General features: G+C 37.5%; 24 protein-coding genes across 39 annotated transcripts; 9 read left to right on the top strand and 15 right to left on the bottom strand.

The window, feature by feature from the left end:
• The first annotated feature begins 1,357 nt into the window (after window positions 1–1,357).
• Window positions 1,358–2,076, top strand: crygm7 (crystallin, gamma M7). Of its 2 annotated transcripts, none has more exons than XM_065251335.2 (3): window positions 1,358–1,369; window positions 1,468–1,710; window positions 1,804–2,076. In XM_065251335.2, the coding sequence occupies exons 1-3, from the start codon at window positions 1,361–1,363 to the stop codon at window positions 2,074–2,076; spliced, it is 525 nt and encodes a 174-aa protein (XP_065107407.1). In that variant the 5' UTR covers window positions 1,358–1,360. The 2 variants fall into 2 exon arrangements, with proteins under 2 accessions (XP_065107407.1, XP_065107408.1); XM_065251336.1 differs by having other exon boundaries at window positions 1,361–1,369; window positions 1,468–1,707.
• A 2,272-nt stretch (window positions 2,077–4,348) lies between these two features.
• On the top strand, window positions 4,349–5,073 carry LOC135733024 (gamma-crystallin D). The gene is made up of 3 exons (XM_065251337.1): window positions 4,349–4,357; window positions 4,475–4,717; window positions 4,801–5,073. Exons 1-3 carry the CDS (start codon window positions 4,349–4,351, stop codon window positions 5,071–5,073), a joined length of 525 nt encoding a protein of 174 aa, XP_065107409.1.
• Window positions 5,074–5,775: 702 nt separating this feature from the next.
• Window positions 5,776–6,672, top strand: crygm6 (crystallin, gamma M6). The gene is made up of 3 exons (XM_065293298.2): window positions 5,776–5,799; window positions 5,941–6,183; window positions 6,397–6,672. Exons 1-3 carry the CDS (start codon window positions 5,785–5,787, stop codon window positions 6,670–6,672), a joined length of 534 nt encoding a protein of 177 aa, XP_065149370.2. The 5' UTR covers window positions 5,776–5,784.
• A 2,609-nt stretch (window positions 6,673–9,281) lies between these two features.
• Window positions 9,282–10,250, top strand: LOC135733026 (gamma-crystallin M2). Of its 3 annotated transcripts, none has more exons than XM_065251339.1 (3): window positions 9,282–9,302; window positions 9,645–9,892; window positions 9,983–10,250. In XM_065251339.1, exons 1-3 carry the CDS (start codon window positions 9,282–9,284, stop codon window positions 10,248–10,250), a joined length of 537 nt encoding a protein of 178 aa, XP_065107411.1. The 3 variants fall into 3 exon arrangements, with proteins under 3 accessions (XP_065107411.1, XP_065107412.1, XP_065107413.1); XM_065251340.1 differs by lacking the exon at window positions 9,282–9,302 and adding an exon at window positions 9,478–9,495; XM_065251341.1 differs by lacking the exon at window positions 9,282–9,302 and adding an exon at window positions 9,487–9,495 and having other exon boundaries at window positions 9,645–9,887; window positions 9,978–10,250.
• A 2,207-nt stretch (window positions 10,251–12,457) lies between these two features.
• LOC135733138 (gamma-crystallin M1) lies at window positions 12,458–13,304 on the top strand. Its single transcript, XM_065251442.1, has 3 exons — window positions 12,458–12,466; window positions 12,630–12,881; window positions 13,029–13,304. The coding sequence occupies exons 1-3, from the start codon at window positions 12,458–12,460 to the stop codon at window positions 13,302–13,304; spliced, it is 537 nt and encodes a 178-aa protein (XP_065107514.1).
• A 5,872-nt stretch (window positions 13,305–19,176) lies between these two features.
• Window positions 19,177–22,295, bottom strand: crygmxl1 (crystallin, gamma MX, like 1). Its single transcript, XM_065251441.2, has 5 exons — window positions 22,054–22,295; window positions 20,381–20,518; window positions 19,981–20,045; window positions 19,617–19,859; window positions 19,177–19,528 (listed from the first exon to the last, which is right to left on the bottom strand). Exons 3-5 carry the CDS (start codon window positions 19,987–19,989, stop codon window positions 19,259–19,261), a joined length of 522 nt encoding a protein of 173 aa, XP_065107513.1. The 5' UTR covers window positions 19,990–20,045; window positions 20,381–20,518; window positions 22,054–22,295; the 3' UTR covers window positions 19,177–19,258.
• Window positions 22,296–22,932: 637 nt separating this feature from the next.
• On the bottom strand, window positions 22,933–23,730 carry LOC135733139 (gamma-crystallin M2). The gene is made up of 3 exons (XM_065251443.1): window positions 23,719–23,730; window positions 23,371–23,613; window positions 22,933–23,205 (listed from the first exon to the last, which is right to left on the bottom strand). Exons 1-3 carry the CDS (start codon window positions 23,728–23,730, stop codon window positions 22,933–22,935), a joined length of 528 nt encoding a protein of 175 aa, XP_065107515.1.
• A 5,105-nt stretch (window positions 23,731–28,835) lies between these two features.
• LOC135733136 (gamma-crystallin M2-like) lies at window positions 28,836–29,599 on the bottom strand. Of its 2 annotated transcripts, XM_065251440.2 has the most exons (3): window positions 29,520–29,599; window positions 29,197–29,439; window positions 28,836–29,108 (listed from the first exon to the last, which is right to left on the bottom strand). In XM_065251440.2, the coding sequence occupies exons 1-3, from the start codon at window positions 29,547–29,549 to the stop codon at window positions 28,836–28,838; spliced, it is 546 nt and encodes a 181-aa protein (XP_065107512.1). In that variant the 5' UTR covers window positions 29,550–29,599. The 2 variants fall into 2 exon arrangements, with proteins under 2 accessions (XP_065107512.1, XP_065107511.1); XM_065251439.1 differs by lacking the exon at window positions 29,520–29,599 and having other exon boundaries at window positions 29,197–29,472.
• Window positions 29,600–34,740: 5,141 nt separating this feature from the next.
• LOC135782385 (gamma-crystallin M2-like) lies at window positions 34,741–35,723 on the top strand. 2 transcript variants are annotated; one of them, XM_065292674.2, is made up of 3 exons: window positions 34,741–35,020; window positions 35,117–35,359; window positions 35,451–35,723. In XM_065292674.2, exons 1-3 carry the CDS (start codon window positions 34,949–34,951, stop codon window positions 35,721–35,723), a joined length of 588 nt encoding a protein of 195 aa, XP_065148746.2. In that variant the 5' UTR covers window positions 34,741–34,948. The 2 variants fall into 2 exon arrangements, with proteins under 2 accessions (XP_065148746.2, XP_073668143.1); XM_073812042.1 differs by having other exon boundaries at window positions 34,741–35,029.
• Window positions 35,724–38,661: 2,938 nt separating this feature from the next.
• On the bottom strand, window positions 38,662–39,367 carry LOC135733140 (gamma-crystallin M2-like). The gene is made up of 3 exons (XM_065251444.1): window positions 39,359–39,367; window positions 39,032–39,274; window positions 38,662–38,934 (listed from the first exon to the last, which is right to left on the bottom strand). The coding sequence occupies exons 1-3, from the start codon at window positions 39,365–39,367 to the stop codon at window positions 38,662–38,664; spliced, it is 525 nt and encodes a 174-aa protein (XP_065107516.1).
• A 4,245-nt stretch (window positions 39,368–43,612) lies between these two features.
• LOC135733142 (gamma-crystallin M2-like) lies at window positions 43,613–44,365 on the bottom strand. Its single transcript, XM_065251446.1, has 3 exons — window positions 44,357–44,365; window positions 44,026–44,268; window positions 43,613–43,885 (listed from the first exon to the last, which is right to left on the bottom strand). The coding sequence occupies exons 1-3, from the start codon at window positions 44,363–44,365 to the stop codon at window positions 43,613–43,615; spliced, it is 525 nt and encodes a 174-aa protein (XP_065107518.1).
• A 2,668-nt stretch (window positions 44,366–47,033) lies between these two features.
• LOC135733141 (gamma-crystallin M2-like) lies at window positions 47,034–47,775 on the bottom strand. Its single transcript, XM_065251445.1, has 3 exons — window positions 47,767–47,775; window positions 47,434–47,676; window positions 47,034–47,306 (listed from the first exon to the last, which is right to left on the bottom strand). Exons 1-3 carry the CDS (start codon window positions 47,773–47,775, stop codon window positions 47,034–47,036), a joined length of 525 nt encoding a protein of 174 aa, XP_065107517.1.
• A 2,697-nt stretch (window positions 47,776–50,472) lies between these two features.
• Window positions 50,473–53,112, bottom strand: LOC135733143 (gamma-crystallin M2-like). Of its 2 annotated transcripts, none has more exons than XM_065251447.2 (3): window positions 52,820–53,112; window positions 50,914–51,156; window positions 50,473–50,745 (listed from the first exon to the last, which is right to left on the bottom strand). In XM_065251447.2, the coding sequence occupies exons 1-3, from the start codon at window positions 52,862–52,864 to the stop codon at window positions 50,473–50,475; spliced, it is 561 nt and encodes a 186-aa protein (XP_065107519.1). In that variant the 5' UTR covers window positions 52,865–53,112. The 2 variants fall into 2 exon arrangements, with proteins under 2 accessions (XP_065107519.1, XP_065107520.1); XM_065251448.1 differs by lacking the exon at window positions 52,820–53,112 and adding an exon at window positions 51,243–51,364.
• Window positions 53,113–55,195: 2,083 nt separating this feature from the next.
• Window positions 55,196–55,976, bottom strand: LOC135733146 (gamma-crystallin M2-like). The gene is made up of 3 exons (XM_065251451.1): window positions 55,968–55,976; window positions 55,644–55,886; window positions 55,196–55,468 (listed from the first exon to the last, which is right to left on the bottom strand). The coding sequence occupies exons 1-3, from the start codon at window positions 55,974–55,976 to the stop codon at window positions 55,196–55,198; spliced, it is 525 nt and encodes a 174-aa protein (XP_065107523.1).
• A 3,847-nt stretch (window positions 55,977–59,823) lies between these two features.
• Window positions 59,824–63,203, bottom strand: LOC135733145 (gamma-crystallin M2-like). Of its 2 annotated transcripts, none has more exons than XM_065251449.1 (3): window positions 63,186–63,203; window positions 60,261–60,503; window positions 59,824–60,096 (listed from the first exon to the last, which is right to left on the bottom strand). In XM_065251449.1, the coding sequence occupies exons 1-3, from the start codon at window positions 63,201–63,203 to the stop codon at window positions 59,824–59,826; spliced, it is 534 nt and encodes a 177-aa protein (XP_065107521.1). The 2 variants fall into 2 exon arrangements, with proteins under 2 accessions (XP_065107521.1, XP_065107522.1); XM_065251450.1 differs by lacking the exon at window positions 63,186–63,203 and adding an exon at window positions 60,590–60,598.
• Window positions 63,204–67,983: 4,780 nt separating this feature from the next.
• Window positions 67,984–68,759, bottom strand: LOC135733147 (gamma-crystallin M2-like). The gene is made up of 3 exons (XM_065251452.1): window positions 68,751–68,759; window positions 68,405–68,647; window positions 67,984–68,256 (listed from the first exon to the last, which is right to left on the bottom strand). Exons 1-3 carry the CDS (start codon window positions 68,757–68,759, stop codon window positions 67,984–67,986), a joined length of 525 nt encoding a protein of 174 aa, XP_065107524.1.
• Window positions 68,760–72,552: 3,793 nt separating this feature from the next.
• Window positions 72,553–73,312, bottom strand: LOC135782397 (gamma-crystallin M2-like). Its single transcript, XM_065292687.2, has 3 exons — window positions 73,304–73,312; window positions 72,980–73,222; window positions 72,553–72,825 (listed from the first exon to the last, which is right to left on the bottom strand). Exons 1-3 carry the CDS (start codon window positions 73,310–73,312, stop codon window positions 72,553–72,555), a joined length of 525 nt encoding a protein of 174 aa, XP_065148759.2.
• Window positions 73,313–76,623: 3,311 nt separating this feature from the next.
• LOC135782400 (gamma-crystallin M2-like) lies at window positions 76,624–77,381 on the bottom strand. The gene is made up of 3 exons (XM_065292690.2): window positions 77,373–77,381; window positions 76,987–77,229; window positions 76,624–76,896 (listed from the first exon to the last, which is right to left on the bottom strand). The coding sequence occupies exons 1-3, from the start codon at window positions 77,379–77,381 to the stop codon at window positions 76,624–76,626; spliced, it is 525 nt and encodes a 174-aa protein (XP_065148762.2).
• Window positions 77,382–79,880: 2,499 nt separating this feature from the next.
• On the bottom strand, window positions 79,881–80,714 carry crygm5 (crystallin, gamma M5). Its single transcript, XM_065293381.2, has 3 exons — window positions 80,706–80,714; window positions 80,247–80,537; window positions 79,881–80,153 (listed from the first exon to the last, which is right to left on the bottom strand). The coding sequence occupies exons 1-3, from the start codon at window positions 80,712–80,714 to the stop codon at window positions 79,881–79,883; spliced, it is 573 nt and encodes a 190-aa protein (XP_065149453.2).
• A 1,250-nt stretch (window positions 80,715–81,964) lies between these two features.
• crygm3 (crystallin, gamma M3) lies at window positions 81,965–83,084 on the bottom strand. The gene is made up of 3 exons (XM_065251343.1): window positions 82,728–83,084; window positions 82,326–82,565; window positions 81,965–82,240 (listed from the first exon to the last, which is right to left on the bottom strand). The coding sequence occupies exons 1-3, from the start codon at window positions 82,734–82,736 to the stop codon at window positions 81,965–81,967; spliced, it is 525 nt and encodes a 174-aa protein (XP_065107415.1). The 5' UTR covers window positions 82,737–83,084.
• Window positions 82,811–89,800, top strand: crygs4 (crystallin, gamma S4). Its single transcript, XM_065292676.2, has 3 exons — window positions 82,811–82,856; window positions 87,879–88,121; window positions 88,497–89,800. The coding sequence occupies exons 1-3, from the start codon at window positions 82,812–82,814 to the stop codon at window positions 88,770–88,772; spliced, it is 564 nt and encodes a 187-aa protein (XP_065148748.2). The 5' UTR covers window position 82,811; the 3' UTR covers window positions 88,773–89,800.
• An 8,881-nt stretch (window positions 89,801–98,681) lies between these two features.
• Window positions 98,682–243,825, top strand: dgkg (diacylglycerol kinase, gamma). 3 transcript variants are annotated; one of them, XM_065251459.2, is made up of 26 exons: window positions 98,682–98,781; window positions 143,658–144,020; window positions 149,354–149,430; window positions 152,337–152,357; window positions 152,853–153,006; window positions 155,296–155,550; window positions 156,880–157,032; window positions 158,120–158,169; window positions 158,459–158,533; window positions 158,623–158,742; window positions 158,831–158,948; window positions 159,225–159,313; window positions 161,738–161,854; window positions 162,793–162,891; window positions 164,010–164,117; window positions 164,194–164,267; window positions 166,378–166,452; window positions 170,838–170,923; window positions 173,307–173,396; window positions 179,678–179,838; window positions 203,374–203,438; window positions 219,524–219,614; window positions 220,306–220,507; window positions 235,007–235,127; window positions 235,839–235,899; window positions 238,810–243,825. In XM_065251459.2, the coding sequence occupies exons 2-26, from the start codon at window positions 143,960–143,962 to the stop codon at window positions 238,906–238,908; spliced, it is 2,622 nt and encodes an 873-aa protein (XP_065107531.1). In that variant the 5' UTR covers window positions 98,682–98,781; window positions 143,658–143,959; the 3' UTR covers window positions 238,909–243,825. The 3 variants fall into 3 exon arrangements, with proteins under 3 accessions (XP_065107531.1, XP_065107530.1, XP_065107532.1); XM_065251458.2 differs by lacking the exon at window positions 98,682–98,781 and adding an exon at window positions 114,337–114,659; XM_065251460.2 differs by lacking the exons at window positions 98,682–98,781; window positions 152,337–152,357 and adding an exon at window positions 114,340–114,659.
• On the bottom strand, window positions 135,026–142,247 carry LOC135733150 (uncharacterized). Of its 4 annotated transcripts, XM_065251455.2 has the most exons (10): window positions 142,141–142,247; window positions 141,889–142,012; window positions 141,112–141,207; window positions 140,805–140,979; window positions 139,493–140,082; window positions 139,122–139,301; window positions 138,595–138,735; window positions 138,271–138,325; window positions 137,951–138,104; window positions 135,026–135,851 (listed from the first exon to the last, which is right to left on the bottom strand). In XM_065251455.2, exons 2-10 carry the CDS (start codon window positions 141,913–141,915, stop codon window positions 135,704–135,706), a joined length of 1,566 nt encoding a protein of 521 aa, XP_065107527.1. In that variant the 5' UTR covers window positions 141,916–142,012; window positions 142,141–142,247; the 3' UTR covers window positions 135,026–135,703. The 4 variants fall into 4 exon arrangements, with proteins under 4 accessions (XP_065107527.1, XP_065107528.1, XP_065107529.1 ...); XM_065251456.2 differs by having other exon boundaries at window positions 140,805–140,975; window positions 141,889–142,187; XM_065251457.2 differs by lacking the exons at window positions 141,889–142,012; window positions 142,141–142,247 and having other exon boundaries at window positions 140,805–140,975; window positions 141,112–141,863.
• Window positions 243,826–249,603: 5,778 nt separating the features above from the next.
• etv5a (ETS variant transcription factor 5a) lies at window positions 249,604–258,713 on the top strand. 4 transcript variants are annotated; one of them, XM_065251465.1, is made up of 13 exons: window positions 249,604–249,756; window positions 251,310–251,444; window positions 251,550–251,640; window positions 251,838–251,885; window positions 252,134–252,184; window positions 253,763–253,886; window positions 253,968–254,252; window positions 254,802–255,088; window positions 256,017–256,076; window positions 256,167–256,235; window positions 256,504–256,673; window positions 256,779–256,880; window positions 256,979–258,713. In XM_065251465.1, exons 2-13 carry the CDS (start codon window positions 251,397–251,399, stop codon window positions 257,207–257,209), a joined length of 1,566 nt encoding a protein of 521 aa, XP_065107537.1. In that variant the 5' UTR covers window positions 249,604–249,756; window positions 251,310–251,396; the 3' UTR covers window positions 257,210–258,713. The 4 variants fall into 4 exon arrangements, with proteins under 4 accessions (XP_065107537.1, XP_065107534.1, XP_065107535.1 ...); XM_065251462.1 differs by having other exon boundaries at window positions 256,779–256,886; XM_065251463.1 differs by having other exon boundaries at window positions 251,547–251,640.
• Window positions 258,714–259,624: the final 911 nt, after the last annotated feature.

Genomic DNA, 259,624 nt, shown 5'->3' with positions numbered 1-259,624 from the left:
TGTTGCTATGGGACCGTTTTGAAGTGACGTAATTACGCGAAGTGAAAAGCTGAAGTTTTTGTAAGTTCCCGCAATTTCATTGCATAAAATTGGATAAATATCCTGCATATTCCATTGCATTTTTTAAGAAAACGTGCCGCAAGATCAAGGATTTTTGCCTGCAACAATAACAAAAACTGATAAACCACACGTACACATTGTATTATATCAAATATACAAAATAAGTGCGCGATCTTTAATAGAAAGTATTGCAAGTTCAACAACTGGGATGCTATGTGCCACCAATGGCTCCTTTTGCAGAATCACAGATTTTTTTAACATTTGTGCCTTTTCTGGAATTTGCTTGTCAAGAAAATGTCACAAAACCACATGCCGTGTAGGCATTTATATTTGTTTATTTATTCTTATTTAAGATAATAAGATGCTACCCATATGCAAACACAAACCCCTGTTGCATGCTGGATATATTCACATCCCTAAAACATTACTGTGTCCCCTTATATAGGTAATGCAAAATAAATGTATGCATTACCTATATAATACTGTATATCAGTGGTTCTCAAACTGGGGGCCAGATGGTGCCAGGGGGGCCCCAGTTTTATGACATTTTATAAAATACATTCATTTATCATGAATTCGGAACACGGAAAAAGTTTGAGAACAACTGCTGTATATAATATAAATTGTGTTGTAGGAATACAGCAAGTTACAGTAAGCTGTATATGGGCCATCATTGGTTGTGGCAAATTGTAATAAACATTCTGACCCCAACTATTGGCTGCTTTAAAGTATATTTATGGATTTGACGAACACCAAAGTGACTTGCTTTTTAGATTTTTAAATCAGTATTTCAGACTGTGTGTTCCCAGGGAATTAAACCCACAACTTTAAGCGCTGCTAATGCAATGCTCTATCAGCTGAGCAACAGGAATACTAAGCACATGGCAAGTTGGTATTTTTCTACTCGGGTGAGTTATTACCAAAGCTTGATTTTTTTGGTGGTGCCTTATTTTGCACCATTCTACACTACTGTTACTTCCAGTAAAAATACACTACAACCTTTATACTATAGGTATTTAACATTTCCAGAAGACAAAACTATTCAATTGTGCGCTTGTATTGTTTCCCCTGACCTTTCAGCATCTTTCAATAGAGCAGCTTGTGCTGGAAGAGACATTAGTGATTGTTCAGGGTGAACAGATGGTCATGTTTGAATATTTCTGTATAGTTTCTGCTGACATATTAACACTTTGATTTAAATAACAACACAAACCTTTGTACCATTGTCCTTTTGGATATATATGTATAGTTCAGGTCTGCTTGGCACTCACACAGGAAAAAGTTTATACCTCTTTCAAACATGGGAAAGGTCTGTATAGATGGTAATACCTTAATATTCATAAAATTTTTTGTAAATGATTAATGCATTGCTTATTGAAATACTGCTTTTGTTTTACCTTTCTCCAGATTATCTTCTACGAGGATAGAAACTTTGGTGGCCGTTACCATGAGTGCATGAGTGACTGTCCTGACCTCCATTCGTATTTTAACCGCTGTCACTCTATTAGGGTCGAAAGTGGCTACTTCATGGTCTACGACCGGCCCAACTACAAGGGCCACCAGTACTTTCTGAAGAGGGGCGACTACCCCGATTACATGAGTATGATGGAAATGAGCGATTGCATCCGATCCTGTCGTATGATCCCTGTGGTAAAGACCAACACTTATATTCTTGTTTTGATTGAATGAAATGAATCAGTCACCATAAACTTTCTGTTTTATCTCCTTCTTCTTACCCATCAGCATCGTGGTTCCTTCAGAATGAGGCTGTATGAACGTTCTGACATGGGTGGCCGGATGATGGAGCTCATGGATGATTGCCCCAACCTCATGGACCGATTCCACATGTCTGACTTCCAGTCCTGCCATGTAATGGACGGTCATTGGCTTATGTATGAGCAGCCCAACTACACAGGCAGGCACTTCTATCTGAGACCTGGCGAGTACAAGAGGTACAGCGATTGGGGTGGAATGAGTTCCAGGATGGGCTCCATCAGACGGGTGATGGATCTCTAAAGAAGGAATCCTTGTGAAAAGTCTTCTGTATGCAATTTATTACACACTTAATAAAATGATGTCTGTGCTCAAGTGTATTCAGTTTTGTTCTTGCTCTCTCTATATGGAGGGGTCACTGCATGAAGACACTTGCTACAGGCTGTCAGATTACTTCTCGGTGTTCAGAGAGCTAAATAAAACAATAAAACAAGTTAAACATTTTCTTTCATTAAAACGTGTTGAGTAGTCTCTCTGCTTGTAATGTGAGTTTGAACTTACTTATGGTAATGAATTATAAACAGATAGAAGTGAAGAAAAACACATCTTATATGTCATCATAAAATTCCTTTTGTTTAATGCAACGTTCATATAATTATAAAAGTTAAGATAATCATTAAAACAGAAATTTAAATAGTTCAGGCTCTGGGCTTGTGACGCATTGTAGGGCCAAACCCTAGCACCTAAACCCAGATTGTCTCAGGTAGCTCCAGATATTTAATAGTTTGTTAATAGAAAACAGTAAATACAGGATATAATGAGAATAAATACAATTATTTCCCCTAACTCTTTTATTGTCAAGCCAGATCGAAATATATATCTTATTCCAGCATCTATGGCTATATTCATGGCGAGACACGGTTAATCTACACACAAGTTAATGTGTACACAAGTTGGCAAAGGACAATTTGTCATCTCACCTAACCTGCATGTATTTGGACTGTGGGAGGAAAATAACAGAGTATCCAAAGTAAACCTACGCTGGGACACAGGGAGAGCATGTAAACTCCAGGCAGAAATGCCTCCTGACCCATTCAAGACTCAAACCTGAGGACCTTCTTACTGTGAGGCAACAATGCTACCCAATGAGCCACTGCGCCACTGCTACAAGCATAATATATTAAATAATAAATCTAATAAAATATATTTACATTTCATACAATAATAATTTGGTAATCTTGATGAGTTATATGGTGCTGTACGATGCCATATAAATTTTTTTTTTAATGGTTCCATAAAGACCCATCTGAAGGTTTCAAAAAATATTTTTTGTAGTGAAAAAAGGTTCTTTAGATTATAAAAATGTATTAAAGAAATGGTTCTTCTAAGAACCTTTGACTGAATGGTTCTTTGTGAAATCAAAAATGGTTCTTCTGTGGCATTGCTGTGAAAAACCTTTTAAGCACCTTTATGTGTGTATATAATTGTATGAATGCAACATTTAAGCATAATGCTTAATGATTATGACAGTTATTCAATTTTAATATTTTCTGTTTATTACATCGCAAACTTTTACACAGTTTTGTTATCCATATTTTACAGAATAGAAGCAATGGTACAATGTACAATTCCTTACATTTTTAAGTTTATTCAACTTGAAATTACAATCAATTTGAACTTTCTTGAACTTTTGTGAGGAGTTGCTATAAGTTATAAAACGAAAGTTGAAATAACTTAAGCTAATTCAACCAATAACTCCTTACTAGTCTAGAAAGTTTAAATTAATTTTAAATTCAAGCTGATTAAACTTAAAAAATGTAAATGCAACATTAACTATTTTACAGAGAAAAATGCAATTAATCAAAAATATACAGTACTGTGCAAAACTCTTAGGCCACCATGCTACCATTAGATGCGTTGTTTTTGCAATGGTATAGTAATGATTTCTCAGTCTCTTTAATAGAATGCAACCAGACAATACAGGAAATGCATGTATGTAGTATTAAAACAGTATAAAAGTATAAGCTGAAGTGTGAAGTATTTAGGGTAAACTCCCCTTCTACTTGAGCAATAGCAGGCAGCTGCAGGATCTCTTAAACCTAAATGAATTTAAATCTTAATTTCTAATTCTAATCGAATGACTTCAGGACTTTATTCAAGATAGTCAAAAAGCTCAAGATGTGTTTCATGCCAAGAGAGGTCACACTAAATACTGACCGATGCCTGAAGAAGACATTAAGTTCTGAAAATTGTTTTGTTTTTAATTTTGTGTACATATTTCCTGTATCTTCTGTTTGTATCTTAATAAAAAGAGTGAAAAATAAATATGGATGGACACTTTGCTAAAACAACAAAACTGGTGATGGTGGCCTAAGACTTTTGCACAGCACTGTGTTTTTTTTTTTTTTAAAGAACAATAAAAACAAAACATTTTAAAAAGGCTTTCTTGCAATTATAATATGAATGCACAATTATAATATGACTGACAAATGCACAGTGTAGGCACTTTATGTCCACTATATATACAGTATGTGTTCTCAAGCAGTGCTGCACTTGCATGACACCTGGACTGAAAATGGGAAAGGTAAATAAACACAATGAGAGCAATCAAATGCTGTACATAAAGAATCAAAATATTTGCATTGGTTTTGCAAAAGGTTTTCACTATGAAATTAATAGCTATTACTTTTGTATATAATAGATTGTTTTCTATGAAGACAAGAATTTTGAAGGTCCTCAGTATGAATGCAGTGGTGATTGTGGAGATATGCTCAGCTATGTTAACCGCTGTAACTCCATCAGTGTGGAGAGCGGATGCTTCATGGTCTATGAACAACCACATTACAAAGGCCAGCAATATCTGCTCAGAAAAGGACAGTATCCAGTGTATGACTGCTGGTTGGGCAAAAATGACTCTGTCTGCTCCTGCCGTGTAATTCCCATGGTGATTATACTTTATGCTTTTTACAACTCTAGCACACAAATGAGTGAAAAGTGTTTTAAATATTTCTTATTTCTGTTAATCAGACACATGAATCTCTACATGAAATTAAGCTTTTTGAAAGAATTGAATATGGAGGTCAAATAAAGGATCTTGTAAAGGACTGCCCAAATATGATGGACATGTTTCATACAAACAACATATTCTCCTGCAAAGTCATTAGTGGAAACTGGCTCTTCTATGAACATTCCAACTACAGAGGTAGGATGTACCTCATAAGGCCTGGAGAATACACAAGATTCACTGAATGGGGAGCAAAGAGTGCCCGGGTGGGTTCCATCAAACGAATTCTGGATTAGTTAACTATCATTATATATATATATATATATATATATATATATATATATATATATATATATATATATATATATATATATATATATATATATATATATACTCATTAAAAACTGGGCGTGGCTCTGTAGTTAAAAAAAAGTTAATATTTGAAAAACCCGGAAGAATCTGGATGATGTCCAAGAATTATTTTTTTTAAAAGAAAAATATAATTTATATTGGAAAATATTTTCCATAAAATGTGTTTGCATTTATACTTGCCTTATCATAAACAAATAAATTATAAACTGTACTTTCCGTTTTGTAATATAGGTTCAAAATGTCAAATAAATGTATTAAAAGAATTATGTACATGTTGTTCATTCGTTCCAAAAACACATTTCAATTGATTTTACATTTTAGTTTTTACAGAGATTTAGTGCAAGATCTTGTGCATTTCCATTGATGAGTTGTGCTGATGGCAGGCATGTTGAAGCTTCAGCCTGCTAGAGAGGTTCCTGTGGGGTCCTGTGCATTTTGATGAATATGGAAAAACTGCACCAGGGCCAAAGCCGAACGTAGCCAGATTTTTTCATCCGCCCTAATTCTCCCTGTGCTACATTTATTTGAATGACAATACTTTATGCTGTGCAATCACACAGCTGCTCCTAGGTTTTATAAAAGACAGTGATACTGGATGCCTGTGCCGAGCAATAGATAGCCTGGCAGGTGACACCATGACTGTCGGAAAGGTAAGATGGCATCTGTCATTAACTACTGCCATCAGTTAAGTTTTTACATTTCTGTTCACAATAATGCATTATTGCATTGCTATTGCTATTACTAAACTACCAGATATACTACATACCATGTATCTTTTATCTCTTTATTAGATCATCTTCTATGAGGAAAGGAATTTTCAGGGCCGCCATCACGAATGCAGCAGTGACTCCGCAGATCTGCAGCCCTACTTTACCCAATGCCACTCCATTAGGGTAGAGAGTGGGTGCTTTATGGTGTATGAACATCCAAATTACACGGGGCAGCAGTACTTCCTGCAGAGGGGCGACTATTCTGACTGTCAGCGTGTGATTGGTTTCAGTAACTGTATCAGATCGTGCCGCATGATCCCCATGGTGAGGGAAATTTGATATTGTAATTCAGCAGTTTCCTATTTTGCATATTTTAAAGATAATACATTTCTTTTTTTAACTTTCGAATTGCTTTCGAATTGCATTCATTTGCTTTTGACTCACACTATATATTTAATATAAAGTTTATGACATTCTAAAATGAAAGCATTACTATTTGCTTATGTTGTTCATTATATACCAAATGTTTTCTTGCAGTACAATGGCATTCATAGGATGAGACTATATGAGCGGGCTGATATGGCAGGTCAGATGGTAGAGCTAACAGAAGACTGCCCTAACATCATGGACCGCTTCCACACGTCTGACATCCAGTCCTGTCACGTGATGGATGGCCACTGGCTTTTATATGAGCAGCCCAACTACAGGGGACGAATGTACTACCTTGGACCAGGTGAATACAGGAGGTACAGTGATTGGGGAGGAACTGTCCCAAGAATTGGATCCCTCAGAAGAATCAACACCTTAACCTAGATCACATAATTGCAGGACACGCATTGTGAAATAAATTCTTCTGACTAAACATTTGCTTGTTTAGCTGTTTTTCTGTTTCAATGATGAATAAATGATACCACACATTAAAATTGTACACACATAAACTTACAGGTCACAAACTTTTGGAATTTAAAAGTGATCATTCCGTAATCTTATGTAATAAATAATACATTTCTCTTGTGACCTATCAGTGACATTTTCTATTGCAAACTTGGTTACTAGACTGAAAAACCTTCACTGAAATATTCTTTAGAGAAAAAGTGAGTAAAAACTATCTAATTATACAGCTGAACAATGAAGCTCCATCTGGACTTAACGGTCCCCATTGTTCAGTAGGTAGATTTATCAATACAATCACTGTTCAAAACAAAAGAAGCCCTGCTATTTAAAGGCACATTGCCCACAGAGAAATTAATGTGATTGTGCTACATGAAATGCCATATCATCAAAATATATAGAAGTTATAAATTCAGTGATCAGATTTCATGATGGAGATGGAGAAAATAAGAAAAAAATTATATTTGTCAAATGAATCTGGATTAAGTGAAAGTAAGTTATTACCTTACTGTTAACTGTACATAGGACAAATTAACTAAGCAGTAAACTAAAAAAAACTACTGAAATGATTTATGAATGCCTTGTGACTCTGCATTTTACCCATAACTGTACCGTACAGCTCTGTACAGTTAAATCACTGCTTTTAGGAATATCAAATTACATGGTATGTTCTGCTTGTTTTTCTATCTATTCAGTATGGCAAATATGATTATCTTTACTGATTAACTAATAAAGATTTTTTTCTGCCTCAACTAAATACGTTTTCCTTTAAAAAGTAAAACATAAAGGATTTGCATGGTTGGGCAATTTGTCTGATTATTTTTTTCTTTTAAATTACTTTTGTTTTTACATACAGAGGCTTCATGCCCATTAAACTGAGGGGGTGTACGTGCCCCCTCGGGTTTTTGAGTCAAAGGGATTTACATGAAACCTCAAAATCAAAGAAGCGTCCATTAATCTGTTACTTGTCTTTTAATCTGTTTAATATGCACAATATTATCAATTCTGTGCTGCATCCTTGTCACTTTTCAGAGATTTTTGCCGTTTTGATCATGTTACATTACTTTATTCTGGCGGCAGGCGCTGCAGTCAGCGCAGTCGCAGACGTCATCAGCTTCTGAGCGCGCTCATGAGCTTTGCTGTTGCTGCTGCATTTGGCTATCTGAGGAATTAAAATGTATAAGAAATGCTCACAACATTTCCAAACTTCAGTACGGTAATGTTCAGTTAACCTCCTCTGTGTAGAAAATGTATGGTTTCAAATGTGCCCGTCTCAGCGTTATATTAGTAGAGATTTCTAGTTCACAGGGGCACGAAATCACACATGCTCACATATGAGGTAAAATTTGATGCAGTAATGTGTTCCTCAAATAATTTTATCTAAACATATTTTTTTAAATCATTATTGAACATTAAAATCAACTACGTGGTTATAGCTTATGTAATTTTCATTGTTTATATGGATTTAAATTACATTCATTTCATAGGATGCAGTGGTTTTGCAAAATGCATTAATGACACAATTAAACAAGTCATTAAACAAAACATAAATAAACAAAACATGCCGTCTCAGATGTAAATATGATGCCAATATTTCATTATTCCAATTGAATACCTATTTGATATAAAAGTTAGTAAACACTTGTAAGTGCCAGAAAATACTGAAAGCTCTATAATATTTCGTTTGATGTCTATGCACAAATTTCTGAAATTTTCTCTTCAAAAAAATTGGTGCATGCACCCCTGTTTACATACCAATATAAATCTACTGACTGGGCACGTTTGATATTTAGCATGTTTATATATTACACTAGTCTATGCCTTTATTCTATAGACGACATCATCATACGTACATGAGTTGCTGCGTTTATGTGCCTGGCCTGAAGTTAAGATCCGGTCTGTGCTTGTTTATCGGTATGGCTAGGGACTAAACTGACCTCTGGAACAAATACCTTGTGGAAAATAAAAAAATTTCAGTTTCCAAAAGAAGAGGGGAGACAGTGGATCAGCATTGTACAGACTTGGCAGCAAGGCAAGAATTTAAGGATCTGTTGCTCACATTGCATACATTAATTTATACAGTAACATTAACTCGGTGTAATGATTGAAATGATTTAGCTATGATTTGAAAGTAATTTACTGGTTAATTATTTAGCTTTTTATCAAAAATAATCTACACAAGAAGGACTCAGTTGTCATTGATTCTATGCGGGAGTCTACCAGAAGTTAAATTTGGGCCCAAAAGCTGTTTGTTTATGTTTTTGATGCTACTGAAACTGCCTGACTAAAAGCTGCAAAAAACTAAAATGTAACTAGTATTGTTTTTTTCTATGATGTATCACTTAAATCAAGTTAAATTAATGATATGTCTTTTGTTGATCTTCAGAGATAATGTTTGCTTTTGAAAGGCTGTTGAGAAAGAGTATCTGCTCCATCTAAAAGCATCTTTGATGGGACATGGATGTTCCATATTGTTCTGTGTGCATTGTGCATTCAATGTGTGGTAACCATACCAGTCCTTTCCCTGCTCCATGCAAGAGAAAACACCAACTGTGTAATTATTGAAACTTTTTCAAGTAAAATCCATATTTTTGAACCCAATATTGTGTTCTAACAAAAAGTTTTACATGTGCCAATACCCTGACATCCTATGTGTTCATTTGAATAACAATACTTTGTTTGTCAAGAGGCAGTATAAAAACATGGGAAGCGTATAGAATCTCTCCAATGGAGACCATGGGCAAGGTAGGATTTTTTGGCACCATTACTACATGCACATTGTGTTGCACCTCCCCTACGTATGCTCACATCAGATGCAAGCTTCAAATCAATTTTCTCCTAATCTCTGCATTAGGAAATTTGAAAGAAAATGTTAATTTTGCTTTATTTTACAGATAATTTTTTACGAAGACAAAAATTTTCAAGGTCGTAGTTATGAGTGCAGCAATGACTGCACAGACCTGCACACTTACTTCAGCCGCTGTAACTCCATCAGAGTGGAGAGTGGCTGCTTTATGATCTATGAGCGTCCAAATTATATGGGCAACCAGTATTATATGAAAAGAGGCGAGTATCCCGACTACCAGAGATGGATGGGCTTCAGTAGTTCTGTTCGATCCTGTCGAATAATTCCAATGGTGAGGTTCCCTAAATATGTTGGCTATATATACTTAACGCTCATGGTTACTTTTGTCTTAAATATGTCCTTTGCATTTTGATATTAACAGTACAGAGGTTCATACAGACTGAAGATCTATGAGAAGGCCGACTATGGAGGTCACATGATGGAGTTCATGGATGACTGCCCTTGTGTGTCTGATCGTTTCCATCATCGGCATGTGTACTCCTGTAATGTGATGAATGGAAACTGGATCTTCTATGAATATCCCAACTACAAAGGAAGGCAGTACTTCCTGAAACCTGGAGAATACAGGAGATACCGAGACTGGAGTGCGACCTGTGCCATTGTGGGCTCCTTCAGACGAGTCACCGATTATTAGCCATTTTCTTATACTTATTTATATGAACTGTTCATTTTCTGTTTATAAGCAACTGTTTATAAACATTTGATATAATGTACATAAATAAAAAAGTTAATAAAAAAGAAAACAGTATTTTGCATCATTGTCCCTTATAACATAATTTTTGCTATTCATAGGAAACCTCAATGGTTCACTTTTTTTAAATGACTTAATGTAAAATTAAAATATTAGCATTCATATTGTATCTGTAGCATTTTGAATAGCAACACTTTATACATTGACATGCATGGGTTTGAAATCATAAGGCGATGAAAGATGAAAATATGATCATATTGTTGATATTGCTGAGGATTCAAACCTTATAACAACTGCTTGCATAATTAATAAACACTTGACTAAAATAAACTGAAAAATGAGGATAATTATGTATATTGTATTAATAAAAAGAAATAATAAGAACATTTTTAACATACTGTTAAACCACTATTTTGCAAAGGTACAACTAAATGCTACATTGTCACAAAAATGGTCAAAAAATGGGCCTAAGCTGTTAAGTACTTTTAAGAATGTACCTTTGAGGTACTAATATGCAATCTTTAAGACAATATGTCCTGAGGTACTAATATGAACTTTTTAGGTGCAAAGGTGTACCAGTGACAGCTAGGGACCATTTTCTGACCACATTTTTTGATTTGATTATGTAAATTGTTATCTAACAGGTCAATTGAATTAACTCTTTTCTGAGCTGTACTGAAAATTTTCTGTTTCAATTTAAAAAAAGAATAATAAAATTATACATTAATAGCATTAAGTGAAATTCATTTAAATGTATTATTTGGTTACAATGGCTGTTTATTTATTAGCTCCCATTTGACATTTGGAGGCACATGCACTGTTCTCTTAAAGGAAAACACCACAGTTTATCAATACTTTACTATGTTTTTACCTCAACTCAGATGAATTAATACATACCTATCTTCTTCAATGCGTGCAGTTTTAATCTTTGTACAGCACTTCTTGAATGTGTTAGCATTTAGCCTAGCCCCATTCATTCCTATGGCTCCAAACAAAAGTTTTATTTTGTGCAATCATACTTACTCGTGTAACTACTCATGTAACAGTTTTTAAATAGGGAAACATGGAAGTGTTTAGTGGCTTCTAAATTCATCTCTGTTTGGATCCTAAGGAATGAATGGGGCTATAGGCTAAATGCTAACGCATTCACGACGTGCTTTACAAAGATTAAAAGTGCACACATTGACAAAAGATAGGTATGTATTAATTCATCTAAGTTGAGGTAAGAACATAGTAAAATATTTTCAAAATGGCTGTGTTTTCCTTTAATAATGATAATGAAAGTTTAGCATTTTTGTAATTGTGTTATTATCAGAATTTATGTGAATGGTAAATAGTCTTAATATCCTGACCTAAATCATAAACAAATGGAAAACATTTGAGGAGAACACTTGTACTTTAATTATGATTTAAAGTGTAATAACTTTAAGTCATGTTGATAATGTTGGTGACGGTAATGGTTAATAAGTGACAACTTTTAGGTAAACCAGTAAAAACTCGTTCTTGGTGGACATTTTAAAATCCTTTTTTGTGGTGCATGTGGACAATGAACATTTTTGCTTTGCAATGCAGTCAGAATAACATGTTTATTGATTTGATCACTTACCAATAATATAATAAATACATTTAAATATAAAAACTTAGTTATATATTTAAAGACCAGATATATTATAAGAATAATTGTTTATTAAATGTGTAAATGTTTTAATTATGCTTGTTTTTGCTGCTTTTTATACAAATTTGAGAAATTATTTATATACATGTCAGAAATAAACACAGGCGAATTGTCCATTGATTCTTTAGGAATTATTTCATTTGATTTTTTTTTGCTTCTATTGTGTATTTATTTCATTGCCTCTAAATATGATCATGTCAGTTGTTATAGTCAGAGAACATTCGCTCTTGATGTGACTAAAGCTTTGCCTATACTGTAAAACACAATGCACGAAAAGCTGCCAGAGATGTATGGATGAAAACCATTGTTTCCGTATCAGTTCAGCAGAAGTCATTGTGCTTGTTCATCAGCTTTAAACATTTGAATAACAACGAAATGAGGGCCCCTGGTTGTAGTATAAAAACCACAAGCAAAGGCCATCAAAGTACAGCTGGTACAGTGAACTGAAGCACTGAGAAAACCCAACACCACCACAATGGGCAAGGTAATGGTGCTTCAGAATAAAAACATTAGATTAATATCAGATAGAAACGAGCTGCAGCTGCCGACATTTTGTATTTGACTAACTCTTTCTATGGCTCATGCAATTTAGGAATAAAACAGAGCTATTCATTTTAAATCATTGGCTTTTTTCATCCCATGAACAGATCATCTTCTACGAGGACAGAAACTTCCAGGGCCGCCACTATGAGTGCATGAATGACTGCTCGGATATTTCTTCATACCTGAGCCGTGTTGGCTCCATCAGGGTGGAGAGCGGTTGTTTCGTTGCCTACGAGCGCAATGGCTTCATGGGCCAACAGTTTTTCCTGCGGAGGGGGGAGTACCATGACATCCAGCGCATGATGAGCATGGGCATGATGTTTGACAATATCAGATCCTGCCGCATGATTCCTCCAGTATGAGACTCATTTGCTATTCTGATTTTTTTAAAGCTTGCTTTTTTGGTCATGAAATAGCAAAGCCATCAAATGTATTAGCTGTATTAGTTTATGTGTTTTTATTGCTGTGAAGCTGGTAAATAATTAACTTTTTTTGTTTTACAGTACAGAGGATCTTTCAGAATGAAGATCTATGAGAGGGATAATTTCGGAGGACAGATGTACGAGCTGATGGATGACTGTGATAACATCATGGATCGTTTCCATATGTCCGACTGCCAGTCTTGTCATGTGATGGAGGGTCACTGGCTCATGTATGAGCAGCCTCAATATAGAGGCAGGATGATATACTTCAGGCCCGGAGAGTACAGGAGCTTCAGGGAGATGGGATACAGTAACATGCGATTCATGAGCATGAGGCGTATCACTGACATGTGCTAAACCCCCTAGAAAATAGAAATAAATAAAGTCTTATTTTCAGAACTAACTGAGCTGTCTTTGTTTTATTCTATGACTGTTGTCTTTGGGTTGTGGCCTGATGCTTAAAAAGTCAGGCCTAAAGGTCACCAATTTGATTCTAATGGCCAAAAAAACAACGTTATTTTGTGCATTTGGTATAATACAATGTGTTTTCATGGTTTATGGTTCAAACAACACATTATTTTCCACATATCGTACATTTTTTGTAGCTCCAGGGTCCGTGTACCTTTTGATAGTTTGTTTTTCAACTTCAAATGAAGTAAGCAGAAACGAGAAAACGGCCCCTTTGTTCGTTTTTTCGTTTTTTTACCGAAAGACGAAAAACGAGATTTCGGGTTGATTTTTCGTTTTTTTGTTTTTTGGTAAAAAACGAATAAACCACTCTAAAATTCGTTGTGACGTGTGGGCGGTCGCTAGACGCACCTCTCCGCCAATTGGTCAACCAAAATGTGAATATGTGACATCATCCGTTGTTCCTCAAGTCTGTTCAACAAAATAAAAGTCCTCCGCTGCTGTAGCCTTCTGATCTGTTAAATGTACAGGTCCTAGATTGAGCTATCTTCTGTGTAACCTAAGTTTTGAATAAATATTTATTTCTGGACTGTTTAATGTTATTATGTTATTTTATTTTAGATGTTTGGTAAAGCGCGCTTCCCATATACAGCGGCGACTAGAGGAGGTAGATAAATGTTCAGCCAAGTGTAATACAGTAACTTTTCTTAAACTTCTTAAAATCATGGAGGTAAAAGTGAAAAGTTTTTTGGATGCTGCAGCAACAGCTAGCGTTGCCACATATCACATAAAATACAGGATTGTCCGGAATTATTTATTAGATAAATAATTGATGTGTACAGAATCTTACCGTCTCTTATACAGTACACAAATTTAATAAACACACAAAGAAAATAATTAGTACCTCATAGTAAATAATCAATTTCTAAAAACAGAGAAACTCAAAATATCCAGACAGAAACAGTTCTGCGGGGGAACTTCTCCTGATTGAGCTTCACGTTTCTTTATTGTCGGAGATCACCCGCATTGGCTTGGCTAAAATTTATCACGAAGGAGGCATACATATTTCTAAAGACATCCTCATGAAAACAATTTCGTCGAAATAGGTCTATAGTAACTGCCTACAGTTTACATTTTTGCTCATAAAATTGTAAATTTCAATATTTTTTAATCTATTTAAGCTCTTTATCTATTTTATATTATATAGGCCTATATAACGTATTCGGCTTCGGGCAGATCTCAAGTTTTTAGCAAGGCAGAATAATATTCACAGTGCAATATTTGCTACTGGCTGTATGAGTACATGACTAAAATGGCTTGTTTTTAGTCACATATTTGTATTGAGGCCAGTCACGCATGTTTGGGAAGTAACAATGCTTTTACGTAAGTAGATTTTTCAGTATTTCCACCCCTGCAAACATGACTCTTGCAGATATAATAGAGAGTAGGCCAACATTTTTATATTTCTCCATAAACCTTCGAATAATAACAAAAAATGTTAAATAAACGTATATATTATATATTTATTATTGAAATATATTTTAATATTTTTCATATAATTCCACAAATTCTATTTCCCAAACTCAGAGCAATAAAACACAGGCCTAAATAAGAAACATTTTTGCAAAATTGTTCTCGACTGTGTGTAGATCACCTTGTAACTTGTGTATAGATTAACCGGTTCTTGCCATGAATATACTCAGAGATGTTAGAATGCCTTAATAAATATATAAATAAATAGTCAATAAACGAAGCCAATTAGGCTACCTAAAACATTCAAAACATAATTTCCCGAGAAAAGATTATAAAGATTTATTGTAATACATTTTATAAGTAATGTCAAACTATTCATTATATTCCTTATCAGTTGGTGTTGCAACCCTACCTCAAGGCATTATGTGGTATAATTACGAAATATTTTATATTTATTCGTATTCATGGACACGCTTTTCTGCTTTTTTCGTGTGACCACATTTATTTCTATAAATAGTTTTTCGTGTCCCGCCCGGCTCGCACGACTTTATGTTTAATGTTATTTTAAGTATTGTTTTTCCTGTTTATTTTATTTTTAAATTATTGCTTGGTGTTGGGGTTAGATTTGGGGTTTGGGTTAGGATGTAATTTTATGTATTGGTATTGCAAAACTATGAAAATCATAGCAGATTTTTTTGTTAGTATTCGAAGGTTTATGGAGAAATATAAAAAGATAGGCTACTTGTGCAATAGTCATATTTGCATGAGTGGGAATACTAAAAAAATCTAACGACTGAAAAGTACTGTCAAACTTCCCAAACATGCAGTGTGACTGTACTAAATACAAATCTTTGACTAAAAAGAAGCCATTTAAAAAGTACTCATGAGTATAGCCATGGCAAATATTGTACCGCTTGAATTCCGCTTGTTAATGTACCATGTAATTTGCAAATGTATCTTTCATTCATGTTTTTTTTTTGTTGGTGCTAACACTAAAATTAGAGACATAAAAATAAATATATCTAAAATTATTATATTTATTTATTAATTAATTATTATTATATATATTTTTATAAATAGGTCTAACATTCAATATTGATATAAATATAAATGAACAATTATTACAAATCTATTTAATTAATAATGTCTTAATAATTATCATCATTCTTACCAGCAATGAGCTTAGCTCGATCATTATAAGCCAAGCCAATGCGCGTTATCTCAATAAAGAAACATGAAGCTCAATCAGCATTTATGCATTATGCAGAACTTGCTTGTCGTATTCTGTCCTCTTATTTTGAGTTTCTCTATTTTTTAGATATTGATTATTATTTACTGTTAGATCTTGTTATTCACCACACAGCAAATATCATCGTGTGTTTATTAAATCACGTGTACTGTAAGAGATTGAATCAATCCAATATTGATTTGATTCAACATCAATTCTTCATAAAACAAATAAATCCGGCAAAAATGTGCCAAAGCTTTCTGTTGCACTGTGTTGAAGCATCCACCAAATTACTTGCTTTTACATTCATGAAGTAAAAATTTAACAAAAAAATATTATTTTAGTTGTAATAAACAGATTAAAAATAAGATAATTTCCTCTTCACAAGAACGCGATTTGTGGTTCATTATTAAAAAACAAAAGCGCGCACACAGAAATCAACCGAAGACAAACCGAAATCATCACTTCAACAAAATTACCACATGACATTGTATTTTTAATAACTTTTCATATCTGTCATATAAATCAAACTTTATCTCTTGTCCAAAACTGAAGAAAGTTACGTATTTACACTTGGTTGAACATTGCACTTAAGAGCGCTTTCTACGAGCTACTTAACGAACATTTGTGGTTCATTTGCGTTTCCCAAAGATGCACGTAACGATCGCTCGCATCTTTATTTAATATATTAAATATAATAAATATTTAATATAAAATACCAACTTTTCCAAAATACAAAAAAAAAATACGTTTTACTTCTTTATTAATTTATGTTTTGTCGTTTAAATTTGATTTCTCATTTGAATTTTTAATTTTTATAAGATTATATTATATATTTAATATAAAATATATTATATATTTAATATAAAATAAACAAATAAGAACCCAATAAATAAATATAGCCTACATTTAAAACATTACATTATCGTCATTGCAGGAGTGCAATTTGCTGGTTGTCCTGCAGGTGTCCTTGTAACTCTGTTGTCTTACGATGCACTTAAGAATTAACGATTACTCCAGACCACTCGTAGATCTTCGATGATTTTCAAGTGCTTGTTACGAAGCTTTTGGGAAATTCTAAGATGATTCGTACGATCGTTCCCTTACGAAAATACTCCATGGTTTTACTACAGTTAAAACTAAAAAACCATGGTTACTGTAGTAAAACCATGGTAACCACAAAATAGCATGGTTTTGACAACTAAACCATGGTTAGTGTAGTAAAACCATAGTTTTGCTGATAGTAATCCATTCACCAAAAACATGGTTACTACAGTTTTACCACAATAAAACCATGCTTAATTTTCGTAAGTGTTTTTACGATCTAATTAGCCTTATGATGCTTTTGGGAAACCCTATCCTATCTGCGCTGTTTATAAAGGGTAGCGCGGCTTCACCAAATATCTAAAATAAAACCATGCAGGTGCAGATTAATATTTATGAAAAAAAAATGGTCCGAAACCCGTTAAGTTACAGAGAAGAAAGCACAATTTAAGACCTGACCTGTAAAGTTTAAAGATTAGCCTATTGCTACAGCAGCGGAGGACTTTTATTTTGTTGAACAGACTTGAGGAACAACGGATGATGTCACATATTCACATTTTGGTTGACCAATTGGCGGAGAGGTGCGTCTAGCGACCGCCCACACGTCACAACGAATTTTAGAGTGGTTTATTCGTTTTTTACCAAAAAACAAAAAAACGAAAAATCAACCCGAAATCTCGTTTTTCGTCTTTCGGTAAAAAACGAAAAAACGAACAAAGGGGCCGTTTTCTCGTTTCTGCTTACTTCATTTGAAGTTGAAAAACAAACTATCAAAAGGTACACGGACCACATTTATTATAAATTATGCTCTTTCATTACAAGTAAAATTAAGGAAAATAGATACAGTGTGGAGGTCAATTTTTAGGCATATCAGAGCTCCACAGGGGGTACACTTGAACACCCTTCATCCAAAATTTACTCAAGAAAGGGAGGACAAATCAAATTTTCCTTTTATTAAAGGTAACTTAACTGCACAATATGTAAGATTGCAATAAAATACCCATAAAATAGCAAAGTTTTATATATTTTTTACAATAAACGATAAAGCTGCAGATTGCATTTAAAGGTGCAATGTGTAATTTTTAGAAAGATCTCTTGACAGAAATGCAAAATAATATACAAACCTATATTATCAGGGGTGTATAAAGACCTTTTTATAATGAACAGTTATGTTTTTATCATCTTAGAATGAGATGTTTTTATCTACATACACAGAGGGTCCCCTTACTTGGAAGTCGCCTTTTTTTACTACGTTGTCTCCATCAATTTCATGTTTTTCCTGTGGCGGCTACCATAGCTTCTTAATACTTTTCAAAAGCGAGGGGTGAGCAGTGAACTGAGCCATTGGTTGCAATTCACAACCTCACCACTGGATGCCGCTAAATTTTTACAATTAATTTACACACTGCACCTTTAAATCAATTTTATTTTAAATTAGTTTAAACCAAAATATCTACATGTTTTATATTTACTCACCCTCAAGCCTTCCCAGATATGATTTATTGTCTTCACCTTTTTAGTAAAACTGATAGCAAATCAAATGTATATCAGCATGACATTCAAATACTTAGATACTTAAATGATGGTCATTGATTTTTGACTGTAGCACCCATGGTTACTGATACCAATCTTATTTATAATGATTTTATTAATTTGAAGATTTTCTGCTCTTTTAGCTAATCAATATTTTCTAATAAACTTTTTTGCATGCACTTGCAGGCTGTACAGAAAATACTACAGCATTTGGGTTCATAACCTCATGTTTGTTTGAACCACTTTTGCAATAACCATGAGAATTTAAAAACAGCATGTTTTTGAACAACCACAAAAGACGGCTATATATTCTTTCCAAAAAGTTAACATTTATTACAGCAAAAACATACCCAACAAAAGGACAGAAATATCATCAGCTCAAGTGTACAGATCTTAAAAGTTGATCAAGTAAACAAGTTATGTTCATCCTAAAACTGAGGAGCGTGTGCAGCAAAAGTTAATTCATAAGACTGCATGTACATGAATGATGTGTTCCACAGTATGAACTGCAGTCACATGTCAATCATGTTTTCTTTATTTTCATATTTAATAGTAAATGTCATTAATAAGAGAAAAAAAATGTTCCTTTGTTTATTTTATTTCAGATCTACCCTGTCTGTCAGAATCAAATGGTAATACGCCTGAAAGAACCAACTTTTGAAGTCATAGCACCCCAGTCGCTGTACCACTTATATGCGCCGGGTTTCAGGAGGTACTGCCTCCCTCTGTAATTGGGGTGCTCATAGAAGATCCAGTATCCATCTTGTACATTGCATGAATGGATATCGTTGTAGCGGAAGCGTTCATAAATGGACGGACAGTCGTCAGTAAACTCCATCATCTGACCACCAAAGTCTGGACGTTCATAGATCTTCATTCTGTAGGATCCCTGGTGCTGGATTGAAAACATATTTATTTAAACATGTGAAGATATGTAGAGGTCAATCTTACATTTGGAACATATACAAAGGAAGTGTGCTCACTTGTGGTATCATTCGACAGGATCTGACACAATCATTGAAACCCATCCATCGTTGATAGTCACTGTACTCGCCCCTGCTCAAGAAGTACTGGTAACCCATAAAGTGTGGCCGCTCATACACCATCCAGCTTCCATTCTCAACCTGAATGGAGTTGCAGCGGCTGAAATGAGAGTGCAGGTCAGCACAGTCACTGCTGCACTCATAGGAGCGACCCTGGAAGTTCTTGTCTTCATAAAAGATTATCTAAAACAGAGTTTTTATGATGTTATATAATAAATTAATAATTTACACAGTACAAACAACCCCCCAAACAATGTTACTAATGCAGATTACATTGTTTATTAAACACACAAAAAAGCCTCACCTTTCCCATTGTGTTAAATCAGTGTTGTCCCAGTTCAACATCAAGTGCTGGAATCCTTTTATATACTTTAGGAAAATAGACATTGTCAGTCACATCAATTAACTTGAGATGTCAGCTTTTTTCTTTCTTTTTATAAAGAATGGTCTGCTCAAGCGACAATAGACATTTGAATCAGATGATTCAAGCATTTCATTAGATAAGCCTGATTTTTTTTAGATATAAAAAAATAAACTATAACAAGTAAAAATTTGTTATTATGTAACCACCAAACTACTAATCTAACTTTAAACATATCAATCATTGAGTTTGATTGTTATGATTTTAAAACTGGAAAAATATGGTCAGAAATCAGTAAATGTCTTCATAATATGGTAAGTGAGAAACATATGAAATTACTCACCTCTTTAAATATACTGCATAAACTTCAGATGGTAGACTTTTGAATAACACTGCCATTTGCAAAAAGTGAAGAACATACTCATTAAATACCACATCCTGCCTCTGTACAGTATATGAGGAAGGACCATCCATCGCATGACTGAAATGATACATAAAAGAGTCACAGTCATCCTTCAGCTCATGCACCATACCAGTTATGGCTCTCAATTCTTATTCTAAAAGGTCCAGGTGCAGATATTATGGATGGATAATTAAACTAATGGATATTAAATTAATTTACAAGTTAACTTTATAAGAACCATAAAAATATTAACACACAAGACATAAAACTGTTTTATATTAACCCCTTAAGTGGCGCAAATACCCTTTGAGTGGGGGGGAGTGAAAATGTGATATATATATATACATCTTCAAATTAATATTACTATATAACTGTTTGGTCTAGAAGCCTAATTTTGTTCTTGTTTTAAAGAAGACACTTTGGGGGTTTTCACAGAAGTGTCAGCAGGTGAAAATATTAAATAAATAAATTGTTAGAGCAGTTTACATTTATTTTAATAAATAAAAATAATTCCATAACATACATTTTATAAATAAAATTATAAAAATGTAAATATGTTACAAAAGTAATAATGCAAACATGAAGCCATAAGTCTCAAGTAGTTTTGATCCAAATTTTAAGTTAAAATCACAGAAAATGAGGTTTGTGTCACACTTTTAGTGGTTTTACCAACAACGGCCACTATGTCAACCTTTTGCTGCATACTCTTGTCACAAATTAATAAATTAATGTCACTGCATTTTTATTACTGCAAAAAGGTTTTGAAAAATAAAAAACTACATTCTTAGAGCTTTCCAACAATATATAGTTTGTCAAGATTGTTTAGGTTTAGAACAGGGTATTAGTAGTGCTATACATATGTAAAAACAAATTGAGTCCACCTGTGGCCATGTGACATTTTAGACAGACAGACCTTGAACAGTTAGTAATAAAAAAGAAAAGAAAAATAGAAAAAAAATGAACATTAAACATATTTATGTTTATACTTAGGTCATTCAATGTATCCAAGTAGTAACCACAGAAATAAATAAGTTCACAATTAGGAGAGATAATGGAGAAAGTACAATTTAGAAAAAACTCATTTTAAAAGATAATATTTTAGACAGAGATATATTTTTGCTGTGGTCAATAACTCAAAAGTGTGGTCTATCAGGAGGAATTTTAAACAAATGTAAAACGACTTCAGTGTAATTTCACATTAACGCATTGAAAGTAACACACAAGTTGGTCAAAACAGAACAAGATAGTTTTTGTGTTACACTTGTTTTTAGAAAATATACATGACTATGACCTTGTTAATATGTAACTGCAAAATTTAGTTTTTCTTTGTAAAATAATTAAATAACATTTTCCTTATTTCCATCAAAGGTTTAAAAAGCAACCGGACTAAACCAGATGAAACTTTTTTCAACAATATAAATTCTATTTAATTAGCATACATTTTCAACGTAATGCAACAGTATTAGCAGCGGGGCAAAAGCGTTACTTTCGTCCAGACAGGAACTCATTTAAACCTGATTAACTTTTATTCTGAAAAACTCTGAGAAGGCAAACTTCATAATGTGTGAAGAAACATGAAGACACACACCGTATTATTTGAAGAATTGACTTACCATGGTCGAAAACAGCTTTCCAGACGCACGACAGATGAAGAAATAACGCGATATTTGTCAGATGTGTCAAGGGTTGCGTGCTAAAGGTGCTGTCATAGTTGGAAATGCAAATGTAGTCAGAGCTATGAGAAAATCGCTTTGTTACTTTCGTCCCACGTTTCGGCCCGATTCTCCACTCCCCTACTTCATGCAGTGCGGTTCATGGACAGGTGGATGACATCAAAGTTGCTACCTGCAAGAGCGATTGGAGTCGACGGCTCAATATGCTTTCTAAACACGTACGGGAGCGCGCAAGATTCGCGCCAAATTGCAGGAACTGCTGTGTTAAAACGCACATAAAGGTAATTTGCTTTTCTCTTTAATGTTATAGTAGGCCTACAGAATAGTTTGTTAAGGTTTTGCTATAAGTCTGGGAAACCATTTTATCAAAATGCTTGTTGTTTATATGGTCTGAATTCATTTTCATCAAACCACAAACACCAAAAACAAAATCAAACATTTAAATACAATACAATACCAACAATAAAATATTTCAGGATAATTCATGCCTATGATTTAATTTATATTCACTGATGCGTTTGGTATTATCTTCTGATATAGTAGTGGTAATATAACAGATCAAAAGATCCTTTAAAATAACATTATTCATTCATCCATACTAAAGTGGGGCCTTGCCTGCTGAGTTTAATCTGTGGTTATTGTAATCATAACATTGTTTAGGATTACTCAAATTTATGGAGTTGCTCTCTGCAAAAGGTATATTAAGGTGTCATTTTACATTTTTCAGTGAAATAATCTTTTAAATGCTGGTTGTAATTAAATAATTTTAAACACAATGATAACATTTGTAGGAAATTATTTTATTGAAACTTTAGAAGACTAATGCCAGGAATCCATGATACGCCTCATGCTCATGAATCTCATGCCACCCATATTGCTGAAGCTCCTGTACTCTCCAGGCCTGAGGTACCACATCCTGCCTCTGTAGTGAGGCTGCTCATACATGAGCCAGTGACCGTCCATCACATGACAGGACTGACACTGAGACATGCGGTAGCGGTCCATGATGTTGTCACAGTCGTCCATCATCTCGTACATCTGACCCATGAAGTTCTCCCTCTCATAGATCCTCATTCTGTAGGATCCTCTGTACTGTAGGGGAAAGTTGTTAATTAAATGTAAGTTTATTAACTAGAACCAATTTGCTAATTATTAGATTGATGCATTACAACATAATTTATAAAATTTTGATGTAGTTTGGTTTTTACATAGTTTAACCAGATCTAACTCAGATGCTTAATGTATCAAAGACCTCACCATGGGGATCATACGGCAGGATCTAATGCAGTCGCTCATGCCAAACATAGACATGTAATCGGCATACTCGCCCCTCTTAAAAAAGTACTGGTTTCCCATGTAGTTGGGACGGTCGTACATCATGAAGCATCCATTCTCGATTCTGCATGAGTGACAGCGGCTCAGATAGGAGGTCATGTCAGCACAGTCGCTCATACACTCATAAGAGCGACCCTGAAAGTTCCTGTCCTCGTAGAAGATGACCTTGGTAAAATAAAACACAGTAGTATCTGAATAACTGCAGTACAACATTAAACAATTTCCAGTTGTCTATACAGCTGCATTGCTGTGTATCTTTTCTCTGCTTACCTTTCCGTGCATGATTGCGGTTGTAGTTTTTCCGAACTTGCCATTGCAATGACACTCTGCCGCTGTATTTATACTATATGGACCCCTAAAGAATTTGTATACCTATTGTTTAAAATAACCTTAGTCAGCTGCATGGTGTAGTGACTCTCTACTAGTCAGTGGTACTGTCTGTTACTACAGACCTGAAAGGGTTATTATTTTAAGCCTCTTTGTTGAGAACTTTAGAATTTTCTGCTTTTTAAACAAGTCCAATGGCAAGAAAGCACTTAAATACAAAAATAACACCCAAAATGCCACTTAAAACATTTATGCATGTTTAAAAGGATATTTTTTCAGTTTTAATATTAGCTGCGGTTACCTTAGTAAAATAGTTTCAATCGTTAGTTCTAGTGATTCACTGATGTATTGGCCGCCGATATTTATCGGCCGATTTTTGATGAATTTGAAACCATCGGCATATCGGCAATAGCACGAGAAAGGCCGATACCGATTGTTTATTAATTAACTGCATAAAGAAATCCATTATATGTAAAAAAAAAAACGAGTTAATGTTGTTAATAAAATAAATGCTGAATAGCAAAAACCACCTTTGAAGGTTGTCATGCTGTCTTATTATATTTGTTAATAGAGCTTAATTTGTGCCTCTCTTATTATGTTGGTCAGTTGAATTAGATCCAATCCATGTTCAGTAAAAATAATTTGATGCAGAAATAAACTAGCAAATAGATCAACTGTATAGTATTGTATACAAGTGTTTAATATCGGTATCGGCATCGGCCATAAGTTGTCTGTTTAAATCGGTATCGGCACAAAAAATCCTATCGGTGCATCCAGTTCCATAAAATTGAATCTAGAGATCAAACAATAATCTCAGAGAGCATGAGGGTAGGGTAAATTTAAACTAAAGTTTAAAGAACAGTATAAAAACAAAAATAAATAAAGAATTACAAAAAGAAATATACAAAAAAAATGAAAAAAGAGTATTTATCCTTTTTTGGGTGCTTGTGAATTTGACCTCTGCCTCCAGATAATTCTTTCAGGATGGTAACATGACGGCATCAAAGTTTATTTCTATGAATTATCCCATTACATGTTGTGGATACAAAATTAGGAAAACGTAAATTTAATGTGAATTTGCCATGTCTAGTATTAATATGCCCTTATAAAAATTAACCCTGGTTTTACTATAGTAAAAAAAAAACACTATAAAGAGATGCTCACGTTTGCAAGATACTCGCTTAATCTCATGTGTAATCAGAGTTTAGTGTTAAATGAGTGTCTTGCAAGACATGAGCGTCTCTTTTAATCATGAACCCATTTGACGCGTATGCAGCAGGCATGTATTTTGACATGACAAGCCACACACATTAATAGTCGGTATTTTTGCCATGTCGCTGACCTCTAAAGTAATTTCATATTTGACAACAGTACACTAAAAGTCACATCTACACTCATCTTGCGTGTTATATTGTAAAAGCACAATGCCACTGTTGTGAACACCAGCACACAGATCCTTAATTTACATTAGCTGTCATGCATTGTCATAAACTGAAAGCGCACTGTCTGTGACTGAATACGTGGTTAAACAGTCTGGTTTGTGTAAATATAAAAGCACTGCAACAGACTAGTTATGGGAAGTTCGGATAATTTTTCTGATTCGGAACTTTGAATCTCGTTATCAAAATGAACGAATTAAAATAAACGAATCACTCTCCAAGATGACCCGTTACTCCCGAGTCCTGCTAAAGATTCATTTTAAATGAACGAATCGTTCATGAACGACCCATCACTTACAACAGAGCAATTCACTAGGCATTTACTCTGACATGTCTGTTCCGAAAAAAATAAAGCACGTTTCTTTGGATCTCACTGTCTTTACAGGTTAGTGCCAGCTTTCTACGATCTCGACGTTATGTTTAAAAATCTGCTATACCGGAGCTTTACAGCAAGGTTTCTAATTTATATTTAAATGATGAGAAGTGGAATCTGCTTTCGCAACTACGACAAAGATGCTGATTTTACTTTATTTCAAAGTGTACGTTAAAATACTGTACAGATAATTAAAATACATGCAACAATTTTGTTCTTAATGCACTGGTGGGCTATTTAGTTGTCAAGCATACACTGGGTTAATTTTAACAACCTTAATGTGAGATTACTGTAGTGTGAAGAGAATGTGGATATTTATTACGAGTGAATCAGCTCAAGGTATTAAGATCCGACCGATTACTAGAGGTGGTAACAGTGTAGTTTATTTTTATGATGCACTTTGGCGTCGTCAGTTAATTTTTATGACTTTATTTGGCTTTCCTTATTTTTATTGTTAGTATCCACAAAAATTATACAATTATCTAGTATTTCTATGCCACACTTACGCCTCCTCGTTCTCAGGGGCGGATCTACCGGGGTGGCACGGGGTGGCAGTTGCCACCCTAAATAAAAGCATTGCCACCCCATATGCCACCCCAGCGCGGGTATCCTAATATATATAATTTATACCCGAGTAGGCTCTTTTAACTAGAAAGGCAATGGAGTTTTTCTCTGCATGTGTTTGGGGGTGGGAGACAAATATCTGACGATGATTGGTGTGTGTGTCTTAGACGGGGTGGGACAACCACATAGCTGATGGTGATTGGCTTAATTTCCATCGTTAGCCAACCAGAGGCAGCAGAGTTCATACACAAGCATGCAGTCAGTCCGAGCAGAAAGTCTTTTACAGTGTAAAAAAAAGTCCGCGCAGATTTGCCAACTTGGTGACTTTGTCGCTAGATTAAGAAACTTTTAGACCCCTTCAGCGACTTTATTAAAAAAGCGACTAGGACAAATCTAGCGATCTTTTCTGGCGTGGTTGGAGACGTTTGGAAACTACCATGAAAGGATGCATCGCCCCATCCAAGGCACTCACATGCAGCCCGGTTCTCGCGCTGCAGTCCATCCCTTCCGAGTCGCACAAACCCGCAACAACAGAGCGATGACAAGTACAACGATCTCAAAACAAAGGTAGCGGACGCAAGCACAAAGTATAAAAAGCACAAACGTTACTTTTCCATCGTTGAGGTTAAAGGCAAAAATGTTTATGAACGTGCAACTTATGCCCATGAAGAAAGAGTCTCTTCACGTCTGTAGCGAGTAATTCTGATCTAATAAAGCGCCTCACATCATCACATGCTGCCAAAACAAATTCTCTTTAGTGTCTTAAAGTGATTAAGTTGAGCATCACATCAGCAAATCAGAGTACTAAATACGGTCATATTTATAGATAAATGTTGCATCAGGATAAAAATACAAAAATTAAACTGATGTTAAATATTGCACGAGGTAGTTGCTTGGTAGTTAAAACAACTGAACTGCAGGTTTGTGTAAGCAGTAAATATATTTTAAGCAGTTCTTTCTAGAGTTAGCCCGTCATGTCTTAGCTACTGCAGCAATCAAAATATTCCATACGTGCATATGAAATCGCTCGTTATGATATAGTCTGATGTTTTTATTTGTCTTCGTTAAGGAGACAAAACTATTCAGTGTTGTGTATGTTTAGAAAGCTTGAAAGACAACTTAATGCCGCATTTTCCAGGATATTATGAAAAGAAAGGCTGATATCCATTCTTTTTACCAAAAATATTAGAAAAATCAAATACTATGGGAGTGGAAGGTACAAATAAAACAGAAAAATATGTTGTGGAAGGAAGAGGAGTAGATGAAGTCATGAAGGAAAGAAACATATGGATGGCAAAGAGCTAAAAAGAAGTGAAAAGACAGAAATCCATCATGAAGTGAGTGAAAGGATTAAAGATGAGGGTTATGAGAGAAAGAGATGTTTGCCTTTCAAATATGTTTTACATTAATATAAACTAGGCAATCCTATTTTATTTATATAACTGTCTTTATACCATTATGTTCAACCAGTCAGTGTTTTTAGATATCGATAAGCTGTATGTATTAACTTAGTATTAAGACAAAGGGTGCTACAGAGATGCTAAAGGTAGCTGCTTGGGTACTTACTTATAGGAACATTTGTTGTTGCCTTTATTAATGTTATAAAAATTTGAGGTCCAGTGTTCACCGAAAATAGTATATACAGTATATAATTTCTTGAATCCACGACAACCATGCAAGGACGCTTACTTCATTGCCACCCCTTGTAGTTCTCATGCCACCCCCTTGCCACCCCATAAATAATTTTCTAGATCCGCCCCTGCTCGTTCTTACAAGTTTCGGAAAGTTTTTTGAACATGGGTACCCATTACATGACAGTAACCCCATATTCCTTTTATGGTCAATCAGAGTAAGAGCAGAATGCTCATTTAGCATGGTTCCTTCGAGTAGAAGTCACAGACATTACTGCACCCGACAGCTTTGTTTTATATCAAAAACAAAGTGTTTTTGGATGTAAGAAGAAAGCCTTGTTCAGCTTTCCTTGTAAACCAGCCTTATGTAAACACTAGATATAGTTTGTTTATCCGGGATAACAGCAGAGTTTTGCATGTGTGTTTGTTTAATGCTGGATTTCGCTGAAATGGGGCAGTTCTAAATAGGTCATGAGTAAAACTGCATTAAAAGTGTGTGTTTTGTAGTGCATATTATGTAAATTACATGAACATGATATTGGGATAATGTTTTGTGTATGTTGCTTGCTGGTGACTCGCTCCTCCCGCTGAACGCCTCGGGGATATTATGCTTTTCTGGAAACAATCACTAGAGCTGATTTGTCTTTTATAAATCTAATAAAACTCTTCGGAGATATGAAGGATGTAATACTACTTTATAGGTACTCCATGTAAATATGAGATGAGCAGAAACAGCATGTGTTATGTGTGAGCTTTAATGAAGTGAGCGAAGCCATGAGGATTTCTAAAGCTGAAAGGATGTTCATAAAAAAAAATTTCTTTCTTTGTGCCACTAGAAGGTGCAGTCCTTAATATAGCCAGTTACCTTAAAAGCAGTCAAATCAATAGCAATATGGTTTATTATATCAAATGATTAAGGCTTCAGAAAATAGAAACAACTGAGCTAAATAAATCTAAGCAAAGGCATTTTCAGAGCTTAGTTTAAAGATGCTTTATTGCCAAGTTACACCAGTTTCTTCACAAAACAAATGTTTGGGTACTAAACATTACATTTTAATAATAAGAATCAACAATACGCCTCATGCTCATGAATCTCATGCCACCCATGTTGCTAAAGCTCCTGTACTCTCCAGGCCTTGCGTACCACATCCTGCCTCTGTAGTGAGGCTGCTCATACATGAGCCAGTGACCGTCCATCACATGACAGGACTGACATTGAGACATGCGGAAGCGGTCCATGATGTTGTCACAGTCGTCCATCATCTCGTACATCTGACCCATGAAGTTCTCCCTCTCATAGATCCTCATTCTGTAGGGTCCACGGTACTGCAAAGGTATTAAAAGAAATTTCAAATTGTGCTCAATTGCAAAGCAGGGAAGTGCTTTAAACAGATTAAATGTATTGTGCTCTTACCATAGGGATCATACGGCAGGATCTAATGCAGTCACTCATGCCAAACATAGACATGTAATCGGAATACTCGCCCCTCTTAAAGAAATACTGGTTTCCCATGTAGTTGGGACGGTCGTACATCATGAAGCATCCACTCTCTACTCTGCAGGAGTGACAGCGGCTCAGATATGGGGTCATGTCAGGACAGTCGCTATTACACTCGTAAGAGCGACCCTGAAAGTTCCTGTCCTCATAGAAGATAGCCTGCAAATGCAAAACACATGAAGCTATAGACATTTAAGTGTATATACAGTATATGAATATATTCTTCTTTCATTACTTACTTTGCACATGTGCATTCCAGAAGAACTCATTTTTACTTTGTTTCTTGAGCTACTTTGCTGCTCTTGGGTCTACACAGTTCTGTTCTGCTGCCAGCTCTCACTCTTACTTTTATACCAGAGTTAGCTGAATAAAACTGTGCTGTCTAATGGGAAAAACTAAATCCTGACTCAGCAGACTTGTATGGAAGCCTTTGATAGTATGGACTGCTTTTATTCTGGGCCTTTTTGACTGAACCTACAGCTTGTGTACAGTTTACACAATAACTTTTGTGTAATTCTGTGCTGAAACATGATTTGTTATTAATTCTTATTGTTATTAATTCGTATTAATCTTTCTTCCACTAGAAAGAATATATTAACACTGTTACTACTAATACAACAATAATACCATGATTTAAAGACATGTGAACAGATTACTGTAAACTTACACATACAAAGCAGCTTTGTAAAGGCTATTTTTCATGCTCATGTCAAATTATGAAAATCTGACAAAATGCTGGGTTCAAAGAGAACCTCTCAAAAGGTTAGGTTACCTTTATTAAAATGTCAAATGTGTTGGACTAGATCATTAACAAAGATTTCTCTCTTCACAATCTGTGTAAGTGGAAAGCTGCTTAGGTTTGGCTATACATGGAGTTCATGAGTAAGCTTTACAGCAAGGTTTCTAATTAAGTTGTCATTGATAAGAAGTGTAACCTTCTGTCCACCACGACATAGATACAATGTGCTCAAAGTGATTTATTAAATAGGGATGTAAATCAGTGTGAATAACACTCCATATGAAATGACCTCAAATAATTGTTTAATTTGTTTCATATCTTTATTTATTGAAGATAAATCTGCAGTAATATAATGTAAAGAAAACAAAAGAAGGGGGCGCTGTGGGAAAAAAGGAAATATATAAGAAGTGCAGTTGGTGTATGTTGTTCGCTGTTGAAACGTTCAGTCCCGAATCTGTTTGAAAAACAAAAAGGGGAAAATAACCGGGGCAAATAAACTTCACAAAAAAGAAGAAACCGTAGTGATCATTGTCCAGGGGGGCAAGGCATACGTAGTGTTAATATACTTTATGTATATTAAAGTGCCAATATTATGCCCATTTTTACAAGTTGTAATATAAGTCTCAGGTGTGCCTAAAATGTGTCTGTGAAGTTTCAGCTCAAAATAACCCACAGATAATTTCAGAAATGTTCCTATTTGGACAAAAATAGCTATATTTAAATGCAAATGAGCTACAGCTTTCAATTAAAATAGATCTGATTCTGGTGAATACAGTCTGTGACAATAGTGTCTTCAGCTGCATTAGTGTTACAATGTGCTAAAAACAGATTTAGATAAGCTTTTGGGTAAAATTAACCAGTCAGTCAGTGGATGTGGGCTGGGATTTGTTTGTGTGATGTCACATTAACAAGTAAATCAAAACAGGATGTTTAATGAGAGTGCTCTGGTTTAATAGGGATTTCAAAAGTAGGGGTGCTCCGATTGATCGGTCGCCGATCATAATCGGCCGATAATTGCTTTGGGACGTTCGATCGGCGGTCTATAAAAAGGCCGATCCAGAAAAGCCGATCCGATGACGCAAAACTTGCGCGACTATTTTTTTACGTGCTGCTAAAATGGCTTCACCGGTCTGGCAGTTCTACACGGTGTGTGAAAATGACAACGCTTTAGCAATCTGCAACCAGTGTAACAAGCAAATTCCACGGGGCGGAAAGCACCCGAAGCATTTTAACACCACAAACCTCATCAGACATTTGAAGGTTGCTCATATTAAGGAATATGAGCAGTTTTCCGAGTTGGCTAGCGCTAAGAGAGAGCGGCAGAGTTCAACAACTCCAGCGTCACTCACTCAGCCGTCCGTAACAGAGACGTTTCAAAGACAACAACCCTACTGCAAGGACAGCAAGAAGCATAAAGAAATATCCGTCAAAATAATGGAATTCATATGCCTCGATCATCAGCCGCTGTCTGTTGTGGAAGACGAGGGGTTCCGGCGACTAATGTCCTACCTGGATCACGTTACATCATACCAGGGAGAAAATATTTCATGGATGTTTGCCTGCCGCAGTTATATCAAACAGTGTTTACACATATCGACAGCCTTATGAAGGACAACATATCATCAATCAGTTTCACGAGTGACATTTGGAGTGCAAGTGTATGTCCCATGTCATTGTTGAGTCTCACTGCACAGTTTATTAATGAAAACTTTGAACTACAAAAAGTTGTTCTTCATTCTCAAGAATTTTCAGGATCACACACCGCGGAGGCTCTTGCTACCGCATTTAGCGCTATGTTCAGTGCATGGGGAATCCCGAAGGAAAAGGTGCACGTTATTCTAAGGGATAACGCAAAGAACATGGAAAAGTCCATGAAGGACGCCAATCTACCCAGCCTGCCGTGTATGGCGCATTCACTCCAGCTTGCCGTGACCGAGGGAGTTATGTCACAACGCAGCATATCTGATATAATTGCCTCAGGAAGACGCATCGTCGGTCATTTCAAGCACTCGCCGCTTGCTTACTCTCGACTGCAAAGTATTCAGAAACAGCTGGGCCAGCCTATCAAGAGACTACAGCAAGATATATCTACCAGATGGAACAGTACTCTATATATGTTGCAGAGTCTGCAGGAACAAAAACGCGCCCTATGTGCTTACGGAGCCGACTATGATTTACCCACCATGTTCACAGGCAGCCAGTGGAAACTAGTGGAAAATATGATTTCGCTACTTGCCCCATTTGAAGAGCTTACCCAACAAATAAGCTCATCGACTGCATCGGCTGCAGATGTAATACCATCGATCAGAGCTTTAACTCTTCTTCTAGAGAAGACCGCTGACACTGACTTTGGAGTAAACACTTCAAAAGCCACGTTGTTGGAAGCGGTCCGGAAAAGATTCGGTGACATAGAATCGGAGCCCCTGTATAGCATCGCTACAATCCTTGATCCGAGGTGAGTAATTTCTAATTAAAGTAAAATCAGAATTGATATAAGTTGGAACATATATTTTTCTAGTAGGCTCCTTAATTCATATTGCAAGAATTCTTATTTGCTCTAATAATTGATAAACGGAGCTATTACTTACTGAAATGAATACAGTGTTATTCCTTGGCTGGTATTTCTTTAGTTAAATTTGTTAAATTTGCTGTAAAAATAAGCACATATTTTTGGGGGGATGCTAGGCTGACTTATCAAAACAAGAGCCAGGAAATTAACTTTCAAAATGCATTAAATCATAAATAGAAATATAGGTTCTTCTTATAGGTTCTGTTCAGTTTCATATATTTCTATGTTTTCTAATCTATAGTTTTCAATACTATCACTGAAGTATTTTGTGAAAAATTTCTGTATTCATATTAAATTAAAATTAATTAATGTTTTGTTTTCTTTTTAATAAAAAGGTACAAGGACAGATTTTTCCCTGATGCACTCAAGCCCCAGATACGTGGGCTGCTTTCTGATGTCCTGGCCACTGGACTGGAGCAGCATAATAGAGAGGCAAGTCTGGCTGCAAGCGTGTCTGAACCCCCAGAGAAGGTACCACGAACTGGCTCCTTGCATGCTATGTATGCTGAGTTTCTGGATGGAGATCAGGAACATGGTGGCAGTGACATCAGCTCAGTGTCATTGCAGTTGAACCTCTACCTATCTGAGCCAGTAATTCCACAAAACGAACAACCTTTTGCTTTTTGGCAGAATAATAAAAGTCGATTTCCTGCTCTTGCACAAGCAGCACGAACTTACCTCTGTGCCCCGTGCACAAGTGTTGATAGCGAACGACTTTTTAGCACAGCGGGAAATATTATAGATGAGAAGCGCAACAAGCTGACAGCCAAAAATGCAGAAATGCTTATATTTATAAAAAAAAAACTTCCATTGATGCTTAAGAAGTAAGCTACTAATCTTTGTCCACCCTTTCTCATTCTTTACCTCACTCTTGCTCTCTCTACCTCTCTAAATGCCCTTCAAAATCTGATTTAAGTCTTTTATGGGGAAAAATAATTAGTTTAGAATTGTCATTGATTCCATAATGCAGAAGCCATCATGAAAGTGCAGTTGTGGTTCTGTTCTAGTGTTAACTGCCTTTCTTCTTGACATCCCAAGAGATTTAAACTTACAATGGCTTGTTAGGCCTGAGAAGTGAGTTAAAGTTTTAGAAGGATATAGACAGATACAGTGAAACAAGTTGTTTGTTATGTGTATTTTTATTTATTTATTTTTGTTGTGCACTTTATTACCTATGGTCCTTTAAGTAAATTAGATAAACTGAGGGCTGACTTGAAAAACTGGCTTGAAACACAACTTCGGCTATAGCCTTTTTTGTTGAAGTTTAAGTTATTGTAGTCTAAAGTTAAAGACTCAGTTCTGTCTTTTATTTTATTTTACTTATTTAAAATAAGTTATTTTATATTATCTACAAGGAACTTGTATTTGTCAAGCTCTAAGCCATTTACAATTACTACCAAGAACAGGCTGCTATGTTTTAAGTTGACATGTTGCACATCTTGCTTGCCAATAAATACAGTTGTCAATTCATGTGAAATTCCTCTTCTCATATTTTTTTAATACTTCTTATACATTGTTGTTGTTAAATATACTTTAATAAATAATGCTACATGATAAGGCTTCACATAGACCCTGTAATCGGTGATCGGTATCGGCCGATACAGCTTCTAGTGATCGGAAATCGGTGATCGGCCCCAAAAATCCTGATCGGAGCACCATTATTCAAAAGAAGCGGGTGGATTTTTTTGTAGCCCAAAACACCTTGAAAAAACTGGTTTGTGTAATCTTGGTATGGTTCTAAACTGACATATCAGTCTTTTATCTGTGTTCACTTGAGCATGTAAATAAACAGCTCAGGTCATGTTAGGATGACTTTATGCTAATAGTTAATATTTTTAAAGTACAAATCAATGTATATATATTTTTTAATGATAAAATAGGGCAAATTGATCTTTGGGTTATTTTCAACCCAGCATTGAAAATAGGACAATAAAGGACAAACCCATTTTTTGGGTTGTAAATGAACCTATGTAGGGTTGTTTTAAACAAATATAAATTTTCCCAGGTTAATTTAACCTTGCAGCTGTTTTTTTTAAAGTGTGTCTTTTTAAAATTTTGAAGCTTAATATTGTGAACATTTTGTTTGTTAAATAAATCCACCAGCAGGTGCATCCATACTATAAAGGCATGGATCTCCACACACATTGTGTACTGACATCATATGTGTGGGATTCCCTCTAAGGTGACATTAAGATGCGTAAAGCCCACCACCATATTGGCAAATTACTGCTAGACTAATAAACAAAGACCTATACCTAGAATCTAAACATTTCAGCTTTCCATTGGCCTCTATTCCATTTTGCTTGGTCAGGAGTTTTAACAATAGGAGGCACATATCCTATAGGTTTGGGCAGGTATAAATGCAAGGGTTAAACTGTGCAGTGTGTCAGTGTACCAGTACAAACACAGCTATTACCACCACCATGGGCAGGGTAAGTACTGTTTATGAATCTTGAGTTTAAAATATTTCTTTCTTTGAAAACTTTTCCGTTTGATCAATGGCAATTTTTGTTTGTGTTCCAAAAAAGATCATCTTCTACGAGGACAGGAACTTTCAGGGTCGCTCTTATGAGTGTATGAGCGACTGTGCTGACATGACCTCCTACCTGAGCCGCTGTCACTCATGCAGAATCGAGAATGGATGCTTCATGATGTACGACCGTCCCAACTACATGGGAAACCAGTATTTTTTTAAGAGGGGCGAGTACGCCGATTACATGTCTATGTTCGGAATGAGTGACTGCATCAGATCCTGCCGTATGATCCCCATGGTACATTTCCAATATGCACAATTTTACTTTGCTGTTCACTAAAGCCTTTTTATTGCAGTTCAGCACAATTTTTACTTTTATACGTTTACAGCACAGAGGATCCTACAGAATGAGGATCTATGAGAGGGAGAACTTCATGGGTCAGATGTACGAGATGATGGACGACTGTGACAACATCATGGACCGCTACCGCATGTCTCAGTGTCAGTCCTGTCATGTGATGGACGGCCACTGGCTCATGTATGAGCAGCCTCACTACAGAGGCAGGATGTGGTACCTCAGGCCTGGAGAGTACAGGAACTTCAGCAATTTTGGTGGCATGAGATTCATGAGCATGAGGCGTATCATGGATTCCTGGTACTAGCATTCTAGTGTTTCAATAAAATAATTTCTTTACAACTTTAAACAATGAGTCCTGAACATTTTCATCATTATTTATTACTGGCACCTTAAAAAAAACAATTGAATAGAAATGCATTTAAGAGCTTTAGCTGTATGGGTGTAATTATATTTATAAGCAAGAAACACATTATCAATTTTAATTTTTCCTTTTTGCACATTTGAACATAGTTTTTTTTTTTTTGCACTAAAAAGTAAAGTAGTGTAACTAAAGTAAACTCTAAAGGCCATTTACACAAAAACATTTTTATCATTAACAAAGTTTTAATGCAGTTTGGCTGTTCGTTTACATGACAACAGCGTTTTTGCATTCTAATAGCACAAGCTTTTAAAGACATGTTTCAAAAGTGGACGTTTTTTGATAACAACGCCTTGTCGTTTCAATGTAAACTACGTAAACGGAATCTGTGATAACGATGACATCATACCAATATGTTAATTCAGGCTACCGGTATGCGCGAGGATAACCAAAACAACAATGGCGGCCTACATGACTTTATTACAATTTATTAACGGTTCTCCAACAAAGTTTACATAATTTGCTGCCTTATATTCCAGGGTTAGTTGTATAAATAATAAACCTTCCTCATTTTCCATCTAAACAAATCTGCTTGATGCATTTGCAGTCTTGACTGTTTGTATTGTATTGCTCTGTAGAAGAATCCGTACAGTATGTGCAAAGGCATTTAGTGTTTCTTTGCAAAGTAACATCACCATCTACTGGCCTGGCACACGAAATACAACATTTTTATCAAATCGTTTTGACAGTGTTGTCACTGCACTACATCACTGTTGTGTTAATTGAACATGCACACAGTTCTTTTTCCCAGAACACAAATAAATGAATAGCTTCTGACATATGTGTCTGTGAAATCCAGGCTAATCTAATTGTAATTATGACATTATAGGAGCACACGATGGCTTGTATTCTGGTAAATTTTGAAACCGTATATTCTGATCTGATGTTTGTGCACCTTAAATGCGGTAATACTTTTAGATGGCCTTCAGTAGACATTGGAGAGTTGGTATACAGCATGAGAGAAAATCCTGATGTACTGGTTATCAGCGTTCCCAACCCTGTTTACGGGGGCAAACCAACAATGCACATTTTAGATGTCTCCCACATCTGACCCCATTACTTCTCAAATTGGAGACTCTACTAATGAGCTGATGAGTGGATTCTGGTGGGTTTGAATAGGAAGAGTTGTAGTGTTGGTGTGCCTCCAGGAAAAAAATGGGTCTCCCTTGTGTTCACACACAACCCATAAAGATCCCGTAAAGACACATGACGAGGTGACCTGTATTGTGTTTGCAATTGTGCACTTGGTGGATTTTTTTCAAAGATACTTAACTTTGCTTATTACCTGCGATTTCTCTCTCAAGAAATTCAGAATGTTGATTTGACCTTAAAACCCCTGATCGATTACTTTTTGTTCCAGCTCACTACGACTACCATTCAGGGGTGGGTTTACCAAAAGCATCGTTAGCCAACTACTGTCGTAAGTTTCGTCGTTACTGACAAAGTTCAACGATTTGGTGTTTCCCGAAACCATAGTTAAAACAAACATTCGCAAGTTGCATCGCAAACTCTTGTGGTTTTAACGACAGCTCTTCACCTGTCGTTGGAAGCATCGTTCCTTGTTATTATAATATGTAGACTTATGTTGATCATGCTTTTGAACAAAATAAGCAAAAAACATGTAGTACATTCTATATCCATCTTTCTAAATATATAAACATTTTATTTTACATCTTTAATTTTGTAAACAGAATTAAAACGCTGCATTTGAAAACTGTGCATGTGCGCAGTCCTACGAGTCCTGGGAGGAGTGACGTAAGAGGGAACTTGCGAATGAATGAAATATCTTGAAAATAAACAACAGATAATCGCGATAACAAAATCGGTCTTCCGATGCAATATATGTTATTTACAGCAATAATCTGACATGAAATCGATTTGCACTGATTAATAAGTACTTCACCTCCCACGTGACATCATCAACTATGTTGTTAAACCAACATGGTTCAAACGACGAATGTGCGACAAAGTTACTATGCTTTCAGGAAACAGTCATGATAAGGTAGTTCGTTTCTCCAACTATGCATCATACTATGTTGGTTCAGCAGCGAGTTACGTTGTTGTTCGGGAAACCCCCCCTAGTATAACACAAACTATGGCATTGCTCATGCCTTTTGGTCACACAGGACGCGTTTCGTAAGTATTAAGTCAATGTTACTCGGTCTCCTTTACAGGAGCGATCCTAGAAAACGCATTTGATCATATTGCTTTTGTGGCGTATTAAAAATACATCATGCTCATGAATGATCTTTATTTTTCTGCAGCTTCTGTTATCTTTAGACCTGTACACTCTCATTGTAAACATGGGCTTCGGAAGCCAAAAAAAGTGGAGTAGATGCCATTTTCTTGTATTCTGGTGCCTTTTAATTAAACAATTGCCTAAAAGCTTTGTTTACCTTGCTGTGTTGCAGGGGTGCAGGAGGCAAAAGTATTGAAAACTAAATGGAGTTTAATTTATATGGAATTTTAAATAAGCCAAGTGGAATGGATTTGAGGAAGCAGCAGCGTTAAAGTGAAAGCTGTAGCTGAAACCCGGATTGGAATTTAATTTATTAAGACATTCCTTTTTTTATTTGACTGACTGCACTCTGAACAGACATATGGGCTAATTATTAGAGAAAAAGTGAGTGGGTCCAATATCATGGGTCTTATAAAGTGGATGGGTCTGGTCTTACCGACATATGATGGTTCCAACCCCCATGATTTTATATAACATTTTGGATGAATACTTTTTTTATTTTTTCTATAAAATAAGTTTTTCACACATTCTCTATTTCTGAAGAGTATTTTATTGCAGTTATTGCAACTTAAACCTGTTTTTACATTAGTACCAGGAATCCATGATACGCCTCATGCTCATGAATCTCATGCCACCAAAATTGCTGAAGTTCCTGTACTCTCCAGGCCTGAGGTACCACATCCTGCCTCTGTAGTGAGGCTGCTCATACATGAGCCAGTGACCGTCCATCACATGACAGGACTGACACTGAGACATGCGGTAGCGGTCCATGATGTTGTCACAGTCATCCATCATCTCGTGCATCTGACCCATGAAGTTCTCCCTCTCATAGATCCTCATTCTGTAGGATCCTCTGTGCTGTAGGGGAACAGAATTTCATTATGTTAAAATGTATCAATAGAATCAACATCAAATGTAAACTTCTGAAAAGGAAAAATATGTTCTCTGAGCTCACCATTGGGATCATACGGCAGGATCTGATGCAGTCACTCATTCCAAACATAGACATGTAATCGGCATACTCGCCCCTCTTAAAGAAATACTGGTTTCCCATGTAATTGGGACGGTCGTACATCATGAAGCATCCATTCTCGATTCTGCATGAGTGACAGCGGCTCAGGTAGGAGGTCATGTCAGCACAGTCGCTCATACACTCATAAGAGCGACCCTGAAAGTTCCTGTCCTCGTAGAAGATGACCTAAAAATAAACATTTTGTTAATCATATATACAAAAATATGATTATTTACCAATAAATCTGTAAAAATAATTTTAGGAACTCACTCTCCCCATGGTGTCAGTCTGTCAGCTGTTGATGTGGCTCAAATGCGTCGTTCTAAGCTCCCGGTCTACCTTTATATACCTGTTTCAGTTCAAAGGCAGTGTGTGTCCTATTGTATATAAATAGCTGACACAGCAATACAGCGCACTGGCCTTTAAAATAGTGTATGTGTTTTTCGTTCTACATGTGACTAGATCATGCCTTTCACTTGTTCTGCTGGCCCCTTCCCCATTTTCAACAGGAATAAAGGGAACGCTTTCAATGGGTTTTTGCGCATGTGTGTGAAGTGTGTTTGGAAAAGGCTACATGTGAATGAATACATGTGTAATTCATAAAAATATTTCAGATTATCTATACATACAGTAAATGGCATGTTGTAAAGGTAGCAGATTTGTTGTGCTTGATGATATTGTTTATGAATTCTTATGTGGGGCAATTCTGAATATTCATATTGATGTCTTAATCACACACACAAAAAATAAAATAAAATTCCTTTGTTTTGATTTAATTTGGAATATTCTGAAAAAATTTATCCCATCTAATTAGAAATGCCACTGATTACAGTATATTATCTTAACAGTTTGCATATTTGAAATTTATTTTAATTATGTACACTGTAAAAAAAAATTCAAAAATAAGAAACCAAGCTACAATATCACTATACACAGTAGACACCCTTTAAAAAGTCTTAATATGTGCAATTTGAGTACAGATATGTATACACTTGGTATAACAATATGTACCTTTGAGGTAGTAATATGCATATTTTAAAACAAAATGTCTTTTTAAAAAACTATTATGAACTCTTTAGGTATAAAGATGTACTTTTTCAAAGAGTATTACCCCAGTGACAGCTAGAGACCATTTTTTCTGACAGTGTACATACAGTGTACTGTTCTTTAAACTCAATGAGAGCATTGCTGTAGTAACACAAAGGTCATGGGTTCGATTCCAGAGAGTAAAATCCTGATATAATGGATACCTTTATGCACTGTAAATTAGTTAAGATTAGAGATTCGCTAACTTTTCACATCGCGACCCACTTAGATAATCTATTTTTGGACCCACCAAGATATTTTGTAATAGAAATTTGTTGAAAAACACATCTGTTCTCTTTCAAAAGAAAGTAGTTTAAATTTTGCTGTCATTGTATTAAAGAAACATTATTTAAATGCAATACCAAAATATCTTGTGGTAAGATATCAAAAACCAGTAATTAGACTAAACTGCTGATGGGCACTATCCTATCTTGCACCCAGCGCAATTGACTTTGTCATTAGTCCCTTTCACACATACAGTCTTTACTGGTAATTTACTGGTAAATTGCAGTTAACAGGCCATGTGTGAACAGAACCTTTCCGGTAAATCAGTGCTCCCAATTTACCAGTAAGACATGTTGTAAGATTACCAGTAATTTACCGGTAAGCGCTATGTGTGAATGAAAAATATAGGATTACCGGCATTTAGAACGGACGACGTCAGACCGCGCTGACAGCTTCGGGCCAATCACAATGTTTTAAAACAGATGACGCGTTTGCCCGAGACTGTTTACAGACGTTTCCACACACACACTGCTTGACAGTCGAGCACACCTGAAGTTTACATCCACATTTCTTCACCAAAGTTGTTTAAAACAGCTTACCACCTACTTGCCGAATTGCCGACGTCCTTAACACGCCCTATGTGAAGCCTAATGTGCAAAAAGTACTGTTGTTTAAAATTCCATCGGTTTGACGTCGCCTCATGCAATGTTGTTTGGTCATGAGCAACTTCGCGACTGTCAGAGTTTACCACAGACGTGAAAACAACAAAATACGGACCGTGGATATGAACGACGTGGATTGTTTACAAATACAACACTGAGCTTGCAGCGCGCCACAGGTACTTCCGCTTTCTCAACGAATTTACCGGTATTTTGATACTGATGTGTGAATGATGTCTTACTGGTAAAAAGTCGGAATGTCACTGCGTGTGTGAACAGCACATTTTTGTATTTACTGGTAAATTCATTCTGGTAAATTCATGGTAATTTACCGGTATTACTGTGTGAAAGAGGCTAGTGACGCATGCATCATTCGTATTTTGCACCGGCGCACAGCGGGTTTTTCCCTCCACAGACGCACGTCGGCAAACTAGGGAATAAACTTGCGCTCCCTGGGCGGTTCAGCACAAAAAAGGAGGCGTGTTCCAGCGCAAACCATCCCTGATGCTATTTTCCAGTTTCAAAAAACAATTGCGCCACTGACCAAAAAAAAAACTAGTCTAAAGTCAGTGGCGCGTTGCGCGTGGTTCGTTATGCTATTTTAAGGGCGCATGTTTGACCATAATGTATAGCGTGCACAACGCGCGCACACTTTGCTTTTCTAATCTACACAGATGCAACAGTTATTTTTGCAAATCATAAATTGTTACAATAAAAAATATTAACACATGAGATAAGGGAAATCATTGTGGTGAGCATTGTGGTGATAGTTTTTATTTATTGTGTGGCTGCGTAAAAAAATTATCATGCAAATAACGATTAAAATATTAAAATAAGTTTGTTGTGTGGCTGTATTATGTTTATTTTATGTAAATAATAATTAAAATGTTTTCATAAGAAACCTTAATGTATGTGAACTTGATTTGTAAGAGTACTTTGGGGTTGGACTGCTTCCGTTTCTTGGGTCCGATTTCAAAGCCCCCAAACCGCCTTAGCGGTGAGGGTGGACGCAGCGATGTCCTCTGCTGGCGTCAGGTCATGTGTGGAGGCAGATCCACCTCCCGTTACACGGCGTGTCCGATTTATGCAGGCAAGTTTGGGATTCCCCCGTCTCCTGACATCATTGTAGCGCTTGGCGCAATGATGGGGATGTCAGCTGATGAGACAATTGTGGCTATTTCCTCCCACGCCTGTTTAACCTACGATGATTTGGGTGGGTTTCTCCTATCCCCACACAAAACAACTTCTCTGCCTTTGAATGCTCTTACAAGAACGTCGGTCTCCTCAGCTGTGAACCGCTCCTGGCGTGCGCCTGGTAAATCCGTCATAATAATAGCAACCCGCCATGGAATTTGCGCCCTTGCGTTTAAAGGGAATGTTGGATAGCGTTCTGATTGGTTTATTTCACGTTACGCCCAAACCACACCTATGAATAATGAACCTACTTCAGACCAACCCCTTATTGATTTGCGCCTGGCGCAAGAGTTATTTCTCCCGCTGGGAAAATAGCAACAGCGCCCAAGATCCGCCCACAAAGTCACTTGCGCATTGCGCTTCGCACTTGCGTTTCAGATCGTTAAAATAGGGCCCATTGTGTCATTCACCACCTTATTACGGCTTGTTTATTGGTGTGCATGGCAAAAATTATACCTCATTGCGGCGTAGGCGGGTTTAATGCACAAGACCCCCTTTCGTGTAGTGGTGTGCACGCCATTTTTTTACTTTGCACTCATCTTCACATCCGAAAAGATCAACCTCAAGGTGATTCTGGTTGAGCAGGCATGTCTGTGCCATGTCTCTTTGAACAATCCATGTGCAACAGAGAGCGTGTTAAGTATAAATGCTTCATCCAAGCACCTCAAGTATAAAGAGAAAGCTTTACACAGCATCTAAAGAAAGATTTACACTTTGTGACTCGTCCCATAGTTTAAAACTTGGTTAAGATAAAACCTGCCAAATGCTTTAAATGTAAAAGTAACTAAAGATACATTTCTGAATTTTGAATATGTATTTAGACCTTTTTGGTTACTTTCCAAATAAAATATATAGTGATGCACCAACAATGATTTTTCATGGTCTATTCCAATTTCCACTTTTTTCCCACTGATTATTTGTTTGTTAACAGGCTTAAACAAAAATATGTGTAGCATTTTAAAATTAAAGGCAACAACTACCATGTTCAAACAATGTTCAAAGATAAAACATACATGTGGCATCAGCAGTTGCTCAGCTGTAAATGATGATGGTGTGAACGGGGCATTAGGATGCCATCCCCAAAATTCATTAAATAAAAAGGTTTGATAATGGGATTCTTAATATGTTACAAGTACCATATATTTCATATCTGTGGAATGGGAAAAAAAACACCAGCAGCAAATTGTTATTGGTGCAAAACCAATTTTGTATATTTTTGAAAAGATTTTTGTAGATATTAAGAAATGATTCTAACTTAATATGTTATATTGTGAAGTGCACATTGAATAATAGTGGCAAGAATGTTTTTCAAAACACAATGATTGGTGTAAAGAAAATATTTTATTGAAACATTAGAAGACTAATACCAGGAATCCATGATACGCCTCATGCTCATGAATCTCATGCCACCAAAATTGCTGAAGTTCCTGTACTCTCCAGGCCTGAGGTACCACATCCTGCCTCTGTAGTGAGGCTGCTCATACATGAGCCAGTGACCGTCCATCACATGACAGGACTGACACTGAGACATGCGGTAGCGGTCCATGATGTTGTCACAGTCGTCCATCATCTCGTGCATCTGACCCATGAAGTTCTCCCTCTCATAGATCCTCATTCTGTAGGATCCTCTGTGCTGTAGGGGAAGAAAAATCCAATGCTGATCGTTAAAATTTGCAAGACCAAATATAAATGTAGACTTAAATCTAGAATATTTCTGTTCTATCTCTCATAGATCTCATAATCAAAATATGCTGCCTGCTGTTCTGAACTCACCATAGGGATCATACGACAGGATCTGATCCAGTTGCTCATTCCGAACATAGACATGTAATCAGCATACTCGCCCCTCTTAAAGAAATACTGGTGTCCCATGTAGTTTGGATGATCGTACATCATGAAGCATCCGCTCTCTACTCTACAGGAGTGACAGCGGCTCAGATAGGAGGACATGTCAACACAGTCGCTCATACACTCATAAGAGCGACCCTGAAAGTTCCTGTCCTCATAGAAGATGACCTGAAAATTCAGAACTAATGTTAGTGACCTAAAGTTAAATATGCCAAATCAAAGTCATTTGTGTGAAACCATGGGAAATCAAGTTTACCTTGCCCATGTTTGTGGTTGTGCTGGCTGATCTTCAGTAGGTTGACAGAGGAGAAGCTGAAGCTGATTCTGGTTGTTGGCTGACTGCTGTCACTCGTACCTTTATACTAAACCAAAACTAAAGACTACACAGCGTCTATTGTTGGTCAATTCCTGACAGTGCAAGTTGACATAATGGCCATTGTACATAAAGCTTGTTATTTAAATCGTATTGTAATATGGTAAGGAGTACATGCTGAAGAACACCTTTACTGTCCAGTTGTTTCTTGTTTGTTTCAGGTTCATTATGTGTCATTTGTCGCAGGGAGAAACGAGAGGTGATCAAATTAAATTAAACAAAGCATCCAAGTTCTAAATGTAAAAAATCATAACATTTCATTGTATTGCTTTAACAGAGAAGAAATATTTAGGGGGACAATAATCACAATATTATGAGAAAATGTGAGATTATCACAAAAATAATAGGCCTCATGTTATATGGGATCATTAATGAAAATGAAGGATTAAGTTAATTTACACCAGTGTAGACTGCGTGATACCAAAGTCCTTTTAAGGAAGTTGCGTCACTGCACCGCCATATTTGCAACGCCCCCAGAAACAAGACCATGACCTGTCGATTCTGCTCATGCGCAGTCCCTCTCTCAAAGGATTTCATTCTTTAACAGTTGGCAATTGACTCTTTTTACTGGGAGAATGGAGTAGAGGCCATTTTGACCAGTGAGGCATCTTGTTACTATTAAATATCTTTGGTGATACGCAGGTATACACTGAATACCCGCTGGGAAAGGTCAAGGATTTCTGCAACCACTTAAAGTGCGAGGATGCGTAACAACAGAATTTGTGACAGGGCTTTCACACTCTCATTCATACATTTTGTTGTGAAGCCATTGTATAGTTTGCTTGTAGCCTAAGGTTAGCTTTTCATTTCTAGTAAACGCACTTAGACTTGAGAATTCATAGAAGTTGTGTTTATTTGTGAAGAGTATCTTGTAGGCCGAAACGTGGAAGTGTGTTATACTATTGATCAACACAGAGCTTATTTTTTTGCAATAATCCAAAAGTCTATGGGAAAATCAACTGGCTTTTTGTCAAGGGAATCAGTGTCCCACTAATTTCTGGGTTGGCCTAAAAAATATTTCATCCATGCGGCACTCCATATACAGTATATATTTGGTAAGTAAATGACCGCAAAAGTGACTGGAGAGCAGACTTTTGCAGATTTTGTATTATTACTTGATGTTTCCAGATCTCTAGGAACAGAAATGCATGTGCTTCAGGTCTGAAGTATACTAATTTGCCAATTCGATGCATTCAGGTGTTTTATTAGCATATGAACAGTTCATTTAATTTTTTTATAATGGTATTTACAATAATATTAACATTAATAACAACAGCAATAATAATATTGATAATAATAATAATAATAATATTGATGATGATCAAAATATCCATAATATTTGTAATAATAATATTAAAATACAAAAAGAATTAGAAAGAATGTGTTATCAACATTAACAACAACAATAACAATAATAATATTGATGATGACGATGATCAAAATATCCATAATAAATCATTAATAGTTGTAACAATAATACTAATAATAATAAGTAAATACATAATTAATTCGGATGAGTGTGTAAGATTTGTAATAGTTGAATGAGGTCTAATCTGGAGTGTTGTGGGAAGAGTTGTAATGAGGTAGATATAGGGAGATGTAGTCCGTGAGCAAATTTTTCCAATGCGTTATTTCAATAGTGTTTCGGGATTTCCAGTTTATGAAGATTGTTTTCTTGGCGATGGCTAAGGCCACAAGGAGCATTCTTTTGTTTGTTATTTCCTGATCAAGACTTCATAGATCATCCAGCAGACAGAGTAAGGGGGATAATGGGATGCAGCAGCCCAGTAGGCAGAATAGGGATTCAGTGACATCTTTCCAAAAATGTTTAATGGGTGGGAAGGGCCATGTGGTGTGGATATATGTGTCCGGACAATTTTGTGAGCAGTGCGAGCAAATTTCTGATGTGAATCCCATTTTGGGCAGCCTTTCCTCTGTATAGTGTGTTCAATGAAAAGATTTTTACTGTATGAGCTGAAGGCTGGTATTTTTAGTCACAGAATAAATATTTTTGCCAAGTTGAGTCCAGAAGTCAGTATTAGTCTTCTTCCCATTTGATTGATGGTATGGTTTTAGAATTAGTTAAAATTTTGTATATTTTATAAAGTAATTAATTTCGAGGAGGATATGAACTAAATCTGCTAAGTGATTATTCTATGTCTAGCCATATGATGTCTGCCTGAGTGGGGTGAGTCTATTTATATATGTATTGAAGTTGGTTTGCTAATGAGTAATGGTGAAAATGTGGTGCTTGTAATACTCCATAAGATTTGGGTTTTTGTAAAGTGCTTAATTTTATCCTTGGTGGTTTATTTTTCCAGAAGAATTAGGTGATGATGGAGTCTAAAGGTTTAAACCAAGTGAGAGTAGGCTGGGTTGAGATCATTGAGAATAAGTAGTTTATTTTTTGGAGTACTGTCATTTTGATTATCATTTTAATGATAATGTAAGTGTAATTACAAGTAAAGTGACAAAAAATGTATTGAATATTTGTGGCAGGAATGATTTTCAAAACACAATGATTGGTGTAGAGAATTTTTTTTATTGAAACTTTAGAAGACTAATACCAGGAATCCATGATACGTCTCATGCTCATGAATCTCATGCCACCCATATTGCTGAAGTTCCTGTACTCTCCAGGCCTGAGGTACCACATCCTGCCTCTGTAGTGAGGCTGCTCATACATGAGCCAGTGACCGTCCATCACATGACAGGACTGACACTGAGACATGCGGTAGCGGTCCATGATGTTGTCACAGTCGTCCATCATCTCGTGCATCTGACCCATGAAGTTCTCCCTCTCATAGATCCTCATTCTGTAGGATCCTCTGTGCTGTAGGAGAAGAAAAATATGATGTTGATTGATTAAATTTGACATAAATCTAAAATATTTTGTTGAAAATATTGCCTTTAATGTATCTCATAAATCAAAACATGCTGACTGCTTCATCTGAACTCACCATGGGGATCATACGGCAGGATCTGATCCAGTTGCTCATTCCAAACATAGACATGTAATCGGCGTACTCGCCCCTCTTAAAGAAATACTGGTTTCCCATGTAGTTTGGATGATCATACATCATGAAGCATCCGCTCTCTACTCTACAGGAGTGACAGCGGCTCAGATAGGAGGACATGTCAGCACAGTCGCTATTACACTCATAAGAGCGACCCTGAAAGTTCCTGTCCTCATAGAAGATGACCTGAAAATAAATTAAATTAATTATAGTGACCTAAAGTCAAATAAACCAAATTAAAATCATTTGTATGAAATCGTTGAAAATCAAGTTTACCTTGCCCATGTTTGTGGTTGTGCTGGCTGATCTTCAGTAGTTTTACAGAGAAGCTGAAGCTGATTCTGGTTAACTGACTGCTGTCGCTCGTACCTTTATACTAAACCAAAACTAAAGACTACACAGCGTCAATTGTTAGTTAAATCCTGACCGTGCAAGTTGGAATAATGGCCATTGTTTCTTGTTATTTAAATCTTATTATTCAGTATTGTGAGGACTGCATGCTAAAGAAACAACTTTAGTATCCATCTATTCCTATTGGTTGTTTCTTAATATAAAATGTTTTATTTATTTGTTTATTGAATGTCAGTGTTTTAGAATGATGCTTATTGAGATTTCGGCTAAACTCAGCATCTATTATCTGCTTGAAAAGACTGGCATACGCAAAACCAAAACAGCATTGCTTTAGAGCAGCAGCAGTACAGTACATTCATCTGTCCAACAGTAATCCTACTTTAAATCTAACTTTCTTCATGAGGATTAAATAATTAAACAAATTATTTAACAGCAAATTTGTGGACACTATTTTGCATTTTGTGGAGACTGTGCCTCAAATACCCAGTATTTACAGTATTTTTTTAAATATACACTATGGACCACAACCAATCTGAAGTTGGCTGTCAGATATTCAGACCTATTGATTCTTTGTTATTTGATTCTTATAATGTTGAGGTTGATCAAGATTATATATTTTTTCTATTTTCTTCACTTTATAATGTAATTTTTATACTGATACTCAATTTAATGATTTAGGTCACTATGCCTTTATTTTCTACTTTTCATTTGAATAGTCTTTCTATAATTATAAAACATTTACTCATACTTTTTTTTTTACTCAAACATCATTTTCTGTTATTGCTTTGTCAGAGACATGGCTTCCAGAGGCGTAAAGTGAATTATTTAAATTCCCTATGTTCAATTTTACTTTAACAAAGCTCAATGGAGCAAAAGATTATAAAAACAAAAAGCATAACAGAATTATGAGTTAGTCAAAAATTTCCAAATTTAAGGATATGCCTGGGACTATTTATAAAAGGAATATGATGCTGAAATTGCATATGAAATATGAAAGTAATTACTTCCAGTTTAATTTTTTTACAATTTGCAGTAGGCCTACTAGGCGATCTAGTCAATACTTTAGTAAGCCTTGCTTTAGTAAGAGTTGACTTATTGAAGTTATTGAGAATTTTTTTTTAATAGAAAATATATTGCAAATCCTACATTTCTTACTCATAATATTTACTAATCCTGTAGAAATAAATATGTTTACTCTATTAGATCTGCCACAAATAAATATTTTAAATCGGGATGGGCACGAGTAGTCGATTGATCAAGTACTCGAACGTTGCATCGATGATCGATAACGACAACGATGATGTGGAACGTGCTTTGACTGGATGTGTGTTTTAGAGGGGCCATAACATGAAAATGTTAGCTTTGCCACTTTGTAGATGTGAGCAATAATTAGGTCATTGAAATTTGAGTCTCCTAATGATGTCATAAGGAGATCTTATTACAAAAATACCGCCCCTTAATCTGCACTGCCCCTAAACCCAACCGAAGCATTGCCATTTAGTGCAGAGAGAAAGAGAGAGAAAAAATAATTGACAGCAATTTCTACAGTGCACTGTAAAAGATTTCTGTAGAAATGACAGTATTACTTAATAATTGAATGTCACACAGCTACTTTACCTCTTTGTACTGTATAAACAAATGTATCTCAAATAAAGTGAAATAGAAGTTGAAGTAGTTTTTTGTCATTTATTGTGTTAAAAGATTGAATGCAACATATATAAACTGTAAAGCTTTAATCTATTTCAAACATACAGTACTTAATATGTTTGGTAAGAAGACAATGTTTATTTGGGGTTTAATGCGTAATCTCATAATGCAATGTTATTTTCTTGGCCAACATCTTTTGGCAGTGTAGATTCATCAATCTCTAAAATCTGTCCACACTGCATCTGCCGCGTTGCTCTCGTCTGGTGTAGACGTGATTTTAGATCAAATCATAACATAGAAATTCGATCGCGACATAATGCATACTTACAGTTTGTGTTTGAAAGAAGGACGTATTTGTCCTCTGCTTTAAACTTGGGATGCATTTTACAGGTCCCAAAAAGAGCAAAAGTGCAAAGAATCGTAATAGCAGAGGTTGCGTTAGATTTTTTCATTGCCCGTCATTTTATGGACAGGGTCGTAAAAATTACATCATAATCAATTATTATCCATCATTTCATATTTTAATGATAAAAATGAACACACCTTTAGTAACAAACTGGAAGACAGCTTAAAATTTTGGAGTAGGGTCATATAAAGTGTGGGGGACAGAATCACCTTTTTCTAAAAATATGGTGGACGTGTCTACGCACCTGTTTTCTCGTCTTCTGCTACCCATGCCATGCCATGCTATTTTGTTAACTGGGTATTTAAGTTCCATTACTGTGTCCAAGTGGGAAAGCGAAAAATCACACTTCTTTTAAGAACTTTAGCAACTACTCCTATGTCCACCACACTTCCGTATACACTCCTCATGACTTGAGTTACTTCTGTCACGTTCCTGGAGTATATTTGAACATTTCATTGTGCCTTATTCGTAGTAGTAGCAGTGCTTTTGTAACTGGTTGTAATTTTTCCCTCAAAAAATGATTTTATGACACAATGTTTAGTTTTGTGGAGGAATTATTTTATTGAAACTTTAATACACTAATACCAGGAATCCATGATACGCCTCATGCTCATGAATCTCATGCCACCCATATTGCTGAAGTTCCTGTACTCTCCAGGCCTGACGTACCACATCCTGCCTCTGTAGTGAGGCTGCTCATACATGAGCCAGTGACCGTCCATCACATGACAGGACTGACACTGAGACATGCGGTAGCGGTCCATGATGTTGTCACAGTCGTCCATCATCTCGTACATCTGACCCATGAAGTTCTCCCTCTCATAGATCCTCATTCTGTAGGATCCTCTGTGCTGTAGGAAAAAGAAGTTCAGTATATTAAAGTTTAACATAAAGAACCAACATCAAACAGAAAAAATAAATCAAAATCAAGTTCTGCCAATTAAACCTAAAAAGATGACTTAATTTTTCCAAATATTCATAAGTGAGTTGATTTATTTTGAAATCTTCTTTGAGCTCACCATGGGGATCATGCGGCAGGATCTGATCCAGTTGCTCATTCCAAACATAGACATGTAATCGGCATACTCGCCCCTCTTAAAGAAATACTGGTGTCCCATGTAGTTTGGATGATCGTACATCATGAAGCATCCGCTCTCTACTCTACAGGAGTGACAGCGGCTCAGATAGGAGGACATGTCAGTACAGTCGCTCATACACTCATAAGAGCGACCCTGAAAGTTCCTGTCCTCATAGAAGATGACCTAAAAAAAATCAAAGTTAATCATAGTGATTTAAAGTGAAATATACCAAATTAAAATTATATGAAACTAATGGAAATCAAGTTTACCTTGCCCATGTTTGTGGTTGTGCTGGCTGATCTTCAGTAGTTCCACAGAGGAGAAGCTGATTCTGATTCTGGTTGTTGGCTGACTGCTGTCACTCGTACCTTTATACTAAACCAAAACTAAAGACAACACAGTGTCTATTGTTATTCAATTCCTGACAGTGCAAGTTAAAACAGAGGCCATTACAGCTAAAGGTTATTATGTAGATCTTAGTTTTCTCTTTTGTTTGAATTCCAGAATTTCTAAAGTTTGCTAAAATGAAAGAAAATGAAATGCTTAATGTTGTTTTAGATTCCTATGCTTAATGAACCTCAGTTTGATATATTTTGGTGAAATATTTTCAGTCACAAGGTGTAACAATGAAAACATGCAGAAATTCATCTCAATTATGTCTTTCCTATTTTATAACAACAATATAAAATTGGTTGGGAAACACTGGCATAGATTTTTGATTTATTAACATTTTACTTTCTAATAGTCTCACTTGTATTTAATAAAAAATTGCATTTAATTTAGAAATTAACAAAATATGTAATTTATTAAATCATGTTTTCATGTTTGCAATACTTTTTATATCAATTGCAATAAAAAAATTCCATTGATTAAAAAATTGGGTTCATAATACACTTTAAAATAAGGTTCATAATGCTGGGTACACACCAAAAGATAATTGGGCTAATTTTCGTCCGATTTCCCCACTTTCGACAATCGTAGCTATGTCACGATTATCTTGATGGTTCTACAGATTATCTTATCAGATTTTCCCTTGGTGTTAGGTGTGTTAAGAGTGTCCGAACCTGATCGAAAGTATGTTGGAGCCGCCTCCATCACGAATCGTAAATATTAAACGTGTTTGATCAGAAATCCTGATGTGTGTGGGGAACCCCGGGGACAAATGCGTGCACACTCTTGAGATTATCATGTAAAACTAAATAATATCCAATCAGAAAGCGAGATGATGGAAGACAGAAGCAGTCATGACGCAGTACAAAGTGAAGTTAATGCAAAGTGATGTGCAAACCATGTTTTCTTTTTTCCCCTTGAATTTTCTGTGAAAATAATTCCAAACACTATTATTAAACATTTCTACCTGCATATCGTCCACCATGCATATTCTGAAGACTCGCAAGATTTTGCGAGATTTCCTGTATTCACAGTCGATGGAATATCAGGGTGACCGTGTCTTACGTCCATGCCACCTGGGAACTGTGAAAGTTTCTGTAGATTCTATAGTTTTCTTCAAAGTGAAAGATCTTTGACATATTCATTTTTTACAGTAAATAATTATTAGCTATCCTTATAAATACAAAATGCAGACAGGCCAGAAAATACAAAAAGCATGTGAAACGAGAATGATCATGCTGGAAAAAAACTTAAGGAGGTAAATATTTCTGTAAGCTACATTAAAATTGCAACATGAATTTAGGTGATTTATTAATTTCCTTATGCTTAACATTTTTTTTTAAATTTCCCAGTATGTGTTTAGAAACAAAACATTTGCATTTCTTTTTAGTTTTTATAGTCATCTAATATTTTGCATTCAGGTGTAATAATAGATTATTTTTCCTTAAAGGGACACTTCACCCATTTGCATTAAGCTTTGTATAGTTAGAACCCCAGTCATGTTTTTGAATGGTCATGCATCATTTCCTCAGTTGCCGCTGAGACAGGAGAAATACAGATTTCAGTGTTGCACTTCCTTCTTTCAATGATGTAAAAATCATCATTTTGCATCATTGAAAGAAGGAAGTGCAATGTCTTTGTTGAGGGAGTGAGACTACAAACAACCCTTTTCTCTGTCAAATAGGCACCAAATTCTAAATGTATGTTACATTTCGACTACAAATATGACACACTTTCAATAAAGATTAATGTTTCTACGGTGAAATGCTCCTTTAATATCACGAACTGATAAAAAATCTTTTAGAACCATTAACTTAAGCATCAGTGATTCATATGCAGAAATTAGATATTTAATGTTTCATTTAATATAGTTACTAGTTAATTGCTAGTATTGGTTACACGATATATGGTAACTCCAAATGACACAAAGACATTATATCCATACATATTTATATAAAGAGACCAATAAACAATACATTTCATACACAAAATAGATTTAAACTAGATTTTATTAAAATTTTACAGAATTTTCATGAACACAAACATTTTATGAACATTTCTAACATTTGTACAACCTAAGTGCAATATTTCATTTAAAGGTGCAATGCTAAACATTTTAATTCAGTAATTGTACATTTTTACTTTATTTGCATGTATTGCCTTGATTTGGGGTTTTAATTTAGTTCAGCAAGTTAATGTGTTTATTTACCTTAACGTTTGTGGTTGTGTTATTGAATATTACACAGCTACTTTACCTATTTTTATGTAAATTTTTACCTCAAATAAAGAAGTTGAAGTAGATTTTTGTCATTTACTGTGGTAAAAGATGATGCAACATATAAACTGTAAAGCTTTAATCTATTTCAAACATACAGTACTTAACTCTTTCACCGCCAGCGTTTTTAAAAAAAGTTGCCAGCCAGCGCCAGCGTTTTTCATGATTTTCACAAAAGTTTAATGTCTTCCAGAAAATGTTCTTCTTCAAATATATAAGCATACAATATACCAAATGAAAGAACAGACCCTCTGCTTTCAAAAAAAAAAAAACTTTTCATCCTACCTTCAGTAGTTCTTTTGTAATCAGCTTTTGAATATGGGTAGGTTTCTGCAAAAACACCACATTTTGAGCAAAAAGATAATTCAATTTTGTGACGGACTTTTATAGTAAGTGGAAAATAATGTGTTTTTTAACCATAAACCACACAGGGTTATTATAGTTTTTAAAAAAATATTAGTTTTTTTTTTTTTTTTGTTAGTTTATTTCAGTTTAGTTTAAGTTCTTCTTGGTGCATAAATAGTTTTGATTTCGTTTTTATTTTTTAAAAATCATTACTTTTAGTTTTTATTTAGTTTTAGTATAGTTTTAGTCTTAGCGTAATATCATGGTTGTGGTGGTCAAAAGTGTACATACACCTTGCCAAATCTGGAAATGTTGAAAATAAGAGGAAAATAAGAGTTTTTTTAAGGTTTGTTTTAATTTAGTCCTGCTAAATACCACACTAACCCAACACTCTAAATTCTGTTGGGTTATGTAAATATAATATACAAATATAAATATACATATTTGCAGGTCCACATTAAAGTTGTAGTTTAGTTTTCGTTTTTTGTTTTGTTTTTTTGAAACCTTCGTTTTTATTTGATTTCAGTCAACGAAAATGTTTTTTCACTAATAGTTTCAGTTTTCGTGATAGTTTTTGTTTAAGATAATAACCCTGAAACCACGTCAATAGGTGACCTTTAAGCAAATTGGAAAATCTGTTAGGGTGGCTCAGTGGATAGCACTGTTGCCTCACAGCAAGAAGGTTCCCGGTTCGAGCCCCGGCTAGCAGGTGGCCTTTCTGTGTGGAGTTTCTGCATGTTCTCCCTGTGTCAGCGTGGGGTTACTCTGGTTACTCTGGTTTCCTCCCCCAGGCCAAAAAAAGGAAGTAGGCAAATTGGAGATACCAAATTGTCCCTCCCCCAACTTAAATATGAATCAATCATTTGCTTTGAAAAGCTCTCGCAGTACTTTGATGTCATCTTTGATCACATGTTATTTCTTGCAATACTGCTTGGAGATAAACACACCTTTAGTAAAAAACAGATAGATGGAAATTTTGGATCCGGGTCATAAAAAGTGTGGGGGACAGAATCACCAAAAGTGTGGGGGACGTTTTAAGTTGCTGACGTCATGTTCCTGGAGTCGATTTGAGCATTGCATTGTGCCCTATTCATAGAAGTAGAAGTGCTTTTGTCAGTGGTTTTAAGCGGTTGTACTTTTTTCCCTCAAAAATGATTTCATGACACCATGTTTATATTTTATTTATAATTATTTTATTGAAACTTTAGAAGACTAATACCAGGAATCCATGATACGTCTCATGCTCATGAATCTCATGCCACCCATATTACTGAAGTTCCTGTACTCTCCAGGCCTGAGGTACCACATCCTGCCTCTGTAGTGAGGCTGCTCATACATGAGCCAGTGACCGTCCATCACATGACAGGACTGACACTGAGACATGCGGTAGCGGTCCATGATGTTGTCACAGTCGTCCATCATCTCGTGCATCTGACCCATGAAGTTCTCCCTCTCATAGATCCTCATTCTGTAGGATCCTCTGTGCTGTAGGAAAAAGAAGTTCAGTATATTTAATTTTACCATAAAAAAACAACATTAAACTAAGAAATAAATCTAAATCAATTTCTGCCAGTTAAACCTAAAAATACTTAATTTTGTGATTTAAAGTAAAGTTGATTTATTTAGAAATTAATTATATAGAAATCTTCTCTGAGCTCACCATGGGGATCATACGGCAGGATCTGATCCAGTTGCTCATTCCAAACATAGACATGTAATCGGCATACTCGCCCCTCTTAAAGAAATACTGGTTTCCCATGTAGTTTGGATGATCGTACATCATGAAGCATCCGCTCTCTACTCTACAGGAGTGACAGCGGCTCAGATAGGAGGACATGTCAGCACAGTCGCTATTACACTCGTAAGAGCGACCCTGAAAGTTCCTGTCCTCGTAGAAGATGACCTGAAAATGAGTTAAGTTATTGTTAGTTACCTATGATAAAAACAAAGTTAATTGTATTAAACCAATGGAAATCAAGTTTACCTTGCCCATGTTTGTGGTTGTGCTGGCTGATCTTGAGTAGTTTCACAGAGGAGAAGCTGATTCTGGTTGTTGGCTGACTGCTGTCACTCGTACCTTTATACTAAACCAAAAATAAAGACTACACAGCGTCAATTGTTAGTCAATTCCTGACAGTGCAAGTTAAAAACAGAGGCCTTCACAGCTAAAGGTTATTATATAGATCTTAGTTTTCTCTTTCGCTGGAATTCCAGAATTTCTAAAGTTTGCTAAAATGAAAGAATATGAAATGCTAATTGTTGTTTTAGATTCCTATGTTTAAGGAACCTCCGTTTATTTTGGTGAAATATTTACAGTCACAAGGTTTAACAATGAAAACATATAGAAATTCTTCTCAGTTATGTCTTTCCTATTTTATAATGATGACAATATAAAAATTGGTTGGGAAACACTGGCATAGATTTTGTTTCAAGAATGTATTTCCACTTTATAACAGCATTTATTTTTATAATATGTATTTTACATTTATTAACATTTTACTTAAAAATGTTTTAGAAATACTAACTTAAGCATACACTGTAAAAAATACTTTGCTGCCTTAAAATGTTTTGTTAAATCAACTCAGATTTACAAGTCATGTCAACAGAGATGAGTTGTCACAACTTATAAAATTTAGTTGAGAAAAGTCAACTTAATTTTATTAGTTATAACAACTCACCTGTAGTTATAACAACTCATCTCTAGTCAAGATAAATAATAGTAAGTTGAAATTACTTGTAAATCCGAGTTGATTCAACAAAAAATGTTTAGGCAGCAAAGTATTTTTTACAGTGTACTATCAGTGATTCATATTTTAGCCACTGAAATTTGATTTAATATTTAATTTAATACTAGTTAGTTAATTGCTATGATTGCACCACATCATATATGGTAACTCTAAATGACACAAAAACATTATACATCGATACATATCTATGTTAAGAGACCAATAAACAATACATTTAATACAAAAAATAGATTAAAACCAGATATTATAAAAAATTCACGAAATTTTCATAAACACAAACATTTTATAAACATTGTAACATTTGTACAACCTGTACGAAAGTGCAATATTTTATTTAAAGGTGCAGTGTGTACATTTTAACAGGATCTATTGACAGAAATGCAACTTAATTTACATAACTATATTATCAGTGGTGTATAAAAACCTTATGTAATGAACCATTATGTTTTTATTACCTTAGAATGAGTCGTTTCTATCTACATACACTGTGGGTCCCCTTATATGGATTTCACGATTTTGCGCCACCATATATCTACAGTAGCACATAAAGACAAACTGCTCTACAGAGCGTGTATCATCACTATATTAACCTTATTACTTTACTGGTTACTCTCTACTGTCAATGACAATCTTTGTCCTGATTCATCCACCATAGCTTCTCTGTGTGATTTTGGCATATTTACTTATTGCAAAACTCATAAAAACCTATTCCAAATGATACTATAACAAAGCACTTTATTTGTACAAACCATCATTTGAATATATAGGCACCAGACTGCCAATCAAGGACAAATAACTGTCAAGGAAAACATTGCACAGTGGTCGCACAACATAAGTACTGCTTAACATTTTATTTCAGTAACTGTTAGGGATGCACCGAATCCAGGATTCGGATTCGGCCGAATACTGGGCTTTTTGACGGGGTTCGGGTTCGGCCGAATCTTAGATTTTTTTTTCCACCGAACCGAACCCTAAGCTTGCGCTACGCTGGTCGACGTCACGCGGCCATTGATTACAAACATCAGGTGCTGACGTGGAGATAAGTGTATTTTTTTTCTTGACTTATAGGGAGGAAAAAATATATTTAAATGCTTATGTATCCTCTCACAGATTTGGATGGGTAATTGTGGTGCATGAAATTCAGGCATTGGGTATTTAAATTGCGTTTGAGCGCGAGCTCGAGTTTTACTTTCACTTTTGCGATCGGGCGAAGCCGCAGTACAGGAAGCAATCCGTACTGATTTGTCATGGATTTTTGTGCAAATCCTCCAACTTCGTCCTGTCAGTCATTACTATCCTCACGTAAGAAAATTAAATCTCTCGCAGCAAGCTTTAAAGTGATATAGATTGTACGGGCAGTGAAGAGAGTGACTTAAAGCGACAGTAGCCCCTGTTTTTCTGATCGTAAAAATGATCCAATCTCTAACTGGATGATCCAAACTGTGAGTTTTGTGACCCACTGAAACACTTTTAAATGGTGGGTATATCTGGTGTGGGGATGAGCAGGAACAGTTGGTTTACATGGAAATCCAGTTTTTTTGTTTGTTAAAAAACCAACAGCATCAAAACAACAACAAGAATAAAACAACAACGCAGATTAAACATTGTGGTTAGAGGCCCTATTGGCTTTGTATTGGCAAAATTTCGGGCTACCAAAAACTGAAGAGTGCCTGCCCGAAGGGCTACCAGGGATTTTGAAATTTTGCGAGCCCTGTAATGGAATAAGGATGCGAGTAGGATTCGGTTTCGGATTCGGCCGAATCTTAAACAGTGGATTCGGTATTCGGTCTAACCCAAAAAATCTGGATTCGGTGCATCCAACTGTACATTTTTACTTTATTTGCATTTATTGCCTTGTTATTTGTGTTTTAATATCTGTATTTGACACTGTCACTTTACCAGTTGTATTTGTTGCATTTGCACCGAAGTAGCACTGCACCGAACGTTGTAGTTCAGAAAGTTTACGTGTACCTAATGTTTGTTTTTGTTTAAATGAATGTCACACAGCTACTTTACTTATGTAGTTTAACTCCTGTTAGCATAAACAATGCACATGAAGTTTGCATATTTCGAGAGTTATTGATGTATTTTGGTATGTTTACCTCTGGAGTTTATGGTAAACTGTAAAATGAGGGTAAACACACAGCAGATAGTGACCATTGATTTCAATAGTAGGAATAAAAAATATGATGGAATTTAATGGGTGCCATCAACTGTGTGCTTACCATCATTTATCAAAATATTTTCTTCATCATTCATCAAAATACTTCCAAAATATTTTTTAATACTATGGAAGGCAATTTTCATTATCGCTGTGTGTTTAAAATTTTCAGTTAATGCGACTTATGCGTGAGAGCAGATGGAGATTTGAAGCTCATGAGTGATGATTTGCCTCATAACATTCACTTCTGATTGGCTGAATCTGAACTTGTCCACTCAAAATCTGAAGGTGTGTTTGACTATAGGCCGAGTCGCATTAGGTGGGTGACATTTGCTTTGAATCTCTCGCAGTACTTTGATGTCATCCACATGTTATTTCTTGCAATGCCACTTGAAGTTGAACACACCTTTAGTAACAAATGGACAGACGAAAATTTTGGAGCTGGGTCATAAAAAGTGTGGGGAACAGAATCACCTTTTTCTAAAAGTGCGGGGAATGTGTGCCCCACAATCCCCCACAGCTGCTACACCCCTGTTTTCTCATCTTATGCTACCAATGCCATGCAATGACGTTTTGTTAACTCGGATATCTAAGCGGGAAAGCGAAAAATCACACTTCTTATAGGATTCTGTTTTCACCGGTCATGACTGCTGTCATTTTAACATCTTTTAACCAGTAAAATACAAACTTTTGCAACTACTCCTATACTGCAAAGTGTCCACCACACTTATACACACTGTATACACTCCTAATGCATTGAGTTGCTGACGTCATGTTCCTGGAGACTATTTGAGCATTGCACTGTGCCCTATTCATAGAAGAAGAAGTGCTTTTGTCAGCGTTTTAAACAGTTGTAACTTTTTCCTTAAAAAATTATCTTATGACACAACGTTTAGTTTGTGGAGGGATTATTTTATTGAAACTTTAGAAGACTAATACCAGGAATCCATGATACGCCTCATGCTCATGAATCTCATGCCACCCATATTGCTGAAGTTCCTGTACTCTCCAGGCCTGAGGTACCACATCCTGCCTCTGTAGTGAGGCTGCTCATACATGAGCCAGTGACCGTCCATCACATGACAGGACTGACACTGAGACATGCGGTAGCGGTCCATGATGTTGTCACAGTCGTCCATCATCTCGTGCATCTGACCCATAAAGTTCTCCCTCTCATAGATCTTCATTCTGTAGGATCCTCTGTGCTGTAGGAAAAAGAAGTTCAGTATATTTAATTTTACCATAAAAAACAACATTAAACTAAGAGATAAATCTAAATCAAGTTCTGCTAATTAAACCTAAAAACACTTAATTTTTGTGATTTAAAGTATTTAGAAATTAATGATATAATAATCTTCTCTGAGCTCACCATGGGGATCATACGGCAGGATCTGATCCAGTTGCTCATTCCAAACATAGACATGTAATCGGCATACTCGCCCCTCTTAAAGAAATACTGGTGTCCCATGTAGTTTGGATGATCGTACATCATGAAGCATCCGCTCTCTACTCTACAGGAGTGACAGCGGCTCAGATAGGAGGACATGTCAGTACAGTCACTCATACACTCATAAGAGCGACCCTGAAAGTTCCTGTCCTCGTAGAAGATGACCTATAAAAATTCAAAGTTCATCATAGTGGTTTAAAGTGAAATATATCAAATTAAAAGTATATGAAACTAATGGAAATCAAGTTTACCTTGCCCATGTTTGTGGTTGTGCTGGCGGATCTTCAGTAGTTTCACAGAGGAGAAGCTGATTCTGGTTGACTGACTGATGTCACTCGTACCTTTATACTAGACCAAAACTAAAGACCATACAGCGTCAATTGTTAGTCAATTCCTGACAGTGCAAGTTGGGATAAAGGCCATTGTATAGCCAAGGTTTGGTGTAGATGTTATTACTAACATTGTTACTAATAAGGTTTGTACCACTTCACATTTTAATGAGTATTAAGGAAATTTTATTTGTTAACATGTCATTATGTTGTTGAAAAAATAATCTTCAAAAGTGTCAGTAATCAGTATTGGTGACACATTACAAAAGTACAAATAACCAAAGATGCTATTTTGCCTAGCTACACTTTCCCACTGTAACATTCAAAGATCAGCAATCAAACCCTAGCATCCATTCAAATTAAAATTAGACAAAGACCGTGGTCTCCTCCAAAAACAATACTTGATCCATATACAATGAAGTCAATAACTAATAAAATGATAACTGACTCAAAAGTATATGGATTAATATCAGTCATGTGACCTTTAACATCATTCCAGTTGCCTGCCGCCATCTCAGCCAAACTTTTTGTACCTCGGCTGTCATAAAGGAAACGCTACTTTAAAAAAATATATATCTTGGTAGGGGGGAAATGCCTACTCGATCCCTGATGCGTTCTTCCAGCCGCTGTCTGCTACCGAACTACCACTATTTTTTACAACCCTAAGGCGGCACGACACAATATGAAACTTTGCTCGAAGTATCATCTGGATCTCTACACATGAACATTGAGAACATTGTTTGTGTAAACAGAACAACTAACTTTGACTGTTAAAGGAGCAGTTGATGTACATAAATGCCTTGTTAGTAATACAAAGAAAAAGCCACCACTGGTGTCTGACAGACACCAATCATGACTTACTTTTAAACGTGATGTTACGTTGTGTTACACACAATAACACTCTGGCCTGGTGTGTAGCAAAGTCTTATTCAAACAGTAACTTGCAGTTTAAGATCCGCAGTACAAATGTCTTTCTAAGTACTTAAAAAAGGGTATGCATATTAAATGTTTATTTAGTTTGACCAATTTTCTTTTTGTCTCTTGTTTACTGTAATTACATCTGTGTAATATCAGCCTCATTGCTTTCACATAGACATATAAAACACCGCTCAGATATGCTATTGTGTACATCTACTAGGGATGCACCGAATCCAGATTTTTTAGGTTCGGCCGAATCCCGAATCCACCGTTTAAGATTCGGCCGAATCCGAAACCGAATACCGAATCCTACTCGCATCCTTATTCCATTAACACAGTAAAACACATTAATGAATTATACAACGTCCACAGCATGTATTTTTCATTTAATTTAATTTTAACTGTACATTATGCCAGGATGACAAGTTGGAAAACTATTTTGACAATTACCATAAGCCTATGCATAATGAAAGCGATGCGTTGCGACACGCTCGTTTTTCCAATAAGCAAGCAGCTCTGCGCTGAAAACAATATTTAACTTTGAGTGAGAAGCTCCGCTCGTCAATGTCAGTTTTCACATGGCCGTCCAATTACAATGGAGGAGGGGCGGGACATTACCACAGCAACCAACCGGCTCACAGCTGAAGCATCACAGCTACCAAGCGCTCGGCTGAAAAACAGCTGGCATTTGGTGTCCTCAAGGCGTTTTCAGCCGTGTTTAAAAGTTTTGGTGTGTCCAGCCCCTAAAGCTCACCGAAAGAAAAAGCTCATCTCCACGTCAGCACCCGATGTGTGTAATCAACGGCCGCGTGACGTCGAGCAGCGTAGCGCAAGCCTAGGATTCGGTTCGGTGGAAAAAAATTCTAGGATTCGGCCGAACCCGAACCCCGTCAAAAAGCCCAGTATTCGGCCGAATCCGAAACCGAATCCTGGATTCGGTGCATCCCTAACATCTACAACACGCAAAGTTGCTCTCTTGCCTCGAAACATTCACCAAACAAAAGTTCATATCCTCATCCGATGCAGAAATGTAAAAAAGAAGCCACACTGCGAGAGTACAGGCACTATCAGTCCGGGCTTCTCTACGCAGCAGAGGCCGATTGTTGCAGCGTCCTCCCCGGGCTCCTCTCCTCGGGCTTCTGTTCCTTCATCTGCCTGAGCTCTTTGCTGTATTGTGGCTCATAAAGGTGCAATGAACAGCTGATTAGAGCATCACGCTTGCGAAATCACCCTCTTCTATATCATATTGATTAACTTCCACTGTTATTGTAACACAAAGTCTGGCTCGCTCCACAACATCTGTTTAGCTTAGCTTAGCATAAAGATGGCGGCTGATCGTTTTTTTCCGTCTGTGTTCGTATATTTTCGTAAGTCCCACCCACTGATCTGTAATAGGTCTTTAGCGTGAGTGGGTCCCACCCATAGCCCCCAACTTGGAAAAATGAGGAATGAGTGTCTGTAGTCTTTCACACTCAACAGAGATACAGGATTTCCTTCTTTCAATGACGCAAAATGACGATTTTTAACATCATTGAAAGAAGGAAGTGCCTCACTGAAATGAGTATTTCTCCCCTCTCAGGGGAAACTGAGGGAATGATGCACGACCATTCAAAAACATGACTGGGGTTCTAACGATACAAAGCTTAATGCAAATGGGTGAAGTTTCCCTTTAAGGCGTCCACTTGCTATCTTTGCCAGACATAAAGAATTGATTTCTGAATGCGAATAAATGAATCTCATATGAAGCTCCTTTTTCAACTAGAAGGTCAATATTGTTTTACAACAAAACAACAAATTATCTGTGCATTTGTCACAGGTAGGGGTGGACCGAGATGTAAATAAGGTCACGCCCCTTTCTCCACCTCGAGGAGATTCCCAAAGCCACCCCAATGACCAGACACACAAGGTAAGCATAATTTAAAAGGTACTTTATTTAATTTACTTAAAATAATAAAAATAGGGGAGGGAAAAAAAGGGGAACTTAAAATAACGGCCACTTCAGGCTCTGGGTACGTAGGACTGTCCGCAGTTCGTTCTCTTGACGTTCACTTTCGTTCTCTCTTTCTCCACAGGCAGCTTGGACACAACAACACGGTTAGTTCAACTTGGATGCTTCTCACCTCTCCGCTGTTTACAGCTCTGGGTACGTATAACTGTCCACAGTTCGTTCTCCTGACGTTCACTTTCGTTCTCTCTTTCTCCACAGGCAGCTTGGACACAACAACACAGTTAGTTTAACTTGGATGCTTCTCACCTCTCCGCTGTTTACAGCTCTGGGTACGTATGACTGTCCACAGTTCGTTCTCCTGACGTTCACTTTCGTTCTCTCTTTCTCCACAGGCAGCTTGGACACAACAACACAGTTAGTTCAACTTGGATGCTTCTCACCTCTCCGCTGTTTACAGCTCTGGGTACGTATGACTGTCCACAGTTCGTTCTCCTGACGTTCACTTTCGTTCTGATCGACAAGGCACGGGGGCGGGCTTACAACGGCTGGCCTGCACAGAAGGGCAACGGCGATGATTTCACCAGAGGCGCCGGGGGCAAAACCCTCTCGGCGAGCTCGCTGGTCAGCAGGGGGGGCGAACTCTCACACCGTCTCACCGGGCCGAGCGCTGCCCTATCCTCAATGCCCGTAGAGCGATCGAATACCGGACAAGGGCGCCCTTTTGTAGAGACCACGGGGCGGCGGAACTCCTTCGCCTCTCACTCTGCCACAAAGGAAAACACACAGGTAAAGTAGCTATGCAGAAGCCCGTAGTTGTACTCACACACACACTGCCAGCTTTCAAGTCTTCACCGCCACACTCCGAAACCTGTCGGCATACAGACGGGGGCGGCTTCCAGGGGCCCACACCGTCGCTTCACACTCAAACTGCACACAGCGTATAATAGATGATGTTACTCGCGACCGTCAGCCTCTCCGTCTCTTCCTCAGTAAAAGGGATGATGCGGGGTACGTCTAACAAGACACACAGCACTTGCACAGCAACCCACAGCAAATACACAGCACCACTTCAACGTGAAAGGGTTTCAAATTACATGGACTACCCACCACAATACAGGTGTACACAAGAGACGCCCGACGTCCTCCACTTCGCTGAGGTCGGATGGGGGCGATGACAATACGGCCGGGATGTTTAGCTCTGCTGCTGTGGCTACTGAATCCAACTATTCCTGCGGCTCACCTACCGCGCTGGATCAGGGGTAGGGCCGCCCTTCTCCTCCTGGAGGTATTCGATAAATGCACAGGTTAATTGTTATACTTCATTGAAATCCAGAAGTCAATACTCACAGCGGTCCTCTTGGTCAATGTTTTGCAAAACTGTTTCGTTTCCTTTTTCCTTGGTTTCTCTAAATGTGTCACGTATACCGACGTTTCTTCTACCCACAGGGTTTTCTCTTACTCCAACATCCACTGCGAAACACTAAGCACTCGACAGCACACTGCTCTCCTTGGGGTGCTCCTTTTCTCCACCCCCGCATCGCCTTTCTTTCGCCCCAGGCAGCTCCTGTCTTCTCTCCGCGCGCTCCAAGCGCAGCCCGGATCAACAGAGCCTGCGGGCTCTTCCAAAGGTGCGTGCTGACTTTTTACTGCCTTAGGCAGAGGAGCTTTCCCCGCGTCGATCCCCTCTCTACCTCTCCGCTGTTGAACTGTGATTTAACTGCTCTTTAAATCCTCCTCCGTGTACTGCCATCTTCCAATCAACCGGCGTTCCTCTTAACCACGCACAGCTGCGCTTGATTTGGCTGATTACAGCCCTCGCGATGCTACCGGATGTCCGGTGTTTCCTCCCTCCGGTCTGGGCGGAAACATCCGGGCGGAACCAAACTTTCCCAACTTTTGGTTCCGCCCCAAAAAGATCGTCACCTTGTGACACATTTATATGGAACTATGCTTTAGGTGCTATCCATCTTTACTCTCCTTCCTCCTTACGTCGCATTCGGAGATCGATACATCTTGACTGGCAAGATGGCTGGTGAGAGGACACCAAAGTCAGTTGTTCAAAACCTTCTTTTTAGTAAACTCTGTGTACACAAACAATGTTCTCAATGCTTGAGTTTATGTGTAGAGACACAGCTTATATTTCGAGCAAAGTATCATGCTGTGTCGAGCCTTCTTAGTGTTGTAAAAATAGCGATTTTGATGCTCACAACATATTGAAGGCATAACTTCTAGTTCTTTTGCGACCACTTCAGGTACCCAAAATGGCGGAAGACAAGTTTGAGATGTGAGTGATATTCATGAATAGGGTTACACTTTATTTTGATAGTCCACTTTTTTTGATAGACATTCTACTAACTATACAGTAAATAACTTTGCAATTACATGTCAACTAACTTTCAATAATTTGCAACTATACATCAACTAACTGTCATTAGTGTATTAGTAGACTGTAAGGGTTGGGGTTAGGGAAGAGGTTTGGGTTAGTGGAATAAGTTGACATGCACCTGCAAAAATAATTATAGACAGTTGAATGTCTGTTGAGGAATCATCACAATAAAGTGTTAGTAGATATTAAGCAGACATTCTACTTATTCTCTAAAGTTTGGTAGTTGATAAGTAGTTGCAAAGTTACTTTTAGTTAGTAAAATGTCTAAAGTGGACTATCGAAATAAAGTGTTACCATAAATAGTGTTCTATAACTATTGAGACAGCTGTTTACCTAAATGTATTCCAGTTACAGTTATATAATGAATATTGTCTTGAAGTGCCCACTCTCAGCTTTATTTAGAGTGTAGTAACATCCAAACTGGTTTGAGGATTTAGGAATTAAAGCCGTGTAATATGTAGCAAATACAAATATATAGACGTTCAGAAACGTAGACAGAGCTTTGTAGATACTTATGGTGTGAATTAAGATGTGGTGTAAACAAGAAGATCATTTCAGTTAAATTATTTTTCATCTTAAACAAATTCCCCTGAGGGTCAGGTCTGGGCATAGCGGTCTGTAGGTTCCGGGGTGCTGGATCTTATGGCACCATTAGAGAGATGCACAAGCTGTGTATCTGGCCCCTCAGAGGGGACAGACGTCTTCATTCAAATCTCTTAACTACTGTAAAGGTCTCTCTAAATTCTACAGCTGAGGTATGTGACGGTAAGGAAATTTTCCCACTGGTTAATCGATGTGTGACAAACGTGGTGATGAGTGGTGCTTTTTAATTGCTTATGAATACCCGTGCAGCCGTGAGCCTTTTACTTTTGAATTAGCGGTAAAGCAAGGGTTTATATGAAGTGCTTGAACTGAGCCTGTGCACACTGGTACTTCTGACATGTTGTCTGTACGCAAGCCTGCCCATCCTAAGCTTTAGGAACGCGATTTGCACGGAGCATCGAGACAAATGGCACCTTTTTTCCATTTAAATTGCTGCTTGAATGGTGGGTTTATTATTGTTGTTAACAAAAACAAAAAAACAATGACAAACCATATAGTTCAACTATATTGAACACAAAACTTTATTAACAAAATAAGTAAGTGATTCCACCAACGTCTTGTCAGTCAGCTCGTCTCACTCTCATCAAGGGATCAGATTTTATTACTAAAAATGTTATAGTAATAGTAAACTTAAATAAATAGCACAGTAAACTTTATTACTATAAAAATCTGAACGACAATGGGGGCAGTGGCACCGCAATGGATGTAATCGGTGAGAGGCTGAACACAGTGTATCACCGGGAACACCTACAGTACAATCGCAACAAGCCTAGATCACTACAAGGAAATGTTATGTTTTACTGGCTTCAAGCTTCAATGTGGTGTGGATGGAAAAACTTGGACCCAGCAGGGCCCAACTGGCTCATTGCTAAAGTTCCTACAAGAGCATCTCTCCTGCTATTTTCAAGTGCTATTGGGCTTCTGTTTTGGCTAGCCATGGACCTACAGTATGTGTTGCCAGATGACTTAGGCCTACTGTATCTGTATATTTCTAGGATCTTTCTACAGTCCTGGATAGCTTATCAGGTGCTCCATTTGAGTCTTTGCAGGCAGCGCAGAGAAGTGCCTTGCCCTCAGAGTACCTCTGTTACTAGTGTTAAAGTTGCTGGAAAGAGTTTGTGATCTCCAGGCCCTTTCAGTTGCATCACCCTGCTTCAATTGCTTGCGTGCTGGTCTGCGGATCATCAGATTTTTGGCTCACAAGCCACAACTTTAATGGCCTCAGTAGCTACATCATCTGACCATGAATAGACATGGTTTGCCTTTAATAATTGTGTCTTTTATATATATATATATATAATATTATATATTTTAAATTTGGGCCACAAAAATCTGAAAGGGAGTGTGTCCCCTGACCGTGCCTGCATTTTGTGGATAACGGATATACAATTTAATGCCATTAATGATCATAACACAATGTTTGTTTCTGTGAAATAATTATTTTATTGAAACATTAGAAGACTAATACCAGGAATCCATGATACGCCTCATGCTCATGAATCTCATGCCACCCATATTGCTGAAGCTCCTGTACTCTCCAGGCCTGAGGTACCACATCCTGCCTCTGTAGTGAGGCTGCTCATACATGAGCCAGTGGCCGTCCATCACATGACAGGATTGACACTGAGACATGCGGTAGCGGTCCATGATGTTGTCACAGTCGTCCATCATCTCGTGCATCTGACCCATGAAGTTCTCCCTCTCATAGATCCTCATTCTGTAGGATCCTCTGTGCTATATGGGAAAGGTAGTCCATGAAATTCAGGTTTATTTATATCAACACCCTACTTTATGTTTCTATATTATTGACATATTATTTAAATATTTCTGACCATATTCGATACATTTATTATAAATACATCAAAATGGTTATGGAACTCACCATGGGGATCATACGACAGGATCTGATACAGTCGCTCATTCCAAACATAGACATGTAATCGGCATACTCGCCCCTCTTAAAGAAATACTGGTTTCCCATGTAGTTGGGACGGTCGTACATCATGAAGCATCCATTCTCTACTCTACAGGAGTGACAGCGGCTTAGATAGGAGGTCCAGTCAGCACAGTCGCTATTACACTCATAAGAGCGACCCTGGAAGTTCCTGTCCTCGTAGAAGATGACCTAATGTGTAAAAAAATGTATTTTAGTGACCTAAAGCAAATGTATAAAAGTAAAAATAATTGGAAAGAAATTGTTTAGAAATTAGAGTTGTATTGTAGTCTACCCTGCCCATAGTGACGGTTGCACCAGCCGGTTCTCAGTAGTTCCACAAAGGAGAAGCTAAAGCTGCTTTTGCTTGTTGGCTGACTGTCACCTGTGCTTTTATACATGACCAAGGCTAAAGAGAGCAACACATCTATTGTTTGTTAATTCCTGACTGTGCAAGGTCAAATAAAGGCCATGTTTCTAAAGCTTAGTATGTAGATATTAGTAATGCCACGTGTTTGGACTCTAGAATTTCTTTTTCTTCTATTGTACAATGAATTTTAAACACAGTAATAAAATTTTTTGTCTGCTGCTAAAAACATTTAAAAAAGGATAAGAACTCAATTTTAGAAACAGATTTAGGTACAAATAATCAAACATAATATCACCCAGACACATTTTTTTTTCAAATGATTTTACTTTATTTGCTAATCTTATACAGTAACTGTATGCTGCTGGTATGTACAGCATTCCCTTTGAATGTCCTTAAATGTGAAGATAACTGTTTGTGCTGTTTACTAATTTTGATAATCAAGGCAGTGAAATAGACTAATGTGGGACATTTTAAACTGTAACAGTTAGCCAAAATGTTACATCTTACTGGGAAGTAAGAGGTGTTTTCTTAAAATGAAGAGAAGTTTTCTTTCTGTTTAAAACAATTAAATAAAAATTTCTTATTAAAAACTACACTGCAATATTTATATATAATATTTTGGGAACACTTTACATTAAGGTTGTATTGGTTAACAATTAGCTAACATGAACTAACAATGAACAATACTTCTACAGCATTTATTAATCTCAGTTAATGTTAGTTTCATCATTTACTATACATTTATAAAATCAAGCGTTGTAGCTGTTAACATTAATTAATGCACCATGAACTTACATGAATAATATGTATTGACATCAACAAGACTTAAAACATGCTGAAATTTGAAATTGCTAATTGTTTGTTCATGTTAGTTAATGCATTTACTAATGTTTACTAATACAACTTTTTTGTAAAGTGTTTCCAATATTTGTAAGTTGTTTTTCTTTCTAAAATGTAACCCTGGACAAAAAAAACTTGTCTTAAGTAGCACGGGTATATTTGTAGCAATAGCCAAAAATAAATTGTATGGGTCACAATTCATTAGGATATTAGGTAAAGATGTTTCAAGATCATCAAGATACTTATTGCCGAACGTTTTGGGACACTTGCCTTTATATGCACATGAACCTGAATGATATCCCATTCTTAATCCATTTGCCACTGAAACTGCATTAACGATGACAGTGGGGCTTCTGGACTTAGTCAAACAGGTTGGCGTGTATGGTTAGGTTGTGGTGAAATTGTGGCATTAGAGACTGAGGTTAGGTCACTTCAAGGGTTTATGCACTGAGTTACGAGAAAGGAGCAACCTCAGGAGATGGAAGGGCTGAGGAGTAGTGTGGCAGAGGGTCACTCAATTAACTATCCAACAGAGTATCATTGATACTCTCAAGTATGCATTAAGGGATATTATCAACATCAAGTCCTATACAACAGATCCATAGAGTTTAATATGGAGTTGGCCCACCTATTGCAGCTATAACAGCTTCAACTCTTCTTGGAAGACTTCTTGGAACTGTGATTTGATAATAGTCTACACTCCAAAGGTCTGAATTCAGATCATAATATAGGACCGACAGGTTATTGACATACTAGATATGTTTAGAAATAACTGACCATTGATTGAGACATTCATGAAAATTACTAGCCTGGGTGCCAGCCGATCCTAGCCCCGCCCACAACATTTTGAGAACGGGAAGATCGGTCTGGGGTTTCTCTGTTGAGGAGCTATGCGAAACCCAAAGTTGGTCGACCAATCAAATTGTCAGGGCAGGCTTTATACGATGATGGACAGACGATCAACAGTAACGTAATCAACCACGTCACCAAAGAGCGCGTGTGTTGAATCTATTTACAACTAAATGGCTGCCGCTGTAGAATTCAGATGTGTGGATTCTGACATTGAGTCTGTTCTAAAAGATATCAAAAGAGCATTGACTTTAAAAGAGGAACAGAGAAACGCGATCAAGGCATTTGTTGATCGGAAAGATGTTTTAGCCGTCCATCCTACGGGATTCGGCAAAAGTTGATTGCACTTATGGAGGACCAAGTTAAAGAAGCAACTGAAATGGGTATCACGGCGATTCAACCCGGCGTGCACAACGAGATGGATATAATTAGCGGTCGTTGCCAGCTTCTTTTCAGAACCCCCGGAATCGTGGCTGCTGAATAAGTGGAGGGACATGCTAGGCTCCGATATTTTTCAAACAAACGTAATGGGTATCGTCGTGGATGAAGTTCACCAAATGGACAAATGTTAAGAGAAAGTCTTACTCTATGACTTAGAAAATACTTAATGTTGTGATATAAATGAAATGTTGTTAACATAGTAGGTGATGTACGTTCGCTAACTCAGACTTAGTATAATCACAATGTTGGTGTTATTGTAGCGAAATAACTAGCAGTTTGGTCAGGCTGCAAAAGACGTCATTTCAACATACGTCAAACACTCGGTGGCTCTGATTGGTTGTAGGTCTGTCCAATTGAGTGCAGAGGCATTTTTCGGCTGAGACACACCTCATAATCATAGCCCAATGGAGCGGTATCAGACAGACTCAAATTATGACTACAAGGATTACTACAAGGATAAAGTGAAATTATGTTGGGTAAACAGTATTGGTTTATACTTTCATGAAACATCTTGTTATTTCAATTAGATACAGTACATGTTAATGTGTATGCAACGCAATTAAAATTGTCATTTCAAATGATAGAAATAGCAGCTGCAGTGCCTTGGAACATACAGCATTAATCACTGTGGTGACATCATTTCAACTGAATTAGGAAGTCAGTACAGAACTGTCAAATAAACCCTTTATCTTTTTTAAAATAATCAATATTTTTATTTATTTATGGCACAGTCCCTCAAAGCAACATTTGACAGCTTGTGAGCACCACAGTTGTAATAAAATAAAGTCTAATAGAGTCCCAATTTAGATATAATATAAACTGTTATTACGGAATAAAACAATAATAGTGGCATGTCATTTATTTTGGCTTCGGCAGTAGGGTTTGACTCCTCTTTAACTTGTCAGTGCTGTTTATAATGTCCAGGGGGGCATTTCCCAAAAGCATCGTTGCTAACCTGTTAGCAACTTAGTTGGTTGGCAATGGGAAATTGCATTGCAACCAACAAAGTTGCTAACTTAGTTGCTAACCACTCTTTATGGATCAATGGAAAGCATATTTACACACCCTAAATCATTTCTTATACACTATGTACCATTCTTCATATAAGAACTAGTATTAAGGTATAAATGAGTGTTAGTTTCAGGCGCAGGTTCCACGTAATGTAAGGGGCGACATGTTTAAACGTCTAGAGAATGTAGGATGATGTCATACAAATCTAGATTCTCTATCTGATAGATTCTCTATTTTCTTTATTACAAATTATAAACCATGAAAAACCTCATGATTATGTCTAATTTTATTTTCTATATATACACTATAAGTGTTAATATCATTCAGGGGCGTCAGACTGGGAGTAAAACCAGCCCTAAAGGAAGAGAGTGCCCTTGAAAAGTCTGAAATATATTATGGGGTGGGGCATGGGGCCCATCAGTACTGCCTATGCATAGGGCCCGAGATCTTATGCAATGCCCCTGATATTATTTAATGTCATATAACTTATTCCATATCATGCACTTCACTTGATACCATTTGGAAAAACAACATAGCAAAATGGACAAAATGTATAGTTTTGTAGCAAAATTATTTTATTGAAACACTAGTACCAGGAATCCATGATACGTCTCATGCTCATGAATCTCATGCCACCCATATTGCTGAAGTTCCTGTACTCTCCAGGCCTGACGTACCACATCCTGCCTCTGTAGTGAGGCTGCTCATACATGAGCCAGTGACCGTCCATCACATGACAGGACTGACATTGAGACATGCGGTAGCGGTCCATGATGTTGTCACAGTCGTCCATCATCTCGTGCATCTGACCCATGAAGTTCTCCCTCTCATAGATCCTCATTCTGTAGGATCCTCTGTGCTGTAGGGGAAGAGAAATCCATTATTGTTAGACATATGAATACTGTAATTTGTAAACTGCATAAATGTTTTACTCATATCAGTGTTACATTTATCCAAAAAATGAATATAATATTACTAATACAGTTAATTTATTTATTACAAATGAAGCTCACCATGGGGATCATGCGGCAGGATCTAATCCAGTTGCTCATTCCAAACATAGACATGTAATCGGCATACTCGCCCCTCTTAAAGAAATACTGGTGTCCCATGTAGTTTGGATGATCGTACATCATGAAGCATCCGCTCTCTACTCTACAGGAGTGACAGCGGCTCAGATAGGAGGACATGTCAGCACAGTCGCTATTACACTCATAAGAGCGACCCTGAAAGTTCCTGTCCTCATAAAAGATTACCTAAAAATGAGTTAAGTTAATGTTAGTGACCTATGGTAAAAAACAAAATTAATTGAATTAACCAATGGAAATCAAGTTTACCTTGCCCATGTTTGTGGTTGTGCTGGCTGATCTTCAGTAGTTTCACAGAGGAGAAGCTGATTCTGGTTGTTGGCTGACTGCTGTCACTCATACCTTTATACTAAACCAAAACTAAAGACAATACATAACGTCTATTGTTAGTCAATTCCTGACAGTGCAAGTTAGAATAGTGGTCATCATACATGTAGATAGGACTAACATTCTTTTGTAATTTTCTGTCAACTGAAGCTCAGAAGTTGTTTGAACCTTCTTATGTGGGAATACTTTACATTTTAAATACATTTATCAAATTATTATTGCCTACTCCTTTTTTAATGAAAATGATTATCTTGTTAATTATTTATAAAATATTTCACACCCTGTCAAACATTTTTGTCAGTGAAACACTCACAATCAATGGTCAAAATGTATTATTAAAAAGGGCATTGGACTCATTGAATGGTGGTTCGTTTTCTGAAGCCCATCTATCATCTAAAAGAAATCTATACTTAATGAGGGTGAATTTTTCTAAAGCGATATGTTTGTGACTGAAAATGATTCCTATTTCGAGCATATTTAGCAATCGATACATCACATTTGGATGGCGCCTTGCACGGCTGACACCGCCATCAGTGAATTAATTAATGGGTGAATGAGGCAACTTGTAAAGTGCTTTGGATGGGCATGGGTCTGTTGAAAATGCTATATAAATGCAGTCCATTTACCATTTTACATTTAAATGTAAGCTAATGTAGAAGATTAAATGCACACAAAATGGCAGCACACCAGCTCCATGTCAGTACAAGAAAGACGATCATTGGTTCTCACAAGTCTTGTGACTGCCGGTTTCGTCACATGGCAAATTATAGTCACAAGACTTGCAATGAGTTATTGGCATGAAACCATGTCTGTACATCAGCGCATCTCATTCTGACTTAATAACACAGTTAAAGTGTTGGATTCTCATGCTTAAGATGGGTAAAGTTTCAAAAAACTACAGGATTCATACACTGTCAGAAATAAAGGTACATACTGTACCTTTTCTGCACTGGGGCTGCACCCTTTCAAAAAGTACAGCTTTGCACCTAAGGATTTCATTTTAGTACCTCAGAGGTACATACTGGGACCAAAGAGAGCTTATTAGTACCCCAAAAATACATATTAGTATTTCAAATGTACATATGGGTACTAAATGTTTACATATCTGTACCTAATGGTCCATACAATAACCTTCTTAAAGGGTGCTGCCCCACTGACAGCTAGGGTACATATTTTGACTTTTTTCTAACAATGCCGGTCCTAAAGGTACGGTAATCTACCCAAATTGTATTCTGTTTTGTATTCATGTAAAGGTACCAAACGGTAACTTAGGGTACAGCCCCAGTGACAAAAAAGGTACAGTTTTGTACCTTTATTTCTGAGAGTGTACAGTATAAGTGTGACAAAGTTTTTATGACTATGGCCCTGTAAAAAAGTGTTCACACACATCAACCAGAGTGGGTGAAAGAGTTCGGGTTACAGAATTCTTCTGCAGCATTGCAAAGCACTTGCCCGAGAAAGATTTTTTTATCGTTTTGCTTTTAGATCACGAAATCAACAATTTCATAAGTGTGTTTTTGGTTGAGATGGGAATGTAACTTTAGTCAGCTTCCCGAAGAACCCAGCGTTAAGGGCTCATCTGTCATTTTCGGTTTCAAAAGGGTGCAGGTGCCTCCTTTTCAGTCAGTTTGGGCCCTTAATGTTCACTTTTCTGACGCCTGTGCTGGTCTGAACTTTGCAGCAGACTTCTTTCTGACAGTCAGAGCGGCATTATGGAACGAAGTGCAGACTTATAGGAGGATCTTAAGTGTTAAGGATGCCATTTGGGAATCTGCTTTAAGAATCATTGGAACAAATTGTCCATCAGTTGTACATTTTAAAATCCTTCATTCCAAAGGCCCTTTGAAGTGTTCAGGATTTAGCATTTCGGTTTGTGATGACCCTTCAATATGGCAGCCAGTGGCGGTTCTAGCTTGTATGCTGCCCCACCTTTAGCACCCCCAATTTAACCTAAAACATCTCGTTTCCCCACATCTCGTTAATAAAAAGACAACATTCTGAACTTGCTTTAACATTTATAAAGGCATTTGGATAAACATAAAAAGCACTTCATGCAAGCAGCACACAAAGTAAACTGTTAAACTAAAATTCTCTAAACCCCAACCTTTCCTGCATTCTTGGATGGAAAGTTATAAATTATCAAAAAGGTATCTGCTCAACAATAACATTACTCAACATTAATATTAATGAAAGCAAAACCACTGTTGTGTTTCAGTGACATGATGGACCTCTGATTGGATTAAACTAGTCTCATGCTACAATCCTTCACATATAAGTTATGCTTCGCTGAATTATTAAATTTATATAGTCAACAAAGTCTGATGAGACCACTCTTTGTGTAAAAAGTCCCACTGTGGTAAAAAACAACTTTTCATTGTTGTTTATATGTCTGTGTGATGTTTTTAATATGCCTTGAGACAAACCATGTGCAAATTCATCATTCAACGCTATTGCTGAATATTTTCTCCATAAAATTAGAGTTTTCCAAAGGCAGACTCAAAACCATGGTTTGAAATCACCTTTCTATGTCACAAACATGTAACTAATCCCGTCAGCATAGTTGAATGAGTGAATCAGTAGTTTGACCCATAGATACAGTATGCATAGATGCCGCATAGACTCGGCACTAAAACAATTGCAGTGCTGCTTCTTTGGCTCTATATGCAGGGTGAATGCTCTGTTAACATCAGCGCTTAAAAATTAGTGCTGCAAATGCAAAAGCAGATGTTTGTGCTCTATCATTTAGTGATGGTTGTTCAAAAAAAAAATTTCATTTTGAACAATTATTTTATATAAGAAAAAGAGAATAAAGAATTGTCTCAGTTATTTTGTATTGACTGGGCATCATGTGCATCATCCAACAAGTTCTGTACCAGAAACAGATTAGTTTACCTGCCAAGTTTTTTGTTGTTTTGTCATGTGATAACCGCATTAGCTATATTATGTATTGTTTCAGAAATGAATTAATAATTGTTAACTTTTCTTACAAACAAGCGCATATACCATAGTTTTTAAATATTGTATTGTATCAAAAGATAAGTATTGGCAAATCTATGTTTTCTAGCTGTGTTTGACAGATAAATAAAAAGGAATCAAGCATCTACACTTTCACATGCATGATTGATTTATTAATTCATTGGTGTTTGTTCTGGAAAGATGACTTAAGAAAATATATTTTCTAAGTAAATGGTTAGACAAATCCAATCATTAATTTAGACAAATTTTATTATAACATTAGAACACTAGTAACATGAATCCATGATACGCCTCATGCTCATGAATCTCATGCCACCAAAATTGCTGAAGTTCCTGTACTCTCCAGGCCTGAGGTACCACATCCTGCCTCTGTAGTGAGGCTGCTCATACATGAGCCAGTGACCGTCCATCACATGACAGGACTGACACTGAGACATGCGGTAGCGGTCCATGATGTTGTCACAGTCGTCCATCATCTCATACATCTGACCCATGAAGTTCTCCCTCTCATAGATCCTCATTCTGTAGGATCCTCTGTGCTGTAAACGTATACATATAAAATTACAAATTGTGTTGAACTGGAATTAAAAGGCTTTAGTAAACAGCAAACTAAAATTGTGCATATGTACCATAGGGATCATACGGCAGGATTTGATGCAGTCGCTCATTCCAAACATAGACATGTAATCGGCATACTCGCCCCTCTTAAAGAAATACTGGTTTCCCATGTAGTTGGGACGGTCGTACATCATGAAGCATCCGCTCTCTACTCTACAGGAGTGACAGCGGTTCATATAGGAGGACATGTCAGCACAGTCGCTCACACACTCATAAGAGCGACCCTGAAAGTTCCTGTCCTCGTAGAAGATGACCTGATTTTTCAAATTAAAGTACATGAATTAGCCTTGATGTGTAATTTTACCAGTAGTAGTTACCAGGTCTATACCCATTTCAATTTCATGTTATCTACACAATGTCTGGATAGGTTATTGAAACAGTAGATAGCATAACTTACTCTGCCCATGATTACAGTCGGGTTAGTTGTTCCTCGGGTTTGAGAGGTTGCCAAAGCTACACTGGCCATCTCTGAACCGCTCACTTTTATACCAAAGCATATCTGCCCAGCATTGTTGATAAGCTAATGACCCAGCAAAAACACACAAAGTCACTCCATGCAAAGGATATTGTCAGCATTGTAAAGCTGTAAATAAGCCACTGACTTTTTTACATCGCACAAAGCGAGAATGTACAATAAATGCAAATTCTATTTATAAAAGGCATCACAGCTTATAAACTAATATGAGTGAAACAACTGATCTTTTTATAGTTGGACCAAGTAATGTACATAGATTTTTCATAGTTAGACCAGACAATGCAGGCTAAAAAAGTAAAATATACTGTTAATATTTATGTTAAATACTATGTGTACCTACATTGCAAAGAAAGAGAAAGCATGAGTCTATCAGATTGTGTTAACTTGATATAAGCATTTATATTAAAGAATACCGGATAAGCTTTGTGAGTCTTTGTAGAAATATATAAATAAATATTATTAACAGTGATTTACTGCTTTTATGAATAAGAGAAATATAAATATGGTGTTCCGATAGGTAGGTAGGAGAAATACAATATAATATTCAATGAAAATCTGAAGAAACGCAATTCAATACACTCTTCAACTCTAGAAATAATAAAAAGTTATTCAGTGATTTACCAATGATCTGCATGTATGCATGTTTTATTATTCATATAGGGGTCAATAAATAATGACAATGTTTTTAGGAGACTATAATAATAGATTCATAAGGATAATACCTTGCCAAGCTTTAGAGCAAAGGATAGACATCACTTTGTTGAGTGTTCCTGTATACCCTACTGTAATATACTTACTTATTCTTTTTACAACAGGGTTAACTGGGTTGAGACCCTGGTATATCCCTCTGGTTTTAAGGTGCCCAATACTTGGTGCCTCAAAATCTTTTTTTTTTTTTTTGGATACTCTTGATACCTACAGTTTATCAGAGACAAGGGGTGCATAAAAGTATGCAGAAAAAAGTTTGACCCTTTATTAAGGTTTACTCTTAAAGTTGGCAAAAATGAAATTCCAAGCACTAGGAATGAAATGCACATAATTTTCCTTGAACTGCATAAAAAAAAAAAAATTTCAATGTCATCTTGCAATAAATATTGTTTTACAAGATAGCTAAATTCATATGAATTTGTATCTGTGTTAAGTGAATCATGCAAAAACATATGATTATTACAAAATAGCAACAATGAAGCCCCACCCCTAAAAATTTAAAGTGCCTACACTTAACATCAATGGGGCAAAAGCAGATCATACTATAATTTACAAATTAAATCTTACACATTCATACCACTCTGTGAAGTGGTTAATAGTTGCCATGAGATTGATGTCGTGTGATATATGAAGAAAATAAACATTAAAGTAAAAAAGAGGAAAAAGGATGAACAGGTGAAAAGTTGTCAAAGGTAAAGTGACAGTTTCTCAGAAATGTATAATTCTTATATTCTTATTATTATTAATTTGTAATTATTTATTTTTTTAATATAAACAACAAGTTTAAAGGAACAGTATGTAGGATTGTGGCTAAAACTGGTATTGCAATAACAAAACTTGTGGCTAAAACTGGTACTGCAATCAACCAACTAGTGGCCAATACAGAAAATGACAACATAAACATCAGTTGAGGGCTGCAACTCCACTTTTTAAATGACAATATCCTGGCCAGACCACTGTTGTCAGTAATATAAGTATTTGAAATGAAAATGATTTCTAAATGTCTAGTGACATATCAGGACCATTTTATGATTAATTGATATAAATTTCTTACATACTGTTCCTTTAAGGATTTTTAAACAAGAAGTCACAATCAAAAGGTAAAGGTAACCAAAGCTTAATCGTTTACCAAACAAATTAAATCTTATTTTCTGCATAAACTGTATATATTTCAGCACACATTTTATGCAATAAAATCATATAAACTGAATGATTATCGTCAAAAGTACAAGTTCTATGCATATTTAATATCTTGTTTGGCAGTAAAAAAAAAAGATTTTCTTTAAAGGTGACATTTTACAAGACTTTTTTAAGATGTAAAATAAATCTTTGGTGTCTCCAGAGTACGTATGTGAAGTTTTAGCTCAAAATACCATATAGATCAGTTATAATAACATGTCCAAATTGCCACTTTATTGGTGTGAGAAAAAAAGTGGGCCCTTTTTGGGTGTGTCTTTTAAAATGCAAATGATTTGATCCCTTCACTAACTGGCAGTGCCATGGTTGGATAATGCAGATTAAGGGGCAGTATTATCCCCTTTTGACATCACAGGGGGAGCCAAATGTTAATGACATATTTTTTTCACAGGCTTGCAGCGAATGTTTACCAAAACTAAGTTACTGGGTTGATCTTTTTCACATTTTCTAGGTTGATAGAAGCACTGGGGAACCAATTACAGCACTTAAACATGGAAAAAGTCAGATTTTCATTATATGTCTCCTTTAACAGGACTCCATTATACGCCTGATCGAACCGATCGCTGGGCTTAAACCCAAATCTCCAAAACTGCTGTACTCCCCTGGCCTGAGGTATATCATTCGGCCTTCAAAATAAGGTAGTTCGTACATCAGCCAGTGGCCATGTGTGACACTGCAGGACTTGCAGCCGGACATATGGAAGCGTTCCGGGATTGACTCACAATCATCCATTAGCTCGTACTTTTGGCCGACAAAATTTTCTTTTTCAAAGATTCTCATTCTAAACGTCCCTTTATGCTGCAAGGCAAAATGAAAATCATTTTATTGTAAGTCTTTTCATGCCAGTTTACAATTAAGATGAAAAATAAAGAAGTCGCTGTTTAAAATTACCATCGGGATCATCCTGCAAGATCTGATGCAGTCACTTGTGTTGTTTCCCATGATGTGCTTGTTATCAGGATACTCTCCTCTTCTTACAAGCATTTGGTGACCCATGTAGTTGGAGCGTTCATAAACCATGAAGCAGCCACTTTCCACTCTGCATGAGCAACAGCGGCTCAGATATGAGGTCAACTCTGGGCAGTCACCACTGATCTCATGACTGTGACCCTGGAAGTTTCTGTCCTCATAGAATATTATCTGGAAATTGTTGACAGTATAGTATTTATTTATTTTATTTTGCTGTGAATAACAGTAAATAGATGATCAAACAGGTTATCAAAGTATTTGAAAATTGTTTATCCCTACTTTAAAGCTTAACATTTGAAACATATATCTAGTATTTTATAGTGGTAGTAATTAAATTAAAACTAAATTAAGATTAAGACTTCTTGAGCATACAGCTCTTACCTTTACCATGATGCTTTTGTGTCTTTTGTACACTGCCAATGCTTTGCAGCATACAACATAAGCATTAGTTGCTTTTATACTGAACTTGATTGCTAAAAAATCTATACACTATTGTTTGAAGTTCTTACTCAGCAATTCAGTTTTCTCAACTAGTCCACAAGTGATTACCAGAACTGTTTGCAGCTGGGCCTCTGCCAGATGTGGCTTTACTCAGTTGTATGATGGACAGCTAAACTGTTATTTTGAGTATATTGTTTTAATCACTGTAAAAAACATAAAGATAATAATAAAGATAATAAAGGATTTATTTATCAGATTTATGCTCAAATACTTTCTGGTAATTTACGACAATAATAAATCAAACTAACAGCAGAACAATTAAGTCTGTTCTTCAATCATATGCGAATTATGCTATTGTTTTGTAAACAAAAACATACGAATATATCGATTTATTTATTTTGTAAACTACCAAGTTCCAGACTACCAAGGGTCTTTAAACAGTTTTATGTTTTATTAAAGTAGCCACAATAATGCAAATGTTCAGTATCTGTGTGATGCATGTTATAAATGCAGGTGTATTTAAAGGGGTACTTCATCCAAAAATGAAAATTCTGTCATCATTTACTCACTTTCATGTTGTTACAAACCTGTATAAATTTCTTTGTTCTGATGAACACAAAGGAAGATATTTCGATGAATGTTTTAACCAAACCGTTTGTGGACCCCATTGACTTCTACAGTAGGAAAAAAATACTAGCTAAGTAAATGGGGTCCACGAACGGTTTGGTTACAAACATTTCTCAAAACATCTTCCTTTGTGTTTATCAGAACAAAGAAATTTGTACAGATTTGTAACAACATGAGATTGAGTAAATGATGACAACATTTTCATTTTTGGGTGAACTATCCCTTTAATCTATATATTGAGTACATTTTCCTTAATATTACATTCCCTCAATAAATACGTTTGATTACTGCTTCTAATATGGCAAAGTTTAGTGGCTGTAGGTATTTGAGTCTACTTTCACATACACATGAGTAAAAAATGAGAATTAATTTAATGTACAATTGTGGTGGACATCCATGGTTTGCATTACTCTGATATATTTCTATAGACTCTTTTTATTTAAATGCAATTTGAATGCTAATAATAAACTGATACTTCTAATGAAAATCATGATAGTGAAATTAAGCCCAAACACTTTGGTTCATTGTTCATGCTTTTATTTTATTAATATTTATGTTCTCAGACTGTGACTTTAACACAAGTCCATAATTCTTCTAACAGCACTGAATCTGGTGTTGCTGTATCCCAAATCCCTGAAGCTCCTGTACTCTCCAGGCCTGAAGTATATCATCCTGCCTCTGTAGTGAGGCTGCTCGTACATGAGCCAGTGACCCTCCATCACATGACAGGACTGGCAGTCGGACATACGGTAGCGATCCACGAAGGAGTCGCAGTCATCAGTCAGCTCATACATCTGGCCTCCAAAGTTCTCCCTCTCATAGATCCTCATTCTGTAGGGGCCTCTATACTGTAAGATCAAAATCAAATAACCAGTCAGTACATTCAGTACAACATCTTGACTGTTAAATACCATTTTTCTACTTTTTATTTACCTGAGGAACCATGCGACAGGACCTGATGCCGTCGCTCATTCCCATTCGCATGTAATCGGCATACTCGCCCCTTCTCATGAAGAACTGGTTGCCCATGAAGTTGGGACGGTCATAGACCACAAAGCAGCCGCTCTCCACCCTGCAGGAGTTGCAGCGACTGAGGTAGGTAGACATGTCGGAGCAGTCGCTGCTGCACTCATAGGAGCGACCCTGAAAGTTCCTGTCCTCGTAGAAGATGATCTAACAAAACAATATAAAAACAATATAATGATCAATTGTGATAGCAGCAAATTTGTGTATTTGAACTTTTGCATGCAGCAAACATTATTATATTTATGTAAAGCATATTAATTACACTATTAAGACTTTGTGACCGTTCTGGCAGCTCCACCCAATACATACCTTGCCCATGTTTGTTAGTCTCCGTGGGATTCTGTCCAGCTACTATCTGTCTGACCACCGGCTTTTATACTTTATAAGCTGATGATGGTTTTTGTCATTCAAATAGCCTGGAACCTGATGAACAAGCAGGTCTGTGATTTCTGTAAATTTATATTGTGCAATCACAGCCCACCAGACACACGCAGAGAGAGAGAGAAAGAGAGAGAGAGAGAGAGAGAGAGAGAGAGATCTGGATGAACAAGAGTTACCAATACCAAGTCTTGAAACAAACATTTTTTTTTTTTTTTTGCAGACATACAAAAATATGACATTAGTTACAAAATTGAGCAAGTTGTCTGAAGAAGAAAAAACTAACAAAATAACATAACAACAATAACCACAATAATAACCCCCCCACACACCTTCCCCAGAGGCCACACATACATTAGGCCACACATACATTGAAACAAACATTTTTAAGCAATAAGTACTATTGATAAACTTATGTATTTGTACAAATCTTTGTTTTTTGTTTACATGATGCATTGCATTATTTACTATAGGCATGTGGCAAACGCTTTCATGTATTGCTAATGCAGTGTTCTACCACTGATCTATACAGGAGCACTTATATGTTATTAATTATTATATAATTTTATAATTATTATATAGACAGTATATAATTTAATATACAACAAATAAATGCATTTGATAAAAATAAAAAAATAATACTTTTTTACTCATTCCAATGGCAAACAAACTGATTCTTTATAAATTAATCTTATTGCATGGTAAAGCTGTGCAAATAAAATTTTGTTTTGCTTCAGATTTAGCTAGTTAGTTATAGCACTTATGCCCTTTAGGTATTTGTTGTAACTGTTACTGCACCAAATTTGAGGTGACAAGCTTGCCATTAATTCTAACTATTCTGAAAATAAAAACACTGTTTATTAATTAAAAAACTGTAATTTGTGAATACTGTTTGCAAAATAAATACATAAAAATCAATGCACTATAATTTTGTACCTAAGGCCAATTTTTCTAATAGTAATTGACTTTAATAGTGTGACATACTCTCTATTTTTGACTCTTTTCCGTTATCTGCTGTAATTTCTAATATCATACCATGGTTTCTGGCATTCTGGTGATTTGTTAAATAAAACAAAACAGCACATTACATTTACATTTAGTCATTTAGCAGACACTTTTGGCCAAAACGACGTACAAATGAGGTACAATGAGCAATTAGAGCAACACAAGAACAGCAAAACATAAGTGCACTAGAAATAGTCTCATTAAGTCTAAACACAGTATACATAGCCAAGGGTTAGTTAATATTTTCTTTTTTTTTACAGAAAATGTACAGATAAAGATAAAGATGGAAATATAACAATATATTAAGCTCTGAATTAGTAAGTGAGGTGTTAGCAGAAGAGACTTATGCTAATTTAGAAAAGGTCAAATTTTCTAATATTGTAGAGGACGAATCTACAAGAGCGGGCGATGCTGGCAACATGCACCGAGAGGCAGAGGTGTCAAGTAACGAAGTACAAATACTTCGTTACCTTACTTAAGTAGCTATTTTGGGTATCTATACTTTACTGGAGTAATTATTTTTCAGACGACTTTTTACTTCTACTCCTTACATTTTCACGCAATTATCTGTACTTTCTACTCCTTACATTTTAAAAATCGCCTCGTTACTTCTATTATTTCGGCTTGTTTGCTTTTTTTCATTCCGGCTTGTCATCGTTAAAAAAACCTATCTTGATAAGTTGCATCATCCAGATAAATGCGATTGTGATTGGATGAGAAGTATAAACATACACCATTCCGACACCCTATTGGTTTGTACGCAATCCCCGCCCCCCAGCTTACTGCAGATGATCAAAAGTTTGTTTCTCTAGCGCTGCACAGAGAAACATAAAAGAACCGCGAGAGCGATTAGAAAGCATGGGGAGCAGTTTGCTCTCGCGATGCTTTGATATCATCCGCCATCCGTTTGTACAGTAACAGAACGCGGCATTCTGTCTTCAAATGGAAAAGTACGAAATAAAACTCGCGCATCACTTTCAGGTCAGTTCACATTCACAAGCCTGTGTAAATATATAGCTGTCTGCTGACACCAACTCATCTGTGTGATTTAAATAGTGTAACAATACCAATTTATATCATATAACTTCAGTTGTTCAACTTAAATGACATTGTGCTGCGTTGCGTTTTGAAGCATGGCAAAGATATCTATGCTAAAGACATCTGTTGTTTTGTATATGCTTATAACTACCCTAAATTTTATTTGCATTAACAAAACCTACTTAGCTGAATGCTTGAGTGTTAAATCAATCAAAAAACATAACCATACATACAAACTTTTGCTTTTGTTAATAGACATCAGCTGTTTCCTTAAACCTGACATTTTGAATTTACTTACAAGAAAGACATTTAGTAATTCTCCTTAATTGCTTGGATTTATACTGACTAAAGTAAAGTATACTAAAGTCCATAGCTACACAAGTACAGATACAGGAATATAGGCTATAATATATAATTGCATATTTGTATAATTGTAGTTTGTGTTGCTGTCAAAATAAAATTTTAAATGAAAACAATAATAGCATATTTCTATTCTCACACATACTATAGTTGTGTGTGATTTTGTTGTTTTTTAACTAAAGAGGGCACCACTGTAAAAGTTTTGCCAGCAGCGGCCCTGCTCTGAAGTTTGACTTTTTGCACCATTACAATATTTATAGGCAACTAGTCATCATATCTTCCTCTCTACGGAACACATGTTAATGCTCAGTAGTACACATATGTGGTTCTTTAATGCAGTGGTTATCAAACCTTTTTCGCCTCCCTTGTGTACAGTGGATTCCTTCACGACCCCCCAAAGAAAATGTATGACATAAACATTCTAAAACTTACAATTTGAATTAAACAAAACATATTAAATTATACAATGTATTGCTTTTGTTTAGTAGCCTTATTTTTTGAGGTTTAATTACACAGAATTTATAATAAAGTAATATATTTCATAAAATATTATAAAACTTGGGCCACTGGCACCATCTCGCGGCCCCCAGTTTGAGAACCACTGCTTTAATGTATTTGTTTGCATTGTAGTAAAATGCGTTCATTTTTTATGAGCATATACTGTATGTGGTTGAAACAGATAGCTTAGTGCAGGGGTAGGCAACATGGAGTGCCGATGTCGATGTCCTGCAGTGTTTAGCTCCAGGTCTAATCAAGCAGACCTGAACAAACTAATAAAGGTCTATAAAGTCACCTGAAACTACAGGTAGCCAAGGTTTTATAAGGGTTGGAGCTAAAATCTGCAGGACATCGGCACTCCAGGACTGATGTTGCGCACCCCTGGCCCTAGTGCATCCCAAATTGTTTAACATTAACATTTTTAATATAACACTATAGTTATTATGGCCTTTAGAAACATGTTTTAGAGGAGATAGGGTAGTGCACAAAAGGCCCCTGTGGTGCGGCCTAGGCTTTTTTCCGTAATGACATTTTTTCCTTACATTACTTTTACTTTTATACTTTAAGTAGTTTTGAAACCAGTACTTTTTCACTTTTACTTGAGTAAAAAGCTTAAGTTGATACTTCAACTTCTACAAAAGTCTTTTTTAACCCTAGTATCTATACTTCTACTTGAGTAATGAATATGAATACTTTTGACACCACTGCCGAGAAGTAAGCTAATCATCAGAGCACATGAAACCAAGATGGCAGCATCCAGCCCACATACTTCTGAGGCTGCATGTACTAGCCAAGTAACTGCCATTACGCAGAACTGGAATGATAACAGATTGCTTATATCAAAACTCCTATGCCTCAAAAGATGCATTTTTATTCAAATATTTTTTTAGTAAAACAATTAGACTACAAAGAGAACTTTAAAGTGTCTATATAGACTTTAAATTACAGCATATGTGAAGTGCCAGTAAAGCAGGGATTTGGACTTGAGTCACATGACTTGCAACTTGAGTCCCAAATTTGACATAATTAAAGAAGACTTGAGACTCAATGACTCGAACCTTGACTTGGACTTGAGGCCTGTGACTCGGAAAGATTTCATAATCAGATCAGAGTCATTATCACTCTTGACGGGTCCCTGAAGTGTCCACTTGACCTGTTGTGCTTGACATTTCTGCTCCTGACAGCGCTGCTCTGTCCGTTTGATCACCGCCCACCGCCGCAACCTTCGCAGTGTGATTTGCTTTAATTTTTCACTGCCAGGAAAGCTGCCTTCTCAAGTTTCAAATACTTTTACAACCTGAATGGGTGCTCATGATCGTGTTAGGGGTTTGGCCATGCATGCGCTGTGTCTCAAGTGCGTCATCAAGCCACCGTTTCAGGTCCGCCTAAAAATCTCTGAACTCAGAAACTGTTTAACAATCCAACTCTGCAATTCAGTAGTAGAGTTTACAGTCTTTGTTGCGTGTTTCAGCAATACATTTCTAACATTTAGAATGTGTTTAAAAACAAATATCATGATTGAAATTACAGGGACTTTAAGTATACATTCGAATAATTAGTAACATCAGATTTTACTTAATAATGCTTTTGTATGTCTTGGCATACAGTACAGCCACTAGAAAAGTTTTCCTTGCGCAAGTTATGCATTTCTGACAAACAAACTAATAAAATATATCATGGCAAAACTTCAAAAAAAAAAATTCTCTAATAAAAATTAATGTATGTAATGAGTGTTTTATTATCAGTGTTTTAAGTCATATTTAGAAGGTCACAAAAATATAAATAAATATATATTATTATAAATGTGAGAATACTGCAGGCAAACGTAATGTAAATGTATATATTTCATAGTAAATAAATCATCAGCAGAAGTAACACTTGAATCAATGTGTAGTGGCTGTCAATGTTCTGTACAAGTCTGTATCTTTCGTTGGCGAGGTTGGAATTTGATTGTTTAAAGAATCTATGATTCAGTGTTTTAGAACAATACATTGAGCTTAGATCAAAAATTTGAATTGCTGATTGGTTCAGAGTTCATATAAAGAGATTACAGCACAGTTTTCTATCCAACATTTCACATCCGACAATGACAACTGAGAGTGTAAGTGCCTATCGATTCCTGATTGTCTGTATTCTGCATCTGTTGTTATTTAAACTTTTGTGTTGTGTTTCGCCCAACAGATTTTATTCTATGAAGACAGGAACTTCCAAGGAAGATCCTATGAGTGTAAGGGGGAAATAAGTGACCTTCACTCTTTCATTACTCGTTGTAATTCAGCGAGGGTGAAAGGGGGCTTCTGGGTTCTTTATGAGCGACCAAACTATATGGGTTATCAGTATGTTGTGGGCCCTGGGGAGTATCCAGATTATCACCATTGGATTGGCTTCAATGATTCTCTCAGATCATGTCGTCCAATCAGACATGTAAGTTCAATGGCAACATATCGTCTTAAACTTTGTTTAGATTTTCAAAGACATAAAATTCTGTAACCAAAAGGCAGAAATCAAATATGTGAACTGAGAAAAAGTGGGCCATTTTTTTGACATTGTGATGACTGTCAAAAATGTCCCATTTGATCTGAATTCACCTTTCATTTGCATTTTTTTTATAGCTCTGTACTCTTACAGTGTCAACAAATGTCTCATTTTTGTCTGTCTTATCTATCCTAATGATTTTAGGAGAAACATCTGAGCCAAAGTAGATACTTACCAATGAGAACGCATATTCTTACAAGCTTTACACTGGGTGGGATTTTTAAGGAGATCTTAACATCTGAGATTTTCCTTTATTCCCACCAGGTCACTGAACATCTCAAGCTGAAATTTTTTGAGAGGCCCAACTTTGATGGCCAAGCATGGGAGGTTACAGAAAGCACCCCTTCTGTTCAGGAACGTTTTCTCTGCAGGGAGATTCATTCCTGCAAGGTCCATGAAGGTCCCTGCGTGTTCTTTGAGCATCCAAACTACCGTGGCCGCCAGTACCTGCTTGAGAAGGGAGAATATGGGCGCCATACTGAATGGGGAGCCATGCATCCCACTGTGGGGTCTATTCGCCAGATCACCAAAGACTGTTGAATCTAGGTCAATTACAGCTGTTGTACTTCAACTGAAATACCATTGAAGTATTGAAAAAATAAAATGACTTCAAGATGCAATTATGTGTGTTAAGTTGAGTGACAGTAGACATAAAAAGATGAAACATCATTTAAAAATGATTCAAGATTTATTTCTCACATATACAGGTACTCACTCTAAAAATTGCTTGGTTATTTTTCAACCCAGTGTTGGGTAAATATTAACCAGAACACACTGATGAGTTAAAAATAACCCAGCATATGTTGTAGTGCTGTATATAAATTTACAACTAATGGTAAAATGTAAACTTACTACATACTTGTGCAAGACAAAAAAATGTCCTTGCGCTTCCAAGCTTTATAACGGTAGTGAACAGGAACTAGGGAACAACTTCTGACTTTGAAGCCCCCCCTGGCTCCAGAGTAACCTCCTTCTAAGAGTAAACAATGTGATTTTGAAAGAAAAATTTGCATATTTAAAACTTTATAAACTATATAACTAACTCTTTGCGACATCCATTATGCAGAATTTCAGTGTAGTGATGAATGCAGAGACACAGAGGAGAGACAAAAACAAGATGAGTAAACAAATAAGAAGTATAAAAATGATTTTAAAGAAATGGTGGAGGATTTCGATATACTGTAAGACAAGGGGATATTGAGTTATCCCAATCTGTAGCTAAAACAACTCACTGGATCGGACGCATCAATGAAAAATGTATGCACTTTTTTGGGCTCAGGGTCTGTTTACCGTTAAAAAGTTTGGAAGAGCAAAAACATTTTTTTTTTTTAAATAACTTTAATCTTTGATTGTGTTCAGGGCTTGACATTAACTTTTTTGCTCACCAGCCAAAGTGGCTAGTTGTTTTCCAAAGTTACTAGCCCCTCAGCATTTTCACTGGCCAAAATGGTGTTTGCTGATAAAATAAATTTTATATGATTAAACTTGACATCCTATGACTTTAATCTGAGTATTTTTACTCGATTTAGCTAGATAAGATGCATATTGACTTTCACATGCAGACTGACCACCCAGACTGACCACCCAAGTTAAGACTACATTATGTAGCTGGTAATATCAGTATAGGTCATATCATATATTTATGTGCATGAAAACATGCTAGAAACGCATAAATATATTAACTTCTAATTATTATATTAAAAGTGGAGCGGGGTGTAGAAGATTAACTGAAAAGATGAACACAAAAACCCTCGACAAACACTTTTAATATTTATTAACAACAGCAGTAAATTGTATATGCTTAGATTGTGGTTTCTGTTGTAGTTGTAGTTTCCCAGTGTCGCATTGCACATTGTTTATAATTTCGCATAACTTTTAAGAAAATTTTAATCAAAAATATATTCAACCAGCCAAAGTGGCTAGTGGGATTGGCTGTCTTACCCGCCACAGCCGAAATCTACCCGCATTTGGCGGGTTGCCAGGTGTTAATGTCAAGCCCTGATTGTGTTCATCTGAAAGATGATGGACATATGTATCTCAGATTGCTTGAGGGTGAGTAAATCATGGGGTAATTTTAAAATTTGGCGGGAGTATCCCTTTAACATTTCGTTTTTTGCAGGATCCAACATACAGTAGAAGACTAAAAGAACATGCAGAAATTACATGTAAAAATCTGGGCCTATTTTTTCTTAGTTTTACAGCTTTTTACAGCTTATTGACTTTTAAATGGGCCTCACTGCTTACGCCCATTATCTCTCAGTAAGAAAATGTATAACCTACAGTATTCTATTTTAAAATGCATTGCCAAATGTTACTCTCTTGACAGAGGGACTGTTATTGTGTAAGAGCATTATTACAGCACATATAGTTTCTTTGGCATCATGAACCTGCTGTACAATTGTAAAATAAAGTTTGTTGTGTGATGGTGGACAAACACAAATGCATTGGTTCATTCTAAAACAGGTGTTATGCCTTATACAATACGTGCGTGTGGCTAGAAGCCAATGCTGCTTCAACTCTGCCAGTATCAGCAGCTGGAAAACAATTTAATTGGCCCAATAAATATTTTCTAGAATCAGCCATTGCAAGAGGTCAGGGCTCCATTCAATGCCCATTACATAAATCTGCAGGAACAATCTAGAAACTATGGCAGTATCAGCTGTTGCTGATGCAAATGCTGCAGCTGTTCCTATAACAATGATTTGCCTGGCATAGCAATTTAATGTGAAACATATAAATCGTCTCATTGAACTTTCAATACACAGCAAACATCAAGAGGAATGCAGTAAGCCCCAAACATGGACAGGATGGGAAAAGTAAGAAACATTTTGCCCTCATCAACTAGCTTAACTGTGTTCACCCCAGGTTACTTTATGTTCCAATCTCTATAACTGTCCTCCCGCATGTGCAGATTGTGTTTTTTGAGGACAGAAATTTCCAGGGACGTTCTTTTGAGTGCAGCATGGACTGCCCGGAGCTGTCATCCAATTTTAGCCACTGTAACTCCATCCGAGAGTGGGTTTTGGGTGTTGTATGAGCGTCCAAGCTTCATGGGCAACCAATATATTCTAACTAGAGGAGAGTATTCGGATTACCAGGGCTGGATGGGCTTTAATGACTCCATCAGGTCTTGTCGTATGGTAAAATACTTAGTGTCAAGTTTTAAATAGGAAAAATATCGAAACTCTTTGGTTATTTTTGAGCGCAATGCTAAACGCTCTAACCAGGTTCAATGGATTATGCTAAGCTATGCTAAAAGTGGTAGCCCCAGACCCAGAGATCAGCTGAATTGATTCCAAAATGGTAAATATCAAATAATTAACTCTAGGGGAACTGGAAAATGGGAATATTTTCAAAAAAGTGGAGTGTCTATTAAACCAAAGTGGCTTACAGTGCATTCAACGTTATACATTTTATTAGTAAATACTGTGTTTTCCCTGAGATCTCACCCATGACCTGTTTCGCTGCTAACAAAATCCAAACTATACGTTGAGATGCCTCATTTTAAATGGCTCTATAAAATAGCATTTTTGTTTTTACATCCTATTCACATGAACAAACACCACACATTTAGAATGAGTGCTTGTGTGATTGTATACAGTAGGTAGATAGTGTAACCTAGTAGGTAGTGTCAGTGTCTAGTTAAAAGACTGGTAAATCTCCCCATACAAAAGTTCAGGCCATGTTGATGAGTCAGGAGCTTTGCCAGTGAGAGTCCAGCATGTACCGGGAATCTACATTGCTGATCGAGTTCAGAGGCAAGCGTATGCTGAAACAACATTGTTTTTCATCTGCACAAAGGCCAGCAAGCACTTTTTCAGTGTGTCTCTGTTGATCCAGATTCCTCTATAGGAATCCAGCACTGAATGGAAGGATGGTTCACAAAGTTCACTTACTCACAATTACACTTACTGGTAGTTAAGTGCCTTTTTAGTAAGCCCAACAGTACCCTCTGTTGGTGGCCTTTATTTGTACAGTAACCTATGTCTAGAGAGTTCATAGCATTGACCTTGTAATGTTAGTTCTCTATAAATAAGTATTTAGTGAGGTAATTTAGAGATGTGATGAAAATGAGCTGTAGTCATTCTTGCGTTTTTAGGCAAGCATCATTATTTGGATAGGCCATTTTTTTCTAAATGTTTGCTCTTTTTGTTAGTTCTCTAAACCCAGTTTAAGTCTTTGTTTAAGCATAAACTTTGTCTCTGATGTTTCACCTAAAAAGTCAAAATATAGAAGTTAAAAGATATAAGATATTTGTGTCTATGGGAATTTAAGTTCATTCATCTGATAGGGTCACATCAGCTGCAAGCATGTAGCACAGTTTAAAATAAAAAGTTGGCAAAATATGTGCTGGTGTTAATGACCTTGCATTTGTGTTTGAGAGCTGCAAAGTTGCACTTGTAAAAGATGGCAGGGATTAAACATGATTAAATTCATCCTACAATGTAAAGAACATTCTGTAAGAATATAACATTCATATATTTCATATTGACAGAGGAAGTTCATCTCAAAGATCGAACTGTAATAAACCTTTGATTTTAGCCTGGATTTCACAAGCATTTCATGTATTTGCACTGTTTATTCTGCTAAAGAGTTGTAATGTTGTATTGCTGCAAAATATAAATTTTGCTTATTGTCTTTAGCAGACCTTTCTTCTATCCCAGACAGCCGGGATATTTTTAAACCTCTGAGTCACTGATACAGGTCCACAGCTGAAAGGAATTACTTTAATCCTATGAAAAGAATGTAAAAAATAAACTTTCCAGACATGACAATTACCTTGTAAGGCAATGGCAAAAGAGTTAGAGGGGAGAGACGGAGCACTGGTAAAAAAAACATCACACTACTAAAAACAGTATAAAAGGTTATAGAGTATAAAATGTGTGTTGTGTTATACTGTAAGTGTTGCTATAAGAACTGTACAATGCAACAATCTTTTGCAAAGGAAAAATGTATGTTTTAAGTATAAGACATTAGATGTTAAATCATTGAGGTCTATTACCATAGGTTCTTTAAAAGTAAGTAGTTTGTTAAATGTGTACTGCACCTAGAACATGCACCTATACTGTATGAATATATTGTTATTCAAAATATGTATATCTACTTGAATCCATTATGATTTAGGATATTTGGATTTGTTATTAAATAGGCAGATTGGTTGGCAAGGTCAACTAAAGGCAAACTCACTTTTTCTGGCAGACTTTTTCTCGATGGTACACCTGGGACAGAATGGCATGCTGGGAACTTAATTATGGGCCTCGGCCTGAGGTAAAAGATAAACCCAGTGCTGTCATAATTGTGTTAAAAATACAGCCTGCTCATACATCCCTAAATAACCACATGCCAACATGCTTTTGTCGCAATGTGCTCGACCACGACATGAACTGGGAATGGAAATTAAGGTGGGGAAAACGGGAACTACTAACAATTGTAAAAAAAGATACAATATTCTAAAGATTATATTTTATTTAACATAAAAATAAAAAATTATAGCCTTTTGATAAATTGTATTTTATTTCAACCATAAGATGGCAGCATTGTATTGAGAGGAAATACAAAACACTACCAATTTGACACAATTGTTCTTTTCATTGTAGTTTTATTTTTATCATTGTTGCTATTTTTTATTATTAGACTATAATCTTTTTAACAGAAGACCAGCATCCTGTAACGATTAGGAAGACAGCAGTGAGTATGTCTGATATTAAACAGGTCACCGGAGATCTATTTAAGGCTCGGACTGACATTTGCTTCACAAATCATATTTAGGGGTTCAAGCCCGAAGGGCTGAAACCCTATTGTATTTGTATGGATTTTTATTCTTTTTATTATTTTTCTTCTGCCGTAAAACGGATCGTGCAGACCAAACCGTAAGGCCTAGAGACTTGAGACTTGGCCAAATGGTAGGACCCAATTTGGGGAGAGGTTGATAGAGTTTCAACCCGATTGGCCTATAGGTGGCGCTATAGCGATAACAAACGCGTTGATGCTCATAACTCCCAGAATTCTTGTCCAAATGTCAAGTGTCTTATATCCCTGGATTCCTTGCGTCAAGACGAACAAAACGTATATCTCCGATTTCATTTCCGTCATGAAAATTTTTTCGCTATTTTCGATTTTGTCGAAAAAAATAAAAACGAACTAGTCCTAGGTTTTTTGTCCGATCGGAACCGTTCCAGTGCTGTAATATTCCTTGGAGTGTGAATATGAAAAGTTATCAAAAAAAAGTTGAACTTTATACTCGTCGTCGTCAAGCCACGCCCAAACGCCCCCAATGGGCGGAGCCTCTTGGACTTCAATGGCTGTAACTTGGGATTGGAAAGAGGTATCGAAACCAAATTTGGTACACATATACAGCGGACTATTCTGGGGTCACGTGCAAAAAATTGCATCGCTTGACCACTAGTTGGCGCTATAACACTACTTCAACTTTGAAGAGCTGTAACTAGAGAAATATGGGACCGATCAACTTGAGATTTGGCACGGGTGCTCTTGGTCTAGGGTACTATCTGTGTGGGAAAGGAATTTCGCGTAGCTCAAAAAACATGGCCGCCATCGGCCAATCAAGAAAAAGCAGCTATTGGGCAGGGTTAACGGAGGCCGATCGAAACGAAACGTGGTGGACCTGTTTGTCTCTTGGCCATGAAGGTCTGTGCAGAGTAAGAAAAAATTCGGCCTCCGGGAGGCGCTATCACGTTTTTTCAATGTTTAAGTGATTGTGTATTATGCAGTGTTTCAGATATCAACAAGATCCTTATATCATTTAATAGAGCTACATTTAATGAACAACTTTTCCTCAAGAAGCACTTGTCTCAGTCGAATCGTTTGTTAGATATTCATAATTTTCTCTTAAACCTACTTTTGCGAACTAGTCCTAGGTTTTTTGACCGATCTGAACCAATCCAGTGCTGGAATATTCCTTAGACACTGAATATCAATAATTATCAAAAAAAAGTTGAACTTTGCACTCGTCGTCGCAACACTACGGTCAAAAGTACGAAGAGGCGGGGCCACAAATACTTAAATTGCTATCATTTATGATAGGAATGAGATATCAACATGAAACTTGGTACACATATGTATAGACCCAAGCTGAGGTCACATGCAAAAAATTGCAGAGATTGTCCATTAGGTGGCGCTATAACTTAAGAACAAATAACCATAACTATAGCATATGTATATGACACATAAATATTTGTCTGACCTACTTGTTATTTTGCACATTACATCTACTTTCAGGTTCTTATAATGGTCTATGAGGATAATTATTTATCTTTGAAAACATGCCACTCAACAGCCAACCAGTATTAACCATGTACGAGTCAAGCCTAATGGTGTGTGATTACAACTAAACTCATGGGACTGTTGGTCTTATGTTTCCAAGTGTCTGTGAGGATTTTTAGTTCATCTTTCTGAAAATCTTTGCATCTAACACAATGTGTGCAAAGTAAACAGTTCTCTAGATCAGTGGTTCTCAACACACCTGCTTCACATAATCAGCACAATAGTAGAGATCTCTATTAACTAAACTGATTGTGTCAGATGAGAGAAACATACAAAATGTGCAGAGCAGTGGTTCTCCAGAAACGGAGTAGAGAACCACTGCTCTATATGTTTATGTTTATATGAAAAAACTATTTTGTGAACTAATACTTGGTTTTTCACTCAACACCACTAAAGCCAATGCAATACAATTTCCTGTAGTCTGTGAGCAAATATGAATGCCAAATTGTTATCACCAATTGTACGTCTTATTCCTTTAGTTGTTTAGCTTTGAATTACAAAAACAACTTTTCAAAACTACTAGAATTTTTTCAGTCAACAACAATAAAATCAGCGCAGTACATTTTTCTGTCCTCTGTGTGTAAAGGTATATCAAATACAAAATGTAATGAATTTGAATACCTGCTTTTGTAAGCATAGATTTCATGTGATGTCACACATTGGTGTAGGTGCCATTTGTACGACTGAATTGCAGCATGTGTGTTTAAAGGAACTCATAAAGATATGGATTAAAGTTTTTCATTATCTCCATTTATTTACATCAGTAGCATTAGGATTCTATTCTACCTTCCATGACATAAACGTGTCCTGACATGATGTATAATACAAAGTTGTTACATTTTTATATGTTATTTTTCAAATATTGCACCAAAAACTTCATGTGATAATGCAATTGGTTATTATTCACATAAATGACCTGCTAGAACCCAACTAAAAAGCAGCACTTTATGAAAGTAACACAGACAAATGCTCACCAGCAAATCTGCTGCAAATCTACTAAATAACATGACATTTGTTATTGACATAATTTGATATTGAAAACATATCTGGATCAGTTATTTATTGGCCCAGCCTAAAATCACATGAAAATAATTGCAGAGCTATACCACTATTTGACAATTTAACATGACAGAGCCTAAAAATGTTTCTATTAAAATATGTAACTTTGCTTTATTGTTTCCAAATCCATAAATTAGTATTCTCTTACAATAACACAATAAAAGGATTATATGAAAAATATATACTCTCTGTGTGAAACACAGACCCTCATTAATATACTTAAGAGCATGCTTATCAGGATTTGAGTTAAAAATGTGTCTACCTTTATTTACTTTTAAATATTCAATACTAATTTTATGTTAAATTAATTGTAAAAGGAAAACAATAATTTTAGCCAACAGATGGCAGAAGGTCATCTTCTGCCATCTGCTGGCTAAAATTATTATTTATTATTTAAAATGTATACTCAATGAAATTGTGTTCACAGGTTTCATCAATGGATGCATGATTTAACTTTATGAAGTCAGTATTATTATGTTAAAATAACATTTCGTCAATCATTCTGACGGTATCCGTTTTAACAGTCATGTGACATTCGAACATAGGATAAACATTTAAATAGGTTGATGAACTCTTAAAGGACACCAAGCATATGGAGATTGGTCATTTATTTCAAAGTCTTATTTCCTAACCCTGCCATTTCTGCTTCTGTGTGTAAATGCATGTATGTGTTTTAGCTTATTCTTCATCATTGCTGTGTTATAGATTAGCCATATGAGACCTATATCTCTATATCAGAACATCGTAGAGAAATTGTGGTGGGCTGTTTTGTCTCATGTTAACAATTTTTGAAACATTTTGTGTGACAAATCTTGCAACAGCATGCACCACATAATTTTCTCTTCAGAAAATTTACCTAATTGGTAACATGTTAGTATTTCATATTCTAAGTATATTTGATAACAATGCAGCAAATCTAAACAGGCATGCCCTTAAAGGTTCATATAATGAGATTTTTTAAAGATGTAAAATAAATTGTTTGTGTACCCAGAGTGTGTATGTGAAGTGTTATCTCAAAATACTCCACAGATCATTTATTATAGCATGTTAAAATTGACACTTTGTAGGCCTGAGCAAAATTGTGCAGTTTTTGGGTGTTTCCTTTAAAATGCAAATGAGTGGATGAAATGCAAACACTGATCACAATGATGGTGGTTTGTTGTAATTGAAATTCAATTGTGCTCTCGATTATTTTATTTTTTATCTTTTTCATGTTTTCTAGGTTGATATAAGCACTGGGGACCCAATTATAGCACTTACACTTGGAAAAAGTCAGATTTTCACGCTATGACCCCTTTAAGGTCCCAGATCGCTTGAACCCCGCTGATCGCTGCTTGCAGCTATATTTCTTAAATTGAATTTACATTTGCAAACGCAGCCAGCGTTATTAGCTTTACAAACAATATCCTTGCAGTAAAGGATTTACCAAAGTGGTTGCGTGATGACGTAGGGATGAGAAAATATTACCATGGTAACCAATATTCTTGTCTTCTCCACCCTGGTAGCAACATGTCTGTCAGATCTAACCCCACGACCACTTTCCACTTGAAAATCATGTGACTTTCATTGTTGAAATACAATTCACGAGTCCCCAGAGATTATCATGGGATGCAGGTTTAACCGATAAGAAACGTTTTCGTATTAAACACACACACAAAAAATCTTGCAGATGAATATTTTTCCTGAAATAGATCATCTGTCTTTTGAATAAATTACTTTTACGGTTTTTTTTGTTTGTTTTTTTGCATTGCTGCTTTTATACAAACCGAATACTATCATTACGATTTAACACCCAGATTATATTTTTATGCAAAGGTGAACACTCACTACAGGTAAACTTCAAAATGTCAAATGAAAAATAGACTCTTATTACATTTTTACAACGAGCCTAAACGAGTTGACTTAACGCGTAGTATTTATTTGATAGGACCTTTGTTCAAATTCCAGTAGCGGAAGGAGGCTTTTGAGGCAACCTTGTAAGATGCTTACCTGCACGACACTTTTGTTCATTCAAGTCGCTTTTGTGGCATCACACTATGCGCATTTCCAGAATACACACTGATTAGCTGATGGAAAACGATGTCTGCTACCAGCAATGCTGTCTAGATACTGTAGGCAGGTGACTAGGGTTTGTGAGAGGCTATAGTCGGAGTCACGACTCCAATGAGTCCAGCCGAAGACACGAGGACATTGAATTCATCTGTAGGTAGGTTAACTGTTCTTTATTATTACATTACTGCGATTTTTACTATGGATATAGAGATAAAACAGACGGATATATACATTGCAAACTGCGGTTTTATTTAGGAAATGGATGGTAAAACTAATTGTCTTCCAATTCATATGTTGTGTTTTACACATTTGCTTTTTGTTTAGTGCTTTAACATTTGTTTGACATAAGCTATTTAGTATTGGATATAGGCTACATAATAATAGACTGTTCTTGGTATTAAGTGTGGTTCCCTAAGATTTCTTTACACGTTTCTAAGATTTAGCATAGTGTTGTCATATTTAATGTAAAGGATGACTGTGCTTTCTAGGTAGCTATGTACATCATTATATTGTCCTTTCATTTGCCCATATTATTGCTTGAAGTATGTATTAAATGCACATTTCAAAAAAGCACACTTGTTTTTTAAAAGCTTGCAAATGCGGTAGTTTTCCCAAGACTGCTTCAGGAATGAGGTATTTACAGTGCTGGGCAAAGGGGGATCCTGGGAGGTTGCTATTTTTAGCTCCTATTTCATCACTGCTCTGCGCAGAGTGCTGCGTGCTGCATGACAATGATTTACAATTGGAACATCATGCTGCAAACTTCAGGCTCCTTTTCTTTAATGCTTCCAAAGCTTTTAGGTGAAAAACAAAGATGACATACAGATGTAAGGTGGACCCCCCCTTCATCGTCCTATTTATGGTGCTGTTCTGCACAGATTTAAAAATTATTACTTAAGTGGAGCATTTCGTGCAGACAATCGTGGGCATTCAGTGGTGTTTGACAGAGAGATGTCTTTTGATACTAAGCACAATATATACAGGCACAGATCATTTCCACAATGTTTCTTTTAAGGTTGTCATAACAGCTTGTGTTTGACTGGTATCTAACGCCATAGGGCTGACCCTAAGTTTGTCCTATGTCATTAGAATTTCCATCCCATATATACAATCCATCAGATATATTTCATCACAATGGACAAACCCTGAAGGTCTTGCATGCAGAGAGTTAATAGCAGATTATTTAATGGAAGTGTAATTTCTTGTTTGTGAGCTTGCTTTAGAATCTGATTCTGATACAGTATGAGCAATGTTTGAATGTAAAATGCATTATAGCATTTAAATGACATAACTTTATTATATTTGATACATAATGAAAATTCCCAAGTAGATTCCCAGTCGTTGAAAAACATCTTTCAGGAATAGTGTGGTTGTTTTTTAGATACTGTACTTTGTCATATTTGTTTCTGTGGTATACGCTGAGCAAACCGACTACATATTTGATGATTTGATGTCTGATGTAATTGTGTGGACTTGTAAACAGACAGGCTTGAATGTCATAATTGTTTTTCATAACTTGCACCTGTGGCAGTTCTGTTAATCTTTTACAAATTTCTCTAAAAACATCAATTTATACAAATCTTCCCTTACGAAAATTAACCATGGTTTTACTACAGTTAAAACCAAAAAACCATGGTTATTGTAGTAAAACCATGGTAACCTGAAAATAACCATGGTTTTGACAACCATGGTTTTCAAAAACCATAGTTATACCATGGTTAGTGTAGTAAAACCATGGTTTTGCTCATAGTAATCAATTCACCAAAAAACCATGGTTACTACACTTTAACCACAATAAAACCATGGTTAATTTTCGTAAGGGTTAGTAAACTCATTTTACTATAACGGCAGAAATGAATAATCCCACACAGCAAATTCTAGTATCAATAATAAAAATCAGTAATTATATTATGATTAAACACAGTCTGGTTTAGAATTAACACCATTTAATAAACACTGTTTGACCATTTGTTGTACGCACCTGTATATCCTCTGCAGGTGTGTGAGGTTATTGTTGACTATGTCATAGCAAAAATGCACACCCATCAAAAAACTTTGACCTTATTCCAGTTCTTGATGCTGATTGGTCAACAGTCATAGTTGATTCTCAATACAGCACAATCATGCCAGCATCACCGAGTTATGGTCTGTATTACTACATAGCCCTCATTGTGCCTTGTTATAATTTTTTAAATATTTGTTACATGCCAGAGGCTATCTTATAGTGGAAGAAAAAACATTTAAATAATGTTATAAATTAAACTTTTTCACTTTGTTTATGTATTTTTTATCAGTTACATTGCACCTACAGAGTCAATGCAAATGGATCACTTCCTTAATACATCAATAGCCCCCATCTTTTTTCCCCTATACTGAATATGTTAAAAAGTCCCTAGACAGCAATTAATTTATTATGCTATAGTTTCTTACCGAATCAGGATAGGAAGCAAAAATAGAGCATTTTAATTAAAAAAATGCTGAGACATTGAGATGCAGGACAGGTGAAGGGCAAGATGCCAGCATGCCGATATTTCCTACTGTAAACACACAAGCAATCCGATCAATTTGTTTTAAATAGCACGTTTTATTGCTTCATAAAAATTTGAAATTGACATTTAAAAAAACGTACATATAATTGCTTTATCTTACATTATTTGTTTTGTTAGCTTTTCAGAAAGTGATCGTACTGGTGCAGAAAAAAAACGTGTAAGCCTTTGAATTTATCTGTCACATGAATTAGCTAAAGAATTTAAAATGATCTACAATTAAATTACAACAACAGATAAACAGTTTAATTAAATAAGAACCAAACAACCAAATTATACATTTGTCTGGTTTAAACACAATGAATGAGACAAGATTGAAGGTGCTGCTTAGAGAGGCACCTACTGAATGGCTGGAGCCTATCCCAGCATCTAAGGCCATAAGCAGAACACACCAGACAGATGGACAGTCCAATACCAATACAGGGCCCACATACATTTTAAGACAATTTAGCAACTTTAATTCACCTAACCTGAATGTCGCTGACTGTGAGGGAACCCAAAGTTCCCAGAAGAAACCCACAATGAAACAGGGTGGGATGACATACAAACTACATACAGAAAGGACTCGGATCAGGAACCTTCTTGCTATGAGGCAACAATGCTACCCAATAAGCGATCTCTCATCTAATGTTATATTTATAGCCACCCTTTCTGATGACACATTACAAACTAAAGGTTTAAAATAAGCAGTGGCGGCTGGTGACTTCTTTTTTCGAGGGCACACGATGCGAAGTTCGTCACAACATTTATGTAGTCCGTCATGTGTGTGGTTCGTCATTTCAAAATATGTGTTCTGCGTGTCGAGGATCACGTGTCTTGTCAAAATATGTGCCTAATGCAGACGCGTCTAAAGGGTTTATGATAAAAGAGACACTCCCATTTGCCAGATACTCATATAATCTCATGTGTGATTAGAGTTTACTGTTAAGGGAGTGTCTTGCGTGTATTTTGTGAATGTGAGCATCTCTTTTATCATAAACGATTTTGACGAGTGTGCAGTAGGCACTTATTTTGTCAAAACACATGATGCACATGGTTCACATGACGCAACAAACACATATTTTGAAAACACGAAAATAGGGCTGTCAAATGGATAAAATTTTTAATGATGTACCGATTAATTAATATAATTAATCACATTTAATCGCTAGGGGTGTAACCATTAACCGTGCAAATGCGAGTTTTCTGACTGAATGAATTTGAATGAATTACGGTGAAATCCCGGCACATACGAACGCCAGGGGGCGCTCTCATGCAGAAACTCCCTTTGTGCCACAGAAGAAGTAGCATTGCAAACGCTATCCCAGGAAATGTCTACAGGAATATTTAGATCGCTGTTTTTCAAATTGTTTCAGGTATTTCCATGATAATAAAGAATATTTTAAATGATTTTTATTTAACGAGTGTTGCTTTTTTAAATGCACGTTATAAACCACTCCGACTCATAATGATTTTAGATTGATAAGGACTTCCTACTGACCAAATGCCTTAGTACACGCACAAGCTGTGCATGAAACAAAGAATCGCAGCCTTGCGATTCAACATCGAATTCCGAAAGGCTTTTTAATGGGACACGCAGTTTAACCGTTACATCCCTACTAATCGCCCATAAATATTGGCATGTAAATGGAGAAAATACCCTCAAATATAATAAAATAAACAGTGTTTTTTTCAGGTTGGACTGTGGTTTAAGGTAGTTCAGAAATTGAATTAAGTAGTCAAATGTAAAATAATTCTGCAAACACTGTAAAAAAATTGATTTGAAGTTATATCAACATTTGTTTTTAGGTTATTTTAAAGACCAACACTTTAAGATCAATGTCATTGGACCCACTCACTTTTTCTCCAAATGTCTGTTCACTGAACCATCAATGAAATCCATTCCACTTGCCCTAATAAATAATAACTAATTAATCAAATCAACGCATTCAATTAACAGCCCTAGTTTAAAACATACACAAGTTGAAATCTGATCTCAAAGTGGTTTGGCTGGAACGTAGCCAGCAACACACACCAAAATCTTACTTTTAAAAAATTTGACACCCAGGACAAGATTAGACTTTTTCCACAGAGATATTTACCAGCATGCACAGTAGCTTTATTCTCTCGAACATTCCCTGGGAGGTTTCCATTGCTATGGTGACAGCGATCTGCTGATGTCATCCAGGCTGTGTCATTGGGGTTGCATAAAGGTGGGCTTCATTTCCCCCTGCATTCATTTCTTTTTCGTTTATATGACAACCTGAGCATCTGATCGATTGGTAGCATCACAATTAGAGAACCGTAAACCCAAAAGCCTCCCCAGTATTTTCTGTATGTCAAGTCATGTAAAATTCGAGCATTAAAACAAGTTGGATATTTTTAATAGATGTTCCCTTTATTCTTTCTGGTAATTAGGACCTCTGTAAAGAGCCCTAGAGCCATTGTAATCACATTAGTATTGTATTTGCAGGGAGAAGAGGTGTGTATTTACACAAGGGCAGCTGGAATATATCAATAACAGGGAAGATAAAGAACAGGAAATGTTTGGTTTATATATGCATGCCTTGCTCATTAACTTAAGCGAACTTTCACATTTGTCATCATCATTACGCATTACTTTGATCTGTTCCAGCACTTCATTTTATATTATGCCAAACATCATACAGCAATTATATGATTGAGGATAAAACATGGATTATGCTGTGTTAACCCAACTTATAGTTAAGGACCCTCATTTTTGATCTGTTTCTGTGTGATAGCATTAAGTAATTCAGAAAAATCACATGAATTTTGTGTTTTTCATGTGTCCACAGAAATTTCACCTGTGCAAAAGTGCATGAGAGACATGGTTTTTGCACATTTTTGTATGTGATAAAGCATCTTAGTTATGGTGCAATGTAAACATTATATTAAAATGTGCATTTTTCCCTTTGCAGGCAACATTTTTTAGCTTTTGTAAGGCCAGATATTTATGAAAAACAGGGCGAGCTAAACTAAATAATTCATCTCCTTTTAAGGCCCCAAAACTACTATTAAAAAAGAACTTCTATATTTTCATGGAAGTGTATTAAACAGTAAGTGACTTCATTAAATATGCATGAAATTACAGGAAAGCACAGCTTTGGACAGCTTTTAGACAAATAGAAGCAAAAAGGGCAGTGGTTGAGGATGAGAGAAACAGTACCACCAAAACCCAGGCCAGACTCAAAACCAGGTCTCTACAAGCCACCTGCCCTGGTATATGCCAGCGCAAGCTTACACATCTCACTGTCTTTTTTGGGGGGGATCTGTTCTCGAAAGCAATGTGTAAAACAACGTTAGGGTTTTCTCATTCCTGTTCAACTTTAGAAAGTGACACGGCTACACACCACAGGGGAATCGTCCCACAACATGCAAAAGTCAACCTGTGCTTTAAAAATGCTGTTCCCAAATTGCATTCCTTGACTTGGCTCCATTTAATTTCTACCGCCCTCAGTAATAATAAATCCATCAGGGGTGGGTGTAATAATTAGGTGTCAGTGGTTTTTGTCCCTTCACGCCATGGAGTCCTGCTAAAAAGCATGTACTTTACACCCACCCTCACAGCCTGAGTCTGAAGCTGTGCATGCTTACTGCAGCAACCCTGTCTCCTCCACATAGCTGTTGTTTTTATACACAGCTTTATTTGATTATTTACCCTAGATTATTCTTATATCCAATGCTGATTTTCCCTCTGTCGCACTACTGTAGGATATATCTGAATAAACACAAGCGTTTCAATCTTCCCAAAGGGGTACACAGTCTGTTCACATGGCTCTCTTCTCAAAATAAAACCAATTACCTGATCGGTCCATGTGATTCTGAGCAAACAGGGAGGCTGTAGCTGGAGGGAAGCAGTAAAAATGATGCGACTGTGGAAAAGTAATAACGCTCGGGAACTTTTCCAACCTGTTTGTTTTATTGCAAAAGCAAACAACTTTTATTAGTGAGGCATGGCTTCATGTATTAATAGAAACTTAATGGGTTGCAAATCTGATTTTCAGGACAAACAATTTAGGATTCGAGATTCGTGTTCCCGACTGGACTTTCTTATCGTGTCTGAAACAGAAAAGAAATATAATGTATTACACGTTTATTGAAATGTGAAGTCTCACAGATGAAGTGCAGTTTTTGGGTGATTAAAGCTTGATCGTATAAGCATCTAGTGTCACACTCAGCAGCATGAATCATACATGCAGAGTCCCAGCTGCATTCATTTCACACGTCTTTAAATTTTCAAATGCAATATCTACTTTTTAAATCCAAATTTAATTATTTAAACCTACTTGTTGAATTATTAAAAGCTGACACGTAAGCATGACTGTTCACCATGTTTAAATTATGGCAGATTAAAATTTAAATGTTGAATTTTATTACATTTTTTGCTCATCTTTTCTCACATTTATGCCTTTGGCAAATGTGAATCATACTCATCAATTTAGGAATTGTACCTAACTTTTATAACTTTTAGTCATTACAGATGATTTTAGCATGCACATATCTTCATAATAGCTATGACTGAAATGAGCATTCAGTCCCTTAAAAAAAAACATCCACATCCATTGCTGCTTGGAGGTAGGAAACCGTTTGTGCATTTGCATGCTAATAGAGGTGGCAGCAAATGTACTGTGTGCATAGGAGAGCCAATGTTTACCATTCATCATTGCCATACAGTATATATTGATTCTCAAGTCTGAGCAAAGATTTAAAGATAGATTCCCTGTCACTACTACTGGTCCGTATAGTTTAACTTTTGACTCACTAACTTTTTACACACTAACGTACAGTAAAGCGAGCACAGTTGCTTTCATCAAAGGAAATGTTGAAGTTAGAGCAGGAGGACCCAGCAGAGGAAACCAGCTCTCCATCTCTGCAGATGTGTGCATGACTGTGGTAAAAAGATGACTTGAGGATTTCAATGTTTCTTAGGCTCTGTGACAAGCAAGGGAAGTTTCAGTATTGAGTGTGGTTTGCAAGCAAGAGTTATTGTTTTAAGCATTTCTTGTTTCATTGTTATAATATATTTTCAGTTTAAAATTGAATGGATTGGTTAGCAAAGAATGCACTTCAGAATAATCACTTTAACTTCAATATTAGCTTGTTTATTTTGTAGTTGAAGGGTCTTAATTGTCATTAAGCTTCATTTTTAAACTAAACTAAATAAAAAGAGCATGTACTGAAATGCATTATGTGTGTTGTATGTGTGTGTGTGTGAGACCTTTGTGTATGTGTGGGTGGGTGTCAATGACATGCAGTAACACTTTTATGCATGTGTGAAAAAGTGGTGCGCGTACAAACTGTATTCTTGAGTATAAAAAACAATTTGCAAATGCATGTATAGACCTATGGGTTCACTCACATGATCATGCATGTTTTTCTTTGTTTTTCTTTTGTATAAGCTATTATTATTTTACCTGCAAAGAAGTGGCTTTTACTAATTTAAAGACCAATCCAAGACGTTATATTCCGTTCCTGAATTTTTTCAGAGATAGACATATCTGTTATGTGACCAGGGCGATCTAATCAGGACTTTTCTTGTATTTGTTTTGTGTTGTCACTGGGCCTCCCAATCTCCTCCCTCACTTCCTGTCCTGGGGTCTCTGGGGAAGAGCCTTTTGAAATCTACAGTAACATGCGCCTTAAAAAGAAGCAGTGCATCCAAAAATGTCCCCCATTGACTTGACCATAGTGATTTTTATTCCTACTATGAAAAGTTTTTTTTGGGGGGGGGGGGGTGAACTACTCCTTTAACAGGACTGTCCACTTCTGGCCATATAAGCGGTGTTTTATCATTCTCTTTGTTTCAGTCAGATGCTTTTAATATAAAAAATAATGGACAAGGTCTGTGTATCAACTTAGCGTTTAGGACATAATTCGTTTTATTGTTAAAGTTCCCCTGTTAAGTTGCTAAAATAATTTTGCTTATTTGATGCAATGCAATGTGTTTGTGTAGTTTATGGTTTATAAACACATTATTTTCCACATACCATACATTATTGTTGCTCCTCTCCTTGCCTCTCTGAAACGCGTGATTATGTGCAAAGCTCATCGTTCTAAAGGTGTGGTGTGCTCAGATTGGCCAGCTATACAGTGTGTTATGATTGGCCATAAATTATGGTTTGAATAGTCACTAAATTCTATAAATATGAAAACATAGGCTACTTACAGGCTGTGAGTCAGAAGTGGGCCAAATTATGATAATGACCGCCGTGTCCACGTCAACAGGCTGAGGAAGTAAACTTGTTGCCTACAATCCCTGTGTTCACTGTAGTCCAAGAAAAAAGATTCTAGTTGGAGACGATAACTTGCGTCATCGTATTTTTTGGATTTGTAACTTCGTATATTGTTAACATGTACTAACACACACTTACACACTAAAGAAAATGTAAAATCACAAACTCAAGTTATAAACCTTTAAAGTTCATGCACTAAAGGTGATTTGTTTTTGGTGTGCAGAAAATCTTTAGTCTTTAGTGGACCCATTCAGAGGCAGTATAAGGCTCCTGCTTTTGTCTCCAATCCAAAACCTCTTCAATAAAATAACATTTAAATGCACCACCATTACTAATACATTACATCTGTTGACAGAAGCAATTTTGATTGTTTTATAAAAAAAAAAGTAAAACAGGATTAACGCATGTGTTCCTAAAGTAAATCAATTGTCAAAACTGAATAAAGTTACTATTAAACTACTGCTCACAATGTTTTAAAAAATGTTTTTAAAACATTTAAAAATGTTACTGAATATGTTAAGGTGCAGTGTTTACATTTTAGAAGGATCTTTTGACAAAACTACAATATAATATACACTCACCTAAAGGATTATTAGGAACACCTGTTCAATTTCTCATTAATACAATTATCTAATCAACCAATCACATGGCTGTGTCTTCAATGCATATAGGGGTGTGGTCCTGGTCAACACAATCTCCTGAACTCCAAGCTGAATGCCAGAATAGTAAAGAAAGGTGATTTAGGCAATTTTGAGCGTGGTATTGTTGTTGGTGCCAGACGGGCCGGTCTGAGTATTTCACAATTTGCTCAGTTACTGGGATTTTCATGCACAACCATTTTCATGGCCCAACTGATTCAAGCTGATAGAAGAGCAACTTTGACTAAAATAACCACTCATTACAACCGAGGTATGCAGCAAAGCATTTGTGAAGCCACAACACACACAACCTTGAGGCGGATGGGCTACAACAGCAGAAGACCCCACCTGATATCACTCATCTTCACTTCAAATAGGAAAAAGAGGCTACAATTTGCACGAGCGCAACAAAATTGTACAGTTGAAGACTGGAAGAATGTTGCCTGGTCTGATGAGTCTCGATTTCTGTTGGACATTCAGATGGTAGAGTCAGAATTTGGCATAAACAGAATGAGAACATGGATCCATCATGCCTTGTTACCACTGTGCAGGCTGGTGGTGGTGGTGTAATGCTGTGAGGGATGTTTTCTTGCCACACTTTAGGCCCCATAGAGCCAATTGAGCATCATTTAAATGCCACGGCCTACCTGAGCATTGTTTCTGACCATGTCCATCCCTCGATGGCTACTTCCAGCAGGATAATGCACCATGTCATAAAGCTCAAATCATTTCAAATTGGTTTCTTGAACATGACAATGAGTTGACTGTACTAAAATGGCCCCCACAGTCACCAGATCTCAACCCAATATAGCAACTTTGGAATGTGGTGGAAAGATAGCTTCGTGCCCTGGATGTGCATCCCACAAATCTCCATCAACTGCAAGATGCTATCCTATCAATATGGGCCAACATTTCTAAAGAATGCTTTCAGCACCTTGTTGAATCAGTGCCATATAGAATTAAGGCAGTTTTGAAGGCGAAAGGGGGTCAAACAACGTATTAGTAACAATCTTAACTACAGATCGGCTGACAAACCTCCCTTCAAATAGCGCTCATGATAGCCGTCTTCCCTCATCTTTATGGAAACAAAAACAGTTGTTATTTTTGACAAGGTATTTGTTCAAGAGTTCAGTTTATCAACTAGTCAGACCATTAAACAGAGACCGGAAGTTAAGTTCCGCTCAGACGCGTAATCGCGTTACCGCACTTGAGGCTGATGAAACCGTCTGTAGATGCCGCTAAAATCTACACACTCCACCTTTAAAGGCCTTGTGCATAATAACTTTAACATATAAGCTTATTGAAGTTTCCTCTCTTTCCCATGAATACTGAACCTTATTTTTTGATTGTGCTTTAATTTCAATTAATTCATTAATTCATTCATTCATTATTTCGTTTTCACCACATCTCCTCTAACATACCATGTGGCCAACACATCTCATAATACTTGTGTCTACTTTATGTTGCTTGAATCTTTAATAGAAAGTGAAAAAAGCTCATTTTTATAGTTCGCTATCATAGACTGTGTGCTTGATAGATCGTTGTACAGCAAAGGAATAAATGTGAAATGAGAAGCTGTTCCCTTTCTCCCATGATGCATTTCACTCATGATGAGAATGAGCTGACCTGTCCCAGTGGACTCACAGTGGTTAGGCACGGAGGAGAGCATTTCCGCTCACTGGGGAGACGGGGCAGCCTGAGGGATAAAAATAGAAAGTGGATCAAACCCCCAAGCTCTCTATCGTCTGTCTGAATGTCTGTCTCTCGGCACCCAGCTGTCTTCCTCATAGACTCTGTACAGAGGGGTCACAAACTCTTTTAACACGCTGCTGGATTCAAAGCTCCATTTTTACATGTTCTGCACTAATATAAAAGATTAGATGGATTATGTATTATGCAACTTACCGTATGCAACAAATTCAATAGGTTTTGCATAAACCCAAATGAATATTAGGTTGAGAACAATTTCGAATCAGTTATGTAGATCATACTCTAAAAAATACCTTTTTGACGTTGGGTCAAAAAGGGTTGAAACAACTCAGCATACTGTAGGTTAAATTACAAACCAGCATGTTGGGTATGTCACTTTTTGACTCAACTCTAGGTTGAAAAGTACCCGGCATTTTTTTACACATGATGCTTTTTCATTCATAACAAGGTGAATGTTAGTTTATAACAGCTTTAAACAAAGAGGACAATAAAATACAAAAAGACAGGAAGTGAAAGCGTACGCTCTGCTGGCACAAGGCACACCTTCATCTCTAAAACCAAAAGGGAAAGTCCCATCAGTGAAAACAGACAGCATGAGAGAAACGGGCAACATTGCGCCCGTCATTGCTTTCGCATGTTCTAAGCGTATACGTATCGTCTATTCTTGAGCAATGGTTAGACGTCTATTAGACTTTCACTGACAGACCAAATTTTTAATTGTTTTAGCCAAATTTGCTTGCTGGGAGAAAGCTCAGACATCTTCTACAGCCCTACATCCTTCTTGCATTTCTCTTGCCTTGTCAGAAGTGTCATGCGTAGTCTATAGTATATGATCATGTGAGTTTACAACACTTGCAAGGTTTTAAACATCTATGTTTCAGTGTGTGTTGCACAATTGCGAGATGCATGTAGATGATGCGGTTCTTCACTGTCACCTTCAGCTCTCTGTTCTAGGAAACACTGATGTCTTTACACATTGAAACTCCTACACATTTCCTAAACGCAGAAAAATGGCATATAAATATACATAAGACAACCAAACTATAACTCCGAAATATACACGGTAAGAACGAGGTCTTATCATGTTATCTCTATTAAATGTTTCTCTGTTTGGTGTCCAAAAATCCTCTGAACATGTATGAATGTTTATGAAATGTTTTGGGGGGCTTCTGTAGGTATGAGTCTGTTCGGTTCTCCCATTTTCCTCTCAGGCTGAAGGCTTTGGGGTCAGCTTATGACTTCTGATTTAAACCACTTACCTAAAAAGGTATTTTCGAGCAAATTCATGATTGCTTTTTCTTTAAAAAATGAAAAGAGGTATGGCATACCTGGGTGAAAGTCAGGCCAGACAAAAACAGTGTGTGTTTGATCATAGGAGCGAGGGAGGAGCTCCTACAGGCTATTTCTGTCCTTTTGTCTGCTCTACAAATGAAGTGATGGAAAATGGTGCTGGGGCTTTATTCTCTCTATGGATGAGTGATATTTAGTTGATAAGCTCTTACCTCATCCCATTGTCCTTTATGAGACCATTACATCAAACCAATGTGACGCTCATCATGATTTTAACTCGATATTTCTGACTATTACTATTATCATTAAAAACTGTACACTTTCTACAGTCATTTTTTTCATATTCTCAATTACATCTCATTTACTATAGTATTTATACGGATTATCTGCTTTAAATTTGACATATTTTAAACTAATCCAGAATTCTTCTAGAAGAATTTCTCTTTTATTTAAAAAAAAAAAAATCTGTCAGATACTATTTAATTTTATTTTACTCCATAGCCATCCTATTATTCCAATAATGTAGAGCAAGCATCATGTATTATTTAGTACTGTGGTATGGTGGGGTCTTTCTGTTGTGAGTGTAAATAATGGTTGTGAATTTAGTCAATTGCTTTTGCAATCCCAGCTGCATGACACCTGCCAACCTACAGGTTACAGGGTTATGTAACCTATAGGTGGGCAGGTTATGTAACCCTGTAATGTGCAGGACTTAAATCTTCGTATTTTCTGAAATTTTCTTTAAGCATCATAATGTCTTGTGGTTGTATTTGGCTCAATTTCAAAGTTTAATTGACTAGAGCTGTGTATCTGCAAGAATCTTGCGATACGTAACACGGTACATGGCTACGGGGTAATATGTTGCAATACATTGCGGTACTGTACAGCTTGACAATATATTCGGATATTTCGTATTTAGGGAATAAAATAGGATATCATTTTAGGTAAACTGTCATTATGAACTCACACTATAAGCAAGCCTTTGTGGCACATTTGTGGCGCGCCCCTATGCTAGTGCGGGATGGTAACTCCAAACGAAACAACTATGAATCTTGAATGATTTATTTTTAAACACACATAACACTATGAACACATATTTTGAATTTTCCTTTAATTCATTTGAAGTCATATGAAGTGAATTGTATAAACACATATGATTATTATAAAAACAATAATAAAACCCAACCCCTAATGCCGTCACAGGGGTGTAACCAAAGCGTACAAAATTGTACAAATGTGGTCAAACTAATTAATGCAAATTAGCCACCTCGTAAAATACGAACCCAGTCTCACGGAGTTGCGTATAAATAGCATAAAGTGTAAAAATTGTGCAATACATACGCCATATTCCACTTTGGCGTGCATATGATACGCCAGTCCTTCCCATTCACTTAAACAGCCCATCTTTTTTTGTCGTTTCATTTATTGGTTTCTCAATTTTTTTGCTATTTTTTTTTAACAATTTTCGCTTGGGTTTAGGGTTAGAACAACTTTTTGTTATATAAAAATGACATCCTAACCCAAACCCCAATTCCAACCCTAACTCCAAGCAACCATGGCTTAAATATAGACAAAAACATGGAGAAAACTGTATATTAAAGATGCCATTTGTATTATCCACGCCGCTAGAGGGCACCAAATCAAATCAATAACAATGATGTAGATTAATGATGCACTGAAGCAGCGTGGACTGATGGGATTTGTTGTCTTTAACTCAAACGCTGATGCCCATCAATCAGACGGGAACGAGAAATCATGTTACACATGAGGTAAAGTAATCAAGTTTTATAAATGTTGTGTTTGATGACATCGTTTTTTTTAATTATGTAAGGTTTCATGTAATGTTCAAAACGCAATTGTTAGTCATAGATGTTACAGTATTAGTCCAATAAAATGGTTTGTTAACACAGCACAGAATTAAGTGTTCAGATGAAGAAACTTAAAGGGATAGTCTACTCATTTTCAATATTAAAATATGTTATTACCTTAACTAAGAAGAGTTGATACATCCCTCTATCATCTTAGTGCGTGCACGTAAGCGCTGGGGCGCGCTGCGACACTTCGATAGCCTTTAGCTTAGCCTCATTCATTCAATGGTACCACTCAGAGATAAATTAGAAGTGACCAAACACATCAATGTTTTTCCTATTTAAGACGAGTAGTTATACGAGCAAGTTTGGTGGTACAAAAAAAACGTGGCGCTTTTCTAAGCGGATTTAAAAGAGTAACTATATTGTATGGCGGAACAGCACTTTTGGGAGTACTTCGACTCGGGGCAGTAACACCCTCCCTCTTCCATTATGAGAGGGAGAAGGGGAGCTGATTTTTCAGGCGAGTTGAAGTACTCCCAAAAGTGCTGTTCCGCCATACAATGTAGTTCCTCTTGAATGAATGGGGCTAAGCTAAATGCTATCGAAGTGTCGCAGCGCGCCCCAGCGCTTATGTGCACGCACTAAGATGATAGAGGGATGTATCAACTCTTCTTAGTTAAGGTAATAACATATTTTAATATTGAAAATGAGTAGACTATTCCTTTAACATAAAAAAGCGAGTGGCCCGACAGACGCGATTACTTCCAAATTTTTCCACGACACTGGTGTCATGTGGTTTGTACGTCAGTAAAGGCGTTAACAAAGGGTAATGTAGATATTAACGTCATTTACAGGTGACTGCACTGCCCCGTGTCACTGTTTAGGGCAGCAATTTTCTCCTAATTTACAAGTAGTTGAAAACATTACAGATATTGTTAGTAATCAGCTGGACAAAATATATAACAAAATATATTTTACTGCAAATATCTTACAAATTGTACCTTTAAATAACCTAAACCCAAGCGAAAATGGTTTAAAAACAGAAAAAAATTGAAACAAATAAATAAAACAACATAAAATATGTGCCGTTTAAGTGAATGGGAAGGACTGGCATATCATATGCACGCCAAAGTGGAATTTGGCGTCTATATTGCAAGATTTTTACACTTTGTGCTATTTATTCGCATCTACATGAGACTGGGTAGGAACATACTTACGAAATGAAACAACACAGATGTCACAGTGTTACGGTGTAGGTTTTGAATCCAATTGTTCATTATTCAGATTTTATATTTTAATTAAAATTTTCAAGTTTTTACAAAAGACAATAAAGGAGGGGAATGATCTAATTAAAGAGCATGTTTTGTAAAGAAGCAGGCGAGAGGCACTACACTGGTATCTGTGGTGGTTAGGGGAGGGCTGGCCCTATAAGAAGCACTTTGATATTGCGCTGTTGATGAGAGAGAGAGAGTGTGTGCAGAATGAGTGAGTGAGTGAGCAAGAGAGAGAGAGAGAGAGCAGTGTAAACAGGCTGTCAGAAAAGAAAGTACAGGGACATCATCCGCTACAGCCAAGCGAGAGCATAGCACAGAGCGCGCCAAATGATAATCGCGAGAGAGAGAAAGAGAGGGAGAGAGAGGGTTTAATTAATTCATGCAGAAGGGGAGGGATGTTTCTCTCGCTGAGTGTGCTAGTTCCAGCTCTGCATGAGCTCTGCTGCCTGTAGCATATTGTTTGTAAGCCCGTTACGGCACTTAGACCAGCCAGGAACTGAACAGCCCCAGCATCTCCTGAACGAGCAAAGGTAGAGTATGATCTAGCTTTCTTTTTCTCTCACATGCACACACATACTCTCCTGTGATTTCTTTGTGTGATGCCAATCCAATAAGCCTGGTTTTCTGTTACGGTCTCATCTCCGTCTGTCTTACTGTATTACTGAAAGCATGCTGATCAGCTCTGCCGCTATATATGACAGGCAAACGATCCCTGCACATTGATTTGTGAGTTTTACCCTCTGAACTGTAATTGATTGGCGCACTTTTATTTTTTATGTTGTCTCATTGCCATCTAAGTGGTCTCTAATGTATATTCAGCATGCTGCAGAAGCAGATTTAGGTTTTACTGCATAGCAGAGCAGATGTTTTGTTGTTGTCGATGTATAGCCAATGTATATAGTGGTAGTTAGTCTGCCAGATACTATGTTTCGATTTCACACCCAGCTGGAAGATCAGTTCTGTTAGATGATTGTTGGACAGATTGTTGATTTAGAAGGAAACACAGGTCAACCATTTCAATGTAATTGCTCAGCATCTGTGAAGATATGGGTCAGCGTGTTCATTTACGCTTAAATAAACACATCTGCCAGACACTCCTGTCCAAAACAAATAACGGTGCGTTTAATATCTGAACAGTTTTTAGATCTATACATCTGAACAGTTTGTGTTGATGCAAACCCAAGATCTTAGTGTTGCTAGTGCATTAATCTACTAGTTGAGCAACGGAAACTGCTGTCGGGCCACAATATGTTGTGAAAGATTGGACTTGGTTTCTCGTTCTCTTCATATCTCACCAACATCTTAGAGACAGGAAAAGCATGGACAGTGCGTGTTTTTGTACAGTATGTGTTTTTAACATACACAAACATTTTAGCATCACTATAGCTGCTTGAGGACTGATACTCAAAAAAGACCAAACTGAATGTTTGTGTGTAGGACATGATCTCACTTAATATTAAAACACACTGAAAATAAAGACAACTAAAGATTGCTCATAACACACCACTCAAGGTCAAAAACAGCAGTCAGAGATTGAGTACCTTAATGGAGTCCATGATAAAGAACAGCCTAAGTAAACACTAAATGATGATAGGATTTTCTTTGGCTTGTGTCTCATCTTTACTATACTCCTCTTTGGTAGATAAATGTTCCTGTCTCTTAGAGAAGCACAGTAATGTATCCTGGTTTACTCAGAGGAAGCACACTTTGAGAGAGCCATTTAGAAAGTGTACTAGAAAAAAAGTACTTTCAAAGAAATTGAAAGAAAATCATGTTTGTTATTAAAAAAGAAAAAACGGATATATAGCACATATTAGAAATTACATATAAAATCAATCCCCTGTTGTAGAGTTGTTTGATAGGAATGACCATAAAGTATGTCACAGGAACACTTGCTGTACCATCAAAACAATTGTAAAAATAGGAAAAAAGTATTATTTAATGTATATAAAATATTTTGTTTTGCTTTTATTGGTATTATTAGATCATATTCAATTAACAATTTATTATGTATAATATTATAATAATTATTGTATTATTATTATTATGATTCATATTTATTATTATTATTATAAATAATAATGCAACATTAGATTACACGGTATTATAACGTTTTCAGTGTAATTGTATAATTAAAGTCACCATGAAACAGAAGTAACAATTGTCTTTTTTTCAGTATTGTGATATTTATTGTATATTCGAGTGAAACTGCTTCTAAAATTAGAAAAAAAAATGGAGGGCGGGATTTCTCCATCGAGAACTGATTGGATCGTTGGAAGTTGGGCCGAGTTGCTAATTGTTGTAATCTTTTCCTAGGAAGAAACAAGTATCTGTCGTGGATTAAATATTATATGGGAACGTAAATTAAAACATAGTAATAAAGCACACATATAAGTATTTATAAAAACAGTTTTAAGTTAAATTTTGTTGACTTTACCTAATAAAGTATTATTAATTAACAACATGTACTTACTGTCTACCTTATTTTTGACCTAAATGTGGGCGCCCCCATCTTTGAGCTCTTTTGTGTAAGACTTCTGGTAAGTCATTAAAGCTTACGGTAGTTGTATTGCGAGTGACACGAGCAGTGACGGCCGGTGACTTCTTTTTCGAGGGTGCATGATGGGAAGCTCGTCACAACATGTATTTAGCCCGTGTGGCTTGTTATTTCAAAATATGTGTTTGACATGTCATGTTAACGTATGTCAGTGGTTCTCAAACTGGGGGCCGCGAGATGGTGCCAGAGGGGCCCCAGTTTTATGACATTTTATAAAATATATTAATTTATCATTAATTCTGTGCAATTAAACCTAAAAAAAATTAAGACTACTAACCAACAGCACTACTTTGTATCATTTAATATGTTTTGTTTAATCAAAAGTTGAGTTTTAAAACAGTTTCTTGCCATACATTTTTTGGGGGGGCCGCAAAGGAATGCGTCATACAAAAGGGGGGCCGCACGCTGAAAAAGTTTAAGAACCACTGACGTATGTGCATGGCGTTTCTTGTCAAAATACAAGAAACACACATGACACTCCGTCCGAACACACATATTTTGGATCCACGCCCATCAGAAGAGATGTCACCGGCCCCAACTGGACATGAGTGTGCCATTTTGACTGCCTAGTTATTGTTTATGAAATCCAAGAAGACTGGCATAATTTGTGTACGCAGTAAATCTCTACAAAACATTTATTTTGACCATAATCCAGAGCTCAATGTGGATGTGGTGCATGCCCACACCAGTGGTCTGTATCCACACATCATCCAGTAAAAAAATGCTTATTGTAAATTTATATTACTACAAAATGTTTTTTCCAAACGAATTACAGTACAGAATATATATGACATAAACTTCTTATTAGTTCATGTTTATAACCATTCTTAATGTTTTGCATTTATTTTTGTTATGTTTTAAATTAAAAGAAAATGATTTCCTAAATTAGGTCATGTCTCCCTTTAGTGTGATGTGATGTAATATAATATAATACATACATGCATATTTAACACAAAATGAAAATAAAAACGAATTAAATGTAATTAATATGTTAATTGTGGTTTGTACTTATCAAATAACTCATAACAGGGAGCTACACTGCGACCAAAATGGTCGCATATGCGACCTTTTGAACTGCCGTTGCGACCCTAATTTGTAATGGGTCGCAAATGTGCTACCTAATGTTTTAGACAATGTGCTATGATTTACTATGAGCATTTATTAAAACAGAAATGTGGATCTTAAGAATACGTTTTATAACGTGCTCTGAGCCATCAACACGTTGGCTTCATTTTGCGTGAAAGCACGTCGTGTCTCTCCCTATCAGTGTGCGTTTGCGTGCTCAGCTGTTTCTCAATGAATTGGATGGGACGCGACGCAAGCGCAGTGTCTTCCTTGTTTCTGAACTTGAGCAGAGGTCTTTCTTCACTGAGGACGCGGGACCCGTATGGTTCCGGGTTTATATTTTAAATGGTCAATCGGGTGCGGTTAGGTCCTAGTATAATTAATTTGGGTCCCAAGTCTGATTAATATTGTGTTTATAACCCGAGTCGATCGGAAAACGTCCATGAGCGCTACCGCGCTAAAGCTCGAGTGCAGATTCAGCGTGCCTCCGGTTTCTATGGCGATGGTTCTTGTTACGACCACGCGCTGCATTTTCTTTCTCACATTTTTTTAATAATCTTATTATTAATTAACCATATATTTTCTAAAACCATATCCATATTAAGTTTGGACAGAGATTGTAGCAAAAAGCAATGCTAATGTCAAGCCAAATGCACTGAACGAGCAAAGCAATGTAAAGTCTGTCCCCGGGACAGCAAGTACACTTTTAAATCTGAAATAATGAGTGGATTAAGCTTTTTAAATCGGCAAGAGAGAAATAGAAAGATAGAGCAAAAGCAGTAAAAGTGCCTATCTAATAGAAATTATTACCATTATAACATCAGTCATAACATCAGTCACATTTATAATCTATAGACCTGCACTGTCTATATAGGCTATAGTATACATAGTATTGTATTATATTGAGTTTGATAAAAGGGGTCTAATTGCTTCATATATCAGTGCAAAAACAGTAAGTGTTTTCGTGGTGCTTTGACAAACAGTGTCAGCTTTGTTAATGGCAAAGAAAGTTTGGGGTGGTTAGATTGATGAAATATAATGTGAAATTAATATTAATTTTCAATGAATCAAAGTATTGTGTTGTGTCACACATTATTAGTTCTACATCACATGTATAGTAGACCATTATTTGTCAGTGGGTAATAATTGCCCTTTTCACCGGCTACCACCACCAAGTAAATTTCAGATCTGTGGGAAACACTGCAACGTTTAAGAAAACAAGGCGGCATGTGGTTTAAAAGATGGCAAGTAAAATAAAAAGCATATCTGTATGCAATACAGTTTCATTATTGTTCATTATTATCCAGAGCGCCTTAATATAACTTGAAAAAAAAATATGTGCGACCAAATCATATTTTGCGCCAGTAACTGAAAAAGTTGGTAGCGCAAGTGCCACCAGTGGAAAAGGTTAGTGTAGTTCCCTGCATAATGTGTTGAATGAGAAAGATATTGCTGCTGACTCTCAGGAGGGAGCGCCACATTCATGTGAAGTGTCCCCATAGAAATTCAAATATTATAATAGTCACATAAAAATGCTGTTTATAAAAACTCACTCCAGGGGGACAGTTGGGACATTTTAAACATATGCATGAAAAAGGTAAAAACACAAATTATTCTATTCTATTTCATGTACAAACACTCAATGGACTTTCCCACTGTGCAGATACTGGTACGCGTCTGTGCTTTTATAGTTGCATATCAAAGACCCGTCAACTACAAGCAACAACACGAAATAATTAGATATATAAGGCCACTTCTTTAATTTCATACTCCTACTACATGGCGGGTGTAAATATTTACCATAACAGTTTTTAATCAGAAGTCTCGCACAGAAAAGGAACTACATCACATCACATACTTCTATGTTCGAAAATAAGGTGGATAGGGTAAGGGTTATGGATTTGGTTTAGGCTTAGTTGCATGTGATTATGCATAATTTACTGTTATATGTAACAAAGACATTGTTAAATAAAGTGTTACCTTATATTTGCATTAATTCTGAATTATTGAAATATATAAAGTATTATGTATATAGTATAGAAATGTATAGATATCTAAAGTGCATAGTTTAACTCTTTATCTACTTGTCTATTGTTCAGACATTCAGTGTGATTGATTGATTGATCGATTGATCGTCGTCTTGGCAGTACTTTGTGGATATTGTTCAGTAGACAGGCTTTATCTGGGAATCAGAGCAGGTCTTGCCTGACTTTTCCATGTCATTACATTGCAATTTTAAAACAAACCTTCCTGTTGCCATGACTTCCAACCCCTCTGTAAATACTCCCAGGATTTTTTGAGCATGTCGGCCCCAAGAGAAAAGGGGGTGAGAGCGCATGAGAGTCACTTAAGGAATGGCAAAAAAGCTACATTTATTTTATTCTCTATTTTGCATCTTTCAACTTACAGCATTGTAAAAGCAAAAAGGAATTTGTTGTGGTTTCTTTTATCCCATTTAGATATAGTAAAGCATATAAACATGTAATTGTATGTTGCATTACTGTATACTGTAAGCATAGTTTCAACTATGTGACCCTGTCTGCGAAATTTTACCCAAAATGTTGCTTTTGCCCTTCTGGTTCACAGTCACACCCCTTAAAAAGCAAATTTGTAAAGTTCTTATGCCTTCTTCTTTTTGCCCACTTATAGAAACATCTATGTAGGCTACAGTACTTTATGTTTCATACTGTACTGTACATGCCCATAAGCATTGTTTAATTTTAGCAGTGCATGCCAATCTCTTTCTCTGTACTGTTTCACCAGCTATTACAGTAAATTTTTTTGGTCCATTAAGGATATTATGCTAAAACTCAGTGTTTTTTAATCACATGCTGTACTAATGTACAGGTGGTAAAATGCAGTTGTAATGTAATGTAATTACATGTATGGAGATCATGAAACTACTTTACTTTGCGGTTGACTGCTGTTAGAGTTTCACTGTTTGACATGGGAAAAGAAAACTCTTTAAAGCAGTTTGTGTAAGTAAATTATTGTAAATACCAGTGGCGGCTCGTGACTGCTCATCCGAGGGGCGCTAATTCAAAGTGTTCGGAGTGTCATGTGTGTTGCTTGAGTTTTCAAAATATGTTTGTTGTGTCATGTGAACCATGTGCATCAGGTGTTTTGTCAAAATAAGTGCCTGCTGCACACGCGTCATTCACAAAATACACGCAAGACACTCTCTTAACAGTAAACTCTGTTACGCATGAGATTATGCGAGTATCTGGCAAACGCGAGCATCTCTATTATCATAAACCCTTTAGACCTGTCTGCAACAGGCACTTATTTTGACAAGACATGTGATGCACATAGGATCACATTTTGCAATTACGAACCCCACACATGACAGGCTACATACATGTTGTGACGAACTTCACATCGAGCACCCTCGAAAAATAAGTCACCTGGCGCCACTGTTAAATAGGCTTAGCAGAAAAGAAATGAACACTGCATTCAGTTTGGCTAAATGCTTCTGTATGCTTTTTAGGCTGGGATATGCTACACTTATTCTGTTTTATTGAAATCAATAGGGGAAAACTCATCTTTACCCAAACAGCATCTCAGTCAGACAGCAGTACGCACACAGACACAGAGGAAGATCTATTCTCAATGCATGATATCAAACTGCATTTCTGCTTAACTTAAATGATCTAGAACTGTATGTGAGATATATTTTGCTTCTTTTTGATTTGCTCCAGCACTTCTTGTTTCTGTACACTATAAAGCGGTGCTAAATAGCACTAAAAGTGGTTCTTGGCTCGTAATCATAGAGGAACCATTTTAAGTTCCATATAGCACAGATAAAGTACCTGTGTAGCACCGGTGTAGAACCATATGTGGTGCTATAGTGTTGCTATATCACCCCCAAATGGTTCTACATAGGTGCACTAAAAATGGTTCCCCTATGATTACAAGCCAAGAACCACTTTTAGTGCTATTTAGCACTGTGTGTTTTAGAGTGTAGTGTGTTTTTTAATGCATTACTGCTAGGAAATAAAGATTACCGGTATGTCAGTAATACAGTTAAGTCGACAGTCAATCTTACCCCTTTGACATACATTTTCTCAATACAATTAGTTTTTTTAATTTTAAGCATACATTGGCCATTGTACAGAATTGTGGAAAACTGACGTCCCCCTGTTACTACCGAAACAGCCGTAGTTTCACCACATGTTTCAGTCGTTGCTGTTATAGTTTTTTTTTAACTTTAGAGTTTGGAGACTTTTGTGTCAATAAAAAAACTAATTTTACTGAAAACCAAGGCAAACATTTTGATAAAGAAAATATTGTTTTGCAGCATACAGTAAGCACATGACTGGTAGTTATTGTACAGCACACAGTGAGTGTCCCAGTTCCTGGCCATTATCAGCTCCACACCAGCCTACAGTCTGATAATATGTCATCTTTTGCTGCCACACACATCCACTGGTCATAGCCCTTTCTGCAAACTGCATGCCAGACCACAAAGACTGTCTGTAGAGAAGTTGAGACAAAAATATTACACAATGTCTTATCATACTTCAAACTGTGTCACACAGCTGTGTGTACGAAATCGGTCTGATGAGTAGCAAAGAGTGCATATGGCAATATAGTGGTTCACCCTGACTGGACCGTGGGCCAGACGTGCCACGGATGTTTTATTTAATTGTATAATGATATTGTTTATGAAAGCTGGATTTTTGGTGGTTCTGTGCCCCTCTCATTTCTTCTTAGCTTGCCACTTTTTGACCCACTTATCTTCACCAATCACTCTGTCATTTGTATAAAACTCTATGTGTGTGCTGTCCGCTGGCCCTGATAGAGGAGGGTGATCTTTCTCTTTCTGTATCCCTGTTGAATTAGTATCCTAATTTGGCTGTGTTGTTCCACACTGTGGCTCAAGAGCAACAGTGGTCAAATGCAGTGGTCATACTCATATAAGGAATAGGAAAACCCTGCAGAGTGACTTGACATTTCGGTTAATGCATTTACACATGCAGTTCCTTTAAAAGGAAAGAAATCTACATTATGAGACCATACAAAAAGATTTACGCAGTAGTGCTGTTTAGCATTACATTATACAGTAAAACAAAACTGCTACTTTGCAATGCTTCAATGACACAACAACTTTTAACATGAACTTATATACAGATGAAAAACATGTGATCTGCTTTTGTGTGTGTAAACATTTAATGCTGCCATCAGATTGCTCCTGAGTGACCTTTCACTACACAACAAAATTCATTTGGCGAAATAGCCAGCTAGCGCAGTCCAGAAGCAGGTTTCATCCGTTTCAACCAGACTGATCTCACAGAAAGTCGTGTTATAGTCATGCAAAATTATATTCATTTATTTGTGTCCATGGGACGAAATTCAGCTTTTTTTCATGCCTTAAAGGGACAGTTCGGCCAAAAATGATATTAAACCCATGATTTACTCACCCCCAAGCTGTCCAAGTTGCATATGTTCATCGTTTTTCAGACAAACACATTTTCGGATATTTTAGAAAATGTTTTAGATCTTTCAGTTTATTAAATGTAATGTTACGGGGTCCACGACCTTCAAGTCCAAAAAAAGTGCGTCCATCCTCCACAAAATAAATCCAAACGGCTCCAGGATGATAAACAAAGGCCTTCTGAGGGTAATCCACGCAGTGTTGTTATAGAAATATCCATATTTAAAACTTTATTAATGTTAATAACTACCTTCCGGTAGCGCCGCCATCTTAGTCGCGTCCGCATTCAGGATGAGAGCTTATGCAGCCTACGGAGGCTACTCTGCTGCTGCTCTGTGCCCCCGCCCTCCGAATTTGTCATACGTCACTAAGAAAAGTGCGTACACTACGCTAATACTCTTTCCTGAATACAGAGGAGTCTAAGTTGGCGGCGCTACCGGAAGGTATTTATTTTCGTTAATAAAGTTTTAAATATGGATATTTCTAAAACAACACCGCGCGGATTACCCTCAGAAGACCTTTGTTTATCATCCTGGAGCCGTTTGGATTTAATTTGTGAAGGATGGACGCACTTTTTTTGGACTTGAAGGTTGTGGACCCCATAACATTAAATTTAATCAACTGAAAGATCTTAAACATTTTCTAAAATATCCGAAAATGTGTTTGTCTGAAAAACGATGGACATATGCAACTCGGACAGCTTGGGGGTGAGTAAATCATGGGTTTAATATCATTTTTGCCGAACTATCCCTTTAAGCACAAATGTCCTTTTCGTGACACTCGCACAAATTTCTATAAATAGTTTCTTGTGTCTGTGGCATGACTTTCTTTTTCGTTTCATTTTATGTATTGTTTTCTCATAGTTTTTTCCTATTTTCTTACCATTGTCGCTTGGGGTTGGGGTTAGAATCACTTTCTGTTACATTTTTTGACATCCTAACCCAAACCCCAACTCCAGGCGAGAATAGTTTTAAAAGCGGAAGAAAAATATGTAGAAACCAATACATATAAGTACAACCTAACCCAAACCCCAAATCTAACCTCAAACCCAAGCGACAATGATTTAAAAATAGGGGGGGGGGGAGGAGAAAATAAAACATAAAAAACAAAAAAGAAAGTCATGCCACAGAATATGACGAAAAAATATTTATATAAATCTGTGCGAGTGTCGCGAAAAAAACATTTGTGCTCAAGGCACGAAAAAAGCTGAATTCCATGCCATGGACACAAATAAATTAATAACATTTTGCGTGACTACAACACGACTTTCTGAGAGATCATGTTGGTTTCAACTCAATTCACTAAACAAATTTAAAGTTAAAAATACACAATTGAAGATAGGCTACTCTACTGGGTTTATCTTTAATAGTAAAGTCTTGAGTAGATGCACAGCAGTACAGATAAGGACATTTCTTAATGCTGTTGTAAAATGACACAGTGAAAACTGAATAATTCAATTTTAGTTTTGAGTTCTTTACTATTGCATATATTTCTAAATAACAATGTTACACAAATCCAGTGTAACATGAGATATGTCTTGCTATATAAAATATGACTTAGTTTATAGACAGAAAATATAGAAGGGCTAAACTCTGTCACTGTGTAGTTTATGGGCCACATTTATGACTTTCAATTGGTTAGAAGACAAGACAAGCAATAGCAAAATAGAACAGTGTACAGGTTACTGAATATAACGGTTATTTAAGATTGCTGTAACCAACCTAATCTCACAGGAAAATTTTACTGTTTATGAGGTGCCAGTTCCATATGAATTGTACAGTATGAATCATACAAAAACATTTGTATATGATAAAAAATGAATGAGTGAAAGTCCAACACTAAACCCCCACCATAATACAGATTTCCACAGCAGCTGAATTGTCTTTTGCGATTTTTTTTATTTCATTGTATTTGTGAATTATGTCCAATTCACTCCCCAAAATATCTATTCTGCAAAGAATATGATTAGTTTACAGTTTGCGATTGTTAATGAAACATTTAAAGTTCATGGCAGGTTTTGAAGAGAGTTTTTAACAGTGGCGGCTCGTGACTGCTCATCTGAGGGGCGGAAATTCAAAATATGTGTTCGGAGTGTCATGTTTTTTGCTTGTGTTTTCAAAATATGTGTTTGTTGCGTCATGTTAACCATGTGCATCACGTGTTTTGCCAAAATAAGTGCCTGCTGCACTCGCGTCAAAACCGTTAAGGATAAAAGAGACGCTCACGTTCACAAAATACACGCAAGACACTCCCTAAACAGTAAACTCTGATGAGATTATGCGAGTATCTGGCAAACACAAGCGTCTTTTTATCATAAACCCTTTAGACTCATCTGCAGCAGGCACTTATGCAAGACACGTGATGCACACAGGATCTACTCGACGCAGAACACATATTTTAAAATTACAAACCACACACAGGATGGGCTACATACATTTTGTGACAAACTTCGCATCAAGCGCCCTTGAAAAAAGTCGTCATCCTGATAATAATAGTTTTCTTGTCGGTTGATAAAAATTATGTATTTTATAAAATGTCATAAAATTGTTCTGGATAGCCCAATCCCAAAACCCAAAAATGCTCACACTGTAGTTTTATTCAAAGCTTAAATGTAGATTGTTGAGGTTACTGAAGATGATGTTTCTCTACACTGCTTTTAGATCTGTGAAATCTGATTTCAATCATGAGTCAAATTTTTGCATCTCTCTCTATACTGAAACTGTATGCCTACAATAGCACAGGCAAATCTTTCACACATTCCCTATATAGTCTTACAAAACTTGGTAGAGAGAAACAGACTTACTAAAGCTATTGCTGTGCTACATAGATTTTAATGATAGATCTGGAAAAACCAGAAAGTATGGATGTGAATGTAAGAGGATAGTCACATAAATTTTAAATGAAAAGAGATAGATCATGGACCGAACCGGCTGTTTGGGGGAAGTGGTAACGAGAGAGATAGGGCAAAAGATGTAATGTAGTTGGCTACAGAGGATGAGATGTGAGGGAACGTTATAAATACTACATGGCTGGAGCATAATAGGAGTGTCAGTTGGAGACAGAGAAGTAAATGGAAAAAGGTACATGCATTTCTTCACCGCTAGACAGAAAAAGAGAATAATGAGGCTCATACTGTATAATGGGCCTACAGGTGATATAACCCTTTGGTAAGATCAGCTTTCACTGAACAAGCCTTTTGCTTGACCACATGTTATGTGCCACAGTCCAGATCCTAATACAGTCTGATCTGCAGGAAATGACATGACTGATCTGTGTCTAATCCGGCTTGTACGTCAAGTTTACATCATAATAGTGCAGAAATGTGCGGATTTGCTTAATAGACACAGGGTTAGAAATCATTAAGCATTAAGTTGAATTCAGAACTGATGATTAGTAATTTATGTGAAGAATAAATTTCACAGTATTTTTATGAGAATTTTCAACACAATATCATGGCAATGTGTACATATTTTACGAGGTGGCTACTTTGTTTTAATTCGTATGACCACATTCGTACATTTTTATATTATTTGCTTTTGCCCCAGTGACGTGGGAGGTTGTGTAATTGTTTTTATGAAAATTTTATTTTTTGTACGACTCCCTTCATATAAATTTATACAAATTAGTCAACTTGTAAATTCTCATGAGATCAGGCTGGGATTTTGATGTTGATATGTGACCCTACAGTATTTATAAAATGCTGCAAATTTGATTTCAATTAAGGATTTTACTTTAATTTCAATTTTTTTTTTTTTAAGTTTATTGCAGTCCCTATATAACAGCATGAATGAATTGTCTCTTATGTGCAGCTTCATGATTTAGTTACAACTTTGCCTTACATTTGAGATGTTCACCTTTGGTATTTCAAGCTATATTAAATCACATATCATGAAAATCTTTTTCCATGTTTAAGTGCTATAATTGAGTCCCTTGTGCTTCCATCAACCTAGAAAATGTGAAAAAGAACAACCCATTAACTTAGTTTTGGTAAACCATTTTCTGCGAACATGTGAAAAAAAAGAGAGGTCATTGAAATTTGGCTCCCCTTATGATGTCAGAGGGGGATAATTTTGCACATTAATCTGCACTATCCAATCACGTCACTGCCATTTAGTGCAGAGATCAGCTCATTTGCATTTTAAAGGACACACAAAACAGCACATTTTTGCTCACACCTACCAATTACTATTTTAAGGTGTTATAATAAATGATCTATATAGTATTTTGAGCTAAAACTTCACACACATACTCTGGGGACACCAAATATATATTTTCCATCTTTAAAAAAGTCTTGTGAAATGTCTCCTTTAAGTATGTAAACTTTTTTCCAAGACTAACATCTCAATTTTGAGCATCAGATGGGATATTAAGAAGACGGGAGGAGATATAAATATATTAGACCGTGAATCATGGTATGAACTGTCACTGATATCATCCATTAGCTTGGTTTACAGGCATATAGGACACATTCAGATTGCATTTTCATTTTAGTACTGTTCTACATATTTGGTATTGTTTTTGCAATAATAAAAAGAATATGACTTGGTTTATGGGCTGTGTACAGACATTAAATTTTTTTCTGTGTGGTTTATGGGTTAAATTTATGGCATCCACGTGGTTAGGAGACATGTTTGCTTGTGAGACACAAACATTAAATGTGTTTACAATGGAAATGCAGTAGTCTATGTTGCCGATTATAATGGATGTTTACAGTAGAGTTATCAGGTTAAAATAGCTTGGGGTGTTGATGTGGTCACACATTCTGTAGAAAGGTCACAGATGTTTGTTTGTAGAAATTAAGAGTGTTGTTATGGTATTTCAGAGAGAGCTTTGAAAGTTTGCATCCCCCTGAGACTGCACCGTTATTAAAAAAATAAAGGTGGTAAAATGGTTCTTCACAGCAATGCCATAAAAGGTTCTTTAAGGAACCATACAGCCCGATAATGAAGCATTTATGAACCTTTATTTTTAAGAGTGCGCAATGCATCTATTTTAATTTTATATGCAAACCTGTAAAAGTGTGTCATTATTGTGAAATCCCCTCATGTACACCTATGCACCCAGACACATAACAGCGTTCAGCTCATCATCTTGCTGCTTATGACGTCAGGTTGCCAGGCAACAGTTTGAGCAAACAGATTCCCTCTCCACACAGAGGGGACGCCCCATCCTGTTGACCAGCACGTGGCACGAACCCATTAACACACACTAACATTTGCACAATACAACCATTAACGTTGTTTCTTGATCCTTCATCCGTGCAATGTTCATCCACATTGGCTCAACTGCCGTATTAGTCTATTCTGCCCTTAAAATTATAGTGTTCGTTTGTGTGTACATTGCATATTTTGTTCATGTAAGGGTGTGAGAGATAGATAGAAGCAGTTTGCAGGGTGGGAGGACAAAAAAAGATTTTCCATGGTTTGGTGATACTAGAATTAACATCTCAGCAAATGCCGGTTGTGTCATAATGTCTGTCCTTTCTCATTTCCTTTTGTTTTCACCATTGAATGTGGCTTCTGTTTTCTACCTATTGTCACTCAGCACAGCACATCTCGCTTCATAGGGACACAGCAAGCGGATTTGACCTAATGTAGTGTCCTAGCAGCAGGGAATTATAGCACCTCGATAAAAACTAATTTTTCAACCTGTCAGGTTGAGGCACCACAGTAACCATGATGTCATCCTCTTAGACCCCGTGGAGCTACTGTACTGTATTTCTGCCAAGTTAAAATCACTAAATAAATGTGCACATTTTAAAGACATGCTGAAATGACAAGTGTGATTTCATCGCTCATGAAACAAATTTTTGGCAGATTGCCACATGTAGTAATTGTTGTAGCAGGAATCTGAGCATCTTCTTCAGTGTAGGATGTTTTAAATTCACTATGGATCCTCTAAAGCTTTGTGACAAAAATCTAAGCTGAGGTATTTTGATCATAACATAATATTTATAAAATTGTGAATTGATGTGGGAAACAGGAGCTATTTTAAACCTTATTGCTTTAGCAAACAGGTTAATCTGACATTTTAGTTGGCTATGATTTTCAAGTTTAGCTGTGGCTTAGCACAGTTATGACAAGATTTTTATAATATTTGGTCCAGATCTTGTGTGTTGATATTATATTTGGCAGGCTGAAAGTAGGGTTAAATTCAGGGAATCAAAAATATTGTGTGCAGTTCAGAATGACAGCATGCGCTTTGAACTCTGTAAAAATAATAAGTACAAATAGAACAGAAATTAGAAAAATGGAGGAATATCAATTATGTCTTATGAGTTCTCTTATTATGGATAACAATACAATGCTTTTTATGTTCACAGTACACAGTAATGTCAGCATTTTGTCGTCATCACTGAATTGGTTAGCCTTCTATTATTTCCATACTACTGATATGTGATTCCTCATTATTGAATTTATCATTTAATTTTACAAAGATAAACGGTGGTAATTAAATTTGATCTAAACTAATGTTTCAATCAGTATCTATTTCCTCCGCTCAGCCTCTGCATATAATGTATACTGTATATACAGTCGTATGCACAGGTTTGGGCACCCCTGACATTTTCCATGATTTTCACTTATAAATATTTGGGTGTTTGGATCAGCAATTTCATTTTGATCTATCAAATAACAGTAGGACAGTAATATTTCAGTAGTGAAGTGAGGTTTATTAGATTTGCAGAAAATGTGCAATATGCATCAAAACAAAATTAGACAGGTGCATAAATTTGGGCACCGTTGTCATTTTGTTGATTTGAATACCTGTAACTTAGCACTGATTAATTGGAACACACAATTGGTTTGGTGAACTTATTAAGCCTTGAACTTCATACTGCATCCAATCATGAGAAAAGATATTTAAGGTGGCCAATTGCAAGTTGTTGTTCTCTTTGACTCGGAGTGGCAACATGGAGGCCTCAAAGCAACTCTTAAAAGACCTGAAAACAAAGATTGTTTAAGATTATGGTTTAGGGGAAGACTACAAAAAGTTATTGCAGAGATATAATCTGTCAGTGTCCACTGTGAGGAACACCGTGAGGAAATGGAAGACCACAGGCACAGTTCTTGTTAAGGCCAGAAGTGGCAGGCTACGTAAAATATAGGAGAGGCTAAGGCGAAGGATGGTGAGAATGGTCCATAGACCACCTCCACAGACCTACAACATTAACTTGCTGCAGATGGTGTCATTGTGCATCATTCAACAATTCAGCACACTTTGATGCAAAAGGTGCTGTGGACTGATGAAACAAAGATTGAGATGTTTGGTTATAACAAGGGGCGTTGTGCATGGGGCAAAAGAACACAGCTTTCCAAGAAAAAACTAACTAGTACCCACAGTAAAATTTGGTGGGGGTTCCATCATGCTGTGGGGCTATGTGGCCAGTGCCGGTACTGGGAATCTGGTTAAAGTTGAGAGTCGCATGGATTCCACTCAATATCAGCAGATTCTTGAGAATAATGGTGAGGAATCAGTCACAAAGTTGAAGTTACACCGGGACTGGATATTTCAACAAGACAACGACCCAAAACTATGCTCAAAATCTACTCGGGCATTTATACATGCTGATATGTTCTGGATTGGCCATCCCAGTCCCCAGACCTGAATATCATTGAACGTCTGTCGGGTGATTTTGAAACAGGAACTGGAGATGTTTATTTTTTTTAATGAATTGTCCAAAATACATTAATCCAGACACTTATTACAGGCTATAGGAAGCGTCTAGAGGCTGTTATTTCTACTAAAGGAGCCTCTACAAAATATTGATGCGATTTTTCTGTTGGGGTGCCCAAATTTATGCACCTGTCTAATTTCGTTTTGATGCACATTGCACATTTTCAAACACCCAAATATTTATAAATGAAAATCATGGAAATTGACAGGGGCGCCCAAACCCTTTGCATATGACTGTATAGCCATTGAATATTGTAATATTTAGTGTTTTAAATGTAAAATATGAAAGTCACACAATGGCAACACTTCAAAAACACTTCTGCCACCTAAAAAAAAAAAACACATTCAACCAGTAGGTCTATGTTCACATTGCTCTCTCATGTTGAGTTTTATCCAGAAAATTTAGCCAAAAAACACTTCATGTTGTATCATGTACAACATCAACATCACTTACAGCTTACTCCCCAGCATGCTGTAACTCATGGTAGCTCTATCAACTCCATTGATTTTGTCTTTTTATTTTTGTCTCTTTCTCTTCTCATCACAGCAGTTTTTCATGCTTTGGATCCCGGTAGAGATTTTATGTCAGGTTCTTCCTTTGGATGTGCTGGCTAACTGCTGTTGATTTTTCTATCCGCTTAAACTCATTGAGAATGTCCGCACAGGGAGAGAGATATGAGACCGAGCTATAGAGACAGAACGGCAGACAGAAAGAGAGAGAGACATTGATTGGTGCAGTGTGCTGAGAGGAGAAGCAGGCCAAGCCCATGTGAGTCATTTGCTGAGAGTAGCTCTTTGAACTAACAGCTATACAAGAGCACAGCTATGCTGTTTTTAACTGGGACAGACAACATTTTCTGTTGGAAGTAAATACAGCACGCAGACTTGTAAACCTTGTCAAAAACTAAAGAACAAGGTATATGATTGCTTTAAAACTCTGTCAATAGAGGTATGAATCAAATTTCAGGCAGGACTACTTCATATTAACTGGACAACCCAAATCGTTTCACTCTGGATTCGAAACCGTACTAAATTAATATAATTATCATCTTATCAACTGTTAAATGGCATAGTACTGTATGTGTGGGTCAGCTTGCATACAATACAGACATGCTATAGTCGCCATGCCTTCATTGTGACCCATATGTTCATGTGTTCCTGTAAAGCTCAGTGGTAGGGCATTGCGTATACAGTACAAAAGGTCATGTTTGAACCCAAGGAACTCAAGTACTGATGAAAATGTAAAGCTTGTAATGCACCGTAAATTGCTGTGGATAAAACGTCTGCCAAATGCATAAGTACAAATAATATATTTACCCACCATGACGTACTAGCACAATTTACTTTAATGTACTTTAAATAAGTACAATTTAACCAGTAGGCTCTTACGTACATGTTGTCCTATTGTATCACTTACACTCGCAAAGATTTTTTTGTGTTTTTAATTTAATTCTCACATATTTTTTAGGGATGTCAATCGATTAAAATATTTAATCTAGATTAATCGCATGATTGTCATGAGTTAACTTGCGATTAATCACAAATTAATTGCAGATTTTTAATACTCTAATCCAGGGGTTTTCAAACTTTTTGTGTGTGTGGACCACTATTTGTAATCAAGAATTTTCGCGGACCACCTCATAATACTTATTATAAAATATGTCTACACAAAGTCCTGAATTAATCTGCACATCTAAATAGTCTTACTAGCACTAAAACTATAACTGGTCATCGCATCAGTACAACATGTTTCTTAACCTTATATCATAATTATTTATATACATATTCTTAGTGTTGGGAAAGTTCACTTTCTACATGAACTAGTTTAGTTCACAGATCACAAATTTTAAAATGAACTAGTTCAGTTCATAGTTCATATTTGAAAATGTTAAACTAGGTCACAGTTCCAAAAATGAACTAATTTATAGTTATTTTTTCCCATATAATTTTTTTAAATGATTGCCATTATAGCCCATATAGAACCACCAAACAGCAATTATTTGATCAGTTTTAACACTGAAGCTAAATGCGTCAGATTTCATCTTCATGTCCAACTTTAAATCCTTATTCAACCAGCTTTTACATTAGCATTGACTGTCTTTTAATTTTTGTATTTGCTTACACATACCTTGAAAGGCTAGCTGGGTGGGGGTCGCACCCCGGGCGAGAAGCGCTGCGAGGCATTGCGTGTTTGACAACTCGCAGGTATTGCACACCACACGTGCACGTTAAATAGCGTGAGTTCAAAGTCTATATCAAGATCCGGAATATGCGTTAGCAGCCTATGTTAATCGTTAACGATTTAGGACAAATATGATGTTATTTAATGTTAAACTATTTGAGTTCCGCGGCAGGAATTTCAGAAGCGTCTGTGTTGTTGTGATGACGCATGCAGCGTGACTGGTGAACACAGAGCGGTGTTGCCAGATTGGGTGTTTTTTCCGCTACACATTAAGGCCTGTTTACAGTGTGTTTTAGTCGGGTTTTCGCCTGGAAGAATATACAGATCTGGCACCCTATTGAACGACGTTAAACTGAGAGAGCGTGCCGTTCACAGGCACCAGAATGAATGAGTTCACAGTAACGTTTATTAGGCAGCAGTACACGTTCGCCCAAAATATGAACGAGTTTGTATATTAAAATATAAATATTCTTATTTTGCCTTTTCACGGACCACCTGCAGTACCCTCACGGACCACTAGTGGTCCGCGGACCACAGTTTGGGAATGGCCGCTCTAATCAACATGGGTGTGGACAAAAATACATGCTTTAAAGTGTATGCTTACACCAGCCATTGTTTTGTATATGAATTTTCCTTTCAGAAAACCCTTTTCTTTGTCCATTTTTGTTTGCTGCTGCATCTGCCGATATTTGGACATATTTTTATTATCAACACCTAAGCACCGCAAGAACACACATTAATCTTTTTTGGTCTAGTAATATTTTTTAAACTTTAATTGAAACAACTTTATAATGAGTAAAGCAACTTTATGCAATTTATTTATTAATATTAAGGAAGGAATTAAATACTGGTTTTGCCATTAATTGCCTATGTTATCTACAATCTTTTCCTGGATTAATAAGAAGCAGTATTTACCTCATTACAATTTTTTTTTAAATTAATAGAATATTGCATAAATATTATGCAAAATCAATGTCAATTTAGCTTTAATAATTGTTTTTATGTTTTTCAGTTACTATAATTGTATATGTTAAATATCGGCTTTATATTGGACAATCGACCACATTGCTTTTTTAATATCGGCTATAAAAAAACATATTGGTCATCCACAGACAAATAAAGCTATCTAGTAAAATACATATGAGTGGCATGAGATTGTGTTGGTATTTTGCGTACCTTGCAATCAAAACTCCTTCTTTCCTACTATATAATAGGTGAAAATTTGTCTGCGAATAGCATTTTCAAACCTCAGTATTGTAAAAAAAATCTCAGTATGCATTAACTGGGCACTTTTCTATCCCATGAAGCCTATTAAAAGTGAATAAATTACAAATACCAAAAATCTACAAACCGGGTGGATCTTTTGAAGTTAAATGAATGTAGAATCTTATTGTTTTACAACTAACAAAGTCTAAATACCATAAATTATGATGAACAAAATAGTGCTTTTGTCAATGCAAAATAACCAATTGTCCAAGAAATGCAATATATCTGCACTGTTAAAAAAAGTTCCGTTAAAAAACGGAAAAAGTGCTGGTAATTAATTACCAGCACTTTTTCCATTATTGTACGGGCACTTCCGTAAACCTTAAAACGGATATTTCTGTAGATTTACTGGTCTTTTTCTTTACCATTTACGGACATTTCCGTCAAACCTAAAATGGAAAATTCCGTATTTTCCGTACATTTTTCCGTTATTGTACGGACAATTACGTAAACCCTATAACAGATATTTCCGTAGATTTACCTGTCTTTTTCTTAACCATTTACTGACACTTCCATCAAACCTAAAATGGAATATTCCGTATTATTAAAGTACTCAATCCGTACCATTTACGGACACAAATCCTAAATTTTTTATTTCCGTACAGTTCTCTATACCGTTTATCATCAATAAAGCACAAATGTAGAATCACAACAATTCTTTATTTATTTTAACAGCTGCTGATGCTTTAAAGTGATTGCACTTTTTGTAGTGAATGTATTGCAATATTTACATTACAACCACTAAAACATTCAGAACATCACCTTCACATTCAGAGCAATTTTACATACATAAACCAGCTGTTCTCTTAAAGAACTACAGCCATGTCCTTTAACAGGGAGCTGCCAAATCTAGCAACTTTTTAGCACCCACAGGCTGACAGGCATTAATAACAAATGGATTTGTTAAAGACATTGACAAAATAACAATAAATAACAATAAAACTGCCAGCATTGCTGTTGCTGTCTCACCTGTCAGTGCAAAATGAGGAGCCCCCTCCAGGAGGATGCAGAAACCTACACCTCCAACTCCACATATCACACCGACAGGCAGAGCTCTGCAACCAGTGTCTGACCTTTCTACAAAAAACAAGTAGAACATTAGAAGTATTACATTATATAAATTTTCTATAAAACATCAGTGCAGCAGCAATAACAATCATAACCTTATAAGGATGACTCTGTGCAACATGCCATAAAGAGATTTCTGTAAAACAGACAAAGGCAAAGCTCTACCTGGAATGACAAATATCGCCCACCTTCCCTCCCCCTTAACATGGGGGATTTGAAACTGCAGCATGTGTGTTGTGGGCATCTAGTTAAAACATCTGAACTCACATAATACTATAAAAATTGTACATACAGTCCAAAAAGGTATTTTCTGAGCTTTGAGAACAGCTCAAATGGCCCACTCAGAGTCCTTCTGCTGGCATTCAAATTCCTTCAGCTGAGAAACCAGCTTGCACACCTGTGGAAGTATGAAGTGCTGTTTCTTCCCTTTCTTCTCTGCCTTGGAGCCTCGCTCAGGATTGATCCCAAAGAAAACTCTGAGAAAAAATAATAAGAATAGTGAGATGCAGACAAAGTTTGCACGTGTTGTGTGGCTTGACAGGAGTGGAACAGTTCTATAAAATCATACATTTGTTTTCTTCAATATGCCCCTATGTGTGAACCTCTCTATCATTCTAGTTGACCATCTGTCTAGTACCCAATGTTATTGTGGTGCTGGTGCCAGTGGCTAAGCTTATCTCTTCCTTTGTCTTTTCAAGACACATGCATTCACACTGCGCATATAAAGAAATGTTTGCAAGGGCGAGAAGTCTGCTTATCACCAAGACATGACAGCATGCAACCTCAACATGTGTGCAGGGATATTGCAGGGATTAGAGACTATTAACAATTATAAAGTTTACTAATTATTTAGTTAATCGCAAATTCTTGTAATATGCTCACGACTTGCGAATGTAATGCTCAGTTAATGATCTGAAATGAACCTTGATGACGTATGCAGCCTGCAAATGCGACCTCCGGGGGATGCAGCTTTCTGTTTGACCCTTTTATAGCGCATGCATTATATTTGTCTTTTACTGCGTTTGCTTTTTTGTTTGGGTTTTCAATACTGTTCGTTTGGGAACTCGTGTGAAGTCTGAGACGCGTTATGTTTGTATGTTAATCAGTGTCAGATGAGAAGTCTCAGCAGATTAACCCTCACACAGAGTGTACATGATTTAATGTCGGCAGGCATTTGTTATAATACATACATAATGCTTTTTATTTGTAGGGCACAAATGTAATGTGTTTGTTAAAGGTGCAGTGTGTAAATTTTAGCGGCATCTAGTGGTGAGGTTGTGAATTGCAACCAACGGCTCAGTCCACTGCTCACCTCTTGATTTTGAAACACATAGAGAAGCTACAGTAGCCGCCACCGGACAAACATGTCATCGTTGGAGACAACTTAGTAAAAAAGTTTGTCCGTTAAGGGCTTCTATAGAAACATGGCTGCACAAAATGGCGGCTTCCATGTAAGGGGACCCTCTGTGTATGTAGATAAAACATCTAACTCTAAGGCAATAAACACATAACGGTTCATTATTAGATGTCTTTAAACACCCCTGATAATTTAGTTTTGTATATTATTTTGCATTTCTGTCAAGAGATCCTTCTAAAAATTACACACTGCACCTTTAATGTTGTTTAATGTAACTTGGTTTTAATACTTTATTTGAACCAATTATTATTGCATCTTCGTTATTATTTAATAATTTAATATTATTTAATAATTTTAAATGCTACTGCTCACTTGGGTCTATTTTTATTACCCCAAAATAACAAATCACTTCATTATCAGTTAGCAAAATAATTGTTAAGGCCAGTCCTTGATTAGTTAAAACATTTAAAAATAATGTGATTTCAGTTTCTTATTCATTTATTTTATCATTGAGGCTTTCTTAAAAAGTTTTAAAAATATCGTCTCGTTCTCGTGAACCCAATCTCGTGTTTCGTCTCGTCTCATGGATTAAGAGTCTCGTCACACCCCTAATCAAAGTATTAACATTTGGGCATGAATCCAGCATGTATTATTTTTTAAATGAATATGTTTAGACTTTACTTCTGGAGGGGGTCCCTGGAACAACATATTTTTAGGTTTGAGTCTGCAGCCAAATACATTTCAGTTTGTGTGTCTTTGACATGAAAAGGTTTGACCACCACTGACATAACCTGGTCTCAGGTGCTAATGGTTTTAAAGAGATAGCTCAAACGAATTTTGTCTCAAGAATCCATTCCAAGAAAAATATGTTTTTGCTCAATTTTCCAACTAGAATCATGTTATGTTTGTTTTGTTTTTGATTGACCTCGGACACCATGTAAAGCAAAAAGCATGTTACCTGCCATTTTAAAAAATATGAAACATTTATTCCAACAATAGTCTTCAACGGGAAGCTACAAAATCTACGAACAAATCCATATTCAGGGGGATCATAAGCAAATAACAGCTGATCTAAAAGCTCACAGCATGTGGCGACACATTTTGAGCCTGTACATCTCAGACAAAGGGGTTTGGTGTAGATTGACAAAAAGCAGGTCGGATGCAGAAAGGCATGGAAAAGTCACATTTACAAAGTATTTCCAAACAATGAGTGCTTACCTTTGCATGAATTCGAGAGTAAAAGCCATCTCCGGTGGGTATTGGATGTTGCAGACATAAAACATGGAGAAGACGTAGCTCAAAGCCACAATGGGAGAGGTGATGTGGTCATTGACAAGTAACCCATCAAGAGCAATCTTGAATTGCTGGTCACCTTTAACACATATAAAAAAAAGATAAAGAAAAAAAATAACAATTCTGAGCACCATGTAAAAAAAATCCTATATTTTAAGGCAAGGAAAACATTTCTTTGATAAATACGACAAAACAACAGCTTATAAAACAGCTCGCTGAGATACAAAAAATATTTAACTACAAACCTCTGACTAGGATGCATGGGGTCACTGGGAGTTCGACTTCAGGATCTGCAGAGATCTGTTTTGGTGACAGACATAACACATGAATTAATGTTTCTAGTGCACACAAACCTGCTGGCAAATTGACTATCTGCTAGTGTCTTCATAAGACAGAGGTAGCCATTAAGCACAGACATTAATGTAAATAGTTTATAGAGAGAGAGTTTATAGAGAATATTAGCAGCACAATTAGGGGAATCTATACTTCATATACTGTGATTGGTTACTTGGTTCACCACTGGATGCAAATAATTATCTTGCACATAGTTTAAAATTTACAACATCTACCTCTTTTTTGTCGAAGAGTTTGTAAGAGTCTTCCTTGAAGTATTTTGCAATGCCACAGATGAGCTGTATTGGACCTTCGCCCGTCTTCATCCCTTTTGAGTCAAGGAAGTCATTGATCCCCTTTTCTTTTTTGGAAAGTTCCTGTTCAAGGTTCAAGGTGTTAATTTTGTACAGGTACATAAGACTAACACTCATTTTTGTTTGGTCTCCAAATAAATGCAGCTATGGAGAGAAATTTGAACACAAAAAAACAAAATTCGAATTATTTCCTTTTTTATTGCAACCTGTTCTGTTTTGATCTCAAATGTTCTGCTTTTTTGGTTGCCACTTCCTGATTTTTGGTCTCAAATCTATTCTATTTGATTGTTCATCCAATTTATTCTATTTGATTGATTGCCAGTTTATCTTTTTTTTGGTCTCAACTCTCTTTTTGGTTGCAAATCTTTTTTTTGATTGATTAATAAAGACAAAATTCTCTCCATATGGAGCAGCACAGCACAATCATAATAATAACAGTAACAACACACCTGTGCCAGCTTGTTTTGTACAGAGAAGCCAAGGAGTTTAGATGCATGATCAAACAGGTGAGGAACTTCAAACAGGAACGGCCACTCCTCCTTTACAACGCCAATAAAGGTATCAGCATCGTTGAGGATTTCACGCTGAATGGGATATGTTTCGGTCATCAATTTTCTAACAGATGACTCCTTAAGATATAAGGCAGTTAGTCAAACAGTCGAACAGTTATTCAAACTAACCAATTAAAATAATAAAACAGGATATAAATTTCAATAGACTATGGGCGTAGTGATGTCAGACGATCTACAATTTCACAATGTGTCCTACAATTTCACGTGTCCTTACAACACAAGAAAATAATGGATGATTGCAGACCCACCTGAAGATCCTGGGTTTGAAAGGCACGTTTCAAGTCATCTCGTTTAGACAGCAGGTCTTCTCTACACACAGTCCCCTCAATGATTGGATCCCACGCCACACATCCATACTGATCTGAATTCCTGGGCCTTTTCTTTGTTGAATTTTCACCCCCTGCTCGCCTCTTCAGTGAGCTTTGTGGCCTCTTCATATTTTCAATTCTGTGTTCCAGCTGACGAAATAGAGTTTCAGAACCATCTTTTGCAAAAGGTTTGTTTCCAAACGGCTCTGTCAGCTTGAAGGAGGCAGGATATTGTCCTACAATCATACTGGCGAGTTCCCTCAGCTTTTGTCTACCAGGTCTTCCTGGGTGTTTGTGGAGGTAATCTTCAGCGACGATCCGAACCATCTCTCGTCTGTCTTTCCCCATTATGTACTTCTTTTCACGCAAGTCATCCATGACTTTTGAGGGAAATTTGTGCCATGGAACAGAATATGTGTCTTGGGATGGGGAGTTGGCTGTCTCAGGTGGTGTTGAAGGCAGCTGAAACCTATGTGGCTCAGGTGTTGATGAGGGGCCAGGCCTGGTAAACTGCGGTGGAGCTTGTGAATCTATGGATGACATGACACACATCTCCATAAATTAAACACATCACGATTGTTACGAATCAATTAATACATTGGTCCTTAATGTCCAGTATGGGTCCACCAGGAATACAAATGGACCTAATTATGAAAACCAATTATAGGGTACCCAGGTGAAAAAGTAGTACACTTTCATAATATACTTAAAGTGCTTTATTTTCGCACACTAATTTTGTACTTAATAAACTAAAAGTTCATCTTTAGTGCTTCTTAAGATGTTCTTAAGATTATCTAAGTGTACTTCACTGTGCTATTTTGAGACACCATAAATTTGAACTAAAATGCACTTTTAACATACTATCTCTGTATTAAAAAATGTACTCATTTAACACTTGTATTAAACTTGAACCCAAATTTCAAACAAAGATGCGTTTAAGTTTGCTACAAGTGGTACCTAAATACATTTTTTAATACATTTTTAGCACATTTTAGTTCATATTTATGGTGTCTCAAAATAGCACAGTGAAGTACACTTGGATGTTCTTAAGATTATCTTAAGAAGTACTAAAGAAGAATTTTTAGTATATTAAGTACAAAATTAGTGCATGAAAATAAAGCCTTTTAAGTAGACTATGGAAGTGTACTTCTTTTTCACCATGTACAGCTGATGGCAACCTTTTTTTGCATTTTTTGAATAAACCTTTTTAGTCTCAGAAAACTTGCATTAAAACAGAGGGGCAAAAACTCACCTGATTCCAATGCTTTGACAGCTCTGACGAATCTTTTGCACTGAATAAATGGCAGAGTGTCTTTAATGTCCTCCGGGTCAACAAGGCTCAGGTCATCTACAGAGAGAACTCCTAATTCCTCCAGTTTAGCCATCAGTGTATCCATCTGATCACTACTAAGCGATGGCATTGCTTTCTTGTCAACATGTTTAAGAGATTAAATTTGCCAAGTGAAGGATGGACAGAATCAGAACAGAATCAGAACAGAATCAATATGAAAACAATAAATTCAGATCAGCACAGTGAAGCACATTCACTTTTCAGATACCTTCAAATGAGCAATCTGCTTTGGGCTGCATGGGCCACTCTCTTTGGGCAGCAATGTTTTCCTCACTGCTTGTTTCACTTTAGGGAATGGAAAGTCCTATAATACACAGGGGAAATCTGATTCTACTTAATCATCACCCCTTTTAATTATTGCCATTCTCAGTAGTATGGTAACGTAACACAGCGAGCTAAAACAATACACACACACGTGGCTAATTTACATACACACACACGTGGCTAATTTACATACACAAAACGTATGGGCTAACATTAGCTGGGCAAACGGGCCATCGTCCACCCACGCTTCAAAATAACGCAAAACGCACACATTCAAATGTTACAATGAAACACACACGGCTACCAACTGACTATCGAGACCAAATTTCATGTACGAGGAACAAAAAATTTGCTTTTGACCTACTTACGAAGCGCAGGCGGCGGGCTAATGCTAGCGGAGCTAGCAGCAAACGTCCACTCACGCTTCAAAATTACGCGAAACGCACATATTCAGATGTCGACATGAAATAAACACGGCTACCAACTGACTATCGAGACCAAATTTCATGTACGAGGAATAAAAAATTGGCTTTTGACGTACTTATGAAGCGCATGCGGCGGGCTAATGCTAGCGCAGCTAGCAGCAAACGTCCACTCACGCTTCAAAATACGCGAAACACACACATTCAGATGTCGACATGAAACACACACACGACTACCAACTGCCTATCGAGACCAACTTAATGTATGAGGGGGAACAAAAAATGGGCTTTTGACGTACCTGGTACATAGGAAGCGCAGCCGACATGCCAATGCTAACGCAGCTAGCAGCAGCAAAGGTCCCGTGCTCAGCTGCGAGCCACTACCCTGGCCTGTATAGCGCCGGTTGGAATGCTGTTAGAAACCTTCGAGACAAAATTAACCAACTAATAATTTGATGAAATGAACAAAAACGTGATTATCATGTGTTAAACTTAATATATTTTGTTTGAGAGGTGGCACTCCATTCCTATTCTCATTACACACAACCAACCTGTTTACAACTTTCCACGTGACTCGCAGAACTTCAGGCTGGCACTGACCGCGCTGAGTGTAATGGCGTCGGAAAATTCTGGCTGGGGGAGAAAAATCTACCCATACTGCCTTGCGCAACAGCACACTTTCCGTATTTCGCAAAACGGAGCGAATCCGTAGCAAATTCACGGTAAAGGGACCCCTAAATTTACGGATTTTTTTAACAGTGTGAATCAGCAGTAACAACATAAACAAGCGGCTTTCGTGGTCATCACGTAACTTCCTGTAAACTTCGCTAATAATAAAACAAACCGCTGTCCTTTTATAGTAGTTTATTTATATAACAAGCAAAATAAACAACACATAGATTACCTCGGAAACCAAACATTTGTTGTTTTTGACGAGGTATTTGTTTAAGAGTTCAGTTTAGCAACTAGTCAGACCAATTAACAAACAGCAACCGGAAGGAAAATTCTGACCAGACACACAATCGCATGACCGCACATGCGTCCGATGAAACCGTCGATACATAAAGCAAGAGTGTGCTTTCCTTGAGCATTCTTGTAGCTTGATAGAGCACTATTGTAGATTAGCAGCACATACAGTAGGATCAGGGTACACACATAAAATGTATAGCTTGTATAAGTATCTTCCAAATGCATAAATGTAAATGTGTATTCTACATTTACATAAATGTTTTTACTCTAGAGTCTAGATGAAATTCCTCTACATTTGAAAATTGACTTGTATTCTGCATAGACAAGCACAATTTAAGACATTACTGCCTATGGCAATATGTACCTTTGTGAAAGCAAGATCTCATATACTTACCAGCATGAATAATAAATACGGACATAGACTGTGTGTAGAAAATAACTTTTTCCTATATAAGAAAACAGTGCAAAAAAAATGCGAGACACCCTTTTTACTTCCCACTTGTGTAATAAATAAAGATTTTGTTCTTATTTATTCTTTTTTTCTCATAACTTTATTTTTTTTATATATAACTTTATATAATTTTTTATAAAACTCAGCTGAAGTAATTTTTAGTGCTTAACTGTTTATCATCCTACACAATGTAAAGAAATTAATGTGAAAATACAACCTTGATATATTTAGTAAGGTCATGTCAAAGGCTGAAATCAAAGTAAAACTAATGACTGAAATGACATTTTCGTGCTCTTAATCTTATAATTAGATTATTTTCTATACAGTCGCATGTACAAAATACTGTACATTATGTGCATTATGAATCCGGCATAAGAGAGTACGCAAAAAATATTGTAATTTTTGTAAGAAAATTTGGAATCACTGGCCTATATTATATAAAGATCAGACTTACTTGTTTAATAGATTAATACCTGTACAATGTTGAGACTTAGATTACTGTAATTGAGTTGTGATTTGTGTTTCATTAGTATAACCATTGTCTAAAAACACTTATGCATGACATGATGCAGTGTAGGCAATAATCTCTGATCTGGTGTCAGCTGCGAGACATCACTAATACTGTTTTAATTTTCTCTCTCTCTCTAGGTCACATAGGTCATCGGCTGAACTTGCTGTGATCTTCCGTGTGCACCTGTCACCTCCCCATTGCAGAGCTCTTCAAATCACGATTCCTGCCAGTGACGCGGCAAGCACCTCACCTTTGCTATCCCCTCATCCTTCCGTCCCTTCTTTGTTTTGCCGCTCCGTACCGGGGACGCCTTTTTGCCATCTGGTCTTAAGGAAAGGAGCTATGATCATGCCAGATATCATCGTCTCCATCTCATACTTCACCTGTGGATAATCATCTTCATCCCTCCCTACTCGCCGTAAGCGCTCTGACCAATGAAATGGGAGACTGGGTGTGTCTGAGCCCAGCCGAGTTCACGCAGCTGCAGCAGTACAGTGAGTGTGAGTATCTGAACAACAACCCTCATCTCTGACCTCAAACTAGTCTTGCATAGCCAAGACTAAATGCCGTAAGGTTTGGTTTACAATGAAGCTTATTTTGGGCAAGAACACCCACTTACACTGGAAATTTTACCTCACACCAACTGGCTGGTTGATTGGCATTGATTTTTGTTGCTGTTTGGTGCAAGAACGGATGGGTGGATTCATCGGTCCATTTAGCTGGTGCTTGAGTTGCTCTTTGCTAAATATACCTGTCAATTCATCTGTTTAAAGCAAAGTTTCACTCAAAATAATATTTAGGAAGATGTTCAAACATTTTGAGGTTCACCCTCTGGACTAGGAAGCAGTGTTGGGAATGTAGGCTACAGTATATTGACATAATATATCAATATGCTGCTTGTGCTCTCTGAGTCTCTATTGATTAGCGACGTTTAATGCAGTTATTGATGCAGACCACTTTAAAAGCTAAACAGACATGTGAGTTATTTTAATATAGGATATTAAAAAGTTATGCGTTTGCTTATAAATGTACATCATTTTTTACAAGGGAATTGTGATTTGACAGTTTTAGGGAGGGTGGGATGTTTATGCTGTATTGATTTGATGATAAAGGTGAAATCTGATGCTAAGCCGGGATCAGGTATTAATTTAGCGAATGTCTATTATTACATTGTCTTCCAGTAATTCTGATGTTAAAGCGCTGGTTTTAGCATCACATATTCATGGACATAGTCAGGAGGTTACTTCATCTGGTCAGCAGGGACCTGAGTGTTTGTCTTATCTGCTACATTAAACCGGAGGGTAACCTCTGTTTGGTTTAGTTTGTGTTAAGGTAGCTGACTTGGCTAAATCATTGACTTTTTCAACAGAAATATTTTGGTTAAAATATACAGTGTAATTTTAGTACATTTAAAGGGATAGTTTGCTCATTTACTCACCCTCAAATGTGTATAAAGTACTTTGTTTTGCTGAACACAAAGGAAAATATTTAGAAAAACGTTAATACCCAAACAGATCAACGCTATCTTAGGGGAATTCGTACATATTTTATGAGTTGGCTAATTCGTATTAATTCATACAACCACATTCGTAAGTTTTTGTACAATTTGCTTTGACACCTGTGTCGTTGGGGTTAGGGGCGGGGTTAGGTGTTGGGTTTCGTTGTTGTTGTTTTTTCATGAGAATCATACGTTTTTGCACAATTAACTTCGTATGAATTCATACGATTTAGCCAACTTGTAAAATATGTATGAATTCACGTAAGATCAGGCTAAACAGATCATCAGGGGCACGATCAGTGGTGGCCAGTGACTTCTTTTTTCGAGGACGCACAATGCGAAGTTCGTCACAACATGTATGTAGCCCGTCGTGTGTGGTCGTTATTTCAAAATATGTGTTTTGTGGATCAAGTGATCCTGTGTGCATCACGTGTTTTGTCAAAATAAATGCCAGCTGCAGTCGCGTCTAAAGGGTTTATGATAAAAGAGACATTCGCGTTTGCCAGATACTCGCATAATCTAATGTGTAATCAGAGTTTACTGTTAACCTTTTTAGGTGATGTCTTAGCCTATATGTGGGCTTGAGTGTTTTTCAATTATAAAAGGGTTTTTGAAATGTTTCTCAAAAAATTTACAAAACTTTTACACACTAAAAATAAGCCTCTGGTGTTTTTGTGATTATCTACACAGCCATAATATGAATCCAAAAGGGACCTTTTTGTCATTTTATAAGGTTACCAGAAAATTACCTGAAAATTACCTTAAAATGACATGTTTCAGGATATCGTGTCTTTTCATGCTTTGTGAGGTTAATTGGCTTGCGGGTTGCTGGTAATAAATCTAAATACTCAAAAAGTCAGGATAATTACTTTTCTTTTCTGGGGTGTGACCCCAGGTAACAGATTTGATTAAAAATCCTTCGGGAGAACTGAATAATCAGTCAGAAGTGCTCTCTTACCTTGAATCTTGCCAACATGGCATATTTAAGGTATGATGTCTTTAAAAATAGCAAATACATTATGTGGAGCCTATTCTGGAAAATTAGACACATTTGCATTAAGAATTCAGCAGATGACAGACAGATTTAGTTATAGATAAATTGTCTGGCTTTCAACATCAGCATAAGCCAGAATTTCTGTATCAATTCAGAGTGGTGGTGTTTAAAGAATTCTCTGTGTCCTTTTGTCCCATTTCGTCATGGAGCATCTATGTCTCTCCTCCAGATACGTGTGTATGTGTATGCTTCCCTGTAGGTTCATGTGTTTAAAGACAGTTAGTGTTTTGATTTAACGGCAGTGGAATTCATTTGTCATCTCTCTGTAATGAGGTGTTAATTGAAACTCCACTCACTTTCAGATCCCCAACACACAGACACAGAGGTCTGTTACAGGATGTCCTCACTGCCCACAAAGAGCTGAGAGTTTGGTGTCAGTCTTTAAATCATTGACGGGTCTCTTATGTGTAACATACAGTTGATCGGGGGCGATGAGCCAGAGTGGATGGGTGTCAGACTGTCACGGTCCAAAAACCTGTGAATTTATACACCTGTGTGTCTGAACTCTTGACATCAAGCTGCATGTGGATTATGAATTATGATCTGAAACTACACAAATGGCCCAGAAACCTTTGATTAATAATGAAAGATTGATGGTGTTTTTCCTACCACAAAGAACACCAGATTGCTTTATTATGGGTTTTTGCCTCTTAAGGGGAGACGAGATAAGTAAGTGGGAGAAGTTTAGTTTTCAATCACGAGTTTCTGTCACATTTAATTTTCCTTTAGCCACTAAGAACTCTGTGTACTGACTTATACATTGTTGCTCATGATTTAAAAGCCTGGCATCCAAGAGTTGAGTTTTGTATCATTTAATCACTTAAAGGTTTTGTTAAAAAAATTATATTCATGATTAACATCATAGACTCAATAATAATCTTTTACATTTGAATGCTTTACTTTTTCATATTTAAAAGCTTTTTTTGTGCTGCTGCGCATCCATGTGTGTGATAAGCAAACCCGCGTTGCCGTCCCGTTTATAGGCGCATATTACTAACACGCTCATTAAATAACAAAAACAATATTGCCCCATAGACTTTAGACCAGGTTTTAGTTGGTCAATGGCGTAGTCTATTTTAGTTGCCTCAAAATAGCAACGTGCCAGCAATGCGCCTGAACACACCTCGTTTTAAGACCAGAACGCCCATGGGTGCAAAATTGGGCGCAAATGCATTTGCTATTTAAACGTGGGGCAAAACGTGAAAATTATCATTGCGCCAGGTTGAAACTAGCAAAAGACACTTGCTTCGCGAATTGCCCTGCATTGTGCCAGGTGTATGATAGAGCCCACTGAGTGCAATGTAAAAGCATGTAAATGTAATGTAATGTTTAAGCCACATTCATCTTAAGAAAGTTGGGTTGTAAACCGCAGAAATTAGGTAATTTCACTACATATTACTGAGGGATATAAAAAATCAATTAGAAATTGGTGGAGGTAATTGCTGTTTAGACACAGAAATAACCTCTTTCAGAGCTGGAGGTAGATTAGCGCTTGCATGTGAGGAAAGCACCGCGTTCTGTCCCTAAAATAGCAGTCAGAAACATGACTCAGAGTCTGTCTATAACAATCAATTCCAGGCTTAGAGAAAACAAAAGTGAGGCCGGGGGCAGCAGACTCATTTCTCCTGTCCTAATGCTAATCAGCTTTGGTGACATTTTCAGCTTGGCTATTATCCCTGCTTCATTAGCCTATTTTGTCAGATAGCACCATACCTCTAATGCTTCCAGTGTTGGACACCAAATAAGAGACCTTTAAAATATCATGGCTAATGATACATTTAGGATTTGTTTGCTATAAAGAGATTTTTAGGATCAGCTTCATAAACATCATAAGTCTTTCAGCTTTGAAAAACACGTTATTTGGTGCGTCATCAGTTTGAAATCTTAAAGTGCACCTATTTAATTGCAAAAAAACAACGTTATTTTGTGTATTTGGTATAATACAATGTGTTCACGTGGTATATGGTTAAAAACACATTATTTTCCACATACTGTACATTTTTTTAGCTCCAGATTTCACTCTTGTCCTGAAACGCACGGCTTTGAAAAACTCTGTGTCCCTGATTGGCCAGCTAATCTCTGATGTCAGCTGGAAGTGTGACACTCCTTACCATGTTTAAAAGATTCAGTCACAATGCAATAGTAACAGGAGTAAACTTACAGGCTGAGTCCGAAGCAGGAGGAATTGTGAGACTGTCGGTCATCTCTACATCACCAATCCCAGGAAGTAAACTGTTGCCTACAATCTGTGTGTTTGTTGTAGTCCAAAAAAAAAAGAGATTTACGTAGGGATGATAACTCGAGTCATCGTTTACTTTGGGGTTTGTACCTTTTGCATATCGTAAACTAATACACACTTACACACCAAAGGAAATTTAAAAACGTGAATCGGACAATAGTTGCTCTTTAACAGTTGGTAAATATACTTGGAATGGCGCTAAAGAGCAGAAAAGGAAGTAAATTTGCGATTTAAATAGGCCAGATGAAAAGGATATATTAGAACATCAGATGGCATGTTTAGAGCTAAAATTACATTTAGTCAACATTAACAAAGTTACAGGTTGCCAGTAAACCATATGGCGTTTTGTTCCTGCAAATCCTTTCCCTGAACATCCTGGATGCTGTGCTTGTGTGATTCAAAGATGTCAATGAAATACTTACCCTAGTCCTAATTTCCATTGCTTTGCTGTATGTAACATTTATTTGAATTGATTGAACATTTTAATCTTTCATGAATGAACTGTTAAATGTTATCTGGATAGATGTGCAAGTACTGTGTAAGGCTGTTCTGTGACATTTAAATGTGAAAGGCAAAGCATTGCGACTATATAATTGCTGATCAATTTAAAACAGTTAAGCACTTGAGGTCATTAGTTCACAGTGATGTCACACTCTTTAAAGTACCTTTAGGGATGTTGTGGCACCAGGCAGCCCCTCCCCTAAAGAATCCTCATCCTTTAACAATCTTTATCAAATCATTAGTCTTTATTGATTGATGATTGGTTCTTTTAACTGGAAGGCGGGACTTTGGTTGTCAGAGTGGCCTTATTGAGTGTTGCATTGTCCCCTATTCATAGGAAAAGCAGTCCTTAATCCTTTTATATCCAGTATCTTACCTTAACATAAAGTCATGATTTTAAATCAATACTATACCTTAACGTCTAATGTCAAGCTTGTTTTTTTCTGCAGCAAGTCAGTTGTTTATAAACAGACCAAATTACACTTTGTGATATCATATACTGTATTTCCAGCTGATTTTTTCTTTTTCCCCTTTTGCACAGATTCATCCAAGAAGCTTAAAGACGTGCTGGAGGAGTTTCATGGAAATGGTGTCCTCTCCAAGTACAACCCTGAGCAGGTATATTATCCCAGCACACCTGATTAAATGATCTGTTTAAAGGCAGCGAAGCCTCTGGCTGTGACTTGACAGAACACCAATACAACCTGACTCAAGCCCCGAGTCATTACAGGAAATGCTTAGTCATCCGCTCCCAGAAACAAGGTGTCCAGATATCTCCTCCTATTAGAGAAGGTCCAGGCTGACATCATAAAGCCCATGCATCATGTTTCCGTGACAACAAAGGCCAGCAGGCAGCCGCATCTATAATTTGCTTTATGTAGTGTCACCATTATATTTCTTCACTCTCCTCCGTACTGACATAAATAAGAAGCTGATCGGGGTCCGGCGCCACAGATTGTGACCCAGAGGCCCGGATGAATCAATAGCGAATCAACTTTGCTGGAGTAAAACTGACGCCGGGTTGGCCGTGGTGTGATTTTGCATGCGTCTCATTGTTCTTCAGTTCAGTCGTGTCCACCTGTAAATCTTAAAAGGATGTGGCACAAAATGGTGGCGACATGCCATCGGTGCTCCTGTGCCGCCTGGTTATGATGACAGAGCGCTGTATATCACCAGTGTGTATAGTTGTGATTGACCGTCAGCTGGCTTCTCGGGTGTAAATATCTTTCACTGCCGACTTAAACGGCTACAGCTCCTTTGGGTGTCTTGGCATAATAAAGTTTAATTGCAGTGACTTGTAACCTTTGTAAAACGAAGAGTGTCTATAAAAATTGGGTGCCGGAGAAAGGTTAAGTAAATGCTTCATTGTTTTCTGCTTTATTTGATAGAGGAGTCGTGCTCTGTGTTCTGCAGGTTAAATTAAAGTCAGGAACTTCCTCCTACATCCGCTCCAGCGGGTAACACTGCTTCTTACACTAACAATACATACAAATGTTTAAAAAAAATACTGAGACAAAGAGAGTAATTGGGTTTATTTGCTTTCAAGCCAGTCTCACATTGCCAGACATGTGACTACATTCGTAAAAATTAAGGTGCTTATAAGATGATGCCATAGAAGAACCATTCAGTCAAAGGTTTTTCAAAGAAAACTTTTTTGGATGTTAAAGGTTCTTTATGGCATCTTTGTTTTAATCTTGAGTACCTATAGGGTAGTATTACATCCTTCATATATCCAAAGAGTTTTATTAGATTTATAAAAGAGCGATTCATTCAGAATAAGCCAGAGATCCTGGAGGCGTACCGCGGGTGAGCAAGTTACAAACAAGCAACACACAAAAAAACATTATCCAGGATAACTTAATTCACTACGTTTGTGTCGTTTACATTATATGCACTTACGCGCCGACTGCCAACAAAACATTGACATTTGATGCATTTTTACTTACCGCCTGCGACTCATGGCCCGATTGGGACTGCCCCATTTCAACGAATGTGCGGATTTCAACTATATCCATTGTTTCCATAATTCTGGGTTTATTAAGAAGTTGATTTCATGTCAGCTCTATGTGTGTGTGAGTGTGTGCGCTATCCCGGTTAAAGGGCCCATATAAGGACTTCCACTGTACTTCCTGCACTGAAGTTGCCCATAAAAGAAATAAAGTAAGATTGTTACGTATGAATCTTTCATGTTTAAAAAAAACTTTCTAAAACTTGCACGGACCATGGCAAAGTGCATTTGGCATAGAAATTCTCCAGCTGTGCCTTAAAGCTTAGGCAGCTGACTTGTTGCCTCGCTGCCTCATGAGGAAATGACTTCGGAGGCATGAGGGCAGCTCCGGGAAACACATTCAGACAGCCTTCATAGGCAGCGTAATGAAATTTAGTTTGAAATATAAACAAAGAGCGCCTTTATGATGCTAATCCCATATTTAAAAACTGCAATACTCATTTTTTGCTAGAAATGCAATCAAAAGGTGTAAAAAGTAAAAGTAAATCTTTAGACTAAATTTGTGATCCAGCTGCTTTCTTGACGGAAATTACATTTTTTAGAAACCAATCACATTCCCCACACGCACACACATGCAAAGAATTGTGGGACAAGACAATGAAGGTATTTTTAGAAGACAGAAAGTAAAGAAAACATTGTATTCAGACATGCTTTGATGCCTTCCTGCCTTGGAATGCTCCATCCGAAGGACGCAGCCTTGGTCATACGTCATACGTTTGACACTTTGCCCATGTTTAGCATGAGAATATAAGTCAGAATGCATGAAATACCATTGAACCACCGCTCACTTATTTGGCATGTAAGGATATTTATCCTACTTATCTGGCATGCAAACACATAAATTCAGTTTATTTTGTTTTGACATAACACTTTGGGGGTGGGGCTTAAATATACCACAGTAATAGGCTGACGTCAATAAAAAATACTTCTTCTAGTTCTGTGTTCAATACACATCAGTCAGTGATCGAATTGTGGCTAAGAGTCTACATTCAAGCAAACCACTTCCTGTTTTTGGTCTGTGTCTGCCCATGTTTACCTCTAAACTACGGCACATCATTGCATACAAGTTCCTCTCATTTACATCTGATTCTCTTTCCAATCCGTCTTTCTTTTACCGGTTTGCGTTAGAACTTTTACATTTAGCTTTATCAACAAATGTAGGTTTCCACTTTTATGTCTTAGGTGAAATTATTTAACCCTTGTTTGCCTGATTATTTCTTGTTCCATTATGATATTGGGAGCACATTACTCCTAAAAAACTGAAAAAAAGGAAGTCAGGATTATGCAAATAAATAAATAGATTTAGCTTGTTGTGCAGCCACTAAACCTTCAGCGCAGCTCTATGTCAGAGTTGGACTTATTCCATACAGCATATATAAAGGAATACTGTTTGGCTGTATTCATTCCAGTGTCAAAGGATATGAAAGGTAACATCATTCACCGTTACACCAACACCAGCTACAAAATCTATAACCTCCCTCTCTCCCTTTACCCTCTCCATATATCTGCCATACAGAAGCAAGATGTTCTTAACCAAGTAAGATGTTGCCTTCTGGGTTTGCATGTTCTGGTTTGGTGTTTTGACAGACTGCATGCCCCGACATAAACTACCAATCTTTCAAACCCATCCCTGTCTGACAAGACAGTCACGCTGGGGTCATATTGTCTTCTGAAGGGTCAAAGTTCGTGCTTTTAAGTGTCAGCTGTGTTTGTGCTACTTTATTTTCATTTTAAATACTGTATATTAATGGTCACATTGTTGTAATGTTATTTAACCTTCGGTAATGTTTGTATGAGCAATATAATTGTGCCAATTACATTTTTGGTTGCAGTTTTAAATGTGTGTCAGTGGGCCCTCTTTGTATTTTTGTTACAGTGTGTTATTATGAGGTTTCTTTCTTTTCTTCATCATTCATATACAGACTCAGGGACATCCCCTGTTTCACTTAAAGATGCAGAAGGCCACATATTATTAACAGGTATTAACAGGTTTTGTTTTCTTTCTCATTATCCTTCTGTTTGTCTCCCACAGCCCATCGACTACGAGGGCTTCCAGCTTTTTATGACTACCTATCTGGAGAATGACATCCCAGAGGAACTGTGCAAACACCTCTTCACCTCATTCAAGAGCAAGACAGGAGGAGGAAACTCCCCAGACCCTTCTCGATCTGGAGCGGGCATGCTGGGTAAATAGTGTTTTTAAATACCTTTATACTTTCAGTAGCAGGCCTGTTTTTATATTTCATATTGATTTAAAGGAAAACACCACAGTTTTTCAATATTTTACTTTGTTCTTACCTCAACTTAGACAAATTAATACATAGCTATCTTTCTTCAATGCGTGCACTTAATCTTTGTGCAGCACCTCGTGAATGTGTTAGCATTTAGCTTAGCCCCATTCATTCCTTAGGATCCAAACAGGGATGAATTTAGAAGCCACCTAACACTTTCATGTTTTCCTATTTAAAGACTGTTACATGAGTAGTTACATGAGTAAGTATGGTGGCACAAAATGAAAGTAATATTGACTGAAGTTTGAGCGAGAGGGGAAGTAGTCAGGTGTGATGATGTTACTGTGCGCAGAGGTCGAAGTGCTGCATCCTAAGTGCTCTTTTGCCAAACAATATAGTTTTATTTTTATCTTCTTAAAAAATCGTTGCGTTTTATTTTGTGCCACCATACTCGTGTAACTACTCATGTAACAGTCTTTAAATAGGGAAAACATGGAAGTGTTTGGTGGCTTCTAAATTCATCCCTGTTTGGATCCTAAGGAATGAATGGGGCTAGGCTAAATGCTAACACATTCACGAGGTGCTGCACAAAGATTAAGTGCACGCATTGAAAAAAGATAGCTATGTATTAATTTGTCTAAGTTGAGTTAAGAACATTGTAAAATATTATAAAACGGTGGTGTTTGCCTTTAAGTATAATGGGTTCTCTTAATGTAGTTTTTTAAGCTTGTTTGACAGTCAGCACAACCTAGTTCATACATAAATGAGATGACCTGTACAGTTACAGTAGTACAGAAGAGATTTGTTTCAGTGCTGCTTTGCTTTTTATTCAGACCCCCAATGCTGACTTGTTTAGTGAGTTGTGTATTTGTTTCTTCTTGCTGTTCATTTGCGCTACTGTATATTCAGTCTTTGAAGACGGAAAAGACCATCCAAGAAGTCACACACTTTACAAACGGGAGGTGCACAAAGTCAGGCAGTGCACAGAGGCAAAGTAGAACAATTTGTTTTCTTAAAGACTTCTTGTTGCTGACAGTCTGTCTGTGACTTAAAGCAGACATCCTTCTGTGATGTTGAAATCAATTAAAAGAAGCAGAGGAAGTGATTTAGATTTTTTTCGGAGGATAATTCAGGATTTCTGGACTGCTCAATTGAAAGGATAATGGTGGGCTTGTGTCTGCATCGCACTCCAATCCCCATTAACTTGAGGTCATTAAGGCTAATACGAGTTGACTGTAAGAACGCTCCAGCAGCCTACAGCGCCATCTAGTGCCAAGTTGAATCACTCAGGGCAAATATAAATACAAAGCAAGCAATTTTGGCTAAAACAAATAACATTTGGGAAAGTCTAATAGACGATGCCCTTAGAACATGTAAAAGAAGTTATAGCAAACACCTTGAACCCCTTTTTGATTTTCCTTACATGATGGAATATCGTACACATCTCACAAGTTATGTTGGCAAACTTGCATTTAACTAAATTCAGGCTTATTTAGTGTAGAAGTCGGTTACTCATAGCCGGACTATATTGGGTCTATATTCGTTATTTTATATCTCGGTTATTGCTTGCTAGGTATTGACCAAAAGCGATGTACAAGGGGGAGAATTTTAGCTTTTAATGCCCCCTCAGGTTAGATAAGACCATCAATTTATGAGGTGTATGGTACAAAATGGACACGGAACATTTAAGGTATCTATTTGACAAAATTTTTAGGCAAAAAGGCAAACACAGTGTTTTAGGGAATCTTGGTTTTATTCGAATATACAACAAAATTAATAGAAAAACAGAAATTGGGTACAAAAGCATGCATTGACTTCAATTCTATTTGTTATAAATATTTGTCGATCCTCTTTTGTGATAATATTTTGTAGTCATTGTCCTGTGCTATATAATTTTTTTCCCCACAAAGTCTCTTTAAGCTGAGCTTTAGTTAATACTCCAAACACACGAATGCACAAATTTTAATGCATCTTTAATAATAGATTTGAATAAAGAGCGTTACATGCTGCAATGTTGTGTTCCTATATAGCTCAGTGGTAGAGCATTGCATTAGCAGCAAAAAAGGTTATGGGTTCAATCCCAGGAAACACAAATACGAATAAAAATGTGTACCTAGTAATACACTGTAAGTCGCTTTGCATAAAAGCATCTGCCAAATGCATAAAAAGGGCAAACAGTGGAGTTACATTGGGCAATATCACCTTCATTCCCTTTCCTTTTTTCTATTTCGTTATTTCCTGTAGGTATAAATGGGAAGAGCGTTTTGAGTGCCATGGGACGACACACTCCAGAACACTCAACAGGGATCACTCCAAGCTCAGGGGCCACCACATCTCCCTGCTCATCCCGCACCTCCTCTCAGCGTTCGGGCACAGGAGGCCACACTCCCAGAGGACCCAACAGGTCGCCCGGCACGCAGCCCAAACACCTTGCAGGCAGCAGTAGTAGTAACGCTTTGGCACTCTCCAAGACCACCAACTCCCCCCGCCTCTCCCCAGGTCAGAGTCATGTAAACAACCCTGACCTTTTTAACATGTAATCCCTAATGAACATTTTATTAACTCATTCCCCGCCAGCCTATTTTTTATTTTTTGAAAGTTGCCCCCAGCATTTTTTGTCATTTTCCCAAAGTTTCACAAAATGGCTTCTAGGAAAATTTTCCTCTTAAAATATATAAACAAATATATCAAATGAAAGAACAGACCCTCTGTTTCAAACAAACAATAACAAACAAACAAATCCTATTTAGATTTTTTCTCTGATTATAAACTCTTAAATATGGGTATTTTTCTTTAAAAAAAATCTTTTTTAGCAAAAAGCTGAAATAATAAAATTTTTGTGAAGAAATTTTTGTTAGAGAGCATATTCAGAACGATTAACAAAACATACACATAGTTTAAAATTAGTAAATAATGTTTTGGCTTCAGTTTTTTTCATTAAATTGGGTAAGCCATATAGTGGATAATCGCGGTATTGCAGATTAACATAAAAATTCATTAGGAACACCTTTTTAATTAACGAGATACAATCGTCAATGGCGTGAAAAGAGGTAAAAAAATATTGGCAAGATTTACCCCCCCCCCCCAAGTATGTCATTCTAAACATGTATGACATTTTTTCACATACAGTTATCAATTAAATCTTTTGTAATACCTCATCTTCCTTTATTAAGAACTTAAACTAGTCCTTTTTAATCTGTATGGCATGAAAAATAAATGACCAGTTCCCTCTTTAAAATTTTGTGATTCATGGAGAAACAGCATGTACTGTTAAATAAATTATGATTTGATTTGAATCAACCATCCCTTTAACTCTTTCCCCGCCAGCGTTTTTTATAAAAGGTGCCAGCCAGCACCAGCATTTTCATAATTTTCACAAATGTTTAATGCCTTACAGAAATTATTCTTCTTTAAATATATTAAGTAAAATATTAAATATAGGTTTCTTCAAAAACACCCAATTTTTGTGAAGGACTTTTGATAGAGATCAGATGTAGAGCGATCTTTAAAACATACACGGAGTTCTTTCTCTTTCACGTGAGCACTACTTCCGGGTTTTATAAGTTGTGGAAGTCCGCCACCTGGTGGATAATAGCGGTATTGCGGAAATCCGGAAAATCTCGTCATTGGCAGGGAAGCGTTTTCTCTTAATTGACGAGTTATCTCGTCAATGGCGAGGAAAGCGTTAATTAATATTCATTATAATATTCATTATTATTTTTATTATATACTACTGTGATCAAAACCCACACATCATGTAAAGCAAGAAACAACCAAGATTTTGATGTGATAATGTATATCATTACTATATACATGATATCCTTCCAGAGCGAAGTCAGTCGGAAAATTGCACGTCTATCCGGAGGAGTCCATCTCCACAAAAGGGCTCTCCACTGCCCTCCCCTCAAGTGGTCTTCCTAAAAGACATTGTGTGTTACCTATCCCTGCTGGAAAGGGGGACGCCAGAAGACAAACTCGAGTGTAAGTTGGCCTTGAAAATCAACTCTCATTCTCAGCTATATGTCGTTAATTTTTGGTTAATAGTTTAAAATAGTTTATCAAATGTGATGTGCCTGTGAAATTCCAGCTAAAGTAATTTTATGTGATTTACTATTTTCTAACTAAAATCATCCTACTTATAGTAAAGAACATACTACCTTGATATGTTTAACTTTGACTGGGTAAGATCATGTCAGGGATTGAAATCATGTGAAAAATTAACAATCAATCAAGGAATAAAAATCAAACTTTGATGCTCCTAGTCTCATTCGATGAAGAGACTTTAGTCTGTATTTCACATTAAGGGTTAAACATTTCTTTTGCTAATGCAATTTTAATTAGGCTGTTATATTTTTGCTAAGCCATGTTGAAAGTTATGTCTCTCAACGCAGTCGTATCAAACCACAGAAATCCATAATGTTGGTCATTGATGTAAATTAGTAGTCAGCTCATTCTTGCAGCTGTGACGTTTTTAATTTCTCGATTTTCAATGCACATTTATACGCAGCATGACACTGGCAGATACGGATCTTTGAAAGGTTTGAACGCTGTGTTAATTTGATTTCACGTAATAAGCCTTGAGCCGGCAGAAATTCTCATGCTAGCTCAAACCACTCATATGTTTTTTAGTAAAACCAACCAAAGTTGCTTATGTTAGACATACAGCAATATGTTTTTCATATACACCCTAATATCTATAAGTAGCAAGCCTTGTTATTTATACATGCATACCTTTTGCATTTGTTTTAGTTTAAACACACACATTTAGGCTACTCGGGCATCAAACGTAACAAAAGGGATCTTAAAGTATTCCTCAGTGGCTTTTCTCTACTCCTGTCCTTGTTTGCCGTGGGTTTAACACTAACAAGCTTTCTTTGGGCTCTGCCCAAAGCTAATCCTCACTAACTGCCTCATTCGGCCCATTGATACCAGGGCAGTCAGGTCGTGTCTGCTCTCAAAAGGGTCTCTGTGATAGCTTGAGGTCTACACTTCATCTTACAATGAAACTCTGAGGTCAAACTAACACCAGAATAACATGGATTCTCTTATCTCTCGTTTCACCACATAGTCATGTTTCGGCTGTACGACACAGATGGAAACGGTCTGTTGGACAGTTCGGTATGTTTTCATGTTTGTTGTAATGTTTAATGGCGATGCATAGTTTCATCAGTACAGTATGCATGTAATACAGTTTTTATAGCATCCATGTTGTTGTCATTGTGCTTGGTTGCCATAAAAGGTGTTAGTCTTGTAATCTGTTTAAAATAAAGTATTGGCATTTACGTCATTGATTCGTTTAATTCATCCTAAACTTATCTCACCTTAATACCGATGTCTTTGTTTGAAAATAATCTGTCTGCTCAGTAAATTGAACAAGTATCTAAAGCATTTATGATTGTTGATATAGGAACTGGACCGCATAATAAATCAGATGGTCCATGTAGCCGAATATCTTGAATGGGATTCTACAGAACTACAACCGGTATGAACCATTCGTAACTTTGACTTTGGACCAACAGGGAATCCAAATGCGGTAGAATCGATATGTCATTTCTTCCCATAATATTGTAGATTCTTAAGGAGATGATGGAGGAGATCGACTATGATCATGATGGAACGGTCACACTGGAGGAGTGGATCAGAGGGGGAATGACAACCATACCCCTGTTAGTACTGCTGGGAATGGAGACGGTGAGACATAGTGATTGTAAGTGTATAAAGAGGCATCAATTTATAAACGCAGTATTTAAATTACTCTCTCTCATTCACATGCACGCAGAATGTCCAGGAAGACGGGCAGCACGTTTGGAGACTGAAGCATTTTAACAAGCCAGCCTACTGTAATTACTGTCACACTATGTTGTTAGGAGTGAGGAAACAGGGCCTATGCTGCGCACGTGAGTGTCAAGTTCATTTCTTTAATGGATTAATAATGCACACCCTTATTTTGCAAAGATGGGCATTTTGAAACAATTTCCATATGCACTATTTTTTAAACTGTTGATCTAAAAATGCATTAGTAGTCGCCTGAGCAGTTTTTATGGTTGTCTTGTGTTTTTATTGATGTACTGAAATGAAATGCCTTACATTATGTCTCTAGCCTGAGAATGGACAGGTTTCTATTTCAATTTTCCTCTCTCCTAATGTTTCTCTAAAATCCATCTGTTTGACAGTATGCAAGTACACAGTCCATGAGCGCTGTGTGTCCAAAGACATCGCTGCTTGCATTAGCACCTACGCCAAGTCCCGCAGACACACCAACGTAAGTCCATAAACAACAATTAACCATTAGAAATCACTGTCACTCCACTTTGCAAAAAGCGTACACGGACTTTAAACACATGTATGGTGTAATAGATTAACACTGGGATTGGCAATATGAATTTGACATTACAAATAGGACAAATGACATAGTTTTAAATAACTTAGGTTGCCATTAAATTTTTTTTTTCAATACATGGGGTTAAAAGGTTGCATTCAAAACCTGTTCTATTAACGCTATAGCAAGGTAAACTTGGTTAACAAGTCTTCAATCAGTAGATTATAAAATTATGTGAAAAAGAGGATGAGAGTCATAAATGCACACAGACAGTAGGTGGCGGTATGTGGTCTCGACACCTGCATGACATTAAAGCGTAACTAAACCCCTGGTCAGAGCCTGACTCCACCCACTGCAATATTTGAAAAATGCAAGAAAAGTGGGCAGATCCCAACGGAGATAGAGGGGACGAACTAAGTGTGTGGTGAGATCGTAACAAGGGCGTGGTGAGCTTGAACCTGCTTACGTCACGAGTCATTTCTTGGACCCAACATCCAATAGGATAATTCAACTGCAGTAGCCACCGTTCAACCTGAAGAGGGCAGCACTCAGACGTTTTTACACCATATATTGTAGTATTGAAACACTTTATATCCAAATGTCAAAAAACTTACTAAAATCAATGAACAGCACTAATAAAGCATCATTCTTACAGACCATTAACTAAAAAAAGTTGGTTTGGGGTTTAGTTACTCTTTAAAGAGCACCAATTATCTGATTCACGATTTTACATTTCCTTTGGTGTGTAAGTGTGTGTTAGTACATGTTAACGATATGCAAAGGCTACAAACCCCAAAGTAAACAATGACGCGAGTTATCGTCTCCAACATAAATCTCTTTTCTTGGACTACAACAAACACACGGATTGTAGGCAACAGTTTACTTCATGGGATTGGTGATGTAATAAAGGCCGACATTATCATAATTCCTCCCGCTTCGGACTAACACTCTGTAAGTTAACTAATGTAAGCAACCAAATCTTTCAAAAATGGTAAGGAGCGTCACATTTTCTGCTGTCGACTTCAGAGGTATTCAGACCAATCACAATGTACAGATTAGCTGGCCAATCAGAGACACAGCGCTTTTCAAATCTGTGAGTTTCAGGAAGAGAGTGAAATCTGGAGCTACAAAAATGTACGGTATGTAAAAATAATGTGTTTTTTAACCATAAACCACTGGAACACATTGTATTATACCAAATACACAAAATAACATTCTTTTTAAACAATGAAATAAGTGCCCTTTAAAAATACAAGAACATCAACATCATCTGTTCAGCACTTTCAATATGACCGGGAGAGTATCATTAATGATGAACAATACAGAAAGCATACAAATAAAATATGATAAAAATACAGATGATCTGAGAGGTAAGAAGATGGGAGTAAAACATTATCACATGAAAAACTAGTAGATACCATAGTATTTACTATAGTAAACTGTAAAAATATTTTGCAACAACCATTACACATCATCAACCCAGAACGCATTATACGCGAAAACATATTGGCGGCCTCCGTAGGTTAAAATTAGTATTGCTGTACATGTTGGGAAAACAGTCGCGAAGTAATGAAAATATTTAATGTGTTTTTATCAATTGATTTTAGTAGTAGAATGCAAATATAAAAGCGTCTTCAAAGTTGAGGTAAAATTTAAAGGGCTCGTATGATGTTGCTAAAAAGAACATTATTTGGTGTATTTGGGGTAATGCAATGGATTTATGCGGTTTAAGGTTATTTTCCAAAATACCGTACTTTATTGTTGCTCCACTATGCCCCACCATACACACAGTGTTGCATTTATGAGTAGAAGACAGAGGAGTGTTATGATTATTTCATTTGTTGCCTGCAGTCCAGCTTTGTTTTTACTCAAGCCAACTTCCCAGACCCAGAACTCTTGGTTATGTATTGTGGACATGTCAGGAGGTTATGAGAATATCCGGTGTGTCGCGAATCTTTTCTGTAGTTAGAGAGGAAAGAGAGAGATCACGCAAAACTGCTTTAATAGTTGGTGATACCACAAAGCAAATCTACTAAAGCTCTAACTAACATAGAGATTTATTATCCTTAATGTTGTTGTCTGACAACCTGTTGTGATTATTTATTATTCAATATGATTTTGCATTTATGATAAAGATGTTGCATTTTTGTACACCCTTATAACAATGACTACCATTGTTTTGTTTTATTTCATTGTAACATCCTGTGCATAAGTGTACCAGTAGGTTATAGGACTGGGTCAGTACTAAAGTTTATTACATGAAGTTTTTTTCTCTCTCTCTCTCTCTCTCTCTCTCTCTCTCTCTCTCTCTCTCTCTCTCTCTCTCTCTCTCTCTCTCTCTCTCTCTATTTCTATCTATCTATCTAGGCTATGCAGCACGTTTGGATGGAGGGAAACTCTCCAACAAAATGTGACAAATGTCACCGCAGTATTAAGTGCTATCAAGGTCTAACAGGCCTTCACTGTGTTTGGTGTCAAATCACTGTAAGTCTATACTGACATCCTCTGGCCAGTTTTGTGTTTAACACTCCTGTGTTGATAGTAAAAACTTTAGCACTTATATTTGAGAATCTTTTATGATATTATCAAATATTATTATTATTTTTTTATTATTTAAAATACAGAGATGCATATCATTTGTCTACAGAGATGCGATCAAATGTGATCAAAGATTTCAAGGAAATTAATTTTACAATGTTTTTCATCAATTTGAAAGTAATTCTCTTTCACTTAAAAAATAAAAAAAATACTATTAAACAAGATACAGTTTAATTGGTTTTTATCTATCTATTACATATTTACATACATCCCTGGTTAATCCTGATGAACTTTTACAACAACATCAGTGCTGGATGAGCAATTCTTAAAGCAGGTTGTTTGGCTCTGGCAGATATATTAGGTTAATTAAGGTTATTGAACTGTAAATATGCATTTAAATACGTTAGTTCTTGGTCTTCAAATGTTTGACACAAAACTAAAACCTAGAATTGCATACACCTAGTAGTTTGAGACATTTTGATGCAGTATTCACTCTAACCGCATGGCGGAGCTGCAGACTAAGTTTTTACACCATTCATGCAGCTCGTTTCAGAAGAACCACAGGTAATAAAGATAAGTGACAGCACTTAGCGATCATTCAAAGACTTTATCTTTACATAATGATGTTTATTATCACATTATCACAATATCAGAGCACCCCTGCACGCGCTCTGGCGTCGTCGGAATCATCTGTATCAAGTAGCTTTGTGTTGAAGTCATTACTTGCATTGCTTCAGCTCTACTGCATCAACTCATTTTAATATAAACTACATATATTTTCGTCATCCTACAGTATATGAACGTTTCCTTTCCGCGTAAGATTATTGGGAATATAACAAAAAGTCAACTCAACAAACACTTATCTGTACATTTATATTTTCTAGCTTCATAACAAGTGTGCGTCCAATGTGAAGCCGGAGTGTGACGGTGGGCCGTTGAAAGATCACACACTCCTGCCTTCATACATCTGTCCTGTTGTTCTGGTAAGATCTAGCATTGCTTATGTATATCACATATGCACTCATAATAATTGTTGTTGACACAATATAATCTGTTGTAGATATGTTTTAATGGATATCATTTTATGGAACAAATGTTTTTCCAAATGGAAAAGAACCATAAAAGCATCGTTAAAGTTGGCTTTATGAATTATATTACATTACTACACGGCTCTCTAGAGTACTTGATTCTGATTGGTCAGTCACGAAATATCTCCGATAACAACCGCTAAAATTTATACCGCTCATCAGGGTTATCTACTGAGAGTCATCTTGACTGGTAATATAAAATAATAATATATACTACTCTGCTGTCTTTTTTTCTCATGTCAACATTTGTTGAATTAAGCTAATAAAATATTTCATTTTAATATTTTGTGTCCAATTGTGTACTCACGTGGCAAGTACTGTACATTCGCAGCTGGATATCGGAGGGTCCACCCCTCTCCGCACTGTATACTTATATAGTTCATATGCTGGCATTGTATTCAAAGCTTTTTTTAACCAAATGACTCAAAATATGTTGTGTGTGGCTCCTCATGTCAAAATACGTGCCTGTCGAAGCGGTTTATGATAAAAAAGATCACGTTCTCAAAATAATTGCAAGACACTAATATAATACTAAACTCAGATTACACATGAAATTAAAGGAGTATCTTGCAAACACGAGGGTCTCTTTTATCAAAAACCCCTTCAAAGTCTCTGCAGCAGGCACATATTTTGACATGACGCATTATGCACATAGGTTCACATGACTCGCCTAACACATTTTTTTACATCACAAGCCACACACATGGCAGGCTAAATACATGTTTTGACAAGTTTTGCATTTATGCGCCCTTGAAAAAGAAGTCACCGGCTGCCACTGAGTAAGCCAGATTTATTATATTGATCCAATATGCACATACTTAAAGTGTTAAGACTTGTAATGGCAGGTTTGATGTCATGGATCAAAAACAGGATTTGTGTTTTTTTTTTTAAAGCAGATACTTGCAATTAGATATGGTGCTTTTTGATCTTGACACCCCTTGGTCAGTACTGTAGCTTCTCCATATTTGGTTTTCTATGGGTTTGTAAACTTGACGTCTCTCTGTCTCTGGTAGGACCGACATTCTGCTGTAAAAAAAAGTGAAGGAGAGTCATCGCCCAATACCAGCCCTGAAGATACCAATCAGTGTTTCAAGTTTACTGGCGATGGTCAAGCATTGCAGGTGAGCCCGCAATTTATAAACTTAGATTGTTAATCTGCACTCTGTGTGTGACATTTTTTCACCTGTGTCTTTTAAGATCACCCCTCTGCCAGGAACACACCCTCTTCTTGTGCTGGTCAACCCCAGGAGTGGCGGTCGGCAGGGCGAGAGGTACACCTGCATCATTACTTTCATGTTTTCAAACCTCTATGGTTTTTCTAAAGTCATGCTTAATAAAAGTCCAACTCTTTATTTTGCTTGCTGGCAATGTCCTAAATACCATCAAAGATTGCAGGAGACAAGCAATGCTGTTTAAGGAGGAAGAATGTGGGTGTTGTTTCAGCTCTCGCCACCCACCAGATGTCCTCCGGCGGACCGGTATTGGGATTTAGAGCTGGCATCGCTATGGCAACACAGTTTTAAATACCATTAATTGGCCGATTATCCTCCATTATTAGACATGCGCTCAAACAGAGATGCGGTCTCTGCCCTGACCCCAAAAAAAGAAAGAACATTTTGGTGGTTCTTTTGATCCAAACAAAGGAACAGAGTGGTCACCATTAATTCATATTGTACAAAGAGATTTTTTCACCATGTTCGCCCCGCACAGCGTACTGAAAGCCCATTGGCCAGGGTTTGACACTTGGCTGCTCTCTTTTGTTCTTTGCATAAGGAACGAATGAAGTCTTTAGTGTTAATAAGTGCTCAAATTATCACCCCCACATAAATGCATGGCTTGTGACGCACCTCAAACTAACAGGGCTTTGTATTCTTCCTCTTCCTATCTGTTTTAGCACATTAAAGGGACAGAGTAGCTAACACAGTTAAAAAGTGAAGGACACTGAGTCCTCAATAATCATTTTATTACTTCAAGGTTAGTGAGGAGGAATGCTGGAGGATGCCATGTGTGTATGTGTGCTGCTGTCTCTATTTTGGATGCTTTTCTGTGCCAATTGATTCCTTAGGTAAAAAAAAGAGTTACCGCCAATATCAGTATTGTAACACCGCCATGTTATTCTGTCATATTTTTTCCCCTTTTTTCCCAAAACGTGATAAATACCAGTCCTTCTTTTCTGCAAAATGCAATAAATCCGCTCAACAAATTACAGCGCACCATTCCACGCAATGTAAACACAATGGGGGCGTGTTGAATACACATGGAATTCTAGTTTTTTCACATCTGTTTTGTTATTTGTGATCAACAAACAAACAAAAACAAAATAATACTTTGTTGGCGTTGATAAACCTGTGTTGGTGTTCTGTGGCGGGGAAGAAACGTAAGCCATCATAATCTAATAATTTACACAAAAGGCACTCAAGAAACGGAAAAATGACACGACTCCTCAAGCTTCTGTCATGCTAGCAAATTGACTCCAGGTGATCTCATGAAAAACTTTCCATTATTTTAATCGAAGTCAATGAACATCAAGCATGACCAAAACATTTTACAACTGATCGCTGTCAAAAAAAGTTTAGCGACGATGTCACCAAGGATTATAACGACAATACGACAAATACGACAAAGTTATTAATACGACAAAGTAAGTGTTTTAATTTGATGCCATTAATGTTTATTTTTTAAATCTGTGTATACCACAAGTCAACTAAATGTACTGTATATTGATTTAATAAATTTATAGCATTTTGAAAAAAAACATTTTGCGGAAAAAATAATATTTTTTTATTAATAAATCTTTGAAAATCAAATTATGGATTTGAATTTTTGAGAGTTTGTAACAGAAAATTGGGGTTTTCATCTTGAAATTTTCTTGTTATAGAAAACACGTTTTTGCCAAAATTAGACAAAATGGATTTATGGCGTTTTGGAACCAAACTCTTCATAAATATATGGTTTATTCAGGTGCAAAACACGCCTGGCCCTAAGTTAACTTCCAGTCTGCATTTGTTTATCAGTCTAGCTAGCAGCTTGAATAGACAAAAATAAAAAAATTCGCCGGCGAGCATGGATCACTAAAGCCAGGCAAGAATTCAAGGATCTGTAGCTAATATTATATACATTCATTTTACACAGTAACATTAGCTTAGTGTAGCTATAATTTCAAGTAAGGTCATTTACTTGTTATTTATTTTCATTGTTATCTTAATTATGTTGATTCTTTGCTGGAGTTTACCGGAAGTTAAGTTTTATTCACAAAAGCAAAATTTGTTTATGTTATATTGTTGCTGCTAAAACCATCTAAAAGTATGGCATTGTGTCTGTATATGTCTTTTTATTTATTTAATGGTGATTGTGTCTTTTCTTGGTGTCTGTCTTCATCAGGGTGTTGCGAAAGTTCCAGTACCTGCTCAACCCCAGACAGGTGTACAGTCTGGATTGTGGAGGACCCACAACAGGGTAAGAGACTAAAGCCCTTTTCACACAGAGATTATGGAAAATATACAGAAATTGACTCCGGGATTTGTCCGGGATCGTTTGATTTTTGGTAAATAACACTGTCAATCCCTGATTTCTGTTTTAGTTCAGTTTGTTGACATTTTTCGTTGTGAATGTTGATCTGCGTTTAATTCCCCGTGTTAAAGAGCTGAACCGCGTCTTCACTACAGCATGCCCCTTACGGCATTGTTTCTGCCTGTTATTCACACAGGATGTGTTCTGTAAATGTTATGGCAATGTTAGTAAGACCTCTTTACGGGAGCGATCCCAAAGCATTTACGGGACGTGTTTGTGTTGAAGCCTTTTTGCCAATTTTACAGACATTTTCTGGGACCAAAGTGCTGTGTAAATTGGGTTTAAAGCATCAAAGTTTGAGGGAGATGTATGAAAAAAAACATGTTTTTTTCAAGTAATAACAGGGAATTGCTCAAAAACAGTTTGACATTCTCACTGTTGTTTTGTTCTGGTGTGGCTCCATCTCTTTTTTTTTTTTACATCTGCTTCTACAAACGGGCACTACTGTGAACTAACCTGCAATCGTCTAGTGCAGGAAAGGAACTGCTCACAAATTGGAACTGACTCTGAGAGACCTACAAGACATTAAATATGACTCAAACAGATGCGGCTGAGGTATCCCGCTGAGTAAATATATTCATTCAAGCACTGAATATACTTCTTCTTAGTGTGTCTGTCACGACAAGGCTTCTTTAAGCAAATATATTGCACTAAAACCCCTTCACAGACACATCCTAAATATTTCCTGTAGCTCAGCTTATTAGCAACAGCAAGTGCATGGGTCACAAACCACATAAGAACCAATGAAATTCAAAGTTATTGATGTAAATAAAGCACTCGGATCAGGTTTTTTTGCCTAAATACACAATAGAGCAAACAATAAGCACAAAAAATATCAATAATTTTCTCTTGCAATTATTACAAATATGATTTATTATAATAAGTAGCTTTTACTTACAACATATTTACACAATTTTTGAAAATGCATTGTTAATGCAACACAAAAATTAAACTACAAATTAAACTTAAAGGTATGCATAAAGTGAATTGAAGAACCTCGTTTCAAATGCAATTAAAAGTAAGTAAATGTCACATAATTTTCAAGTGTAATGATCTTAAAATTATCAGTGAAAGTGCAGTGAGGATTACCCATTAGCCCTAGCACCTGAATATTTTAATTATAAATTCAGAAGAATTTAATAATAAGTCTGTAAAACGACTACCATTGTTTTTTAAATATGATTCACATTTGTTGTTGATGTCCTTATCTTGCTTGACCCAGGAACACCAATGGTGCCCTCTCCAAAGAAATGGGTACATGACACCCCTGATTACAGAAATATCATTTGTAATTTTTTTCAGATGGCCTCTTTCATTGTGGTACCTTTTAGGATGAGTTACACATTAACCCACACAAATGCATTAGTACATTTTGTTCAGCATCCTGCAGTTGAGCAACAGTCACTCTCATTCAGGAAAAAGTAGATAGAGACAGACAAAAAAGAGAAACACAGAACAGAGGCTTAGCAATGGTGGTTGTTTGACATGAAAGCAGGTTTTACTCTATTCTACCCCTACCCCCTCCCAATACTACACAATGTTCTGTAGTCACGACTAGAGCTCTACTCATCCTGAAGAGCCCATTCACAGAAAAAGACCAAAGGAGAATAAAGACTGTGTGACATTGCAAATTTCATGGAAAACAATACAATAAAATTAGATATTAAATTCACTTCTTTGAACACTTAACTAATTCATAATCATTTAGATCTTTTTGGGGTATTTACTTGTTTCACAACCATCTACTTTGTTGTTTTCTTTTATACATCAAGAACCATCTTTTAAAAATCCATCTTTTTCTAATGTGATTTGGAGTGTCACTGTCATGGCCATTCAGAAATACCCGTTTAGCAGAATTTCTTAAACTCCACGCCGATTTTTCAGCAAAGTCCTCTAAGTGCACGGTTGATGAATTAGATGAATGACAGCATCGGATTTCATTTGTCGAGCTGCAAGAGTTTTTTACCCAATTAAAAGAGGTTTACTGAATATATTAGGATATTGACTGAACTTTTGAACCTTTTACATTTATTCAGAAAGGAAAGTGAAAGTGAAATGACAGGTTTTGCAGCTGAACTCTTCATTTACTGACTTACAGTGCATTACATGGCACACATATTTTTTAATCGGTATGTGTGCTCCCTGGGTATAAACCCATGACCTTTTGCATTGTTGATGCAATGCTCAACCCACTGAGCTATACAGAAGCTATAGATTTAAAGGCGGGGTGCATGATCTCTGAAAGCAAATGTTGACATTTGAAATCATCTAAACAAACAAGCCCCTACCCCAATAGAATCTGGACCTTCTTATGATAGACCTGCCCCACACATACGCAACCCAGGCAAAGATGTTGGTTAGTAGACATGCCCCTTACTGCTTATTGGCTACAAGTGTGTCTTGGTACTCAGCCGGATCCCCTTTTCCAAAGTGTTTTAAAAAAATCATGCACCCCGCCTTTAATTGAACCCACAACCTTTTCACTGCTTATGCAATGCAAAACTCACTGAGCTGGAAGAACCCATACACTTTGTAATATACAAAGTATGTACATGTGCAATGCATACATCACAGAATGCATGACAATAAGTAGTATTTCTGCAAAGGTTTAGCATGCAGATGAAAGGTATTTTTAAAGCAAGCAAATGAAAATAAATACATTTATATTACTCTTCCTCACTCTTATTGCATTGCATTTTAAAATGACCTTTTGCGTTTAGCTTTCTAGTCTTGTTCAATCTTTATATTTGGTATTGTGGCACTGCTAAAATAGTTGGATGCTTTTTAATCAATGAGTGGTGTTTGTCTCATTTGGAAGTTAGTTTGGATAAAAGCATCTCTTAAATAAATAAATGTAAACACAATTTAGGTTGTTATCAGGATGGTTTAACCACTTACATTCTAAGCTGTGATTATTGTGAATTTCAGATAATATGCAACAAACCTAAGCAAATAGCTAAGATTGAGATTAATTCTTTGTGTCTGTCTGTCTCTTTCTAGCTTTTTGTCATTTTATTGTGAATGAATGACAATCAGGTGGCTAAGTGGATATGAAAAGATGGAGAGATGAAAATAGACTAGAGTGCTTACTTTGCTCATTCAGCACTGAAGAGGCCACTTTTATAGTTTTCTGTGAAAAGTGTGTGTTTTCTCTTGCTTTGTGTCTGTATAAAATTTTAAATGGACCTGGAACATTTTGAAATCAGAGCATTGAGCCAGGCTGATCCAGTGTTTCATGGTGCCTGTTCCACAGTTATTGAAGTTCAGTGGAGTATCCTGTCAGCACTGTGCTGTTGATGTTGTTGATATAGTTTAAGACAAATGCTGTAGACATTAAGCGTTTAAATGTCTGATTCATTTCCATGGCACCACAGAATCTATCCTTCTCTCCTATCCTTTAAGGCTATGTACATACAAAACATTGTTTGAATCCGAATGACTGCATTGTTTGTAGCATTTTTAACTCTTTTCCTGCATACATAAATCATGCTGAATTGTCAGGGCACATGCAGAGAGAATAAACCAAATTAATATTTCACACATTATGTTCAAGATGTGTCCTGAAGGCACCCGTGAGGTGCAGTTCATGCTACAGACCAGCAGAGGGTGGATGTTTTTGTTTTTTGCTGCCTTTGTCCTGTTTTATTTTTCATACATCTCTACCTCCTAATCTCAGCCTAACTTTTCACGGTGTAGGGTTCCCCCCCTCCACAGACAATTCATGACCTTAAACAATCTCTTAGAATTTGAGTTAAACAAAACATATTTAATGATACAATGTAGTGCTGTTGGTTTGTAGACTTCTTGTAGACACAGAAACCCCAGTTTGAGAACCACTGGACTAATGCTTATTATTTATGCAATCAAACAGATCTTTGATTTACTTTAAATAATAAGGTCTGATGCTTAAGCATTAGCAATTCTTTATTTTAAAATACTTGCTGGCACTATCAGAACATTATTGTTTGAGTATTCCTACCAGCTTGACAAAGCAACCTATAGCCCTAACCTGAAGTGTGAGTTTGGGGAGAGACCATCTGCATGGTCAACCAGTGGTAGACAGTGCTCTTAGGGAAAGTTTTAAGGGAAATCAGTTTAAAAATATATCTATTTTTTGTTATTTTATGATGTTAATGATGCAGAAATTGCACACAACAGCTTTAACACAACAATTCTGCGGGATATTCAGCTCAAACTAAATTTCAAACTACTGTTCTCAGTTTGAAATTATTATTTATTTTATTGTTGTCTCATTATTTTATGTCTGTCAGGCTCAACTTTTTTCGGGATGTGCCAGATTTCCGCGTGCTTGCGTGTGGTGGTGACGGAACAGTGGGCTGGATTTTGGACTGTATAGGTGAGTATGCATCTGTTCTTTCAACAGCTGTAATAAGTTATTTAAAACTGCCTAAAGAAAAACACCACAGTTTCTCAATATTTCATATGTTCTTACCTCAACTTAGAAAAAATTAATACATATCTATCTTTTTTCAATGCATGCACTTAATCTTTGTACAGTGCTGCGTAAATATGTTAGCATTTAGCCTAGCCCCATTCATTCCTTAGGATCCAAACAGGGATGAATTTAGAAGCCAGCAAACGTGTCCATGTATTCCCTATTTAATACATGGACACGTTTGGTGGCTTCTTAATTAATCCCTGTTTGGATCCTAAGGAATGAATGGGGCTAGGCTAAATGCTAACACATTCACAACGCGCTGTATAGAGATTAACTGTACGCATTGAAAAAAGATAGGGATGTATTAATTTGTCTAAATTGAGGTAAGAACATAGTAAAAATTTTGAAAAACGGTGGTGTTTTCCTTTAATACACCATCAGACGACTAATACAGCTGTCTGTTCATAGAGAAAGATTTGATCAATATGACTTTAATTTTAATTTTTAAGTGTAAAGTCCCATAATAGTCAATAACTTTATTAGTTAAAGCCCTTTGAGCATCATAATAGCGTGAGCAGCATAGAAGCAGATTCTATGCATCCATACATAATATCTATAACTTCAACTACTGATCCACGCTTTCAGCTGTGTTGATATGATTGGTTACATGTTGTGAGGTTGGAAACCAGGGCGATTTTCTCCAATTTTACGGAGAAAATACTTCGCAATGATGTTGAATGATGAATTTGTCCATGGGTTGTCTTAATATTAAAGCGAGGGGGCGTGGTTTCAGCTCCAACACAGGACAGAGAACGCTGCCTATTTATTTTAACTTATTTTATTTACTTATTTTTTCCAGCATTCAAATTTGATTGGGTGTTTAATAACAAATATTTTTGTGGTGTGACAAACTCGGAACACATTTAATGTCTGACTTTACAGGGATTTTAAGATGTCCTTCAATAATAGACAGGTCTGGCTGTTATTAAATTCCTAATTTAATCGTAAAGTTTTGAAGCCCTTAAAAGATTATACTTCACAGATCATTGTTTCTAGAAACAGCATCGACTTATCTATGACCCTTTTCATTTGAGCAAATGCAAGATGGCAGCGGAGAGATAATGGCCCGCCTTTTCCCCCACTGACAGCCATATTGATGATAATGGATGAGCACTCGAATGGAAACTGTATGGGCGATTCTAAATATCACACTTAAGTGCTGAATCAGTTTGGTCTCCAAACCTTGAAAAACAATTGGAAGATGACGCTTAAACTCAGATCAGAAGTGATTATATTTGGTTCTTTTTCCCTTTATGTCTTATTAAGCCTCCTTTAGTGGAAATGTGACGTTTGGAGGGCATGAGTAAGCACCCTACGATTTTTTTCTCTTAGATTGTTTTCTCATCTCTATGTAAAGCACTTTGAATTACCTCTGTGTATGAAATGTGCTATACAAATAAACTTGCCTTGCCTTGCCTTGCCTAAAATACTGATTTAGGTGCAGCTTTTTCTTTTAGCATCCAAACCTACAGTTGTTTAAAAGCTGCTCTGTGATCGGTTCAGACTTTGACTGGTATAGGAAAATGCCTTCTGCCGACGATTACTCACCGAGCCCTGCAGTTAGGCAGTAAATCACGCCATATGGAGCAGGACTGAAAACAACATCCCCTCAGTCCCTGTGCACACAGCAACAAGCCACACAGGGACCATCAGCACGAGGACAGAAAGATACAGTTCAACATGTCTTCAACAGATGTATTCTGCTGCTTGCCTTTGAAAAAGAAATCTATTTTGAATAGTCAAGATGTTATACAGCATAGCCGTTATGTAAATAGGTGTGGGTTAAAGGAACTTGACAAAGTCCAACTAAAAACACGCTTAAAACACACGCTTAAAAAGGTCTTCAAGATGTCTTTAGGTCAAGGTGGATAGAGAGTTGAATAACTAAAGTACGGTTCCGTATAAATATGTGACTCAGTCTGTGAAACCAAGACTGAAACAAAATGCTTTTACATTATGTGGGATGATTTTATGTAAAACAGTAAACCTTGATATCTTTAATATTGACTGAGTAAAGCCCTGTCAAAGAATTCAATTAAAATGATCAGTGATAGAAATCAAACTTTGATGCTCCTAATCTCATGATTTCAAAGGCAGTAAATAAACCTTAATTTGTTACTTTGGTTGTACATTTGCAATTCCCAAATACACTCCATTGCTTACACAAGCATATAGTCCTGCCCTAACCTTTTAGAGAAATACTTGCTTATAACTGTTACTGTACTGCTAATATAACATTGAGGACGATATTAATAGTTTTATCATTTGTGTTCCGCAACAGATAAGGCCAATTTTGCTCGCCATCCACCTGTTGCAATCCTGCCGCTGGGTACCGGGAACGACCTTGCTCGTTGTCTGCGCTGGGGCGGAGGTGAGAGACATTTTTTTTGTCCAACAAAAGTTCAGATCTAATTACTAAAAGACTTTGAAATGAAACTTAACGAAATTTACTTTGTTTAACCATTTAAGTTAACCTTACATTTTTTTCATAAACCTTTCATTTTTACGGCTTTAATTTCAACATCTGCACACATTTACTGTATAATAATTCACTGGCAGACAATCATCTGAATGCTCTGGTCACATGTTGTTGGACAAAGCTAAAGCACATGACCTAGGATTTGCTAGTCAACATTTGAAATCCTAGAATTTATTTTGACTTCCGGTGTGGCGTCTGAAGCTCCCTTGTTTAGTGGTTAGGCCACTGATCAGGGAGTCAGCCATTTAAAGGGCTGCTCAATAGCAAAATCCTTCCAGTGCACTGGAACTTTCGTTTCCTAGCTGATAAAAGGCAAACACTAATAGCGATAATGTTGATTTGTTGAAATTAAAAATCAGTTGTGTTGTCATTTGTTTTCTCTCTTTCTTTAAGGGGCAGTATTATTATAAAAAGATTCCCGTCTGAAATCAAAAGGGGAGCCAGTTTTCACTTACCTATTTTTTTACATGCTTGCAGAGAATGGTTTACCAAAACTAAGTTACCGTACTTTCTGGACTATAAACCGAACTGGAGTTTAAGCCGAATCATTCAAAAATGCGTCATTAAGACGAAATAAAATATATAAGTCACAGTGGACTATACGTCGCGTTTATTTAGAATATTATTTCACAAAATCCAAGCCGAAGAACAGACATTTAATCTGGAAAGGCAAGTTATTCAATTTAACAATAGCGGACAGATCAGCAGGCTGAATAGATGTCTGTATGTTAAAAGTAATATTATCAAACGAAAACCTATAGCATACAGAACTTACCTGGAAAGTTGAAGAGGCTAAATTAACCGAACAAGCCAACTAGTGTGAAGTTCGCATACTCGCGATTCCACATTACAGATCCCATTAAATTACATAATTACAGAAGCAGCATATAGTGGACTTTTGCAGCTGTAGATGGTAATGTTGTCTCTTACCTCATAAATGTCAAAATTAATTCATACTGACTTACAAGGGCGCACCTGATTGTAAGACGCAGCACCAGCCAAGATATGAAAAAAAAAACGCGGCTTATCTACCGAAAAATACGGTACTACTAGGTTGATATTTTTCACATTTTCTGGGTTTATAAAAGCACTGGGGACCCAATTATAGCACTTAAAGCGTAACTAAACCCCTGGTCAGAGCCTGACTCCGCCCACTGTCAATATTTGAAAAATGCAAGAAAAGTGGGAAGATCCCAACGGAGATATAGGGGACGAACTAAGCTCATACCAAGTGTGTGGTGAGATCGTAACAAGGGCGTGGTGAGCTTGAACCTGCTTACGTCACGAGTCATTTTTTGGACCCAACATCCAATAGGAAAATTCAACTGCAGTAGCCACCGTTCAACCTGAAGAGGGCAGCACTCAGACGTTTTTACACCATATATTGTAGTATTAAAACACTTTGGGCTCTATCTTACACTCGGCGCAATGCGCGACGCAAGTGTCTTTCGCTAGTTTCCACCCTAATTTTCACGTTTAGCGCCGCGTTGTTTAAATAGCAAATGCATTTGCGCCCAAGGGCGTTCTGGTCTGAAAACGAGGTGTGTTCAGGCGCATTGTTGGCGCGTTGCTATTTTGAGGCAACTAAAATAAACTACGCCATTGACCAACAAAAACCTGGTCTAAAGTCTAAAGTCAATGGCGCAATGTGTTTTATGTTATTTAAAGAGCGCATTAGTAAAATGCGCCTATACACGGGAGGACAACGCGGGTTTTCTTATCACAAGGTACATGAATGCGCAGCAGCACAAAAATGCTTTTAAATATGAAAGATTAAAGGATTGAAATGTAAAAGATTATTATTGAGTCTCTTGGACATAAATGAGGACTAATTATGAGACATTAGAAGGCACAAAGAGCTGCTTCACCTGCAGCCTGGTAAGTAAATAAATGCTTTGCTTTGAACAAATGCGTCTGTTTTTAAATGTTTTTTTTAATGATACCTCACGGATTTATGGATGACTCTGTACCTGTGGATATGGTGAGATGAGAAACATTTTTAAGTAATGCTTAAAAAAACTCTTTGCTAAAAAAACCGCTGTCCAAAGTGCTGAAACGTGAGGAGAGCCGTTTGTAAATTCTTTATCTCCTGTTTGTTACAAATAAAGTATTTTTAGAGTACAAACCTTATCTTACATACTTGTAAATTATTTTTTGGTGATATTGGATAGCCATACATTTAAAGCAATTAAAAGCCTGCTTTTTTACTTCCATGACTAAAAGAAAACGGGTTTTAAAGGTTTTAATAAAAAAATAACAATTTCAATACAAGTGAAAAAACAACATAATTATTTAACATTAATCTTAAACTGGGGATCTTCTTCCTCCGCTTAGTTTTTCAGTTTACAAAGTCCGTCATCTAAATAGGGATTAGACATAGCGCCAGAGCAACTGGCTTTTAAAGGGGATGAGAGCTGTGACTCTCATTGGTTTACTGCACGTTACGCCCAAAATACTCCCATTACAATAGGACCTACCCTTTTCGACCATGCGCTCGGCGCAAAAACCATTTTTCCCGTCGTTAAATTAGCAATTCGGACACGCCCATTTAGACGTTGCGCTGTGCGCTTTAGACAATGCGCTTAGATCGTTAAAATAGGGCCCTCTATATCCAAATGTCAAAAAAGTTACTAAAATCAATGAACAGCACTAATAAAGCATCATTCTTACAGATCATTAACTAAAAAAAGTTGGTTTAGGGTTTAGTTACTCTTTAAACATGGAAAAAGTCAGATTTGCATGAAATGTCCCCTTTAAATGTGTGATATTAATAAATAGTGCTCATAGACGGCTTTTGAGATGGTATAGACGGTTTCATCGGACTCACGTGATACACGTCTGGATCCGAACCTTACTTCCGGTTTCGTTTTTTTAATTGTCTGAGTAGTTGCTAAACTGATCTTTTAAACAAATGCCTCTTCGAAAATAACAAATGTTTTGGTTTCCTAGGTAATCTACGTGTTGATGTTTTGCTTGTTATATAAATAAACTACGTTTAAAGAACTTTGTTGTTATTTATTCTTAGCGGAGTTTACCGGAAGTTAGGTGCGGACCGCGACAGCCGCGTGTTTACGTTGTTACTGCTGAAACGGTCTATAGTGTCATATAAAGTGAGTGGAGGCTTGCAGTTTATATTATACATAAAAGCAGTTTCTTAATATTACTGTCTCTGGGTCACAAAATGTAGTTTTAAAATTAGTTTTGGAGAGAATATAAATGTTTAATCTCTAAATCTGCATTTGAATAATAAAGATAGTGCCTATTTCAGAGATGTGAGTTCCAGGAACACCCAGCGGTCAATCAGTGCTTGTTTACCCCACACAGCCTCATCTTGGCCACTCGCCGCTGGCTCTGATGTATCTTTGTCTGATAGTGGTCAAAAGTGAGATTTATTTGTTTTGGTATATCTAACTAACAGTATTTGGTCTCATCAATCTATTATTTATTTGTTTTATTCATATTAAAGGAACAGTATGTAAGAAATTTATATCAAACTGCAAATGGATGTTATATTGTGAACGATTTGCATGGAGATTGCCCTGATCGCGTAACGTTATGCTTTCTCCATAGTAGAATTGCGCTGCGTGCACAATTATTGAAAAACAATATGGATTGAAGATTATTTTATAAAAAATCCGATGGAATAGCAATAGTTCTCATATATAATATGTTTGTGGACAAAAACTGCAAGTGGATGTAATATTGTGAACGTTTGGCATGGAGCAGCGCAAGTCTAGAGTTACTATGGATGTGCTCTTTCATAATAAAGGTATGATGTCATTTTATGAATGAACATTTCAGATATGACCTCGTTGCATTAAATGTATTATTAATTTTGCTAGAGCATTTATTTCATGAAACAGCACTTCGAAATGACATCTAAGCCCTTTGTAATGATATATGACATGACAAGTTTAATACCCTTCTTCATCAATATGATACATTGTAAACGTAATAGTTTGTAAACAAAGACTCGTCGGGCCGCCAGCGTGGCCCGGTCGGCTTAAAAGGTTTAAAAGAAAGTAAAACTTAATGTGTAGGACTCGTCACTTGCCATTGGAAGCTTCTTGTAGCAACCAGGACATTCCTGTTGGATTCTGCAGCCTTTACTATCTGGCAACCTCGAGTCAGGGGGAAGGGAATGGGATACACTGCTCTACAGTAATTTAAAAAGTGATTGCAGTACCATTTTTGGCCACCATCCTACATACGGTTCCTTTAAGTGTCTTTGTTGTTACTGTATTGACAGATGTAAAACTTACATATTTACTGTATAGCCTAAATGAAATAGTTTTTCTATTTAATCTTTTAACGCTGTAGCACAGCAATGTCGTTTTTACTGGACTTTTTTCACCTAATTAAGTGTTTTTCATATTGTACTTTAACCAGTTAAGTCAGAGAGATGTAGTTTCTGCGTATTGGAAGTGTCCCAAATTCTCCCAATGTATAGTGAGCCAGTTTCCCTACAAGTGCCTGAACCCGTGTACATGATATAAGTACTGATTGAGACACGCTTCATTACAGATTCTTGTGTAAACTTCACCTGTATTCAGCACAGTTATAGGCATTTTTAATCAACAAGCCTGCATGGAATCTGTGCTATTGAGCGATGAATCATTCATCAACTTTATTTGCCCTTGAATACTTATCAGATGTTTTACCTCATTTGATAGATTTAACTTCTAATAGGAGCTTAGTATTTTTTGATTATTTTTCACATTTGACCATGTTTAAATCCATATTACTATGGGTCTTTCCCTACAATCTGTGCAAAAATGCATCACATTCCTGGTTTCGTCCAGACCTGCTCATCAAAAATAAATGCACTATGACTTTAATTTATAGAATAAGTTTATGACACCTCACATCTCCACAAAAGAAGGTGAACCTGATGCTCTGTTTTATTCCAGCATGATTATGTTTTTAATTACATATGTGGGTTTATACAGTAGGTTATGATGGAGTGATATGCATCAGTAATCTTGCTTGCGTGTGCTTGTAAGCCAGGTGTGCAAAGCCTTGTGGAGGCTGCTGAATTAATTACTTTACCCTCATATCACTGTTTCCTCTGTCTACATGTTTGTGGTTTTTGTGAGTGTAAAGTTTTGCTTCAATGTACTTAATAGTTTCATATGGATGCTAGACTGGTGAATGCTTATCTTTGCACGTGAGGGATGATTGGTTTTGATTTACACGTGTATCACCTGTGTGCAGTTGTAGAGGCGGCGTGTGAACATAACTATATGTAACGTACGGCTGTTTGTCATCACACATGTGCCTTTTCTCCTTCGGTTGCCAGGCAGGAGTCAATATCGCCACCTGATCCACAGTATGATGTCCCTCATTAAAAAATGGTACCTTTGTGATTGTGATGTAACATGCAGGATCTGTACCCTGCCTTGAACTAGGAAATAATTGGAGTTCATCCACCCCATGGATCCTCTATATGGCACAAAGAACTTATCATGTCATGTGGATGGGTTGCCAGGCATTGACAAAATCCTCACAGGTCACTGCTTAGTGCTACAATAAATCAATTGAATCTATCTCTTATATCTTTCCTTTAAAAAATAAATGGTTGAAAAATTGCCCGTCATTTACTGACTCACATGTCATTCCAAATAAATGTTTTCATCAAAGCTTGATACATTTGAATGAATGTACTAGTTTCATACAGTTACAATTGGACTGGAGATTCAAAAAGAATGCAAAACCTTAAAAGTGTATAAAAAGTGCTTCATACCACAGACTGTATTCTAAGTCTTGTAAAGTTATCCGATAACTTTATGTGAGGAATAGAGATGAGGTCATAAGTACTCAAAAGCTCGGAAATTACATCAAGAACTGATCGTAAAATAATTTTTTACAAGTCATACGGACCACTTCAATGTGCACGTATGCCACTTTGCAACACATTTGTACAACATTTTATTTTTTGAGATGTTTTTTCAACTACATAAACCTGTGAATTGTAATAATGTGCTTTATTTTCTGTCATAAGCAAAATAGAAGATACTCAACGTGCTCTTTTTCATCTTTTCTTTACATTAAAACTTATATACAGTACTTTTTAAGTTATATATGCATTTTGCTTGTAAGAGCATAAACTTTTACTTTGTAATTCCCTCTGTACATTATTTATTGTGTGTACAATTTTCTGTTTTGGTTTGCAGGCTATGAAGGAGGAAATCTGGTGAAGTTCCTCAGGGATATCGAGCACAGCACCGAGGTGCTGCTCGACCGCTGGAACATCGACATCGTTCCCGACGATAAAGAGGAGAAGGGTGACCCTGTGCCCTACAGCATAGTCAACAACTATTTCTCCATCGGAGTGGTGAGAATCATACTAGACGTTAACGTGAATGCTTATGGCTCACACAGGCTTGACATTATCGTATTAGAAGCCCATGAAAGTCAGATGAGTTAAGTTATTGTTGTATACAAGAAGCTGCAAAAGTTTTACAAGATGCAAATGCTAATACATCACAACTCCCCCGTCTTTCTTTCTTTTCTCCTTCATTCATTAGTCAACATCTCTTGCTCTTTCCCTTCTCTATATTTATACCCAATTTTTCTTTAAAGTAATTTGTGATTAATTAAACGTTGTTTTCTGATGTAGCAATTGGATTAATTATAATTGTCAGAGGAACAATGACACGTTGAAACTTTCCTGATATGATTTAATACGTCTGAAAGGGTTTCATGCCTGTGACTTGATTTATTACTGCTAAGTATTCTCCTTCTCACGCACAGTTGCTTAGCAACCCTCTACTGTTCAAATGTTATGTCCCATGCTGTTGTTATAAGCACACATTTATTATGAGAGCACTTAAATGTCAAATCAATATTTTATTATTATATTTTTTTAATCGGAAGAACGTTTGTCTTTCACAAATAGCATCTATTTTTACCATTTATTGGGAAAAGAAAAAATGTATTAAATATGAACAAATTATCTTGGTAATAATAGGATGGATGGATTGATAGTGTCTAGTGCTGTTGGATTTAATTGTGCATTATTAGTTAGTGGAAGTTAATATTCATAAAGTAAAGACTTTTGCATCATTTACATTGCTGAATTAAACGCTCATTGGGTCATACAACTTTGAACTTCTATTCTGTTGCTGGCACAAGGCCCAGGTGAGTCTCGGTGAGCACATCTCCCTCCCCTTGTTTAGCTAATGATTAATTTTTGTTCTGTTTTTAGAACGGGCGCTATAAATAGTACATCTGCTTTCATTTCTGAAAAATGTCCCGCATTTTATTATAATCCGACTGATCCCAGGTGTGTTGGGTGATTGCTGCTTCATCTCTATGTGCCAGGTAGTCCACATTTAGAATGGCCAGAAATAGCGGTCCGATCTGAAAGGGCCATCTGACCCGGTTGAAATGGTGTGCAGAGCGGCAGGAGGCACACAAGAAGTATTAGACGAGGTGGCGTGAAAAAGTAGGAAGGAATGTGCCACTTTTGGGCCGTTATGTAACTCGGCTTAGCATCCAACTGTTTTCAGTATGGGCTGTGTTTTCATCAGCCAACTGCACAGACTGTATAAATGTTATTGGTATGCTGCTGTAAAATTGAGAAAGTGTTGAATTGTGCGTGTGATACAAAATTAACATTCTGATTCTTTGGGAAATTGTCTTTGGCGGCTGCTTATAGTAACTTTAATTAGTAAATGTTACATAATGCTTAAATGCCCCTTTCTTTCTGTGTTTTTGACGCTTTGATTGTGTTTACAGTGCACAATATAACATGTGTTCATGTTTCACATGTAAAAAAACGCGGTATTTTCACACAATTTACGTGCTGATGTCTTCCTTGTTCTATGAAGTTCCTCTTTCAAAAATACGTAACGAGTTCTGATTGAGTAGTTTGTTTAGTGTGTTGTGATTCGATAGCAGCTTAGCTTGCCATTAGCTTAGCTGGCGATTGACGTGTTCCTATGGGTGGAGGTTAGTCAAAAAACTGTTCTAGTGACGTCATTAAAGCAGGAAGTAGAGGGCTGTAGTCCAAACCGGCCGTTCGCTGTAGGCTTTGAAAGGCAAATTTTGTTCAATTAAATATATCACCTGGCAGTGAACTTTCAGCTTTATCATTTTACAGGTATTTTTTATGCTATTATAGCAACATTACATACTAATTAGGGTTTAAAAAAATGGGATTAGAAAGAACGTGACCTTATAGTCACTTATATATAATATAGTAATATATAATTATAATATATAATTATAGTTTTTTTATTATTAATAATAATTATTACGGATTTTAAGAAAAGTTTTTTTTCTATTAAGATATTTTGTACATTTCCTACTGTCAATATATAAAAATGTATTATTAGAAATATGTGTTGCTAAGGACTTCATTTGGACAGTTTTAAAAGATGATATATATAGACTCTATATATTGCGTCCTCAGATTCCAGACTATTTATTTATTCAGCTTTCAGATTAGGTAAAACATTCAGTTTAAAAATAAATTGACCATTGTGAATGGTTTTGTGGTCCAGGGTAGGGATGCTAAACAATTAATCGTGATTAATCGTTAGCAGAATAAAAGTTTTTATCACATATGTGTGTAAACTGTGTATAATAAATATGTATATATATAAATATGAACACATTAATGTATAATTTTAAGAAAAAAAATGTATATATTAAGTATTTATTTTTATATATAATATAAATTATACATAAATATACAAATGTATATACACATGTAAACATTTCTAAAACATATACATGCATGTGTGTACATTTATTTATACAAAGTTATTATACACAGTTCACAAACATATGTGATGTAAACAAAAACTTTTATTCTGCTAGTCCAGGGTCACATATCTATAAATATTTAAGTTAAAGATTAAAACTTAAGTTAGAATTTAAAAAAAAGGTAAAATTTAAGTTAAAGATTAAAACATTTCTGACTATTTTGTACAGTGATCTTTAGCATTATATGGAAACATTTTACTTAAAGTTATATGACCTAAAGTGTCAAATCTTTTCTTTGTAACATTAAAATTAAATAGTATCTTCTAAATAAAAACAGTGTGATGTAAAGTTTTGTTTTAAAGTAAACAAAATTACAAAAAGCATTATGTTGGCCTGTCTGAAGATGACACTGTTGGTGGTTTAAAGAGTCTGAGTGCTGACTGTGAATGGACAATGGCCAATACTGTGAATGTGTCTTGTGATGTGGATTGACTGAGCCATGTGGGTCATTGCATAGCTTGGCACTGGTGTTTCTTCTCACAAGACATCAACATTTTTTACAACAAAAGACTCCTTAGACTTTTTATTTATAGGTAGAATTGTGTAAAGAAAAATATATTTGTAAATATTTAAGATTAATATGCAAAATCAACCATTTATACCCTCATTTCAAAATCTGCCAACCAGACCAAAGTATCAGCTTTGACTCACCCAATGGCATGGAGTTTGGGGGTTTAACACTTTAAAAAATATTTTTTTGAAACCAGATTGTTTATTTGAGAATAAGTACAATAAAAAGGTTTTAACCAAGACATTAAAAAAATGCATTTCTTTACAAATATATAATTAATAAAACAGCATTTAATCCACAAACTCAAACTTTTAGCTATTTATCCAAGTTCCTTCACTGTCATTACATTGTATAACATGTAAACTTTACATTTATCCAAAAAAACAAAAAACATTTGTTTCTGAATGTGTAATAGTTTAATTGATAGTTCAGGAACTTAAATATCAATTGTTCATCCAAGTAACTTTATTTTTATTATATGTACAACATGAAAAATTTACATTTCTCCAAAAAAACAAAAACACATCTATTGTTGAATTTATCATATTTTAATTGACGTGAAATGGACAATTTATAGTCATTAAATGAATTCCAATGGGGTTAAGGCACCAATTTCACTTATTTATCCAAGTTTTTTCATTATCATTAAATTTTACAACCTGGAGATTTTACATTTATCCAAAAAAGCAACAAAAAAAATAGTGTAATTGAACAATGATTGGCCATGAGAATTTTTTTTGTGCAGAAATGTTCTTATTTTCCCTGTGGTGACATATATCCGAGTGAAACGGCTTCTGAAATTAAAAAGGTAGGGCGGGACTTAAAATTTTTCCCATTGAGAATTGATTGGATCGTTTGGAAGTTGGGTCATGTTGCTAATTGCTAATCCCTGCGATCATTTCCTGGACCTGCCCACCTGCCATACCATATGACCGAATGTACGGAGAGAACATTTTGAGGAGGGGAGGAGATTTGCGTTTTTGATTAAAGATTATGAGGGCACATGAATTTAAAAAAAATAATAAAGCTCACAAATATATATATATATATATATATATATATATATATATATATATACCACAATATTCCCCCCAAAATACAGTTTTTCATTCTAATTTAATTTCGAATTTAAAAATCAGTCCCCTGTGGTGAAAATTAAGTTTTTATTATCGTTTATTGTTGATGTCTATGTGGTGTTTTTAAATTCATCACTCATCACCATGTATTTTCTCCATTATGAAGAGCCTGTATGCGCGTCTGTTATTAAATAAATCTAATAATGATCTAATCAGCATGCAAAACCTAATTACAGGATTATTAGTGCTTCTGTTGCTTAGCTGGATCTAATGTGTGTCTGTAGCTAGTAAAGCATGACACTTGCAATGTCAAGGTTTTGGGTTTGATTCCCAAGAAACACATTGATTTAATGCTTACATTGATTGCACTGTAAGCTGCTTTGGATAAAAGCATCTGCCAAATGCATTAGTAAAGTAAGTGTAGATGCAGCATGACAGTGCCATGCTAATTCATTTCAATTTGGATAGTTGCATTAGATTTCAGTTTGGTGGATATACAGTAAGTTTTGTAGGAGGCTATCAGTGTCCTTGCTTAGTGGCTAAAACCACGATGGCGTGGCGCGATGCTGGAGCGGAGGAACGGGGTGCTGGGAGTCCAGGAGGACAGGACAGATGGCTCTGCATTGGGAGCCAGTAACACCTGAGTAAAGCAGTGCTAGTGACTCATGCGCTGATGTAATCATTAGTAATGCTGTTTCAGCCTTTAACATTTTCCAGCCACTATCCATTAAGGTTGCCATGGTGTTTGTGCTTTCCAGGACAGTATTATCATCAGCACCAGGGTTATTTATTCATCATTTGTGACAGTAGCAGAGCTCATTTTTTGTTTAGGTAAGCTTATTACAAATTTGTGGACAGAGAAAAATTCCCTAGTGCATTTGGTGAGATTTGATCATAGTAAATGCTGAATAAATACATTCAAACTGTCAGTTCAAGCATATCCATCCATTTTGTTTCTGTTTTCCCATTTATTAGATGGTGCGACAACACAGAGGGCATGACCTGTGTAGCCTGCATGAGCACCAGTTATTTAGCAGTTGATGGATGCAATGGTGCCGTTTGTTGATCAATCAAGTACTGACATCGAACATGGCCTAAATGTTAAAGGGACACTCCACTTTTTTTGAAAATATGCTGATTTTCCAGCTTCAGTAGAGTAAGACATTTGATTTTTACCGTTTTGGAAACCATTCAGCTGATCTCTGGGTCTGGCGTTACCACTTTTAGCGTAGTTTAGTTCCCGACGGAAAATTTAAAAGTTCTGATTTTCTAAGCAGATATGACTAGGAACTATACTCTCATTCTGGCGTAATAATCAAGGACTTTGCTGCTGTAACATGGCTGCTGCAGGCGCAATGATATTATGCTGCCGAAAATAGTCCCCTTGGTTACTTTCAAATGTAGGGGACTATTTTCAGGCGCTGCGTAATATCATTGCGCCTTGATTATTATGCCAGAATGAGAGTATAGTTCCAAGCCATATCTGCCTAGAAAATCGCAACTTTTAAGTTAAAAAAAAAAAAAATATCGAAACTCTTTGGTTATTTTTGAGCGCGATGCTAATGGTCTAATCAGATTCAATGGATTGTGCTAAGTCATGCTAAAAGTGGTCGCCAGACCCGGAGATCAGCTGAATGGATTTCAAAACTGTACAAATCTAATGTTTAACTCTAGCGTAGCTGGAAAATACCGAGCCCCTAAGGTGACATTGGAGTAAAAAAAACGTCTCGGTCACGTATGTAACCCTCGTTCCCTGAAGGAAGGGAACGGAGACGTCACGTCGTGACCGACGAATTGGGAACCGCTCCGCGGGTGACCTATCTACTTCGAGAACTATAAGAAACGCCAATGAACTTGGCATGCAGGTATTTGCATAATGCCGGCGCCGCCCCGCCAGGTGCGTATATAAGCCGCAGGTGCACAATACCAAATTAGCTATATTATTGCTGAGAAGCCGAGCAGCAGTGCCCGGCCTGAAAACAGCAATGGAACAGCAAACTGTGGCGACGGGACGTGACGTCTCCGTTCCCTTCCTTCAGGGAACGAGGGTTACATACGTAACCGAGACGTTCCCTTTCAGTCGGTCACTACGACGTCACGTCGTGACCGACGAATTGGGAATCCCTACCAAAACGCCACTGCAGCTGAACCCTTCCAGTGTCTGTAAAAGCCCTCCGCCCTCCACGTAAGGGGCGGAACCTAAGGCGAAATGCAGAAGGCCGGTCACTACCTGTTCCTCAACCCACGATAGTGAAGCAGCGAACTGGGGAAGCGTCTAAACTGAGCGGAGCTAGAACACTGCGGAAGCCATCCCCTAAGAAGGTTGAATGGATGACATAAAAATATGAAACAACCGATAGGTTGCTCATAAAAAGTCTCTGAACAAAACATAGTATGCAGAGAGATGCAGAGCAGGCTCTGCTAAGGAAAACGTGGAGGATTAGTACCCCACGGAGTATACACACAAATGAACCCCACGTAGGGGACAAATGTGGACGCCTAGCCTACACAGGTTTACAGAGAATACATCAGTGATAGGTTGACAGCGGATGCTCCGCAACACCAGCTATCAGGGCGGTGGAGGAGAGCCAAAAACAGTTTTTTAGACGTTTTTGCCCCGATGGCCTTCCATATTGGTGCAGATGTGCAGCACCAAAATAGAGGCTCCAAGCCGACACACGAGCCGACCCTCGGCATTCTTAACTAGTTAGTAGAAAGAACCCGAGTGGAAACCGGTTCGACACGAACACTATAGAATCTTGTGAACGTATTAGGTGTCGCCCAGCCTGCAGCTCTACAAATATCTGTTAGCGAGGAACCGCGAGCCAGTGCCCAAGATGATGCCACACTGCGTGTAGAGTGGGCACGTAAATTAAACGGACAAGGCACATTCTGCTTTTGATATGCAAGGGCTATAGTATCCACAATCCAATGGGACATCCTCTGCTTGGTGACAGCTTTTCCTTTCTGCTGACCACCGTAACAAACAAAGAGCTGATCTGAGGTCCTAAAGCTTTGCGTCCTGTCTATATACACACGTAGTGCACGAACAGGGCATAACAAAGCCGTGGCTGGGTCTGCCTCCTCCAAAGGCAGCGCTTGGAGGTTCACCACTTGATCTCTGAAAGGAGTGGTGGGAACTTTGGGCACAAAGCCGGGCCGGGGTCTCAGTGTTACGCTGGATGCAGCCGGCCCGAACTGAAGGCACGATTCGTCGACCGAAAATGCATGAATATCCCCTATCCTCTTAACAGAAGCCAAAGCAAGGAGAGTTAATGTTTTCATAGTAAGAAATTTAACACTCACACTATGCAGAGGCTCAAATGGGGCTTCCTGGAGTGATTTCAGCACCAAGGACAGGTCCCAAGGAGGAATAGAGGGAGGACGCGAAGGATTCAGTCTTCGAGCGCCTCTGAGAAATCTAATGACCAGGTCGTGCTGACCCACTGTTCTACCGTTTACGGGTGAATGGTGAGCTGATATCGCAGCGATATCGACTTTAATAGTGGATGGTGACAGCCTATTCTCCAAACGGCGCTGGAGATATAAAAGCACAACACCAATCGGGCATTCTCGGGGGTTTTCACTTTGGGAAGAACACCAGTCGACAAACAGGTTCCATTTAAGCGCGTAAGCCTGTCTCGTAGACGGCGCTCGCGCTGCAGCAATAGTGTTAGATACCTCTTGCGGTAAATCACTCAAATCCTCCGTGCCCCGTCCAGAGACCACACATGGAGGTTCCACAGGTCGGGGCGCGGGTGCCATAATGTGCCCTCTTGTTGAGAAAGAAGGTCCTTCCTCAGGGGAATCTTCCAAGGAGGGGCTGTCGCGAGGAGAGAGAGTTCTGGAAACCAACTCCTGGTTGTCCAATACGGTGCCACCAACAGCACGCTCTCCTCGTCCTCCCGGATTTTGCATAGGGTTTGCGCAATGAGGCTCACCGGAGGGAACGCGTATTTGCGCATGTTTCGCGGCCAGCTGTGTGCCAATGCATCCACGCCGAGCGAGTCGTCGGCTAGTGAATAGAACAGGCGACAATGGGTCGTCTCTGGGGAAGCAAACAGATCTATCTGCGCTTTGCCGAAACGTCTCCAAATCTGCTGAACCGCAATGGGGTGGAGTCGCCATTCGCCGGGATGCGCAGCCCGAGAGAGCGCATCCGCCTCTACATTGAGCGTGCCCGGGATGTAAATGGCACGAAGAGACCTCAAATTCTTCTGACTCCAAGTGAGGAGATGACGGGCGAGATGCGACAGGTGACGTGAGCGTAAACCGCCTTGATGATTGATGTACGCCACGGTCGCAGTGTTGTCTGTGCGAACTAATACATCTTTGCCCTGTAACTCGTTGCTGAAACGGACGAGCGCAAGATATACAGCCCACATTTCTCGGCAATTTATGTGCCAATGCAGCTGGGGTGCCGTCCAGACCCCCGAAGCCGCAAGCCCATCGTACGTGGCCCCCCACCCCGTGTCCGAAGCATCTGTGCATACTATTGCATGCCTGGAGACCTGTCTCAGAGGCACACCGGCTCGGAGAAACGCACGGTCTGACCACGGAGTGAAAGTGCGACGACACGCAGGTGTAATGATAACACGGTGAATGCCGCGCAGCCACGCTCTCCTCGGGACTCGATCGTGAAGCCAATGCTGAAGCGGTCGCATATGGAGCAGTCCGAGCGGAGTTACAGCTGCGGCTGCTGCCATATGCCCCAAAAGCTTCTGAAATTGTCTCAGCGGGACCGCGCTCTTGCTCTTGAATGTATTCAGGCAAGTCAGAATCGACTGTACACGCGCTTCTGTTAGACGAGCTGTCAAATCGATCGAGTCCAGTTCCATACCGAGAAAAGAGATTCTCTGCACGGGGCAAAGCTTGCTCTTTTCCCAGTTGACCCGAAGACCCAAACGAGCGAGGTGTTTTAAAGTTAAATCTCTGTGATCGCACAGCGTCTGACGTGTTTGAGCTATTATTAGCCAATCGTCCAGATACGCGAGAATGCGCACACCTCTCTCTCTCTCAGGGGTTTTAAAGCCCCCTCCACTACTTTGGTGAATACACGGGGCGACAGAGAGAGCCCGAATGGGAGGACTTTGTACTGGTATGCTCGCCCCTCGAACGCAAAGCGGAGAAACGGCCTGTGCCGGGGGAGAATCGATACATGAAAGTACGCGTCCTTCAGGTCGATAGATGCGAACCAATCGTTTGGACGAATGCATGGAAATATGCGTTTGGGCGTCAGCATCTTGAACGGCATTCTGTGAAGTGCACGGTTCAGCGAACGCAGGTCCAGGATCGGTCGCAAGCCGCTGCTTTTCTTGGGTACAATAAAGTAAGGGCTGTAAAACCCCGACCTCATCTCGGCTGGAGGGACCGGCTGGATCGCGTCTTTCGCCAATAAGACAGCGATCTCCGCACGGAGGACGTGCGCATCGGCAGCTCTCACCGTAGTGAAACGAACGCCGGAGAATTTGGGGGGACGCCGGGCAAATTGGATCGCGTAGCCGAGACGAATCGTGCGTAAAAGCCAACGCGACGGGCTGGGAAGCTGTTCCCACGGCCCCAGACACCGTGCGAGAGGAACTAAAGGCACGATCGGTGTACCCGCGGCGGGCGCAACGGAGGTGATCGCCGGTGTGTGCGTATTGGCCGCACCGACAGTAGTGTTGTGCATGATAACACTCACCTGAGTCCGCTGCTGGGTGGGTGAGAAAGGGAGGCTCTGCTGAAGACACCTCACGCCACTCGATGCACCCTCTGGCGAAGGGGGAGGAAGACGATGGGTTATGAGCCCGTGATGGTCTTCTCTCCCCTGAGAAGTCAGAGAGCGCGATGGGGTTATGAGCCCGTGCGTTGCTCTCGAACTCCTCTGATGAGTCGGAGAACGAGGGGGGGTTATGAGCCCGCTCGTGTCTCCGGCGCTCATCTGAAGACCTAGAGATGGAAGTGGAATTCGCTCTTTTTGTGGAATTGTGGGTGCCGACTGAAAAGTCGGCGGAACAGAAAAATGAAACAAAAGATTCCCCAACCGGCCCTCCTCCGGTGGGGGGAGTGGTGCCTTCACCATTTCCCGAAGAGCGATCCCCTCCATCTCTAGGTCGCCCGTCTCAGGGCCGCTTCGATCTCCTCTTTCCACCCTTCGGAGCGGGCGGGGCGGGCTGCTGGCGACCGGTTCCTCGCTTCTTAGAAGAGCCCCGGGGAGGAACGGAGGCGGCCGCCGCAGGACGCCCTCGGCGAGGAGCAGGCTGAGGCGCCGACGTGGACGGGGCAGGCGCAGGACGCTTCCGACGCGGCATGATTTGAGCTATGGCCTCAGTCTGCTTCTTGGCCGCGGAGAATTGCTGGGCAAACTCCTCGACCGTCTCGCCGAACAGGCCGGTCTGGGAAACCGGAGCATTCAGGAGCCGGGTTTTATCAGCATCCTTCATGTCCGCCAGACACAGCCAGAGATGGCGTTCCTGGACTACCAGGGTAGACATCGCACGCCCGACGGCGCGTGCGGTGACCTTGGTCGCACGAAGCGCCAGATCAGTGGCCGCACGCAGTTCAGAGAACTCCGCCGAGTCGTGACCTCCCGCGTGCAGGTCCCTCAGAGCCTTAGCCTGATGAACCTGCAGCAATGCCATGGCATGCAGGGCTGAAGCTGCCTCCCCACAAGCTTTGTAAGCAGCACCGGTCAGCGCCGAAGACTGCTTACAAGCCCGTGAGGGGAGAGTAGGCTGGTCCCGCCAGGAGGAAGCGACACCGGCCGGACACAACTGCATCGCGACCGGCCGCTCCACTGACGGGATACCAGTATACCCCCTGGCATCTCCACCCTCGAGAGAGGTGAGGGGTGAAGGCTGAAACGGCCGGTTCCGGGCGGAAAACGGGGTTTTCCACGACCGCGTCAGCTCTTCATGCACCTCGGGGAAGAAGGGCACCGGGGGCGAGGACTGAGAAGCCCTGGCACCCCCGAAGTACCAATCATCGAGGCGGGACGGTTCAGGTGGGGGAGGTTCAGTCCACTCCAAGCCGACCGCCGCCCAAGCGAGCATGGCTGCCATCTCGGGGTCGAACGCAGGACCCGCAACCCGACCCGAAGGCGGGAGCGGATCTGGATCGACGTCCGAGGCTGACAACCCCCCCTCCGACGTTACGGTGGACATCGCGTCCGGTGGAGGCTCGACAGAGCGCGAGGACACCGTAGAACACGGGCCGCTCGTCTCCATCGGGACCTCCGCTGGCAACGGATCAGGGCGCTGGGAGCTGCTGGACGAACCAGCAGACCGACCCAGCACCGTTATACGGAGGTCATCCTTCGCAAGTTTGGTAGCTGCGCCCTTAGCAGCACCAGACTTGGAAGGCGGGTGCCGTTCCCGGAGAAACGACACCCGTCTCCGCAAATCCGCCATAGTCATGCCCTCACAAGTGGAGCATGAACTATCACGCAACGCTGCCTCTGCGTGCTGGAGCCCCAGACACGAAACACAGCGCTCGTGGCCATCCCGGGGAGCGATGAACACACCGCATCCAGAAACGGAACACGGGCGGAATGCCATCTTTAAAAAGACGCACCCGACCGTGACACGAATGAGTGACTGTCTTTAAAAAGACACAAAGCTCAAACGTGCTGCTCTTTTAGGGAAATCACTCTTTTTGTGCGAGCTGGTGAAACACATAGGGAGAGGCAAACGCACTCACTCAACTCAAGTCCTAAAAGAGACAGAGAGAGAGAGAGAGAGAAAGGGTGGAGAAAACACTGCGAGCCTCCGCTGAGGTGTCTTTGCCCAACCAACTTCAGCAAGCTGAGATCTTTTTCCTCCAAGAACAGGGATCTACGAAGATCAGTATACGCTTCTCGAGAGCAGATGTCTGCCGGCTTCGAAGCAAAAAGCTAATTTGGTATTGTGCACCTGCGGCTTATATACGCACCTGGCGGGGCGGCGCCGGCATTATGCAAATACCTGCATGCCAAGTTCATTGGCGTTTCTTATAGTTCTCGAAGTAGATAGGTCACCCGCGGAGCGGTTCCCAATTCGTCGGTCACGACGTGACGTCGTAGTGACCGACTGAAAGGGAATCTAAAGTTAGTTTCATGTGCTCACGTGAAACTATTGCGTGTCCACGTGAAACTTTTGCGTGCGCACATGAAACTTTTGCTTTCATGTGCGCACACGATAGTTTCACGTGCACGCGCGATAGTTTAACATGTGCATGCAAAAGTTTCAAATGTGTGCGCGATAGTTTCACGTTCGCACACGAAACTAAACGAGATAGTTTCACATGCGCACACAAAACTAAACTTCATTTAATTTTTTCTCCATGTCCCCTTAAGGGGTCCGTAGGAAAATGAGCATATTTTCAAAAAAAAAGTAGAGTGTCAATTTAACTCTTTCACCGCCAGCGTTTTAAAAAAAAGTTGCCAGCCAGCGCCAGCGTTTTTCATGATTTTCACCAAAGTTTAATGCCTTCCAGAAAATGTTCTTCTTTAAATATATAAACATACAATATACCAAATGAAAGAACAGACCCTCTGGTTTCCAAAAAAAAAAAACGTTTCATCCTACCTTCAGTGGTTCTTTTGTAATCAGCTTTTGAATATGGGTAGGTTTCTGCAAAAACACCACATTTTGAGCATAAAGCAGAGATAATTCCATTTTTGTGACGGACTTTTCATAGAGATCCCATTCAGAGTGATCTTTAAAACAGACACGGACATGCAGCAGCTTGCCATAGGGCAATACTTCCGGTTTTAAAAAGTTGCGGAAGGGCGCCACCTGGTGGATAATAGCGGTATTGCGGAAAGACGGAAAATCTCGTCATTGGCGGGGAAGCGTTTTCTCTTAATTGACGAGATATCTCGTCAATGGCGGGGAAAAAGTTAACTATAAACTGGTTCAGTATCTCCCAAGTCAACCAATGCCAAAGTTTGTCTAGTTACATGGGCCATTAGATGCCACAACTGCACCATGCATCTAGATTCTAAAAAGCATTTTAAATAAGCCATGTTTTTTGACCAAATATATTTTTTCCAACAATATTTCGTTAATTGTAAATAAGTTACTTCATGCACTTCCGGAGCTGCATGCCCTGACCAAGCCACTGCCAAATGGCATTTCTACTATTTCTTCAAGTAGGATAGGAATCCTTGCATTCTTCACACCAAACCAGACCAACTGATGTGTTGCTTTGCTTGGCACCGATAAGAATCTGATTTCTAAAACATTGTGCTGACTTAACATTGCGATCGTGTGTTCGCCCTGGAAAGAATCTCTCAGTGGGAATTGAAGACAGCAAGTACACCTCGTCAGCAGTCATTAAAGACACCTCGTCATGTTTATCTCCAGCACTACCATATCCCCAAGGCATGGCAGTTGAAACCTTACCACCTCCCTGGACATCAACAACCTATCTGCTTTAGCCTCTCACCCTCCCTAGAGACATGCTTGGAGAACTGCCCCGCTTCCATCATGTTCTCATTGGTGTGGTGTCATGCCACACCTTCATCTCCAATGACACAGTCAGTCCTGCCCTCAGACTGATTTCAGATCAGTGCTGGTTTTTGGCTTAATCTAAAGTCATGCAGTCTCTCTCATGTCTAAATAGTTGCAATAATAATTAAAGGTGCACTCTGTAATTTCTTTTCCACTTGAAAATTTTACATTAAAGAAAGAAATAATATAAAACGTTGAAAATGATGCACACAGACATGGGATGAAGAATAAGAGGTTACATTCCATGTTGCTGCAGGCAGCACCGCCGCTCCCATAACGCGCATCACGCGCTGTGCGTAGGGCACCAGGTCCTGAGAGGGCACCAAATAATAGCCTAATGAAAAAAAATTATAATGCTGATAGAATTTCATTAGCCTGTAGAAATATTATTTGGCACTTTTTATCCATGTATATGTTACAAAAAAGGGGGAACGAGATAATTTAATTGCTCTATTATAGAAAGTATGCCCCCCAGCCTTTGATGGTCCGTGCCGGTTGATCGCGCGGGCGCCTGACGAAGTTTGACAGAGACCGTTTCTCAATCTGAAGGCTGCAGCCTCCAGAGGTCGCATTACCAGGCTGCATACGTCATCAAAACGTTTTTATTTCGTAATATTAACAATTATAAAATTGACTATTATTCTTAGTTCATCGTAAATTGTTGTAATATGACTTGCTAATGTAATGTTCAGTTAACTGAAATAAATCAGGCTTGATGACGTATGCAGCCTGCATATGCGACATCGCGTAGGCTGCAGCCTTCGGATTGAGAAACGGCCAGACAGTAAACTATTGGAAATGGCCCCGAAAAGACAGCAGGAGTCATGATCGGAAAAAAGAGGAAACTGCGGGATGATGCCCGTGCATCACTTGCAGGTAAATCCATCATGTTTTATCATTCACTCCTAAATAAGGGAAATGCGCATGGGCTGCAGCTGCTGCTAATCGTAATGCGCCTCGAACTTGCTGTGCTGGGATTAATGTTAGCAAACTATGTTGTTATAATTTAAAACTTCAGTGCAAGCTAAATTGAGATTTTACTGTAAAACATTACCTATGCATATGCATTTTACAAATAACTGACGGCAGCTGTTACTTTCTTTACTACGTTTCTTTAGATATTGAGCAGTAGTTAATTTTGTGGTTTATTTTGACGTGATGCTGGTTAATACTTTCTCAGTATAAGTTAATGTTAGCAGTCAGTGCACATGGTAGGCTAACAATTCCTGACTGTTAAATATATAAAAATATAAAATGTCACCATGTATGATATGAAGCAAACATTACTGTGACACTTAGGTCTCTAAATCTTTGTTTTATTTAAGAATATTGAGCATTCTTGTTTACTTATTGGTGTTTATTTAATGTAATTTATTTAAAGTGACATTGTACTTGGGAAAAACATGTCTGGATAATTTTTTTATTTTATTTTGCTATTCTATTTAAGTTTGGTATTTTTTTTTCTATTTTGCTATTCTATAAAAGTTTGCACTTTCAAATGTGTAGTGTTTGTTGACTAAAGCTGTGAAGATTTTACTTTCTGCTATTAATTTTGGTAATAAAAAGTTAAACTTCCAAAAAAAAAAAAAAAATTCTCATGGTCGGGGGGCATTTTAAAGGAATTATGCTTAGGGCACCAAAATGGCTAGCAGCGGCACTGGCTGCAGGTCAACTGGGGGGCGATATTTTAAGATCACTTGACCTACTTTCATATTAGCCAAAAAAAAAGGGTGCAACGGTCTGAGTTTTTGGAGGGGTTATGGAACTAACATCCATTTAAGAGATTTATTCGATCTTTAAACCATATCTATGTGATAACAGTGTTTATTTTTGCCTGCGTGTGTGCATATGCATGTGTGTATTTGTGTGTTTGGAGGGCTATAGTCCTGGCACAGACTGAAGGTCAGGGGAAGTATCAGTGACAGGAAGTGTTTTGCTGCCAGAATCAGACCAGGTTACCACCATAATGAATGACCGTGCTGAGTGACACCTGGCCGGTCTTAAACATAGAAGGAAAGCAGCACACACCTCTTCATTCACATTTATAGATACACACATACAGCATTCGCATGGTTCACTCGTGCACTTGCGTGGACTTTCGCACAAATGCACAATGAGCCTCATGTTGAGTCCTGTGTGCACCTGCTCATAGCAGAGCTGACAGGAGCACAGATGGGCGCTGACTTAGTCGCACGCTACGCTAACCCTGTGTGGATGCACACAGTAACAGAGGCCTGAATATCACCTCACTTAATATTCCTCACCTATTTACCCCATTGATAGACAGTTTCTCAGGAGGACTGTGTTGTGGTAATTGTGAGAACCAAATGAATTCCTACTCCACAGATTTTGATTTATGGATTTAATCAAAGCAGGGCATTTAACTATACATATTTTATTAATACATGCATTTCCTGAAAATCAAAACTGTGACCTTGGTGTCTTTAAAGCCTTGCGTTACCAGTTGAGCTACAAAAGGTACAAAAAGTTGTCACTGGGGCTTTGACACTTTTGTTTGGTACTTCATGTCTCTATGTCTGTACCTAAATGGTACATATTAAGACCTTCTTAAAAGGTACCATCCCAGTGACAACTTTTGTACCTTTTTATCTAATGGCGTTTTTCCATTGCATAGTACCTCACGGTTTGGTTTGGGTCAGGTCGGGTCGGGTCAGCCTCACTTTGGCTTGGTTAGCTTTTCCATCGAGTTTACTAACACTTCAGAGTGGGAGGGATTATAGGCGTGTCGTTATATTAGCGCTGTCTACTGTTGTGACATCAAGTGAGAGCGTCGTTGTACATTCCCATACATTCATTTATTTCTCAGTCCGCCCCAAAATTAAAATTGACCACCACAAAGAGATTTTTGCACATCACGTGTATCACTACCTCTGTCTTACATGACAGTTTCTGTACAAACACTGGTGGCCTCAGTCGACGTGCTCCGCTGAGCTTCATTTAAGTTGCATTTAAGCATATATGCGGACATGCGCGTCGCAACTGTGCCGCTACAAACTGCAAGTCTGGAAAAAAACTGTTAAGGTGTTCCTGATTCTCAACCTGTGGATGTTTTTAATTGCTAAAACTGAGTTTGGGAACTTAGAGCAAAGCACGGAAGACAACAGGTTTACTCGAGACAGCGCAGGCTAGCATAAAGGTAAAGTTCATCTTTTACATTGTAGGTGTGACGCTGGTAGTGACGATTCTCTTAGACCAATCAGTGATCTACAGTGTTTTCGCATCACGTTTTGGTAATAGCTCGGACCAAGGTGGTACTAAAAAAAGTATCGGGTACGACGTACTGCACCCAGTGGAAAAGCCCCCAAATGTAAGCTGACCCGACCTGACCAAACCAACCCGTGGTGTTCTATGCAATGGAAGAGCACCATAAAAGTGCATGTATGTATACTGTATGTGGGGTACGTTTATATCAAAACAATGTACTTAAAAGTTTTCCTTTGCATTTTTCACATGATGACAATGTTGTCATAACAATACCTGTTCGGACAAATCTACAAAAAAATGTTTGCTGGCGATGTAGTTGGTGATGTCACACATTGTCTGAACATACTGTATAATATGCATGAGCATGATGTCTCTCAGATTCAACAAATTTGTGTTTTTTGTGGTTTACACAGATAGTTCAAAAACTTTCACCAACTTTCAAAAGTTTGCATTCTCAGTCCCCCAAATTGCTGTTGGGGTGTAAATTAGTTGCTAAAACATATAAGGTAAAAGAAGCTTAAACTGTGTCATGTAAATGGCCCCTAAGATTATGTACAACCTTTAGCCTGGTAGCGAAGAAGAAATAATGCCAAGGACAGTTAAGTCCACAGTGCCATGCCATAGAAACGGGGATATGTCTTAGTGGAGGACATGGCGTTCCCCCTGTTCTCCCAAAGTGCACGATTTGGGATTAATCATAACATAATGACCAAGAGGATTTTTTGTATCTGTTTAGCTAAACTGTTTGATAATTTAATAAGAAACTAAACAGAAGGTTATGGTGATGTTCTGATGCAGATCTCAGTGTTAGATATTGAATTTGTTTGTTCTTTGAGGGTTGTTTGTTATTTGTTATATTTTAAAAAGCAGATTTAATGCCTCAACCATAAAAGGACAAAAGCAGTGTATTTTGAGGAGGCTTGGAATAGTTCTGTGTTTTTTTAGCTCTGTATGGTGCTTGTTTTGTCTCATGGTATTTACCGCCGTCATTGCTCATCCTTTACGTTGTCTTCCTGATGTACAGCGTGTCCTGTTCTTTACAAATTTCACACATTGCAATTTGTGAACCACCTGCAAAGAACTTCTCATCATCTAAAAATAGAGAAAAATGTCACATTGTCTGTATTTATACTTCGCGATAAAATGCTTGTATCTGGATGTTGTCCATACAGATATTTAAAAGACTTGTGGTCACAGACTAGTGCTTTGTGTGATCTTGTCTTATTCAGAAAAGGTTGAGGTGAGTAACTCCCAATCTGCCATCTACCCTTTGCCAGTTTGGTCTCCCCAATCACACAGATGACAAAATATGTGTAAGTCTAAAAAAAAACAAGTAGTCTAGTGATTTACTTTTCTTCTAAAAAAGTGGAAATGTTACCTTGATATCTTTATTATTGACTGAGTAAGGCCATGCGATTAAATTCAATGATTAAAATTAAACTTTGTTGCTACCTTAGGCCTACCTTAAAAGCACTGTTAAGGGGCTGGACAGACCAAAACTTTTAAACGCGGCTGAAAACGCCTTGAGGACGCCGAATGCCAGCTGTTTTTCAGCTGATTGCCAGCTTTCTTCAGCTGAGCGCTTTGGTGGCTGTGATACTTCAGCTGCGACCCGGTTGGTTGCTGTGGTAATGTCCCGCCCCTCCTCCACTGTAATTGGGCGGCCATGTGAGAACTGACATTGACGAGCGGAGCTTTTCTCCAAAAGTTGAATCTCTTTCAACTCTCGACGCTCAGAGCCGAGCGCGGAAAAACCGCCGAGCGCCGGTTTTCAGCGCAGAAAAAACCCGCTAGCTGCTGGCTTATTTGAAAACGCAGAGCTTCCATTGGAAACAATTGAAAACATGCACCGGCCGCGGGCGTAAAAGTTTTGGTGTACACAACCCCTAAGTCCAAGTATCGTTCATTTTTTACACGTTTGTGAGGGTCCACTTACAAGGTGCGTGATCCAATTTGCATCATCAGAAGAGTGAACGTGTACTCTATGTATTTTTTTAACCCACGTTCATTGTACTCGAAGGTTGCACAGGCCCTACCGAAGAATGTAGTATGTAGCACAGAAGATGCATTGCAATTACATCGAACGTCTGCGTACACGTACGAATCAAATAAACAATACTTTGCAAGGCTGTACGTTTGACTGTGCACGTATGTTTGCATACACGTAAAAAACTGAATATACTCTGCGCTTAGATGTGTAAGTGTCTTCAGAATAAATAAAAGTAGCCTAAATCTAAATGCCCCCCCCCCCCCCACACACACACACACACACACACACATACACTTCCTATATCCCCTCCCATGTGACTGCTATGGCACCTGCAAGCACGGGCAGGAAGCCAACACAGGTGCTAACGGAGCATCGTCCGCTCGCGGCTCCATCAACGTGCCAGCAGCTATCATACCCTGAGAATCTCACCCTCGCACGCTTCCTCCCTGTCTGAGCCCGTGATACGGTGAGCACTGCAGCATGCCGACACCCATCGCTGCATTAGCACAGAGAAACTTAGAGACAGGTGTTACGTGCATGTATTGGGGTCTGGTCCTGGTGAAGGATGTGGTGTCTTTGAGCTCTGCTGTCTTTTGCGTGCGTAAATATAGAAATAAGCAGTTGCGGCTGCAGACCTGATTCATCAGTTAGCTTTACTGTTGTCACACTGTTGCTTTGATTTTAATCAAGGCTGCTTTACTGACAGTGCAATCTGCTATGGGCTGGCGGCGCAAAGGCAAAAAAACTGATTTTTTAAATGAAGCTCACACATCAAGTAAATATGGTTTACTTTTTACAGCTTTTTGTATCACACTCTTACAAATAAGAACATGTAGGGTTCTTCACAGTGATGCCATAGAAGAACCATTTTTGGATCTCCAAAGAACTTTTTCAGATAAAGACGTGTATTTGAAAAACGACACTAATTCCCTAAAAATTCCCACAATGGAACGTAAAAACTAGTGAGCATTAATGGTCCGTACGTTCCCTTGCCAGAAATCACAAGAGCCAACTCAATTAACATGACAGAACTTTAGTTTAAATATAAACACGCATTGCTATTCAGGAAACGACCACAATCCGGTTAATATTTAAATGTAATATTTCTCCAAATTTATACACTGATATGTAAGAGAATAATGAAAGTGTTTTTCATAATATATTTTAACAAATGTTTAAAAATTAAATCAGAGAGATGTTGGTTTTGCAGGTTGTTGTTGATGAATAATAGCTGTGAATGATCACAACATGCTTAAAGAGCAACTAGGGTTTTTTTTGTGTATTTGGTATAATAAAATGTGTTTCCGTGGTTTATGGTTAAAAAACTAATTTTTTTCTACATATCGTAAATTTTTTAGTAGCTCTAGATTTCCCTCTCTTCCTCAAACGCACTGATTTTGTACAAAACTCATCGATCTGAAAAGCACTGTGTCCCTGATTGGCCAGCTAATCTGTACGTTGTGATTGGCTTGAATACCTCTGACGTCAGCCGGAAATGTGATTCTCCTTACCATGTTTGAAAGATTCAATGCTAACAGGAGTTAACTTACAGGCTGTGAGTCAAAGCGGGAGGAATTATGATAATGTCGGTCTTTACTACATCACCAATCCCAGGAAGTAAACTGTTGCCTACAATCCGTGTGTTTGTTCTAGTCCAAGTAAAGAGATTTACATTGGAGACGATAACTCGTGCCATCGTTAACTTTGGGTTTGTACCTTTTGCATATCGTTAACATGTACAAATACACACTTAGACAGTAAAGGAAATGTAAAATCGTGAATCGGACAATAGGTGCTCTTTAAGCAGTCATGTCACAGGAAAAGTGAGCTTATTTGTGTCTCAATGTAAAATGAGCTACAGTCCTTCCCAATGCTTGAATCCTTGTACATGATATACTGATTCACGACCTCGGGAGCTTATTGAGACACCCAAAGATGGAAATTTGTTAAAAATGTGATGTTACTGTATGCACATGCGTATTCATGTTCAAACATTGTGTGACATCGCCATTTACTGGCCTGGCTTGCATAATATAGCTTTTTTAATCATTTTTGCAGATTCCTGTAAGCAGGGATCATTTTAAGGTTGTTGTTTGTGCGAAAAGCACACAGGAATAACTTCTTTAAAAATAATTTTGTCGTTTTTAATACATCAGTACAGTATAAGCATAACCTTATTTTGCTTACTTTATTCATCATAACTATGGACAGTAGAGACATTTGGATGTGTGTACAAGCAGGTTTGCCATCTGCCCCACTTCTTTCTCCCACCCTACCCCTAAATATTCCCCTTGCTCTAGCATAACACCTCTCCTCCATTGGGAGTCCAGTGGTGTTATAAGCATTGTGTGCCATCCTATTAATTATGGATGGCATCATGCATTACCTCTGCTCTTTTCAAATGTGTCGAAATATTGATTTTTCTTGGCATATGGTTTGTAACCCATGCGACTTAAGGCATGTTTCATTCAGTTAATATGTACCCTCATGTTTAAAACATTAATAAGGTACTAAATAATAAATAAATGTATTGCTGATGCATTACATAACTAATTTTTAAATGTGTTAATTAAGAAACTACATTATAAAGAAACTACTGTTGTGCTAACAACTCGTGCTGATAGTAAGCATTGTCTCGGGGTGCAAAAATAAATTACAATGGTAAATTACTTATTTACAAGGTTTTTTTAACAAATTTACAAGTTTTTTAACAAATTTACAAGTTTTCTAATAAATGTACAAGTTTTTAAACAAATTTACAATGAGTGAATAAATGTACAAGTTTTTTTAACAAATTTACAATGAGTGAACAAATTTACTAGTTTTTTTAACAAATTTACAATGAGCGAACAAAATTACAAGTTTTAAAACAAATTTACGTTTTTTACGGAAAGGATAGGTACAATACGTTAATGTCACGCATCCGAGCCTCCGGTGGGAAGAAACCCAGAAGTATAAAATCCTAATCTTTAAAAAAAATTTCAGACCATATCATCGAACAAGTTAACGCACCCTCTGAAGTGTCCTCCTGGGTTGGAGCTCACAGCACCATGTAAACAAACTCGTCACGCTGCCCCGTTTCAGTCTATGTAACCCCGGAAGCGAACGAACAATGCAGTCCTGATTAAAAAGTTTGGAGCCCCCTCTCCTGTTGTCTGTAATATAATGAGAAAGCCAGTGAATTATTTTGATAACTGCCATCCAAAACCTGTGCAACTTGGAAAGCTAGTGTTAGCTCACTAAAACTATTTTACTTATCTGAAAATAAGGTCCAATATCCCTTTGAGTCACTCGGGAATCGATGAGTTATATATTATCAGTCTCTTTCCGTTAATAGAATGTACAGCCTAATACACAACATCGCATTCGCAACTCTCATGAGATTCACGGTGATACTTCTGGGTTTCTTCCCACCGGAGGCTCAGCGTATTGTACCTACCCTTTCCGTAAAAACGTAAATTTGTTTTAAAACTTGTAATTTTCTTTGCTCATTGTAAATTTGTTTAAACACTTGTAAATTTGTTCACTCATTGTAAATTTGTTTAAAAACTTGTACTTTTGTTCGCTCATTGTAAATTTGTTAAAAAACTTGTAAATTTGTTCACTCATTGTAAATTTGTTTAAAAACTTGTACTTTTGTTCGCTCATTGTAAATTTGTTAAAAACTTGTACTTTTGTTCGCTCATTGTAAATTTGTTAAAAAACTTGTAAATTTGTTCACTCATTGTAAATTTGTTAAAAAACTTGTAAATTTGTTCACTCATTGTAAATTTGTTCACTCATTGTAAACCTGTTAAAAAACTTGTACATTTGTTTTTAATCTTGTAAATAAGTAATTTACCATTGTAATTTATTTTTGCCTTTCCAGGCCACGGCAATTTCTCCTGGAATAAATTTATTCAAGGCGCTTTAGCAAAGTTATCAGCTGACAAAAGTAAACTCTCAAAACAAATGTGTTAAAACAACACATGTTAACACATTTAATGTGTTGTTCTTAACTAGACACATGTTTTTGGAACAACACACTCTGTGTTGTTTTAACACATCTTGTGTTGTCCATTTTATTTATTTGAACACAAAATCAACACGAAAGAAACATTATGTGTTAAATAGGATAACACAAAACAAACTTAGAGTAACTTGTATCAGCTTCCCTGAATATATGAAACAGTCTGGATTTGGCAGAAAATCCTTGGAATTGGAACTTTTGGAGTAACAGTTTTTTATTTGTGTGATTAAATGCACACGGATAATGTATGTTGTGTATGCTTTTTGCCATTGCTTTGTCACTTAAATTAGGTTTTTCATTTTGCCTTCCTCCTCTCATCTTTCATTCCTGGAAAACCTTTTTCCTGCTGATTCCTTCATTTGTTCATCCAGCTTTATTGCATTTTTGTTTTTAGGAACTCCAGGACCCCATTCTCCCATGACATATGTACTGATGTTTAATGATGTCAAAACAGTGGACTATTAATACCTGAGCATCTCTTGTTTTGTTAATGTTGGCTATATATATTGCACAAGAGAAAATTCCCCCAGCACTGATTCATAATGAAGCCGTCCTCTCAATGGGTCACGGTGGAATTAGAAGCAATTGCTCAAAGTTAAGCAGCATTAACTGGACTTTCTGTGCAGTATCATCCAGGTCATGTCTGAACGGCATTGTGGTTTAACCCAAGGCTATCGTTACTTTCACCACACTTGAATTAGGATTGGTGCTTTAGCCCTGCAACAAAACTGTAGCTGCATAAGCCAGAGACTTAATACTATTTGTATGTTAAGTAACGTGAAAAGGTAAACATGTGTTTTTTGTTTTCTGTAGGACGCATCCATCGCGCATCGCTTTCACTTGATGAGAGAGAAACATCCTGAGAAGTTTAACAGCAGGTAAGAGAACATTCATGTTTTTAAATGAGCATATATGGAGAGAAAGTGAACAGAAATGTTAATAAAACAATTAACATTATCATACACACAATTAATGGCACAGAATAATTTTGCAAAAACCTCCGATATATTCACTAGCCACCTGTAGTTAGTTAGTAAATGTCAAGTGCTTATTTCCCAGTATCATGCATATTTAAATTAAGTCATTGCTATTTATTTCTTTGTAAATTAGGCTTGTTATAGATTTAATCACCTGTTGCAAATAAGGTGATCAAATGATGAAGAATGTTATAATTGGATATATTTCCAGACACACCGTGTAGTCCAGTACCATTTTTAAACAGGGTACCCGCGGAGTCTTAAAAGTCTTGAAAAAGTATTGAATTTCATTTTACCATATTAAGGCCTTAAAAGGTATTGAATTTCACCTCAAAGTCTTGAATTTTTCACGGAGGTCTTAATTTTTCAAATGATCAATAGATTTACATGCTGTTAATTCAGACACAAAGCTCGCGTACACAAAAACCACGCGCGAGTGATAGATACGAGCGCAGAACACTATCCATGTTCGTAAAAGCATCTTAGCGAGCGCGCAGAACACTATTCGCTCGCGGGAAAGCATTCACAATTCCCGCGTGTTCACAGAACACTATTTGCGCGCAGGAAAACGTCCTCCCGAGAGCGCACCTCTGTTCAAAGCGCAGAAATGCAGTCACGCGAGCAAAGTTAAAAGTTAAGTAAAAAGGCTGAGATGATAAAGTAACGGCTGGGATGAGCGCCCGCTCGACTCTCTCTATGCGCTCGCAGCTGCACAACACGCACTTGCTCGATCAAGTTGACTTTGGGACTGTGGGGGCGGGACAATGACGGGTGTCCAAGCACCTGTGATCGGTTGTATGATTTAATCAGTGATACACATAATCTGCTGTTCCACAATCCGTCTCTATTAAATCTAGGTAGAGAAGACACGTTTTAATATGATCATTATGTCGGAGAAGGTAATTTACATGTTAAACAATAGTATTGTGTGATCCATGCAATAATAAGCTGCAAACAATAACGCAAATTTGAAAGCTATTATATATTTAGTTTACTGTTTAATGAGATAATATCATCTTGCAATATATACTATAGGCTACATATTTACATTGTCACACTAAGTTAGCATTAGAAAACTTTAGTATGGTCCTGTATAAAGATTAACAGAAAAGATATATATCTATATAATATATGAGCTTGTGTCCAGTTTTTTGTTTGGTGCAGTGAACAGATCTCTTGTCTTTTTAGGGTCAAAATAGCGTTACATTTTAATTTGTTGTTGTGTTTGAGGTTTCTTTTGTTTCATTTCCCATAATATGGTTAATTTTGTTTGTCAGTATTGTTCTGGTTCAGAGCATTACTGATGAGTGGTATTAGATGTTGTTATTATCTTAACTATATTAAACAGCAAAAAAAAATGAATACATTAAAATTTGTGTTATCGTTTGGTTTGCAGCTTATTTCATGGATCAAACAAGACTATTGTTTTAACATAAATTACCTTCTCCAACATAATGGTCATATTAAAACGTGGCGGGCTGCACAAGATAAAGAGGAGGGCCGCATGTGGCCCCTGGCCCTCCAGTTACCCATCCCTGATTTAGGGATTTTCAAATTGACAATAAAAAGACATTTAAATCTATTAAATCTATTTGATTGTTGGTTTTGATTGTTGGGTAAAGATAAGGTTTAGGCCGTTTGGGCCTTGGACTCAGCCTTTCAGAGGCATGTTGTCATGAATGTTCAAACACTTGTAAATAGTAATTATTTGAGGTATATTACATTATTTAAAATGATTTATTCTACCCGAATGGGTGCGATGTAGGTATTAAATTAAATTTGAAGTGGTATTAAAAAGGTCTTAAAAAGCCTTGAATTTAGGGTTGACAATCCTGGGGGTACCCTGTTAAAGAGCTGAAATGCCACGAATAGTTTCCTTGTACTCAAATCTACCATGCAAGATGCAAGTCTCCTCTATAAAACGTCAAATGATATCATTATTTTAAAATCTGACTCATCCGGTCTAAACAAACTTTGTTCAAACACAATTTGATGTCATTTCGAATGTACTTTCTACCATATGGCCTTCATAACGAGTCTTCCATTCAGTCAAGGAACACCTGATGAATCACCATTCTGTCTTATTTGTCTTTTAAAGCTGCCTGGGCCAATGTCAGGCATACAATGTTGGCTTGCTTTCCATTTCTTTGATAGCTGGAGTACAGTTGGTTTGAATAGAGCTTTTTTATTCAATGTTACGGCATCCACACGGAGATACGTTTAGCTGTATGTGTAAACATTTTGTACAGTACACTCTAAAAATGGCTGGGTTTTTTGTACCCATAATGGGTAAATATTGGACAGGACACACCGTTGGATTAAAATTTACACAATGCTGGGTTGTTTTAACCCAACTGCTGGGTTATTATACCCCATGGTTGCATAACAACAACCCAATATTGGGTCATTTTTAACCCAGCATGTATTCTGTCCAATATTAACCCATTATGGGTCAAAAGAACCCAGCCATTTTTAGAGTGTATCTGCATTTTGGGAGCCTGAAACCGCTTTTTTTTACTTGGGTCACGTAGTGAACAAATCCAAAAATGAAACCTTTGCAGTTTCGTGTGTACAGCAAATCTGTATATTTTGTGAGAAAAAAAAGTGTCATCAACCCACGTCTTGACCCTAGTCAGACACCACTACGTCATGTAACAACAACAACAATGGCGAACTACATGCTTGTGTACATGCTGCAGAAGGTAGGGAGCCTATTAGCTTTTCTAAAGCAAAATCTTCTGCTCCTTTGCTACTACGGTGAGCAAAAAATGATTATGGACAATAACAACGTTTATGCACATGCTGCAAGTCATCTTCTCTGTTTTTAGTGCATCCCTATGCCAGAATTACAGCACCACATACTGGTCTGTCATGTATACTACATAGATTTGAGCCGATTTCGATGGTTTGGATAAGATTGGATAGGGAAAGGTCTCGCTTCGTGTGGGTGTGGCCAGACCGTGTGTCATGTATCCTTAACTCTTTCCCCGCCATTGACGAGTTATCTCGTCGATCAAGAGAAAACATTTGCATAAAAAAAATTCCTGATGAATTTGTATGTTAATTTGCAATACCGCGATTATCCACTAGACTTACCCAATTTATAAACAACTGAAGCAAAAGGTTATTTACTCATTTTAAACTCTGTGTATGTTTTGATAATCATTCTAAATCTGATCTCTAACAAAATTCCTTCACAAAAATGCCATTATTTCCGCTTTTTTATTATTTTTGCTAAAAGATTTGTATTTTTAAAGAAAATTACCCATATTTAAGAGTTTATAAGCAGAGAAAAAAATATAGCTAGAATGAAAGCACCCCCCCCCCCCCCCGTTTTTTTTAGTTTGTTTGTTTGTTTGTTGTTTCTTTGAACGCAGAGGGCCTGTGCTTTCATTTGATATATTTGTATGTTTATATATTTTTAGAAGAACATTTTCCTGGAAGGCATTTTGTGAAACTTCTGTGAAAATTACAAAAAATAATGCTGGAGGGCAACTTTTCAAAACATGGCTGGCGGGGGATGAGTTAACAGAAAATCATTGAGAGGTAGTCAATTTTTTTAAATGCTTCTGTTATTTTCACTCACTTATTTAAAGTGAAAAGGATGTGCCAGGTAAATCGGATTAGGATGCATCTGCGTGGTGGTGTATCTGTAGATGCGTCAGCATGAGATGGGCAGTCAGTCACTCATCATTGCTGTTAGACATTTGTAGTTCAGAATATGCCTGCATAAGTCTTTCCACAATAAAACTGACTCTAGAACAGCATTTTCGATGTTTTATGATATGATGTTTTATCTTAAGAAAGAGTCGCTCTGAGCCCCTGGTGCACTTTACAGTAGCCCATTCCCAACTGTCTTTGATGTGGATCTCTTTCAAGTCAGTTGAACTGCCCATTGCTTGATGGCTCTATTGAGAAATGCTGTAAAAAGCCTGTGTAGCCTTTGGCCGCAAAGCTTTTTTAAAAAGGGGACCTTTTTGTTAAAGACTCCAGGCATTTTACATTTACAATGTCATGCCGTTCATTTTCTCACCCAGGCATCTACATAAAACAGTGTGTATATTATTCGTATAATTGAAAAGTGTACAATTATAATATAACAGTGTGTAAAGGTTTTTTGATATTTATTATAATTTTTGTATTGTTTGCATCAATCAGTGTCGGTATCTGCTTTGGGACAATTTTCGTTAGTTAAGCAAAACGCTACACTTCAGTACAATATCTCTTCTGCTTGTGTCTTATTACTTATGAACTTGTTTTTAGATCTTTGTATAAAAATAACAATATCCCACATACTTAAGCATGCTGTTGTACTGAATAACAGCACAGCTGTAATGACCGTTGGCACCCAAGAGCTACAAATCAGTGCAGTAACACATTTGCTCATGTGATATTATTTAAGTAAAAATAATAATGCTAATAGTTTGTCCATAAAAAATAATCCCTAAAACAGGTTCGTCTGGTCTATTGCATAATCTATGCCCTCAGGAGTGTTTTTAAAGAGTCAGCAGTAAGTAGGTCATATAATTCTGGTGTGACAGAGAATGGGTCGTCTAAAACGAATGGATACTGGGGTTACATAAAATAGATGACATCCACCCTCGCACTGTTTACCATGCTAGAAAGAAACTGTCACGGCAGCACTGCTTTTTAATGACTTATAAAAAAAACATTAATGACTCATACACATTCTGAATTATGGAACCTGCTTGGCTGAAATAACTAGTTAATGTTTCAGTTGTTCATAACTCATGCACCTCGATTTCCACACCACGTTGTTGCAACTGTTGCAATATGATGCCATATTGGGCAAACAGCCACGTCTGTGGTTTTCCCTCAGTGCTGTGTTTCTAGTCTTAAATGTACAGTCCACTGTGACTTGTTTGTGTTTAAATAATTGCCGGACAGAGAGCCAAAATAAGAATAATGGGATTATGTTCTCATCCCGTTCAATGTTTAATCCCAGAGTGAGTCATTCAATAACACAATATAAACACCGCCAAAGCAAAAGTTTCATCTGCTTTGCCTCGTTCACCTGATTTAGGATACCTAGGCAGTGCATCTGTCAGTCTGTTGGGTTTTAATGAGGGCCATGCTCAGTATTTTAGGATTTGAGGAAGCATTTTGTGTTGCAGTATGCTGCCAAATGCTACGTAAAAATGGTTGCTATGGAGTTGTGCGATTTATCCTCCATGTGTGTGTGTGTTTGAATAAAGCTAGTGTTTATCTGACATCCATCCATCTGTTAGATTTTGCTTCATTGAATTTTCCCTTAACCGGCATTCTATAGATTAGACATAAATAACATAATCGTTTGTTTAAGCAAGCTAATAATGCAATTTTTTATAGCAGGCCATCGTGAGTGAGTTTACTGTACGTGTGGATGTGTTTGCATCCACACACTACATTAGAACATGAGTGTGTGTGTGATACATCAGTGGTTGCTTATGATCTGCATGGCAGGGCATCAGGAGTCTGTCTGCTGGGAACCCGCAGCCCAGGTGCTAATGACCGCCAACACACAATGGAGCCGAGTCTCTGCGTTCGCTCCCCCCCGGAGGGGCAGCCAGAGGAAGTTTTGGATTAAGAGGTGTCAAATTGCCCTATAGAAAAGCAAAAACCTTCAAGATGCCTTTGTCTTTTTGATTAAAATAACAATGACAGCTCTGTGGACAATCAGTTTCTCAGACAAACAATGGGATGAAGATGAGAGGCAGTCGTGGGACATAGAGGGGGGTGGGCGCATAGAGGGTTTTTTTACATTCCCACACTTTTTATCCTAATGTTTTTATAGTAGGTTACACCTTTTAAGTTTTTAGTGCAGAACTGACAAATATTTTTTATGTCCAATTGCAAAGTACTTTGGCACAGGGCCGGCGTCAAAGGGGGGGCATTCGCGGGCAGTGCCCCCCCAAACAGGTTGTTGTGCCCCCCTACAAAGTTTTTTATTAATTTAATATATATCAAGAATAATTAAAATAAATTAAACATTGAATGTTTCATGACTTTTAATGTAATCAAATGAGGAAAAAATAGTTGATATATGTTTTCTTTAATTAAAATAGACCAGTTTCTCTGATTGGTTGTATTGCCGGGTCTCATGCGTCATTAGGCTTTAGCATATTTGTGACTTGTTATTAGCAACGTGTTTTTTCGCGGCATTTTATGGATCGTGTATAATATGGATATTAGAACATTTAGAATGAATCAGCACCGCCTGCTTCATCTGACTTCATGCAAACACAGACTGGCTCAAACTCAGAGATTAGAGGTCGAGGTGGAATTTACAAATCTACAGGACACTGTTTTAAGGAAGTTTAATGTTCGTACACGCCGTCTTCAGCTATTTTAAAGGTAAGTTAGCGTTGTTTTAAATTACGTAAGCTTAAATGTGAAGTATGGCTATAGACCGTTAACAGCATTACGACGTGATTATGGTAAAGCGGCTTTTTTAAAGCTAAGACGCGGTGTGCGCTGCGCTATGAAACCCATTCATTTCAATGGCTTGCGCCGTGCGAGGGCGGTTTGTTGTTGCGTCAAGCAAAGCGCGAGCGCAGCGGAGCTCAGCTTGCGCTCACGCCGCGGTCGACGTTTAATAGTTTTGCGCATAGTTGTGGTCTTTTGCACTTTATACGGGAAATGAGCTGACAGTCTGTACCAGTTGTATGAGTGTGTGCTTGCACTGTATTTGTTGTTTTAATGTCTTGTTTTTACAAGTTATTGTTGCTATTGCGTGCCCCCCCAGTTGGAAGCCATGTGCCCCCCTGTTAGTTATGGTCTGGCGCCGGCTCTGCTTTGGCATGATTATTTTGCAAACAACATTGGTAAAGCATCAAAATCTTTGGTCGTTTTTCCTCTAAAAATACTTAACCATCCTAACTAATTTTTGTCATTTTTTTAAAGTCTTACTAGACTCTTTGTTTTTAAATCATAAACTTTACTAATTTTTGTTTAATGCTTAAAACAGTTGGGCTGTGAAATTAAAAAAAAGACAATTCAAGACAAATTTCCCAAAAATGTTTTGGTTACAGTAACGTTGTAGTTGTTTACCTTTAGTTAACGCATTGTACATTAATAGTGAACAATACTGCTACGGCATTTATTAATCTTAGTTTATGTTAATTTCAACATTTAACAATACAGTAAATCAAAAGTTATGACTGTTAACATTAGTTAATTCATAATGAACTAAAATGAACAGCAAAAGCATTAACAAAGATTAATAAATGCTGAAAATTTTACCATTCGTTAGCTAACTAATGCATTTACTAATGTTAAAGGGGACATTTCACAAGACTTTTTTTAAGATGTAAAATAAATCTTCGGTGTCCCTAGAGTATGTATGTGAAGTTGTAGCCCAAATTATCATATATATAATTTATTATAACATGTTAAAATTGCCACTTTGTAGGTGTGAGCAAAAATGTCATTTTGGGTGTGTCCTTTAACATGCAAATGAGCTGATCTCTGCACTAAATGGCAGTGTCGTGGTTGGATAGTGCAGATTAAGGGGCGGTATCATCCCCTTTTGACACCACAAGGGGAGCTAAATTTCAGTGACCTATTTTTTCACATGCTTGAGAACAATGGTTTACCAAAACTAAGTTACTGGGTTGATCTTTTTCACATTGTCTAGATTGGTAGAAGCACTGGGGACCCAATTATAGCACTTGGAAAAAGTCAGATTTTCAAGATATGTCCTCTTTAACAAATTAAGAGTTTCGTTTTTTTTATTTTTCAGAAATCTTGTTTTTTGGTTGTGCATTCCAATTAATATCAATTCAACTGCAGTTGGTTTGTTTTGATTTAAACCTTCATAACTTAAAAAATACAGCTAAGTAGCACCATAAAACAAGACAAAAAATGGGTATGGGTTGTGAGCAAAACTATTTGCAAAATTATTTGCAAAATTGATGTCTCATATTTATTGTTTTGTATCTAAATACGTATCGTATAATTCCTTAATCATTCAGGAGAATGTATGTCTGGAACATATTGTAAGCGGCTCTGGGATAGCTTGTGTTCCTAACTTGAAGTCTGACCTGCTCCACAGCATGTGTGTGTGTGTGTGTGTGTGTGTGTGTGGTAAGGAGCATAGAGGTATGGGTTTGTTGGGCTGCTCTATTGGCAACAGCCAGAGATATTGAGAAGGGGAAGCGTATATTTATCCCTCCCCAGCACAAGCATGAAACAGCAGGGAACAACAGGTTCCAGAACACAAACACGCTGGGTTTCTGCTGAGACCCGGCAACACACACATATGTGCACACGGAGGGATCTGCGCACACGCACACCTACGCACGCATACGGTCCTCGTGCTAAAATACACAATGAGTAAGCCAGCAAACGTACACAAACATCCTTATTCGCATGGACATAATGTAGACAACCTCTTACGGGTTATGAAACACACGCTCACATGGTGAGGAGACAGACGGAGGGTTGGGTCATGACCATATTTGGCCTTTTCCTCTGACGGACATGTGATCAGAGGAAGTGTGTGGCAGTACAGTTTAATCTCATGATATTTATTACCTTGATCAAAAAATTTTACTAGAGGATGGTCATTGGAGGCTTGGCTTTTATTTAGGCAATAAAGATTTTATTTATGTCTGTCTACTGTATCAAACAGTGCAGAATTTATGTCTCGCAATATACCACTGGCATTAAATGCATTAGAGGTATTGACATTGACAGATTATGTAATGTTATTTCTGAAAAGAAAGTTTTTATTTGTATCTACCTGATAAAGTAAAGGTCACACAGTATGGTGACATTGAGCAGTGTTTTCACAGACTTGCTTGTTGTCCTCTTACATGCTGAGTTACATGCTGTTGATCGATAGCAGAAAATAAAGATCTGTATTTTAATAACTCAGTTATACTTCCATATGCATTTGGCATTTGAGCGATGATGTTACAACCACTATACATTCAAATAATTCACCTAAAAATATTTACCACTCCACTATTTTTTTTTAAATATGCACTGCAAAAAATTACTTTCTTACTTAGTATTTTTATCTTTTTTTCAGTAAAAATATAAAAAATTCTTAAATTAAGATGTATTTTCTTGATGAGCAAATTGACCTAGGAAAATAAGTCTATTTTTTAGATAAAAATATAAACTTTATTAAATTAGTGCTTAAAACAAGCAAACAAATCTGCCAATGGAATAAGAAAAAATGTTCTTGAAATAAGTTAACTTCATAAACACTTAATTCAAGAATTTTTTTCTTATTCCATTGGCAGATTTGTTTGCTTGTTTTAAGCATTAATTTGCTTACATTTTAAATGTTTTGTCTAAAACTAGACTTATTTTTCTATGTCATTTTGCTCATCAAGAAAATACATCTTAAGAATTTTTATGTATTTTTACTGAAAACAAGACAAAAACACTAAGTAAAAAAGTAACTTTTTGCAGTGTGTATCTAAGAATAAAATAAAATATGTAGACTTTTTTGAATTATGTACATTTTTCTTACACTACTGTCAAATTGTTTAGGTATCAATATAACACAATTTAAATCATTAGTAGATTATATGATTATATATGATTTGAAATCATTGAAATAATATATTACACACTTATTTTATAACATATTTTATAATGTTTCAAATGTCAACATTTTTAATAGACAGATGCCACAAAAACTGACATAAGGAATGTAAGACACAAATGTGTGTGTTTAGCTCTGTATTTTGTTCAGTCTCATCGATCCATCTGATCCTCAGGGTTGCCAGATTACAGTGTGGATTTTCACACTGCAGTCTTTCTTCTCATGTTCCCTTCACAAGAGGTTCTTCACATCTTATCTTTAACCCCCCACGGTACCCCGTCCTTAAAACCACTCTTATTTTAGCTGTCAATCGAAGGCTGTATCAGAGTTGCGATCAGTAGGATAAGGACAGAGTTACGTTGTGACTGATTGAGACAGTGATACAAGGGCAGAGATCTCACGGGTCAAAAAGTCATCAGTCTCTGAAGGGATTATGGGAGATGGTTATCATGGCCTGATGACCAGCAGGGGTATATGGTAGTGTGTGTTTGTGTTTGAGGAATGAACGCAAGGGTTCGCTGACCCTTAAGATCTGCACCCTTATGTGCTGAACTCCAGCCATGTCTTGACTTTTACAATTCATCAGTGCATTCAAGCACAAGATGTTCAGTCACTCCTTCTTTTTATTTACGGTCTGGCTCAGTGACTATTCTTTACTGATTTAAAGTAAAAATTCTCAATTCTTAACTTCGAAGTGTTAGCCAAGTACCTTTAGGGAAGTCAAGTCAGGTCAAATGACATCTCGGCAAGACAATAGGGTAAATGTATGAAATGTAGGAAAGTACAACGTCACTTTTCCTGAATGAAGAAAGCAAAACCGCAGAACTGCACTCGCAGTTTTTTTCATCCTGTGTTTGGGTAAAATATGTACAAACCCAACAGTTGGGTTAAAAGAAAAACACCACTATTTTTCAATATTTTACTGTGTTCTTACCTTAACTTAGACGAATTAATACATACCTATCTTTTTTCAATTCGTGCATTTAATCTTTGTACAGTGTGTCGTAAATGTGTTAGCATTTAGCATAGCCCCATTCATTCCTTAGGATCCAAACCGGCGAATTTAGTAGCCACCAAACACTTCCATGTTTTTCCTATTTAAAAACTGTTACATGAGTAGTTACACAAGTAAGTATGGTGGCACAAAGTGTGGTGAATTTTTTAAGCAGATAAAAATGAAAATTATATTGTATAGCGGAAGAGCGCTTAGTTCACAGCACTTCGACCTCGGCACGCAGTAACATCAGCACGCCTGACTACTCGCCCTCTCGCTCGAACTTTCGTCAATATTACTCCACCCGAAGTCGAAGTGCTGCAAAATAAGTGCTCTTCCGCCACACAATACCCACATTTTATTTTGTGCCACCATACTTACTCGTGTAACTACTCATGTAATAGGAAAACATGGAAGTGTTTGGTGGCTTCTAAATTCATCCCTGCTTAGATCCTAAGGAATGAATGGGGCTAGGCTAAATGCTAACACATTGAAAAAAGCTAGATATGTATTTTGTCTAAGTTGAGGTAAGAACATAGTAAAATATTGAAATATGGTGGTGTTTTTCTTTAAATTAACCAATGCTTGGTTGTTTTAACCTATAGTTGGGTGTAATAGGAATAATTCAAGGTTTTAATTGATCATATTTTAATTTTATCTAATCATTGGTTGAAACAACCCACCATTTTTAGAGTCTGTTTGTCAAGATTATAATTCATTAATACATTTCAATAATGTCTTTATAGCATGTCGCTCATACTGTCCCTCATACTGTCTCTGGTGGTTGTCTCTGAACTATCACACAGGTGGTCGTTCACACATGTTAAAATGTTCATTTTTGGCAGGCGTCCCAGACAGCACATAAAGACACAAAACAGGAAGCCGTTTGTTTCTTACAGCTTCCTTAAGGTCATTGCAAAGCTCAGATAATACCAAAGGTTGTGGAAAAAGAGCAAAGTTAGGCATAATAGTTTTCTTCAGAGTGTTCAGATGAGGTTTAGCTAATGAGGTTAGACAGCTTGACCCTGTTGAGAATGCACTGCATGTCTAATTGTGATGTCAAATCTGCTCGCAATCCCTTAATTTGACAAAACGAAGTTGCTGAAGCAAAAACTAAGGAATTGGATGATGGAAAGAGGTCTTAAAGGAACAGTGTACCATTAGAAGTTAGGGATGGGGCTGTTTCCTGGACAGGGCTCAAGTCTAGTCCCTGACTAAAATACATGTTTGAGCAGCCTTAACTGAAAACGGCTTGCACTGACATATCTTAAAATATGTCAGTGCCACTGTTTTGTCTCAACAAATCATTGTTTTTTGTAAGGCATGTTTGTAAAACTACTTGAGTGTCCTTATAAAACTAAGGCCTAGTCCTGGATTGATCTAAACCCTGTCCGGGAAACCGCCCTCTGATGTATTTTAAAATATGTTAATGCAAGTTGTTTTCAGTTTGGTCAGCTCTTACATTTATTTTAGTTTAGGACTAGTTTATTCCCTATCCGGGAAATTGCCCCTATATGTTTAACTTCATTAGGCCAAGTTCACACTGACAAAGATTATATCACAATAGGTCACAGCGTATCTGTGCTGTTTTGTTATTTTTGTGCTGTTGTATAAAATCGTGTCACGGGGAAGACCATTCTATGCACATTGCTGTTCATTTACAAAGTTTTGACCAAGTTACTATAATGATGCCAGAAATAACAAAATATTATTAAAAAAAAGGACCTCCTTTAGTGTAGCCATTACCATATTTGCAAATTTCAGTTTTTTATATTTTTCAAAACTAATGTAACATAGTAACATTAAGGGCCCTATTTCAACAATCTAAGGGCATTGTCTAAAGCGCTCGGCGCAACATCTAAATGGACGTGTCCGAATCCACTTTTGCTAATTTAACGACCGGAAAAATGGTTTGTGCGCCGAGCACATGGTCGCAAGGGTTGGTCCTTTTTTTAATGGGAGTATGTTGGGCGTAACGTGCAATAAACCAATGAGAGTCTCAGCTCTCATCCCCTTTAAAAGCAAGTTGCGCTGGCGCTATGTCTAATCCCTATTTAGATGACGGACTTTGTAAACTGAAAAACTAAGCAGAAGAAGAAGACACCCAGTTTAAGATTAATGTTAAATAATTGTGTTGTTTTTCACTTGTATTGAAATTGTTATTTATTATTAAAACCCGTTTTCTTTTAGTCATGGAAGTAAAAAAGCAGGTTGTTAATTGCTGTAAATGTATGGCTATCCAATATCATCAAAAAATATGTAAGTATGTATGTAATAAAAGGTTTGTACTCTAAAATACTTTATTTGTAACAAACAGGAGATAAAGATTTACAAACGTGCGGAGAGCCGTTTCAGCACTAGGACACCGTCAGTTTTTTTAAGCATTACTTAAAAATGTTTCTCATCCCACCATATCCACAGGTACAGAGTCATCATATACAATAAATCCATGAGGTAGCATTTAAAAAAAACATTTAAAAACAGATGCATTCGTTTAAAGCAAAGCATTTATTTACTTACCAGGCTGCAGGTGAAGCAGCTCTTTTTGTCTTCTAACGTCTCATAATTAGTCCTCATTTATGTCCAAGAGACTCAATAATAATCTTTTACATTTAATCCTTTAATCTTTCATATTTAAAAGCGTTTTTGTGCTGCTGTGCATTCATGTATGTGATAAGCAAACCTGCGTTGCGTCCCTTTTAAAGGCGCATATTACTAATGCGCTCTTTAAATAACAAAAAAACATATTGCGCCATTGACTTTAGACTTTAGACCAGGTTTTTGTTGGTCAATGGCGTAGTCTATTTTAGTTGCCTCAAAATAATAACAGAACACACCTCGTTTTCAGACCAGAATGCCCATGGGTGCAAAAAGTGGGCGCAAATGCATTTGCTATTTAAAACAACGTGGCGCTAAACGTGAAAATGATAATTGCGCAGGGTGGAAACTAGCAAAATACACTTCCGTCGCGCATTGCGCTGCATTGCGCCGGGTGTAAGATAGAGCCCTAAATCTGTAATGTAATAGTACAAAAGTTTTGATTTACATTGTCAAAACATTGTGTTTTATTTCATAATGCATGTGCATAATTTATTAATATGTGCCAAAGACTTACAGTTTTTTTACGATTGCTAACAATTTTCCAAAACAACACACAACTGGCAAAATTGTTAATGTTATGCTCAAAATCACACATCGCAAACTAAAGTCTCACAATGTTTACCAAAACACTGTAAACATGTTTCAGAATCAACTAGTTATTCCAAATCACACAATCATAACACAAAGGAAAAACAGAAACTGCATTAGTTTATATGTGTCAGGTATACCTTTATAAACAGACAGTATATTGTATTGATTATAGATTGTGTTTTGCACTGCAGTTTCTTTTGAACTCTCTTTATATTTTTGTTAGGTTGAGTTTGGTAAATGTAAGCATTTTGCTTGTTTTGCTGCAAAAAATGAATCATCCATCTCAAAGTAGCTTTATAGAATGTACAATTTGTGAAAAATGTGTGAGACTTTACAGTATTTACAATTGGACATTACTGCAAGATAACAAACATATTCAATATTGCTGCCATTTACAGTAAAAATAGACAAAACAGAAAAAGCAACAGAAGAATACAGTTAAAAGAAAATCTAATCTATTGCGTTTCTATTTGGCCAAATGTTCTCATTCACATTACACCTGATATTGTCTCTGGCAATGCATCTTGGGAAGAATCCTTTGCCATGTCTTATGCACCCCTGACAGTGTTCAGTTGTGCTGTCTAGGAATGCATCATCTACTGCATCCAGGTTGGACTGGCGGAACAGACCACCTTGTCCTGGTGGTCTTTCATGACTCGTGCAGGCATTTATCTTATTTTTGGGTTACTCATATTGTTCCTTTTCCACACAAAATCGACCTAAAGAGATCCTCTTTTACTCTATTGTATACCATATAGTCATGCAATTGAAAGAACCTGATGGTGTTTCCTAGGTGGGAATCATCTGTGATTTATATATTTGCATTGATTCAATCAGCTGTTTTTCATTTCCAATGCAATAAAATACAGAGAATATATTTGTGTTTCAATATATAAAATTAACAGCTGTTTACTTTGACTATAAGTCAGGTTTAGCACATGATGTTATCTGTTTTAACCTGCTGTGTGAAAGCATTTGTAAATTTGACATTAAAAATCTATTGTTTTTGGTCTTGTTTGGGCTTGTGTGTAAAAGAAGTTAAATTTATGTTAATTATATGCATTTTGTGTTAAAGCAACAAGAAATGTGTTAATAGTATAGCTCACACAGGCGGGTGTAGTGCTAATTGTGTTAAAAGTATTGAAAAATCTGTCATAGCAATCGTAAAAAACTGTCATTTCACATAATTGTCTTACAATTTTTCAATTCAGATAATCATAACCTTGTAAAAGGTGGTTTCTAACCTCGCATTTTGCCATCATTACCTCAAGTCAGTCATAATCCATACTTTATGGCCTTATTCTTATAGGATTGTACGCTTTATATAGCTGCTTTATATCTATTTCTCATGGACCTGGAGAATCGCCCATTGCACAGTCTATTATGTAAACAATTGCGTTGTCATTATCAGCAATACACCTCTTTGTAAGGTCCTTTCACAGGTTGTCACCATATGATGAGTGCAAATTGCCCCGTTTCATAACCAAAGTGAAAATGTAACACGTTTACAGTACAGAGAGAATTGAGTCCCAGCGATGATTATTTCTCTTCTCAAAATTACATATGCACTCAACAAGAAGATTGTACATTCATCTCATCCTGCTGTGGTACATTGGCACCTTCTAATCTCCTCAGCTTCCTCCTCTTGATGTCAGACTGCACTCAGGTTCCTGATGGTGGCTCTGGTTTCTCCATAAAGGTTGAAGCCAAATTCACTGTCACTCATGTCCTTTCACACCTGTTTGCCTTGACTTTGCAGCAAATCAACTTTTGAAAATTAGCCGACCAGATTGAGGTAGGGCAGAGGTGATGAAATAAACTTTGAGACTCCCAGCTGAGACACACTTGGTCAGGTTCTGGAACCTGTTAAACTAGAGCACCATTTGTATTATCTATGTTATGTGTTGTTGAATGTTAATGTACATCTGTGTACAGTTAGAATAGATCAAAGAGCTTTTGCCCGTTTCATCTGTTGACAGTCCAAGGTTCAGTTCGTCCTGTAATATTTGTTGTCACACCAGCATTAGCATAGGGGAGTGTAAACGCAAACGTGTTTGTTGTTCCAGACACAGAGCAGCTGCATATTGACTCATCGTTTTTTTCCTTTCTTCATTTTAGATAAACATGTTCATGTAATCCTCAAGAAGTATTCAGACATACCTGTTCCATCACATTTCAGTGATTGTTTTGAATTGATTTTGGTTTAACAGTTCTCCTTTATCTTTATAACTCTCTCCTTAGGATGAAAAACAAGTTGTGGTACTTCGAATTTGGGACTACAGAGACTATCTCAGCCACTTGTAAAAAGCTAAACGAAGGCATTGAAGTGGAGGTAAGTTCAACCCCATCAATACTGCCCTGCTCTAACAGACAGCAAAGGTTGTTATTATATACAACATGAGAATCAAAGTCTTTTAACTGTGTATCAGGGTAAGTGTGTCCACTAAACACTATTCTGAACTAGCTTAACCTCAGATTGCTCTTAAACTATCACATGACCATTTAATGTCGGTATATCTTACCACCATCTGTTTTTTCAGCTTCAAATAGTTCCTTAGGATGATTATATCTTACTATGAATTTATCAAATCAAATGTGACCAAACATGATGACCAAATTAAGTTTTTCCACCACCAAACTAAACAAAAAGAAATTAACATTAGTAGAAGGCAGTAGTTTTGAGACAGATCATGTGCTTCTCTCTTGTGTGGGATATAATGTGCAGTGCATTATGTCATAAATGCCTCATTGTTTGGCTTTTTAAAATCTGTGTACTTTTCCACTGTACTGACGCCCTCGGTTTGATTCAGGGTGGTCTTTGATATTGTGCAATACTGTACGGCATTTCTATTTTTGCCTGATATTTTAGACCAGTTTCACATTCTTTTTGTCCGTAATGGGATTGTTGTGAATACATTTATGTACATAAATCAGTTTATTATGCCCAAAACATTTCTCAGAGACTGAGAATGAATTCATATATTTACCTGTCAATATGCACGTTTTCTCTGTTTCTGTCGCAGTGTGATGGCATCATTTTGGACCTCAGCAGCACGTCCCTGGAGGGCATTGCCGTGCTCAACATTCCCAGCATGCACGGGGGCTCCAACCTGTGGGGCGAGACCAAGAAAAGACGGAATTACAATCGAATGAGTAAAAAAGTACCAGAAAGAATGACTGGCAGCACAGTGACGGATGCGAAGGAGCTCAAGTTTTGCGTGCAAGGTGAGTTAGGGTGTTTTCACATCTGTAGTTTGGTTCATTTGATCCAGACCAAAGTCAAAAAATGATACATTGTAGCTTTTTTAGAAGGTTTGGTTCATTTTCATACCACACTAATCGCTCTGATCCGCACCAGTTGAAACGAAGCAAAATTCGGTCATGTGATAACATCCACATCACTTATTGGCCACATGTCTTTGAACGTATTTCCTAAACTGCTTCTCGATTGGTCAGAATCAACGTGCGGGAAATTCCAACGGAGTACCGGAAGTAAACAAAAATGAGGAAATACAGCGAACACCCTGGACAGACGACTGCGCATGTAAATATGTATCCTTGGTTGTTATACATAGTTTGTATACAGCACTCTAGTTTATTTCCAAAATGAAGAGCGAATGCGGCTTGAAAACAACGTTTTTATGTACTACAAGCAGCGAAGCCATCAAATGTCAAAGCTTCACATCTCCTCGCAACTCCAGGTATGTCCGCGACCTGCCATTGGGCTAATATTGCTAATACAAACTATCAACAAACACTTCCTCATCCCATAATGCACTACGGCAGCTGGTTTAGTCCAAAAATGCAAAGTAATTTTGCAGTTAGGTCTGTTCGATCTCGGATCGTGTTCTCACCACAAACAAACCGTTCCAGAGTTTGTTTGAAAGCGTACTGATACCAACTCTTCAAGGAGGTCTTGGTCCGCTTTTGGTGCGCACCAGAGTTCGATTGCTGCATTCTCGAACTGCACCAAGTGAGCAATCGAACTCTGGTACGATTCAACCAATCTAAACAAGGCAGGTGTGAAAGCACCCTTAGAGTGATCTGGATTACTCCTGAAATTTCTTTCAAACCTTCCAAGTTTATATTTATTGTTAGGAAGCATTTCAGCATCCCTCAATCTCTCAATTAAGGTTGTTGCCTCTGGCTTTTTAGTGTAGTTTGTTTAAGTGCAGATGATGAAATAGACTGAAACCACTTATTTCCCATCACTTCTAATAAATTTCAAATGACAAACCATCTTTAGAAAATCCACACACCACGTGGAGCCGTTTCATATGCAGCTCTGACTCACAGCCGCTGTGGAGGAGCAGAAAGCCGTTAACCATCTCTAATGAGCGAGATTATCTCTGGCTGCTTGTTACGCTCATGTTCGCTCTCACTTTTGGGACTTCCTGCATTAGTTTCCCATAGTGTGAAGCTTATTACCCATGCTAATCGACATTTAGGGAAATCGAGTATGCGAGCATATCTAGATCGCATGATACCTGCCGGTGTCACCATCCTGCTAAACGTCCTCCGGGGAGGGTAAGTCACCAAAAAAAACCCTTTGTGATATCAGTCTCCAGATCCTTGCATCATATGCAGCTGGGGAAGTCGGCTATGCCCGTGCCGCCCAAGGTTAAAGTGGCAGCAGCTGTTTCAGGTAGCAGTGAATCAGCCTTCAGCATCAGGCCTGTGTTTCATTCAGCTGTTTGCGGATGCCAGCTGTATGTTTTTCCCGTCTGCTTAGTTTTAAACACTGTTATGACAGGTTTGTTTCTCTTTTTGCTAATTTGTGGCGAAGTAGATCCACCCCTATAAAATCACATGCAGTGGATTTGCTTAATGAGCGCAGGTTTTCTTTCCTGTGAGTTTTCCGAACATGAATTCCTGAATGTACTTGACACAGAAATAAGGCCTGTTTTCACATTTGAATGACTCGGTTTTCAGTCCTATTGATCATCCTGGGTTTGAAACATTATGGGTTTGATCCCATAAACATACTGATAAAATGTATATCTTGAATGCATTATAAGTTGCTTTGAATAAAAGCATCAGTCAGATGCATTAAATGTAAATAATCAGGGCAGCATGCTATTTCAGCGCATTTAACAGATGATGGATTGCAGGTTGTTAGTTGATAAGGTTTCACATTAGTGTTCCTGTAGTTAAGTTGTTAGAGGATTGTGTTAGCAGCACAAAGGTTGTGGGTTCGATTCCTATTGTGGGAATCTCTTGTGATACTGAATGCACATTTAGTCACTTTGAATAAATGTAAAGTATATGAATTAGTGAATTCATCCTGTCTTTATCACCTGTTTTAATCCATTCCACTTCTCTACATTTTACAACTCTCCGTTCACTTCTTCTTCTTTACTCTCTGCTCTTTACTTCACTAAGTGAACTCACATGAATCCTGTTACCATGGAGACCCCAGGCCCTTCTGAACTGAGAAACAGGGATGGAAAGAGATGGCGGGAGGGAGGGAAGGAGGGAGTGGGCTGCTGCTAGCAGTGTGACTCATATCAGTAATCTTTAACTGGCCTTCAGGCAGAAATACTCAACCAAACACATACAGTAGTAGAACAAGAGGTCTATAGTCCCAACCCTACATTTAATGTCCTGCTGTATTCTCTCTGGTTTAGTTAACACTTTAAATAGGATAAATGAGACTGTGCCAACTTACCTCACATGTTTTGATAGGCCAGGTTGAACTTTGTGGAAAAACTTGTAGATGAAAATGATGATGAGCTCATACTGCACAATCATTTCCATCTGACGCAGGTTCTAATGGATGTTGCATGGAACTGTTACACTGTTATATTTATCAGTGTTGTTGTTGTGTTTTGTTGTTCGCTTTCGTTGGGAAGCATAGTTCACTTAGTTAAGGAAGGAAGTAGGACAGTTTAGTTTACTGTATTGTACATGGAGTATGAAAACAGTAGGATAAGCTCTAAAAGGGGGGGGGTCCCAGACAGGGTTTAGATTAATCCAGGACTAGGCCTCAGTTATAATAGAACATTTAAGTAACTTTTATAAATGTACCTTAGAAAAAGCATTACTCGTGTGCATATTGAGCCAAAACAAAGGCACTGAAATATGTTAAACTATGTCAGCACAATGTGTTTTTATATTAAGGCAGCTCAAACATGCATTTTGTTTGACTAGGATAAACCCTGTCTGAGAAAACCGCTCCAATAAAGGCTCACTCACACTATCCAATCGCGCTGGGGCATGGTTTGGTTTGATTGGATAGTGTGAGTGTACCATAAGTGGTTCACTGGCTCATAATCGTAATATAGTATTGGTAATATAGTATGGTAACACCATATGGATATGGTTTTAGATAGCACTTAAAAAGGTTCCCCTATGGTTACAACCCAGTGAACCAATTTTAGCGCTATCTAGCACAATATTTTCTTTTTTTTTATAATATAAAAAATATGTGTTCCTTGTTGCACTTAAATGTTTAAGTTTAATCAACTTAAAGTTGCAATTAATTTCAACTTTCTAATGCTGCGTTTACACCAGCCGCGTTTGAGGCGTCCAAATCATGTCTACCGCGCCTAGTTTGCCGCTTGAACAGTTTGAATGCATTCGCGCATCAGAGGCAAACTCCGCTTCTTGTGGGAGGGGCAAGTGCTATGCGGTTGTCTGTTTGCAAGATGGCTGATGTTGATTGTGCATTTATCGAGAGAGTTACCGGTTTGTATGTCCTCACTGACACTCTTCCAAGCGAGGTCCTTTTTATTCCTGTCTCTATAGAAATAAGAACTAGTGTCTTATAGCTCCGGGTGACTGCTCACGGACAATATCAAGCCTTAATGCTGAATGAGTGACTCAGGGCGGGGCTGCCGCCACAGCAGCAAGAAGTCTCCTGATTGGTTAACGCGGCGTGAAAATCCGCCAAAGTAAAAATTTTTCGACTCGGGTGTCAGCCACAAATTTGCGTCAAAAGCAATGCACAAAAAGCACCATTCGTGCAAAATGCACAAAAAGCACCATTCGTGCATACCGCCATTCGCGCAAACTAGAAGCGATTGAGGCGTCTGCCGCGCCGCACTAAATGCCTCATTCGTCTTCACATTGACTTAACTCTTTCCCCGCCATTGACGAGATATCTCGTCAATTAAGAGAAAACGCTTCCCCGCCAATGACGAGATTTTCCGTCTTTCCGCAATACCGCTATTATCCACCAGGTGGCGCCCTTCCGCAACTTTTTAAACCCGGAAGTATTGTCCTATGGCAAGCTGCTGCATGTCCGTGTCTGTTTTAAAGATCGCTATGAATGGGATCTCTATGAAAAGTCTGTCACAAAAATGGAATTATCTCTGCTTTTTGCTCAAAATATGGTGTTTTTGCAAAAACCTACCCATATTCAAAAGCTGATTGCAAAAGAACCACTAAAAGTAGGATGAAACGTTTTTTTTGTTTGAAAGCAGAGGGTCTGTTCTTTCATTTGGTATATTGTATGTTTATATATTTAAAGAAGAACATTTTCTGGAGGGCATCAAACTTTGGTGGAAATCATGAAAAACGCTGGCGCTGGCTGGCAACTTTTTTTTAAAACGCTGGCGGTAAAAGAGTTAACATTGAAATGACTCCCGCTTCACGCCTCTACAGCGGTTGGTGTAAATAAGCTATTCAACTTTATTTTTTATAATTTATAGCAACTCCTCATAAGTCAAAAAAGTTAAAATTAACTGCAAATTCAAGTGGATTAAGCTATTTCAATTATATTTTATACAGAGTAATTCAACAAAAAAGTTACACATTGGACTTTTAAAAATTGTAATAAGATTAAAAAGATTCAATTGTACAGTCTCTTTATAATTTAGTTAAATAATAATTTTAAATTAAAATTCAAAATGTATACACCACAGTCAAATGTTTAGGATCACTTGACTGAATTTTTTCTTGACTGATGAAGAAAAATCAGTCAACAAAAGTCCAGAACAGATTGTGAACTTCTTCAGCCCACATGAGATCCCAAGAAGCTGTTTGATAAAATACCAGTTAGATGCTTAAATATAGATGTAGTTAGATTTTTTTGTCATAACACAATCTTATAGTTACATTTGTATTAATCTTTTTTATGAGTTTTCCATTATTGTCAAATGTGTAAAGACATTAATAAAGAATGAGCAAGTAACCATTAAAATTTAAATAGTAATGTAAAAATAAATAACTGAAATAATATCAGGTGAAAATAATAAACCAGTTTTTGTACAAGGAACAAACTCCATATCTCTTATCTCAACTCAGCTGTTCCTTTTCTTTATTTCAGGCCAGGGTCACAGAAGAACACAGTCATTTCTATCCTTCCCACAGCCTTTAACTCTTTTCAATATACTTCCCATTATGGCTCGTACAGATGTCACTTTACCCTTCCGACAGCAATCTTGCCACACACTGCCTCGCGCCGTTGGTTATTTCAAGGCCGAACCTTCACCGGGCCCATTCATTGTTAGATCCCACAAACAAAACACACACACATACTGTAAACCTAATAAGCACAGAGTGAATAATTTGTGTAATATTTCTCAACCGCTATTGCACAAGACAGGAATGACAGTGAAAGTATTCACCCCAGGGCAAAATGATGATTCAGTGCATGAGAGCGACACTTTCCACTGTGCCTCAGTGTCCTCTATCAGTGGCCAAATAAGCCGATCGACAGCTTCGCTCTCGCTTTAGCAGGAGTGATGGACGTTTGAAGAGTGCCTCTCACCCCTCAGGAGTTCAGAAACATTGAGGATGTTTCTGGCTGAGTGGCCTTTTCCCATGATCTGCATCATGAGAGCTGTGATTGTTGGCCTGCTTTGTAAGAGGAGCTTTGTTTGTGAATGGCATGGGAACAGAGGTTGGGGAGACTGGTGAGCTCTGTTGCATGCAGAAAGTCAGTGAAAAGAGTCTCCCACAGAAGTGTGTGCAAGGAAAATAGTGTGTAAAAGCATCTCTCATTAAACAACACCCAAGTCATGATGAGGTATGAAATCAAAAACAATGTAAAATAAACACTTATCACTCATTTGAATGCCACTGAGACATTTGCGGAGATGTAATACTTTTTTAGGACATGTCACAATGTTTATATAATGAGAGCAGCTTTAATGAATGGAAAGCTTGGGAATGAGGCGTGTCAGGAGGTGTATGTTGTATAACTAGAGCAGGACAGGATCTAGATAATGAAATAGACAAGAATCAGGGAGATAAAGTATGCTGGAGCTTTAGATTAAGTGTTTTTGAGAAGATTACATAAGAGTATGAGAATAAAGCAAACAAGGGAACCATTTGTAGGCGCACTGTCGTTCGTTCATGCACTTAGAGGACTTTGCTGAAAATTGTGTCGTTTCTGCCAGCAAAGAATTGGACTGAGGCCGGGATTAAGCTGATTGGAAAGTATTTGATAATACATGCCAAGAGCATTCGGTCAATATCATTATCTCATTTTTTGACGGAAGTTGCGTTTTGTGGCTTTTGCATTTGAGCTCTTCATGTGTTGCGTGCTAGAAGATTGTGGGCTCACCCAGCTCGAGTCTGAATCTGTGCAAAGTTTTCTTTATCTAAACATCCCATGTACTTTTTTCCTTGCCTTAGTCACCTTTAACTTATAATAGCAAACAGAGCTTTCTAAGAAATGATGCTGATTATAGTTCATAAGAGAAGGCTGAGAGTCTTTTGTGCTTGTTAATAGTACATAAGAAGAACATTTGTTTGAAGTATGCTACAGGAGAAGAGTGCATTAGAATGAAGCATGCAACATCATCCTAGTGCACTCATTATTCTGAGTGCTAATCAGAGTCAATGTGATGTGCTAACACAGACAGATAGTGTGATTCTGCTCTGAAAACCCAAATCTGTGAGCGCATGGCAGGGAAGATTCTCATATTCTGCCCATGTGCCATGTGGACGGCCTCCCCCGCACCTCAAGCATGACTCCTGCAACCTCTTCAGCTCCCTCTGACCATCTGCCTTCTCTTTAGCTGGCCCGGGACACTATTGGGATGGCACAGGACAGAGGGTACTGGGAATGCAGTGAATTCTGTCTGTCCTCGTCCATGTGGATGCCCACAGAGCCCACAGAACACTGGGAGAACACTCACACCACAGGAGACCTGTACTGAAATAAACAGTCACGTCCATGATTTTGGCTGACGTTTTTATCCAAAGCCATTTTAAATGCATTTAAGGTGCACAGTGTCCCTTTAGAACAGTGATTGCCAACCTTTTTTGGCCAGCGGCCCGCTATCCATTATCAATGTCTCTTACCGTCGACCACCAAAAATGAGCTCATTTGAGCTATTTTTTCCTGAATATATGCTGATTAACATTCTTTATTAATTACAATAATTAAAATATAATAATAATTTGCATGCCGTTGTAATTTTCGTTTATTAATAATATTATTACATAATTAAAAAGCATGTCACTTAAAGCCAAATAACAGATTTGATTAGTTTCACAGAGAGCTAAAAAGGTACATTGTAATTTTAGACCTACATACTACAACAAAACTCCATATTCTAATTTTATTAAACAGAACTAGTCTACTTATAAAGCAAAACATAAAAATATTGAAATGTATGCTGCTGGAGACTTGCCATTGGCTGTTTTTGAATAAATAATGAGATAAAAGTCTATGAAAGGATTAGGAGCACCCTGTGTCATTTTGTGATGCGTTTTTAAAAAGGTGTGCATGGAACAAATCGCATCATTGATTTGATACTGGATGTAGCGTTTATATTACAATATAAATGAATTCAAATACAGGACAACACTACTGCTTCCATCTCACGTCGTAAAACTAACACAGATGGGGCCAAATATGGAAATCAAAATGTACAGATCATAAAAATGGCAATGATTAAGCAAATCGAGATACATTGTAAAGATTATGACCCAGCAGACGGAGTGTGTGCACAAGAAAAAAATGCTTTATACACTTACGAGTAGGGATGCACCGATATGGAAATTTTGGCCGATACCGACAACTCTTTATATTTGGGTGGCGATAACCGATATATAGGCTGATAAATATACATATTAATTTTCTGAGCATGATTGCAAAGACAAACAAATACTGTGGATATCTGGTTTTATTTTAAACCCTTTAGAATTTTCATTTTCCATAACTTTGCATGTGATCGCTTTTGCTTTAGTACTGTCTTTGCTAAATTTCCTTGTGCTGTCAAGTGTTTGTTGTACTGGCTCTTTGGTAGTGTGTAACGGTGTTTGTTTGGCAGTGATTCTCGTCTGATAGTCTTTATATATTTTGGGACGGCAAAACTTCAGATGGCTTATTAGATTAGTAATATTGAAGTTTTTTGATTAACTGCTCCCTTGCATTATCTCACATTTGCAGCTGTTGCAAATTGCAAGTTTGATGTCTTTTTTTTCACGACAAAAAACTCCCAGACCGTGGACATCTTGTCTTCGCGCTAGACTAGCATACTCTTATTAAGCGCGCAACACGCGTCATCTTCGTGCTACGTCACAGAAAGCACCAATCAAAATTCCACATCACCAGCAATGAGCAAAAGAAGTGGTTAAACAAGCTTAATTTATCGGCCTAATTTTGCTATCAGACCGATAACGATAATATTAAAAATTAGCAGTTATCGGCCAATAACGATATGTCAGCCGATATATCTTGCATCCCTACTTACGAGTGATTGGTTTAATGTTTGTTCACTCAAATCTTAGTAACATATCAGTGAACATAGATGAGAAGAGTGACAGATACAGAAAAAAAGGGCTGGGACGTGTTATGCGGTCCCTTGCGGTTATACGCATATGGATGGAGTATTTAAAGTTTTAGGGGGTTGTGCACACCAAAACTTCTAAACGTGGCTGAAAACGCCTGGAGGATGCCAAATGCCAGCTGTTTTTCAGCTGAGTGCCAGCTTTATTCAGCTGAGCGCTTTGGTAGTTCTGATACTTCAGCTGTGAGCCGGTTGGTTGCGTTTGCCCTCCTCCACTGTGATTGGACGGCGGTGTGAGAAGTGACATTGACGAGTGGAGCTTTTCACCCAAAGTTGAATATTTTTCAACTCTCGGTGCTCAACGGTTTTCAGCGCGGATTGCACCATGAGTTTTTATTTAAAGCATTACTTTAAAATGTTTCTCATCTCACTATATCCACAGGTACAGAGTCATCATATACAATGAATCCATTTTACTTATTTACTTATTCATTGAGCTGACGCTTTTATCCAAAGCGACTTACAATTGCTATATATGTCAGAGGTCGCACGCCTCTGGAGCAACTAGAGGTTAAGTGTCTTGCTCAGGTACACAATGGTGTGTCACAGTGGATTCGAACCCGGGTCTCTCACACCAATGGCGAGTGTCTTATCCACTGCGCCATCACCACCCCATGATCTACCCTAAATCCATGGAGTAGCATTAAAAAAAACATTCAGAAATAGATGTAACATTTACTTACCAGGCTACAGGTTATGCAGCTCTTTACGTCTTCATACTTCTCGTAATCGGTCCTCATTCATGTCCAAGAGACTTAATAGTAATCGTTTACATTTTAATACTTTAATATTTTGTATTATAAAAAGGTTGTGTTCTGCTGCGCATCCATGTGTGTGATAAGCAAACGCGCATTGTCGTCCAGTATTACGGACGCGCTCATTAAATACCAAAAACAATATTGTGCCTAATAGTCTATTTTAGTTGCCACAATATAGCACCACGCCAACAATACGCCTGAACACACCTCGTTTTCAGACCAGAACACCCATGGGCGCAAGATTGGGCGCAAATGCATTTGCTAAATAACGTGGTGCTAAACATGAAAATGATAATTGCGCCGGGTTGAAACTATCAAAAGATACTTGTGTTGCGCATTGCGATGCATTGGGCTGCATTGGGCAGGGTGTATGATGAGCCCTATATTTTGTTTGTGACATGCATACCACTGTTGTTATTACAACCATCACAGCCCAAGTGTTTATATAAAACTTTAAAAAAAAGTTGACTATACTTCGGCTATAGGATATAGTATCATGTACTACTATATAGACATTTGGATCAGTAAAACAAAATGTCATGACAAATGGTCAGCCATTAGTTCAGAAAACATATTCCGTCTTTTATGAAGTTTCATTGTGAACAAATTCCATGTGTTTTCATATCTGTAGTTTTAATAATGTCTTCAGAGTCATGAAGTTGGTGTTACTTCACAACCAGATGATTTTTTATTTATTTATTCATTTATTTTCTGTCGAAAACCTTCCAATATCATTGATGCTAATAAAATATCATTGCATTCTGACTTTGTTACTGTCACTTGCCCACTTACCTAACTGCAGTGAGTTTGCAGTTAACTGAGCAAGGATTCAGTTTTGACTTCATCATTCAAGTACATGGCTGTGATCAAATAAAGTTAGTCATTTTTATTATAAACATAGATCATGTAATTTGGTTAGATCACTATAATTTGGGAAAACCTCTAAAACGACCCTGCTTAGCTGGGACTTAATATCTTCCACACAATGCATTGTGACTGGTTATGTAAGAAGGCGTTTGTGAGCTATTCTTAGCGCTGCCTCGCTGTGATGCGCTGCCTGGAATAAGAAAGCCCAAACCTGACAGAACGGGAAACATTTGTGTTGAGAGAAAAATAAGGCTGCCGTCATTTTTCCCTTCCTCTTTTTTTTGTATTATTTTCAGCATTTGGGGTAATAAACAAGAGGCTGTGTGTTCGCTAATAATACGTTTGCTCAATGAAAGCAAAGACAGGCTGGCAATACAGTACAGTACATACACAGTTGAATATAGCATTCAGACCATGTTTGTTCTTTTTTCAGCGTATTATAAAGTGTATATGTTACTTGGTTCACTGTATTTTCTGCCACAGCTGAACTCTTGAACATCATGGTGCTCATACAAGCACTACTGGTTCGAATCCAGCTTGCAACCTTTCCTGATTCTGCCCCACCTCCTTCACCTAATAAATTCCCGTAATCTCTAAAATAAGAAATATCTTAAGTATCTTTCTAAAGGGACACTTATCATAGAGATGAATGGTTTCCTCATAGATCAGTATGAGGCTAAATTGCAGTTTAAAGTCTTGGAGAGATGTCCATTACTCACCATCGCTTCATAGATTCACTGCTGAACTGCTAATCTGCCCTCTTTAACTCCCTCTTTTCTTCTTATGGCTTTCAATCCTATTATTCTTTCTGGAAAAAAACCAAGATGCACTGAGCTCGGGGAGCTGCAGGATCTTTGACATGCTTACTTGTACCATTGAGCACCTGTATAAAGGATAGGAGGCACAAATTTCTCTCTTGTTGGCATTGTTTACCTATCAGCAGCCTCTCCTGTCTGACCTTTTAAAGGAGGAGAGCCACAATATCCCCCGGCAAAGCTGCACAGTCAAGCAAGTTCAGACCTCTCCACTTCTCATCAATCAATAAACACTTTATAAACACTGGCAGGCAGCTTTTTCTCTTCAGATGGGTCATGACTTAACAAAAGAGACTCACGGGTCAAACCAACAGTGGTCTGTATAACAGAATAGAAAACACAATCAAGTTCGTTTCACGCTGAACAAAAGTATGTTTGCTCACATGAACTCATTTGTAACTCTGGGACTGGTTTTGCCCATTTTTTTTGGTGGTAACTTTTGGACTTATTTATCAGAGCAATTTACATCGACACTAAATCAATACTAAACCTGATATACTGTAGGAGGCATTTACATTGTATATGCTATTCCATTTAAAGTACACAAAGCACAACTGAATGGATGCAGAGCTACACACTGAGTAAAGAGCCTGTCTTTCTTACATAAAAGCAAAAAATATGAACATAAATGTATAAGTTTTTTTTTTAAAATAAAGGCTCCTGCTAATAATGCATAAATGAAAGTTTCTCACAAACTCTTGTTGTGCAAGTAGGCGTTTCTGGAGCATAATCAACAGTTTTAGAGTTGGCAGCATTCATACAGGACTTGTTTTGTGATATCTTTTGTATCGTATAATATTTATACTAGAGAGTGACTCAATGACTTATTCCTTGTGTAAATGCATGCATTTCCTTACATGGAAGTCGCCGCCACGTAGAGCTATAGAGCGAGTTTTGTCACTAGATTGTCCCAGACGAAGACATGTTTGTCCTGTGGCGGCGGTAGTAGCTTTACTATGCATTGCAAAAGAAAGATCAAGCATTTGTTGCAATTTACAGTCTAGATGCAGCTAAAATCTACACAGTGGACCTTTAAATTATAATAGTACGGGTGCGCGGGGCAAAAACTAACGCGGGGCTGGTTGTAACACAGACTGTTTATTGTTGCACAAGGTTGAGCTTTTGTTCTTCCAGTATTTTTCCACTCTGCCAAAAGACGATCTTATGCAAATTGTTGGAAATGTATATGTATGTTTTCCATTATACTAATTGATGAACATTTATTGTGTTTTGGTGGCATATAAGTAAATTTTTTCAACACATGTTTTTTTTTGTTTCTAAATTGGTTGTTAAAGATACCAAATCCAATGTGTACTAAAACATAGCATTGTTTTGAAATATGTCTGCAGCTCTTAGCAACTTTTTGGGGGGCTTGAAAATATTTTGCCCCAGTGGGGTTAATTGTAACGCTCTGTTACAACTTACCCCTCCGCACTTACGATATGAAAAACCGCTAACGTTAGCATAATTCTTGTCGTTGTTTTAAATAGGCTACACACGAATGCTTGCTGGCTGCCAACAAAATAAATGTGCCTGTCATATAAAAAAATCGTCTGTGAAATGTATTTTTGTTCATATCTTTAATATTGATTGAATAAGGTCACGTCAAAGATTGAAATCATAATGAAATGAATGGCTGCAGACTTGATTTCGAAACTGTAGTATGGTTATTACAGACTGGGTCACATATAAAAAAAATGGTTTGTCATAATTGTGCTGCTTTTTCTCACATATTTAGACATTTGTATCCAATTATAATTGAACTATTGTTAGAAAAGGGCTGGATGAATGAATACAAGGTGGATACCTGTCTATTATAGACAGATATATAAACAATATCCACTTCAAGTATATAGACAAAAAAGTATTGAAATATTTGCCTGCAAATTAAATTTTTAGCAGGTGTTACAACTAACCCCCTGCCTGTTACAATTAACCCCACCTATGGGGTAAGTTGTAACGTTTGCACTTCTGTCACGTTTGGTGTAATTGTCCAAGAATGGTAAGAACTAGAAACAAACTTCAAATGTTGATTTGTAGCAGAGATGTGTGTGTTGCTTGTGTAAAAATATAATTAATCTAACTAAAATATTTTTTGAATGATTGAGCCAAAACCAAAAAGCGTTAGGTTGTGCACCGCTCTCCCCTACTAAATTCTATAGCAAATAAAATATGTTTTGATAAAAATATATAATTTACAGTATTATGCTTGTAATTGTTTTAACATTTTATTGTAAACCACTGTCCTGTGTAGATGTAATTTCTGATTGGTCAACATTAGCCGTGACCTGCATCATTGGCCTTGCGCAAGTCTCAGAGGACCAGAGGCGACAGTTTCCTGCATGGTTGCAAAAGTGTGTCTGCGTTCAGTCAGGTGACATTGTGAAATTATTAACAGTGTTTACGCTCGGGTATACACTGCACATCCTCATCTAAACAGACAGTCGCTGCCTATCTGCACTTGTGAGAGCTGAAGCAAGTAAACCTGAGCTGTTTGCAGATGTGCCTTTAAGTGCATGTCACACAACAGCTTTGAAATGTTGTAGGCTGATCCAAGAAATGATAAAACTGCCAGCTAAATTAAACATCTGCCCCGATCGCTCTGCGTGATGTGTATTGGGTGTGCAGAGCTTATGGAGAAGTATGCGATGTGGGGATGATGTGCATCATTCCCATTCGCTGCTTTAAAAACTCCTGGAATTTACTCTTTCCTCGTTTCTTAAAAATTATTTCTCAATCTTTTACATAGCATTGTGTTAACAGTAAACTCAGATTTCACTGTTCAGCAAATGTGGGTGGACATTGGACTCAGTGTTTAGGTTGCTCTCAGAAAAGAGTGAAATGTGTTAACATCACAAATTAAGTTAATTCACGATGTGATATTTTCTGTCAAGTTCTGTGAAGTTGCCACATCTTTATCCTAGCACATAAGGGTCTTTTTGTTTTATTAACAGCTGCATTCACACTCTTGTGATGGGTTTACATGTAATATCCGTTTTTCAGGTAATCTTCAATAATGATTCACATCAAGTCTTTCTTAGAACTCAAGAGGCTTATAAATCAGTCATTTGGTCTGTCCGAAGCCCTTATTCTGTAGTAGACAGTATGTGTATGTGGGACACTTGCCCGTGTGACCCTGCCGTGTGTGCTGGTGTGAGAATAAAAGAAGTTAATGAGTGTGTAAAGGGATAACAATGTTTCACAAGACTAAAGCTTTGCCTTGTAGGAGGCTTAACAGCTGACCTCAAGGGCTTTACTTCATTTCCTCTCATACTACACAATGAATGTGATTTACTTTCATCGTGTACTAGAGTAATATGTCAAAATCACACATTTTCAATCTATGTATTGTCCTGCATGGAGAGCAAATAGAAACTTTTGCTTAAAGATCTTTGCACACATGGTCCGAAATACTCATCCGACACATTAAAAAATAAATCCGACCTCATGTTTCAATCACGTTTTCTGATCAGTACTATTTTCTTCTCGGTTAATTCCTCTCTTTTTCTGTCTATTTCTTCCTTTCTTTCCAAACAGATCTGAGTGACCAGCTGCTGGAGGTGGTAGGTTTGGAGGGAGCAATCGAGATGGGTCAGATCTACACAGGTCTCAAGAGTGCAGGTCGGCGCCTTGCACAGTGTTCAAATGTCACCATCAGGTCAGTAGCTCGTGCCCGTGCATAGACACACACACACACACACACACACACATTGACCAAGAGGTCAGATTGGTTCAACTCATAGATAAACACACAACTTCCTGTATCTATAGCTCTGATCCATCTCTCAGTCTCAGTAGGACGCTCTCCCTCGGCCACTGCGGTCAATAAATCAGACCTTTGACCGTTGCCAACCACTCGAGAAGCTTTTACTAGTGAATAATGATGTTTGTAGCATGTGCTAACTTATGCTAATGAACTCATCAGGTCTGAGGTGCCACTTGACATGTTTGTGTTCCTCTGGCTCGACTCGCTCCATTAAACCCTCGTAATGATCTTAACAGTTAACACTAAGAAGGTTATTCACGGGTCTTGCTGTCATTTTAATCACCTGCGTATAGGACAAGCTGCCTAATACTTTCCCAAATGTGCGTTAATAGAGCATTCATCGTCGTCGTTCTCCCATGTTGTGTTGTTTTAACTTGTGGCACCTCTGCTGAAAAGACTAAACTAACTTTATGATAGTGTGTGTATGGGGATTGTGGTGCTCGGTGAGCCTGTTAGTTTAAAGAGTAAGGGGCCATGCTAGGGACAGGGCTGTGGGAACAAAGGACGCACTGTTTAGAGCGTCCAAAAACAGCAGCCTCGTGTCCGCGGCCTGCCCGAGCGGTGACCCGACCCCTGACGGCTCTTTCTGTGTTTCTGCCACAGGACGTCCCGACTGCTGCCCATGCAGATTGACGGAGAGCCGTGGATGCAGCCTCCGTGCACGGTGAGCTCATTTTGTTTTGCTTTGCATTGCAGTGTTTGAATAGAAACACTGATTTTTTTGTTTAATGATCCACACCAGCCAAAGTCAAGTCCAGCACTGTGACAGGACGAAGTTAAAGCCTGCAGTGTAAATATTTTCAAGCAAACATGGCAGCATTTATTAAAATCATGATTTAAAATTGTATTATAAGAGGGCGTGTTTCCAGATGTGTAGACACTGTTCTTTTTAAAGGGATACTCCATTTTTTTTAAAAAGGGGTTATTTTCCAGCTCCCCTAGAGTTAAACAATTGAGTTTTAGCTTTTTCGAATCCATTCAGCTGATCTCTGGGTCTGGTGGTACCACTTTTAGCATAGCTTAGCATAATTCATTGAATCTGATTAGACCATTAGCATCGCGCTCAAAAATAACCAAAAAATTTAGATATTTTTCCTATTTAAAACTTGACTCTTCTATAGGTACTTAGTGTAAAGGGGATCGCACACCGGCCGCGCAGCTCAGTGCGCCGCGCCTAGGAGAACTCGGAGGTATTGTAAACCGGAAGTTTTACTCACCACAGTACTTCGACTCGGCGCAGTAACACTCTCCCTCTCCCATTATGAGAGGGAGAAGGGGAGTGGAATTTTCAGGCGAGTTGAAGTACTCCCAAAAGTGCTGTTCCGCCATACAATACAGTTCCTCTTTTAAATCCGCTTAGAAAAGCGCTACGTTTTATTTTGTACCACCAAACTTGCTCGTATAACTACTCGTCTTAAATAGGAAAAACGTTGATGTGTTTGGTCACTTCTAACTTTATCTCTGTTTGGTACCATTGAATGAATGGGGCTAAGCTAAATGCTATCGAAGTGTCGCAGCGCGCCCCAGCGCTTACGTGCACGCACTAAGATGATAGAGGGATGTATCAACAATTCTTAGTTAAGGTAATAACATAGTTTAATATTGAAAATGAGTAGACTATTCCCTTAACTGTTCGCTTTAAATGTTTATATCTTCTGGATGCAAATGTTGATTTATACCAAAATGCTTTTTTGCATAGTTGTGTTTGACACATGAAAACGTCTGGGGTTACGTATGTAACTGTTGTTCCCTGAGAAGGGAACGAGGCGCTGCGTCTCCCTTGCCATATTCCTGCATCCCTGTAACGCCGTCTTTGGCAATATTTCAAATAGCGATATACTTCCTGGCTTCCGTGTCACCCTGTCTTAGTTGTTAAGCCTCACCATTGGTTGAATTTGATATACACATTTGTACGCACTTACCCTTGAAGGCGTCCACAAAGTGTCACCACAGTGAGACAGTGCGAGTTCCCTCGAAAGGGAACTGTAACAATGTATCTTAAAAGGTAACACGATGTAACCTTGCTCTCACTTGGAATGTGTCCCCACATTTAGTCCTTGAATTTGAGGGTATTGGACCTGGAAAGTCCTTGAAAGATCCTTGAATTTGACGTTAACTAAGGTGTGGGAACCCTGTCAGTTGTTTAACTCTAGGGGAGATGGAAAATAAATATTTTCAAAAAAGTGGAGTTTCCCTTTAAGAGCAGATTTTTGCATCGGGTTAAAAAGGGACGAACCCAACCGCTTGGGTTGTAATTTAACATATGCTGGGTTGTTTCAACCCAAAATGCAGGTTTGTTAAATATTGTTTTGCTTCATAAGACATATACGCACATGCTTTGGGAGCTTCAAAACGTTGAGCACCATTCAAATCTGGCTTTTGAAATGTCCTACCCTTTTTTAAATCGTTTCCCCATTCATAAAATCTTCAATACAGATCTCTCTTTTCTTAAACATCCGGAAAACCATTTGATATTTAATGTCAAGTCTGAAACACCCAAAGCACAATGATAGGTTTTAATTCAGAGCCGGACCTTTTCTCCATAGCAGAAAATTGCCTCCTCCGGTCTGTTCCAGCGAGCAGACTGTTAATTAAAACACTGTCATGTCACACCCTGCCATTGACTGATTATGTCATTAAGAGAGGGAATAAACATGCAGGTTTCCATCTGCACGTAGCTCCAACACAATGTCCTCTGCTATATATACATCTCCATCGGCACAAGCCGGACTCTATAAAAAGTCCCCTCTAATTTGCCCGACTGTGCAGTGGGGAATATCAGATGTTATTTCGGTTTCAAGGTCAGCTCCATTTTGTGACTGTTAATCTGCACATGTGTGACTTCTGTCAGCTCATTTGCTGAATGTGATGGAGAGAACAGCGGCACACTCGCATTAAGCAGTTAGTAATTAACAACCAGAAGGATTTAGCCAACTGTTCAGATTCGGTTTCTTCGCTAAACTCATGTAAGCTCTGTTTCAAAACCTGCTGCTGAAGAAGCATCTTACAGCGATGAAGCTCATAAGATTTGATAGGCAACAACTCTGTACACCAAACAGATAACATTCAGTGCGGGACTCTTAACTCACAATTGATTCATGCAGAGTTTGATGTCCGTGTATTGCTTCGCTAATAGCGTAGTCCTCGAATAAGCATGAAAATATCAACTTCACGCAAACTACACTAAATTGTATTTAGTGATACTTTTTAGTATCCAGGCTAAAGTCTCATAATCTAATTATGAGTTTGGGAGCATCAATGTTTTTGAAAAAATCTTTGACGTAACCTTACTATAAAGATGCCTTAAATATGTCAAGGTTATATTTTTACATAACGTTCTTTACATGATTTTATGTACAAAACTGTAAATCACAAAAAATGACTTGATTTAATCTTTCTTGTTTTCTCCACTAAGGATACATGCAATGCTTCAGTTGTGGTCAATATGAGGTATCTTAGGAGATAGTGATGTACCTTTCAGAATAATCGAAAGCTGCTTGTATCTCATTAGGTTTTAAAACATAGAATTTGACAGCAGGAAGTAATCTTGGCTTTTTTTCCATCACTCTTACAGATACGGATCACACATAAGAACCAGGTGCCCATGCTGCTGGGCGCACCCCAGAAAACGCCCTTCTTCTTTTTCAAGAAGCGTAACAGAAGTCGCGACTAGACGTGAGACTGCAAACATCAGCCACCCTTTTACAATTATACAAACACAGGCAAACATCTCCACCTTCCTCAGCCTCTTCTTCGTCTTTGGGTGGTGGGGACCCAAAGAATAAAGGCTGAGCGCAGACTGTGACACTGAAACACTTTAAAACACTGACAATAAGAAAACACACTGCAATGGGCCTTTTATGGGCAATGGACTCCATCTACCAACGTAGCCTGAACCATTTGAAAAGAGTGTAATGACCACTTCCTGTGTCGTACCCTACAGAGAAAGTTTTACCGCAGTCTTGCAAACGTTGACCTGTAAGCTATGACTCGATTCCAGCAAAATTCCTCCCTACCAGTAGGCCACTGCCTTGGGATCACACCACACTGTGTGCTTTCCCTTTTCTTGGGAAGGCTCATCAGAAGATACTGCCAGTTTTCAAGAGAAATCGAGTGAGAGAGGATAAAGAGAATGCAGATTAAAACAAAAAATAGTGACTGAAAAGAAATAACAAAAAAGGTCTTCTTGATCTACCACATAGCACCACTAAAGAGGAAATTTTAAAGTCATCTATTGTGAAGATCTACATGTGGGTCTCCTCATGGTGATACGTCAGACTGAGTTCAAAAAGTCCCAACATTTCAGCTTTGTTGTTTGCTTTTGGTATTTTTGGTGTTCACCCTAAAACCTCAGAACTGGCCAGAGCAATATAATTGGTCCTATAATGCAGTGCTAGATGCTCAGTTACCCCCTTTCCACAAAAATGGTGCTGATGCTAAGTTGGCGGAAACTTTTAAAGCTCCTTCCAAACCGGCCCGCATTTCTTATTGATTTCAGAGCCAAATGATGATGTAACTCACCATGTTACTATATAACCACAACCAAACATGCCACACCAAGAGACTTAATACATGGGTTGAACGATATTGAAGAGAAATGCTATAACTTGCTAAACATAAACAATACAATATGGATAATGATTTCAGTTTGTAAAATCAATTTAAATTATAATAGCATACTTGAAAAATGAAGGCACGTTTCTCATATGGGGCGTATCCTATTCCAATACTAAAATGCATTTTGATCTGCCTTGATTTATAAACATCTTGCACTGACATATCTTAAGATACATCCGTGCCATTGTTATGTCTCAAGATACACATCAGTATTGTTTTTTGTAAGATTTGTTTGTAACAACTACTTTAATGTACTAATATAACTAAAGCCTAGTCCTGGATTAATCTAAACCCTGTCTGGGAAAAGTATATAACCAATATACATCTCTGTCTCAGTCTCTTTGCCATCTGCATCAAACTTTGATAACACTTGACTTTTTAAAGTATTCAATTCATTCAGTTATAAAAAAAATATATGCACATATGTGATATTTCAAATAACTTGCAGGCTTAATAGTAATTTGATTCAGCATCAATGACATTAAATCATTGTGATAGAAAAATATAATTAATAATAGTTTTAGTGTGATATTTCTAAATCAGAGCATTTTATTTCAAACCTTAACTGGATGTCTGGCAACACACGTCCCATCACAATGTCTGCATTCCCAGTGTAGAGAGCTGTGTTTTGTTTTCTCTTGGTGCAGGCATGTTCACACCCCTGTGCATAGATGTTTTGGGTTCCTGGTAAAGCTGGTTTTAGGGGCCATTGATCTGCATGGGCGAAACATGGGAAACGTGCAAGAAAAGTCATCAGCACCCTGGTAGTGGAAAAGGGGCAAATGTGGAGAATGGACCTAAAGGTCCAATTTTACAAAATAATAAAATTTAGGTTGACACAGCCCCTTAATTTGAGAATCAGTCTACTAAAGACAGTTTTGTACCAAATGTGACCCTGTCTGTGAAATCCAGACTAAAGTCTCATAATCTAATTATGAGATTAGAAGAATCAAAGTTTCCACTTTAATTTTAATTTTTGCATGATCTTAGTCAGTATTGAAGATACCAAGTTCATATTTTCAGGCGCAGGATGTTCTTTACATTTTATAGGAAGGTTTTATGTAAATACATGACTTTAGATGGGTTTTCACAGTCAGGATCACAATTACCATTTAGTGGCAATTGGTCATTTTTTATTAAAAAGACAGAATTTTATCACAAAACTGTGCCCTTTAAATTGTGTGCAATTCATTAAAATTGGTTTAAATATTAAAGGGACACTCCACTTTTTTTCAAAATAAACAAATTTTCCAGCTCCCCTAGAGTTAACCATTTGGTCTTTATCGTTTTGGAATCCATTCAGCTGATCTCCAGGGCTGGCGCTAGCACTTTTAGCATAGCTTAGCACAATCCATTGAATCTGATTAGACCATTAGCATCACGTCAACCAAAGAGTTTTGATATTTTTCCTATTTAAATCTTGACTCTTCTGTAGTTACATTGTGTACTAAGGCAGATGGAAAATTAAAAGTTGCGATTTTCTAGGCCGATATGCCTAGGAACTATACTCTCATTTTGGCGTAATAATCAAGGAACTTGATGATATTACGCAGCAGCCGGAAATAGTCCCCTTAGTTACTTTCAATAGCAGGGGGTGATTTTCGGGCACTGCATAATATCATTGCTACAGCCATGTTACGACGGCAAAGTCCTTGATTATTACGCCAGAATGAGAGTATAGGTCCTAGACATATCGGCCTAGAAAGTCACAATGTCGGTCTTAGTACACGATGTGACTACAGAAGAGTTTTCAATGGAAAAAATATTGAAACTCTTTGGTTATTTTTGAGCGTGATGCTAAATGGTCTAATCAGATTCAATGGATTATGCTAAACTATGCTAAAAGTGATCGGCTGAATGAATTCTAAAACAGTAGGAGAGCTGGACAGTGAGAATATTTTCAAAAAATGTTGGAGTGTCCCTTTAATGTTCAAAGGAAAATAGATTCAACTTTGTATGATAAAGTAGCAAAATCCTATATTTTGTTTTTTTACCAAAATATATTTGCCAAGAAATGACAATAATATAAGAAACTTGTGATTTGACCTGTTATTGGAGAGAAGTCTGAGAAACCAAGTCCTTATGCTATGGCTTGGAGCATCTCCATCCTCGGAGGGCTGTAATGGATCCAGCACTGGTATTAACACTCAATTCTGTGGTCCTCTCTCACAACAAACTGCTGCCGTGGGGTTTGATTTACCGCTGCATGGACAGATCCTAAATTTAACTTCCTATTCCAGGGAGCGTCTATCTTGTGAAACACTACTCCTTATTGCAGCATGAAAACATCAGATCACAATTTCAGGTCGGCAGTCGAAAGGGTGTAAAAGCGGACGAATGCAAAGTACACCAGTTACTTACAGTTAAACTTATCCTCTAATAATAGTGACTGCATTATCTAAAAACATTTTATAGAAGAAGATAAGTAGGAATCGAGCATTTTATTTGAACCTTTATGAAAGGGCCCATATTTTATTGTCTAAATAAAATGCCCACTATGTATCAGTATTTGTATATACAAAAAGCCTTATGTGCATATAGAAATGTGTTACTTATAGAGCAAGTTATATAGTTTGAGAGATTATCAGTGATGGGTTACATGATTGACTGTAGGCAAATGTCCCCAAACGCTCAGTGATCAACACATGCATTTGCTGTGTGCTATAGGATGTGAAGATAGAGCTGTTGCCCATCCGAAGGTCTGTGTTGGACTGTATATATTTCACCAATACAGAACTAGGATCAGATTAACCGTGTCATTAAAATATTGAAGTGTATGGGTTTTGAAACTGATCTCAGTTCAGTTCAGGACCAGAATTACATCCCTTTAAAGAACACTGAACCGCAGAAGCTACATCAGTGTCCTAAAACTGATCATCTCTCCATATGACCACAGAAACTAGTAAAGGTGACATCCAGTAAGTTAGTTTATGGTGGATTTTGTTAATAAAGCTCCATTTGTTTTGTGGTCATTGGACAGATGGTTTATCCTGAATGACAGTCTGGCGGTTTGGTTAAGAGTGCATGTTTACAACTACTTTTCATTTTAAAGTTCAGAATGATTTTAAACAGTCATGTATATATAGATATTGTTTATATTTTATCTAAAGTTTGACCACCGCATGCCTGATGAAACAAAGATGTCTGCCTGAAGAGAGACCATGCTGATTGTTGCAACTTTATTAGTTCCCGCAATTATATTTTTTACCTATAAGCACCTAAGTATCTATCCACTGTACTTTTCTAATGATCTTTTAGTAGCATGTTCATTGTATATGTAGCTCTGTGGCTGTATTATTGTTATGTTTTGTATTTTATAGGCAGCGGTTTCACACCAATACTGTATGCGGATCAATATAGGCAACTGAGGAATGTCATTGGAGTTTAACCTACAGAAACTGTCATGTCAAAATCTTACCAATGTCACCTTTTGTGTTGTATCTGTCAAAATAAATAACTGATAGCCTTAACTTTAGCATTTTGCCTGGGGCAAAGTAAGACTCTTGCAATACAAGCCACCGAAAAATCAACCAAATGGAGAAAAAAATCAATAGTGAATAGAAAGGTAAACATCTGTTTTCCTGTGTTGCAATAATTCATATTTAATGTCATCATACTGGCTTGGATGATTTTTTTTGTCATAGACTAGCCAACTGTTATCTTATATTATTTTTGCTGTCACCTTAGCTTTTCTAAAGCTGTGATTATTCAATCTGCCCATCACTGTCTCGTATCTCATAACAATAATGTGATTTTATCTTTAAACAAAAACATGCTGCCTCTTGAGACCAAAACAGGAAAGACTTTAAAGAAAGGTGAGCTTTATTAAGGCCAAAATCATATTGCTATTCCTAACCCTATTGCCAATTAACTTACAATTGATTTTAACCTAAAGCTGAAGTGTGAATAGGGATTGTTTTGGAAAAACCTGAGTAATTTCTACATTTCCCACACTGTAAAAAAATTCCGTAGAAATCGCAGCTGGGTTGCCGGTAATTTACCGTAGATTTACATTTATGTTATTACTGGCAAGAGTTTGTTCAAAGTTAAATGAACATTAAACATTTACAAGTCTTTGTCTTTACAGAGTAAAACTAAAAAAACAGCATCAAGCAAAACATTCTGGGAAACAAAATCTGAAGCAAAAAACAGAAAAAGGTTGATGATGATTTCTGATTCCCAGAATGCTTTGCATGAGGCTGTTATTGTATAGTTTTATTCTGTGAAGATAAAGACTTGTTAATATTTAAAATTTATTTAACTTTAAACAAACTCTTGCCAGTAAATAACATAAATGTAAATCTACGGTAAATTACCGGCAACCCAGCTGCAATAACATTGAAATTTCTACGGACTTTTTTTACAGTGCAGACCAAAACTCACCACTAGTCTTCAAACTGGTCAGGTTGCTATTTTAAAAGTACCACAGTGAAATCTACCTATAAATTACTTACTTGTGGTTGTCTGTGCATCTTAAAGGGATAGTTTATGCAAAAATGAACATTCTGTCATCATTTAAATGCATCCTATGTTGTTCTAAACCTGTATTTACTTTCTTTTCTTCTGTTAAATACAAAGATATTTTGGTTAAAGGGACTCTCCACTTTTTTGAAAAAATTCTCATTTTCCAGCTCCCCTAGATTTAAAAATTTGATTTTTACAGTTTTTATCCATTTAGCTGATCTCCGGGTCTGGCGGTACCACTTTTAGCATAGCTTAGCATAATCCATTAAATCTGATTAGACCCTTAGCATCAATCTCAAAAATAACCAAAGAGTTTCAAAATTTGTCCATTTTAAACTTGAACCTTCTGTAGTTACATCGTGTACTGAGGCGCAATGATATTACGCAGCTCCTGAAAATTGTTCGCTTGGTAACTTGGCTATCTTGCGCCTCCTGCAGCCAGGGTACAGCGCAAAGTTTTTAATTATTACGCTAGTTTGAGAGTATAGTTCCTAGCCATTTCAGCCTGGAAAATCACAACTTTTAATTTTCCATCGGTCTTAGTACACTATGTAACTACAGAAGAGTCAAGTTTAAAATAGGAAAAATATTGAAACTCTTTGGTTATTTTTGAGTGCGATGCTAATGGTCTAATTAGATTCAATGGATTATGCTAAGCTATGCTAAAAGTGGTACCGCCAGACCCCGGAGATCAGCTGAATGGATTCCATAACGGTAAAAATCAAATGTTTAACTCTAGAGGAGCTGGATGAGCCTATTTTCAAAAAAAGTGGAGTGTCCCTTTAAGGACAGTACCCACACAGATGACAACACCCATAGTGGAAGAAAAATACCATGGAAGTCAGTGGGTGCCAACATATGTGGATACTATCATTTATCAAAATATTTTTCTTTTGTGTTCAACAAGAGAGAGAAACTAAAATACAGGTTTAGAACAACATAAGGATGTGTAAATGATGACAGAATGTTAATTTTTGTGGTGAACTATCACTTTAAGATGGAATGTGAGAAAGAAAAAATGACACACATCAAATCTAAAAGATGCCCTTTCTCTTACCTGTCTTATAGAGACAGCATGACTCAGTGTAGCTCTATTCTTAGCTTGGACCGATGAACAGTACGAAACGGCACTGATGGGTAGAGTCCATATCAGCCCTGAATGTGATGTTTTACATGTGTGTATAACTCACTGTCTTACTCCTGCCTTAGGGTTAGCGTGGTTTGTAGCAGTCCATCTTTGTGGTAGGCAACGAAGTTCAAGGACAGAGTTGAATTCTTGTAAACTGAGATTGGGACAAAGGGCAAGGCTGAACCGAGCCCTTAACGTACCCACATAGCCTCGGTTATTACTCTGTTTCTTGTTTGCTGTTGGCATCCGTGTTGATGGACAAAAGAGATTACTGAATAAAAGGACAGACTGAAGCTCTGTGTCTGGTGTTGGTCATTGGGTGGGTCGAAAAAGATGCTTATTCACCTCCAGCAAAAGGCGCCTACGGTACGCTGACAACATCCTTTACTTATCGAGATTGAATATCAGTTTACACGATAAATCACAGACTTAGGTGCTCCTGGGTTGATTATATGAGGTTCTCTGGGGAAACGCTGGGAGCTTTTAGTGCCTTACTTACAATGAATACAGACTATATGTCAGCATAGTTGTCTTCCACTAGATTCACAATTTCACACTTGCCTTTAGCTCTCAAACAACAGCTCTCACAATGATGCCACCTGTGCTAGTCTCAGATGGCATGTTTGTTCACTGCCTGTCTGATGCATATTTAACACAAAATTAGATGGCAGTTTCTTAGTCTAGCTAGCAAGCAGTAATCTGATTGGCTGATTCTACACAAATTTTGTGAAAAAAAAGTGTTTTTTAAAAGATGGTAAATGATGGCATAGAAGAATCAGTGTACTGCACCAAGCTTTTCCCAGAAAGATAATTTATTTTTTTAAGGTCACCCAATATTAGAAATTCACTTCTATAAGTTGTTTGATTATAATTGTGTGTCGACTGTTCACTGAAAAAAATCTCCGGTTGCACATGATTGAATTAAGTTTTCTTAAAATGATTTTTCCTAAAAAAAATGTTGGATCTACGTAATTTAATTGTGTACACCAGTTTAACATGATTGAATCAAGTTTTCTTAAATGAAATTTATTTAATTCATGTTTATTTCATTTTAAGAAAACCTTATTTAATCATGTGCAACCGATGTCCAGAAGTTATTTTTTTAGTGTGTGTGTGCACACAATCAAAATGTAATGATTAAAAATAACTCTTTTTTTTATTATTCCATTAAACCTCAACAGTCTCATGGGACAATCTGTAGGTGTTTTCTAAGCAAACTGACGTCACTTTGAGCAGGCCACGCCCACAACCGTCCAAAAACCACATTTAGGTTATTGTTTTCTATTTAAGATGCATAACTCATTACTGCAAGTTCATTATAAACAATGAGGTAAGGTTATGTCTCAATAAAAAATGTGTTTGTTTTCAGTATAGATAACAGTAAACGGGGAGGGAAGCAGTAGCTCATTCGCATTTAAAGAGACACACACAAAAACAGCACACCAAAAAGGGCTTTTCAACATGGTATAATTAATTATCTATAGGGTATTTGGACCTGAAACTTTCACAGGCACATTTTGGGGACACCTGAGACTAAAATTACATCTTGACAATTTGCTATATTATGTGACCTTTAATAAATTCAATAGTTTGCTTAAAGGGATAGTTCGGCCAAAAATGATATTAAACCCATGATTTACTCAACCCCAAGCTGTCCGAGTTGCATATGTCCATCGTTTTTCAGACAAACACATTTTCGGATATTTTAGAAAATGTTTTAGATCTTTCAGTTGATTAAATGTAATGTTACGGGGTCCACGACCTTCAAGTCCAAAAAAAGTGCGTCCATCCTTCACAAATTAAATCCAAACGGCTCCAGGATGATAAAGAAAGGTCTTCTGAGGGTAATCTGCGCGGTGTTGTTGTAGAAATATCCATATTTAAAACTTTATTAACGAAAATAAATACCTTCCGGTAGCGCCGCCATCTTAGACTCCTCTGTATTCAGGAGAGAGTATTAGCGTAGTGTACGCACTTTTCTTAGTGACGTATGACAAATTCGGAGGGCGGGGGCACAGAGCAGCAGCAGAGTAGACTCCGTAGGCTGCGTAAGCTCTCATCCTGAATACGGACGCGACTAAGATGGCGGCGCTACCGGAAGGTAGTTATTTACTTTAATAAAGTTTTAAATATGGATATTTCTAAGACATTTCTAAGACATGCAGTAGTAGGTTCATTTACAGAACATAATATGCTTTGTTTTGTCTCATAAATAGTCAGTACTACGTACATAGTTTGTATGCATTTTCTGCAATCCCCACTTTAAATTATGACATTTTTCATTAAGAACATAAATAAAACCCCGGCCAGGTCAGATGGCCTTTTCTATGTGGAGTTTGCATGTTCTCCCTATGTCAGTGGGTTTACTCCCACATGTCAAAAACAGGTGAATTGGATATGCCAAATGGATTAACTTGTGTATGGATTAATCAGTTCTTGCCACGAATAGCCATAAATGCTGAAATTGTGTACAAACAAACAAACAATCACAACACTTTTGGCACCAATTGATGCATTATTCTGTTTTTGTCAAGCAGCCCTTAAGCTTCTGTGTGCCCATACAGCCCTGTATGAAGAAATATGCTGATTACACAATGAGAACCTGTGCGCTGGGCAGAAGCCTACGCGTCTTGTGTTTGCAGAGATAATGAGACAGGAATTATCTCCACATGAACTATTAATAGTCATCAAGTCACATCTTGTCTCTCTTTGGGAGAGAGCACCAAAGGCCCGAGGCTGCTTTAGCCTTCATTCCACTTTCATTCACTGTGTGTACAAGCAGATTTATAGTTTTTAGTTTCCATTCACTTATTGAGCAAATATAGATCATATGACATTATATGATTTTAAGGGTTTGCTTTACGTTTGCTTTACACATGATTGATCCATCAACAGAGGTGTAGGAATCAGTTTGGATTTGCTGTCGTGCTGTTACCTTTATCTGTCACCTCTCATTTAACTCTAATGTCATGTGCTCTCATCTCCTCCTATAAAGAGACTGGATTAGCCCACTTTTCCGAAAAGGGCAGGCTGCCAGAACTGTCACACTGACCCAGTCATGGGTGCAAATAAGGCCTTCTGATGAGCAAAGAAACGATTCAACATATCATAATGACTAATTGCCAATAGCTTTAAAGTGTAACACTTTAAAGGGAGAGGTGTGCTGCTGTGCAGTGATGCGGTCGTGCCTGTGTCACCACTCTGGATTTAGGAAGCAAAATGGAAATACAAGATGCTCTTTGCCACCCCCATCTCACCTCCCACCACATCTACAAAGAATCAGTGAAGGTGCTATAAAAAGAAGACCCTGACAGCCTGGTAGAGCTGAAAAGCCCAGATTTATCAAGCTCGGCTACTGTAGGACAAACACAATGACACCGGTAACTGCATACGGCGTATCTTTTTCATACCAACACACTTTTCCTGTGAAAGTGGGCTCTGCTTGAAAGCCAAAAGGATTTTGAAGATTATCCTCCTTTTAAAATTGATGAAGGATTTCTGTCCCTCTCTCTTTTTTAGAAGCTGCTTTAGTAAATATAGAGACCGGGACATCTGGCCTTGGCCACAATAATACAGTGTAAATCTCTGTCACTTTACAAGATCGCTCCTTGCATTCTGATTTCACTGTAATGTATAATAAAAATAGTAATAGAGTTTTGTTTGTTTTGATTGTTCTGTTTTTGCACGTTGAAATAGATAAATGTCTGTTACAAAATTGCTTTTTCAATCTGATTAAAAAAGACATGAATAATAATAATAATGATAAAAAAATATGACGTTATCACGCTATGCACATTTAAGTTCAGACATGAAATAACTGGTATTCCTACATTACTATATTTTGTAGTTTTGTTTTAAAGTGTCATTACGAGGTATTTGCATAGTTTCTCAAACTTTGTGGCATGCCTCGCTGGCGTTTTAATAATTCCGTGACTCTGGCCCTTTAAGAGCCTGTAGAAACCTGCGGGGAAAAGCTTGAAAGTGAATGAAACGCAGCCATTCATAAAAATAGGACAGACTGGGCTTTGATTGGTCGCTGAACGCTTAATACATATTCCATTTCATTCTTTCCAACCATTGGTTTAACCGTTTGAATGACGTTTATACCGAGCCAATAGGCTTTCAGAGTCGAATGCCTCGCGAGCCCTGGGGAAAAGCGAGCAGTCCTTTTTCAGAAGCTCATTCAAGTTTTGTGTGTCGGAGAGTGCTCATCTATTGATCAGTACGAGCGAACGACAGGCATCCTTTGGGGATTAAATCCGTAACAGTGTTTCTTTTTTAGTCGTTTCGAGAGTGCACGTCACCTGTGGAGTAAGTTTACCTCTTATTTCTTCATTTTTTACTAAAATTTCTGCTTTTTTAAAGCAATGTAGTTTCGCGCATCGCGCAAGTTTATCATGGGCTTGCAACTGCAAGTACAGCTACAGTATCTCTCCTGGGGGAAAAGCGAACGCCATTTTCTCCAAGAGAGGGCTTATACTCTTTGGCAACCATTTTAATCCATGAAGTTTTTGAGTGATATGGTGCTTTTTGCAATGATGAGTTCATTTCGTGTGCTCGGCAATAGCGCACTAACTTGACATTTATAGGTGAGGTCAGTGCAGACTGAACAGTGTATGGTTTTATGAATGGAGGTCTCTTCCCCCTCACGGATCGGGTTTCACTTCATTGAGAAAAACAAGAGGCCGTCGGGGGCTCGGAGTTGGGGGGGTCTTTACCCCAGCTAAATGTATCATTTATTTTTAATTCTTAATTTAAGGATTTCACAACATTTACAACAAGTACATTTCAAGTCGTAAGGGCTTTTATTTTCAAATAAATTAATTTCATTACATATTTGTTTTTGGGGTTTTTTGCTGTTGATTTGTAAAGTTAGATGTGATTTTGTTTTTAATTATTAATTTGTTTATGCGATTTTTTTTTTTCTTTCTTTTATTCGTTTTGAAGTGCGTCATGATAAAACTGCCAGCTTGTGTGTTTTACCTAAACTTTAACTAATTTTAATTATAACTTAGTAGTTTTCTGCAGTAATGTTATGTTTATGAACACTCCCTCTCTTATACAATATTAATGCATTGTTATAGTTCCATATACGTTGCGTATCCATTCTTCCTAAATTTTAATTTACATTAGCCTATTAATTTAGCAGACGTTTTTATCCAACGCGACTTATGAGGAAGCATTCAACTTTTTGTAAGCGTCAACAGCAAGCGTAACGTTACGTTTTAACATTTTTATTTTAAAGCTACGTTGAATTTTTTAAATATTAACAAATATTAATAATGATTGGAATAATAATTCCATTTAAGGATTATTGATATAATCAAAATAATAACAAAGACGAAAATTATCAGTACATCACGCACTATACATGCGCATTACATCACCAGAAAAGTGCTCCTCGTGTATGATAAAGTTGATCGACTTGTTTGTCCAAGTCTGTTTAGCTTTTGTAAGGGTAGATTTGGTCTTAAATTTCGAGAACATTTGTTGACTAACTTGATGTAGTTTAACCTGAAAAGTATCATCTCCATATTTCTCACTGTATTTAAATGTAATCGTCATTATTTTATAATCACAGGCTTTTGCTTATATAAGGCTTACATTCATGTCTACTGTGGATCTCTCTCTCTCTCCCTCTCTCTCTCTATCTCTCTCTCCCTCTCTGAGTACTCTGTCAGAAAGGATGTTGTGATGGATAACAGAGAGAGAGAGAGAGAAGGGGGAGGATGAATATACAGTTTTAGATGGATCTAAGGATTTTGTAAGCCTGTATGCAGGGCTTAATGTTTTGATGTGGGATACACTTATAGTAGGCTATCTGTCCAGTGCGACTATTACATGAGTGATCTTTTATCCCTCAGAGATAACAGACGATCCAAAAGGGCAAAACAACAATCGCTTTTAAGCGAAGACCCAGTTCTGGGAGCCTCCTTGAAGACCCAGGTAACATGGATGGATTTTATGACCAGCAAGTTCCATTTATAGTCCCATCTAATGTAAGTAAATTTGTGCTTTTTTGTAGTTACTAACCTGTTATTTTAGATCTCATTTCATTTTGAACATTCATTGATAGCACTGACCGTAGTGTTTGTCCACAGCAGAAATCATTACAAGTGGAAGAACCATACTGCAGGCCAGTTAATGAGAGGAAAAGAAAGTTAGTGGAGACTGAACTCGCTCAGGATACAGAAGGTATTTCTGACACATTGCACATGACTGATGTATCATTAGCAGATGGATTTAGTTGAGAGATATTAACCGTAAGATACATTTTCAAAGCAGTTTGATATATGTTCAAGGCAGTGATTGTTGTAGGGAGCCTTTTATGTATTTAATACTTCACAGTGGCTTTTCATGTTCTCAGTAAGTCTCATCTTTGCCATCTGCAGAACTTTTCCAGGACCTCAGCCAGCTGCAGGAGATCTGGATAGCAGAAGGTGTGTATCGTGCATGTTTTTGTTGTTATATTATTTGCCTTGCATTTATATTTTACATCCTTAACACTTCTTGTGATATTTGCACATAATATTTCATTTGTCTGCTGCACCAACCTTGCAGCATTGTCCAAAAATTGGCAGATGAAAGTACAAAGATTTGATGTTTTTTGAAAAAATTGACATTGGTCAGCAGATTGTTCATCATTGTTTATGAACTTTTTTTTCTAATCTTTATTTTTTTTCAACAGCTCAGGTTCCCGATGATGAACAGTTTGTCCCAGATTTCCAGTCGGAGAGCTGTGAGTATCTCAAGATTTATTATTTATTCTCCTTGGCCATGTACTTTGGATAGAGTCCAGAGAGAGCTGAGTCTGAGCCTATGGAGCTAATTATTATTCATATCTTGCTCAAATTAAAGCGTTTCATGGAAAACTAAGTATATATCCTAACTAAAGATGGTGTCAAGTGGTCGCAATCTTGTCAGTTTTATTTATTAATTATCTCAGTCAACAAGGCTCATAGTGTAATAGTGCATAATTGATGATTTTTTTGCTTTTGAGACTTTTGGATTGATTTTTGAAAACCAAAATTTCTTCTTTTTATTCTTCCCTAAACCCTCTGAGAGTGGACCCATCCACCACCTATTTTTTGTGTAATCAGCCGATCGGTATCGGGCATCACATGAGCCAAGCTCCTAATCAGATTTCACACTTTTATGCACTCCGTTCAGCCTCTGGAATAGACCGGATTCCAGTGGGTAGGTTGAGAGAAAAGGCTTCCCCTTTTTGGTCTGCTGAAACCCACAGTAACCAAAACTCTGTCTATTAAGGGTTTTCAGTCCAAACTCACCCAGTTTGCTAGAGCCTGGCCACAGGATTTAGAGCCAAAGGAAATACTTGAGGAATTCTCAGTTGGACATTTGGACAATTCCCCCCCCCCTTTGTCGCCGCTAAAGTTTGTTTTTGTTTTCGTCTGATGTTGAAACTGGGAGACAGGGTGTGTACCCTCATTTGTCAGGGCATATGTTTTTATCCAGATTTTCTTGTCACTGTGGCATAACTGGAAGTGTATTATAAAGGTTAATTCTGTGACGTGCTGTTTATATAATGAGACACTGTTTTGGGTGTAAGCCATGCAACATATAGGTTTTCTTAGACTTTTTTGTTTGGTCACATTGGCACATGCTGCTGTTGCTTGGCAGAAGCCAAGCGTTTCTTCATTTGGTCTATTCAAAAATCAATGGGTGGCCCCTCAGGTCATCTGGTTGTCACATGGCCCCTCATGTACTCCAACACTTTCCCAGTGCCGTATCAGTGGGAGTGGCCTCCTTTCTAACAAATAACCCCAATGGGCACAAAGCAGAAAAATGCCCTTGTAATCTCTCACTTTGGAGATTATTTAATAGAGGAGCTTTGGGAGGGGGTGCACCTTTGCTTTCATCACTTTCACGTGCCTAGCGAATGGCCTCTTAAACCCAGTGCAGTCTGGATGATTTATCTGGCTTGAGTTGTGTAGATCCAGTTGCATCGGCCATTATGTGGCGCCGGATATGAGCGCTTGATGCACAGATCCAGGGGCTAATGGTTACAGTGTGGGGAAGAAAATCATTCACAATCATTGAATTACGACCGCACTGATTCATGAGTATTGACTTGGCTATGATGGAAATCTGAGGGGAGCGCTTTGATTGCATGCGTTGTTCTGCACCGCGATACTGATGGACAGAGCGAAGAGCTTTTAAACCTCGCAGTCAATTGTCATTACCCATGAAATATGGTAGTTTAATGGTCGAGGGGAAAAAAACTCCATCTGGGGCATTTTGCTGCACTGCTATGGACTGGTTCGTTTACGAATCTTTCTTTTCTTTTACCCCGCAGTGATGTTTCATGGCCCACCACCATCCAAGATCAAAAGGGAACTGAGTCCCTCCAAAGAGCTCTCCCCCTGTAGCCAAGACAGAAGTCCTATGCCGTATGGAGAGAAGTGCCTTTACAGCTACAGGTACTTTAATATCTGTCTTGTCATTGTATATGCATATCTTTAGTCTGTGATGACTAACTTTGCTAATTTCCTTAAATACAGTGCCTACGAAAGGAAGCCCACAACTGGGTTCAAGCCATTGACTCCACCCTCAACGCCCGTCTCGCCGTGTGGTTCCAGCAACCCGCATGGGACACGCACCCTGCATGAACAGACGACGACTCCTGTCCCCAATTCAACGTTAGGACAGCATCTCCTTCACAGGCAGCCTTCAATGACCAAGACCACACCAGGCCAGCCGGCACTCCCTCACCACAGCCATAGCCCACCTTTTGCGGTGCCCTGTCCACCCCTGAACCGTGATGCTCACTTCAATAATGAGCCTAGGTCAGTTTCTGCATCAATATTAGTTGAACTTGAACTTCAGTGGACCTTGAATCTGTAAATGTGTTTATATTTATATAAAGCCGTGGAATGTATTTTTTCTCTTGCCATATTATTAGCATGCATGGTAGGCAGGGCTTTATATAATATATACGTATATGTAAAGGCAGATGACCTTTCTACCATGCTAATTTTAGGAGGTCAAGAATTGTTTTTGGTGGTGTAGATCACTCGGATGTTGTTGTGCAATGCGAGGGGGCTGTAATAACATGACCCCCGTGGGAACACATTGGCTGGCAGTCTGCCCCGCCACCTGTAGCTCAATTCCTTGGAGCTTACATGGGAATGTGTGGCACTTCATTTACAATGCCAGCAACTTCCGTTTTAGCTGAAGATGACATCAAAGCTCCTGTGCTGGGCTTTATTTGTCCCCTGATGTCACATGGCCAAAATATCTCTGTTTGCATGCTGCTTGTTTGTGAGGGGGCAAACATGTCATTTTCCCTGACTGGTTTGTGCTGATTTATGAATGTCCCTGTTGTCTCCCAAAAGGTTTCAGCGACAACTTTCAGAGCCCTGCCTTCCATTCCCACCTGCCGACTCCCAGGGAAGACCTAACTTCATGCCACATGTCCCAAGCACTTCACCTAGAGATGGCAGACCACCTTACCATCGCCAAATGTCAGAACCCCTGGTTCCCGTGCCTCCTCAGGGTTTCAAACAGGAGCTCCTAGAACCACGCTACTCTGAGCAGGGTGTTCCCAACATGGGCCCGTCCCAGGCGGCCTTCCACCCAATGGCCATCAAGCAGGAGCCACGTGACTTCTGCTTTGACTCTGGTGAGAATTCACACACCTCCCATTTTTCAAGAGATAAAGATTTTTCAAGTAGTCAAAATTTGTCTGGCAGGTTTGGCTTGGCTATATGAGAGCTGTCTGGGTTAGGACATGGAATGCTTTTTGTGTGCTGTCATAGGCCTGTGACTTTTAGCAATGTTTTGTGAGGTGTACACGAAGAGAAGCATGCGCACATGCACCTCAAACCTTTGCATGCACTTTGAAGATGCACATTGAACATGGCTTGACTAACAAATTATCAATTACAAATGTAAAACTTAAACAATTACAAAATGTGTTGCATTTAGAGATCATATCTGAAGTCATTGTAGTCCAGTTGGGTTATATCAACCTCCTTTCTTCGGCTGGTCCTCATACAGTAAATCTTTGTTCATTTCCTTTAGATATGCTTAGTGATGCGATTCCAATTCATCGTACTATTCTTCTCATAAATGCATACGTCACGTAACATTTGCACGGGCACGGCCCAACTGGGTTTCTTTATATGTATGGCAGCCTGACAGATGATGCAGTCAATGAGGCTGCACAGAGAAAAGCTGAAAAGGGGCTGCGTGTCCTGCCGAATCACCGGGACACGCAAGGACAGATAAAACTTGATTGTCATGGTCCAATATCTTGACATAGTGGCTAATCCTATTTGGTGACTCAGTAGGCTCATTGCTAATGCTGCATGTGTCTACGGCGTGTTGATATGAGCTTAGCCAGTCCTGCCAGATGCATGAGGTCAGACAAGCCCAGCATCAGTGTTTACGTTAAGAAACAGTGAGCGTTAATCTTGCCTTGTAGTGCCAAATGTCTCCTCTCAAAGCTGTGTATTGAAATAAGCATTCAGGAATAGTTAAACGTGTGCTTTGATTGCATTTTTAATTAAAATTTTACTTAAATCATTGGGTATCTTTTTGTTTTGCAGAAGTGCCTAAGTGCCAGTCTTCATTTGGGAGGGCAGCAAGCTTCTACCAAAGCCATGAGAGTAAGTGACAACTCCATTGACGCATATATAATACTCATCATGTCTGTATCATGTGATAATCTAACACATGTTATCTATGTCCCTTTTTAGGCTTTTCATTTGACAGAGATCAGCAGTTATATTATGATGACACCTGTGTGGTCCCCGAGCGAATTGAAGGTATGTGCATACTGAGAAATCTTTAAGTCAAAGCTAAATTTCATTTCCAAACCATTTCCTTGAGGTTGTTGTGTTTTGTGTCAATGTCAAGTGTTCAGTCTGTTCAGGGTTTACTAGGGCAACCCCCACTTTCGCTTTTAAAGAGGGAGGTAGTATGGCAGTGTGAAAGGAATGCAGTGTCCACCTTAGCCCTTGTGTTTGGAATTTCTCATCTTCTTGCTCGCGCACCTCTGCAAACTTTAATCCTCATAATTTTCATTCCTGACAGGGAAGATAAAGCAAGAGCCATCTGTGTATCGCGATGGTCCGCCGTACCAGCGACGTGGCTCCCTTCAACTTTGGCAGTTTCTCGTCACGCTCCTGGATGATCCCGCCAATGGGCATTTCATCGCGTGGACGGGACGAGGAATGGAATTCAAACTTATAGAGCCAGAGGAGGTGAGCTAAATTATTGTTTATCTTATTCAAACCCATACTCCATTTCCATAATCCCACCATATATACTAAATCACTGAAATTACATTCCTCCTCCTCCTGTTTCAGGTGGCCCGACGCTGGGGTATCCAGAAAAACAGGCCGGCTATGAACTATGATAAGCTGAGTCGCTCCTTGCGCTACTATTATGAGAAAGGAATCATGCAGAAGGTAAAGGCAGGTTCACATTTAGTTTACTCTGTGCTTAAATAAAAAAATGGTTTGGTTGTCAAGTGCCACACACTTAACATCCGTATTTCTGTTTTTAGGTTGCTGGTGAGAGGTATGTATACAAATTTGTGTGTGATCCCGAGGCACTCTTCTTCATGGCCTTCCCAGACAACCAGAGGCCCAACCTTAAAGCAGATCCCGATGGCCTGCCCGGAGCAGATGAGGACACGCTTCCACTGACACACTATGACGATGTGGCTTCGTACCTGGTGGACGGAGGGGAGCAGTGTGTCTCTGGGATGCCTTTCCCCGACGGTTATGTGTACTGATCAGCACCCTGAAATGTTGATCTGACTGAAACACATCTGTCCCTGTTGCCTCAACTCCTTCTGAACTGCCCACTTCCAGATTAACCCTCCCAAACGTATAAATGAATGAGGAGATATCTGCAAGACACTTTCTCTCTGGCGTCAGTCGGTGGGTAGGGGGTCGAGGATGTGAGCAAGGACGGTTTGCAGTGCTCATAGCAAGCGGTCAATGCCACAGGAAGAGAGATGGTTGAGCTGGAGCAAGAATGGTGCTCGAAGGACAGAGAGATCTCACTGCAAGAATTGTAGCAATTCTGTTTTTGACAATCTGCTTTTTAAAAAAAATGATAACCAATTATTAAGAAGAAAAAAAAACTTAAATGCAGCACTATTTAATAGATGCCTTTTTGGTCTCAATTAATTTTGCGTTCCCTCCAAATCACACAGACAAAAAGTCAAAAGGGCTTTATATTGCAAGGAGGAATAAAATGACCCGTTTGTTTCTTCACACCTGTTAAGACTCTTTAGAAAGCTGGCTTTTATACAACAATTTTTGTTTAAATGTGGACAGCTTTAATTATGCTGTGGATTCCTACAGAACAATGTTTTATTTTTTGTATCATTAGTTTGGTTCTGAATGTCAGGTGTTGTTTTATATTAACTTTCTTTGTTTTGTGCTGGTTAACCCAAGAGTTATTGCTGTGAGGAATGTAAATTTAAACCAGAGGCACTCTATAGTATATTTAGTCAACTTTGCAGGACTGTTAACCCATTGTTAAATCTATTTCTGTATATTGAATTTGTTTTCTCCCTAAAATGCCAAATTTGGAAGATAACTTTCTCACTTCACAACATTCGAAAGGGATGCACTTATCAGAATTTCTCCATGAGGACTCTGAATGCATAAGTGTGAGTAAAGGGCAAACGTATTTAGCCTCGTACATTGCAATTTTGTTACCATCCTAGATTTTAATGCACCGGGAGAGCAGGATTATCAGGGCCTTGCATGCAATAAGGTAAAAGAAAAATACATTTTCAAGTTGACCACTGCTTCCTTTTGCATGATGTACTCAATGATCAGCTGTCCACTAACATATCGCTTTTATGCTGGACAAAGAAGAAATCGTGGAGTTTTCTGCATTTGTATTCTCTCTTTTTTCTTTTCTTTTTTGGAAAGATGAACTTATATATTTTTGCAAAGTCTGCATTTATTTGATTTGATTGTATAAGCTGTATAGTTCTGCCTGTAACAGATACTCTATGTATGTTTTAAATGGACCCCTGCATTGCACACCGGTGGTTACTGGACACCCTTTCCTGGTGGGTTCGAGAGCAGTGCCTTTAAATGAGAGGTGCAGCTTATAAATGAACAGTTTTCTCATTGAATGAGGGGCTCGCCTCAACCTCCACCACAGAAAGGTTGTCTGCACTTGTACAGGCTTAACCTTGTTCCCTCACAATGTGTACCTTACACTGCTGAGTTTATAATCTGTACTGGGTACAATAAACTGTCCATTCTGCTTCACTTTCATGCTGCCATTCTTTCATTTCATCCTTTAAGGGTTTTATTTTACAATATTTTGTTTTTTATATAAAACAATATATGAGGGTGAGCGGGGCACAAACTAATTTGGGGTTAATTGTAATGCAGCTACTTTACATATTTATACAGGACTGCGCAATCTGTGCTTTTGTTTTTATTTCTCTTACTGTCAGAAGATGATGATCTGTAAATTTGTGAAAAGTTTTGACGTGTTATTTTGAACAAAGAGTATTTTTGAGGCATGGAAGTAAATTATGTTGTTTTCACCAACTCCAACCTTATATTATTTGAATCACTGTTTTGTTACCTAAAACAATACAATTTTGAAACATGTCAGCAACTCCTCATAACTTATAGATGGGATTGAAAACATTTTTTAACAGCGGGGTTAGTTTTAATACAGTATTACAATTAAGCCTCAGGTACACACTCACCTAAAGGATTATTAGGAACACCATACTAATACTGTGTTTGACCCCGTTTCGCCTTCAGAACTGTCTTAATTCTATGTGGCATTGATTCAACAAGGTGCTGAAAGCATTCTTTAGAAATGTTGGCCCATATTGATAGGATAGCGTCTTGCAATTGATGGAGCTTTGTGGGATGCACATCCAAGGCACGAAGGTCCCATTCCACCACATCCCAAAGATGCTCTACTGGGTTGAGATCTGGTGACTTGGGGGGGGGGGCATTTTAGTACAGTGAACTCATTGTCATATTCAAGAAACCAATTTGAAATGATTTGAGCTTTGTGACATGGTGCATTATCCTGCTGGAAGTATCCATCAGAGGATGGGTACATGGTGGTCATAAAGGGATGGACACGGTCAGAAACAATGCTCAGGTAGGCTGTGGCATTTAAACGATGCCCACTTGGCACTAAGGGGCCTAAA

Source organism: Paramisgurnus dabryanus, chromosome 15 (genome assembly GCF_030506205.2).
Source record: "Paramisgurnus dabryanus chromosome 15, PD_genome_1.1, whole genome shotgun sequence".
NCBI lineage: Eukaryota > Metazoa > Chordata > Actinopteri > Cypriniformes > Cobitidae > Paramisgurnus > Paramisgurnus dabryanus.
Note: the sequence above shows the minus strand (reverse complement) of the source record. Positions and strands in the feature narration are given on the sequence as shown.

Bases quoted from the DNA above. Each gene is read 5' to 3' on its own strand.
- crygm7 (XM_065251335.2), top strand. The intron at 1,711-1,803 runs GTAAAGACCAAC...CTTACCCATCAG, and splicing joins CCTGTCGTATGATCCCTGTG to CATCGTGGTTCCTTCAGAAT.
- LOC135733024 (XM_065251337.1), top strand. The intron at 4,718-4,800 runs GTGATTATACTT...TCTGTTAATCAG, and splicing joins CCTGCCGTGTAATTCCCATG to ACACATGAATCTCTACATGA.
- crygm6 (XM_065293298.2), top strand. The intron at 6,184-6,396 runs GTGAGGGAAATT...GTTTTCTTGCAG, and splicing joins CGTGCCGCATGATCCCCATG to TACAATGGCATTCATAGGAT.
- LOC135733026 (XM_065251339.1), top strand. From the start codon at position 9,282: ATGCAAGAGAAAACACCAACT. The intron at 9,303-9,644 runs GTGTAATTATTG...TTTATTTTACAG, and splicing joins TGCAAGAGAAAACACCAACT to ATAATTTTTTACGAAGACAA. The intron at 9,893-9,982 runs GTTCCCTAAATA...TTAACAGTACAG, and splicing joins CGAATAATTCCAATGGTGAG to AGGTTCATACAGACTGAAGA.
- LOC135733138 (XM_065251442.1), top strand. The intron at 12,882-13,028 runs GTATGAGACTCA...TTTGTTTTACAG, and splicing joins CCTGCCGCATGATTCCTCCA to TACAGAGGATCTTTCAGAAT.
- crygmxl1 (XM_065251441.2), bottom strand. The intron at 19,529-19,616 runs GTGAGCACACTT...TTTTCAATCCAG, and splicing joins CCTGTCGAATGATACCACAA to CACCAGGGATCCTACAGAAT.
- LOC135733139 (XM_065251443.1), bottom strand. The intron at 23,206-23,370 runs GTGAGGTCTTTG...TTTCCCCTACAG, and splicing joins CCTGCCGTATGATCCCCATG to TACAGAGGATCCTACAGAAT.
- LOC135733136 (XM_065251439.1), bottom strand. From the start codon at position 29,472: ATGTCTATAGCTTCATGTGTTTTGCATTTGCAGGCTATCTTCTATGAG. The intron at 29,109-29,196 runs GTAAGAGCACAA...ATACCTTTGCAG, and splicing joins CCTGCCGTATGATCCCTATG to TACCGTGGACCCTACAGAAT.
- LOC135782385 (XM_073812042.1), top strand. From the start codon at position 34,949: ATGCAAGGGTTAAACTGTGCAGTGTGTCAGTGTACCAGTACAAACACA. The intron at 35,030-35,116 runs GTTTATGAATCT...GTTCCAAAAAAG, and splicing joins CCATGGGCAGGGTAAGTACT to ATCATCTTCTACGAGGACAG. The intron at 35,360-35,450 runs GTACATTTCCAA...ATACGTTTACAG, and splicing joins CCTGCCGTATGATCCCCATG to CACAGAGGATCCTACAGAAT.
- LOC135733140 (XM_065251444.1), bottom strand. The intron at 38,935-39,031 runs GTGAGCTCAGAG...GTTCCCCTACAG, and splicing joins CCTGCCGTATGATCCCAATG to CACAGAGGATCCTACAGAAT.
- LOC135733142 (XM_065251446.1), bottom strand. The intron at 43,886-44,025 runs GTGAGTTCAGAA...CTTCCCCTACAG, and splicing joins CCTGTCGTATGATCCCTATG to CACAGAGGATCCTACAGAAT.
- LOC135733141 (XM_065251445.1), bottom strand. The intron at 47,307-47,433 runs GTGAGTTCAGAT...CTTCTCCTACAG, and splicing joins CCTGCCGTATGATCCCCATG to CACAGAGGATCCTACAGAAT.
- LOC135733143 (XM_065251447.2), bottom strand. From the start codon at position 52,864: ATGACTGGGGTTCTAACTATACAAAGCTTAATGCAAATGGGTGAA. The intron at 51,157-52,819 runs GTGTCCCTTTAA...GATTTTTTTTAG, and splicing joins GCTTAATGCAAATGGGTGAA to GTCATCTTCTATGAGGACAG. The intron at 50,746-50,913 runs GTGAGCTCAAAG...TTTTTCCTACAG, and splicing joins CCTGCCGCATGATCCCCATG to CACAGAGGATCCTACAGAAT.
- LOC135733146 (XM_065251451.1), bottom strand. The intron at 55,469-55,643 runs GTGAGCTCAGAG...TTTTTCCTACAG, and splicing joins CCTGCCGTATGATCCCCATG to CACAGAGGATCCTACAGAAT.
- LOC135733145 (XM_065251449.1), bottom strand. The intron at 60,097-60,260 runs GTGAGCTCAGAG...TTTTTCCTACAG, and splicing joins CCTGCCGTATGATCCCCATG to CACAGAGGATCCTACAGAAT.
- LOC135733147 (XM_065251452.1), bottom strand. The intron at 68,257-68,404 runs GTGAGTTCCATA...TTTCCCATATAG, and splicing joins CCTGTCGTATGATCCCCATG to CACAGAGGATCCTACAGAAT.
- LOC135782397 (XM_065292687.2), bottom strand. The intron at 72,826-72,979 runs GTGAGCTTCATT...CTTCCCCTACAG, and splicing joins CCTGCCGCATGATCCCCATG to CACAGAGGATCCTACAGAAT.
- LOC135782400 (XM_065292690.2), bottom strand. The intron at 76,897-76,986 runs GTACATATGCAC...ATACGTTTACAG, and splicing joins CCTGCCGTATGATCCCTATG to CACAGAGGATCCTACAGAAT.
- crygm5 (XM_065293381.2), bottom strand. The intron at 80,154-80,246 runs GTAATTTTAAAC...TTTGCCTTGCAG, and splicing joins CTTGCAGGATGATCCCGATG to CATAAAGGGACGTTTAGAAT.
- crygm3 (XM_065251343.1), bottom strand. The intron at 82,241-82,325 runs GTAAATAAAAAG...TTGATCTTACAG, and splicing joins CCTGTCGCATGGTTCCTCAG to TATAGAGGCCCCTACAGAAT.
- crygs4 (XM_065292676.2), top strand. From the start codon at position 82,812: ATGGTTTTTGTCATTCAAATAGCCTGGAACCTGATGAACAAGCAG. The intron at 82,857-87,878 runs GTCTGTGATTTC...TTCGCCCAACAG, and splicing joins GGAACCTGATGAACAAGCAG to ATTTTATTCTATGAAGACAG. The intron at 88,122-88,496 runs GTAAGTTCAATG...TATTCCCACCAG, and splicing joins CATGTCGTCCAATCAGACAT to GTCACTGAACATCTCAAGCT.
- LOC135733150 (XM_065251455.2), bottom strand. From the start codon at position 141,915: ATGTCGGCTGCGCTTCCTATGTACCAG. The intron at 140,980-141,111 runs GTATCTGAAAAG...CATGTTGACAAG, and splicing joins AGCAGATTGCTCATTTGAAG to AAAGCAATGCCATCGCTTAG. The intron at 138,105-138,270 runs GTTTGTAGTTAA...TATGTGTTAAAG, and splicing joins CCCATGCATCCTAGTCAGAG to GTGACCAGCAATTCAAGATT.
- dgkg (XM_065251459.2), top strand. From the start codon at position 143,960: ATGGGAGACTGGGTGTGTCTGAGCCCAGCCGAGTTCACGCAGCTGCAG. The intron at 158,534-158,622 runs GTATGAACCATT...ATAATATTGTAG, and splicing joins ATTCTACAGAACTACAACCG to ATTCTTAAGGAGATGATGGA. The intron at 235,128-235,838 runs GTCAGTAGCTCG...TTTCTGCCACAG, and splicing joins TGTTCAAATGTCACCATCAG to GACGTCCCGACTGCTGCCCA.
- etv5a (XM_065251461.1), top strand. From the start codon at position 251,397: ATGGATGGATTTTATGACCAGCAAGTTCCATTTATAGTCCCATCTAAT. The intron at 255,089-256,016 runs GTGAGAATTCAC...TTTGTTTTGCAG, and splicing joins TGACTTCTGCTTTGACTCTG to AAGTGCCTAAGTGCCAGTCT. The intron at 256,674-256,778 runs GTGAGCTAAATT...CTCCTGTTTCAG, and splicing joins AACTTATAGAGCCAGAGGAG to GTGGCCCGACGCTGGGGTAT.